Genomic DNA, 275,688 nt, shown 5'->3' on the forward strand with positions numbered 1-275,688 from the left:
CTGAACAGATGTTCCATTTGTTAATTTGATTTTTACTAACAAGATAAATTTTTGAAAGCATTGCTGAATGTACCAGTTTTGTCCCTTGTTAGTATAGTCAGAAGGATGTCTCGGTTCAACAGTGCTCTGGAGGTTGAAACGTGTTCTCCTTTATGATTTGCATCTCTGATTAGTTCTATTTTTCTGCCTAAGGGGCAAAAATGCAAATGTGAATTGAGATTCTGTGTAATTTCTGCTTCTTACATCATCACCATTTTAAAAAGAATTCAGACCAATTATTTTCTTTTGAGAATGTGTGGCCTGAGGTGCACAAGGCAGAATTTACTGTTCTCCAATCTTCCATAATCATATTAACCTACAGTCTCACATGATTAAAAAACAAAACAAAATGTACATCTGTCATAGAAAAACATGTGTAAATTAAACATATACAGAAGTAAATTGTTGAAAGGAGAATAGATGTTCAAAGGCATAGTAGTCTGGGATCTGCTTTAAAATAATTAGGCAAAAGAGAAAGAAGAAAAAATTTATCAAGCGAGCATGGGAAAATCTCAAGAACTGTTGAATCTCAGTTAGGAGTAGATGGAGATTCATTGCAATCCTCTCCCTACTTTTGCGTATGTTGGATATTGTGGATGATAATAAATAATAGAGGGGTAGAAAACCTACAGATAAAACGCCTTCAAATATTTGCATAAATTTAAGGGCACAATTTACACAATTAGGTTCCTTAATCAGAATTACATTGTGTTATATCAAAAAATAATGATATTTTGCAAACAATAGTTTTGATTATTTCTTCAGTCCTCTTTCACTATGTTGCTCACCATGGAGCGTAGAATGACAGATTCCTGCAATGATTATTACCTCTTCCTGATGCTATGTAATAAGCTGCTTTTCTCACTGCCCTGAAATCTGAATATTCTGAAAGTGTTCACCTGTCTTTAGAAGTAACGATGATCTTGTGTCACCTTTAGAATTAGACACAATGTTAAAAATGACAGTTGGAACTGGCATGCAGGAAGGTCCACATTACCATCTTCAAACTTACACATACAACATCTGATTCAATTACTGTTTTGTAAAACCCTATCTATTGTCTGTGGCTTGAATCATGGATTTGAAAATAGGGATTTTTATTTTACTCCCATGACAGTATCAATAAAGGTAGAGTAGATCTTATTGTCTAGAGAGATATTTAACATGCTGTAGGTATAAATGAAAGATAAACCAAGAGACGAAAGTGAACCTTTCAGACATTAATGTGATGTTGGCTGTGTTATTATGAGCCTAATGATATCAAGTGCACACAAGAACACATAGGTGTCCTGCTGGGAAACCAATGATCTAGCTTTCATCTTGACTGCAGGCAAAGAATATCTCATTAAAGCTATAAATTTCAGGAGTCTGTTCCCAAATTTAAAACCCTTAAGGAAAATGGTTTTTCATGGTTCAGCAGTTTTAAAGGGTTGTACTTACTTGGCTTTGTAACAAGGAAATTAATAGTTTTTCTTAAACAAATCAGAATTATGCCGTAGTTGCATGTGTTTTCACGCCGTTACCATTAGCACTTAACTTGCTCTCTAGATAACAAACCAGGGGCTCCACATTGAATTCACCATGGGGAAACATTTATTACCTGCTATGTTTATTCAGGATAGTCTGGGATGGGGAAGAAATTTGCTCAATCATGGCTAGGTAAAAATTGTTTTCTTAAGGTGATGTGAAATGGAGTAGGTTTCTAATCAACCTTCACTATTCAGAGTGAATCTTATTTAGCCTACTATGAGGAGGTGTAAGTCGCTCTAGCCCCACGCAGTGTCTGCAACCAACCGACTGAAATGCGGCCAGGCCTCGGGGACCCAAGGGATTAGGAAATAAATGTCAGCGCAATGAACTGAACTGACTTCTTTATCTCAGTGGACTTCGTAATAAATCTTCTATAGCCATGTAAGAGGTGCACTTGTAAGAAACATTCCCCTGTTTTTGTTTTATATGCAGTTAACTTAAAGAGCAACCATTTGTTGTATCTGGGGGAAACAAGACAAATAACAACAGAGCTAAGAGAGTACAGAAATGTCAAATGCCTCTAATGGTTTAAGCTCAAAGGAAAGTCATTAGTGATTTACAGAAAGAGTATACAAAACAAGAGAAGCAATCAGAATGTAGTTATAATTTTCTTTAAAAAAAAAAAGTTAGAGAAGCAAAACTACCTAGACTCACCTTATTTCATCAGGATGATCAGAAAGTTACAAATAAAAAACTCTTACACCCTGGAAAGAGCCTGTCCTGCGAGGCATGTGTCGAAGTGAAACTCGGAGATGTTCGTGGACACTTGAAACTCAAAACATATAAAGTTGGAGCGACTGGGTGCACATCTTGCTTCCCCCCTCACTCAAGCTTTCTAATCCCAAGTGAAAAGGATAGAGATTAGCCAGAAGATACCATTGTGATTTAAGAATTTTAGGTTGTGTGTACATGTACTTTCAACTGCAAAGGTTATTCAAAACAAATAATTAAACCAGAACATGGAGTCATTAAAAAGCTTTTACTACATTAAGTGTTTTCGAATAAGGCATTATACTGTTTATTGGATGTTGAATTTCTTGAATTTTTTTGGTATGTTTAATTTCTTTTTAAATTTTCATCAGCATCTTTGGTACATAGTGATTATTCCCACCCCTTACACTGTTACAAATATATTGCACAATATATCCAGTTTCCCTGAAAGAAAATCAAGGGGGTTTGTGAACCATATACCCTACAGCTTAGTGTGACAAATGGTTTCTGAAAAGAGTAACCATCATGAAATACAACTTTTACTTAAAAAGAAAAAAAATACCTCCAGTTTTTGGCTAATTATGAATAAAGTTGTTTAAAATATTCATGTAACAAATGTGAACCATGTATGTAACTATATGCAATTCATGTAATTTATATGTAATTCATGAAAACAAATATTTGTGTGGGCATATATTTTTATTTCTCTTCTGTGAAAATCTATAGTGGCGGTACGGGGTTACATGTTAAGGGTATGTTTAACCTCATACAAAACTTCCAAACTCCTTTTCAAGGTGTACTGTTTTACACTCACCCTGATAATCAGGTGGACTTCAGCTGTCAGTCAACTTCTTTCCATGGCTACATCATTACTTTCTCAATAGGCTCATCCTGAAGGGATGGAGCTATGTATGGATTCCATAACATTACCGTTTATTCCTGAAAGGAGATTTGGTTACCATTGCTGAATGCGGACTTGCCAACAGTTGCAGCCTACCCTCAACTTCTCATGCAGTATCTCATTAGTTTTCTACTGCATAACAATGACCACAAAATTAGCAGCTTATGACAACACACATTTATTATTTCACCATTTCTACTGCGCATGAGCCTGAACATGGGTTAGTTGAGTCCTCTGTGTAAGTTCCAGTTGCTTCATGACCTCACCAGCATTTCATCATCAGACTTGAAAAGAGCCCAGGATTATCCAGTAGAAATACAAAGGAAACCACATAGACAACAACATTAAAACAGTGGAAATAGTTGAACTTTATTTAAAAAAATTTTTTTAAAGATTTCGTGTATTTGTCAAAGAGAGAGCAAGTGCTCAAACAGGGGGAGTGGCAGGCAGAGGGAAAAAGAGGCATCCTGCTGAGCAAGGAGCTGTTTGTGGATTCGATCCCAGAACCTATAAGCAGGTGACTGAGTCACCCAGGCATCCCTTAAGCTTATTTTAATAGTAGACTTTAGTTAGCCAAATCTACTTAAATTTATTGTCATTTCAGCATTTAGTCAGAATAAAATTAATGAGATACTTTATCCTTCTTTCATACTAAGTTACCAAAATCTCGCTTGTATTCTTATAGCACAGCTTCATTCAGACTAGTCATATTTCAAGTGCTTAATAGCCACATGTGGTTAGTAGTTGCTGTATTGGGTAACATTAATCATACATATTTTAGTGGGTATACAGTGGTAATTGTGGTTTTAATGTACATTTTCCTGGCAACTAAATGATGTTGAGTATGTTTTCATGTGCTTCTTGGTCATTTGTATATCTTCTTTTGTACAATATCTGTTCCGATATCCAGCAGTACATGGGATATGCAAATTGTGGCATATTCACACAATGAAAAAGTGCTCAGCAATAACAACGGAAAAAAAATAACCACTGATTCGTGCAATAACCTGGATGACTCTCTAATATTATGCTGAGTGAACACCGCCAGACACGGAAGAATACGCCTGCAGTGATACTGTTCACACGGAACTTTAGAAACAATCAAGAAAGCAAGCAGATTGGTGGTTATGATGGGGTGCGTGAGAGATTGCAGAACTGCGTGAGAAAACTTTGTAGAGTGATGGGAATGCTTTGTTTCTTGGAGTGGTGATTACATAGATATGTATATTTGCCAAAATTTTTGAACTGTACATCTAAAATGGGTACTGGATACTGTAGGTAAACTATACTCCAATACAGTTGATTTTTAAGGAGTAAAAGCAATACGTGTTAGTCATACCTGCTATGTACTTTGCAGGTGCAGTGCAAAGTAAAACTGTGGGGTCCCTTATTTAAAAAGTATTAAGAATTTCAAGACAGGGACAGCAGAGGGAGTTTGTCTGTTAATTGAATTCCTGGTACTAGACGGTGCACAGCAAATAGAAGCTTCCAGTAAAGTTCTGTTGAATGAATTTAAGATCTCACGCTCAGCAATTTCTATTTGAGAACAGCCTAACACCTTTTCCTACTTCTGCTGTTTATTTCATAGACCTGAGAAAAGAGTAGAATTCTGAATACAATTTTTTAAAAAAAATGCTGGTCATAAGTATGCTAGAGAAAAATACTGAGCAAAGTTGGTTTATTTTTAAAATTTCTAAAGATGTGAAGAAATATAGTGCAATCACTAACTTGAAGAGAGAACAATTTGGCTGAGTGGGTGAGACCACACAGGCTCATAAAGTACAAAGGAATCTTGTCCTTTCAGTATTCTGTGTTGTTAGTCCCAGGCTGACTTATAGTGGCCGTGTTATACCTAATCTGGGTCAAGAAACAAGCAATGGGTATATATAGAGATAAAACAGGCACATATAATTGTGCAGTGGTTTGTCTTCTTTAGAAATCAGTTTTATTTTTTTTTTTTTTTTTTTTTAAAGATTTTATTTATTTATTTGACAGAGAGAAATCACAAGTAGGCAGAGAGGCAGGCAGAGAGAGAGAGAGAGGAGGAAGCAGGCTCCCTGCTGAGCAGAGAGCCCGATGCGGGACTCGATCCCAGGACCTTGAGATCATGACCTGAGCCGAAGGCAGCGGCCTAACCCACTGAGCCACCCAGGCGCCCCTGCTCTAGTGCTTTTTAACTGCTACAATAGTTAGTAACAGAGGCACTTGGACTTAAATCACATGTTATGGATTGAATGTGTCCGCTCCAACCCCGCATGTTCATATGCTGGAGCTCTAGCCCCTCAGTATGGCTGGATTGGGAGTATGGAAGTAATTAAATGAGGTTAAATGAGATCGTAAATTGGAATCCTGATGATTAGTGGCTTTATAAGAGACCAGAAAGCCTGCCTGTTCTCTTGCCTCATGCATGTACCAAGAAAAGTCCGTGTGAGGATACAGTGAGGCCACCATCTGCAAGCCAGGAAGAGTCCTCATCAGAAACTAAAACCTGGGACTTGCAGACTCCAGAACTATGAAGAGAAAGATTTCTCTTAAGCCACCCAGCTTGGGGTATTTTGTTACGGCAGCCTGAGCTAATACAATATGTAATATTCTATAAAATAATGAAAAATGTAAAATATGCACAATCTGATTCAAATAAAGTGACCAATTTAATCAGTTACATGTGGGCAGCCCTGTAGGGTGATGAAAGGATTTATATGTATGTACACATATATATATGTGTACATACATATATGTATGGGTGGCATGAATTTATGGACCCTAAAAATTTGAGAAATTCATATGGCAAATTATCCCTAAAGGAAATTTTTATAGTGATTCTACTTTATCACTTGCTGTCCTAAACCAAGGGGTATTTAAAAAAATGTTTTAAAAAGGAAAACTAGGGTTCTAGATGATTAAAGCAAACCCCTAAGTACAAATATCTAAAATGCCTGTCCGGTGGCTGTCACTGTGCCTCTCGTACTATTCAACAACTTATTTTAGGAATGAAAGTATTAAGAGATGAGACGGTAGTGCACTAACAATTCAATGAACAGTTCACTGAAAAAAATGGCCCCCCAAAGTGATGTTGTTATACTTGTTTCATTGTAACTCCGTGTAAAAAAGATAAAGCAGGACTCTCCAGTTTTGGAGCAGGTGGAATGGTAGTTAAACCTGTTTCACTTATTTTACTTAAGCTGACGTCTTCAAAATAAATTAAGCATGGCTGAGTAGTTGGGGAAGAGAAGTCACTAAAGGAGAAGGACCAAGTGATGATGAGGGGCTAACAAGCAAGACAGTACATTTTGGGGGAAGACGGTGGATTGAAAGAAGTATGGTGGTAATAGGTATTTCCATAGTAATTAAACACGATATTCTGAGGTGAAACCACTTGGGTTTGAAGTCTTTATGCCAGTTACAGGCTACATAACCTTAATTAGCTTACTTCCCATCTAAACCTCAGAATGATTGTTGGAACATGGGAAAAGTAATAGTCACCATCTTCTATGCCAACAGGGATGATTAGTGGCATAATGTAGAGTAAGCATTTAGCACAGTACCTGCAACATAATAAACATAATAAATGCTACCTGTGGTATGAATCATGTAGAAAAAAATGGGGAAAATGTCATTTTTTATGTTGGCTTATTGCCAACACTCTCTTTAGACTCTAACCTGCCTTTCTCAGGCATTTGCCTTGAACTCTTTGTTCCAAAATTTATCCAAGGTGTCCAATATGTGTGATATAGCTATTTTCCTGATATCCACAGTTTAACCTTATCTGAGGCGATGTATCAATGAATTTTCTATTTTGCCTACTTGTCGTTTTTTCCATTTTGGTTTACTGTATCCTAACTGTCAGCATGTCCCACTGTCACACCTTTATTGAGCTTGTCAGATCCATGTGATAAAACTATGGCTTCAGGGCAAGTACAGATTTCATTCTCACAGGGAAGAAGTTGTATGCTGACATTCTCTTATAAGCCCTCCAAAGTTCTGCTTCTCATTTTAAGAAACTCTGCCTTAAACAATCCAACAAAGACATCTGCCAAAAACATTTGGCTCTGCAGAGAGCAAGTCGTTTTGTTGCTCCTGCTGCAGTTGGCAAATAATAGCTAAAGAATTAGAATCAGCAAAAGTAAAACGTCGTGTTATGAGAACTCTCTCTCGGATAGAGATAGGTGTCAGAGGAATTTTAGAAAATTCCTAAGCCAAAGAAATATAGCTGAAAACTGTTCTTAAAATGTCCAGAAAAGGTGTGTAGGGCACAGTAAATAGCAGGCCCTTAGTTGGTATTTTATGAATTAAAAATCATGGTACTACTATGCTGCAGAGAATGTTAAATTATTTCTTTTTAGCATTTTCCTGCAATCCTAGGGTAGTATGTCATACACATGTTGATGAGATCACAAAATGGTATGTCATCTTGTAGCACCATCTGATTTTAAGTGTTTCGCATGCAAGTGTTCCCTGTTCATTTTTGAACAGTTTTGGTTTTTCTTGCTATTAATAGTTGGAATTCTATTTAAGGCCCCTGAAGAAGACAATAGAGACTATTAAGGGGAAAAATGATTGTCAGAGACTTGTTGCTTAGGTCATCCAGATGTATACTTACAGATTACATGTTACAGATAAGAGAAAATTCTGTTTCTTCTCAGATTTTAGTTCTGAATTAAAAAAAATATATATATATTTTAAAGGTCTTTTATGTAAAAGTTTACATTGCTTTAGAAAACATACAAATTCCAAATACAAGGTCCTATTTCATTTTCAACAACTTTATTGAGAACATTTTGCAAATTAGATTTTACAATTAGCATTTTACAATTAGAAATTTTATCTGCTACTACATAAGTTGCAAACTTTTCAAAACACTACAGAAAATCCTTTATTTCTTTGGATTTTTCTGTTCCATGCTGAGCTCCTGAGATATATTTTTTCTTTCAGCTTCATTTTCATCTTCCTGTGAAATAAATTTTAAAAACCATTAAAACATAAACTTTCGGGCATTTTATCAGCTATACTTAATACATTTTAATTCTGTTCCCTGAAGAATTAACTATTGTGATTCTGGTAATCCAGAAAAAAGGCTAGAAACAAAATGATAAAATTATGTAACATTTAAATATTTACAGTGGGTGTTCTTTTACACTACACACTGACTAAAATTTTCTGTATGTTTTTAAAAGCAACTTAATGACCTAAAAATTACTTTTGAAAACATCTGTCCATAAAAAGTGTCCCTTTTCGGAGGTGAATCGGGTATTTTTACTTCACTGCTTGATAAAAATAAATTTAACTTCTGAGACACTTCATGTGCTCCAGCATGGCATTTTTGTCTCATCTAGCATACTTTCTTGACAGGTCTGCCAATTTTCCAATTACTTGTACCACCATATGTTATCTGAAGATCAGTCAGCTCTAAAATAGGAAACATGGTCATGTCAGGCTATCGAATGCTTACAATCTTCTACAGTTTCGATTCTAAGTGGTGGTCTCATAATTCACAGCAGGTTTCTGTGGAACAAGGTGAATAAATGAAGTGACTTCATAATGTCGGTCTCCACAGGAATGAAGTGCATCTTGTGTTCAATATTAAATGGTGACCTCCAAAGTATAAATAATGAAGAGTCTGGAAAAATATTTCATCTTATACTTTGTAACCCATTTCATCATCTATGTTCCTTCAACAATACCAAGTCTAAAGCAGTCTTGCTTTCCTAATATTTCTAGTATTTGTTAAGATCTTTTGTTTTTATTAAATGAAGTTAAAAGCATTGTCTCTTCTATTGAATTAAAGCATGAGTAGCAATTTTTAAAAAATTTTATTTTTTAATATTTTATTTATTTGACAGAGAGAGATCACAAGTAGAGAGGCAGGCAGAGAGAGAGAGAGGGAAGCAGGCTCTCTGCTCAGCATGATGCGGGACTTGATCCCAGGACCCTGAGATCATGACCTGAGCTGAAGGCAGCAGCTTAACCCACTGAGCCACCCAGGCGCCCCTGAGTCACAATTTCTTAAGTATCTCTAGACAACAGTAATATCAGTATCACCAAATATATCACCTATTTCTGAATCACATAAAACCCAATTCAACTCAATTAGGTAGTTGTTGAGCTCTATTTAGTAAATTAACATTATTAAGTAAATGCAAATCGAGACATAAATGTTTGTTTCCCATGAAAAACCACATCCTTGCCTCTGAACATTAGGGTGGAGAAAGCTTCCTTTATATATTTTGTCTCTCTCAAAACTCACCAGCATCTGTGATTTAGTCTGTCAACACCAGAAAAGTGGAGAAATCACCAATATTTTATCATCCAACATGGACCATTTATAGATATATGGCAAAGAAGAGATGGGGTTTTGAATATCATTTTAGCAATGTGGTTTTAATATATTTTTAAACTATAATAGCCACTGTATGTTGTTTAGCTTTTTTTCCAATTTACCTCTATTGAACAGAGATGCTATGTTCGATTGACTCTTGAACAAGTAGTTTTCACTTTTGACAAGAGTTTCCAAAGATTATATTTTGATTAGATCCTAATAAAAAGCAAATCTTGCTCTATACTTTCCACTGTCTTCTTCGGGTGAGACACTGACAGGAAGTGTTAAATCACCAGGTAAGGGTGGCAAGAAATTTTTTGATAGATAGCACTGAATTTAGCTGTATGTTCCTCAAGGCAGGGCTTTCCTTTTTTTTTTTTAGATTATAATCTTATTGTCAACAATGCACATTTAGTATACAGTTGGGAGTACAATAAATGTTTTCTGAATTATGTGAAACAGTGGAATAAAAAATAAGAGACGTCTGCTAAGCTAATGTAACTTGGAAAAGCATAATATTCTTCCTTATCCAACAGTCACACTTCTAAAAATCTTAAACTTACCAGGGCAATACCAAAAACAAAAATAAGCAAAAACGTTTGAAGCAACATTAGCCAAAACAGCCATTATCAAGCTCATATCCTTTTTTTTTTTTTTTTTTTTTTTTAAAGCTCATATCCTTTAATTTGAAGGACAGGATTGGAACCTTTATTTTTTGGACAGTCTTAAGTTCACACACTGATATGACATACTGGTTTAATGAGCTCGGTTATCTCAACTTCCCTAGTAGCCTTCAGTAGTGCTCTAAGTCAAAATGGTAATGTAAAGGCTTAATAATAACCCCGAGGACTAGGAAGTATCTATAAACTTTCTTTCATATTTGATTAAAATTCTTGTAATGCTAGTCTTCTTGCTGAATTTTTCTTAGTAATAAAGTATATACAGTTGACTCTTGAAAAACACAGGTTTGAACTATGCAGGTCCACTTACACAAAGATTTTTTTTTCAATAAATACAGTATGGTACTATAAATGTATTTTCTCAACATCTCTTCTCTAGCTTATTTTATTGTAAGAATATAGTATATTATACATGTAACAAAATAGATATTAATCAACTCTTTATGTTATCACTAAGGGTTCTGGTCAATGGTAGGTCATGTTAGTTAAATTTTGGGGGAGTCAGAAGTCACATGCAGGTAGGTTGTTACCACCCTGAACCCCACTCTGCATTATTCAAGGGTCAACTGTAGTTTATAAATGTGTATCTAACATTGCCTCCTGTTCGGGACAGGTGAAGAACTGTTCCACATTTTTCTTTATGCTGAGGATGTCTTACAATATCTTGCCTTTCTATGCTTTTAAACCATTTCCATAGGTAACAAGATCCAATCTCTTTCTTCCATTGCACAAGAGTAACTGTGATTTAGATGAAGAAAAGGATTATGAAGGGGAAGAAAAGGCATTTAGCCCTAGCTGCTGGAGTATAACACACTGTAATTGCCATAGTAGAGTATCTTCAGAATAATTAAAATAACAGTAACAACTTTTATCATTATAAATAAAAACATTAGAATTAGCCATAGTAAAGGTCCAGAAAGGATTTTAGAGGTTGCTTTGCTGTTTTTTGGGTTTTGTTGTTGTTTTTGTTGTGTTTTGGAATTGCTCGTGTTTCTAACATTACAGGTCAATTTGCATAAGAACTTTATAAGCAATTAAGATTAATAAAATCATTAAAATAGCTCAGGCAGCAAATGAAATATCATTGACAAATGACTGCATAATGAATGAAACTGCAAAGAAAGGAAGATTTTATCCAAGTATTTCTTCACTAATAGATATTAAGGGCAGGCGAAATTTTCTTTTAAGTGGCAGGTTTTTGTTACTCTTTGCTGAGATAAGACATCTGTTTGTTTCCCAGTGAAAGAAACCCTTGCTACACGGATCATTTTCTTAGTGACAGTCCTGACAATTTTGACATTTGTTTCAAGAAGTGTTCTGAAGCAGCCAGCAAGAAAATATACCCTTTGGGGCCACTGAAAAGTGTAGTCAGGTTTACCTCTTTAACTTTGAAGCTTGTTAAATCATACTCCAGAAAACATGTTTGTAACAATCTTGCAGACCTGCTAGTTACATGTGGAATTTCAAGAATACCCATTCACATAACAACAACTACTCATAATGCCAAATAATTAAGGTGGTTCTTTTCTTTAGCCTTCATGCTCTTTTGACACTGACTACATTGTTGTAGTAAGGAGACTGACCATTTCTAGGCATATATAAACTGTATTTATATATAGACATATATTATTTATATAGAGACATATTATGGTCTAATGCTCCCGGTGGCAACGTAAGGCTGAAAGAGTTATTCTAACAGAGAAATCAGTAAAATGATTGCCATTCTTATTTGAACTAAATCCCTCTTATCACTGAATAAAACTTGCAGGATTTTGTTTAAATGCTATTCAAGCTTCCACCTTCAATTGAAACAGAGGTGCCCCTGACTTTCCTTATTTACAAAATTGCCTTGGTTTTCATAATAGTTCAAAGAATTGATGCCAGTTAATCAAACCTATCCAAGCTGCTTTCCCTTTCTCTTAGGAGATAACTAACTCCAAATAAATGGCAATTATTTTAGCAGCTGGAATTTCTACTGCTTAGATGATATGTGGACTCAAATTAGTCAGAGTACAGATGACTCTGTCTTCAATCCTAGAGAGACCCGAACTGTAAATTGTCTTAAAGTAGTGTTATACAAGGGGACAAAACTTTCCCCATTGATTCTTTACCTTTAGAGATGACTGTATGAGTACCTTTATAGTGCAGAGACCTGTCAGCCAGCACCATACCCCAAGTGATCAAGGTTAACATCACCAGTGAAACATATTAACACTAAACTTTTGCTATGATATACTAAAAAGGACACAACTCTGGTCTATGGTGTCTTTCCTAAAAATGCATAACTTCAGTCTAATCATGAAAAAAATATCAGATAAACACTATAAAATAATCGAACAGTAGTTTTCAAAACTGGCAAGTTCATGAAAGAAAATACAAAGATTTTACAATCGCAGATGGGAGTAGACTAAGGAAACATGATGACTAAAGACAGTGCACCATAAAAAGGATATTAGTGGGAAAACTGGCAAAATTAAATACGGTCTATGCAGTAGTAAATAGTACTGTCTTGATGTTAATTTCCTGGGTATAACAGTTGCTAACACTATAGCAAGCTGGATGCAGGGCAAATGGCACTTATCTGTGTGATTTCTGCAACTTTTCTCTAAGTCTAAAGTTATTTCAAAATAAGATTTAAAAACTGCAACTTAATGAAGGTTTTCTAAATCAAAAACAAATATCATGTCTGTGCAAAGGTTTTATGTGGAAAAAAATTCAAGGCACTTACAGCTGCCTATACTGAAAATACACAGCTCAAGTTTGCTTTTCATTATTCTACTCAAGATTCCTTTTGTAAGTATCTCTAATGTTCAAAATGGTGATGTTCTTAATTTTTATTCCCTTGTTTGTGCTTTCATGTGTTTTCCTTTTCCACTCTGAGCATGGATTACTTTTATAAACAGAGAACATAAGCTTTCTTTTAATAAATCCCTTTATAACCTGGCCATTTGAACTATTTCCAGAAAAAAAGTAAGCATAATGGAGGTCAACGTTTACAAAGAGAATGGTTTCAGTTGTTTTTACTTAACTGAATTTCATAGCAGACAGATATGTGGTAGCACAACAGTAAAATGAAGTGAGAAGGTGCAACTAAGCACCAACTTAACGTATTTCTATTTTCATATGTAATCTTTAGATTTTAAATATTCCTTTGGCCAACCAAAGAATTATTGTAATTAGATTCAAATTAATGGCCAAAATTATCTGTATGCTTGAACAATGGTCCTTTTAAAATGTTTGTGTGTGTGCGTGTGCATGCGCGCACGCGTATGTGTGTGGATAGATACATGTACCTCTGGCAAAAAAATACATACACCTAACCTGTTGTTAGTTATAGAGCAAGTGTCAAAAGCAATAAATACTGTTCCAATCTGTGGTCAAAAACTGCTTTCTTTTATTCACTTAAAGCGTATTCCAGATAGAATTCTCAACAGCACTTACGATTGTGCTTTTAATACAGAAAATATGCCAGTGCTGCATAATGAGGAAAAAATTCATCTTAATAACTGGAAAATACTGATGCTAATGAGAATGTTTTAGGCAAAATGGGTACGCTGCATGCTTCAGACTAAAATTAATTAGAGTTTTTAATGTTTTACAATTCTACCATAATTCTTTAAATGGTGCATTTACTTCATAGCAATAAACACTTGGATCATTAAGTAAAGTGCAAGATGTGTGTGATGTGCTACATTTAACAACCTTTGGCTTTTTTTTCGGTACTTCTGCATTCAGTTTTCCAATGCATTGAATAAGCAACTGAACGCCACAATTAAATTTCCTGACTTTGCATATTTGAGATTCTTATTTCATTTAATACAAAAGCAATTAATCTACCATTTTACAACTGAATTCCAACTTTAGTGGGCCATGATAGATACTGAAATGAACTTACAAGAAATGCTTAATTAAATATACTGTAAAAAGCATACGACAGGTTTTTTCTTATGACAGAAGTTGCATATTTAATTAGAAATTCTAGGCTATGTTATAAAATTGACTTGGGAGATTCTTAGTAAACCTAGCTCAAACACTTAAGTTATTACACAGAATAGAGTTATTTTGTAAATTTCTGCTTTTTCTCTGTACTTAGTGATTCAAACAAGAAATCATAAAGGAAATTTCCCTTTATTTACTATTATAAAATCATATCCTTTATTTTAATAGCAAGTAAGAGAGATAAAAGGGCAGTCATGAATATCTAATTCCATGTAAAAGAATATATGCACAGTTCTATTTCATTTGTTGGGCCCTTATCTCCAATTCATGATTTTGGAGATTTAGAGGGTAGGTTTGCTTTTCTAAGTTTTTAGTTCCTCTTGTCACTTTTTACTTGGTGGTTGCTTTTGGCAGCATGGAAATGGGAAAGTTAAAAAAATAAAACATAGGATTTTCCATTGTAATCTGGGACTCTTTCTGGGAAGAAAGGACCTATGGTCTGGTACTACCATCTAGAGAAGGGTATATTTATTGTAAAGGAAATGAAGATGAGTGAGTGGAAGTTGAGAGTCAGGCAAAATAAGTAGGACAAAGGAAAGGAAATGAAATGAGTGATGAAGGGTAGACTCTTAATTCTGTAAGCTTGTATCCTTGTATCTTCCCATAAACATTAGAAAAAAGTACAACTTCCATAAATTGAATTTTTGGGTATTTCGGGTATGTTTAAGATATGAACCTTCTAAGCTAAGAATACCACTAGTCTCTACATGTGGAACTTACGGTCTTGAAGATTTAAAAAACAAAAACAAAAACAAAAAACTCCTTCTCTAGTAGAAGTCTAATATTTGGAAAATTAATGCTCAATTCTACATTAGAAGCCCCTAACCTTGATAACTCACTGTCATTTATAACATTTTGATTGATTGATTGACTGATAGACTTCTTTATTTTGAAAAAGAAAGAGAAAGAGAGACTGTGCGCACATGTGTGAACAGGGGGAGGGGTAGAAGGAGAAAGAGATTCTGAAGCAGACTCCCTGCTGAGCATGGAGCCTGACATGAGACTTGATCTCAGGACCCTGAGATCATGACCCAGGCAGAAATCAATCAACTGAGTCACCAGGTGTTGCATTTTTGCTTTAAAAGATACTACTTGGTTAGAAGAATTCAGGTTGATAAATTGGTATGTAGTCAGCAGTGATTATAGAAGAAGATAAAAACAAAACAAAAACACCTCAAATTCTATAATAGGCCAACATAAATACATTTTAAGTGAGGACAGCACAAGTCTTCTATATGTATTTTTCCATGTAGTACGTTGTTTGCTTGTGTTTACTATTTTAACTGAAACACAGTTGACATAGTAGTTTCAGGTGTACAACAGTGTTTGATAATTATATACATTACCCAGTACTCACCACAGTTAGTTAGTTACCATCTGTCACCATACAAAGTTATTAAAATATTGACTATATTCCCTATTTTGTAGTTTTCATCCCCATGACTTATTTTATAACTGAAACTTCGTACCTCTTTGTCCCGTTCACCTATTTTGTCATTCCCCTCCCTCTGGCAGTTACCAGTTTGTTCTGTTTAGGAGTCTGTTTCTGATTTTTTGTGTGTATTAATCTGTTATTTTTTAGTTTCCACACAGAAGTAAAATCATATGGCATTTTTATTCCACTTTTATTTTATATCTTTTCAGTGTTCCAAAATTCACTGCACCACACCCAGGGGTCCATGCAATTTGTGCCCTCCATAATACCTACCACCAGGCTCACCCATCCCCCCAACCCCTCCCCTCCAAAACCCTCAGTTTGTTTCTTGGAGTCCGCAGTCTCTTTCATTGTCTGACTTAACTCAGCATAATACCTTCTAGGTCTATCCATGTTATTACAAGAGACAAAACTTCATTTCTTTGTTATGGGTGGGTAATATTCCACTGTGTATATATACCGCAATTTATCTGTCCATTCAGCTATCCAGGGACACTAAGGATGCTTCCATATCTTGGCTATTGTAAATAATGCTGCAATAAACATAGGGGTATATATGTCCTTCTGAATGACTGTTGTTCTTTTCTTTGGGTAAATGCCCGGAAGTAGAATTATTGTGTTGTATAGTTTTTCTATTTTTAACTTTCACAGGAAACCCCATGCTCTTTTCCATAGTGGCTGCCCCAATTTACATTTCCACCTGTAGTGTACAGGATTCCTCCCCGCCCCCCCCCGTCTTGCCAACTCTTGTTATTTCTTGTCTTTTTGATAGTAAATGCTATCTCTTTATGGTTTTGACTGGCATTTCCCTGATGATCAGTGATGTTGAGTATCTCTTGGCCATCTGTATATCTTTGGTAAAATGGCTACTCAGGTCCATTTCTTAATTGGATTTTTTGTTTTTAGTAGTGAATATATATATATATATATATATATATATATAGCCCCTTATCATTTGCAAAGATCTTCTCCCATTCAGTAGGAGGTTGTCTTTGTTGATTATTTCCTTTGCTGTGCTAAATATTTTTATTTTGATGCAGTCCCAGTAGTTTTTCCTTTTGTAGCTATGGCTTATGTCTGAGAAATTACTGCCTGTGCTCTCTTCCAGAATTTTTATGTTTTCAGATTTCACATTTAGATCTTTAATCCATTTTGAGTTTATTCTTTTATATGATATAAGGAAGTGGCCCAGTTTCATTCTTTTTCCATGTAGCTGTTCAGTCTTCTAATACCATTCATTGAAGAGACTGTTTTTCTCATTGCATATACTTGCTTCCTTTGTTGAAGACTGACCATATAATCATGGGTTTATTTCTGGGTTCCCTATTCTATTCCATTGATCTAGGTATCTATTTCTGTGCTAGTAACATACTGTTTTGATTATTATAGCTTTATAGTGTAGTTTGAAATGTGGGATTGTGATACCTCCACCATTGTTCTTTCTTAAGATTGCTTTGGCTATTTTTTTTTTTTTTTAAGATTTTGTTTTTGAGGGAGAGAGAGAGAGAGAGAGAGTGAGCAGGAATGGAGGGGGATGGGCAGAGAGAGAAGCAGGATCCCTGCTCAGTGGGGGGCCCAGTGTGGGATTCGTTCCCAGGACCACGGGATCATGATCTGAGCTGAAGGCAGATGCTTAACTGACTAAGCCACCAGGCATCCCTGCTTTGGCTACTTGAAACCTTTTGTGGTCTCATGCAGATATTTAGGATTATTTGTTCTACTTCTGTGAAAAATACTATTGGTATTTTGAGACAGATTGAATCCATAGATTGCTTTGGGTAGGATGAATATTTTAACATTATTAATTCTTCCAACTGATGACCATGGTATATCTTTCCACTTATTGTGTCATCTTCAGTTTCTTTCATCAATATGTTATAGTTTTCAAAGTGCAGGTCTTTTACCTTTTTGGGGTTTTTTGGGGTTGAATTTATTCCTAGGTATTTTATTGTCTGATTGCAATTATAAATGGGATTTTTTAAAAACTCTGATAATTTGTTACTAGTTTATGAAAATACAACAGATTTTAGTCTATTGGTTTTATATTCTGCAGATTTACTCAATTCATTTATTAGTTATAACACTTTTTTTTGGTGGAGTCTTTAGGGTTTTCTATATATAGTATCAGGTCATCTGCAAATGCCTTTAACTGGATGGCTTTTCTTTCTTTTTCTCATCATATAGCTACAGCTAGGATTTCCAGTACTATGCTGAATAAAAGTGCTAAGAGTAGATATCCTTGTCTTGTTCCTGATGTTAGAGGAAAAGCTTTCAGCTTTTCACCATTGAGTATGATAGTGGCTGTGGATCGGTCATATAGAGCCTTTACTATGTTGAGATATGTTCCCATTATCCCTACTTTGTTGAGGTTTTACCATGAATGGATGTCGAATTTTGTCAAATACATTTTCGTGCATCTATTGAGATAATCATATTATTTTTATCCTTAATTTTGTTAACATGGGATATAATGTTGATTGACTGAACCATCCCTGCATCCCTGAAGTGAATCCCATTTGATAGTGGTAAATGATCATTTTAGTGTATTTTTGTATCTACGTACATGAGGGATATTGGTATGTAATTTTCTTTTTTGTAGTGTCTTTGTCTGGTTTTAATCAATGTAATGCTGGGATCATAGAATGAATCTGGATACATTCCTTCCTCTTCTGAGTTTTTTTGAACAGTTTCAGAATAGGTATTAATTCTTCTTAAATATTGGGTAGAATTCATGTGTAAAGCCATTTGGTCCTGCACTTTTGTTTGTTAGTTTTTGATTACAGATTCAATTCTCTTACTAGTAATCAGTCTGTGCAGATTTTCTCTTTTTTTCTGCTCTACTCTTGAAAGACTATGTTTGCAGGGATTTACCCATTTCTTCTAGTTTGTCCAATTCACTGGCATATAATTTTTAACGGTAGTCTTTTGTAAGCCTTTGTATTTCTATGGAGTTGGTTGCAACTTCTCTTTCATTTCTGATTTGAGTCTTCACTTTTCTTGATGAGTCTGGCTAAAGGTTTATCAATTTTTGTTATCTTTTCAAAGAATTAGCCCTTAGCTTCACTAATTTTTTTTTCAATTGTTTTTAGTCTCTCATTTATTTCTGCTCTAATCTCTAGTTCCTTCCTTCTACTAAGTTTGGGTTTACTTATTCTTTTTCTAGTTCTTTATGGTGTGAAGTTTGGTTTATTTAAGATTCTTCTCATTTTTTGAGGTAGGCCCGTAACACTCAGCTTCCCACTCAGAACTGCTTTCACTGCATCCCAAAGATTTTAACCCACATGTTTCCTTTTTCATTTGTCTCCATGTTATTTTTAATTTCTTCTTTGATTTCTTCATTGATCCATTAACTGTTTAGTGTTATTCTAGAGATCACTTAACCTATCCTCATTTTTAAAAATTCTTTTTTTTCTTTTTGCTGTTCAAGCTTGGTTGCTTTCTGCTACACTGTCTTCCAGATTGCTGATCTATTCTGTATCCTCTAATCAGTTGTTGTTTCCCTCTAGTATATTTTTCATTTCAGTATTGTATTCTTCAGCTCTGTTGTTTAAAAACTATATATACATTTTCTTTCTCTGTGTTGACATTCTCACTGTGTTCATCCACTTTTCTCTCAAGTGTGGTGAGTGTCTTTATGACCATTACTTTAAACTATTTATCAGGCAGTTTACTTATCTCCATTTCTTTTAGCTCTTTTCTGGGTTTTTTGTCTGTTCTTTCATATTTCTCTGTCTCCTCATTTTGTCAGACTCTCTGAGTTTATTTCTGCTTTTTTAGGTAGGTCAGCTACATCTCCTGGTCTTGAACATAGTTGCCTTATATAGAAGGCATCCTCAGATGCCCTGTAGCACAGCTCCTTCTGGTCACTGAAGCCAGGTGCTTCTAAGGGTGTCCCCTATGTGGGCTGCACATGTCCTCCTGTCGTGGTTGGGGTGGGAATGGGTGTGCTGGTACGTGGAACGTGCTTGCAGCCCAGCTGTCAGCAATGACCAGCTACAACTACTATGGGTACACTGGTAAGGAGGGCTTGCCCTGAGTATGGCTGGATGAGAAACCTGACTGAAGCCCTAGGCGTACACTAGTGAGCAGGGCTTGCCCTCAGCCTGCCTTTCTGCAGTGACCAGCTCTATGTGGGTGCACTGGTGGGCTTGGCTTCACCATGCAGCTGGCTGAGAGAACCAGCTAAGCAACTGTAAGTGTGTTGCTCAGTGGGGATATCTTCCCCTGTCCCGAGGACAGAAGTTGCTCTGGACGAGTGCTGACCCAGGACAGGGCTGCCTGCCAGTGTGGCAGGACAGTAGCTGCTCTGGGGGTGGGGGGGAATGCCAGTCCTATTAGGCTGCCTACTGGGTATGGTGAGGTGCAAGACATTGTGGAGGATTACCTGCCTGGGTGGGTAGAAGAGGTCCACGGAAGGAATGTTGGGGTGGGATAAGTGGTGCTAGCAAGGTAGAAGTTGTCAGAACTGGCTCCCATAAGCCTCTGGCCAGCTAGCCTGCTGGGAAGTAAGCAGATCGTGCTCACCAACCATTTTGTTCCTGGAGAAAACTCCTGCAGATCCCTGCCTATTTTGGTACCCATCCTAAAATCAGTCAATAAATCTTCATATATAACCCAGGTGCTTTTCAAACTGCTACTTCTGTGCTGGTTCTTGAACTCAGTGATATGGCATGCTAACCTTTTAAGAACTGAGACTCAAGTTTCTTAATAGTTCTCTGGCTCTGCTAGAGTTAAGTATTGCTGATTTTCGAAGAAGACTTTATGAGAGCTTATCTTCTCAGTGCAGGTCCCCAGGATTGGGGGTGCATGATGAAGGGCTTGATCCCCTCAGTCTTCTGTGCCTATGATATTTCTATCACTTCTGGGTTGCCACACTGGTGGTTTTTAGATTCTGACCATGTCTCTGTCTCTCCAGCACTCCTTAATGTGGCCTTCTCTTTATATCTTTAGCTGTGGAAGACCTATTCTGCCAGTCTTCAGGTCGATTTCAGGGTATGTTGCATTACATGTAGTTATTTCCTTGGTGTATCCATAGGAAGCGGAGGAACCTCCTATTCTGCCATCTTTCTACCCTCCAGATAGTACATTCACAAATTCAATATATATTAAAGTTTACAGTATACCAAGATATATTTAAATAGATTCTTTAGAAAGTATTTTTTATAAACCATCTACTATTCACTAAATGTAACATCTCAAAAATCCCAAATGTGCTAATATTTAAAGACTTTACATAGAAATTTCTACTTTCTCCATAGTTACTCAAAGAGAAGAGACATTATAAATTTATGTTATTTTATTTTTTACCCTAAATCTACATATACAGGTTTAAATTCCCAGGGTTTTAAAAAATTCTACCAAATTAAAATGAGATAAATAGTGTCTCAAGTGTTTGAAATATGCAAAATATGAGATACAGTGATCACCAAAGTCAAGAGAGTTCCAAGTTGGATTAAGAAAAGAAAAATCAGTGATTGGCTATTTAAAATTTTCAGAGATACATACATTGTTTACTGTGACCAGAAATGATTGAGCAAATAACAGAGTATTTTATAAGAACTGGAAAATACTGATATGCAGCATATTTATTTATTCATTAACATAAGCAATAACCATGATATTGGAATTGGCCACTTGAAGAGTACCTTCTTTAACAGGGTTTGACAGCATTTTCTTTATCCTTCACAATACAACAAGGAGTTCAATGCAACACAGATTTAAAAAGATACCTTACATTTGAAAATAAATTTTTGTTTGCTTAGTAAGGACCTAAGGTTATTTTTTTACCAAAACTAACTTCTATAACTGCCATTAGAAACATCTCTGGCCATTTTAATTGAAACCATAATAAAAAGAGAGGGGGAAGGAAAGAGAGAAAATACATTTTATATTTCTTTTGCTGAATTCTGGTATTTTAAAGAAAGGATAGTTCATATGTATCAAATCACTGTCAAAGAAACAAACAGAATTTACATAAATTGTAATGTTACAACCTTAATAATTACTTTTGAGCTATGTAGAAGACATTTAGAAAGTAAAAGGTAGCCAAAACTCCCTTAATGGAAATTCTATTATTTACATAATTTGCTGTTATTTACAACACTTGATTTCACTGAATGGAATTTATCAAAGTGAAAACTACAGTTTGTAAGCTAACAGAGTATTTCACTAATTAAAATTCTTTTAATGTTACTGTTTTTGAGGCTAGACAATGTAAATGTTTTAAACTGACAATTTTTAGAATAAGAAATAATTTCATACCTAAGTAATAAAATATCTAGATAGTAGACCTTTGTTAGGATGATTTAGATATAAGTGTACTTTGGTTTAAATAGTGTAGTTTCTCACCAACTATCTCAATTTAAATTGTTTTCAGTATATAATGCCCTAGTTAAGCAGGAAGTTGTTAAAATACTTATTTCAAAAGCCACATCAAATTCAGATGGACTTGAGGCATTTGTAAACAACTATGATATGTATAAGACATTTCTTAACTCACTTCCAGGTCTCCTCAGGGTAACTGAGTCCCAGAATGTTAAAGATGAAAAATTATCAGATCTTATCTAATCCCCTACTATAAATATAGGAGAATACTGAGCACTAGAAAGACAAATACAGGATACCAATTTCTTCAGTAGGTTTTCTAGTGGTTTTAAACAACTTCCCAAATTGTTTCCCAAACTCAAATGATTTAAAACTACATTGTTAAAGAAAAACAGTAATTTACAGTGGAGAAACATGATAAACACTAACTTAATTTGAGTGAGCAAGGTTAACCTCACTAGTAATACATATTGACATTCTATTTTCTGTCAAAGGATGCACTGAGAAGGAACGTCATCTCTGGTCTGTGGTAGCTTCAATCTAATCATGAGAAAAGACCAGTCAAACCCAAATTGAAGGATATTCTACAAAATAAATAATACTCTTCAAAAGTGTCAAGATTTTGAAAGGTAAGGAAAGAGTAATTTCCACAGAATGAAGGATCCATGACAAAATGAAATAGGGGATTCTGGACCAGGAAAAGGGTCATTAATGGCAAACCTGGTAAAATCCAAATAAATTATAATAGTTTTAAGTAAACTATTATAAAGGTTTGATAATTTTCCTATGCTCATTCAAGATGTTAACATAAGGAGAAGTTGAATACTGCATACTCTCCATACAATTTTTATAATTCAAAATCTAAAGTTATCTCAACACAAAAAGTAAAAACAGATAAGCAAATAAACAAAATCTTTGTTAGGATGATTTAGAAATAAGTGTACTTTGGTTTAAATAGTGTAGAGTTTCTCACCAAAGTAGTATGCAAAGGTAATCAGAATTATATAAAAAGAGGCTTTGGAGATTTCTGTGATAGGAACAGCTCATTATAGACTCTATACTATGAAGTAGTGCTTTTAGTAAAAAAGTGCTAGGAAAATCATACATTGATCCAGAATAGTGTTTTGCACATGAAGTTCACTGTCATGTTTTCCTGTTTAAAAATCCAGTTTAAAAATCATTAGAACAATACTCAACTGTAATATGGTAAAATGTGACTTGTTTTTATTACTTCATTTGATAGGTTTTTGGATAGCAGATATTCTTACTAATATTGAAATGTTCTTTCAATAACCTTTAATCTGGGTCTTCAAAAATTGTCTATTATCTAGAGAAAAAGAGGTACTCTTGCTTAACACAAGAAATTTCTCTAGAGAAACATCGTTTGACCTGAGACTGACTTCATAGAGTACAAATGTCAAAACAAAGTAAAAATATTAGTAAATCAAAACCTAGAGATTGAACAATCGATCTATTTATTCATTTTTGGTAACCCAATGAATTACTTGATTGTATTGACTAAATAATCTTTAAATTTTAGAAGAGTCTGGAATGTATTTTGTCCATTGACTCATATTAAAATTATTTTTTTAAGATGATCTTAACTAGAAGTAAATTCTATTCCTAGAATCCTTCCTTTTATTCTCTCACAAAAATTTAATGAACAATGACTATGTGTTAGACACTAGGCAAGGTGTTGGAAATAACAAAGCTGAATAAAAGGTCTTGCTGTCTAGAGGAGTCCATGTTCCATTTTGGTAGAAAGGAGGCATATAATTACAATATAATGAAAAAAGTACATCAGACATATAAATGTGAAGAGAAGAAAACTGAACCATGATAATACATAAGAGAGTATTTTTAAAAATGAATTATATCCTACAGAGCTGGGCTATGTCATCAAAATAATAAACCTTCCCTCGTGCCCAAAGATTAGTATTGTGAATTGTTAAAACAAATACTTCTAAATGTAACTTACACTGTTTTTGTATTAAGATAAATTCAACTTCAAGGACATCTTTCAGAAATAGACTTATGTTTAGGAAGTGAATTTTAAAAACTTTACTCCCAAGTGAACAGATTAAGTTGCCTTAAATATCTCTACTTCAAGTTGAATACTATTTTCCCCAGAGTGAACCCATTAATCTTCACAGTTTTATTGGAAATTAATACCTCATTAGATGTCCAAGTAACACATCTATGGCACATTAATTTTTCATGGATTAAAACACTGATTTTGCTTCAAGAAAAATTTAAAATGCTATTTTAGAAAATTCCACACAAAAAATCATCTAATGTTGGTATTTCATAATCAGTGTCAAAAATAACAGCCACATTTCCACAACTTGAATTTGCAGATTACTCCATAGCCACTATTTTGCCTTTTTAAGAAAAAGACTAAATGTTTTAAACTGTTACCATAATGAAAACCATGCAATGATACATTCAAAAAAAGCAGGCCTCTTGGCAAGCAACAAATCATTTAGAAACCTTGCCTAAAAATGCACTCACTTATTTAATATTTTTCTATGACCAATTAATTATTCTGTAAGTTTAAAGTATTTCTCAGTATTCCATTATTTATTTAGGCAATAGGATGTTAGAAAAAATAATTCATACAATGACATTTTCAAATATTCTATTTGAAAAAAAGATACCTGGAGAGATATATAAGCCATCTATGTATCCCTCTCTGATTATTAACTATGTATCAAGTATTGTGCTAGATGCTCAAAAAATATGATCTATTAGAAAGACACAGTCCCTGCTTTATGGAGCTTGTAATCTGTGACTAAAACAATTGATCACTGGAGTAACTATATAATTGCAATTACGATATGTTCAATGGAAGAAAAGTATAGTGCCACGAAACTTTTAACAGAAGGATCTGAAAGTTTCTGGGAAGCTCCTCACCCTCCTGAAAATGACAAATATATTGAGATCTGAAGGATAAGAAGGAGCTGAATTAAGGAATCTGAAGGGATAAGCATTCCAGGTAAGGAAAAGAGTAAGAAGGTAAAATCAGCTGAAGTCCAGTAGGAGAGAGGATAAGAGTAGGAAATGACATGGAAAGGTACACAATAGTGGTTCTAGCATTTTCTGGTTTTAGCATTACAGACTTTGCACACTTAGTTACTTTAGATGTACTTTTATTTTTGCCCTGTTTCTTCTATGCAATTGGGTAATAGTGGATGTATAACTTGGGCTTTGTGGTCAGTAACTCGCAAACCCGGTTCAAGTCCTACCTTGGACATGCGCACCATCCAAAGCTATGCAGTTTCTGAGCAACATACAATTCTGCATTATCCTGGAATGACTGCTCTTAGCTCTTAAAATAATTTATCTTTATTTATTATCGAGATCCGTGACTTTCTCAATTCTTTAATAGCTACTAACCCAAAGGCTTACTTTCTAAGAAAATAAAAATAGCCTCTATTTGTAAGAAGAATCATAAGCCTCTAAAGGTAGGTCAATGATGGACTCCTCTGGGCCCTTGGGAATGTTGAGATTTCAAACTCAAGAGTCTGAAAAGAATATCCTAGAATACTATTAAACTGAATATAAAATTCTGATATAACTCAATAGTTAATGAAAAATAAAGTTATAAATTCAAAAATATAAAAATGACAAAATTAAAGCTGATGATCTCATAGCCACATCATGTGGCAGAAATACTGTTCCATCAAAAATGCATTAAACATTTAGGAAGTGCTAATTTTTAAATACAGATGTTCAGCAAATACCCAGGAAATTTAAATTCATAATTCTCCATTGCATTATGAGAGGGTTTTTAAAAATGATTTTATTTTACTTATCTTTAAAATTACTGGTATATATTTATCACAGAAAATACATAAATACAATCTGGCTTTTTTCCAGTTTTCTTTTAAAATAGAAAATAAAGAATAAACTCTCTACTTCACCACAGATTGAAATGTCTTATTGATATATTCAATTTCAAAAGAATAATAAAGCAGTATAATAACTGAACAATAGCAGGTGTTTGAGACTGTAATGCTATTTTACCCCCTCTGAATGTAGGTAGCCTGAATCAGTTAGGACTTTATTTCACTGATACACAGGTGGTAAACCCCATAATTAATTTCCAAGAAGAACAAATCAATATATAAGCAGTTCACATTCAAGAGATAAATTAGCTATCAAGATGTTACAACAGATTTCTATGGTCTTTTCCAGACCACTCTTCTCTACCAAGAGCTGTAAGATTTTAGAGATAGGAGGTACCTTACTTAGGGGTTGGATCATTTGATCTATTCTTTTCATGCTGCTGACATAATAGCCTCTTATAGTACATAATTAACTTCCCCAGGGTCCCACAGCTAATTAATAGTAGAGCTGGGATCAAAATTCAGGTCTCCTAAGTTGCTGTCTGGAACTCTTTCACGAAGAGAATTGACTGCAGTGAAGCGATATGATTTTAAATCAAATGTTGGCAACATTGTGTGTACACATTATCGGTAAACTGAATGGTTTTATACTGAAAAACAGCTGTGTATTGTTCTTACCCAAGACATCTACCTGAGCACAGTGGGCAGTGTCTAGGCTTTGGTGTAACCCTGCTTTGGCACTTACTATTGATGTGCTTTTGGGAAAGGCACATGATGTCTTAGTCTTGGTTTCTTTACCTGTAAAATGGTAAAATAAAAACCTAACCTCAAAACCTAACCAGAATAAAAATGATCATTTGGCTTCCCTTTCTAAGTACAATTTTAGCATTTCAATATAAATGATAATTGTTACATTAAGAATTACTTAAACTTACAATATATTACTGTTTTCTATTTGTTGATTAATCTACAAGTATGTGTCTACTATGTGCCAGGTTCTGTTCTAGGAAATGGAGAAACAGCACAGCTATCCTCTTGGATCTTAAATTCCAACAGAGAAAGACAGATAATAAGCTATTAACAGGTAATATCAAGTTCTGATGTAGCAGAAAAAAGGAAAAAGGAAGGGGATACCAAGTGCAACAACATACTTTCTTAGACAAAGTAGTCAGGAAAGTACCTCTACTAACATGGCGACATTTAAGCTGAGACCTGAATGATATGAAGGAGCCACTCATGTACTCATCTGTGAGAAGAGAGTATCTAGGCATGGAGAATGAGAGCAAGGACCTTCCAGTAAAAATGAGTGCAGCATGCATGTGCACCAGAAGGGTCAGCATATTTGGTATGAGATTACATGTTCCATATTACTATATATGCAATCTTGGGTATTCTATATGTAATGGGAAGCCACTGAAGGGCTTAAAAATTTAAGTAATCTGATTTGATTTTGAATTTTATGCTTGTTTTAGGTGCAACATAAAGTAGAAGATAGGTAAGAATGAAAATAGGAAATAAGGCAAAAGGCTATTACAACCGTCCATATCAGGAATGAGGGTGTCCTGGAGTCCTGTAGAAGTAGAGTGAATAGAAAGTATGCTTCAGAGTATGGTATAGTCTAGAGCGAGGGCAGGCTGATAGGCAAATATGGGAATAAACAAAAGAAGAGTAATTAGACATGATTTCCTGTTTTGGGCACCAAAAATGGTTAAGTTGGTAAAAATTATAGAAGTACTTGTGGTGGAGTGATGAAGGATCAGGAAACAAGAATTATATTTTGGCACTATTAAGCATAAGACAATCTTTAGATATTCAATGGGAATATCTGAAACATGTTTGGATATATGAATTTATATCTCGGTAGAAGAATTAAGGGCAGGCATTTTAAGTTTTGGTCCTCAACATATAGCTAAGACTATTTGTAATTATCTAGGAAACAGTATGTAAATTGAGGAGAAAAAGGCCTTAAGGACTAAGCCATGGTAATACTACTTGGGCAGAGGTGGAGAATTTAGCTAAGAAGACTGAGGAGTTGCCAGTTTGTGTAGGAAGAAAATGGGGGTCACAGAAGCCAAGGTAAGAAAATTTTTTAAGAAAGAGGGAATGGTCAATAGATTGACAAATGATACTGAGAGGTCAGATAAGATTCAAACAAAAGGCAAGACTATTAAATTTGACAAGAAAGAGACTGTAAGTGACCTTAACAAAAACCATTTCAGTGGATTGGTAGGTATCAAAACCTAGCTGAAATAGCTTAAAGAGGGAATGGAAAATGTCATTTTACACGTCATCCTTCTTTTTTAATTTCAAACATAGAAGTAATGACAAGAGTTATAAAAGCAATCTTTAAACCATGGTAGAAAGACTAAAAAAAATCATAATAAAATTACTCCTGATCGCCTGGGCTCCTGACAATACTATTTCTGGGCTTTTTGTTAAGCATTATATTTTATATCTTCTATATTAATCAAACCTTGCCTGTAGCATAAAAATATTCCTCTAAAAACAATATGTGGTATATTCTCCATCCTAGTCTCTAAGACTTTTAGTTTGAATAAAAAACAAAATATAACTGCAGCACTGATTTGCACAAAGTTCTCTGCATTTACTGTAAATAAGAACACCTTTCAGCATCTCCTTTTAAGTCTGGTATGTTCTAGTTATCCTCGAAATGACCATATGAAGCTGAATGTATGTATGAAAGGGAAAAACTTTCAGACAAAGCGGAGACCTATAATTGCTTTTATATTCTTAATGTGCCTACATGTCACATTTATACAGCCAACCATAAACAGTTAAATCAGAGTGATCATCCCAACTTCAATTTAGTGTTCTGAGAATTATCACTACATGACTATAGTCAGGAGGTATATAATATTTATACTGTTTCACTTATTTTTTATAAACATTTCTAATTTTGGAGGAAAAGGAAAATGAAAATATTGAGTACGGACAACTACTCAGAAGTTTTGTTGTAGTAGTTTGGAAATGGGCAATAGTTGGAGAAAGGATGAGGCCAAAGTTAGAGGCTCTGAAAGACTGGGAGATATTAAAACATGTTTGCCAAAGAAAATTTAAATAAATGAAATTCTTCTTGAAAGAACTAAAATATTTCTATCTGATATTCTTTGGGTATTAGTTTCTAAGATGCAGTCTTAGACCATAACAAAATCATTTGCTTTCAAAATTAATAATATTTAAATATTCAATTATAGGAATTTTCATGTTTTGGCTATAATGCACTGGAAACTATGTCATGAAACATACTGTTATTAAGTCTAGATTTTCCAATGAAACATTTTAAGATAATAGAATTAATTTAATATAGTTCATTCGTGATGAAGAGTTTAGGCTCAACAAATTCAAGAGCTTGCCATAATTAAAATTTTTTAATATGAAATATGCTTTCAGATTTTCCTGTTTGTTTTGTAATATAAGAAGTTTAAAATATGATTATGTATAACATACAGAATAGAATGAAAATATAAATAAAAAGATCAAAAGGCTTAGCATTCTATGACATTAATTTACTGTTTTTAATGAAACAATTATGGTACTATTTGTGTATCTAATACATGTTACTTTTCAAATTAGCGTATTTCACAATGGTAAGAACAAAGCATATAATTATTTTATTAGAAAAACTGGTTTTTAGATAGTTTGATTAAGTATATTACTATAAAATATTATTGCAAAATTGATATGAAACTGTGCTAACTGCTTTAGGAAAATAGCAATGTTAAAGCTGGATAAAATAAAATACTTCCATAAATTTTAACAAGTGAATCAGCAACTTTATATTATCATTAAAATAATTTGAAAATGCTAAATTCTTCTCAGCCTGTAATGAAGAAATTGCCTAAGAGACATTTTTGGAGATTTGCTCATTTTCAGTCCATTTAAGTTTATAGCAGTGATAATGACACCATAGTGTTTTTATAAAATAATGTGAATTTCTCACATATGAAAGTTTATGCACACAGAATGTTACTTTCTTCTAGATCCTCGGTGAAATGGCCAATGAAATTTTTAAAATAAGAGAAAGAAAAAAGAACAAGTGAGAACATATGCCTTTAACATTACTGGCATCACAGAACACTCCCACTACATTCTAAAAATAACAAGAATATTTTCTGGGACACAATCAACCAGATTAGTTCCCTTGCTACAGGTTTGAACAGTACCTGGGGCCTTTTCCCATAGCTTCCATCCCATTTGTCTATATTCTCTGACAGACTCTAAGCAGGCCTCATGAGGGTTATATCCGGCCATAGATGCCATGTACTCAGCAATGATTACTGGCCCTTACACTTAAAAATGCTCAGTAAATGTTTGTTAAATGAAAAGCTAAGATGAAAAGCTAAAAAAAGATATACCATTATGCTAGCAGTGGTAATCTCTGAAAGGTAGGTTATGAGTTTTGTTTTCTTTGTCAATTTTTCTGCATTTTCTGAATGATGTTAGTGAATAGACATTACTTGTAATAATAATTAGAGCAAGATAATACATTTTAAAAATGCAGCTATTAAAATAATCTGCCACTAAATTCCTTACAAAACACCTTAGGTAAGCAGCAATATGAAAAAAGGTAATGATAAAAATAATGATGCAGGGGCACCTGGGTGGCTCAGTCTTTTAAGCATCTGCCTTTGCCTCAGATCATGATCCCAGGAGACTGGGATCAAGCCCCGAATCGGGCTCCCTGCTCAGTGGGAAGCCTGCTTCTCCATCTCCCTCTTCTGTTCCCCCTGCTTGTGTTCCTGCCCTCCCTATGTTTCTCTGTCAAATAAATAAATAAAATCTTAAAAAAATGTTACGGACATTGGGGAGGGTATGTACTATGGTGAGGGCCGTGAAGTATGTAAACCTGGCGATTCACAGACCTGTACCCCTGGGGCTAATAATACATTATACGTTAATAAAGAAATAAATTAAACAAAAATCTTAATAAAATAACAATGCATTATTTATATTAAAAGTATGCTAAATGAAGCTTAGGAATTTTATTTACATTACATTACTATAGCATACCATCTTTTTGAGGAAAAAATTTTGTAATAAAGGACCTATTTTAGTATACAGACCATTGTTCAATAAAATTTTATTTTTCATTGTTGGAAAAAGCAATGTCAAAGTCAAAAAATGTAGATCTAGGGGTGTCTGGGTAGCTCAGTGGGTTAACTCTGCTTTTGGCTCAGGTCATGATCCCCCTGGGCCCTCTGCTCAACGGGAAGCCTCCCCCTACCCCCCACCTGCCTCTCTCTGCCTACTTGTGATATCAGGCAAATATATAATAAAAATCTTTTAAAAATAAATAAATAAATAAATAGAAAAGAAATGTAAATCTGGATTCCCAAAGCCTGTCATGTATTTCTGGCATACCTAAAAAACCTTTTATACTAATTTTTGTAAGTAATACAGATCAAGCAGTATATAGATTATTCCCATCCCCAGCAAATACTTAACTGTAAAAACACTGAAGCAGTAAATTACACAGGTACACTTTGTGTGAGCAGAATATACTAGATTTTTCAAACTGATAACTTTTATGACATTAGTCAACTAACCATTAGGTCCTTAATGACATTTTACCACTGTATTTTTACAGAGGATAATGTTTTTGTGAACTTAAAGCATTACATTATTAAGAACTATTTTACATTCCTTTTTTTTTTTTTTTTTTTTTTTTTTTTACTGGATTTTTTTGTTTATTTTGTATAGTAAACATGTGACTACAACAAAAATCTTACTATTTTCCCCCCAATCAAGAAAAAAAGGATCTTCTATAAGGTAGGTTTGTGATAATGATAGGTTAAGCTTGTCATACTATTTTTAATAAAATAGTGCATCCTTACTTTAATATATGGAAGATACATTTTCAAGAAGGAAAATGCTGATGTTATCTTGGTTATAAGCTTGCTGCTAAAATGATTTAGACAGTTTTCTCTTCCATACAGTATCAGTGTAAGGTCTGTCTTTTCAAGCAATGAATTATAGTGGATACTTCAAACCTGTTTTATGTGTATCTCTAAGTTCAGAAAAATGAGAAAACATAAATATTCTATATAAACAGAACACAAGATGTAGATAAAAAATGATCCATTATACACCAGTGAGTAATTCCAATGTGTATCACTGTAAGAATGGAAAAGGGCATCAAATATTTCTATCAGCTTTAAATTTCAGGATACCTAAGGTTACTGAGAAAATTTAAATCTGCAATTACATGTGTTTGGGATATACATTTATGGCTCATGAATTTACATCGATAATAAATTTAACATTGCCTATAGCACATTTTGTTAAATACAGTAAAACTACTAGCTTTGCTTCAAAAGCATCTGTAAACAAACAAAAAAAGTCTAAAAAATCCTAACATGTAAAAATAAAAATAACCAGTGAAGTTTTTTAAGTAAATTCTTCCTTTTACTTTGCCATTTCTGATACCCAGATATTTAAAAGGTAGCCACTGAGGTTTTTGTAAGCAAAAAATTCTCATAGTCTGATAATTTGAGGAGAACATGCTAGTATTTTTTTTTTCTTTCATGAAGCAGTATTTTTAAATTTTGGGAGACTACATGCTAAGGAGAAGGAAGTATCAATTAGGAACAGCAATATCACTAATAAGGTGTTAAGTATAAAAACATACATGCTAGAAACAATTTCAAACTAGGTTAAAAATATAACACAAAAATACCTATCATCAGAGATTCACATAATACACTGATGCAAGGGGCCCCTGGGTGGCTCAGTGGGTTAAAGCCTTTGCCTTCGGCTCAGGTCCTGATCCCAGGACCTGGGATGGAGCCCTGAGTTGGGCTCTCTGCTCAGCAGGGAGCCTGCTTCCCTTCCTCTCTCTCTCTGCCTACTTGTGATCTCTGCCTGTCAGATAAATGGATGGAATCTTTAAAAAAACAAAAACAAAAAACACTGATGCAAAATGAAGCTAATAATTTCAAAGAATAAAATATGTACACAGATTGAACTTCTCTATTGGAACCATGTATCAAATTATGCTCTTGATGAAACTCTATTATACAGGACAATGCAAGAAAAAATTTTAAATAACTTATTTTATATCAAAATGATAAGAAAATATTTTAATTCGATCTATAAATGCCAAACAAGAAGCCCAATTAGATAGTCACAGAACTTTGACAATATTTGGGAAATGTATAGGCACTGTAAGAGATTTAACCACAAATATCCATAAAGGACCATTGAACAGCAGTACTATATAGGGCAAAGACTGATGGACTTGGAGACAGAAAGTCAAAGTCCTTACTGGGCCCTGCTAAACATTATAGGTCTTGGACAATTCACAAATCTTTTGGAACCCTAGATTTCTTAAATACAGAGATAAACTTGAGGAAAATGAGGTATAAGAGCATTTGACCAGGTGACTGTAAAGTCAATTCTAGATTTAAATTCAATGATTCTGACAGGAGAGAAGCAAGATAGCAGAGGAGTAGCAGACTGAAATGACATCAGGCCCCAGGAGTTCAGCTAGATAGTTGTCAAACCATTCCAAACACCTACAAACTCAACAGGAGATTGAAGAGAAGAAGAGAACCAATTCTAGGAACAGGAAATTGACCACTTTCTGCAAGATAGGAGATGCTGAGAAGTAAATTCAAAGCAACGGGGAGAGAGACCACGGCAGGAGGGCCCACTCCCGGCAAGCGGCAGAGCAGTGGAGCACAAAATCACAACTTTTGGAAGTCTGCTCCACTGAGGCATATTCCTCCAGAGGCTAAGTTGGGGTGGAGCCCTCAAAGGAACACTGCATCTCAGGGCCTGTGAGTCACTGAAAGACTGGGGGTGTTTGAGTGTGACAGAGCTCCCAGGTATCGGAGCAGGAGTAGGGAAGCAAACTATAGAGACAGAGCCAAAGAGTGAGCTCTCAGCTCACGGTTACCTTAAACCATGATCCAAGGCACCGTCAGGCCACTGCTCCTTGAGCAGGAACCACACAAGTGGGAGATCGGAGAGACTCCCTCCTTCATCCTCCAGAGAAGCAGTGCAGGAGTGCACAGCAGGATTCTACTGGGTTTGGAGACTCCAAACGGGGCCAAGCACCAGAGACAGAAGTGCTTGGTCACAGGCCGGGTGAGCTTGGAGCACAGCCAGAGACCAGGGAGACCAGAGGGATTGACTGCTTTTCTCTGAGTACGCACTGAGGAGTAGGGACCCAAGTTCTCAGCTCCTCTGGGCCAGAGATTGGGAGACCACCATTTTCATTCCTGTCCTCCAGGGCTCTAGGAAGAGCGTTGAGGGAACAAAAGCTTGCAAGAGCGAACCCGAGCAGATTACTTAGCCTAGCCCCTGGCAAGGGCAGTACAATTCAGACTGGGCAAAGACATCTGATACTCAATGCAACGGGCCCCTCCTCCAGAAAATCAACAATAACATCCAGTCAGGAAAAGCTCACCTAGCAAGGAGGACAGCGGAATTCCAAAGCTTGGGGTAAGTAATGCATAGAATGCATGGCTTTTTGCCCATGATCCTATAGTCTTGCAAAGTTAAATTTTTAAACCTTTTTCTTATTCTATTTTTTTTAAAACTTTTCCTCTTTCCCCTTTTAATGTTTTTTAACTAGTTTCTCTTAACAATACCTATCTAAAATAAAAATCTTTTAAAACCTTCATTGTTACAGTCTTATTTTATCCCTCCATTGTATTTAATCCTATTTTTTGTATACATATACATTATTTTTTTTCTTTAAAATTTTGGGATACAAAAAAATTTGGGGGGGAATACAATTTTTTCTAACAGATCAAAATATACCCTAAATCTAGCACATAGCTTGTTCTAGGCTCCAGTCTGAGCACATTCTCTTTTTTTTCTTTCTTATTCCAACCAACTTAATTCCTTTAGAATTTTTTTTAACCTTCATCTTTACAGTCATATTCCATCCCTTCATTGTGTTTACCCTTATTTTTATATGTATATGTTTTTCTTTCTTTAAAATTTTGGTGGCTCAGTGAGTTAAAGCCTCTGTGTTTGGCTCAGGTCATGATCCCAGGGTCCTGGGATCGAGCCCCGCATCGGGCTCTCTGCTTAGCAGGGAGCCTGCTTCCTCCTCTGTCTCTGCATGACTCTCTGCCTACTTATGAGCTCTGTCTGTTAAATAAATAAATAAATAAAAATCTTAAAAAAAAATTTTTGGTAGGTAGTTACTTCTAATAAACCAAAATACACCCAAAATCAAGTGGTGGGTGGCTCTGTTCACCAGTCATACACACACACACATATACACAAACACACATATGTATGTGTATATATACATATATATGCATATGCTTTTTTTTTTTTTTTTTAAGTTCGTTTTTCCCTGTTTCTTCTCCCACCGGTTTTGGGTCTCTTCTGATTTGGTTAGCAGACATTTTTCTGGGGTCTTTGCCACCCTTTTAGTATTTTATTCTCTCATTCATATATTCTTATCTGGATAAAATGACAAGGCGGAAAAACTCACCACAAAAAAAAGAACAAGAGGCAGTACTGATGGCTAGAGACCTAACCAATACGGACACTGGTAATATGTCAGAACTACAGTTCAGAAAGACGATTCTCAAGGTGTTAGCAGGGCTCGAAAAAGGAATGGAGGATATTAGAGAAATTCTTTCTGGAGAAATAAAATCTCTTTCTGGAGAAAAAAAAAGAACTAAAATCTAACCAAGATGAAATTAAAAAACCTATTAATGAGGTGCAATCAAGAATGGAGGCTCTTACTGCTAGGATAAATGAGGCAGAAGAGAGAATTAGTGATATAAAAGACCAAATGATGGAGAATAAAGAAGCTGAGCAAAAGAGAGACGAACAACTACTGGACCATGAGGGGTGAATTCAAGAGATAAGTGATACCACCATAAGACAAAACAGTATTAGAATAATTGGGATCCCAGAAGAAAAAGAAAAAGAAGAGTGGGGCAGAAGGTATATTGGAGCAAATTACAGCAGAGAATTTCCCTAATTTGCCGAAGGGAAGAATCAAAATCCAGGAAACACAGAGAACCCCCCTCAAAATCAATTAAAAAAGGTCCACATCCCATCATCAAATAGGAAAACATTACAATCCTCAGTGACAAAGAGAAAATCCTGAAAGCAGCATGGGACAAGAGGTCTGTAACACACAACAGTGGAAAATCAGACTGTCAGCAATCTAAAGAGACTTGGCAGGCCAAAAAGAACTGGCATGATATATTCAGAGCACTAAATGAGAAAAATATGCAGCCAAGAATACTATATCCAGCTAGGCTGTCACTGAAAATAGGAAGAGAGATAAAAAGGTTCCAGGACAAACAAAAACTAAAAGAATTTGCAAACACCAAACCAGCCCTACAGGAAATATTGAAAGAGGTCCTCTAGGAAGACAGAGTTGCAGATCAGAAAGGAATGGAGACAATATACAGTAACAGTCACCTTATAGGCAATATAACGGCACTAACTTTTTATCTTTTAATAGTTAACCTGAACAGAAATGGGCTAAATGCCCCAATCAAAAGACACGGGTAGCAGAATGGATAAAAAACAAGACCCATTAATATGCTGTCTACAAGAAACTCATTTTAGACCCCCAAACAGCTCCAGATTTAAAGTGAGAGGGTGGAAAAAAATATACCATGCTAATGGACATCAAAAGAAAGCTGGGGTGGCAATCTTATATCAGAGAAATTAGATTTTAAGCCAAAGACTATAATAAGAGATGAGGAAGGACACTATATCATATTTAAAGGGTTTGTCCAGCAAGAAGATCTAACAGTTTTAAAGATTTTATTTATTTATTTGACAGACAGAGATAATAAGCAGGCAGAGAGGCAGGCAGAGAGAGGAGGAAGCAGGTTCCCCGCCGAGCAGAGAGCCCGATGCGGGGCTCGATCCCAGGACCCTGAGATCATGACCTGAGCCGAAGGCAGAGGCTTAACCCACTGAGCCACCCAGGTGACCCATTTTTGTCCCTAACACAGAACCAGCCAATTATATAAACCAATTAATAACAAAATCAAAGAAACACATCAACAATAATACCATAATAGTAGGGGAATTTAACATATTTTCAGACCACAATGCTCTGAAGCTACAACTCAATCGTAAGTGGAAAGTTGGAAAGAACTCAAATATATGGCGGTTAAAGAGCATCCTACTAAAGAATGAATGGGTCAACCAGGAAATTGAAGAAGAACTGAAAAAATTCATGGAGCAAATGATAATGAAAACACAACGGTTCAAAATCTGTGGGACATAGCAAAGGTGATCCTGAGAGGAAAGTATATAGCCATACAAGCCTTTCTCTAGAAACAAGAAAGGTTTTAAGCACACAACCTAACCCTATACCTAAAGGAGCTGGAGAAAGAACAGCAAAGAAAGCCTAAACCCAGCAGGAAAAGAGAAATAAATCATAAAGATCAGAGTGGAAATCAATGAAATAGAAACCAAAAGAACAGTAGAACAAATCAACGAAACTGGGAGCTGGTTTTTTCAAAAAGAATTAATAAGATTGATAAACCCCTGGCCAGACATATCAAAAAGAAGAGAAAGTACCCAAATAAATAAAATCATGAATGACAGAGGAGAGATCACAACCAACACCAAAGAAATACAAACAATTACAAGAACATATTATAAGCAATGCTACTCCGACAAATTTGACAATCTGGAAGAAATGGATGCATTTCTAGAGACATATAAACTACCAAAACTGAACCAGGAAGAAATAGAAAACCTGAACAGACCCCAAACCAGTAAGGACATTGAAGCAGTCATCAAAAATCTCCCAACAAATAAGAGCCCAGGACCAGACATAATTCTGGAATTCTACCAAACATTTCAAGAAGATTAATACCTATTCTCCTGAAACTGTTCCAAAAAATAGAAATGTAAGGAAAACTGCCAAACTCATTTTATGAGGCCAGCATTACCTTGATCCCAAAACCAGACAAAGACCCCATCAAAAAAGAGAATTACAGACCAACATCCTTGATGCTAAAATTCTCACCAAAATACTAGCCAATAGGATGCAACAGTACATTAAAAGGATTATTCACCATGACCAAGTGGGATTTATACCTGAGCTGCAAGGCTGGTTCAACATCTGCAAAAAATTCAGTGTGATACAATGCATTAATAAAAGAAGGAACAAGAACCACATGATACTCTCAATAGATGCTGAAAAAGTATCTGACAAAGTACAGCGTCTTTTCTTGATCAAAACTCTTCAAAGTGTAGGGAGAGAGGGCATATACCTCAGTATCATCAAAGCCATCTATGAAAAACCCAGAGTGAATATCATTCTCAACGGGGAAAAACTGAGAGCTTTTTTCCCCTAAGGTCAGGAACATGGCAGGGCTGTCCACTATCACCACTGCTATTCAGCATCGTACTAGAAGTCCTAGCCTCAGCATCAGGCAACAAAAAGAAATAAAAGGCATCTGAATCGGCAAAGAAGTCAAACTCTCACTCTTTGCAGATGACATGATACTTTAGGTGGAAAACCCCAAAGACTCCACTCCAGAACTGCTAGAACTCATACAGTAATTCAGTAAAGTGTCAGGATATAAAACGAATGCAGAGAAATCAGTTGTATTTCTATACACCAACAACAACACAGAGAAATTAAGGAGTAAATGCCATTTACAACTGCACCCAATCCTAAGATACTTAGGAATAAACCTAACCAAAGAGGCAAAGAATCTGTACTCGAAATCTATAAAATACTCATGAAAGAAACTGAGTTAGACACAAAGAAATGGAAGAACATTCCATGCTCATGGATTGGAAGAACAACTATTGTGTAAATGTCTATGCTACCTAAAGCAATCTACACATTTAGTGCAATCCCTATCAAAATACCATCATTTTTTTTCAAAGAAATGGAACAAATAATCCTAAAATTTATATGGAACCAGAAAAGACCCTGAGTAGCCAAAGGGATGTTGAAAAAGAAAGCCAAAGTTGGTGGCATCACAATCCAGATTTCAAGCTGTATTACAAAGCTGTAATTATCAAGACAGTATGGTACTGGCACAAAAACAGACACATAGATCAATGTAACAGAATAGAGAGCCCAGAAATAGACCTTCAAGTCCACTGTCAACAAATATTTGACAAAACAGAACAGAATGTCCAATGGAAAAAAGACTGTCTCTTCAACAAATGGTGTTGGGAACACTGGACAGCCATATGCAGAAGACTGAAACTGGACCATTTCCTTATACCACACACAAAAAAAGACTCAAAATGGATAAAAGTCTTCTGTGGGAGACAGAATCCATCAAAATCCTTGAGGAGAACACAGGCAGCAAGCTCTTCCTAGAAACATCACCAAAGGCAAGGAAAGCAAGGGCAAAAATCAACTATTGGGACTTCAACAAAATCAAAAGCTTCTGCACAGCAAAGGAAACAGTCATCAAAACTGAAAGACAACCAACAGAATGGGAGAAGATATTCACAAAGGACCTATCAGATAAAGGGCTAGTATCCAAAATGTATAAAGAAGTTATCAAACTCAACACCCAAAGAACAAATAATCCAATCAAGAAATGGGCGGAGAACATGAACAGACATTTCTGCGAAGAAGACATCCAGATGGCCAACAGACACATGAAAAAGTGCTCCATATCACTCGGCATCCGGGAAATACAAATCAAAACCACAGTGATATACTACCTCACACCAGTCAGAATGGCTAAAATTAACAAGTGAGGAAATGACAGATGCTGGCAAGGATGTGGAGAAAGGGAAACCCTCCTACACTGTTGGTGGGAATGCAAGCTGGTGCGACCACTCTGGAAAACAGCATGGAGGTTCCCCAAAAAGTTGAAAATAGAGCTACCCTATGACCCAGAAATTGCACTACTGGGTATTTACCTTAAAGATACAAGGGTAGTGATCCGGAGGGGCATGTGCACCCAAATGTTTACAGCAGCAATGTCCACAATAGCCAAACTATGGAAAGAACCTAGATGGCCATCAACAGATAAATGGATAAAGAATAATTGGTATAGGTATATATATACAATGGAATACTATGCAGCCATCAAAAGAAATGAAATCTTGCCATTTGCAATGGCATGAATAAAACTAGAGGGTATTATTCTGAGTGAAATAAGTCAAACAGAGAAAGACAATTATCATATGATCTCCCTGATATGTGGAATTTGAGAGACAGGGTGGGGGCTTGGGGGATAAGGAAGGAAAAAATGAAACAAGATGGGATCGGGAGGGAGACAAACCATAAGAGACTCTTAATGTCACAAAACAACCTGAGGGTTGCTAGGGGGTTGGGGGTGGGGAGAGGGTGGTTAGGTTATGGACATTGGGAAGGGTATGTGGTATGGTAAGTGCTGTGAAGTGTGTAAGCCTGATGATTCACAGGCCTGTAGCCCTGGGGCAAATAATACATTATATGTTAATAAAAATAATAAAAAATAAATTCAAAGATTCCAACTATTTATATGAATAAGAAATATATTATGACTAGAACTCGAGGTGAAGCTGGTATTTTCCTCTAACAACCTTGGGGAACCAATTCTCTTCCTGGGCTTTATAATTCTAACCAACTGAATTTTTAAGGCTGACATTTACTTATTGAGGATATTACTTATTCTGAGCATATTTGCAGTATCTATTGACCTGTTATCAGCAATAATTTAATACCATGTGAAAAATAACACTAATAGCTTGAATTAAAATTTGGAATGTCCAGTAAATACAATATTCATATAATCCTTTGTTGAAAAAAACATGAAATAGTACTGTGCCATAATTTCATATTAACCCAGAAAAAAAGAGTATACAACCAGATTTACACACGATACTATTTTCCTCAAGGAATCTTTTTCTTTCCCCCCCTTCAAGGCATGTTTTTGACAGTAACAACTATATAAAAGAACTACTGTAAAGTTTTTTTGGCATTCCTATCTTTCAGTTATGAAAAATCAAACATGGATGTAACAAAATAGCTTGGCTTTGCTCACAGATCAGGATAAACGAAAGATTATTACTGTAGTAGTACAGTATCCTATGGAAATAGGAAATTCATATCCAATGGAAAATTTTATTCAACTCTCATCCATTCTAGAAGCATTTGCTATATCTTTTGTATACCTACCATAACTTTTGGTATATAATAATAATCAGAATCATATATATTACCATTTACGGAGGATTTAATGAGCCAGGATTGTGTGAGGCATTTTATATAAGCTATTCTTTGGTCCTCAGAACATGCCTATAAGTATTATCTTAAGTTTAGTGATGATGACATTGAAACTCAGAGGGTTAAGGAATTTGCCCAGAGTGTTGCAACTAGTAAGTGGAGGAGTAGATATTCAAATCCCGGTCTGACTGACCATACACCCTACATTTCTCAGGCATGTTTCAATTAACTTCAATTTTGTAGAAACAGATATATAAAGAAAGCAGTTACCTCACAGATAATAAATATAACAGAAAACATATTGACTTCCTGACATTTTCAAGTCTGATGATACATCAAAGATGTTTCCCAGATATTAAACATTTCTCAATGTCTGTAAATAGCTGAGAATAATTTCAGATAATGCCAAACTTTGCAATCTAATGCTGTTCTACTGTTATGAAGGCTATCATTTAATCATAAAATATAGAAATTTCAATTGTATGACAGAAAGCTCTTTTAAATCTAACTTTTGAACCTTTTTGCTTGAACTTCTAGTTTCTTTATATATCTTTACATAAGATATTCTTGTAGTTTGTATATCATACGGTGAGAAAATAATTATAAATCCATAGCTCATCACTGCTAAACAATCATAGATCACAACATGAAAGCTTAACAAAACTGTCTAAAAAATCTGGAATGTAAGCAAAATATTACTTCCTCCTAGGTTTTATTTGCTTCTGCATCTGTATTCACATGCCTAGACACATAGCAAAAATATACTGACCAATATAACAATTTGGATGTACTAGAACATCAAGTATATTCTAGTCTAAACAAGATGTTGGCTTAGTGACTTTTCAACAATTTGGTTTTAATAGTAAAATTTAAAAGAAAAGAATAAGGGTACATCACATTTACTGAGGACAGGAAGGGTAAGTTTTGTTTTAGTTTTGAGTTTATATGTGTATATATAGGGTGTGTGCATTAAGGGTCTTGTAAAGGGCTCTGCAGGGGATCAGTGTATAGGGATACATGTATTGTATGAAGGAATGTCTATAGGGAGATATATATATATATATATATACATATATATAGGAATGAAAAAATTGGTGTACAGAGGTACATGTAGAATCATGTATAAAAATGTGTGTAAGGACATATATAGCAGTATGTGTAGAATGGTATGTAGAAAAGGGTAGAGAATTGTGGGTCATCAAAAAACTGACCTCAGGTCACCCCCATCCCCAGACAGGGATCCAGAAGTCAATGCCATTATTATATGAACTTGCTGATCATAATGTTGCATTAGTACATTATTTGTACTAGTACATTACTTGGTATCCTATGGGAAATTTTACTCAACTCTCATTTCTAGAAACATTTACTATACCTTTTATATACCTACTATAACTTTTGGTATCTTTTAAATTTTCTTTTTGTAATTTTATTTCTTTCAGAAACAAAGCTAAGTGCTTGCTATACTCCATACATTTGCCTTTTAACATTTTACACTACCTGTACTTCAGGGTTAATGTAAAATATATACATTCTTTATTTAAATATACTACAACTGCAAAATCCTTTAAATTTGATTTCAAACTAAAGGCTGATGATTTCTATTTGTCTTTTTTTAAAAAAAAAATTGTGTATGTATTTATTTGAAATTGAGAGAGAGAGAGAGCACATGTGCACACAAGTAAGCTGGAGGGAGAAGGAAAGAGAATCTGAAACAGACACTGCACTGAGTCCACCACCAGGCCTGATTTCACGACCTTAAGACCGTGACCTGAGCTGAAACCTAGAGCTGGCCACTCAATCTACTGAGCCACCCAAGCATCTTTTTATTTGTCTTTAATTTCCTCCCAGTATCAAGTTCATGAGAATGTGACAATTAGTTAACCTGATTATGCTCTCTCACCTCAGTCAATATGTAAGGCTACTTAAATAGAGAAGAGAGCTTCTAAAATGAATATTCCTATATGCAAATGGAACTAAGTCATATTATATATCCTCCAAATATTAGAAGAAACAAGTATATATTCAAATAAACACAAAGATTCTAAATGGTTAAATACAGATAAATGCCTTATATTTGATAATAGAAACAACACATTATTTAGACGTTTTCTCTTAATAGGTCACTTGTTAATAAATCTGTAAATGTTTAAATAAATCAATTCTGTGCTAGGGACAAATTGTGCTTCAAATTATTTTGAAGCCAACTCCTTTCTATTGTTAATAAAAGCTGTCCTTTTGTAAAACAAATTCTTTTCTTATGTAAATGTGAATATGAAAACATTTTTTTTTGCAGACAGTCCTACTCCCTGAAACTTCTATAATAAGAGTATCTCCAAGGACTTTGTTTTTATTAGATTTTTAAAACTCATACTGGAAAAAAATAAAATATTTGCTCTAAAAACAATATCCTCCCAAAGCTATAAAAACAAGAAAAATATAACCACCATATATTTGCATTTGGTTACAGTACTTGGGTTCCAAAATCACTTCTTACAATGGATTCAAATTCACTTAAAGGCAGTGCAGATTTTAAAAATAAAGTTTTTTTTTATATTAGAGGCCATAAAAATAATACAAATATGAAAATACTATTCTCAGTCTTAGAGTGCTTGTCTCTCAGAATCTTTTTTCTCAAGATAGTTAACGGAAATACCGATGTGAGGTAAGTTTTAGAAATTAAATGACTGTTACAGTATTGAGTGTAATATATATATGGTTTATATGGTAAAACATTTGTTATTGTCACACTTCATTCTGCCAAATATTTGTTTGCTTGGCTCCATAAAACAATGGTTTCTATATTTCTACAGTATCAAATACCTGGTACTGTTAGTTGTTTTTTTAAAGATTTATTTATTTAAGTCATCTCTCTACCCAATGTGGGGTAGAACTCAACCCTGACATCCTGTACGTTTTACTGACTGAGCCAGGCATGTGCTCCTATTTAGACATCCAAAGCACTAATAAGTCCTTAGTTCCTCAGTTTACATGCCTATCTGCCCAATGAGATAGAGTTACTCAGAGGAAGAATTATAGTCTTGCTCTCATTTTTAACTAAGACAAAATGTCTTATTAATTTTTTAATCTTCATAGCAAAGTAATGGCCATCACAAAGGCATTCATATTTGTAAATGATAGTCATAAATCATACCTTAGAATTATGTAAGAGAATAATATGCATACAAACTAGAAGGGCTATAGTAAATATAAAGATCAGATAATTTGAAAGACTTCTAACAATAACACATAAAAAATGTTATAAAGGAATCCCACTGAAACTTAGATTTTTTAAGACTGATGTTTCACTCTCTAAGTAGATATTTCCAATTCTGTCTCCAACAATCATAAAATGATGTAGTGCTTTGTGGATATCTGTGGATTACTAGAATTTATAGATTATCATCTCAAATGAAATTTCAGATAAAACTGACTATAATGACTGATGTCACAAGGGAATCTACTTTTCCTTAATTTATTATATCCATTGTGTGCATGAAACTGGCTTTGCATAAAAATAATTTGAATAGTTACTATGTAATATTAAGGGAAAGAACAGGATAACAGTTGATAATGCTAGTGTTTCTCAACACTACGGAGTACGTACAACAGTACGGAGGTTCCTCAAAAAACTAAAAATAGACTTTTTTAATTTACCCAAAGAAAACAAAAACACTGATTCAAAAAGATGTATGTACCCCTATGTTTACTGCATTATTGTTTATAGTAGCAAAAATATGAAAGTAACCTAGGTGTCCATGAACAGATGAATGGATAAGGAAGATGTGATACAAATACACAATAGGATATTATTAGAAAAAGTGTGAGATCTTGGGGCGCCTGGGTGGCTCAGTGGGTGAAAGCCTCTGCCTTCAGCTCGGGTCATGATCTCAAGGTCCTGGGATTGAGCCCCGTGTCAGGTTCTCTGCTCAGTAGGGAGCCTGCTTCCATACCCCTCTCTCTGCCTGCCTCTCTGCCTACTTGTGATCTCGGTCTGTCAAATAAATGAATAAATAAATCTTTAAAAATAAATAAATAAATGAATAAATAAATAAATAAATAAATAAAAGATTAAAAAGGAAAGTAGGAGATCTTGTCATTTGTGACAACACAGAGAGACCTAGAGAATATTACGCTAAGTGAAACAAGTCAAACCTAGAAAGACAAATGCCATAAATTTCACTTACATGTGGAATTTCAAAAAATACAAATGAATAAACAAACAGAACCAGACCTATAAATACAGAGAATAAACGATGGTTGCCAGAAGGAAGGGGTGTGGGGACTGTGCAAAATGGATGAAGGGGATTAGGAGATAATAGGCTTTTAGTTATGGGATGAGTAAGTCATAGGGATAAAAGGCACAACATAAGGAATAGTCAATGATACTGTAATAGCATTGTATGCTGCCTGATGCAGCTACACTTGTAATGAGGAAAACATATGCATACTCTTGTCAAATCATGATGCTGTAACCTGAAAATAATGTAACACTATGTCAACTATACTTAAAAAAATTATAAAGCATTACAAGATTTAAAAATTAAAGTATGTCAAGTTACATATAACAAACTAACAATATAAAATCAAGTCTTAAATCTTTCAAACTATTATATTTCCAGCAAAAGTAACCAAAAAATTAAATAGGTCTTAAAATTTTAGTGAACTTTAGGTTTTGCTTGATAAGAGAAAATAATGAAATGCTAAATAATCATTCATATATTGTCAGTATGTTCCCATTTCAGCAACTGATATAATTAATGATGGGTTAAATGATTTTTGTAATATTAATCTATTTTTATTCATTCTCAAAGCCTAAGTTATACACAGAAGTACTGAAGATCAAGCATAAATATCTACAACACAGCCAACAGAAGCCAGCAGGCACGTGTAGCCACCTTGTGTGAAATAACTTCAAGATCAAGCAACTGATGGTATGTCATATGATCATAACCATCTGTTTTTCATTGTTTTGTCAATGATTACTGATCATTATGCATTTTGTATATTTTTCATGAATCTTATTGATTGTACTACTTGTGTGATACCCAAGGAATCCTGAAAGAAATTAAATATTAAGAATAAGATTTTAGGGGCGCCTGTGGGCTCTGGGTTAAAGCCTCTGCCTTCAGCTCAGGTCATGATCTCAGGGTCCTGGGATCGAGCCATGCATCGGGCTCTTTGCTTAGCGGGGAGCCTGCTTCCCCCACTCTCTCTCTGCCTGCCTCTCTGCCTACTTGTGATCTCTATCTGATAAATAAATAAAATGTTAAAAAAAAATAAGATTTTGTCAGAAAAAGTTTAAGAGTGGATGGTCACAATCCTTATTTTGTTCTTATTCCTGTGAGAACCAGTTTTTGCCCCCTTGGAGCAACAGTGCCCCTACTGAGAATGCATGGCATATGTCACATTACATTAAGATCTTTAAAAATACAAGTAGAAAAAATAACAAAATGCTAGCACTGGTTATTCCTTAAATGATTTTTATTTTCGTCTTTATATATTATTCTATAATAAGCATGTACTGCTTTATAATTTTTAAGAGTAATTAAAATAATTATGGCCATGTTAATTATGAGAATTAGATTAACCACAATCATTTTGTCTTAATACCTCACCAGTTATCTAGACAAGCTTCACTGAAGAAACTACAAAATATGAGAGTATAGTTTCATATATCTAAACCTATGTACATAAACATAGGTCATGATCCCAAAGTCCCAGGATTGAGCCCAGCATTGGTCTCCCTGCTCTGCAGGGATTTTGCTTCTCCCTCTCCCTCTGCTCATGCTCTCTCTCTTTCTTGTTCATTCTCTCTTGCAAATAAATAAATCTTAAAAAAAAAGTTTCATCATTTTCTAGGATCCTATAATAGCATATGACCGAAGACATGCTCATCCTCCACTGTCTCTTTTTTTTTTTTAAAGGGAAAAAGTTATATTTAAATATAGAAAGGAAAATGTAATCCATTTTTACTCATGAATGCTGACATGAAATTTCTGAAAATCTGGCTTCATTCATAGCTCAAAATACTTTACGATGGTAGTTATATTATTTATGGGTCAAAAAATGTTCAAATAAAGAGAGAAAGCCCACAAAAACCAAAGCCTATGGATTTTTTTTTTCAGCCCAAATAAAACTGAAGAGTTCTAACTTCTTTCAGCTTGCATCTTGAAAAAGATTAAGTTAAATGCTGACGGAACTATTTAGCAGCAGCGTTGTCACTGTGGCATGCAGTACATTTGTCACTGTGGAAGTCACAGCAGCTGTTAACTACCCAGTTTCTCATGAACCTTACTACATATGTGATTGAAAAAAGAGGGACTTTAAAATACAAGAAATTCAAACAGAGCTGATTTTAAGAAGACAGGACAAAAAGTTTGGTCTGAAATGAGATGATGAAAAATCTTAACAATTATCAACAATGCTACTTATGTGAAGCAAAGCTCACTAATTATTAGTCCTGCCACTCTGCTCCCACCTATTTTTTAATACCAGTTGACTTTAACAAAACAAGTCTGAATGTATCATAAGTTAATTCTTTATCAGTTTTCATGTATCATCCTTTACCTTGGTCGACTGGCTAAAAATTATACAAGCTATAAATTAGCTTTAAAAAAGCTCTGAAGCAGGTTAGAACTGGTTTTCGAATTAAAGAGCCTTCAGTATATTACAAGTTGCTGTCATTTTATTACCTCAATCAATTCTGTGTGGCCTGAGGTGGAAGAAAATGAATGCAGTCTTCATTTGCAATGGGTTTATCTCTTACAGCAGGCTCTGGAAATCACAACCACAGCAATGAATTGAAAGCTAAAGTTATATTTAACATTACCAATGCAGGAAATTGTGCTCCTTAACAAAGTTGAATTTGCAATGGAAAAAAAGACAATTCTTTACCGTGAAAAATATACAAAAAATTAACACTTTCCTAAACTTAAATTTTTATGAAGTATTTAAAGAATTATACTTAAAGCCAACATTCTATTAAAATAATTTCAGATGGTCCTCAAATGAAGAAAAATGTAAAAACAAGGAATGTACTGTTCTCAGTGTTTTGGAAATAGTAGACAGAAAATACATATATTTCATCTTTATCTTAATGAAAACCAATTCTTTTCTTTTTCTTGTGGACATGCATGTAAATGGAAGAGTGAATCAGGTACTGGTAGGCTCATCAACATTGTTATCAGACTCTAAAACACGGATAAAATAGCCCCCAAAAGCCCTCATGAGTAAGTATTATTATTGTCTCCATTTTAAAATGAGGAAATGAGGCAGAGAGATTAAGTCACTTACCCAAATTTATATAGTTACCTATACAATATGATTGTGAGTCTGTTCTTGAAGCAGACTATTTGACTATGGTTACAGTAAAACTGAGAACATCTAAGGGACTAATTTCTTCTTGCACCACAAGAAGTAATGAGGGACACTGATGACAGAATAAAAACAAGTTTATAGGCCTTAGAAGGCTATATCAAGTGAAGAAAGAGTTCTAGTGCCAGTAGACAAAGAAATCAGGATATTTCTGTGCAAGTGCCCATATAATGTAAGAATTATTAGTCTTTCGATGAAGCTTACTTTTATTAAAAAGGACTTGTGTTTCTCTCCCTAATCACTCATTGTATATTGTTATATAGTTTGAGTTGACTTATATTTTTTGCAAAATGCTTTTAAGTACATATATTTTAGCACTAAGCTTATTTTTTTTTAAGATTTTATTTATTTGACAGAGATCACAAGTAGGCAGAAAAGCAGGCAGAAAGAGAGGAGGAAGCAGGCTCCCTGACACGCAGAGAGCCCAATGCAGGGCTCGATACCAGAACCCTGGGATCATGACCTGAGTCGAAGGCAGAGTCTTTAACCCCTGAGCCACCCAGGCACCATAAGCTTATTTTTAATCACTGAGCAGATTTAATGACAATGTATAATAATTTCTTAAGTGCTTAGTGATAGATTAATGAATGACTATAGGAGTACTAACTAGCACTAACCTGGTCATAGGTCTGCCATTAATTAGCTATGTAATCCTAATGTGAATCTGAGGTTACTTCTCTGAGTTTTACCTTCCTTATCTGTAAAACAAAGCACTTTTACTGGAACTTTTTTTTTAAAAAGATTTTATTTATTCATTTGAGAGAGAGACAGAGACCGAGGGAGCATAAGCAGGAGGAGCTGCAGAGGGAGAGAAGTAGGCTCCCCACTGAGCAGGGAGCCTGATGTGGGGCTTGATCCCAGGACCCTAGAATCATGACCTAAGCCAAAGGCAAATGCTTACCAGACTGAGCCACCCAGGCACCCCTAAACTATGGACTTTAAATAGTGCCTCATTAATTTTAACAAATGTACCACACTGGGCGCCTGGGTGGCTCAGTGGGTTCAGCCGCTGCCTTCGGCTCGGGTCATGATCTCAGGGTCCTGGGATCGAGTCCCACATCGGGCTCTCTGCTCGGCAGGGAGCCTGCTTCTCTCTCTCTCTCTCTCTCTCTGCCTGCTTCTCCATCTACTTGTGATTTCTCTCTGTCAAATAAAATAAATAAATAAATAAATAAAATAAAAAAATAACAAATGTACCACACTAATGCAACATATTAATAAAAGGGCAGGAATGAGGGGGCATATGGGAACTCTCTATAGTTGTCACTGAGTTTTTCTGTAAACCTAAAACTGCTCTGAAAAAAAATTTTTTTAAAACAAAAAAATTTAAAAACCTATTAGTAAGTGTTATATGTTTATATGTTACAAGTTTAACAGTTTCCTCCTTAGAAATTATACACAGTTTTCAACTTCCAAGGATTCCCCCACACTACTTCAAATACCAGAAAGGCCTTTGGAATGTGGTAACACATGGTAGCATTATATTTCCCTGGCTTCTTAAAGGTAGGTTTAACTATGTAATTTGTGGAATGTAAACTGAAGTGATGTGTCAATTTCCAAATATGATTTTAAAAGCCATTCTGCAATTTGCTGTATTTTCTGCTACAGTACCAAGGACTATATACATATATTTATATAAATAAAAAACTGTGATCAGCTTGGGTCCTCAAATTAACTGTGATATGCGGAGTTGCTCTGCCAATCTCTAATGGCATGTTACTTGCATGAGAATTCAACCTGTGTTAATCTGCTAAAAATCTGGGATTTGGGGGTGTTTGTTACATAACTTAGCTTATCCTCACTTACATTCTAGTCAAATCCTACCTAGTTTTCATAATTCCATTCAAATATGTATTATTCACCAATTTGTTTTTCATTCTTGGAGTTGAAAGTAAAGTTCCTAATCTCTAAATTTCCAGAGTACCTTCTCTAGACCTTCAAATGGCATTTAACGCTTTAAATCTTGTATTATGACTATATGCATAGACGTCTTATCTATCCTACTAGAACATTAAGTTTTTTAAGGGCCAGATTCATGTCTGATTTTTTTATTCAAAGATTTTATTTAGTTGATAGAGAGAGAGAATGAGAAAGAATGAGCAGGGGGGAGGGAGGAGAAGGGCAGAGGGAGGGAGAGAAGCAGACTCCAAAGGAGTCTGACATGAGGCTCCGTCCCAGTACCCTCAGATCACGATCTGAGCGAAAGGCAGACCAAGCCACTCAGGCAGCCCAATGTCTGATTATCTTAGTGTATCTCAAGCATCTAGTACAGTGTGTCACATATCTTTTGAATATGATACAGATTTTCACTCAATGAAATCAGGTTCCTATTACAGACAAACTGATAGAGCCAACAAGATAAAGAAAACACTGATATAAGTATTTCTTCTCAATTTATGTACAAAAAATATAAAATAGACATTTTCTTTTAGATTAGTTTTACCCTCTTAGACAACGCTGGTGTTCTTCATTCTGGAGGAAACGATTTCTTTTTAATATAAAACTGTATCTCTTTTCCAAAGAAATATACTATAATCAACAGGTACTCATAAATGTTAACAGAAATGCTGAGTGAACTAGAAAGGAATAGAAACTATTCTAAGAAAAGATACTTTAAAATGTGCTGAACAGATATTATATTTCTTACTCTTCTTTCATGCATATTTGGGTCATAGCTGGCAGAAATTTATGTTTCAGACATCATTTGTTGTTTCAACAAATAGCCTTGGGCATCTAAGGCAAAAAGTAGAACTATGCTACTTCTACTGCCATTCAGCAAAATAAAACTAAAAAATAATTTTAATAACAACTAATAGGAAATGAGCTAGCAGTAAAGAACTAGTAGAAGCAATTTTAAATCTATCTTAGAAAAAATTTTATGTAACACAGAGACTCCTTGTCTTCAAGAAAGTATGGAAGAAATACTCTCTGCCATGCACATTTGTAATCTAGCTGGTAAAAAGAACCCAGACATAAAAAGATAAGTAAGAATCCAAAGAAACATCTACTAAATGCTAAATGAACAATCTAGCAAAAAATGAAAAAGAAATTTAGTCTAGTCCTAAAGATTATAAATGGAAACTTAAGCTGAACAATTAATTTAAAAATACCCTCATCTTTATAATAGAGAGAGGAGAGTGAAGCAAGAGGGAAGAGGGAGAAAACGGGAGACAGAGCTATTTGCAGTATTAGTATGGAGGCAGATTTCAGATGGCCTTGGAAGTCACGGATAAAACCCTGATGTCTGTCCTCTAGTATGGACAATGGAGAACTCCTTTCTGGAGTTTTCTAACCTGGAAGGACATGTGAAAAATGGTCTTTCAAAAATAATGATTTGGAAAAGTTTGTAGATTGGCTTAATGAGAATAGAAACCTAGATTATGAAGAGAAATGTGATTTTGGGAATAAGGAAAAAAAGTAAACAACATTGCCACCCCACCCTACCCCAGCTTTGGAGAGAGGAAATAAGGGACTGAGGTAGGGAAAGTAACAAAGGTTTAGTAGGAGAAGTATGAAGGACTGTTTCTAAGGCTGAGAGGAGATACGATGGGGATATGGGCCCTTTTCCTCAATGATCTTAAGAGACAAAGTCATCTTGAAAAAATGAGGGTGTTGGAAATAAAACTGAGACTTGAAATATGTGGCAAAGATTTGATACAGTTGTTATAGGAAATTTGATAAGGAGCTCACAAGTGAACATAAGTCCATAAATTTCTCCAGTTATTTCTGGCCAGAAAACAAAAACAAAACCACAAAAAAACCAGTTAAGATTAAATAGTACAATGGATCCAGAGAAAGCTGGGGAATTATAATAGAGGGCTCTAATGCTTTTTTAGAAGTGTAATATTAAATGCCAAAAAAATACTTTAATAAGGGGAGAGTGATAAAATCAGAAGGAAGATGAGGGCCTAGGGGTCTTGAAGAGTTGAGGAACTAGAAGAATGTATTTGAAGTAGAAAAACTAAGAAAAATCACAATTTGAGTTATGGAGATTGGGTATTTGGTATACATTAAAGGATTCATGGTGTGGGTGAAATTTTCTCTATCATAAATGGTTTGAGATTTCATTTTTGTAAACATATGCACTGATAAAATATTTCAAAAAATATTTACGTCAAAGTCTCACACACATAAAAGAGAAAACTGAAGACAGCAAAGGTGAGACAAGAGAAAAGGATTTCTTTAGAAGAGGAAATTTAAAGGGAGTAGTCCCCCTATTAGAAGGATTTTCTGAAAGGTACTCAGAGAGTTTGCCCCACAGGAGTTTGAGAGTCACAGAGACTGAATGGTGATGCCACTAGCCGCAGTGGTAGAGCAGCAGAGAAAAAAAATCAGGACCACAGATGGAATGCCTGCTTTTCTGAGCTTGCAGGGCAGGGGTGTGTGTGTATGTGCTTATTTAGGAATGATAATGAGATGTGAAAGACAGCAAGATTCTAGTTATCCAGAAAGGGATTTAGCCAAAGAGGACAGAGAGACTAGCGGGAATGAGGTGATGCCAAGCAAAGAGGAAACAAAAAGAACTTAAATTCTAAAAATGTGTCGTAAGTAATGCACAGGAGAAGGCATCCAACTCTCACTCACATCAAAGGAACTGCAGGTAGGCAAGCCTTAACAATATGAGATCACCAAAAACCCACAAAAGAAAGCAAGAAAAAGACTCAAAGTCCAGTATGGCCTCCATCAAACTAAAGCTTTTCCAGTTTGAAGCAGGCCTCAGCTCGGGAGAGAAGAAGTTTTGAACTTCTTGAGAGAATGAAGCCTTGGCATTATACCAGACTGGATTTTTTTATATTAAAAAAATGACTATTAATACCTTAAGGAGACTGGAAAAGCAGTCACTGGAGAAAAGCAGATCCAACACAGCTTATTTAAAGGGACTAGGAAGAAAGAATTAAGTTGCTGTTTGTATCTTGTCTTAAATTTTTTTTAAGATTTGTATTTATTTATTTATCAGAGACGAGAGAGTGAGAGAGAGTGCTCAAGCAGGGAAGCACAGGTAAAGAGAGAAGCAGACTCCTGCTGAGCAAGGAGCCTGACCTGAGCAGAAGGCAGCTGCCTAAACCACTGAGCCACACAGGCCTCCCTGTTCTTATCTTGTCTTAAATTCAAGACGGAAATTTACTTATATTTGAATAAAAATGAAAGATCAGTATTTTAAAAAGAGGAATCTGGATAGTCTTCAAAGTATTTGACACAGAGAACAGATAAGACCACCTCTATTTTCTTATATAGTCTACATAAAATTAATCTGTGGATTTTTTTTTTCAAATTGCTACAGTGAGTAAAAATAATAATATTAATTTAAAAAACAACTAACTATATTTGACACTGTTAGGGAGGTTCCTATCCTAGGGAAGATTTTTACTGATAAAGGACCACAAACAGAGTATTCATTACATCTCAGGGGGAAAATGAGGATGGGTGAACGAGTAAGGAAGAAAAAACTGGTGTATTTTGGAAGAGCTAAATCATAAAGAAAAAGTTTACCTCACTGCAAAAATTAGATTCATGAGTAGTAGACTTGGGAACACTCAAAAGAAGTGGGAAATAAAACAATACTTAATATAGTCATTATGCTGCAAACAGGTTAAAGCTTCCACACTGTCATTAAATGTCACAGGGAAAAGACAGACAAGTGTCTAAATTATACAGTACTTCACCTTCTCGTAAAAGAAGAGAATGTTTTCTGAAAATACCCATTTCCTTCATAATCCTAAGTGACTTGAAGTACAGAAAACCTAGTAAGTGAGAAGTAAACTTAATGACTGGATATTCGAATACATTTTAAACTGAATTATTAAGTAATTATTTTTGTTGTGGTGGTTCATATGTTGAAACTGCTGCATTAAAACGAGGAAAGAATGCTAAAATACCTTATATTCATGACTTGCTTTAAACTACCTTGCTGCACTTTGGAAACTGATTCACAAATATCTGGTAATCTAAATCTAGAAATCTGATCTAGAAACAGAATTTACACTATACAATAATGTAATGTCTTTGAAAGTTGAGAAAATAGTATAATCCCTTAGGAACACAACAATGAACTGATAAAAATGCATTCATGCAGTCTGAACTTTTCAAAGTGATTTTTAAAAACTGTAACCTCTATATGCATACTTTAAAGAGTTTTCAAACCAGCGAACCAGATAATCATTTGTAGCCATTATTGAAGGTACATTTAACAAAAAACCAACTTAAGTCCAATGAAGATATAACACTACAACATAAACCTTTAAGAAACCTTCAGAGAAAACATTAAAGTAAATTGTATCTTAGGTGACCAGAGTTTAAATTTAGCATATGAATATAGTTCAGAGGGAAAAGGGAACAATATATTAAAGCTAAAAAAAAAAAAAAACTTGTAGAAGTCTGAAATCACAAAAGAACATAGATGGCTGAGCTAGGTCACAGGTGGAAATACGGCAGAACACCACAGTTACACATGTGGATCTGTAGCTGCCAAGAATTGGTGGGGGGAGACGTTTTTTAACATAAATTAAAAGTTAGGTAATAAGTTCATACTCTCTGGCTGACAAAAAAAATTAACAAAAGAATTAATCCAAATGAATCTAAATTGCATTATAATTAGTATTTGGTCCATGTATGAGGTATTGGTTTTGAATAAGAAGGAATTTTTTTCTGTAAAAGAAGGCGGATATTAAAAAATATATATTAAACCTTCCAGTTTGTACACAAAGTGGCAGACACTGCACAAATCATAACATTCTTAAACTATCTTTGCAAAGAAACTAAATATGGCTTCTTTTAGTTTCTTTTCACAGTACAGGTTTTGAAACTTCACAGTTAATGACAAACATTAGATGCAATATTTGATTCAGCAAAAATATAGTACTTAGTGCCGAATGAAAAAAAAAATCACTTTTAGATCCCTTTCCCTCACCTCCCTCCAAGTACAATAGATTAGATACTGCTGGGTCTACATAAATCATCTATACTGTGAAGTGGTAACTCCCTTTACAAAAATAATCATTTCATTCAATTTTATGAAGAAAGGAACTTGAGACGTTATGGTCTATCTTCTACACCTTACAGTAGGACATCTTTAATTAATTCATCTGTTTAAGAATTACCTCTAGGCTTTATTGATTTCCCTATTCACTAAAAACACCAAAACAGATCCCACTTAACAATAAAGGTATTCCCTTGTCTTGTTATAGTGCTGTTTATTTATAATACAAAATTATCTGAGTTTCTACATTACCAAAATTTACAGTGACTTCAAGACAAAATCTAATTTGAGAATCTCATGCAAGAAAGAATAGAAAATACCTATTTCAATATGGGAAAGTGGGGCACCTGGGTGGCTCAGTGGGTCAATACGGGAAAGCAAGTTTCTAAAACAGACTCCAGAATCGGGAAGGTCTGGATTTGAATCACTGTTACACACTTATATGTGTAATCCTCCTCTGTACCTCACTTTTTTCCCTACACAAAGGAGATCAAAACAGTAACTACCTTGAAGACTGTGGTGAGGAGTAAATGAGATGGCATGTTTTAAGTGCTTAATTAATGCCAGGCACATAGAGGTACTCAATAAACGTTAGCTGCTATTATTATTTCTAAAATTATATTTTATTTTAAGTATGTTCAGTTTTTTGACCCAGAAATTATACCAAGAGTATATCTGTGCAAAGAAATGTACAGTACTAAAAAATCTGGTCAAAAAAAAATGTGGTTAGAGAAAAAGTATCTAACATCACGGAAAATGGTCCCATACAGTTACAATTTAAAAAATTATGTAACAGAATACATATGATTGAAATTTTTAAAGAGTAGGTTGTAGTAGGATATACTATTGAAACATGAGCAGAAATGTGATGCTTACAGGTACTATAATTGCAGGTAATTTAAAGGATTTTATTTATTTATTTGAGAGAGCACGAGTTGGGGGTGAGGGAGAGGGAGAAGCAGATTCCCTGCTGCGCCAGGAGGCCGATGTGGGCGCTCAATACTAGGACCCTGGGATCATGACCTGAGTTGAAGGCAGCTGTTTAACAGACTGAGCCACTCAGGTGCCCCCTGCAGGTAATTTGATTTTTTTTTTAATGTTTTTAAAATGTTTCCAAATATTCTCTAATGACCATGTATTGTGTTTGTAATAAATTTAAAAAAACACAATGTATGTAATTTCTTTTCTGATTCCAATTCTCTCCAGAAAAGCTGAGTCACAGAAAAGAAAAAAATAAAGATAAAAAGACAAGCATACATTTTTTTAAAAGCAAGATTTTATATAAAGGATGTTAATTATATTAAAAACTGTTATTTTGAATTATTACTCTCTAGCTTTAAAGAAAAAAACTTAAAGAAGAAAACTCAAAGTCTGACTGCAATTACAGTATGTTTAATCACATGTCCAGAACAATATTTCATTTGGAGATCAAGTTGATAAGTATTCTCCTACTTAGATAAATTGCTATTTAAACTTTGTAGTAATTTTGTTTTTCCCCAACTTTATTGAGATATAATTGACATATAACACTGTGTAAGTTTTAAGGTATGTAATGTGTTGATCTGACACACGTATATTGCAAAATGATTACCACCATTGTGTTAATTAACATATCCATCACATCACAATTACATCTCCTTTTTTTGTGATGAGAACACTTAAGATCTACTTTCTTAGCAACTTTCAAGTATATAATACAGTATTGTTAACTATGATTAATATGCTTTTCATTAGACTACCAGAACTAATTCTGCATTTCAAGTGATTACACCATTTTACATCTTCACCCAAAACTCACTTGCTCCTCTTTCCTGTTAGAAGTTGCTACTGTAAAATTTTTTAGTTTTTCCTCAGTCTACTAGATGGTAGAAATGGACAACTAAAATTTGGTGAATCTGTCACTAAATTACATCTTAATTATTGGGCAAAAAAATTTATTTAAAAATAAATATTTAGTTATAAATATTTAATTATTTTTCAAAGGATAAGATTTTAAAAGGCAGAAAGTCTCTCTTTCTAAGAAAATTAACTAAGAAAAAAATAGGTGGGTTAGGGCACCTGGGTGGCTCAGTCAGTTAAGCATCTGTCTCTGCCTCAGGTCATGAGCTGAGGATCCTGGGATCGAGCCCTGGGCTCCCTGCTTCTCCCTCTCCCTCTGCCTGCTGCTCTCCCTGCTTGTGCACACATTCTCTCTTTGTGTAAAAAAAAAAAAAATAATACATCTTTAAAATAGAAAGAGAGAGGGCATCTGGGTGGCTCAGTAGGTTAAGCCTTCCACTCAGGTCATGATCTCAGGGTTATGGGATCAAGCCCCACATTGGGCTCTCAGCTCAGCAGGGAGCCTGCTTCCCTCTCTCTCTGTCTGTCTGCCTCTCTGCCTACTTGTGATCTCTGTCAAATAAATAAATAAAATATTATTTTTTAAGTAAAAAAAATAAAATAAAAATAAAATAGAAAGAGAAAGGAAAGGAGGAAGGAAGGGAGGGAGGGAAATTAGATCATTAAACCTAAATCTCAAGTTTTCTTGTAGCTTTGGGTATGGATGCAGTCACCTGCAAAGTAAGAAAAGAAGCCTATCAAAAAGACCAAAGATATATATGGTCTCCTAAGAAGAGAGAAAACCAGGAGAAAATAAGTTCACTGAAGGGGCAGGAAGGCCGTTTGTAAAAAGGAGGAAGTTACAAGTGATACCAGTATCAGCTGCTGCAAAGAAGAAAAAAGATGAAGCGGAGCAACTGGGTAAGATTCTGCAAATCTTGGGGGAAAACTGAATTTACAGCTCAGAGAAGATCCTGAAGATGTTGCTGAGCAATTCTAGAACTCGAAAAGAAGCAAGGGAATATGGTATATTAGTAATCCAGGAATGCTACTGTACTGAATCTGAATTAGGTATCACCAGTCTACCTTGAATCAGCCCAAGGAGGTTTGAAAGACAGTCTGTGGGTACAGTAAGTGGATATCTGGAGTAGAGACAAAACTATTTGTCTCTCTCCCTCTCCCTCTGTCCCTCCCCCGACTTGTGCATGCACATTCTCTCAAATAAAAATCTTTAAAAAGAAAGATATATCATGGGTGCCTGGGTGGCTCAGTGGGTTAAGTATCTGCCTTCGGCTCAGGTCATGATCTCAGAGTCCTGGGATCAAGTCCTACATCGGGCTCTCTGTTCCTCAGGGAGCCTGCTTCGTCCTCTCTCTCTGCCTGCCTCTCTGCCTACTTGTGATCTCTGTCAAATAAATAAATAAAATATTTTTTAAAAAAAGACATATCATTGTCATATAAGACTGATGAATCACAGACCTGTGCCCCTGAAATAAATAATACATTGTATGTTAAAAAAAAAAGACATACTGAAGGCACATAATCATGTTATGATATTCTAATTAATTTTACGCAGTATGCCCTAAAAGTTAATAACCTTAATATCCAGGCTTCACAAGGAATGTGAAAGACTAGTCCAGAACCTCCCATATTTCCTTCCTTAGGAGTTTTCAAGCATTTATATGATAAAAGGATGTGTTGCTGATATATGCTTGTTCTCTATAATCATTCATTAGGCTTGATGCAATCTTTTATTATCAAAAACTGTATATACGTTGACAAGTAGACTCAAATTATCTTACATCTGTCTTCAATGGTTTGTTAATTTTAAATTTCATTTTATTTACTTCCTATTTTCATTTCAGTTTCAGGTTTATAGTTTTCATGACGTTCCTTGACCAGGAAATAATATCCCTCTCGACAGTCTATGGAAATTTCTTCTTGTATTTCTTTACCTATTAAGAAAATCTATCTTTAGTTAAAAACAAGTTTCCTTTTATCCCCATGCCAGTTTTTTTTTTTTTTTATTCAATGCATGGCAGAACCAGTGGTTTAAATATGACAGTAAACCTTTATTTTCTAAATAATATGCCTTCTTCTTATAAAATAAAGGAAACACATTAGTGTATGATCTGTGTGATTCATAGAGGACCATAATTCTATATTCAACATGAAACAGCCATTACATCAATATTTTTAAAAAATGATGTGCTAATGATCCACAATAGACTTAGAAAAAATACACTATAAAATAAAATAATATGCATTTTCAAAGTTTAGAGAGCCATAGGTACCTTAGTTTAAAAATCAGATGAATTATAAAGACAGCTTTCATGACCTCTTAACTCTAGCAAGAAATTTAAACAAATGGACTTTTTTGTGAATGGAAATGTTAGACATGACCTTACTCTATTTAGTGTGGAACTCTGAAAGAGGCAAGAAATGATTTTTACTTGGTACGTGAAGACAAAAAAATAAAACAGAAAATTGCTGAAGAGCAATTACTTTTTAAAAACATTTCTTACATTAAAAAATCAGAACATTAGGACTAGTTTCGAACTTTTCTCTTTGTAACTAAAATGATTGTTTATTTTTAAGAGTAAGAAGAGATATCATTTACTGAGTATCTCTATTGTTCCAAGTATTGCCATTAAACCTTTCACAAATAAGCAACCTGAAGCTCACTGAAATGAAGCAACCTGCTAAAGGTCACAAGCATCGTCAACAGTTAATATCTGAACCCAGTCTGTTTCTTTTCAAAGCTCATAAAGCTATTTATTCTACACTGTACTGCATACTTAGACTTTCCCTATATTTTAAGTTACTGTTCTATTATTCAACAATGCTTCAGATTTTAAGAAACTCCATAAATTTAATAAATAAATAAATAATAAATAATAAATAAATAAAATCTTAAAAAAAAAAGAACATCAGGATTAGAACACTTAAATATATTTAACTTAAGAGCTAAATTCCATTAACTTTCAGAGTCATTCTTTGAATTTTCTTAGCTTAGATTTGAAGAAGTGTTACCCGTAGATAAACGGTACTTCTGTAACCACAATACATAGGATAGAAAGAAAATTTTTAACGGACAAGTAATTCCACACAATGATGAAAATAGTTAAATGTTTAATAAATTAGAAGGGATAAACTATCTGTAGCAGGAATCCATAAAATCTCACTGTTTTTTGAAGCTAGGAGTTAAACCTTTCCTATTATTTACGTTAGTTCCATAGCTCTGAAAATGGGCTAGCTTATTCCAACTAGGACCATCTCTTTGTAGCAAACAAGGTCTCTCACCCTCATTGTATATATAAATACTGGAATAAAAACTTCACATAATTAATATATTCTACCTTCCTTCTAAATTCTTACATTAATATATCATATAATCCAAATTTAATAATGCTGGGTTAATAGGTGAAAATATTCTTACTAACTTTTTAAAATCTGTAATGAAAATCCTTCAGCCTAACTACCAGATTTTTAGTAGATGGCTTTTTCCTCCTACATAATATATATATATATATATATATATATATATATATATATATATTTAAAAAGTGATTTAAAAACTAAAGGATAGAAAAAAGGAAAAACAGAAGAAGAAAAAAACTAAAGGATAGTATAAAGTTAGTGAGTTATGAAAGGCATTCCCTTGTATGGCACCCTACTGTACTTTGATTAATTATCTCTTAGTTATGAGTTAGTTTCTTATCACATATGGTATTCCACAGCATGCTATGCAAATGCATCAGCCCCACATGCCATCTAAATTAGAATACAGTTTTGTTTTTCCAGTTTGTAGTAAGTATAATATAAAAAGTGATTTAGTTTTTCAATTCTGTAAATTATTAACATAAATTAGACAAAATTATGTTAATATTTTTGTCTAATTTCAGTGATTTCAGTAATTTTTTTTCTGTGAACATGATGTTGAAATATATACAAATGTATGTCATGAACACTGACAAACTCTTCCTGGAGGATAGAAATCATATTTTCAGAAAGATTTGTAAGGAATATCTACCCATGACATATCAAAGCATACAAATATGCTTAACATTAACTACACAGTCCCTATGAAAATTACCTTATGTTACGGAACTACACAGATCAGTAGAGATTCCAATTCTACTATAAAGAATAACCACAAACAATCTTTCTTTAGCTCAAACTATTACTTGATAAAAGTACTACCTGAAATAGGTTTCAGAAAATGTCTAGGACCATCAAGTAAAGAACCTCTGAGCAAGCAATAATGACAACCAGTTCAGTATACAAATGTTCAGTTTCTAAAAATACATTCTACTTAAAAAAACAACACAGTAGCTGACTATTATCAGTGGAACGGTTAATGATTATACTTACTGAATTCAAAAATCATCGTTACCAGTCTCAAATTACAACATCCAAAAACTAAGGGCTTAAATAAGACATTTATACAAAAAATTCTGCCTGTCACAGAAAATGTTGAAGTAACGGCCAATTGCCTGAACTTAATCTAGATATAAGGTAGAAGATCCACTGGAAGACTGTGGGCTTTATCTCACGTACTAGTGAAGAGGAAATCTAAAGTTTAAATATGTAACTATAACTATCATCAAGGATAACTACACCAGTTTTAATTCTCAGATTTTTAGTAAGTCTACAAACTACCACAGATTTATTCTATGGTATTCTACTGTAAGATACTGTATAAACAACTTGTCTCTAGACTTTTACATACCTATCAGTAAGCAGGCAAATCAAAACTCAGTAATGCTAAAGCACTGTTGTAAGCTTTAATGCTTGTCATACAAATGCTAGAAGAATACTAGGTAAATGGTACAATTTTTACAAATATCTCAGTCAACCATGCTAAATCCATAAACTTAAAATTTAAACTAATATTAAATAAAATCCCAGACATCAAATCAATAGTTAAAATACTCTTAAAAAATCCCAGACGTCAAATCGATAGTTAAAATATTCTAAAAAAATCTTTAACAGGTAAGTTATATAGTTCAAATTTAAAAGCACTTTAAATAATAATTTAAATTAAAAAAAAATTTTAATAAGAATTTAAAGTAATCTCTACCCTCAACATGGGGCTCGAACTCACAACCCTGAGAACAAAAGTCCCATGCTCCAACAACTGAGCAAGCCAGGTGTCCCTTAATTTTATATTTTTCATAATTTTCATCATAAAAAAATTCAGACATCCAATTCTACCAGGTTCAATTAAATGTGCTTGTTTAATTTATTGTGGCAAGATACTCTTTGGAGAAATTGTTTTGTTTCATTCTTAAAGGGGCAAAATTCACAATGAATATTTTATTTGAAAATAAGCACTTATATATGTACTTTTTACTCGGGTATATCAGTTATAGAATTCTAGTTGCTAATGCAGAAAACTAGAAAATAAAGATGAAAGAAAGTCATCACTTTCCCTACTCAGGGATTTCTAATACAAATAATTGGTTATCAACTAGCACCACTTGCCTGAGGAGGCATGTATTGTATTTGTTGTTCCAGAAAATCTTACATAGGGATGTAGACGACATTTCTGTGCGTTATCAGTTCAACTTAGCACTGCTCAAAAGTAGTATACTATATAGATCAAATACAAAGAAGCAGAGGTCTCCATGCTAAGACAATTCATCTTCTAGTAGTCATACAATGATCTGCCAGGTATATACTCTATAGCTTTGCACCAAACAGAACTTAAATAAGGATAAAAGCTAAAATCATAACTGGCACAGGTACTGTAAAGTACATAATACACAGTTAAATTCGCAGTGGCATTTGTGAATATATATGACTTGGATGAAGCTCTTTAAAAAATATTTATGCATATTCATTTTACCATGTCAAAATAAATTACCTTCATTTTGGGTGTTTTAGGAGACAGAAGTTGTTGAGATCTCTATCAAGTATACTCTAGAAAAAGACTGAATAGTGAACTGTGCCCTATATTTAAAAAATACTATTTAGTCTACCTTGTAACTTATATGTAAGTATACAACATAATTTTAAACTGGTTAGTTGATGTTTCACTTGGGTTATAGGCATTGTGTATACTTGTTTTAAAGTTCTAAAAATTAATTTTTAGATTAAAAATGTTCTGAATAACTGAAGAATTCATAATATACATAAAACAGATTCTTATTCTTGACTGCTCATTAAAATTATTTAGGAAGCTGTAAAAGATATAAATATCCACCCTCTTTCCCTCTCTTACCTCCTCCCAAACAATTCAGTCTAAAAACCATCAGGCTATAGTAGGCAAAATAGGTGTCGATATAGGGTGGGATTAGAGAGTGACAAGAGATTAGTTTACCATCAGGGGACTGATCATATAAAAATATTTAAGAATAATGTGGGGCACCTTGGTTAAGCATCCGACTCTTGGTTTCAGTTCAGGTCATGAACTCAGGGTCATGAGACTAAGCCCTGCATCAGATCCCTCTGCTCGAGTGCTCTTTCTCTCTCTCTCCCTCATTCACACAAACATACAAATAAATAAATAAAATCTTTTTAAAAAATATATATTTAAGAATAATGGGAGCCAGTTTTCTGTTAGGGAGTTACAAATATAGAAAGGAAGAGAACTGCAATGGTTTCCAATATCTACAAAGGCAGAAATATAGATGCAAATGTGTATGTACACATACATCTAATCCTTGGCTCTGTGGCTCTGTCTACTGAGAAGACCTAGAAGGAATAATGAGCACATCTAGTACCCACAGTTTGATTTCTAAATACCATTCTCCACTGAAAGGAAATGGAGGTCCTTGGAGAAATGGCTTGGTTCCAAGAATAGGGAAAGGGAAAGTATAGTTGAGCCTGGAACATCTTTAGTAAGGAAGTATTTGAAGATTACTGGGGTCATGTCACATGGACATAGAAGCCGGGCTTAAGTGTCAGAAGCCAGCCTGAAATGGCTTCTATTAGCCAAATCTGGGACAATATGAACATCCAAATAAATGGTAAACCTAGTGAATAAAAGAGAAAATGAAAGTTTGATGAGGAATAGGATATTTGCATAGTCTCAAGTTTCTTCCCCACAAATTAATTAGAAAGGTGAAGAGAATGGAGAAGACTTGCAGAAAACTTATCAAGTGATTAAAGTTATACTTTATGAAAGACAACTTTAGTACCAGCATAGAACTATGGTATCCAAACATTATAGCTGATGTACCTCCATACTAAAAATATTTTAAATATGCATCTTTATATATACACACACACACACATATGTATGTATATATATGAAGTTACATATACTACAGTATTTACATTATTTACATTATAAGATGGGTAAGAAATTGAAGTGGGAAGCTATATAGAATTAAGTTGATTTTATTACTTATCTTGTCTATTTCTTAGGGTGCAAACACTTCATTTTGGAGGCCTCTAGTAAAAAGAATGGGTAAAATAGATGAGTATGGCAGATTTACTAAGATAGTTTCTGACTTGTTTTACAGCTGAAATAGAAAAGACAATATTGTTTATCACTTAACATAGAATCACTGTCTATTTTTGCTTTGGAGCAGGTACATTTCTTCTGTTACTTTATCTGCTCTATTTATGTCAAAGAGTAATTGATCATGATTAAGATACTTTGTAAAAAATCTTATATTCACATAAATGTCTTGGCTCAATGAAAACTAATTTTTTGGGGGGTGGGGGCATGGGATGAATGGGAAGAAAGGCCAAAAAATAATATTCCCTATGAAAGAATAACAAAACAATCATAAATAAAGGTAATCATCATGTTGATGTTAAAAAAAAAAAAAGATAGTTTTCAAAATAGGAGAAACTGATAGAATGAGGAAAAAGTGAGACACTGAATCAAGGCAGAAGCAATGGAGGAAAGGAACAAAGAGCACACTGGAGACACAATTAAGGAAGAAAATTTGAAGGACTCAGGAAGTGACTTTCTCTATGAGACAAGGATTAGAAAGGCTTGAAGATAATTCCAGCTATTTGGCTTGGATGGATAGATGGGATAGAGAGAGGAGAAAAAATAAGAGATAGGTGAAGAGGAGGATTAAGAATAAAATGTATTGCTTTTCCAGGCACATAGCACTCATTAATGATGCTATTATCACAACAGAGTAAAGAGCAGAAAGAAAAATACTAATGTATAGTGATAGGTAGCAATGAACTAGCTTCACTGAACATAAACCCAATACACTGACCAGATAGCTGATGCATTAGTCAAATATCTTTGAAGCACAGCTTATAGGAGAAGGTATGTTTTGTGCATGTCTGTTTCCGTGTGTGAATTTGCTTCCATGTAAGCATGTGTATAGGTATGTATCTGTGTCCATGTAGTCCTTTTTCATGAAAACAAAAGTGAACTAACTAGGTTTATAATGGGTTGATAAGGGAGAGAAAGTCTTATCATGCATACTTCATGGGTTTGGATAGAATAAAAACTCATTCTATATAGAAATATTGAATGATAATGTTATACCCCAAACTAATATGTTATATATAATCAACTATTTCTCAACTAGAAAAACATTATCATACTTTTAGGTAAATTGTTATTAAGTCAATATTAAAACTAACTATAAGTAGGTATATTTTATCATGTACTAAAACATTAAATTATGGGTTATGATATGATGAATATTCTTAAGACTTCAGTGGAATTTCCATAAAAGTAATAAGCAGGATTTCTGACAGAAGGTTTTTGCCCTCATCAAACCCATAGCAATAAATCTGTTACTTGAAAGACAAAGACATGAGAATATACACAGCAATATTTTAGAGTTTCCCCTGCTACATAAAATTTGGAAACAATATTAACAGTTAAATTAATATTTAAAGTGCAATGCATTTTCAAGCACATATTCAGCTATATACCCTCACCTTGTAGTTTATCTAAAATTCTAAGCAAAATAAGTAATTTCTTATATGGGAGTTGAATTTTCATAATAAAGTTGAGACTTCTTGGACTTAATCCTGATTATGACAGAGAAAGGAAGTTGGATATGTGATTTTATGGTCATCACAATTTTACACATTCACTTCCTCCAACCTAAATTTACTAGCAACTGATTCACTTCCCTTCTCCAGGCAATAACTATTTCTATCTTACTTTTCATATCGTTAAAATATATGATCATGGCAAACATACACTGTATTATCTAACAAACAATACTCCACCAAATCCAACAGAAGAAAATGAAGGACAAGCAACATATATTAACTTCCACTGTGGGTTTCTTTTAGGTCTTAAGATGATCCTAATTTTGGCTCAGATGTTAATAATATTTTAATATTAATATTGTAACTGATTCCTTAATTTAAAATGGTTTCTGAAGCAATTCACTGAATTATAAAGCATGACATTATATCCATCAATGCTTTCTTCTTAGGACCCAAACTGGCAAACATCTTTCAAAGGAAAATTTAAACAGAAATCTACTACGTGCTGCTCAAGAATGGAAGTCTTCAAAAGTGAACAAAACAAAATGGATGCAACACAAATATTCAAGGAAACAGAGTAAGTTTCCAGCTTAACTACTACACTAAATTTAATTTTTTTATTGGAAAAAAATATAAGCATACAATAGTCATGTTGGTATGATAAAAATACAAATCCACTTCACTGCTGTAAACCTTACAGTAAAATGCTGTGACAGTCCAGAGATTAGATACCATAATTAGATGAAATTTTGACCAAGTTGGGTGTTTATATCTGGTATTCAATCAGAGGCCAGAATACAGAAAATACAATTAAAGTTTTCTAACAATGAGCCTCCATAATGGATTTTCATCAGAGTACAAAGACCTATTGTCTTGTAAAGAGGGAAAAAACAAAAACAAAAATAAAAATACCTTATCCTTCTCAATGGCTACTGGCATTCTAGTGCATTACATAATGTATGATATACTCTTAACATATGTGAAATAGGACCCCTTTACTATATAACTTAAAGCCATTCTTTAAAAATTGAATAAATGGGGCTGATTGGAGAGGCAAGATGGTGGAGGAGTAGCAGACTGAAATGACATCAGGTCCCAGGAGTTCAGCTAGTTAGTTATCAAACCATTCCAAACACCTACAAACTCAGGAGATATCAAAGAGAAGAAGAGCAGCAATTCTAGGAACAGAAAATTGACCACTTTCTGAAAGACAGGATGTGCTGAGAAGTGAATCCGAAGGATGGGAAGAGAGATTGTGGGGGAGGGGCCAGCTCCCGGCAAGCAGAAGAGCAGTGGAGAACAAAATCTGAACTTTTAAAAGTCTGCTCCACTGAGGGACATCGCTCCATAGCCTAAGTGAGGTGGAGCCCTTGCAGGGACACTGTGGTCTCAGGACCCAGGGGTCACTGAAAGATCGGGGGTATCTGATTGTGAGAGCTCCCAGGTATCACAGCAGGGAAGCAGACTACAGAGACAGAGCCGGAGAGTGAGCTTTCAGCTCGGTGTTACCTTAAACCATGATCCAAGGCACAGACGGATCACTGCTCTTTGAGCAAGGATCCCACAAGTGGCAGATCCAGGGAAACTCACCTTCCTCCTCTGCAGGCAGGAATCTACTGGATTTGGAGACTGCCAATGGGGCTGTGTGCCAGAGACAGAAACGCTTGGTCACTGGCCAGGTGAGCCCAGAGCGTGGCCGGAAATCAGAGAGATAGGAGTGATTGACTGCCTTTCTCCGAGGGTGCACTGAGGAGTGAGGCCCCGAGCTTTTGGCTCCTCTGGGCCAGAGACTGGGAGGCCACCATTTTCATTCCAGAGCTCTACAGAAAGTGTTCAGGGAACAAAAACTCCTGAGTGTGAACTCAAGCAGATTTATTAGCCTGGCCCCTGGCAAAGGCAGTACAATTCTGCCCTGGGTAAAGACACTTGAGAATCACTACAACAGGCCTCTGGCAGAAGATCAGCAAGAATATCCAGCCAAGACAAAGCTCACCAATGAAGGAGAACAGTTGAACTCCAGAGCTAGAGGAAAGCAATGCCTGGAATTCATGGCTTTCACTCCATGATCCTTTAATCTTGCGAAATTAAATTAAAATTTAATTTTTTTTCCTTACTCTAATTTTCTTTTCCTCTTCCCTCTCTTAACATTTTTTAACTAGTTCATCTTAACAATACCTTTCTAAAAAAAATCTTTTTAAACCTTCATTATTATAGTCATATTTTATCCTTCATTGTACTTAACCTTATTTTTTGTATACATATAAGATTTTTTGTTTTCCTAAAAAATTTTGGGATACCATTTCTTCTAATAGATCAAAATATACCCTAAATCAAGCACAGGGTTTTAGTCTAGAATCCCAGCCTGAACACATTCTCTCCCTTTTTTTTTCTTCTTCTTTCTAGTTCCAACCAACCTATCAATTCCTTTTTTAGAATGTTTTTTAATTTTCATCTTTATACTCATATTTTATCCCTTCATCATATTTACCCTTATTTTTGTATATAAATAAGTTTTTAGTTCTTTAATCTTTTGGGAGGCAGTTTCTTCTAAGAGACCAAAATACACCCAAAATCAAGTGGGTGTCTATGTTCTATTCACCAGTCTAATATATACAGATATATATTTTTTAAAAATTACATATATATATGTATATATACATATATATATATATATATATATATATATATATATATATATTTACACACACACACACACACACATATATGTATGTATTTTTTAAAAATTTCTCCCCCCAGTTTGGGTTCTCTTCTGATTGGGTCACTATACATTTTTCTGGGGTCTCTGCCACCCTTTTAGTATTTTATTCTCTCGTTCATATATTCTTATCTGGATAAAATGACAAGGTGGAGAAACTCACCACAAAAAAACAACAAAAAAAAAAACTAGAGGCAGTACTGACAGCTAGGGACCTAATCAATATAGACATTGGTAACATGTCAGATCTATAGTTCAGAATGATGATTCTCAAGGGGCTAACTGGGGTCAAAAGAGGCATGGAGGATATTAGAGAAACACTATCTGGAGAAATAAAATCCCTTTATGGGTAAATAAAAGAACTAAAATCTAACCAACCTGAAGTCAAAAAAGGTATTAATGAGGTGCAATCAAGAATGGAAGTTCTTACTGCTAGGATAAATGAGGCAGAAGATAATTAGTGATAGAGAAGACCAAATGATGGGGAATAAAGAAGCTGAGCAAAAGAGACAAACTACTAGGTCACCAGGGCAGAATTCAAGAGATAAGTGATACCATAAGACGAAACAACATTAGAATAATTGAGATTCCAGAAGAAGAAGAAAGAGAGAGAGGGGCAGAAGATACACTGGAGCAAATTACAATAGAGAATTTCCCTAATATGGCGAAGGAAACAAGCACAGAGAATGCCCCTCAAAATCAATAAAAATAGGTCCACACCCTGTCACCTAATAGTAAAACTTACTAGTCTTAGTGACAAAGGGAAAATCCTGAAAGCAGCTTGGGTCAAGAAGTCTATAACATACCATCGTAGAAATATTAGATTGGCAGCAGACTTATCCACAGAAACCTGGCAGGCCAGAAAGAAATTGGCATGATATATTCAGAGGACTACATGAGAAAAGTATGCAGCCAAGAATACTATATCCAGCTAAGTTATCATTGAAAATAGAAGGAAAGATAAAAAGCTTCCAGAACAAACAAAAGTTAAAAGAATTTGTAAACACTAAACCAGCCCTACAAGAAATATTGAAAGGCATCCTCTAAGCAAACAGAGAGCCTAAAAGTAGTAGACCAGAAAGGAACAGAGAAATATACAGTAATAGTCACCTTACAGGCAATACAATGGCACTAAATTCATATCTTTCTATAGTTACCCTGAATGTAAATGGGCTAAATACCCCAATCAAAAGACACAGGGTATCAGAATGGATAAAAAAACAAAAGCCATCAATATACTATCTACAAGAAATTCACTTTAGACCTAAAGACACCTCCAGATTTTAAGGTGGGGGGACAATTTATCATGCTAATGGACATCAAAGAAAGCTGGGGTGGCAATGCTTGTATCAGATAAATTAGATTTTAAGACAAAGACTATAATAAGAGATGAAGAAGGACATTATATCATACTCAAAGGGTCTGTCCAACAAGAAGATCTAACAATGGGGCACCTGGGTGGCTCAGTGGGTTAAGCCTCTGCCTTCGGCTCAGATCATGATCCCAGGGTCCTGGAATCAAGCCTTGCATTGGGCTCTCTGCTAAGCCTGCTTCCCTTCCTCTCTCTGTCTGCCTCTCTGCCTACTAGTGATCTCTGTCTGTGAAATAATTAAATAAAATCTTAAAAAAAAAAAAAAAAAGATCTAACCATTTTAAATATCTATGCCCCTCACATGGGAGCAGGCAACTACATGAACCAATTGATAAAATCAAAGAAACACATCAACAATAATTCAGTAATAGTAGGGGAAAGATCAACAAGGAAATAAAGGATTTAAATGACACAGTGGACCAGATGGACATCACAGATATATTCAGAACATTCCATCCCAAAGCCAACAGAATACACATTCTTCTCTAGTGCACATGAAACATTCTCCAGGATAGATCACATCCTGGGTCACAAATCAGGTCTCAAGGGGCGCCTGAGTGGCTCAGTGGGTTAAAGCCTCTGCCTTCGGCTCAAGTCGTGATCTCAGGGTCCTGGGATTGAGCCCCGCATCGGGCTCCCTGCTCATTGGGGAGCCTGCTTCCTCCTTTCTCTCTGCCTGCCTCTCTGCCTCCTTGTGATCTCTGTCAAATAAATAAATAAAATCTTAAAAAAACAAAACAAAACAAAACAAAAAAATAAATCAGGTCTCAACCAGTACCAAAAGATAGGGATCATTCCCTGCATATTTTCAGGCCACAATGCTCTGAAGCTAGAACTCAATCACAAGAGGAAATTTGGAAAGAACCCAATACATGGAGACTAAACAGCATCCTACAAAAAAACTGAAGGGGTCAACCAGGAAATTAAAGAAAATTTGAAAAAATCATGGAAACAAATGATAATGAAAACACAATTGTTCAAAATCTGTGGGACACAGCAAAGGCAGTCCTGAGAAGAAAGTATATAGCCATACAAGCCTTTCTCAAGAAATAAGAAAGGTTTTAGGCACACAACCTAACCCTAACACCTAAAGGAGCTGGAGAAAGAACAGCAAAGAAAGCCTAAACCCAGCAGGAGAAGAGAAATCATAAAGATCAGAGCGGAAATCAATGAAATAGAAACCAAAAGAACAGTAGAACAAATCAACAAAACTAGAAGCTGGTTCTTTGAAAGAATTAATAAGACTTATAGACCCCTGGCCAGACTTATCAAAAAGAAAAGAGAAAGGACCCAAATAAATAAAATTATGAATGACAGAGGAGAGATCAGAATGAACACCATAGAAATATAAACAATTAAAACATATATTGATCAACTCTACTCCAGCAAATCTGATAATCTGGAAGAAATGAATGTATTCCTAGAGATATATAAACTACCAAAACTGAACCACGAAGAAACAGAAAACCTGAACAGACCCATAACCAGTAAGGAGATTGAAGCAGTCATCAAACATCTCCCAACAAACAAGAGCCCAGAGCAAGATGGTTTCCCAGGTAATTCTGCCAAACATTTAAAGAAGAATTAATACCTGTTCTCCTGAAACTGTTCCAAAAAAATAGAAATGTAAGGAAAACTGCCAAACTCATTTTATGAGTCCAGCATTACCTTGACCAAAAAACCAAAGACCCCATCAAAAAAGAAAATTACAGGCCAATATCCTTGATGGACACAGACACAAAAATTCTCACTAAAATACTAGCCAATAGGATCCAACAGTATATTAAAAGGATTATTCACCACGACCAATGGCTGCAAGGTTGGTTCAACAACCACAAATCAATCATGATCTGAAACATGCATCCGAATGTTTATAGCAGCAATGTCCACAACAGCCAAACTATGGAAAGAACTTGGGTGTCCATCAGCAGATAAATGGATAAAGAAGATGTGGCATATATATATATACAATGGAATACTATGCAGCCATCAAAAGAAATGAAATCTTGCCAGTTGCAATGATATGGATGGAACTAGCGGGTATTATGCTAAGCAAAGTAAGTCAATCAGAGAAAGACATTTATCATATGATCTCCCTGATATGAGGAATTTAATTAAGAGGCAAAGTGAGGGGTTTGAGGGGTAGGGAAGGAAAAAATGAAACACGTTGGGATCAGGAGGGAGACAAACCATAAGAGACTCTTAATCTCACAAAATAAACTGAGGGTTGCTGTGGGGAGGGGGGTATGGAGAGGGTGGTTGGTTATGGACATTGGGGAGGGTATGTGATATGGTGAGTGCTGTGAAGTGTGTAAGCCTGACAATTGACAGAACTGTACCCCAGGGGCAAATAATACATTATATGTTAATAAAATAATTAAATAAAAAAAAGAAAAGAAAATTGAATAAACGATACACATTTATAGTAGTACAGAACCTTTTCATAAGAACGTATGCAAAAAAGTATATTCATAAAGGGCAATAAATCCTTTAAAAGATGCTTTCCTAATTTGCCTGTTGAGGGTAGGAAGAAACTCCACACAAGAAATGTGTTAGAAAAATCGTATTATACCACAAGGAGTCCAATAAGACAACTCTGTAAGATCTATAGTACAACCACTATTTTTAAAATTTTTAAATACAATTTATGTAAAGCATTTTTTTAATCATGCAATAGCTTTTATTATTAAAATCTGGGTCTTAGTAAAATGCCTGGAAAATAATTTTTGATATTGTATATTTAAAATCTTGGGCAAAAATGTTTGGTTAGTAAATAAAATGCAAATTATTTTCTATTTTAATAATCATTATAAAAGTCTGTAAAATTTTTTAATAAAGTTGATTAAAGAATGCTTTAAATGGTTTTTTTTTTTTTAATAACCAAATGTTTTTCTGCAGTTTTTCATAAGTAAATTTTTACAGATGGCCTCTGTGGTAACCTAGGTAATCATTTTAACTTAAAAAATATGTATTTGGAGTTTTTGTTTTTCTTGCAAAAACCTATATTTTATTAAAAGGTAAAACTGCAAACATTTATACACACTCCCATTATGCCTTTGGGGTTACTCATGATTTGGTATGTTCTGAAATTCACTGAAAAGTGAATTTCTATCCTTTGGAGGATCTCAAATTAAAAATGGATCATTCATTAATGAATTACTAGACTCAATCCACAAACCATTCTCCTTGGCCATTATCAAGGTTCTTGAATATTCAAAATTAGACTTAAAATCTAAAGGCAACAATTTGGCCAAAAAAACAAAGACACATACACATATACACACATTTGATTCCACCATCTGAAAGGAATTCAATATCAATTTTAACTAACTCTAGGACTGACAAATGTATTTAAATGGCATTTGAGAAAGACGGTTTCATGTCCCTGGATAGATAGCTGATTTCCATTGTCTACTTAAGGAAGAACAATGTGATTAACCTATAGCTGATCAGAATATCTTAGTTCAAATACATTCAATATTTTTGTCAAATGAGTTAAAGTACCAAGAGTCTAACTATTCACAGACTTTAAAGAAATAATAATCTTAAACTGTATATTACTACAATTTGTGATTAGAGTGTTGATATTCAAAAAATATAACTTCAGTAATTTTTGGAGATAAAATATTAAACAACCTTATTCTTTTCACTTAGCTAAATAAATATAAAAAACAAGTTTTAGGTTATAAAAACTAGCTTTCTCAAAAATAGACATCTCTTTTATTCCCCCCATATTCATGTCTTGCTTTTTTAATTCCACATAAGTGAAATCATATAGTATTTGTCTTTTTCTGACTTATTTCGTATCAATCTCAAATAACAGATTTTATCAAACGTTTACAATACACTTAATGAGTCATCTACAAAATAAAATTGGATTTTATTGGTTATTCTGTTGACTCATATTTATATATATTAATATATATTTGTCAAAACAAATTTCTTATTACTCAAGGCAGAATTTCCTTGCCATTCCCTAGGTGTGGTAAATTAGCACAGGGTGACTTTCTTTGGTGACTAGAACACTACTTAGTATGTTACATTAACTGGGAAGTATACAAAACAGCTAAAATATTTCAGAAGAAACTACTATAATTTAGTAAAGCTGTTTATTCCTTATTTTAAGCACTATAAAATCACCATCAGAAAATATTAGTGAAGTGCATTAGATTAAAATGTTGGTCATTCACAATTATAATTCTCTTTAAAGTTAGGAAGCAGATGGTATGATATGGCTATCAAAATGAAGTAAAACACTTCTTCTTATGGACATTTTTTCTCCTTACCTTAGAAGATGAAGAATCACACTCCTGACATATCCATCCATAGCCTGTTTGTTTAGGAGACTTTTTCAAAGGGGGATCCAAACAGCCAAAATGGTAGCACAGTCTGCATTCATCACACCTGCAGGGTAAACAGATTTATGGTATATCTAAATAGTATTAAAAAAAACTATCTTTTTCAAAGACAAATGGCAAATTACTATACATTTCAACATTGGTTAATTCTATGCTTAGTTCACAAAATTATTAAATGAATGTCTATGAAAAAGACAATCTAAACCTGAAATAAATGTTTTAGGAAAAAGCAAAATACAGGAATAAACTTAACAAAGTAAATATAATTTAGAACACTTTGATAGTAAAAATGTTAAGAACATGTGAATGAATGTACATGTATAGCCAAATGTGTTCAAAACTAACGTAATTTCACTTTGAAATTCAAAAATTAATCATATACCCATTAGCTTAAAAACATTTAATATAAGATACATATAATTCTAGATTATGAATTCAATCTAATACATTGTAATTACAAAATACTTAAGGTGTAATCAATCCTATGCAATTTATACCTTATTATACCTTATCACTCTTCCTCCAAGTTAAGGTAGATTGTAAATGTATGGTCTAATGTTTACAGCATGCTAACACAACCTAGCAAAAAAACCATCCTAGGAATGTGGTATCATTTTTCTCAAATATAAATATTCTCAAAATTTACCTGTCACTTTCTCTCAATGCATTTGGGTTTTCAAAGTACTTCCTAGTACACCTTAAAGCTTATGAACAAATATTTTGATAGTGTCTTTGCCACCTATGATGTACAAAATCTAAGAAAACTATCATACCTATTCTTCGTTTCAGACAATCTCATCCTGCTGACAATGAAGAAAGATCTGCATTATTTCATTGTTTTGTAAAAAAAAAAAAATTGCATCAGTTGGAAAAACAAGACCAAAATTTGACAGCAAATAACAAATATGTATACATGTTATAGAAAGGATTATATCCTTTTTTTTGTGCTCTTTTAACTTAAGATACTTTTCTTCAATCTATCAGATTCTCTTTGTATACGGTTTCTCTTACTGATTTAAACATTGAGAAATCCACAACTATGAAACCAAGAAAAAAATTTTATAATACATGTTATTACTTGAATAAGATATCAAATTACTATCAATAACCTTTATTAGCAAAAAGGGGGAAGGAACTAGTGCTATAAACCACACATAAAGAAAAACAATTGTTTTTCACAATAAAGGGGACTATAAACCTCCATTTATATAAAAATTTCAAACATGCTACCAAATCCAATTGTCCAAAGACCCATTTTAGAAATCAAGAGTTTCAGAAAGTTAGCCAATTAGCCAAGTTATTCAGTTATAAAGAAATTTAAAACACAATACATCACAAGTTTATGCATTTCTTCCTCTAGAACTTTCTCTTTATGAATGAAATAAACTTACGTACTTTTCCAAAAACCTTTTTTTAGACTCAAGACACAGCCTTAGAAAAAACTGTCTGCCATAATTCTAGCTACATGAAAAATAAAATCAAACAGGAATAACAGCATTTTATTTACTATGCCATTATAAATAAACCAAAGGATATTTAAAAGTCAAATTATTCAAATACCTGTTGTTCTAGCATTAAGAAAAATTACAGATAACATATAGCTAACATCAAATGTAACATAAAGAGACTAAATAGCAAGCCCACACAATTTTATGTTCTTTCTTGTCAATTCAACTTATTTACCTTTCAATAGTTAGAACTTCAATTACTTGACATACAGTTACAGGAACCTTCAGAATATGAGTACTTCTGAATTTATGAGGAGGTTGAGACTTCTAGACAGCTGAGTGCATATTCCTTCAAGCATAAAACTAGTATTTCAATCATCTTTGATGGGAAATTTAAAAAGAATCACATTCTTTGCTTCATCAAGAAAATACATTAAATATAATTTACTTTGTCATCTCAGGGTCATGAATACAAGTAACACATGTCGCTATGTCTAGCAGAATGCCGGCCTTTTATGTTTGGAGTACTATCCAACTGCTGTTCTGTTTGAATTCTCATATTCAACTTCTTATAGGTTTTCAGGGTCCTCACTTGCTTGAAAAGTATCAGCTACTGCTTTCTGATATTGTGACCCTATTTGTCTAAGCATTTCCCGAGCAATAATTTGTTGTGTATTTAGAAAACAAATCTTAAAACCTCAGTAAAACTATGCAAACAGACAATTAAAAGACATGAAAATGAGAACTTCTACTGAGTTAAGTATACGGACTCAATTTTGGATAATAATAATCCTTTATGCTTCACTTCAGGTTTTTGCGCAATGTTCCTAAGAGTTCAGATTGCCAATCTGGGCTCTTGATAGGTGAAGAGTTATGGCATTAATGTTTTCCTAGTTCATATCAAATTACAACCTAATTATTGCATATTTACCTTAAAGCTGTGTAAGCTAACTTGAAATTATGATTTATAGTGTATAACTCACATCAAGCACCATAATCAATATAAAGGTAAATTTTAATTTATTTTTCACATTCATCAGTGCAGGTGATTCTTCTTGTTATATCTATGTATTTCCAGCTAATGAACTTAAAAACAAGTATGCTACACTGATAGAGTTCCAGTTTGTACCAGATTCCAATTTATTGTAAGATCAAGTTACCAGCTCAAGAATAAATGCACAGAGAAAAGAAAGGTTTTATATGCTAAATTTGTTACATGATAATGAAGTATATGCCATTTGGAAATAACATAATCCTTACTGAGTACTTAATTAGTAATACCTTTTAGAATGACTTAATCTCCATATGGAACTCTAATGTATTTGTAATGGGTCTCAGAGGAAAGGCAAAATTTGCTTGTCAGAATTAGGTGGATGTTATAAGAGTTCTCTAAAGTTATAGCTCACTCACCAGGAAATAAAAACTGCAATTGCAAGACTAAATAACAAAAAAAGAATAGTTAATATACTTAGGAACTGTCAAAATCCAGGAAAGAAAAACACAAAGAGAAATAAATCAATCTTGAAATCAACATTCTGTTAATAAATATGCAAATTAAAGCTCTTTCTATAAATGGCTAAAATTATTTCCATGTGGAAAAAGTACTATTATTTCTACATTAGAATACTGAGGACATCCATAGTTTTACGTGCTGGTAACAAAAATATCCTCGATGATACAAAGTAAACTCCAACAGGATTTGTAAGAATTAATACATCATAGACAAATGCAAGGATACCATTAAGAACTTAAGAAACCGAGGAACAATGTAGATGGTAAAAATACTGGATTAATTATTTCATTCACACACACTCCACTTTGAAACTTAAGCAACTTCTGTCAGCCAATAAATTCTGGCCATGTTACAAATTTAGATCTCTTTTAAAAATTGAAAAGCAGAAACTCCTAAGGGTCTGCAATCATTCTGCTATCTAAAAGGTGAATCAAAGTTGAAGTAGTTATTGATCAAGTTATTATTTATGGTCTCTACTATTTTTCACATATACCTGGAAACACATAACTACAGCACATAATATATATATCTAATTAATCAAAAATAGTGAATACAATGTTTTAAAATCTTTTCCAAGAGCAGTCATTGACCCACAAATGATATAACACAATATACTTTATTAAAGAACACAAATGTCTTTGTAAAAAATAAAAAAACAGATTATAATACCAATAGCACATATACTAAGTAGAAAGGCAGTATCTTAAAATATTTAAAAGAGAATATTAAATTAACCTATAAATAAATACTATGGATTTTTTAAATAAAGTACAAATTGAATGCTTAAAGAAGTATCCTTTAAACACCTAATAAATATTGTACACGTTAACACTATAGGGCATTCTAAAATCACAGTTTTAATAGATAAAATGAATCCCACTTATTAAGATGAAAGGAAACCTGATTTTTAAATTAGATTATTACTAAATATAACTTCCTAGGTATCAGATTCATAAAGGATACAATGTAAATAATAAAGCAGATATAAACACAATTCTATATGTATTTAAAATACTTACTTAGTATATGGTTAAGTATAGCACCCTAGACAAAGAAGAGGAAGAAAATGACTTATGTTCATGTCTAAGATCCATACAACATGCAGTCCTTGGTTTACCTGATTACCGAGGACATGAATACAAGTAAAAAGAAACAACTGATTTATTTCTGCCTATACCAAGAAAGAGGCTAAAAACCAATATTCCAAAGGATTTCTTTAACCCTCTTAATTTCCAATTGATAATTTCATTAGAATACACTAAATAACTATTTTTAAACTAACTGAAACAATTGAGTGCACCTCCTATGCATGTAACTTATAGCCAACTTACAAGCTAAATTTCAGAGGAAGAAAAATCCATACATGGGACTTGAAAAGGAATGTACATTTTTTTTATCAAGTTGATTCATAATCACAACTATTTTTTATGTCAAGGAACATTTTATTTAGGTCCATGTCTATATACAGTAAAATACTGATTGAAAATATATACTATTACATCTCTTCACTCAAAAGGAAACAGACTAAATATTGAGAGAACTGATGGGTTGGGGTTCCTTACTTTTTCATGATCTCTGTGCAAAACTTCTATATAAGAAAGATCAAAAGAATTAATATTAACATTACTTAAATAAAATTCACTAGCAGCTTAAAACACCTACACAAATCTATTAATGGTAGTGATAGATTCTTTCATTGAATAGTAGCCAATTATTTCAATTACTCATATTAACGGATGGAGAAAATGCTGCACTGTGGCCCATGAGTTAAATAACTTTTAAAATAATACAAGCTTAAACAAAATTTTGTATTCTACCAATCATAATAACATTTCATATCAGTAAAGACATTTTACTCCTTGTATTTTACAATTTCAGTGCAAACTATCTATACGACCATTTTCTAAATGAAATAATTCGAAAACGTACTTTAGATCATATCTCACAAATATAAGACTAATGTGGAGATCTTCAACATTTTTCCTTAGTGCCACTATAGACCTCTATTTTTAGCACAGGCAATAATGAATGAATGAGTGGTAAGAAAGACAAAAATATTCTTTACCCATGAAAGTATATTAACTGAAAAAAGTATCTGGATAATTACTGAAATCCAAATTCATATTTAATGATAACTAACATAATAACATCAATTCAGTTAGCTACATCTGTAACAGCCAGATTACAAGATCCAAAGGGAAACAAAAAAATAAAACATGAAACAAAAAGAATTCATATAAAAATACATAATTAAGGTCAAGTACCGCCTCATAGCATGAGAGAATGATGAGACATTTCCATACCTGAAACACGTCTGCTTTGTTTTTTAATAAACTGATCTCCATCTGCTCATGCCCTTGGAAATTTTTCAGCAGTACAACCTGCTGTGCTCAAGCCCCACATAACTTTGTATCTCCCTGCTCATAATTAACTAATTATGCTCTAATCAATAGTGTAGATCCTGATTTTACAATGTAAATCAGATAAATGAGATGATAGCTGGGGGTCAATCTCATTTTATTTACAAAACCCAGCATGAACATCCAATTTCATTATATCTTATGTACCTGAACAGCAGTGAATCTTATCAGCAGGTCTGCAGAAAGTCTTAAGAGTGAGCACTGGGAGAAAGAGGCCTATGTTCTTACAGAGAAAGTATTTGCAAACCATGTCCATCTCAGAAATACTTTTAATCACAATCCTTAATAGTATGTAATTTTACATAGTGCTGACTCAGACAGGTAGGAAAAAAATCTATCTTCATATACATGCAACCCTAAAGCTGAGTCTCTCAAACAAGTTTCAATTGTCAAAAATAGTTTCAGAAGATAAAAAAAAAAATTTTTAAACATTACATTCCACTCTGCCGTAGAAAGTCCTTCTACAACTCCTTGAATAGATTTTGCTGAAATATTCATAAAATAATTCCATATTGTGAATCAAGTAAAAGAGTGTTAAGTTTTGTAAAATAAGGAACACTGTTTAAAAAAGAGTGGTCTCATTAAGTGATAGGAAGTAGAAACAATGAAATAGGATAATGACAATAACTATTATTTATTGGTCACTAATCTATTTTTAATATCATCAGTGTAAAATCAGACAAACATCAAGCAATACATGAATAATGATGGTATGTAAGTGATACATAAATATCCTTTCTAAACTAAAGATGGATAAAGGTTAAAGCTAACCCTTGCATATTCAAACATAACCCGAATTTCCAACCTTTTTTTAAATAAGCGAAGTAGTGAATTATGTACAAAGGCTATGTTCTTTGACTAATTTCATAAATTAGTTACATAAAATAGTGTTGCCCCTATAATAATTAAAATTAAAAACTTAAAAAGTAAAAAAAAATTGCTTAAATGAATTTGTAAAAAGAAAGACAGTGTATGTTATAGATACAGCTCCTATAAACTTATCTAGAAACAAATATATTTGGAAAACTTAAGGGCTCTTTTAAAGACATTAATGCCATCTTCTATCAATTATGTAACCACAACACAATGATTCTTTTAAAAACTATTATATACAAATGGTTCTCAAAGTGGTGGTCCCTGGCCATCAGTATCACTCAGGAACTTGTTAAAAATGCAAATTTTCAAGCCTCATCCCAGACCTACTGAATCAGAAACTGGAGGGAGACAGGAGGAGTAAGGTAGGGAAGAGGATAATAAAAAGATGGAATGGACAGCAATCTGTGTTTTAACAAATCCTTCCTGTGACTCTGATGCACTATAAAGTTTGAGAATCACCACTATATATACTACTATGTCATTCTTCCTGTACTTCTGAATCACTTAATTTCCTTCCTGATAGAATTAGTGTATTTTTCCTCTCTCTACTTTATGAGAAATAGCCATCAATTACCTAACCTACCAATTTCACACATCTGTGAAATACATATCATTTTGTACCTATTTTTTTAAGGGCACATTAATACCTCCTTTGAATAGGAATTGGACCAATCATGGAAACGAGTTAATTATATACTGTGGAAATATGAGAGCACTCGGGAGATTATGAGGAGAAAATGTTTAATTCTACTCCCTTTAAAAGTTCTCTTACATGTTTGCAGTACCAATGATCTTATGAATTATGAGATTTGTATTTGTGATGTGTGACAAAGATTTTAGGGTTAGCAACAAATATGGAATAGCATATCTACCACTGAAGATTTTAAGATAGAGAATGATGATTATGTAGTATTCTAATTAAAACCAGGTGAAAAGGATTTTGAATAGTGACACCAAAACCACAAGGCTTAATGGTTTCTCAAAAAATCTAAAATAAAATGACCCACTAGTAATTTCTTACCATATATCAAAGGAGGGTGAGGAACATTAGCATATTCTTTTAAGGAAATGGCAATCTGTCATTTTACTTATTATCTATTACAATTAAGCAACAGTAATAATTATCAACTTTCTCTTCAGCTCACATAGAGATAATGAGTCCTTATTCCAGAAAAAAAAATGCCTACTGGTTTTGCTACATGCTATTTATTAATAATTTTCCTCCAATGTTAAAAGATCTTTTGAGAAGTTAATAATCTCAGTTTATACATATTGTATATACATATTTCTTTTATTAAACATCTTATCCAATAAGGTTCCTTACTGTAACTACAGAGTACTGGCATACAGCAATTTCATACTTGCACTTGCTTTTGCTTATCTAAACATCGCCTATTCTATTCCTAAAGTTTAAACTATTTTCAATTGCCACTATACCTGAAAAGAAGTCCAAACCACATTTATAAATCAGGAAATTTCAAGAAACAAGTTAACAATTACATGTATATGTACATTTTAATTTCAGCCAAGAGTCTCTTCTAAATCAGTTCAAGATGGAGTGATGGAATATTCAACATATTTCTGTCGTTGACTTAAAACTGGATCATTAAAACTTGAAGATCAAATTTTAATTCTGTAAACCTCTGGAAAAATATAGATGTTGATGAAGATCTTTCAGTTGGCAGGTTGTATAGTCATTAAGCTTTGAATCTCCCTCCTTATTTCATAACCTCAAATTTAAGGTCACGAAAAATAAAATTATATCGAACACAGAAAGTTCATATTAAATCAATGAAGACTGAATAAAATTGGGTATTACTAAAAAATATCTAGAGATCAACACAGATATATTTTACTAATGAGCTTAAAATTTGAAGTTGTAAAAGTTTCATGCTAATAATATTAGTGCTTTCACACTAGGACTAATGAGCCAAAACTAGAATGGCATATGCTTCACAAGTTTTTCACGTTTGCTGAATATTATAAATAGGAATAACCATTAAATAAGAGTCTATAGTTGTTTCCCAATGTAATATTTCACATATGAATATATGTTTTAAATTGGATGAAATAGAGTAGCAGACTAGTGGAATGCATTGTCTTTCTTGTTTGTTACTGGTATTGTTCAACAACAATGAGTAGCACATTGCATTTAAGTCCCACAGGCTTCCAAAACTCTTCAGTAAGTCCAAACACTGCATATCATCATTTGCCAAAGAAGCAAGAGGGAAAGACATTACTTAATAGGACAATTCTGACAAGACATTATCTACCATTATTCAACAATGCACATATCAAATGTTTCTGATTAGTGCAAGGAAAAAAAAAAAAGAAGAAGAAGAAGAAAAATATAGAAAAAAATCCACACAGGCAAATTAACTGCCTTGTCAGTCCAAGCAACAAACCAATCAATTACATTCTATCCAAACCTGACAAGCAAAGGCAACTTTTTGCAGTGATAAGCTTATGGGAAGGACAAGATAGCTGTTCTCCTTTACTTTATGTACTCTATTGAGAGTGTTATCCACATTTTTAAAATCACACTTATAAAAGAGGTTTCCAGGATTGCCTCCGAGGATGAGCTGTGGCAGAGTTGGGTCTCATGAAGGGTATCTACACAGTAAAGTGATAAGAAAAGAACATTAACATTTAAAGATCATAGCAGCTCTGTACTATGTCTTATGAAACATACTAACAATACCACAGTAGATTCAAATAACATGATTTGGTCCAAAGAGATAGATACCCTAAACCTAAATGCCATGATCTTGTACAGGTTCTTACTGTTTAAAATGGAATCATATTATCCTTTGAAACACTGAGTTGCCTCCTCTTATATTATTAGTATTGTTATTATTAGCTAAAGTTGCAAATTAAATCTATCTTACTAAAACAAAAAAGAAAACATAAAAATGTTGGAGAGTTTATATTTACACAAGCAAATACATATTTGATCAATAAATGTTTCAAGAAATAGCAGTTTGCTCTTTTTTCTTCAACTATGGCAATTTAGCAAATGCTTGTGAAACTGCGGAAGGCATATTGAATGCAACTGTGCTGAAAACAATTACACCTAATTGCCATGTTACAGTAGGGCTGGTTCTGCTCAACTATAGTCTCAGGGAGGACGTTTTCAAATGATATCTGTCCCCTGGGCCTACACTGCCTTCCTTTGTTAAGGAATATAATAGAAATGCTTGGCTACAAGTATAAAATGTATATCCTGAACTAGCTATTTTAGTGGACTGTGCAACAAAAATGGCAGAGAAAATACCTCACTGTGAAGACCAGGAAGATTATGAATGTACTAATTTTAGCCAGATTTTCAACACTCATTCACCTGCATTTATTTCTCAAAACTTTTTCTATTGTTTCTTGATTATTTCACTAGCAACATGTATTCATTTGCTACCTTTGTGCCTTTATTTTCAGAGGAGAAATGTTAGGTGCTTAGTGATTAGAAGAGCTTTTTTTTTTTTTTTTTCTACTGTGGTAAACACAGAAATTTATTTCCTTCAGATATCTGTCTGTACCTATATAGATGAGGTGAAACTGTCAAAGTAGTCACACATCATAGAGAAACTTCATTTTAGTATTTAATTCTGCTAGAAAGATGTGTTTAATGCTTCTAAGTTCCATTGAGAAAAAGAAAGTGAAAAGTGGCACATCACAGACAAATATAGCACTACTGAGAAGAGCTACAACACCAAGCTGAATAATTTCCAAAGAAAGCAAAAACAAAACTGTACAAGAAAAAAAAGAATATAATGTGAAACATAGTTTTCAGAGAAATGTACTTATCACCATATGAGAAATAAACAGAAAGAGCTAAAGTCCTTTGTCAAATAACAAGGACATAGGAAGAGCTGAATTCCCTTGCTGAAAAGTCATAGCGCTAACTTTTCTCAGTGCTTCAGTCTCTCAGAGCTTTAAGCATATTCTGAATGTAATATTCTGAGAAGTGCTTCGTCTGCAACTTAAGAACTACTACATAAACATAATGTAAGTGAAGAAACCACACCACTTACCAAAGAAGTATAATTAAATCTTAATTACATGTACAAATGATGGAGATTAGCAGATAATCCAAAAGATGTATCTGTATTTAACTTTGAAAGGAATTTGAACATAAAAACATTAGATATCATGGAAATCTGTTTTAAACCCCAGTGAAATCTAACTTGAATTTTAACTTTGAAAAACACTAAAAAGCTATTGCTAATATTCTATCCTACAGTTTCACTTAATATTCTAAATTTCCCTTGAAGCCAGAATAAGCAGTGTGACTTGTCTGGGCTACTATCTTCCTAGGACAAAAGCCTGTGGTCTTTTACATCAGAGATCAAGTTGTGGCTTTGTATTTGTTCCATATGTATCTAGTAAGCTTACTTAAAAATTACTGTAGAAAAAAGTAATTATTTTCAAAGGGCTTCCCTGATGCATGTACCAGTAGTCTGTATCTTGTATAGTTAGAATTGCCTGCCAAGAAGCATTTACTTCTTTTGACCCAATAAAGTCAAATATGCTAACACAGTGTAGTCTAGAGAGGCAGTATACCTAATGATTATGTAGAACATAAGCTACATAGTCAAGACTATTTAGACTCAAACCCTAATTCTACCACTTTCCAGCTGTGTGATCTTGGACAAGTAATTCTTCTTGGTTCCCTCTCCCATAAAATAAAGATAAAATCTGTATCTCTTTCCTGGGATTACATAAGATAAAATATGAGAAACACTAGCACACAGAGTGCCCCATAAAAAAACACTCAGTAGGGGCACCTGGGTGCCCTAGGTGGGTTAAGCCTCTGCCTTCAGCTCAGGTCATGATCTCGGGGTCCCGGGATCGAGCCCCACATCGGGCTCTCTCCTCAGCAGGGAGCCTGTTTCTCCCTCTCTCTCTGCCTGCCTCTCTGCCTGATTGTGATTTCTCTCTGTCAAATAAATAAATAAAATCTTTTTAAAAAAAAAAGCACTCAGTACATCTCAGGAACTAAAAGAAGAGCAGCAGATTTATCAAGTAGTGTAAGTATTTATTGGAAGGGAAAAATTTATGTTTTAATACATAATTTATATAGTTTCAATATAGAATTGGAATAATTTCTATTTCATGATGCTTAGTATCTCTGTACCTCAGTTACCTAACTTCCAAAATGGAGATGTGCCTACCTCATAGGACTGTTGTAAATACTGAATGAGATCATACATTTAGAGAGCAAAGAATAGTGTCTGGGACATAGGAAATATCTAACATTAGGATTATTTAAATTCCCAGCCCATAAAGACTTTAAAATAACATTTTTAGGGTTCAATTACAAATGTTAAAAATATAAGATTCTTATACATTATTATCTAGTTACATCTATCAACTAAAAAATTCATAACCAATGTTATTTTCAAATTTATTTCACCTCTAATTTCATTAATATTGTTTATTTCCTAAAACTATGAAAAACCAATACAAATCGAAACATTGTTATACAAGGAACAGATGAAACAGGATGTTTGATTAAAAAAAGAAAGAAAAACCAGAAAAGATAGTTGGTTTCTAATACTAGGAATTGGATTATGCTTATTTTGTATGACTCCAAGGACTGAAATTATTAAGGAGAGACATGTCAATCACTTAAGAGAAACTGCCAACCAACAGACCTGCCTTAAGAGGAAATGGATTTCTTATACACTTCTATCCCCCACAGCAACTCATTCCCTGTCTCTTAGTAGTGATACTGGGCAGATGATTCAATTATCAGGTGAATGGTGGATTACATGCTTTGAGATTCTTTTCAGGACTGTACAGTGTTTATTCTGGAGCTTCTTCAAGTTACAAAAGTTACAAAATTTGAGAAAAAATGAGATTGATGCCTTTATTTCACAAATGAGAAAAATACTTTAGAGATAACTTAATTCAAGGTCATTTATCTAGCCAAAAGCAGAACTGTGGCTTGGGTTCCAGTGTTCCCACACAATTTAAAATTTAATACATAATCCCATCCATATAACTTAAAATATTAACACATTGTCATGGAAAATAAATAAAAGATTTCAAAAATAAATTTTACTGAAAAATAGATGAATGAATGAGAAATATTTCATTGCTATATATGCTTATGCTTACTACTCTAAAATTACTCCAGAAATACCACACTTCACTATGTAATTAATATATACCATGTTCAGGCTTTTGTTTTCTTTAAATGCAAATTACTTGTTTATAATGTATTTAATTTAAAAAGAAAAATAAAATCTAAAAATTCAAACACCGATAACATGAAACATACAAATATTTATGGAATCATGCAAAGTCAGTTACAGGTTAAAAGTTTCAATTAATATAGATCTAAAAGTCAAAGAACGTCATATTAAATACTGACTGTGTAAGGCAAATTAGCCAACCTACACATCTAACAAAATTCACTAAATCAACTTAGTTATAAAAGAAAAAATATAATGAGTAAAACACCTTCTTTTTAATGTAATTTTATCAGAATATCACCTTAATAAGAAAAATTACCTTCATTATCTAAGTATTATGAAAATTAAACATCTCTTTCCAAATTTTTGCTAGTAGAAAAACTTTCTTAAAAAATAACCAAAGTTTTCTTCACCAGACCCAGTTTATTTTCTAATTTCCTCTTTAGGATCTAATCTTTTTATGATGTACAATACAGCATCATTTTATGTTCAAAGACATTAACTTAAATCACTGATCATTGTTTTTTATAAACCCAGGTCTAAAGCAAAAAGGCAACATTCTTGGTGGTAGGAATGGCCAAGTAGCTTCTACAAGTGGTGATATAAAGCATTGAATTTTAAATTTTAGACTGTCATGCCCATAAGATTTAACTCTGTTATCCTAAGTCTGTTCAGTAAATGTTCATAAGAGCCTAGGAAAATTGCATTTGGAGAAGAACATAAAGCACAGCCGGGTCAAGTGGAGAATAAAGAAGCTCAGCGGGGGGCCTGCTTCCTCCTCTCTCTCTGCCTGCCTCTCTGCCTGCTTGTGATCTCTGTCAAATAAATAAATAAAATCTTAAAAAAAAGTTCTACCAAACAGTTTGAACTTAGTACATTAAAAGGGTGAATCTAAGGGCCAGAGTGAGAACTGGCATAGGTACTATCAGGTATCTAGTACCTGTGAAGCTTTGTAAAACCACAGATACCCAAATTCCACTCCACAGATTGAGAATCTACCAATTCAGAATCTCCAAGACTGTGATATTCATTTTTTTTTTTGTTTTGTTTTTGGTTATCCTTTCTAAAGGTGATTTGCATCCTTAGCAAGCTTAAAACCATTATCTTAGGGCTTCAGCTAAAAGGATTTCTGGAATAAAACAGTGGTTCTCAAAGTATGCCCAAACTTTCAAAATCAGCATTAACTGAGAACTTGTTATAAATATAAATTTTGAGGTACCACCCTAGGAAACTCAAAACAAAATTCTGGGGCTTAATAATCCTCTTAGGTGGTTTGAATGTACCCTGAAGATTAAGAACTTCCACTTAAAGTAGAGCAAATAGAGCTGGTATGAAGAAAAAACAAAGTGGCATGGAAAAAAGTTAAATTACTACTTCTGCTGCTACTACTACTACTACTCTTAGTAGTAAGAGACAAATTACAAGTATTTCATAACTTTACTTAAGGTTGACCAAGCTGACATTCAACTACTCAAAGACGAGTTTTATTTACATGGAGATATTTTGGTCATGAAAACAAATCTTAAAAGAACAAGCAAACAAATAAACCATAGAATACCGTACTATCTCATCTTGAGGATTTCCTACTTGGCAGTTAAATTACTTTGGACTTAGTGTGTGACCCAAGGACACCTTAGTGTGTAAACCAAGGATACCTACAGCCAATTCTTTCAGTTCCACCATCCTTCCCCACCTCCCCCCAAATTTTTTCAGTTCCTCCATTTTTATAGAACATGATTTCCTGCTAGCCCTTCAGTATCAATTCAGAGACACAATCATTTACTTAAAAGTAAAGGTAGTAAAGTTAGGATTGGATAATTCAGTTATACAGAACAAATCTTTAACAGTTACCAAATCTATAACAGTTATCAAATATATTTCCAGAGTTTGATTCCTCTCTATTATTTATAATCCCATAACTTTAAATGCATTCTGGAGATTTCTAGTTAACACTCCTAAAAAGGAATCTCACAATTCCCTATAATACCATTCATTATTTTGTTTCCAAAAATTAAACATGGCTGCTCATCTTTCTGTTACTAGTATTATGATTCTTTCCAATTAGTTATCTTGAAGTCAGTCAGCTGGGTTAGTCAGTCATCCTTTTAGGAATATTTCCATGATCTTCTAAGTTCTTATGTCTCTTATATAACCTCCATAATAACAATTTCATGGATGAATAAATGAATGGGTTTTAATATCCTTAATAAATAGGAGGCAGATTAGAAAATAAATCTGAGACTAAACATAGGAATCTTATTTTAAAAATAAAGAACAAAGAGATTTCATAATTTATTTATAAATGAAAGCTTCAAAAGAATAGTCAAAGAAATCTTTGGGCCATGTGCTCAATGCTGTAAATGACACTCAGCTTTCCTTTTAAAAAACCATTTATATTGGGGCACCTGGATGGCTCAGTGGTTTAAATCTCTGCCTTCGGCTTAGGTCGTGGTCTCAGGGTCATGGGATCGAGCCCCACATCCGGCTCTCTGCTCAGCGGGGAGCCTGCTTCCCCCTCTCTCTCTGCCTGCCTCTCTGCCTACTTGTGATGGCTCTCTCTGTCAAGTAAATGGATAAAATCTTAAGGAATAAAAAATTATATTTACAGGCCATGTCACAAGAAGATCCTTGATATAACCAGGCAATTTTTCTTTTTCTTTCTTTTTTTTTTAAAGACTTTATTTATTTATTTGACAGAGAGAGACACAGTGAGAGAGGGAACACAAGCAGGGGAGTGGGAGAGGCAGAGGCAGGCTTCCCGCCAAGCAGGAAGCCCGATGCAGGGCTCTATCCCAGGACCTTGAGATCAGAACCTGAGCCGAAGGTAGACACTTAAGGACTGAACCACCCAGGCACCCCATAACTAGGCAATTTTTCAGTTCCTTAATAAATGACATAAATGAGTACCTGACAAGAGAAATTTAGGACTGGAAGACTTTAGTCACTTAAAAGGAAAGTTACTGACTGATGTAATTTCACTTGGATGTGCCTAAATCCCATTGATTTAGTTTTTCCGAGGCCTACCTTCCTTGTGCAGCTGTGTCTATCGGATTTCATGAGCAATTACAGGGAATGTCTAACAGTTTCTTTCAAAACAGAACTCCTCCTCCACTTGCTACATTTGGAGAGAACATGCTTAAGGAGTTACTTTTATGTAGTTCAATCTATCAATCCTCAAGTGCTCAAATGGTTGCCTATTTATGAACTAAATCACACTAAGGATCCTTGGTTTCATGTATTATCTTTATACTAAAAAAAATCACATATACACACAGAATGCATGAACTAAAATTTTACCCTAAGTCACATCATAAAGTCACATTTTTAGTAGTATATTCACAAGGTAATACTCAACTATTCTAACCTGTTTTTTACCCATAATTTTGTCCTCAAACTTAGGCCTAAGTATTTTAGGAATGCATACACACATACATACATACACACATGCATGCATACATTAAGTGTCCTGATTTTACAAAAGAAAAAAGTTTCTAGAGTTCTGAATTTTACCTTTCTAAAAAAACCATGGTATATTAAGATAAGTTTCCAAGAACACCATGAAGAATCAAACAACTGCTATATTACCTATGAAAGGGAAGCTGAAGAAACTGGATAATTTCACTTCCTTTTTTTTTTTTTTTTCTAAATTTCTTCCTCTCTCTTTCACCAAAGAACTAAAGTAAGGGTACAACAAAACAAAAAAAACACACAACAACAACAAAAACTTTGGTTAAAAAGCAGTGTAACTCTTTTCTAGGAGAGAATTAAATATAACAATAACCAAAGTGGGAAAATTAAAAAGGTATTATTTTGGAGAGAGATAAATTCTGGAACTGATAGGTTAATTTTCAGAAAAGAATACATTCAAGGGAATCAAGGTCACGAGAACATTTTTTTTTTTAAATATGCAGGGTTTTAAAGAGAAAAATCCAAATTTAACAGTAAATAAATCTTGAAAATTCTGCTAAGTCATTTCACTTACTTGTGTTTTAGTTTCTAACTCAAGTTCTAGTAAGCTAAAAAAGTTCATGTAAATCAAAATCGAAGGTGATAAAAATAACAAGATGAAGACAATTTCATGTGAAATGTAATTCTTTAGAGTAGTATAGGTTAAGAAATGAAGTACAAAGGGAGCAATATTATATTATATACATAAATATGCTTACATATTTTATATATATATATATATGTTTATGTGTTTTATATATATGTAATAAGAGTTTCTTCTATTATTTACCAGCACGAAGAGGTTTAATGAGATTTTAGAACAGGGGTGCAGATAACATGACTAGTATCAATGAATCACACATTACCAAAACATTTTTTGCAAGAATTTGAGAGCCAAACATCAGAACAAGAGGGTCTAGGAAATTTACTAAATGAACAATTTTATATATGGGATATACTACTACTTCTAAAATGGGTGCAGAATTTAAAAAGATGTGACTGTGTGATGATTAAAACTCAAGAAATAAATCAAAAATTGGTTACCAGTTACAGTGGAGTGATCAGATTAACTGAATAAAATTTTACAGAAAGTAGCTCTCATCATAGAAGGGAAATGTGGAAACCCAATGAAACACAGTGACATGACACATGCACATGACACTTACTATTTCAAGTATTCAATGAATACTCAATTCTATGTTCAAGTAAACAATGAAGAGACTTATACAGTTAATCCAGAAGGAGCAGTATTCTCCAAAATGATGAACAGTCAAAGCACTAGAACAAAAGTGTTAAAAAGTACATACAATTCATTAAAAAAAGAAACTGTTGACAGGGCATGCAAAGATACAACTGTATACTATAATAGACTCTAAATAAAACGAGTAAAATTATCTTAAGAACTTAATAACACGGGACCTATAGAAACAGCAAGATAATGAACACTGAAGTCAAGAGGTCTGGGTTCTAAGTGTAATCCACACTAAGCAAGTGTCTTTTATAAACCCACATTGAAAAAAAAAATTACTGAAAGATTATAGCACACCAAGTTTTATCCTAGCTCTTGAGATATAAAGATAAAACTCATTAAGTTCACAGTATGATGAAGAGTCAATTAAACAAAAGTATAAGACTCCAAGAGAGATTTAGTACATGGTGACAAGTATTATCACAGAAGGCTGCATAAGCTGCTAATGTAGTAAGAGACAATCTTTACTTGAGAAGTAGGAGAGGGTTAAGTAAAAGATTAACAAAAGATTAAAGCAAGTATTAAAAGGTTAAGTTGGAATTTATCAGGCAGAGAATATGTGGAATAAAATTTGAGACACAAGGAAAGTACAGAGGAATTTTTAAAAAGAACATGTCAGAAAAGCCACATTGACATGACTGGAGTAAAGGGCACTTGTGGATAAGTGACAGGGATCTAGACAGTTTCCTGGAGATCCTCTGAAAGTACTTAAATCAATAACGTAAGTATATGATACAGAAAGAGAGATGTGGATACATTAAATGGAGGAGAAGGAAAGTATAAGGAGGGAGAATTTTAGAAAGTTATCAGCAAAAGTTCACACATGAGAAGATAAAGATCAAAACTAAAGCAATAGAAGTGAAGACCAAAAATGAAGGCATAGATATAGAAGGTACAGACCGCTATGGAGATGTGTATGACTGGCCATACCAGTCAGAAACTAAGTAGACAGAGTCTGGCCAGCATTAAAAATTCTGAGTATTCCAAATTAAAAAGAAAATACCAGATAATCCAGTAATCCCACTACTGGGCATTTACCCAAAGAAAATGAAAACACTAATTCAAAAAGATATATGGACCCCTGTGTCTACTGCAGCAGCCTTTACAACAGCCAAGATATAGAAGCAATCCAAGTGTCCAGTGATGGATGAATGGATGGATACACACACACACACACACTCACACACAATGGAGTATTACTCAGACATAAAAAAGGATGAGATCCCACCATTTTCAATAACATGGATGAACCTAGAGGGTATTCTGCTTAAGTGAAATAAGTCAGAGAAAAGACAATTATGATTTCATTATTTACATGTGGAATCTAAAAAATAAAACAAATAAACAAAAAGCAGAAACTACCTCTTAAATATGGAGAACAAACTGATGGTTGCCAGAAAGTTTGGGTGGTAGGGGTATGGGCAAAATGTGTGAAGAGGGGTGGGAGATATAGGCTTCCAGATATGGAATAAATCAGTCATGGGGATAAAGGTACAGATAAGGAATATAATCAATGACACTAAAATCAAATGACACTGTTATATGGTAACAGATGGTAGCTACATCTGTGGTGAGCATAATATAATGTATAGACTTGTCTAATCACTATGATGTATACCTAATACTAATGTAACATTGTGTGTCAACTATAATTCAACTAAAAAAAATACAAAAAATTTTCAGAGAATTCTGCATTAATGGGAAAATTAAAGATATGTCAAAGGTGAGATTACCAAGAACTCTGTAGAATGAAAAAAATACTGGACTGAGTGTAAAACAAACAAACAAAACACTAACATGAGCAGGGAAAGCAGAGGAGAGAAGTCTATAAAAGGACTATTCAGAGACAGAATACCTAGAATGCCATGTGTTGAAAGCCAAGGAAAGTAATCAATGGAAAAGACTAAGTTGAAGATAGAGGAATAGGAAATAATCTCAGTCAAGGAGAATGGGATCCAGGGCACTGGTAGAAATATTACCTTCAAAAGGAAAAAGGACCACCTTTTCTAGGTGTACTGCTAGCAGAGATACAGATGATAGAAGATGCCTATGTATACCAATACATTTATAGGTAAGTTATAGGATACATATTAGAAAGTTCGTGCATTTCTGTCTGATCGTTTCTGTTTTCTATGAGAAGCAGGAGATGAGGTCATTGTTTAAAAATGAAGAAAGAAAAGAAGAGGTGTTAAGATGAGGTTCATAAGGAGAATGGATATAGGTGCTATCAGCAATGAATGTTCAAGTTGACTAGGGAAACATGGAAGGACTGCCAGACAACAACGGGGGCCCAATTTATAAAGATTAGGTATGTCAAAAAATATAAAACTTACAGATGAATCAATAAATTGTTTATACCTCAGTAAACATCCTTTCAGTCTATTTAGTATTTTATTTCTTAACTGAAATTATGTGTAAAAAAATTTATTTAGTCTGCCTTTAGTGTCTTTTTTGAGGAAGAATTTGATGTTTATTTCATTTGAATATATTTTCCCTAGGAAATGGTAATTTCTGAGCAAAGGTCAGAAATGGTCAACTGATCATAGCCATGTTTTTTTATATTTAGTTAGCCTTTTTGTATGTGTGTCATATAGGGCTCTATTTAAACATTATATTCATGTAATTAACTTACTTAAAACTTTATAAAAAATATTTTACTGTTTTACTCATAATCCTACCATACTAAAAAATGCCATGCTCACTTTTTATTCTCTTCCAATCTCTAGCTACCTATATGTTAACAATTTAGTGGCATATACTTACTCTCAAAAATGGGTTTCTTTACTCCTATGTAATTACATTGTAATCTATAAAAGATACATAATATGTTTGTTATCCTGATTTGCAGTTTATCATCCACCTCCTAAATACCATGTTTAAGCTGTTTTTATTTGGGGATTTGTGTGTTTTGGGGGGCTGAGAATTTTCCTACTATAAAAATGTTTTTATGTAGCTTATTTTCTTTGAATATTTTTTTGTGATAAATTCTGAGGAGGAAGATTATTACGATGAAATGTAAGAATATTTATGTAATTAGCACAGCCAAAGCAGTAAAAGAATTGATTTTTCCCCTTAAAATTAAACAGTGGAATATATGAAATACACTTAATTTACAAAAGATAGTTTTAAATGCCAGAAATTAAAAAATATTGTGTTACTTGCATCAGTTGTTGTGCTTGGCATTCAGCAATTTGTAAACTATACATGTTAGGAAATAGGCTATTATGTGTATACATGTGCATGTATGTGTATGGCCAATAAAAAATTTCCTTCTAAAGTTGATAATAATGACAATCTTGTAATGTTAAATTTAATACTGAAGGAAGTAAGCAGTATTCTACATAAGTTAAAACTTATAAAACTATGTCCTACAAATAATTCTGGGTGATTTATAATCTTTATGATAGTTTAAAAATGTATTTTTAATTTTATTTTATCTTTTCTTTTCTTTTCGCCACCATTCAGCTTCTGGAAATCTTCACGATTTTCCTAAACTATTCATAGTTGATTTTCATCTTACATATTTAAAATGCTTACCTAATACCAGAAAAGAGTAATAGAGTCTTATACATACACAGATAAACTAATGAAGCTACAAAAATAAAGGGTACTAGAAGGTAAAGTAATAGTTGGTAGATGTAATTCATGTCAGCAAGAACCACTGAAAGAAATAACTGCACAGGTAAATAAATACTCCTTAGGAGCCAATCACTACATTGAAGTAAAAGAAAATGGTACTATATCAAAGTACCTATTATCAAGAAAACAAACAAACCTGAAATAAAGGAAAAAAAAGGACAAATAGAAACACAGTGCTTTCTACTGCCATAGACTTACTCCAGGAAGTGAAATTAGAAGTTTTCAAGCTGTTAACAAATTTCTTTAAGATTAAAGAAAATTGGAGACCCAATTACACATTACAAAACAAATCATATAGCTTTATTTCCTCTATTCTGACCAAACTAGATTGATATAGTCAGACCTAACTTACCTGACTCTATTATTGCCCAAGCAGTTAAAATCAGCAAAAACTAATGGTAACATATATTTTCAGATTAGATATTTCAGATTTTAATGAAATAGGTACTATCTTTAGAAACAACAGGAATATTAAGGGTAGTAAAATTCATCTAAGAATTTTGAGAGAATAATATAGAATAAGAATATAGAATAATAATATAGCCATGAAAAAAATTAACTGAATTACTATACAAATTATATTAAAATAGATTATTACAAAATACTACCATCCAGTATAAACAAGGCTTCAGTGTTTTGTATATAAAAATAATTAAGTTCCCACTAGTTATCTGACGACTGTTGCTCTTAAAAATATTAAATAAAAGCTACTTTAATTAAAATCTATAGATTCTTATTCTCTTCAGATGTGTAAAGAGCATGCTATATGATTAGCACTGAGCTTGTGATTGGGACTATTAAAATGAATTTGCTTTAATTTTTTAGAAATAGTACTTACACACTAAGAATCATGAACTGACAAAGACATACAGACTAAATATAAACAAGTGAGAAACCTTCATTCCAGAAAAAAAGGGGAGGTCATATTAGATAAAAGGATACAACATAAAGTAAAAGGAAGATGGCATGAAGGTAACAGGAAAGTTTTATTAAAGAGAGATAGTCTGCAGTAGTTTGAATGAATGAAGTGAAATGAAGATAAAAATTAAACTAAGGTCAGGTTTGGAGAACCTTAAAAGCCACAGTATAAACTTGATTTACCTTGCAAGAAACAGAAAGTTGCTGGACAAATTCAAGTACAGCATGAACAAATTCATTCAGACAATTGGATAAAGACTATAGACATTCAAACTAAGGAAGGTGCTTGTTACTGAAACAGACTAGAAGAGATTTGATGAAGGTATATGATCACTATATATTTACAGTCATTTAAGCCTCATAGCAATTCTATGAGATAGAGATAGAAATGGCTATTATTCACAATTTAAAAATGAGGAAACTAAAGCACAGAGACTATAAAATCAAATCAAAGTCACAACTCGTAAGTGTTTGGCGGGGAGAGAAGGGGAAGATATGAACCCAAATTACTTGGTTCCAAAATTCAAGCATTTTAACCACTATTTTGCTACTGAGAAATAAAACAAAAACAATACCACTGCATAATAAAAACCAAAAGTTTCAAAAAGTAAGGTTGGTCACTAAAATTATATATTGAAATGGACCAAATGCAGCAAGTACTTAAAAATTTAAGAAGCCATTAAATTTAGAATTTTAAGGTCAACATTCTTCACCATAAATGACAATTTTTGCCTTAGGAATCAATCACCTGACATATATATTCAACTTAAGATACCAAACACTATACAAAAGGTTAGAATATGAACAAGTAGCTTCAACATGCTTTAAAATTTAATTTTAATGAATAAAGTCTAATAAATGAAATTTATTAAATTTATCTTTATTTAGAATAGAGTCTGAAAGCTAACAAATTATGTTTTTAAATGAAAAGAAGAATAACATTTTTATAATAGTCTAATGCCAAAATGTAAAGTAAAAAATTATTCTTAAATAGCACGGTATTTCAGCAGATCTTTAAAAATATTAGAAGCAAAACAAGTCATCAAACAGGTCATCTAGAACACAAAGACAAATAATATGTGGTGCCTGCCTAAATAATGTATGATATGTTATGTCTATTTCGTAATGATATATCAGATTAGTTTTTTTCAGACATAAATATTACAACATAAAAAATTAAAATTTTGATTTGGCAAAAAGTACTATTAACAAACAAAACACATACATACAAAAAAAAACAAACAAAACTGAAACAAAGTATTTGCAACTTAAACAAAGACATGTGATAAACTCATTTATAAAAGGGAAAACAGCCATGTTGTCGCAAATGGCAAGATTTCATTTCTTTTGATGGCTGCATAGTATTCCATTGTGTATACATAACACATCTTCTTGATCCATTCATCTGTTGATATATGTTTATAAAATATAAAAAATTAAAAAAAAAAAAGGGGGAAACAGCTAATAGATAAACAGGCACAGGAAACAGAAAGACAACACATGGGTGATAAAATCCAGAAGGTTAATGCTAATCACTACTTGATAAATTCTCAGTCTCACAGGTAGTCACAATATGCAATCAAATACCAATTTCTATCCACTGGATTGTTAAAAATATATGTGATGATATTCTCACACATTCGTGTCTATTGGGTGATGAAATAATTGTATCTATTAAAATGTAAAGTAGACACACATACTTTATGTATATATATATTTAATAAACATATTCTTTGGTCAAGCAAACTCACTTTTAATAGAAATCAAAAAGAAAAAAAATTCCATAAATAGAGAAATATTACAATAAATCATGGTACATCCACATTACATTTTGTAGCTATTTAAAAACTGGTTTAGTTCTATTTTTATTGAAAAAAAGTCTTTTATGTGTTCTCAAGTTAAAAAAAAAAAAGCAGGTGTTAGAGTAAAGCCTATTACAACTGTAAAAGGGAGAGAGGTTGGAGGGAGGAGGTCAGCCAATGGGATGGGCCCTGACATTTTGTTTGTACTTAAAAGAAAGAAGTATGGATGATTATACATGAAACTTAACATGTTCCATCAAAGGACTGGGGTTTACAGTAAGTAAGGAGAAAAATAATATTCCTCTATACATTTGTTATTTACATGGTTACAAACAACATATATTGCTTTAGTACTTAAAAAAAATCAATCCGTAAGTTAATAAATGCGTTCTAATACAGTATGCCATTATTTACTCTTAAAATAAAAAGACATATAGAGATGGCTATAGATGTATATATATATGCATATATGTATGTGTGTGTGTGTGTATATATATATATATATATATATATATATATCAGGAAAAAAACTATATCTTATATATGTATCTTATTTATATACCATATATATAAATGTATTTTTTCTTCATGAACATTTTGCATTTTGTAGTTTTATAATTTTTATTTTAACTGAATTTTTAGCAAACAGTAATAGTTTGAAAATAGCATCATATAAAATGTCCTTGCATATCTTACTTATATAATGTTACAGTCCAAAAGAAAAACTGCACATTGTGCTATATCAGGTCAAATAATTCAACATGGATCTCTGCTTGAATCTACCTACTGCCATAAAAGAACTTCCCATCTTCTGGCTATGGTCACAGAACCTCTCTTATGGAATGCCTTGCTCCTTTCTTCCCTACATGTTTAAACTACCGAACCTTTTACAGCCCCATTGCTTTTACTGGATACCACTCATTTTTTACAATCATCATACTGGGTAATCCTATACTAAGAGTTCCCATTATGTAAAATTCTTGGAAAACAGATTCTTCCTCTTTAACAAATTTCTGTGGCTTTTAGATCCCAACGATGTAGGGGGTGAAGTGGAGAGAGGAAGAGACATAGGGGGAGAAGGAGAAGAGGAGGGAAGGAAAAGAAGAAACTTGTTCAGTAGGACATACCTGAATTATATCACTAACAAAGGCCCTCAGTCACTTTTAGTTGAAAGCATGGGGATATATACACATACTGCATACTGTCTTGACTAGTTCTTTTGAGCTAGGTAACTGCTATTAGCAAAAAATCAAACAAGATAAAGTGAAGATAAACAATTGTTGAACTCAATGTAAACTCTAGTATTTTGAGAAATTTGGAAGAAAAGCAACAGAGTTAATGTTTGTTAGGAAACTAAATCTAATCTACACTTACAGAGTTCAAGGAGAACAATGAATATTGCTCAAAGAGCAATATTCAAAGAGTTATTCATTTGGTTAAAAGGGAACAAGAGACAGCATACTGGCAGAGAAATTTCCCATTAAATTTACATTCCTTTAACTGATAACTGAACCTTTTATAAATAGTTCTATATTCCTGGGGGTAGGGAGAATCAAAGTAATATTTAGACACTACTTGATACATTTTTTAAAAACATGAGCTATTAAGAAACGTTCATGTACCAAATAAATTCTCAAGTCTTTTGTTTTTTAAATAATTGTGTGATTGGGCCCATACCCAAGCACTCCGTATCAACACTAAAACTGAAAGTCCAATGCCCCAGAAGTCTTACAAACTATATTTTGGTAAATTACTTTCTCTTTCTTGGCAATGTTTTCATAGATGCAAATAAGCTTTGTATTTGTTTTATGTAGGACAACTTTATAACTTAAGTCCCACTAGAAATATATCCTCTCAAAGTTAAAAAATGTTTATTTTTCTTCTTATTATTTAATTTTAGAGCAAAAGTGTGAGCTGGGGGAGGGGCAGAAGGAAAGGGAAAGAGAAACTCAAGCAAACTCCACACTAGTGCAGAGCCGAGGTGGGGCTGGACTAGACTGACCCTGAGATCATGACCCCAGCAGAGACCAAGAGTCAGATGCTTATCCAGCTGAACCACCCAGGCTCCTAGGCAGGCACTGATGTTTTAGACCTTTGAATCTATTCATGTTTTATTTCCTTGTATAAGCAGCTCAAGTAATATACATGCAAAATGATAATAAAAAGGATACTTTTCTGGGTTACATGTATAAATGAGACATATGCATTTCCTAAACAAAGATTTCCTGATTTATTAACAGGTCATTTAAAATCAAGGGTTACTAAGATGAAAAAAGAACAGGAAGTGCATAATGGAGAAAGGGATTAACTTTAAGGAATAAACAAGCTGTCCCTTGCAGATACGACAAACTAAATAATTTGTGTATCACAGTTTATATATAACGTAAAGGGGGAAAAGCCATGCTCCTAAAATATTTTTTTTATTTATTTTGAAAAGAGACTTCTATAATAGAATTCAGTGCTTGGTCACCCTTCCCCTACATTTCTATCCCAACTTCAGTTTCTTTTTTAATGAAAAAAAGGAGTCAGCAAAACAAAATGCCACCATTAAATCATTTTGCAACGTTTTGTGTCAAAAATGTAATGGGAAATGCACACATCAAGGGAAAGGTTACTATTCTTCCAGAACATCTTTTCACTTGGTTCATGGCTCATCCTTCTACATAACTGTGCAGGCACTACTGATGGTTTTCTTTCTCAGTTTAATGTGGCATTTGAAGGATTATGGCATTTTCAGGAAAGCACACTGCAGTGATTTTAGTGGTTATCTGGCTGAAAGTGATACGGAGATTTAGAATAACTGTGCTGTTTATGTGCAATGGTGAAATTCAGCTACCAAGTCATCTCACAATGTCAACTTAATTCTTGATTGTGTATTTTCTTAATTATACATAAGGCAGTCTAGAGAGAGAGACCAGAATTAGAGGAAACTCCTAGATGGGAGGTTGCTGTATATATAAAGGTATACTAAAAGGTATACTATATACAGCTTTAAATACTATATACAGCTTTAACTCCTAAGTGCACTGTAGTAGGAAGAGCTAATTCAGAAATTGATCATCTTAAATCATTGCAGTTGAGGAGAGCATAATTGCCCCTTGAATCTGTTTCACAAAAAGGATTAAAAAGAATTAAGAATTTTAAAAAATATTAATTAAAATAAAAAGAAACTATATATCATACATGTGAAATAATCAAGAGATATAAAGAGTAAATAAGAAATCTGTTATAAGTACTTACTTAGGTAACACATCATTTTTATGTACAATATACTTCAGCCTACTTAAAAGTTCAACCTATCTTTTGTTTTAGAGAATTAAGGAGAGAACAAAAATGTTTCAGATTTCATGTTTCCTACTAAAAACTATTCCTCACAAACCTACATCTCAATTAGTAAAAAATGTGCAGTGGCTACCTTATAATTAACTCACATTTTGGTAGGCTATGATCTATAAGATGTAATAACCCAATTTAAAATTAGAAAAATATTATGGGCTAATAATACATTAAAAATAATACTGCAGGTGAAAGTTTTATGCTGCAAATTTTTCAGAATTCTATGCACCTAAATAATTTCTGAACTTCTTCTTCATTGCTATACTATTATAAAATCATAGAATGAAAATTGAAGGGGATTTTCAAATCGATCTAATATGCTGCTCATTTAATGAATGAGATAACTAGTTCCCAAAGAAGTTATCTTCATTCCTCATGGTAACGCAGCTTCTTGCTGGCAAAGTCTTACCTAAAATTTCAACTTCTCAATTTTAGCTCTGTGCCTTCCCTACCATTTTTCTTGGCTGGTTATTAAGTTTTCAAGTAAGACTCACTTTTTGAGTCTATAAAATATTAAATGCACTACCATTGGGGAAAAAAAAAAGATTTCTTCCTTTTGTAAACAGAAAAATTATCATCCTCATTTTCCTTATTAACAGTCTTTCCATATATGTCAACAATATTAATTGGAATATTAAAGTTATACTAATGAAGCATACTGTATCTAGAGAATGTGTGAATAAGACGAAATGAGGAAAAATGAGGTTTGACAGCTTCTTTTCTCTACCCTTAATCATAAAACAAGCATAAAATCATGTCTGTTCAGATACCAGACTGTTAACTAAAATACACATGCATGGCATACACACACACACTCACACACACTTTAATACCTGAGCAAGATTTTCCTAGGGTTATGTAATTCTGAGGTTATGTATTTCTGAGATTTTAAATCTGACTTTCATATATGCTGGTATAAGAATTAAATTCTCAATTAATGAACAAATTAGTATTTGTTTTATAAAGATTCTAAAATCACAATGTCTTATTTGCTAAGTTTACTAAATTTCAAAGGACTGCAATCTCTATTATCTTGTATTGTTCTATTCATTTACATGATCCCTCCTCTCCAAACAACCCACCCAACCTCAGATTATAATCAAGAGGCTGACTTATATATATATCTGTTCTACAAATATAATTCACAAAATACAAATATACTGTGCTTATTATTTTTCTTTTTTTCTTATGCATAACTCATGATTAATACAGATATACCTCCCTAAAATTTTACATCATTGTGCTGACATATCCAGAAATTGCTTTAATCTACAATTAGTATAGTGATATATGTTATTCTTATGACAAGACAGAGGGACTTCAAAAGCATTCAGGAAATAGCATAGTAGAAGAATAAAGATGATAGCACCGAAGTCTCAGACAATATCATGAAAACTATAAAATAAACACATCGGATCATCTTGAAAGGGCTGTTACCATTTAACCTGCAACAAACACATTTATCAAAGGCACATTTTATCCAATCAGGGAGCAAAAATGTAAATTATACTGAGACTATATAAGATTCACAGCACAGACTCTAGAGCCAGACTGCCTGAATCTGAATATCAACTCTACTACTTCCAAAGCTATGCAACTTTTGGGAACTTACTCAGGTTCTCTATGGCTTAGTTTCCTCATCAATTCAATGGAGATAATACTTCTTAGCTTACAGGATAAGAATTAAGTGATTAAAAATATATGGTACACATTATTTGATCTATTACAATTGTTGTTTGCAAGTATAGAGCATTTACAATTCCCTAACAACTGAGCCAACCCTTATATTGGATTTCATCTCACTTAATCCTCCAACAACCTAGGGGGTAGATACTAGTGATTACTGCTATTTTACAGATAAGGAAACTAAGCCACAGAAACAATACTGGGCAGAGTTAATAATAAGAGAAATATGTGTCAAATCCAGCTGAGTGGATACAAATCCTCAAACTAATCATCTGTTACATAGTACTATCCCCCAAAATGTAGAAAAATACTGAAATTTAATAAAATTTAGGCTCTTCACATAAATCTAGCAGGCTACTTTTTAAAATATCCAATGTTAATAAAATACCAAGGTTAAAGAAGGACTAAAATGGAATGATTTTTTTTTCATATCTCAAGACTCATTTTAGTATATATTTGATTAGAAGTTCCTTTGTTAAAAAAAAATTCAATCACACTTGTTAAAGATGATAAAGTATACTTCATTTAGGACCGTCACAATAGATATTAGGACCATAGCAACTGGATTTTATAGTGGAAGAGAAAGATGCAGCACAACTCTGAATAAGCATGGGCAAGTGGGAATTTATGGCCAAGGAAAAGGGTGGAAATCAGTGGATGAAAAATTATTAAGAGGATACATCAAAAATAAGGGGAGATTCTAGCTAAAACCAACCAAACAGGATTGTTGCAGAAGCTCGCCCTGGTGATCAGACATCCCCTTCAGAGAGGTGGAGGATGAAGCACCTGACCAGATATCTAGGATGGTAAGATATCAAGGGTGGGGGGATTCTGATTGAACTGACTCAGCAGGATAAACGATTTAACCTTACACCTAAAGGAGCTAGTTTAAAAAAAAAGAACAAAGCCCAAAACCAGTAGAAGGAAGAGAATTAGAAAGATCAAAGCAGAAACAAATGAAATAGAGGTCCTCCCCCCACAAAAAGTATAATAGATCAATGAAACCAGAAGCTGGTTCTTTGAAAAGATATCAAAATTATAAATCTTTAGCCAGACTCATTAAAAAAGGGAAGACTCATTAAAAAGAGGGAAGACTCAAATCTCAAATAAATAAAGTCAGAAATGAAGGAAAAGTAACAACCAACACCACAGAAATACAGGGGGATTATAAGGGAATATTATAAAATATATGCCTACAGATTCAATAACCTAAAAGAAATGGATAAATTCCAAAACTGAATAAGGAAGAAATAGAAAATTTGAATAGACTGATTACTAGCAATGTAACTGAAATAGGTAATTAAAAAAAAACAAGAACAAAAACAAAAAAACTCCCATCAGCCAAAATTCCAGGACCAGACAGCTTCAAAGGTGAATTCTAGCAAACATTTAAGGAAGAGGTAATACCTATTCTTCTCAAACTATTCCAAAAATATAGAAGAGGAAAGAAAGCTTCCAAATTTATTCTATGAGGTCAGCAATACCCTGATAACAAACCAGATAAAGACAACAACAACAAAAAGAAAACCACTGGCCAATTATCTCTGATAAACATAGATATAAAAATCCTCAACAAAATATTACCAAACTTTACATTAAAAAAATCAATTACCAGGAAAAAGTGGGATTTATCTCAGGGATAAAAGGGTGGTTCAATATTCACAAATCAGTGTGATACATCACATTAACAAGAGAAATGATAAAAAACACATGATCATCTCAACAGATGAGAAAAGACATTTCACAAAGTACAACATCCATTCTTGATAAAAGCTCTCAACAAAGTAGGTTTAGAGGGAACACACCTCAGCATAATAAAGGCCATAATATGAAAAGGCCAAAGCTAACATCATATTCAATGATGAAAAAGTGAGCACTTTTTCTCTAAGTGCAGGAACACTGAATGTCCACTCTTGCCATCTCTTCAGCTTAGTACTGGAAGTCCTAGCCACAGCCATCAAGTAAGTAAAAGAAATAAAAGGCATCAAACTGGTAAAGAAAAAGTAAAACTGTCACTATTTGCAGATGATCTTATACTATACATATAGAAAACCCTAAAGACTCATAAATGATTTCAGGAAAGTCACAGGATACACAATTAAATATCAGTTGCATTTCTTAACAATAATTAATACTAATTATCAGTTGCATTTATTTAGACTAATAATCAAATAAAAGAGAAATTAAGAAAACAATCGCATTTAAAAAATGACAAAAAATAAAATACGGATGAATAAAGCAAGGAGGTATATTCTGAAAACTATAAAACACTGATGAAAGAAATTGAAGACAACACAAACAAATGAAAAGATATCCCATGCCCATGAATTAGAAGAAGCAATACAGTTTAAAATGTCCATAAGCAATCTACAGATTTAATGCAATCACTATCAAAACACCAACATTTTTTAGAGAACGAGAACAAACAATCCTAAAATTTGTACAGAACCACAAAAGACCCCAAAGAGCCAAAGCAATCCTGAGAAAGAAAAACAAAGCTTGAGTATCACAATTCCAGAGTATAAGTTATATTACAAAGGTATATTAATCAAAACATATGGTACTGGCACAAAAGCAGACATATAGATCAATGGAACAAAATAGAGCCTAGATATAAACCAAAGCATAAATGGTCAATTAAACTACAACAAGAGTTAAGGGTATACAACGGAGAAAAGATAGCTTTTTCGACAAATGGTGCTGAGAAAATGGGACAACTACATGCAAAAAGAAAACCCAAAACTGAAAAAACAAAAAAAATGTACCATTTCCTTACACTATGCACAAAAATAAACTCAAAGTGGATTAAACACCTAAATATGACACCTGAAACCATAAAACTCCTAGAAGAAGACATAGGCAGTAATTTCTTTTACATCAGCCTTAGCAACACTTTTCTAAATATGTCTCTTCAGGCAAGAGAAACAAAAGCAAAATTAAACTACTGACACTATAATCAAATAAAAAGCTTTTGTATAGAGAGGGAAACCATTAACAAAACCATAAGGCAAACTATGGGATAAGAGAAGATATCTGCAACTAATATATCTGAGAAGGGGTCAATATCTAAAATATATAAAGAACTTATACAACTTAACACCAAAGAACTAAATAATCCCACTAAAAAATAGGAAGAGGACCATTTTTCCAAAGAAGATATTCTAATGGCCAAAAGACACATGAAAAGATGCTCAACATCACACATCAAGGAAATGTAGATCAAAACAATGAAATATCATCTCACACCAGTCAAAACAGCTAAAATAAAAAGGACAAGAAATAGTAAGTGCTGGCAAGCACTTGTGGAAGAAAAGGAACCCTCATGCACTCTTGGTGGGCAAGCAAATTGGTGCAGACGCTGTTGAAAACAGTATGGAAGTTCCACAAAATGTTAAAAACTGTACGATCCAGTAATTCCACTATTGGTACTCACCCAAAGAAAACAAAAGCACCAACTAGAAAAGCTATGTACACCCCTATATTTAGCCCTATAATAGGCAAGATATGGAAGCAAGCCAAGTATATAAATGTCTATCCACAGATGAAGGGATAAAGATGTAGTGTGTGTGGGTGTATCTGAATATGAATTAATGAATATGAATATTACTCAGTAATGAAAAGGAATGAGATCTTGCCATTTTCAACAACATGGATGGAACTACCATGGATATGGTGCTAAGTGAAATAAGTCAGAGAAAGACAAAAACCATATGATTTCGCTCAAACTTGGAATTTAAAAGATAAAACAAATGATAAGACAAAGAAAAAAAAAGAGAAAACAAAAAAGCAAACTCTTAAATACAGAGAACAAAATGGTGGTTGCCACAGGGGAAGTAGATGGGGAGATAAATGAAATAGATAAAAAGGATTAACAGTACACTTACCATGATGAGCACTGAGTAATTTATAAAATTGTTAAATCATTAGACTGCACACCTGAAGCTAATAACATACATCTTTAATTCAGAGAATAAATAAATTTTTTAAAAAGTGGGGTGTGTAGGTGGCTCTCAGTCACTTGGGTGTCTGACTCTTGGTTTTGGCTCAGGTCATGATTTAGGAATCATGAGACTGACCCCCACCTCAGTTTCCATGCTCAGTGGGGAGTCTACCTGGGGTTCTCTCCCTCTCCTATGTGCTTCCCCTTGCTCACACTCTCCCTCTCAAATAAATAAGTAAATCTTTAAAAAAAAAAAAAAGAAGTATTTGCTATTTAACAATGGAAGCAGGTAGTGAATAAACTTATTTTCCTCTCCTCTTTAGCTGAAGGAGAGAGACACAGCAACACAACAGCTTCCACTCTAAGAGATTTTTTTTTTCTTGAGACTTAATCAAGAGATATAATCACATCCTACATAGTTATAGGGTAGACTCGAAAGAGACCCTACTGACAATATGTATTTCCAGGAGAGCTTGTGAGGGAATGTAAACAAACAGCGTGGGCTTGGCAATTTGGGAGTATCGCATAATCTGTGAATATCAGAGCTACTATGTTAGACTTCAGAGATGATACAGCCTAAGTTCTTCTAAAATAAGAAAACAGAGATCCATAGAGATGAACTAACTTGCCTAAAATGACAGAATTGGCAAGTGACAAGTATGAAGTAGCTGAGATCTCTCAGTGAAGTATCTCAATCAAAAAACTATTATACAGGGCACCTGGGTGGCTCAGTGGGTTAAGCCTCTGCCCTTGGCTCAGGTCATGATCCCAGGGTTCTAGGATCAAGCCCTACATGGGGCTCTCTGCTCAGCGGGGAGCCTGCTTCCTCCACTCTCTCTCTGCCTGCATCTCTACCTGCTTGTGATCTGTCTGTCAAATAAACAAAATCTTAAAAAAAAAAAAGAAAAGGTTTAAAAAGAAAAACTATTATACAACTACTTTTTCCTTACAATATGTATATACTATTTTTAAGTTTGTTTTTAATAATTAAAAATGCTTATAAATTTTAAAAATAAAACAAAAACTATTTAAAGAACTGTCTCTTCCCTCAAAGAAATTACAAAATATTTCAATTGTATAAAGCTACAAAGGTGTACAGATCTAGCAATGTATCAGCAAATAATTTAGTAAGTATTTATTCTGAATTAATTACCTGTGGCATACTATATTAGATTATAAAAACCTTCACAAAACAATGGAAGGCCAAGACCTTACCCTTAACTAATAGAAAAAGTAAAAATAATTCATAGAGAATTTTTAAACAAGAGGATGACAGCATGATGTAGGACTGTATATGAGTCCCAAGGGCAACTGAAGCAAGAAAAAGATCACTGTGGAATCATCTAAGTCAGGAAAGGTACATGGAAGAAGTAAACACTGACCTTGTCTTAAAAAGAAGAGAATGTGATCCAAAATATTACAAGTAGTAAAGTAAGCAAATATTTGAATAAGCAGTGCATATTCAAAAGAAAGTACAACTAAAGAAAAGAAGCAACTGACAACTGAGATGAAATTTAAAAATTCCCTGGAAAACCCATCTTATCAAAACAGACACAAAACAAAATTAAAAATATTTCAATAGCTCTCTATTTATTTTAAAAAATGAATTATCAAAAACTGCCCAAGAACTAAAACTATAATGCAAATGGTTTCATAAAAAATTTAGTGGAAAAGTATCAATTATAAAGATAAATGAGAGAGGAACACTTTCATGTGCTTGTAGAGGGTCAGTATACTCTAAAAACAAAACCTGATAAAGACTTTATAAGAAATTAACAAAAACAACACTTTCATGAATAGAGACACAAAGCCTTTATCAAAATATTAAAAAATGAAATCCAAAAACATATAAACACACACACATATATATATATATGTTTATATATATGACCTCTAGGTCATGAGGTATTGCTATAATATATATATTATATAAATTATATATTTATATATTATATAATTTATATATTATATATATAATATATATTAATTATATTAATTATAATTAATTATAAATATATTATTATATATTTATATATTGTATAAATTATATATTATATAAATATATAAATATTTATATATTATATAGATTATATATATATAATCTATATAATATATATATAGCAATACCTCATGACCTAGAGGGGCTTATCCCAGGATTGCAAGGTTGGTATAATTTTTTAAGCCTCCTTATGTGGAAGAAGGAGCTAGACTGAAACACTGAAGAAGGAGCTCGTGCATCTCTGCCAAAATCTCCTTATTGAGGGGTCTTACAGACACTCTACTGACTCAGTCCTTTCTACTTCCTAGCCCTTGCACCCATCCTTCCCCTAGTGCCCAGAAACCAGCAAAACCTTTTGTTCAGGACTCCCTTGGCAGTGACAATAATGCCCCACTCCCCTCCACGTCTGCATTGATTGATTGATTTGAACTTCACCCAATGCTATTCAGCGGAGAAAACATGGAATATCTGGGGAGCCAGCAATCTTTCCCGTTTGGCCTCTTGTTTATACACTACAATAAATAAATAAATTTAACTATCCTAACTGACCACCTCAACACCTGGCAGCTCTCCATTTTTGCATTAACAGCTTCAAAAAATTGAATTTAAAAATTATACAGTAACATCAAAAAAACACTAAATACATGGAAATACATTTAATAAAAGATATACAAGACTTTTATACTGAAAACTACAAAATACAGATGAGAAAAAATAAAAGATATCTGAAAATCTGAATAATGTAGAGCTATGTCAAGTTCAAGGATCAGAGCACAATCCTGCTGAACACCCAAAAAACAAATAATCCAATTAAAAATGAGCAGAAGACATGAACAGACATTTCTCTAAGAAGACATACAGATGGCCAAGACACAAAAAGATGTTCAACATCCCTTATGATAAGAGAAATGCAAATCAAAACTGTAATATCACCTCACATATGTCAGAAGGGTTTAAAAAAAAAAATACAAGAAACAAGCATTGGCAAGAGTGTAGAGAGAAAGGAACCTTCATGAACTGCTGGTGGGAACGTAAGCTATTGCAGCTTACTGTAGAAGAGTATGGAGGGTCATCAAAAATTTAAAAATAGAACTACCCTATGACCCAGTAATTGTACTAGAGTATTTATCCAAAAAATACAAAAACACCACTTCAAAGGGATACATGCATCTTGATGTTTATTGCAGTATTATTTATAATAGCTAAATTATGGAAGCAGTAATTTACATTACATATATATATCTCATATATGAGATACATAGGGATCCAATATCACCATATCATCACCAACACTTGCTATTTTGTTTTTAAATAGCCATTCTAATGGTTTGAAGTGGGATCTTGTGGTTTTCATTCTAATTTCTCTATTGAGTGATGTTAGGATCTTCTCGTGTCTTTGTTGGCTGATGTGTATCTTTGTTGGAGAAATGTCTATTCCAGTCTTTTGCTAGTTTTAATCATGTTTTTTGTTTTGTCTTGTCTTAATGAGATGCAGTTCTTGATGTGTTCTTGATTATCAATCCCTTATCAGATATTTGATTTATAAATATTTTCTCCCATTTTGGGGGGCTGCTTTTCACTCTGTTGATATTGTCCTTTTGATACACAAAAGTTTAATTTAGAATAAAATCCAACTTATCTATTTTTGTGGTTGTTGTTGCTGCCTGTGCCTCTTATGGTATTATATCCAGGTTTCTTTTTTTGTTTTTTCAATGAAAATGGACAAGCATTTCTGACACGTATATGAAAATGCAAAGGAACTAGAAACACAAAATAACTTACTATATAGTAACTTGATTACTATAGTAATCAAGACAATTGGTACTGGCTAGGAATAAATACTTAGCTTAATGAAATAGAATACAGTTTCAAAAGGACCCACTTTTTTTTTTTTTTAAGATTTTATTTATTTGAGAGAGAAAGTGAATGAGCAATGGGGAGGAGCAGAGGGAGAAAGAGAAAAAGAGAAGCAAAACCCCTGCTGAGCAGGAAGTCTGATGTGGGGCTTGATCCCAGGACCCAGGGATCATGACCTGAATTGGAGGCAGACTCTTAAGGACTGAGCCACCTATGCGCTCCAAAAGGACCCACATTTAAAAAGCCAAGTGATTTTTAACAGTGACACCAAAGCAACTTCATGTAGAAAGGCAAGCATTCTCAACAGATGGTGCTGGAAAACTGGAAACCCACATGAAACAATAAACCTTCCTTAATTCTGCCTGAGATCATAAAAAGTAATTTCAAACGGATCACATATCTCAATATTGAAGCTAAAGTTACAAAGCTTCTAGAAGAAAATTTATGTGATAATCTTTGTAACCTGGACATAGGCAAAGGATTCTTAGATAGGAAACAAAAGCAATACTCATAAAAGAAAAAGGTACTTAATTGGACTTCAACTAAATTAGTAACTTCTGCTTTTTAAATGATACCATTAAGGAAATGAAGAGGCAAGCCATAAATAAGGAGAACATGTGAAAAACATTTATTTATGAAAGGACTTACATCCAAAATATATTTAAAAACTCCTACAACTCAATACTAAACATGTAACCCAATCTTAAAAAAAAAAAAAATGGGCAAAAGAATTAGTTCTCAAAGAAAGACACGCAAATAGCCAGAGAGTACATGAAAATGTGCTCAACATCCCTATATCTATATCTACATATGTATCTTTATCTATATATCTATAACTATATCTAATTTACATTACTCTGATCAGAGTAAACTAAAACCACAGTGGGATTCCCTCACATACTTATTAAAGCAGCAGACGTCAAATAAAAACTAAACATATTCTTTATATGAAATTCTACAAGAGGGAAAACTAACGCAAGGTAGAAAAGAATAGCAAAATGGGTGCCTTTGAAAAGAATGACTAATTGGGAAAGGGCAAAGCTTCTTGGAATTAACGAAAATTTTCCAGATATTATTAGAAATGGGAGTTATATGAGTACATATTTTTCAGGAAAGTCATCAATTTATTCACTTAATACTTTTGCATTTCACTGTATATAACTTACTACCACCCTCCCAACACACACTAGTGAACAGAGCAGATTTACTTTTTGTAGTTGTTTGGGTTGGCAATTCTGAAACTACTTCCTGTATATTCTAAACTCAAGCAGGGAACTATTGAACATGATACTTTTAAATAAAGTTTAATAAATGGAAACAATATGAAACTGTTTAAGTTTGTTTCATTATTTCATTATTACTTTAGAATTTATAATTTAGGGACACTGAATTTTTGTTTGTCTATGTAGTTGACACAGTCTAGATTTTAAAACACTGAAACAAAACATGTATGATTTAGTTTCTATTTAGGGATAGCCATTTTTTTACTTTTGATTTTCTGTTATCTACATCTGAATAACTAAGATTGAAATACAGTTGTATTTCATCAAAATATCTACTTTTAAAAATATATCAGCAAGGATAGTATCTTTTAAAGCTTTTTTCCCTACTTATCTTTAGTAATAAGGGAAATAAAAATATCTTTGTAAACCAATAATCAGACTGATTTCTTAATGCAGCTTCCTATAAAGTGTGAAAGCCACTAACCACCATGATTGATGGGGGTTGGGGGGAGTAGTTCTAGTAACTTGGAGGGAGAAGCTTTACAAGGTTAAGCTTAACAGAGACTATGGCCTTCAAGATGGTTATACTTTCAAGAGAGAAAAGTCAAGTTAAACATATACCAAAAAGAATAGCAGCCAAACTTGAAGAAGAAAAAGGTACATCACAAAGCTGTCAGGGTGACACGAGAGGATACATTTTTGCCACACATATCTGAAAGAAATAATTAAAATTCAAGCTTTAGAAGTAGTCCTTCAGAATAAAGTAATTTTATAGTACGAACTAACCACTGACTCAGGAATACAAGACAAAACAAAGTAAAACAAAAATGTAAAACCTATCCTTGAAACTGCTGGTAGAGGCAAGGAATAAAAACAAGCTTGTCCAGAAATGTCTTTGTACAGAGAAATGTCTGTTTTTCGGACATTTGAAAGTTATTAGAAAACATAAATCATTTTAAAACTTGTAGTTATTTCTAGGTTTTAATTTACAATTATCCAAATAATCCAAACACCACCACTTACAATCATGATATTCCTACATAAGTATGCAAATTTTATCATTAAGAATGATTATTATGTTATAAACTGCACAAGAAACAGTAAACTAACAAGTGAGTAATCAAAACAAAAAACTCATTCTATTTGTTTTAAGAAATCTACCAACTGCAATTTTGGCTGTTTTTAAAAAATAATATTAGGTTTCATTTTTTAAAGATTTATTTATTTATTTTAGAGAGAGTGCATTGCGGGGGCTGGGGGCAAGGAACAGAGGGAGAGGGAGAAAAAACTCAACATGCATGACACAGGGCTCAATCTCATGAACCGTGAGATCAGGACCTAAACCGAAACCAAAAGTCAGATAACCAACCATTGGGGCACCCCTCATTTTTTAAAGTAATTTAAAACAATCCATTTTTAGTGATCTGATGTACTATGAGCATAGTTAACAAGTTATAACTAATCTTAGCTTTACTCTCTAGTCTAATAAAACCTTTGCAAGAAAACAACCATTCAACTATGACACAGGTAATCTAGTAAGACTCCAATACATGTTAGAACAAAATGGGTAATTTAAGAAAAAAAAAAAAAAAACCTGAGCAATCAGAAACTAATCCTTGAAATAAAAATCTGATAAATATGAATTTTTGCAGATGCTCCTAACAGGTTATAATACAATCAAATCTAGTTAGGAGGGAAGCACTCAGGAGCCAAATATTTAAAATGTGAAATAAGTAAAAGTAATAACGATATTGTTGAGAGACCAAACATTCTAATCTTAGGGTTCAATATCTATATAATTTGCCATATTCTCAAATAAGGAGGAGAATATAGTAAGCATTTAGTAGTGTGGACTCAGCTATAAAAGTAAAACAGCTTCATAGATCATTTCCTACACTCAAAGCTTTTGAGTAATGGCCACAATACAAAATAAAATTAAAGATACTATTCAAGGAAACAAATAGATTCCAGGGTTTTTAGTTTTAGGAAACCTTTTTTCTCTCTCCTATCTCCCATTAAATATTAAGATGTACACAGTTAAGCTAAAATTTAAGGTCTAAAAGTTGGTCTTATTCGAAATCTGATAGCTTGATAAAGATTTAGAAGAAAGGCGTACCAACATTTAAAAATCTATCTTTTGCAAATCAAATATGATTCCCTAAGGAGAGGGATCACTTCAGTTCTGTTTGTTACACTGATGTATCAACTAACTAATCTCAGATCTGTAGTGCCTATTTCCTTATCTAATACACAGAAAAAATTCATCCCCTTGTTTTTGGTGACACAAAAGCAATTTTCCTTTATTAAGCCTTCTAAACATCTTCATCAAATACTTATATTTAATGACCAATTTGTTCTAGGAATAAATTATAACAGTAAAAGTTTTCTTTATTAATTCAGCAAAGAATGATCAGTCATTATTTATATGAGGTAGTCATTCATTTACCAAGCACTTACTGAGTATTAATTATTCCAGGAACTGTGGAAACAAAAACCAATAAATAATATATCACTACATGGCCATAACTATCTCAAAAAAAAGAACATCCATCACAGAGAGATAAATACCTAAAAAGACTTCACAATTCCAAAACAGAGTTTCATTCTGGCTTTTAGCATTAAGAAATACACATTTTTAATCGGAAATTTCCCACACAATTTTGATTTAAATTTTAAAAGCAGATGGCAAAATGGAAGCACTGTTTTTAAAAAATGTGTTAAGATACTGTAAACCATCTTCTTCTTTAGGAACTTGATCATTGTCAGATTTCCCATGTCTAGTAAAAATAGTGGGGTCTAATCATTTTAAGGAGCATGTTTCAACAAACTCAACAAAAACAAGGCATGCACATTCTCTGAAAGGCAAAAATAAGCATGTATTATTACTAAAACATATTTACCAATTGGAGCCCTTATTTCAGAACCCTCATATATGTGTCCTTTGTATTACTAAACAATACCACTACCCCTACCCTACTATTTTATATGGAAAAATACTTATTGCTCATTTAAGTCCCTAATGGAACAGAGTATAATTTTGATCATGTACAATAAAGGGAAAAACTGAGACACAGAAATGCTAAATTACTTGCAAAAGACCTGAGAAAAACTTAGAGGCAAACCAAAAATAATAGTTGGAACCTAGTATCACAGTTAACGGATTAAGTGAACTCAATTTCCCAATGATTTAAAAAATTACACATGTAAAATAACATATACACATATACAAATAAAGGAAGAAGCCAGGAAAATAATTAAGAAGGAATTTTTTATATGGCCTGAATTACATAGAGAAGTGTGGTTTCAAAATCAAAGCTGCTAAACCTGAGTCACATATATATCAGTTCAAAGGAACTTAAGAAAATAAATACAGTATATTCAGTAAAACAGTAATTAAATTACCACCCAGGAAGTTTAATTTTATAATAGAGCCTAACAGATATACATAATAAGTATAACGTGTCTCTGACTAAGCACTGAAATATATCTTTAGGAAAAATAAAGTCTAATTTAAAATGTCTTGAAATGAAAAGTTAAAAAATAGCATGTGTACGTAATACTTAAGATGCAATCATAAAAGTGCAGAATTTTGTGGGGTGGGGCGATTTGGAAACAATAATGGTGCCAATTATAAAATAAAAGAGATGTTAGGGGAAATGGCTGATATTAACTTATAAGATTACTTTTTAAACACATAAAATTCTACATTAAAAAAAATTCTTCTTTAATCTAAGAGCAATCGTGCTTATATTGAATATGTAGTTTGTTTTTAACAGAAGAGTCACATTATAACCATAAAACATTTTATGGCACTGCTTTATATCCAGCTTATTTTATCCTCAAAAACATTAACATATAATATTTATAAAAATATTTAATTCCCTCTTCATTACCTCTTTAAAACCTTTGCAGAAAATCTGTGATGTTATCTTCTTAACAAGGCAAAACCAAGGAAAACTTTATATATTCATCATTTCTAGAGTAACAAAAATATCTTTACCTTCCAGATGACTATCCATAAAATCCCAGACACTGGCATGTTATAATAATGCAATTAGGAATGGAAATTTTATGACAGAAATTAATTAAATGATAGGAAAGGCCAATATTATTTTTAAAATCTCACCAAGAATCGAAGAAAGACTGTATCTACTTTTTTTAAATGACAACTAAAATATGATGTGTTGGAGATGCTCTTGTTATAAAGTGGTTTTTAAAATTAAAATTGAACTTATGTCTGAGGTTCTTTCAAATATATGACCAAGCAAATAAAATAAATAGAAACCTGGTAAAAATGTATAGGTCCGTGGCAAAAATGTCACGAATCAGCTTCCTATCTTGAAAAAATAAATAAGAGGATTGATATTTACAGTTTCAAATAACTAAAGAGAGAATAACCACCTAAGTTTTTAACTAGTTTCAAACTGATCATGTCCCACAATGCAACCCTCAACCCCAAGGGGATTTCCTTTAGATTGAATTTTTTTCATTATATAAGACTGCTTTAATGAGTTTTTTTCTTTTATTGAGTTTTATTGTTTTACGCATTCTATCATGTTATGCTTATGGTTGGGATTTCTTTTTTTACATAAAGAAAATTATAGTATGGTCAGAATTATTCACATGTATCTTTGGATACAGGAACTACTCTATCCTAAATTTAAATGAGTTTCATTTCCAGTATAGCCCTCATGACATTCTATATGTACTACTTCAGAGAATACTGACCCAACATGATAGACCTTCTTAACTTTAAGGAAGCACTTTTAATTTCTTTACTGGAATATTTATTTTCTCCTCATTTTCTTTAATGATAGTATTAAAAAAAAACTCTAAAATTTAAATTTAAAACTGCATGCCTTTATTTAAGGAATTAAAACAAATAGAAATTAGATTTTTAGTGATAAATAAATGACATCATTTTGGAAGCAAATATTTAACATCATGTAACAGTACTAATATATGTTTTAAAAATTCACTTTTGAAACATTTAATTTCCGTGCCCTCAGTTAATTTCAGAGGGCTTCATCAAAAGACAATTTTTTAAAGAAATCAGAAATTGTTTCCTTAAGACACAAAAAGACTCTTTGTGTCACTGTCCTTTGAAAGAATGATACTACTTTTAAATTAGATCTCTTTTTGCTCACCCACTTTACCCACTCCTTCATCTCACCCAAGGCTTTGAGTAATTTCTTCATCTCAGCAAAAGAGGCAAAGGCTAAAATTAGCAGTCTCTGGACCCTCAGGAACAGCCACTGTGCAACATCAGCTGAGATTCCTGATTAGCATTATGTCTGATTTAAAAAAAAAAAAAAAAAGGTACCAAAGCAAAACAAAGAAACAAAGAAGAAAACAAAACAAAAAAGCAAAATCTATCTAGGCCATCTTTTCACCTTTCTTTATTTCATGAGAGAAGCATTTAACACATTCGTTTTGGTAAGTGGTAAGGAAGTGCTAATGAAGCTCTTGTCATTGAAAAAGAATCTGTCTTATCATTATCACTAATAAACTTCAACTTTTATAATATGTAACTTAGTAATTTCATTGTTTTATGAAATAATCTTCATACAAGGTGTTTAAATCAAATTATTTTTTGCCCTCTATACAGAGCATTACCAATTGCTCTTATCAAGAGAAAATTGTTTCTTGTGCTCAAATTCCAGATTATCATTCTTAATTACACCTAAAGCCAGAAAATAGCCATGCACATGAAATATGTTTCTGAACTACTATTTCCACTAAATAAGATTTTAAGAAAGGTCCTATATTGTGATTTTTTTCCCCCATTATATCTGTGATGAGAAAATATGAAGATGGAATTTTAATCCCCTAAAGACAAAGTCTCAGCATCCAATTTACCTGACAAGATTTTCATTGTCTCCAGTTCCCTTGCAAGTTGCACATTCAGTTCGTAAATCTTCAGCCTTAGGCTTCTTTTGTAACACAGACTGCCTCTGCCTTCTCTCTCTAGGAATTCTTTCCTGCCATACAAGGGAAAACAAAACAAAACATAAAAATCAGGATATGGGGAAAAAAGAAATAATTTAAGCAAGAAAGTTTCTCAAAGTTTAGATTGTGTAAAAAATGCTTAACTTATTCCAACCTCATGTTTTTCTTCTTCAGGAATGAAGCTTCGCTTTCGTCCTCTGGTTCTCTAAGAAAAAAAAAAAAAAATTCCACAAAAATATCTAATGTTTAATTTAATAATAAAAATAAATATTCTCTGTTAAATGTTACTGCTTAAGTTAAGCACTTGGAAAATTAGTATTTCTAATTAATACTGTACTGCTCTAGTGCACTGTTACAATTTATGTCACAAGAGATAAAAACATGACAAATTATATGCACTTTATAAGCACTTTACTTTTAAATTACACAACTATCTGATAAGAAAAATAAATTCTTCAAAATCAACTGGAATGACTTCTCAATACCTCACACGTCATACAACTATGATTCATCCAGAGCATTTAAACCTTCAGAACTTACATGACTTTTATAGCCGAAATGTTAAACCTAGGCTCATACTACTTCTAATACTCCTGTGTGTGTGCAGAGTACATACATGTTTATATAACATAACCAATTAATTTTTAACTGCCATCAAAAAGTGGGAGTAAAAGATCTCAGATGTCCCCAAATCCTAGATGAAATAAAACTAACTAAAACTCAGGTTCCATGCCAAGAATGGAGCTTACTTAAAAATTTTTTTTTAATTTTAAAAAAGAAAAAGAAAAAAAACTACTAAAACATGGTATAAATGACTTATTTTATTTAATTTTTTAAAGATTTTTATTTATTTATTTGACAGACATTATCACAAGTAGGCAGAGAGGCAGGCAGAGAGAGAGGAGGAAGCAGGCTCCACCCTGAGCAGAGAGCCAGACTCGAATCTGATCCCAGGACCCTGGGATCATGACCTGGGCCGAAGGCAGAGACTTTAACCCACTGAGCCACCCAGGCGCCCCTAGAAGGAGTATTTTAACAGCCTTTTCAGGTACCTGAGCCACCCAGGCGCCCCTAAATACTTATTTTAAACTTAATTAGTTGAAATTTTATATCCTATATTTCAGAACACACTTACCATTAGAATGATGACATCTAAATGTTAAAAGTAATTACAATAATAGTATTGTATCCAATATGTTCAAAATCTCTACCCACATTGCACAGCCTCTTGTAGATTTATAAGCCCCATGTGCAGAGCATAGTTCTTTAGAGACTGAAAGATAAAGAAGGCACCATTCCCACAAATTCTTTTGTCTGACTGCTAATATCAAGGAACATTCCCAAATTAGAATAGGTACCAAATAATCCTAAACAGAACTGATATCCAGAATAAGAACCCAACTAATGTTTTCTTAAATTACAGTCATCTCAGTTCTTCAAAATACTGACTCCTTTGTTATTTAATATCATGGCTATTTGCATACTATTTAGCCTGGCCAAAGATAACCAACAGTTAACTACATGAGTCATTCAAAAGAAGTAATTTTATAAACAACATATTCATTTACATTTGTATTGCTACTCAGTATATTTTAATTATATTATGGAAAAGTTAGAAAAAGTAAGACTATACCATGAAAAGGCTTTAAATGCAGGCCCTATATTTGTCTATTCTTACTTCTAAAAAACAGCACTGAGCCTTGCTCCTCAGAATACCAACATAGCTCCTAAGCACTGGCATGCCCTGGGAGCTTGTCAGAAATGTCGAAGCTCATGCTTTCACCATACTGAATCAGAATCTGCCTTTTAACAAGATCTGCAAGTGATTAAACATACATGAAAGTCTAAGAACATCAGTGTAGAACAGCCCTTAATATTGACAACACTTACCCAAGTTCTGCCTAAAACCTTGAAGCTAGCTCTTTACATATTCATCCTCCCCTTCAGTAACATTCCTGTCCTTTATAGTCTTTTATACTTCAACTTCTGTCCTCCAAAACAATTCACTGTAAAACTGGTAAGAACCATGTCATACTCATCTTTCTAGACCCAATTAATCTTAAAACAATATGTATTAGATAAAAGCTCAATAAATTTGTTTTAATAAAATAAGTGGTTAGATCAAAACTCATAAATAATTATACTAGATAATGTAAATGATAAAACAGCTGACAAAATGGATAAATTATTATTCCCTTCTTCAGTAATCTATTTTTAAATTTGCATAGTTTATGCACACGGGCATTTCAATGAGCTGATCCAAATAAACACTACCAAGGGGAAAATATTGGGGGCACCCAGCTGGCTCAGTTGGAAGAGGCTGTGACTCTTGTTGATTTCACAGTCATTAGTTCGAGCCCCACGCTGGATGCAGAGGTTACTTAAATAAACAAAACTTTATGGAAAAAAAAAAAAGGGAAAATATTGAAAATATTGAAATGACTCCTTTCAGTTCTACAAACATCTAAGAATGCTCATGAAGCCTCACACATTTCCCTATTTCTCTTCATTCACCCCATCTTTAGGTATTGAAATAGCAAATCAGTTTACTACTTTAGTAATAAACTACTTGTAGTTGGGTTGTTGTTTTTTTTTCATAGTAGTCAACTATTGCTAGTTTTTTAAAATTATAGAATCATTGAATTAATTTTTGAATGACATATATATTTATTTTTTAACTACTTTATCTAGTAGCAAACTATTACTAATTTTTGAATCACCTAATCATTGAATTGATTTTTGAAATACATGTGAATCCTCTAAGTTCATGTTTTCAATTCTTTTGCAATGAAATAATTTACTGTTTATTTTGGGGGAGGGAAGGGAGAGAGAGAAAGACAGGAGAAAGGAGGGGCAGAGAGAGAGAGAAAATCTTTTTTTTTTTTTAATATTATATTTATTTATTTGACAGAGAGAGAAAGATCACAAGTAGGCAGAAAGAAGGCAGAGAGAAAAGGGGAAGCAGGCTCCCTGCCCAGCAGAGAGCCTGATGCGGGGCTTGAAACCCAGCGCCCTAAGATCATGACCTGAGCCCAAGGCAGAGGCTTAACCCACTGAGCCACCCAGGTGCCCAGAGAGAAAATCTTAATCTTAAGAAAGCTCTATGCCCAGCAAGTAGCTTGACATGGGGCTCAATCTCACAACCCTGAGATCATGACCTGAGCTGAAATCACAACCCTGAGCTTAACTGACTGAGCCACTCAGGTGCCCCCAATAATTTACCATTTCTTTAAATTTTTTTTAAGGATTTTATTTATTTATCTAACAGAGAGAGAGATCACAAGTAGGCGAGGGGGTGGGATCAGGCTCCCCACTGAGCATTTCTTATTAATACTTTAAACCTTTAAACCTTTAAACCTCTGGTGTGATGATGGTATGGCTAGTATCCAGACTGTTATTAGTATCATAGAGCATAATGCCAATAAGTGATACTATCACACAATGAGGTAGTCATATTTCTCTATAAATTGCTTCTATCTGTCTTATTAAAGTGCTATTTTTTAAAAGATTTTATTTATTTATTTGTCAAAGAGAGAGAGAGAGGCAGACAGAGCAGCAGGAAGAGGCAGAGGGAGAAGCAGGCTCCCTGCCGAGCAAGGATCCTGATGTGGGACTGGATCCCAGGATGCTGGGATCATACCTGAGCCGAAGGCAGCTGCTTAACCAACTGAGCCACCCAAGTGTCCCTAAAGTGCTATTTTTTAAAGTGAATATATTTATAACATATAAAATAGTAACTTTAAATTAAGTACACTTATTATCAAATGTAATCACTGATGTATTCCTGTGGTAATTTTAAAGAACTAAACAACTTCCAGCCAGAAAAACAGAGGTGTTACAAGCAATATGAAATTATAGCATCTCAGAGCTCTGAAAAAGCAGCCCAAGGAAGTGACCTGATTATCACACAGCTGGTAACTGCCAGAAGTAAACTGCAAACCCAGGTATCTCGACTCTGATTTCAGTGACTTTTCTTGCCTGCCAAATCCAAGGTTAATAGGATAATCCAAGCAGAAATTAGCAAAATTATTATGAGAAGGCAAATCTCTTATTCTGATTTGAATACTTAAATGAACTGTAACACTGTGATGTCTAAAGGAAGAATTCATCTATTTTGAAACATGCAGAGACTTCACCCATGAAGAGGAGTCCTCAATACCTTAAATTGACACTATATTCCAACCAATTTGGTACTCTATATAGTACAATGATTAACATGATCCATTACCAAAGTAAATTACAGAAAGCTTCTTCTTTAGCACGTATCACACCAGTAATATTAAAGGAAAGGAAAGGAAGAAAGAGAAAGAAGGGAGGGAGGGAGCAAAGGAGGGAGGGAGGGAGAAGGAGGGAAGGAAGAAGAGAAGAGAAGAAAAGAGAAGAGAAGAGAAAAGAAAAGAAAAAGAAAAGAGAAAACGGGTTTTAATCCAAACACAACTTCCCATAAATACCAAGTCCTCCAACCAGGAAAATACTGACAGTTCTGGGCTCGCTCTTTCTTTCTTTCTTTCTTTCTTTCTTTTTCCCTACCTTTAATAAAATGGCAGCAGCTTTAAGTATAAGAATTCATGACCACCGGGGCACCTGGGTGGCTCAGTGGGTCAAGCCTCTGCCTTCGGCTCAGGTCATGATCTCAGGGTTCTGGGACCGAGCCCCTCATTGGGCTCTCTGCTCAGCAGGGAGCCTGCTTCCTCCTCTATCTCTGCCTGCCTCTCTGCCTACTTGTGATCTCTATCTGTCAAATAAATGAATAAATAAAATCTTAAATAAATAAATAAATAAATAGAATTCGTGACTGCCTACAATCACAAGAGACAAGATATCTTAAACACGGTGTCCCTGAAAGAATCAGAAAATGTTAAGAGGAATTAAAGGAAAGAGAAATGATGCAAAAAGGAATAACAAAAACATGTTTGGCTATTTCAACAAATTTCAAGTATCCAAAAGCCTGCCTCATCTTAGATATATAGAATTATTCATAAGTGGGTGGTCATTTCATGATATACATTGAGGCTGACACTATTTTAGAAGCAAAAAAATAAAGAAAGAAAAAGCAAGCAAGCAAGCAAGCAAGGAGCCGGGTAAAAATAGCATGTGGAAAAAGGAAGAATTGTATTTATCAAGTATATGCTTTAGAACTTAACACAGATGTATTACCTCAAAGTTCCAAATGACTGAGGGTTCAATTGCAAGTTGTGCTTTCTTTTGTAATTATCAAGGTACTAAGAGTAAATAAAAGTTTGAAACTCACTCCAAAACTTCTATTTTTTTTCTGTGTTGTTATTTTGTAAGAATTTTATTTGCCTAAGGAATAAGGACATTCTGAGTTGCATAGATCACCTGGCTCTTTATCTGCCTATGGTAGATTTTCTTGAAAACAGAAGGTCATAAAATATCCATAAAGAGAGTAGCATGGTATTACAGACAATATATATAACTTAAAAAGGAATAAATATTTTTAGCTACTAAGCATCATTTCAATAGTTTATTCAACTGAAACAAATAATTAAATGTTTCAATAACTTCACTCATTTGGACTAGAAAACCTGTAAAAAATTTTAATTAATTCTTTAGTGCTGGGGTTATTTTAATGTTAGATGCATGATGATTTTCCCAAGGTTAGAATGATTCATTTGACAAATGAACTAAATTTAAAACTAAAAAACAGTGTCTCAACATCTTTGATATCACTAAGATGGGTTTCCCATATTCACTGTGTATTGTTTTCTTTAAATTTAAAATGGATCTTTTTTATGACAGTTAATAAATAAACTATATGTGGTTAGCAGAAACATAGAATGCCTCCCTGTATAATTTCTATACAAAAAAAGACAAAATGCTCATGAACAGAATTCCAAATTCAATGTTAATTAGGACAATTAGGTCAAACCTTGAAAACCTGTGAAGCTAAAATTCAGATTTATGCCGAGGAATAAATGCCAACAGCTGTGCGGCAGTTACACAGAAATCCTACAGTATAACTTATTTTTAATTTTTCAATGTTACATAACATAAAATTCCTAAAAAAAAATAACAAGTATATGTTTCCCAATTATAAAAAAAATTGAACACCCTCATATATTAAAGCTCATAAAATATTTAAAATAAAATATTATACATATAAACAAGGTGTGAATAAAGCACCATCTGTTTCTATTGGCTACTGGCATATAACAGATGGAATGGTGATCACCAAAAGAGAGTGTTTTCCTTTCTTGTCAACTGGCTGTAGAGTTTATTTTTTATCTAATTTAATTTATAGCAACAGGGTTAGGAAAATACGCTGAAGAATAAAATCATGACCAACTTTTCTTAACACTCTAAATTAAAATAACCACAAGTCTAAAAGTAAAAAACAAATTACACATTTTACATATTAATAAACATTCCTATAAAACCCTTCTCACAAATAATGGTATATTTGGAATAAATAAAATCCTGAAGCTCTGCCTATTCCACACTCCAGGAAGTAAATAAAGTGATAGATTCCCAAGAGGCAAAGGCACAGCAGGAGCCTTTAGGCTCTGAATAGGATTATCTAAACTAAGGATACCCATAGTAAATCTCTTCTAAGTGAGCCAAAGTGAGCTAAATATAGTCAAGTTCACCACAAAAATTTTTGCCAGGGTTTCTTTCAAGGATCTATAACAAACAGAGGTTACATAATCTGTTTAGTACCTCAGAGGTCACCTTGAGTCTAATAACAGACTCTATAACTCTGATATTTAAAGCCTCCATGTATAACTTTCTTCCTAGAACTGCAATAATTTAATTTAAAAAGTAAAAAGATAACAAGTAAGTTAAGAAACAATGCACAGTAGAGAGACTAAGAGAACCATAATCATTGCCTGCTGAACCCAGCCTGGGCCTGGACACTCTGTGAATATATTATCTCGCAATGTTGGGTTATTCCAGCCAAAGACATTTCAAGTGCCTGTAACTGATTTGTATATATTTATAAAATCTATTCAGAAATTGGTCCGATGATGTACGTGCTTTGTACTGGGTGCAGCTGAAAGCCTTCAGACCCATGGGGACTTGGTGGGATGAGCCTGCGCAGCTGGGGGACGGTGGGGGCGGGGGTGGAGCTGCTCACTGTGACCAGGCCATCTTCCCTGCGGTCACAGGCATTTCATTGCTGGCAGGGTTGAGGTCATTTCCATAGGGCTTTAGTCATTTCAGTAGAGCTGAGTCCAAACACTTCTATGTTCTCACTAAACTAGAACCAAAAATTATACATACACACAGACATACACACACAAAACATACTCAGGTTTCCCAAAGTCTCAGAGGACTTGGGTTCTGACTTTGTTAAACAGGCCTCTATTTTGCATGTGTAAAATTAGTTTACAAACAAATGTAATGGAAGTAAACTCTTAGGATATTTGATTATCTCTCAAATTAAGAATGCCACTTGGAACAGGCTATTGACTTAATACTGTTAAGTTAGGTGGAAAACAGTTTAACCACGTGTTTAAGCCTTTTTTCCAAGTGATAATCTATAACAACAGGTGCATCCTGAAAAGACAATATGGTTTTAGTCAAAGTTGCTAAAAGGTATTTTGACTTTTTATTGCATTTATTTTCCAAAAAAGGAGATCTGTAACACAAAATAAAATGTATGAGATAGGAAAAAAGATGTACAACTTCAAAGAGAGTAGATGATGCATGTGTATAAAAGACTACGAGAAGATAGGTTCCAATAAGTCCTTTGGCACTTGTATAAAAGATGAAAAGTCACTAGATAACAAAGTGTAAAGAAAACGAAAAGAAAATCTGAAAGCTTTCAAGTTACATTAAAGTCATTAGAAAATATGCCAAAAAGTACAAACATCAATTTTAAAGTAACTTCAAAAGGGACACAGGTAAGCTAATTTATATTTTCTTCAAAAGTAATTACTTGCATAAAAGCAAGTGAAAAGTTTCCAAAGAAAAAATAATGCAGAGAAAATGCCTAAATAACAAGATATTTACACAAAAGTATCCTGGGCTGCCTTTAAGTAATTCTATAGTTTTGCCAATGAAATATGATGAATATATAAAGTGAAAAGGACCAATTCCCTTCCTAACAATAAGGAGCTAGAAAAAAGACTCTTCCAAAGTATACTAGCTTCAGATGTATAGCCACAATGAAAGATGGAAAGAACTGTGAAATACTAAGTACCTGCTGTGAACCAAACCTGGTGAAAGGTAACAGACATATACTAGTAAACAGGACAGTTCCTATCCACCTGGGTGTTCATGTCCATGAGTCCCAGTGATATCAAACAAATAATTATATTAATAAATATTTATAAATATGTTAAGTGCAAACCAAGGTAAAGCATAAAAATAATATCATGTAATACTCAGATCTTTCAAAATCTCAACTACGGTCAAAAGTGTTCTTAAATTTCAGCATAAGTCATTTTTAATTCCATTAATAAGGCTATAAAACTCAACATTCACCTTAAAGATGGGTATAGAGAAAATGCTTGAAGGCAACAAAAATTCTCAAAAAACACATTTAACTGGCTACTCTCAGGTAGGAATGGGGAAAAAAAAGGAATTCAGAATGGCAAGAGGATGAGAGAATCAAGGATGATAGCAAAAGCATTACTAAAATGACTAAATACAGGATACAAGTAAGATACTGGAATTTTAAATGAAGGCAAGAGGTATGCGAGTAACTATGCTGCTCGATAATAGTGACAAAAAGATGGCTATTAGACTAGGAATATAAAGAAGGATCCATGATATACTGAGGTCAAAGGAATTGTGGTTAAATCATGATTATTTCACATACATCTTAAAATTAAGTATTGGTTCATATAGTCCCTTCTCTTTACCCAATTTGGAAAACTCTTCATAAAATATCCCTGATGACTTCAACTATTCCACAGAATGAGGCAGCATGTTTCATAGTAAGACAATTCTAATTGTTGGTCCAGTTTTACTGTCTGAACTCTACCTAGCATTCATGTAACAGAAGTTTAAGTGTTTAAAAATAAATAGCCAGGTCTCTATTATGTTCATTTATTAAAAAAATAACATACAAAAAATTTAATTCCAATTGTGATAAGGACAGTGAAAGAAAATAGTGCTATGGCAATGTTTTGTTTTGTTTTTTTTTTTTTTAAGATTTTCTTTGAGAGGGAGGGAAGGAGAGAGAGGAAGAGAGAGATAGAGCACATACATGAGGAAGGGGAGGGAGAAGGAGATTCCCCACTGAGCAAGAAGCCCTATGTGGGCTCCCTTCCAGGGCCCTGGGATCATGACTTGAGCCAAAGGCAGGTGCTTAATGACTGAACCACCCAGGCACCCCAGCAATAATCTTTCAATTATTTCTTCGAGTACCTTTCTGGAATTTCATCATATTATCACATTAGGTTTTTCTTGCTTAGCTCATACAAACTAAAATTAAGGATGTGGGCAATAATAATAGAGGACTACTTAAAGCTTTACCAACAGATGTGTAATCTCAGTCATTTTTCATTTGTTTAACAGTCCAACTAGAAACATCATTTTAGCACTGTTACATGGTACACATAAAAGAGTGGGAAAAGGAGCTGCATCATTTTTTTTTCTTTTTAAAATATATAATCAGTGTCATTAGTCAGTGAAGAAATACAAATCAATCAAAATGAGATACTACATTACACCCACTAGGATTACTGTATCAGAAGGACAGGTAATAAGAAATAAATAAATAAATGTTGATGAGTATTTGGAAAAACTTGGGTCCTCACACACTGCTGGTGAGAACAGAAAATTATATGGCCAGTTTAAAAAACAGTCTAGCAGTTTCTCAAATGCTAAAATTAGAGTTATCACAAGACCCAGCAATTCCACTCCTAGGTATACAACCAAGATAAGTGAAAAACTCACATTCACACAAAAGCTTGTACATGAATATTCATGGCAGCATGATTTGTAACAGCCATAAGGTGAAAAATAAAAACAAAAACAAGCCCATAAATGTCTCATGTGACAGATGAATGGATGAATTTTAAAATCAGGTACAGCCATAAAATGGAGTATTATACAAATAACAGAAGAAATTAAGTACTGATAAATGCCATAATATGAATAAATCCTGAAAATATTATGCTAGGTAAAAAAATTCCAGTCAGAAAACATCATGTATTATTCCATTTAAAAAAATATTTTATTTATTTATTTGAGAGAGAAAGAGTGTGCACACACAGAGGGAGAGGGAGAAGTAGACTTCCCGCTGAGTGGAGAGCCAGATGTGGGGCTGGATCCCAGAACCCTGAGATCATGACCTGACCTGAAGGAAGATGCTTAACCAACTGAACTACCCAGGCACCACCATATTATTCCATTATGGTATGTCCAAAACAGGCAAATATACAGTGATAGAAAGTAAATTAGTAGTTGTCATGGCCTGAGGCTGGGAGCGGGGAGAATGTAGTCACTGCTGATGGGTATAGGGATTTTGTTGGGAATTTGGGGCAGGGCACTGCAATAAAAATGTTCTAAAAGTAGCTGTGGTAATGGCTATACAACTCTATGAATTTACTAAAAACCACTATATTATACAACTTTAAATGAGTGAATTACATGGTATGTGAATTATATCTCAATAAAACTATTATTAAAAAATCATCGGCCTGGGGCGCCTGGGTGGCTCAGAGGGTTAAACCTCTGCCTTCGGCTCAGGTCATGGTCTCAGGGTCCTGGGATCGAGTCCCACATCGGGCTCTCTGCTCGGCGGGGAGCTTGCTTCCTCCTCTCTCTTTCTCTGCCTGCCTCTCTGCCTGCTTGTGATCTCTGTCTGTCAAATAAATAAATAAAATCTTAAAAAAAAAAAATCATCGGCCATTAAGCTGATCAAGGTAATTTTAACTGTAGCAAACTTTAAAGAAAAATGAACCAATTTTCCATTACCACATAAATGATAAGTTTCTATATTTAACTTACACTTAAATAAAACTAAAATGCCTTTCAAAATTATTTCAACATCCATCAGTGTTTAAAAAAAACTATTAATCAATATAAAACTCACCCACTGAGTTTTTTACATAATTTAATGATATAAAACATTTGCGTATGAATAAAATACTGTACCACTGGAACTTTCCAAAAATATGAAGGAATGTGCCATTCATTTCCAACATGCGTGGCTTCAAGTAAAAAAATATAGTATTATAAATCATTGTCCCATTTTTATTTTAAATGTGAAAAGAAATGTACAAATTACTCTATATTAGTTTCTATCACTGCTGTTAAATTATCATAAACTCAGTGGCTTACAAGAAAACAAATCACTATCTTACAGTTCTGACATGGGTGTCACTGGGTTAAAATTAAGGTGCTGGCAGGGCTGCATTTCTTTCAGGGTGCTCTAAAGGGAGAATCAGTTTACTTGCCTTTTCTATCTTCTAGAGGGTGCCAACACTGCTAGTCCCCTTCTTTCCATCTTCCAAGGAAGCCAATGCTGCATCTTTCTAACATTGTCTGTAGTCACATGTCCCTTTTATTTACAACCAGGAAAGGTTCTCTTCTTTTAAGTACTTATGTGATTAGACTGGGCCCACATGGATAACTCTGGTTAACATTCCACCTCAAGGTCTGTAACTTTAGTCATACCTACAAAATTCCTTTTGCTATGTAAGAGAACATATTTACAGGTTCTGAGGGTTAGTACATGGACATCTTTGTGGAGGGCCATTATTCCACTTAACACACTGTGAAAATCACCACATAGTAGGAAATAAAATGCTATTTTGGGTTAAAATTCACTAACATAAAGGTATAAGGGATCCCACTCCTTCCTTATACTGTCAAGAGATTACTCCTCTCCCACCAGACACAGGAGGCCTATCCTCTGGAGAAAAATAACCTAACGCTGACAATGGATAATCAGGCACAGAGAAGGGAGCAGTGATGTAGCAAAGAGAAACCAGAAAGTTTACATGGAATTCTGCTTTCTGAACTATGAGATCTTTAGCCCCTTTCTCCTCACCTTTCCACGAGTCTGGCAGTCAAATTATACCTACCACTTAACAGATGAGAGAATACTTCTAATGAACTGATGTGGGGAAAAACCTGTAGATACTGACATTTAAGATGTTCTCAAAGAGAAAATCCCCAATCATAAAACTATCTCTATGGAAAAAAACAGCCCCACATAAACTTAATTACTATTAAATATATATGTGAGTGGACATCTAAGGATCCCTAGTCATCTAAAAGCGTCAACATGAAAGGGACAAACATGAACAGAATTAGGAAACCCAAGGAAACAAAGACAATGAAGGATTAAAAAGAATAACTGAGAAGTGATTATTACTGAAGAGGTAAAAGAAGTTTCTTGCCATCATGAAAAAAAAAAATCTGTTACTAAAAGAAAAAAAGAACAATGAAAATACACATGCATCCCCAAATCAGAAATTCAGTAAGAGTTGGAATATAAAGTTGAGAAAAACCTCACAGAAATAAAAATAAAAAAGAGAAAGAGGGGGGGAAGGAAGGAAGGAAGAAAAATAATGAAAATATTAGAAGGGCGCCTAGGTGGCTCAATAGGTTAAGTGTCTGCCTTCAGCTCAGGTCATGATTCTGGGGTCTTGGGATCAAGTTCCATATTGGGCTCCTTACTGAGCAGAGTGCTTGTTTCTCCTTCTGCCTGCTCTGCCCGCTGCTCCCTCTGCTTGTGCTCTATCTAACATAAATAAATAAAATCTTAAAAAAAAGGAAAAAAATATTAGAGAACTAATCTAGCAGCACCAAAATACAATTAGCAGAAGTTCCAGAAAAAGAGAACAGAAAAGAGAATAAAAATTATCAAAGAAATAACAAGTATTAATTTCTCAGAACTACAATACATAAGTTTCTAGATAGAAAGGACTAACTAAGCTCCCAGAAATGAATAAAAATGTACCATAGCAAGCAAGGTACTGAATCATACCACTGAATACACTCAGAAAAGAGAAAATACTAGGAATTTCAAGACAGAGGACAGGGGCACCTGGGTGACTCAGTGGGTTAAGCCTCTGCCTTTGGCTCAGGTCATGATCCAAGGGTCCTGGGATCGAGGCCCATTGATTCTCTGCAGCGGGAGGCCTCCGCCCACCCCCCACAGCCTCTTTTAAAAAAATTAATTTTTAGACATGTAAGATCTGAAAAATTTACCTCTCACTAACCTTTACTAAATAAATCATTGAAGGAGTTTTCCCATCAAGGTAAGAGACTAAATGAAAAAAAATTAAATGCAAGCAAAAAAAAAAATTCCACCTGTGAAACTTTAAAAGGAAATCCCATGATGATGATGAAGAAAAGTCCAAGGATGACAAAGAAAAACCAGTTCAAGATTAGAGCTGGAGGAGAAAGGGCTCCAGAAGAAATACTTAAGAAATTATTTGACATGGCTGACCATATCAAAAATTGTGTATATTTTAAATTTTTTTTAAGAGTTTGTTTATTTATTTGAGAGGCAGAGATCACAAGTAGGCAGAAAGGCAGGCAGAGAGAGAGAGGAGGAAGCAGGCTCCCCACTGAGTAGAGAGCCCACTGTGGGGCTCAATGCAGGGCTCAATCCCAGGACCCTGAGACCATGACCTGAGCCGAAGGCAGAGGCTTTAACCCACTGAGCCACCCAGGTGCCTCCCAAATTGTGTATATTTTAGAAAGAAGGAAGGAAGGAAGGAAGGAAGGAAGGAAAAGGAAGAAAGAAAGAAAAGAAAAAAGCTAAAAAAGAAAAGAAAAGAAGGAAAGAGAGGTTGATTTACAAAGAAGTTGAATGTTCTATGAAGAGTTGCTTTTAGATTCAAGGAGACTAAAAAAGTTGAAAAACAACATTAAGCAAAGGAAGTCATTTTTAAAACTCTATCCATGCCTTCCTTTAAAAATAAACTGAATCGGGGGATGCCTGGGTGGCTCAGTTGGTTAAGCAGCTGCCTTCGGCTCAGGTCATGATCCCAGTGTCCTGGGATCGATTCCCACATCAGGCTCCTTTGCTTAGCAAGGAACCTGCTTCTCCCACTGCCTCTGCCTACCACTCTGCCTGCCACTCTGTCTGCCTGTGCTCACTCTCTGATAAATAAATAAATAAAATCTTTTTAAAAAATAAATAAATAAAATAAACTGAATCAGGATGCCTGGGGTGGCTCAGTGGGTTAAGCCTCTGCCTTCAGTGCAGGTCATGGTCTCAGGGTCCTGGGATTGTGCCCCGCATTGAGCCCTGCATCAGGCTCTCTGCTCAGCAGGGAGCCTGCTTTCCCCTCTCTGCCTGCCTCTCTGCCTACTTGTGATCTCTCTCTCTATGTCAAATAATAAATAAAATTTAAATAAATAAAAATAAACTGAATCAATGAGAATCCTTTAAATTTAATTAGTGGGATATAGTCTCAGTGTATGGTTTCTTTCGGCATCTGCCTCACCCCTGCCTACTCAGCCTTACAACAATAATACAGTAAAAAGTGTTCTTAAACTGAGAAAGCATGTTTCTATTATTGCTAATCAATATTTTGTCTCTGGAAAGTCATTATCATAAAAAAGTCAGTATGAAATTGGCTAAGTAAAACAATCAAATGTCACTTTGAAAAGTAAGTAAAAGGACAATTTCAAAAAAATAAAATCGTGGAAACAAGACAATATACAATATACACATCTGGTAGTTGAAAAATGCTGAAAAAATGTCTCCTGGAAGCATTCATAAAATTTTTTTAAAAGAACCCTAATTATAATAAAGATAATGGCCAGAAAGGGAAAACATAAGATTACCAACAAATATGGTCTTTAAAAATAGAGTAATTTTTATTACTGGTCATGAAGCCTAATTACAAAGTATTACTATTGCTAGATTCTTTTAATAACAATGTGTGTACTTTAACCTCTAATCAATAGTGGATTTTAGTTTTTAAGATTTTATTTATTTATTTGAGAGAGAGAGCACAAGAGAGAGAATCTGAGCGAGGCAGGGGTCAGTTCCTACCACCTACTCAGTGCTTCAAGATAGATATATAATTTATGGTTTTTCTAATGTTTGGCAGAACCTCTCTGACATATGGTAAAAGTTTTCTTGACATCCACACCCTCATCTATGCCAACAGTAGTATAAGTCCTTAATTCCCCACAGAGTGAATCCCATTTTCCTGACCACACCTTTAGCCACTAAGTTGCTGAAAGCACAGGAGCCTGTGATTCTGGCCCAAGGACAAGTGCTGGGAACAATCACTGTAATCCTGCATGGAAAAGCAGCATAATGATGCACTTAAAAGTTTGGCCTTAGAAGCTACCTTAGTTTGATTCCTGGCTATGTATAACATTTAGAAGCTGTATATCCTTGGGCATGTTATTGAAACACTTTGCCTCAGTTTCTCAACTATAAAATGGCAATGACATTTGTAACTACTTCATAGCATAGCAATGACAATTAATATAAAATACAAAGTAAGTAACAGATAATGGTTAAATAAAAATATGCTTTTCAATCCTTTTCTTTCCTTAGACTCAGTCCTTCTATTTGTGTCCAATAATAAAATAGAGAATATGGTTCCTGGGAGACTGAAATACTGAGGATGGGATATTTGTGAGCCAATTTAAGATGATGTTACAAAGTTACATTCCTGGAGCAGGAAATAATATGTGAAGAATTTTCTAAAACCAGATCATTCCTCTTTTACTTATTAATAATATTTCATTATTTCCATGTTTCTTGAACTATGCCCATATTACTTTTCCATATGATTCACGGATCACTTTTTTTTCTTATTTTTTGTTTGACAGATACACCAAGAGAAATTTCAAAGTACAAAATATATACCCTTATGATAAACATAGATTCATGGGCTGGGGAAGGGTAATGTTGGGAGGAAAGCCAAAGGAGACTATACTTTTGAATTTCTTATAACAAAAAAATATTCACTTTCATAGTTAATATTTTCAAAGTGTTACTTTCATAGTTAAAATTTAATTTAAAAATAATTCTTTCAGAATCAATTTTTAAAAATAATAACCTAACAGTTAAATATGAGACAAATATGAGATGACATGAAAAAAATGAAAATATGGATCAGAGAGAATCTCCATCTTTGCACAAGAAAAATATTTTCTAGAAATATAGTATTTTCATTCTTACAACTCAAAAATAGCTCTTTTAACCCATTATTTTTAAATACCTTTAACTCTTTAAAGCTATCATTTATTTCAAGTAACTTTTCTGGCTAATCTTTTATCATCTTTGGGTAGAAAAAAATTAGGAAGAAAAAGTAATACTGGGACTACTTACTTTGAAAAGCATCTATCTTATCGGATCTACTGTCTCAAAATGTGCTATCATCATTCAGAGTTCTATAAATCCTTCTTAAGGAAATCAGAGTAGAATAAAATGAAAAATGAATTTCCTCAGCATCTAAATAATAAAAATATAGTAAGGTTTGCCAAAGTGTTCTATTCCCCATTGCACTCTCCAGCTACGATAAATGGAAACTGCCTATCAGCAGAAAAAAGTGGATGCCATTCTTCTAATAGCAGCCTTATTTGGCACAAATCAGGCACTCAAGCACAAAAATTGAGTCCACGGGCCCATCTCTTAACACTGATCAAATCAAATGAACAAATCAAAAAGATATTTGTTGCTTAATAAGAAAAGCTGAGATACAATAAGCCAAGTGTTTCACGTAGATTTGGAGTAACTAGTTAGGAAACAAAAACCACTATATACTTCTCCATCTTCACTGCCAATTCCAAAGCATGCACTCTTTTTTTCTACAGCAAGTTTCACAGTATTCACAATTTAGAGGGAAAAAAGAAAACCAACATAGAATAGCAAAATAAATATATGCTGGTGGCTAATATATACACACATGCTGTCAGTAGGCTTACAGATTTGCTGCTTCTATTTTTTTAATATCAATTTCCTCAAGGTAGAATAACCTTCAAACATTTTATTAATTAACTTCTACACTACTGCACTGTGACTTTTGAAAGCAGTGACACCAATGCCCTTGTACAAGCTTGGGGGGGGAACATTTCACACTTAACAGAAAGTGCAAAGAAAAAGAGTGTTGGATCTTGTATTGAATGTGAACAAATTCAGGTACACAAGTTAGTAAGTGGATATGTAACTGTCTTACGATAGATAACACTATGCTAAAGAAAGACACATGAACATTCTGGTATCACATTCCCAGCTATGCTACCTAAAAACCAAATGTTTTATAACTTCATTTGAACCTCACTTAAATTTCTTCTACAGACCTTAAAAAAAGAAACAAAACCACAGGGTATTAATTCAGGCTGAGGTTAAGTCCTATTCTGCCTACTATTTGTAAGATCATGGTAGGTTACTCAAGCTTTCTGTGTCTCAGTTTCATTTTGAGTGAAATAGGTGTTATAATAGTCATATACTAACTAATTTTTTTAAAAGGGGGAGTGAGTCAGAGGATCAGTACAGTGTCTGGCATGTGATGAGTCCTCAATAAACGTTGGGTATTATTATTATTATTATTAAACAATTTTAGGTAAAGGTAGGCTAATCCCTCATGTCCTCTTCTGACCTACTAGCCTTTGAAGAAAGTAATGAAGTGAAATAGCCAATGATCGAATAGTAGGAAGAAGGAGAAAATAATACAATGGCTGGATTTATTAGTAGCATGGATAAACAGAAGTTAAATTAATAGTAGTAACATACCAGGATTTACAAAAATACTCCAACTTGTAAATCCCTTCCATCCCTCTTTTGCTTCTTTACTACCACCATGATGTTACTTTTAATCATAAAGATATAAAGTATAAAAGAAAAAGTATAAAAGAAAGTAATAGCGGGGGAAGAAAGTATGTTCAATAAAAATGTGACTTCAATCTGGCAGCCATGAAAATTTTATATTTTTGATGGTTCTCAGAGATAACTCTATAGAGACAGTCCTTCAAAAGAAAATTAAAGTGCTATATATATACTTAATCATACTATAAAGTCTGAATTTAAAAATAAAATTATTTAATAGAATACCAATTTACATATCCCACAAAAAAGATTCTTGAAATAAGAGAAAAATCATTTTTACTAGCATGAAATAGCCCAAACTTTTCTAAAAACTGTGCTAGTACTATAACCCAAAGGAACTTAAACTTAACAGAAATGGAAAGAAAGTTGTAGAACAAATGATCATTTTTAACAGTTTTATTTAGTGATATATTATTTTGAATGAGAAATTAAAGCTTAGGATATATGTCATGAATTCCCTACAACACAAAGCTAAATTTTATTTAAAATTTTGATAGAGTAATAGGACTATTGTGAAATGAAGTACACTTTGATCAGTAATGGCAGGAAAAATAAAAATTAATAAAAGAATTATTATAAGAAATTTAAGGACAGAATATCAAAAAATGTAATATATGTACTAAAATAAAAAGTATAAGAAGATACTAGGAACAATTAAAAAATTAAACAAAAGGAGAGATAAATCACTTATTTATTATGAAAGATACTTGGTTTTATAAATACTGAGATATTTATGAATCAATTCAATGGATTAAAGTATCAAATAATAAAAGGAAGAAGTAACTCCATTCATACAAAATTCAAAACTTGCAAAGCTACGTATTACTTATGAATACACACATTTGGAGATTCATTATTAAAAAAAGAAAAGAATGAGAAATATAAAGTTGAGAACAGAGGTAACCCCTGTGCTAGATAGATGAGAATGTAATTACCAAGGATTCACAGGGGACATCAAAGCCTTTCGTAATGTCTGATTTTTGAAGCAGGCTGGTGAATACAGTGGGCATTCATTATTATTATGCTTTAAGTTGAATTCATAAACCATAAATTCTCACGTATGTATGGTGTATTTCATGATTAAAACAATAAATTCTTAAGAATAACCAACAGCAATATGATGGTTTCTTTCTTTGACTCCTGAGTATATGTTCACCCTTTGTCTTTCTCACCTCTTAAACTCTGACCTCAGATTTCTGTGATGATTATGACAAACAGGTAAAAAATTACCGTGTTTCTTATTGGAATCTTCTTGGGTTCTGGAGGCATATCCTGTGGAACAAATTTCACTGGTTCCTTAATCTGCCTCCTTGACCGTTTGGTCCCATCTGGTAAGGTTTCCATGGCCATGTCTGCTTCCATGTCACTGCTCCCTGCCTGGTCACATTCTGAACACTGCCTACATAAAGAAAAAAATGTAAGTTCATATATTTGTTTTTATTTTCTAGTATTAGCTATGGTTTCTATTAATAAAAATTCAGGTACATGTGAAGAATATATAAAAATACACACTCCTGTAAGAATGACAATAGTAAATATATAAAGCAATTCCTGTATCCCTGTAAGTATCATAAACACATACAATAATGCTACATGTTTAAGTGAACCAACGTAAGAGATTCAGCACTGATGGTGAAGTCCAAAGTAACAGAAATCTGTCTCTCTACCTAGAAAACAACTGCATGGGCAAATTGTTTGATGTAATTATTTTCAAACTCTGGACTCTAGTAAAGGCTTGCAACTTCCAAGGAAAAACTTACACAGGTAAACTGCCATTAATTTCAGTCAATTTCAGCTCTAGGCAAAGTCACAGCTACCCATTCTCCAACCAAGCCACACAGCAGGCAGAACACTGCACATGTTCCTGCAGTAGCTTACAAACAGCTATTAGGAGCCAGAATGGCCAAAATAAACCATGTCCTCCAAATATTGACATCTGTGCTCTGATCACAGAAGTACAAAGAGCTGGGTAAGGTCCCCTTGGACTGAAATGTCTTCTAGAACTTAAAATTATTCCCCACCTTCATTTTTCTCCTTGCACCCTTTTGGGAGCCAGACACTAAAGACATGGGCACTCAAAAATAAGTGCATATAGGGGCGCCTGGGTGGCTCAGTGGGTTAAAGCCTCTGCCTTCAGCTCGGGTCATGATTCCAAGGTCCTGGGATCGAGCGCCGTGTCAGGCTCTCTGCTCCGCAGGGAGCCTGCTTCCTCCCCCTCTCTCTCTCCGCCTGCCTCTCTACCTACTTGTGATTTCTCTCTCTGTCAAATAAATAAAATCTTAAAAAAAAAAAAAAGTGCATATACAGGAAAAATTAGCAAATGTCCAGACTTGCCCAGGGAAAGGCTCAGAAAAGACATAAAAACTGTAAGTTTACACCTTAGACTGATCCTCAGCATAGACAGCACACTATGATAAGAAACAAAAACAAACAGAAACATTAAGAGAACAAAGCAAATGTTGGGAATGGTTGAAAATCTCATTTCCAAAGTTATCACATTATTAAATACAAATGTCCAGTTTCTGAGAAAAACCTCACAAGTTAATCAAAGAAAAAGGAAAGTATGGCCCATTAAAATGGGGGAAAAATTAACAGAAACTGTCCCAGAAAAAGACCTTAAGGCAGATCTGCAAGACAAAGAATTATTTTTTAAATGTTCAATGAACTAACAGAAATTGTGACAAAGACAGGAAAATAATTTCTGAACAAAGCGGAAATATCAATAGAGAGATAGCCTAAATATAAACCTAAAGGAAATTCTGGAGATGAAAAGTACAATAATGGAATAGAAAATTTACTAGAGGGATTAAAAGGACAGATCTGTGCAGCAAACCTGAACGAAAGAACAATGGAAACTACAAAGTCTGAGGAACAAACAGAAAAAAAAAGCTTGGAAAATAGTGAATAGATCCTAAGCGGCAAGTGAGGGCATTGACAAATACACCAACATTTGCACCATGGAAGACCCAGAAGAAGAAAAAGGGGTAAGAGATAAAATGTTTAAAGGAATAATGACTGAAAACTTCCTAATTTGATAAAGGAGATAATATGAAATCCAAGAAACTCAACAAGTACCAAACAAAATAGACTTAAAAAGTCCCACACCAAGATGCATTATAATCAAACTTTCCAAATAAAAAGACACAAAGAGAGACTTGAAAATAGAGAGAAATTCAGAATCAGCACATACAAGGGATTTTCAATAAGATTACAGGCAGAGCTCTCATCAGAAATTCTGGAAGCCAGAAGGCAGTGTTATCAATATATTAAAAGCGTTAAAATGACCAGAAAAACAAATAGCAACCAAAAAAACCTATCAACTAAGAATACTATGTTCATCAAAAATGTCCTTCAAAAGTGTGGGAGAACTTAAGACAATGCTAGACAAACAATAGCAGGGGGTGTTTGATACCACCAGACTTGTCCTACAAGAAATGCTCAGTGGAGGGGAGGGGGGAAGGACACAAGACAGTAACTCAGAGTCCCTTATGGAGAAATAAAAATCTCAATAAAGGTTAATACACGATCAATTCTAAAAGCTAATATTATTATCACAATGGGTTGTAACTCTACTCTTGTTTTTTTTACATGAGGTAAGAGACTAATACATTAAAAAAAATTAATACCATAACAGCTTATACTATTATAATCGTTTCTTAAGTCCACATGCATGTAGAAAAAGGATTTAAATAAGATATAGAAGGGTACCTCGGTGGCTGTGTCAGTTAAGGGACTGACTCTTCATTTCAGCTCAGGGCTCTGCACTGTCCATTGAGTCTGCTTAAGATTCTCTCTCCGTCACCACCCCCCAAACCTCCCTCCCCATAGGCACTCTCTCAAAAATATAAATAAATTAAAAAATAAGATATACAAATGGCTAATAAGCACAAGAAAAGATGCTAAACATTACTAAGCATTAAGGAAATGAAAATCAAAACCACAATGAGATAGCACTTCACATCCAACAGGATGGCTATTTTCAAAACAAAAAACAGAAAATAGTAACTGTTTGCAAGGATGTAGAAAAACTGGAATCCTGCACAGCTGCTTTAAAAAGCAGTATGGTGGGCGCCTGGGTGGCTCAGTGGGTTAAGCCTCTGCCTTCGGCTCAGGTCATGATCCCAGGATCCTGGGATGGAGTCCCACATCGGGCTCTCTGCTCGGCAGGGAGCCTGCTTCTTCCTCTTTCTCTTTCAGCCTGCCTCTCTGCCTACTTGTGATCTCTGTCTGTCAAATAAATAAATAAAATCTTAAAAAAAAAAAAAAGGCAGTATGGTGGTTCCTTAAAAAATTAAAAATACAATTACCATATAATCCATTCTTAAAGAGGTATCTCTACACCTATATTCATAGCAGCACTGTTCACAACAGCTAACTGTGGGAGCAACCCCAGTAACTACTGACCTATAAATGGATAAGTAAAATGTGGTACAAATGTGGACTATTATTCAGCTTTAAAAAAGAATATTCCCAATATGCTATGACATGGATGAACCTGAAGACATTAGTCTAAGCAAAATAGACCAATCACTTAAAAGACCAATACTATATGATTCCACTTACATGAGGTACTTAAGAGTAGTTAAAATCATAGGGAGAGAAAGTGGAGTAGTGATTTCCAGGAGCTGGAGGGAAGGGAGGAATGGGGAGTTATTATTCAATATGTATAGAGTTTCAATTTTTACAAGCTGAAAAATGTCATAGAGATAGATTATTATAGTATTTAATATGACAATATAATAATTACTAATGTACTTAATACCACTGGACTATACCACTTAAAAATGATTAAGATGGTAAATTTTATATTATGTGTATTTTGCCACAGTAAAATGTTTGAACAAACAAGAGTAACATTAAAAGATAATTAAACACTGAAATTTCAGTCTAATCAGTACAGCCCAGTAGAACTCTGTTAGAATTATCTATAACTGCACTATTTAGTACAATAGCCACTAGCCATATATAGCTATTGAACACTTGTAATGTGTGACTAAGAAACTGATTTTTAAATTTTAATTTTAATCAATTTAAATCCAAGGAGTCACATGTGGCTAGTGGCTAACACTTGGACAACAAAAGTCTACAAAATGATTACTGATAATCTTAATATTGCCAATTATAAAGGCCCACTTAAAAATTCATTAGAAACTGTTAGAAGTAAGTTTTTTCATGTATTTTCTTTAAATTTAAAGAAGTCTAACTTACAGTGTTATCTCTATAAAAATAGTTATAATACAGAAAATAATGTTTCATATTTAGTTTACTTATCAGTACCTTAGTTTCTTAAGTAATCTTAGTTTACATCAGTACCCTTGAATGAATCTTAGAATTCCCTCACCGAGTATTTTCAAAGATTTCTTACTATTTGAGGTCATACTGCATCAAAATTCACATATCTTGCTCACTAATACAGTAAACATTATCAAACTAATATCTATTTCTTAAGAGTAATAACTTTAAATTCAAATTCCAGTAACAGAGTTAAATGCAATATGACATTTGTGTTAATAAGACATATACATTAATTGTTAAAATGCAAACTAATATTCAACACTGTTGCTGTTTTTTTTAAAGATTTTATTTATTTGTTTGACAGAGATCACAAGTAGGAAGAGAGGCAGGCAGGGGGGTGGGAAGCAGGCTCACTGTAGAGCAGAGAGCCCGATGCAGGCTCAATCCCAGGACCCTTGGATCATGACCTGAACTGAAGGCAGAGGCTTTAACCCACTGAGCCACCCACATGCCCCTAATATTTAAGGCTTTTATCTTAATATCTAAAAATTCTCATTCATTTAACCAAAATTATTGAGGAAAAATTTTAACACTAAAAAAATGACCAATAAGAAAAAAAAAAAGTAGGTAATTTATCATGTGTTACTCAAAAAGTTTTATATAACTATTGGTAGAACATCCAACCACTTCATTCCTTGGATTCACAGAATGCCACGGATATTAACATACAGAGCTCCTGGGTAGCTCAGTTGGTTTTGGCTCAGGTTGTGATCTCATGGGTAATGAGATCAAGCCCATGTTGGGCCCTGCTCTCAGTGGGGAGTCTGCTAAAAGATTTTCTACCTCTGCCCCTTCCCACTCATACCCTCTCTTCTCGCTCTCTCAAATAAATATATCTTTTTAAAAAAATTAAAATACAAATAAAGTGTAAGTTATCTATTTGCTCCTGTTTGTCCCATATGAAAAGATTAAAGATTAGTATGAGCAATAAACACCTAACAATATTCGTAATTTAAATAATGAATATATTTTCAAACAATCTATTGGCAATCCTAAACTGTGAAAACCCCACAAATGTTAGATACTATTAGTAAATAATAACAAATACAACAAACATCAAAACAGAAATGGCCATAGAAAGAGATTTAATTATGTCACAGAAAAGGACTATTTCCTTAAGTGATCATTTCTACCAGCTGAAGTGAAATGTAATCAAAGTTTCTTAGTTCCAATTCATTTGTAACATACATGAATTGCTGGGATATAGAAACAAGTACCTTTTTAGGATGAATCAGTATATTGTTTTCTTTTAATTGAATTTTTTTTCTTTAGTTTCTCATTTTGTAACAATAATCCTTGTCAGGACATTCTCTAACTTCTTATGCTCATTATTATCCTCACCAAAAGTAAGACACTCAGGTCACAAGGAAACTTGCTTTAGAGCCCTCTGACAGAACTGTTACTCCCTAAACTCCACGACAAAACACTGAACAACACAGAAAGTCAAAATAAAATTTAACAACCAATACAGAAATTTATCTGTTTGTTTCAAAACAACTGCCAAGTGATAGTTACAGTACAAATTCTACACAGATGGAGACACTACTTGAAACTTTTTCAACAATCTTATTAAATAATATCGTCTCTATCTTTTATGTATCATTTAAGATATGAAAAAGCATCTCTACTACATTAATCAGTACACAAGATCCTAAGAATAATAATCTAGGATATAGCTATGGCCTGTCCAATTCAATGGGATTAATGGGATAATATTTGGGGGTAAAAGTCATAATTATCCTTGATAATGTCAAAACACATACCTGGCTTCTTCTAATAGCCCACTAAGCTGCTATTTTATACATTTAATCCTGTGTATTTTTACTTAATATATTCTACTAAGGGAAGAGAATCCTATGTTTTATAATTCCCATGCAAAATATTAAAAATACTCTTAAGTAATCAAAATATTCAAATAATTAAAAAGGAATTTTTAAAGTACAAGTAATAAAAATTCATGTCATGATTTATGCAAAAGGGCAACCTTCTGACTGAAATGAAATATCAAGAGATTTTTCTCATTTGCTATACAATCTCCAACTCCTGAACCATATATTACAACTTGTTTTTTTGTTCAGAAGGGGGTTTAGAATTTTTCAATTACTAAAGAAAAATGATTTCATTGTATAATAATCCTAAGACAAGTACATGAATTCAGTTTATAAAAAATTTACTGTGTATGTTAGAGAAAAAACAGATTTTATGAATTCTTAACTGTAATAAATTGTGACACTTTCTCAAATATTATATATAATTCATGTTTTGCTTTTTTTTCCTTTACAAATTACTTCTTTCAGTCTTCAAAGATTGCATAGCATAGTCTGTTTTTTCCCTTATCTCTAAGATTTTTCCATGTTTTCCCCATTTTTAAAGGAAAATCTTCACGGGTGCCTACATAAAACTTCATTAGTGCAATATAAATCAAAACCACAATGAGATATCACTTCAAATCTGTTAGAATGGCTGTCATCAAAAAGATAAGAAATAACAAGTGCTGGAGAAGATACGGAAAAAAGGGAATGCTCATATACTGTTGGCAGGAATGTAAACTGGTATAGCCACTATGAAAACAAGCATGGAGGTTCTTCATAAAATTAAAAATAAGGCACTCCTGGGTGGCTCAGCTGGCTGGGCATCTGACTCTTGATTTTGGCTTGGGTCATGATCTCTGGGTCATGGGATTAGCTCTGAGTCAGGCTCCACACTCAGCAAAGAGTCTGCTTGGGATTCTCTCTATTCCTCTGCCCCTCGCCCCACCAGTCTGCTCTCTTGCTCTAAAATAAATCAATCTTTGAAAACAAAATAACTAAAAATGCAACTACTGTATGATCCAGCAATTCCACTTCTGCATGTATATCCAAAGGAAACAAAATCTCTATCTTGAAAAGATACCTACACTCTTATGTTCATGCACCATTATTTATAAGAGGAAAAACATGGAAATACCCTGTGTCCACTGATGAATGAATGGGTAAAGAAAATGTGGTAGAAATATATAATAGGATATTATTCAGCCATGAAAAAGAAGGAAACCCTAGCTATTTGCAACAGCATAGATGGACCTTGAGGGAATTATGCTAAGTAAGTCAAAAGCAAATATTGTATGATCTCGATTATATGTGGACTATTTTTTTAAGATTTTATTTATTTATTAAATAGAGAGAGATCACAAGTAGGCAAAGCAGCAGGCAGAGAGAGAGGGGGAAACAGGCTCCCCACTAAGCAGAGAGCCTGATGTGGGACTCAATCCCAGGACCCTAAGTTCATGACCTGAGCTGAAGGTAGAGGTTTAATCCACTGAGCCACCCAGGCGCCCCTTATGTGGACTATTTTTTTTTTTTAACCCACAAATTCATAAATAAAGAGTACCGACTGGTGGTTGCCAGAGGCTGGGGTCAGGGAGGTGGAGTTGGGGAGGAGATGCAAAGGGGTAAGGGTGGTCAAAAGGTAAAAACTTCCAGTTAAAACAAAAATATATACAAATAAAATAAATAAATAAATAATTCTTAAAAGGGGGCTGGTGCCTGGGTGCCTCAGTCTGTTAAGCATCTGACTTTCAATTTTAGTTTGGGTTACAATCTCAGGGTCATGAGATGGAGCCTCAAGATGGAGCCTGCTTAAGATTCTCTCTCTCTCCCCCGTGCCTCTCACCATACTCTCTCTCTAAATAAATAAATCAATAAATAAGTCCTGGGGATGTAATATACAACATGGTGACTATAGTTATTAATACTATATTGTATATTTGGAGAAATATTGTTTTTTTTTTTGGAGAAATATTGGTTTTTTTAAGATTTTATTTCTTTAACTGAGAGAGCGCACACAAGCACATGCACATGAGTTGTGTTAGGAGAGGTAAGGGAGAGGCACAAGAAAGCAGACTCTACACCAAGTGTGGAGTCCTACACGAGGCTCCATCCTAGAACCCGGAGATCATGATCTGAACTGAAATCAAGAGTTGGCCAGCCACTTAACTGTTTAACCAACTGAGCCACCCGGGTGCCCCTAAGAGAATACATCTTAAGAGTCCTTATCATTAGGGGGAAAAAAAACAACAAACATTTAACTGTGTATTACAATGGATGTTAACTAAGCTTACTGTGGTAATCATTTCACAATATATACATCAAATCATTATGCTGTACACCTAAAATTAAAGCAAGGTTATATGTCAATTATCTCTTGATAAAAAGAAAGAGTTAATGGAAGAAGGGAAGGATAAATTATTAAGAAAAATGGGGGAGAAACCTATAAATTATTAACTGAAGGGTCTGTGCTATAGATTTTCTTTTCTCTTAAAAGAATAAACAAAGGTATACCCAAAGAATAAAAGGATATAATAAATATTACTCAATTATCTGTCAAATAATACTCTCCAGAATATTCAGGGTTTGGTTTTTTGGTTTGTTTTTTTTTTTTTCCAGAATATTCTTTAATTAGAAAAGGCAAGAAAACTTCTGATCAGACGGTGATAGAAACATAAGATTACTCTAAAAGAAGTATCTATGGGGCACTCAGTGGGTTAAGCCTCTGCCTTTGGCTCAGGTCATGATCTCAGGATCCTGCATTTGAGCCCTGCATTGGGCTCTCTGCTCAGCAGGGAGGCCAGTTTCCCTCCCCTCCCCCACCTGCTTTTGCCTACTTATGATCTCTGTCTGTCAAATAAATAAAATCTTTAAAAAAAAAAGAAATATTTATTATTTGAGCTACTCTAATAAATCAAACCCTTACTACTTCATTTATAGAGCTATCAGGCTTATCTGGGAAGAATATAAGGCAGTGTGCAACAATATATATTTAAAAAGGAACAAACCAAAATAATATAAACTAAGAGTAAGACAAAATAAATTTCAAACAATGGGAGTAAGTAAAAACAAAATGGAGCCTAGATCATACCTTCATTAGCCTCTTTATCCCTTGCCAAATTCCTCACCCAACTAGCATTCTCATCTGATTTGCCCACTCCTAACCCAACATAAAAAGTCCCTGGGTTTTTCCCTCTCCTGATCCTAGACAGCTAAGCATTATTGGAGAAAGATCAATTAATCACACTTATTAAACCAATTCACAAACATTCTTTAGTATATAACCTCAGCAAGTCATCTGTGATTTTTTTTCCAACAAAACTATCGGAAACTATCTCCTATCTTCTTAAGCCACCATCATCATCCCAATTAATTGCTTTCCCTTTCCACAGACTGCTTCTATTTCACTGAAAAGTCAGAGCCTGTCTAATGTGAGCTTATTCAACTTTCCTACTTTTCATCAATAATTACCTCTGTATCTTTATTCTTTCCTGTCACATGTCTTAAATTAGTCCAAGATAAGCAGTGAACTGAACTATTGTGGTATGGACCAAACAGAAAGCATCCAGATCTCAAACAAGTAACTCCCAAAAGTAGTACAGGAGGTGCTTAGAACAGTCTGCCAAGCAGAATACGCTATTTGAGAAGGGAAGATTGCATAGTAATTTTGGCTAGCAGTGAACATAAGGGGTATATAGTAGAAAGGGTGTTACCAAATACACATAGCATAAAGACAAAAAAAGGAGTAATTGGTGACGTTCAAAAATGTGTACCAGTAGGATCTGTATAAATCTAAGCCAATAATGAGCCCAGTCATGAGATAAGGGTATAGGAACCCTTTCCGTAAGACAAAAGGACCTTTCTAGGACCTTTTTTCCTAAGAAAAAGACTAAGAACTAAATGAACCTAGGCAGAGGTTAGGCAGTAGTGTGCTAGTAAATTTCTAATGCCTAATTCTCTATGGGAAAAAGTCTTTATTTATAGCATTTGCTAATTTCTGTATCATGCATACTACTAAGCATGGTCAATTTCAAAATACCAATATGGCATCAGAGAATGCAGAATGGGTAAAAAATGTATAGTAGCATACCATTAGACAGTTTTTCTACCATACATATATAATAGACTTAGGCAAAGAGTAAAGGTAATAAAAAAATACTTGGGAAGTGAAATTGCTTTAATACTTATTATCTTTAATATAACTTCAAAATTAAACTGAAAATGTTAAAAAGCAAAAAGTACCTCTCACAACTGAGATACACTAAAGAAAAATATAATTCCATGAAACTTACTCTAAAACTAAAACACTCAATTAAGTGTTAAGCAAAACTAAGTTGACTTCAGAGGACAAAAGAAATTTGATTATTAAAAACTAGAAGAGGGGGCACCTGGGTGGCTCAGTGGGTTAAGCCGCTGCCTTCGGCTCAGGTCATGATCTCAGGGTCCTGGGATCGAGTCCCATATTGGGCTCTCTGCTCAGCAGGGAGACTGCTTCCCTCTCTCTCTCTCTGCCTGCCTCTCTACCTACTTGTGATCTCACTCTGTCAAATAATAAGTAAAATCTTTAAAATAAAACAACAACAACAAAAAAACTAGAAGATATAGAAGACTTCACTTTGCCATGGTATTAGCTTCTTCTATTTTAAAACACTGTAACCAATGCATAGGACCCTAAGTAGCTTTAGGTCTTTGGGGGAGACCTTTCCCTAAAACATTCCAGGCAAGGCAGTTTATGTGAAGTTCTTCCAGAAACTTACTGGAAACCAGAGCTCTGCAGGCAGAGCAGTATTAGAAAAGTTCATAACTGCACATCTCCAGGTCAAAGATCATGACTAGCACACTAGCCCTGGAGACTATCAAACAGGCTTTCAATTTATAAACATCCACTTATAGGGCATCTGGTTGGCACAGTTTTTTGGGAGTCTGACTCTTGGTTTTGGCTCAGGTTGTGATCTCAGGGTCATGGGATCAAGCCCCGCATCAGGCTCCATGCTCAGTGGAGTCTGCTTAAAGACTTTCTCTCCCTCTCCTTCTACCCTTTTCCCCTGCCATGTGCACAAGCGTGCTTGCTCGCTCGCTCTCTCTCTCAAATAGATAAATAAATCTTTTTTAAAAAGGCAAAAAAACACCACCCACTTAGGACAGTTATTAACACTGCTGGCATTCTAATAAGCCACAGCATTTTTTAATAAATTCTGGTTTCAAAAGCACAGATATAACATATATATATTTATGCCCTCCATTATACTTGAAAAGGGAGGACTAGTAGGACTCTCTCAAGACAAACTGATAAAGAACACTATGAGGGATGCCTGAGTGGCTCAGTCAGTTAAGCATCTGCCTTCAGCTCAGATCATGATCCCAGGGTCCTGGGACCAAGTCCTGCATCCAGCTCCTTGCTTAGTGGGGAGCATGCTTTTCTTTTTGCTTGCCACTCCCCCTGCTTGTGCACTCTCTCTCTGACAAATAAATAAATAAAATCTTAAAAAAAAAAAAAAGAACACTATGAAAAAGCATTCCTGTGAAAATGGTGAAAGAATGTAAGCTTCCCAGTAAAATAAACAGAGATGCTTTACAACATAAAACAATAAGGTTAAAAAACATGCTTACTGTGTTTGACAAACACACAACTTTTCATATAGATTAGCATTTAAGAACCTGGGGTCTACTCTTTTCTAAAAGTAAAAAGATCGGCACTTGGGTGGCTCAGTTGGTTAAGCATCTGCCTTCAGCTCAGGTCCTGATCCCAGGGTCCAGGGATTGGCAGGAAGCCTGCTTCTTCCTCCCCTCCCTGGTCATCCTCTCTCTTACTATCTTTGTCACTATCTCTGTCTCTCTCTCCAATAAATAGAAAATAAAAATAAAAGTAAATGTAGAAAGGCAATTTGCCTAAGAAGAATACTGAGATTTATTCCAAAACTTTCCGTGTTCTACATTCTTCCTATACAGAATCATCATATTAAAACTGATTTGTCTCTCCCTTGGACTAAAATTAAGGAAAGGATAAAATTCATCATACATAAGCTTTTATCAAATATCTGCAGTAATGTAATATACCTAAGTTAATGAAAAAAATTAAAAACATATGTCAAATGTTTCTAGATTGGTTGAACATAAATATAACTAGCACAAATGAAAAATACTAAAAGTAAAGCCTTGAGTGAAACTATTTAAAAATATTAAACCACAATAAAAGGATGAGTAAGGAGGCAAATTCCTGATAAATTCATTCAATTTCAAAATAAAAATAAAGCATTTCAGAAATTCGTATAATAAAGTAAAATACAACTAATACAGGAGAAAGAATTCATGCTTTAACCATTGCTAAGATACCATGATAGCTTCAATTAACTCAATATTCATTTGTCAAACAAACAGATACAGATTTATTTATATATTATAATAAATATTTATGACCAAAGTGTTCTTACCACAAAAAAAGACAATGGAAACTAAGTGAAGTGATGGATATGTCAGTTAGTTTCATTATGGTGATTACTTCACAATGCATACGTATATCAAATCATTAAGTTGTATATCTTAAATATATATAGTTTTTAATTGTCAATTATACTTAAAGTTGGAAACACATTTATAAAAAAATCAGTTAAAAAATTTGCTGAAAACTTTATTGTGAAGTAATACGATGTAACATCATCTTACACTGTTGAAACACAGAGCAAACCATTTCTAATATTAAAATCTCTTTCATTTTACTTACCAGTAACTGTTCTTGGTCTTTCTTGGCATCCTCGTAAGAGGAGGGTCCAGACATCCAAGGTGGTAATGAAGTTTACAGGTATCACACAATAAAAGAAGATGCTGATCGTGGTTCTTCTTACAAATTCCACAACTTTGAATAAAGGCAGCAAATAAAGGATTAGAATAGTAGTAATCTTAGTGAACAGCTATTCATAGCATATTTTTTTAATTTCAAAATTTCACCTTGATTAACTTAAAATTTCTTCTGTTAAAATCAAATGTCTTCTCATAACATACTTTTTTATAATGTCACTACTTATTACTTCAAAATATGTTTGAGACTATAGAAAAATAGCTGGATCTAATATAAATATTCCTCTAGAGTCAAACCTTTCAGAGAAAGGCATATATAAGATAGTATTCTCAACATCATCACCATCTCAATTTTAATTATCACTTAAACTCATTTAATATTAGCTTAGTTTTTCTCTAGAAAGGTAGCTATTAAACAAAAAACTTCCCAATTTTTTACTTCTCTAAAACTACCAAAGAAGTTAACTTACAAACAAACTTCAGTTTATTTCCTATCATTAATTACAAACTTTTCAAAGAGTCTTAAACATAAAAATAAGCTAAATTTATAAGTAAGACTTTTTCCAAAATCTGACTCTGAGTCTTAAAAATATACCAATTGATATTTATTGCAAAGAATGGGGCGTTTTACTATTGGTGTTAACTGTTACTTCGATTTTTGTTTTCAAGGAATTCAACTTCTCTTGTGCAAAACAGCAACATAACCACTCCTAGAGCACAAGCCCTTGACCTGAAAATCTAGGTCTTTTTTATACTGGGAACATAAAGAGTGAAGTTGAAAAGTTGAGAATCTATAAGAGCCATCCATCAACATACAGAAACAATGATATTTGAATTTTTAAATTATCCTAGAAAAAAAAATCATATAAATGTAACAACAACAACTAATATTTTATCTCAATGTTGCTCAGAGTCAAAAAGGAAAATCATGTAAAATACATTCTGGAACAAAAATGAATGCAGTGATAAGTCAGAAGCACTGTGTTATGTTTGATGGTTCCAAATGAACCAACTTTTTTTTAGAAAAGCTGGGCTGAGAATGTGCTAGTCTGCATACTGTACACTAAAACACTAGTCGGCTTTTCCCACATTTCAAGGAAGTCAACTGCTATTACCTACGGAGGAAGCCTCCAACCAAGAATGAAAAATAATTATGGAGATTGATGTTATTACTCCTGCTATTCTCAGAAGGGAAGAAGTTGTGGGGAGAATATTTATGTACTTATATAAGTATATATAGGAGTATATATAGGTATATATGTGAATATATACATTTGTATGTATATATACATACATGCACACATAAATACACTAGCATCTTCTAACTTTCCCCAGTTAATATGCTCAGTTACATTAAAAAAGTAAGATCCCAACCTATTCATATACGGAAGGAAGTCCAGGCTATGTAAAATTACTATAAATGGTGAACACTATAAACTACTGAGACAAGTAAAAAAAAAAAACACACTTATGTAAATAAAATTATTACAACTGAGCACAGAAAAAAATATAGACAGATTCAAATCCAGAAGTTTTCTTCATCATCCACCACTGTACAAAGGCAGGAATTGAGACTGTATATGATAACTATCACCACTTAAAAACACATGCAAAGCTCTAGAACTCATTTAAGTAAAATAAAATATAAATGTATATTTATATATCCTTTTAATTATTTAAGAAAATTATTATCTACATTATTTAAAGTCACTTTCCAATTCTCCAAAGAGGACTGACTATTCACTTCCACGGAACTTTTGGAGATACATCTCCACCTATTTAAAGGATATAAGTTACTTATCATTAAAAGAGAGCAAAAATCTCTTCTGTCATTCAACCTAAAAAGCATCTTTGATGAAAATATTCACAAAATGGACTTCAAATGCATTTAACATAAATTCTAGTATGGACATAATTCATTCAGAAATATCTGAAGCACCTTGTTATTAAAAGCACGAGTTTAAAAAAAAACACAATATTAACTTGTCATGTTATTACTTGCCTATAAAGTACTGCAGGAAGGATAGATGTCTTTTGTGCGCCTCCTTCTTTTTTACTTGGCTTTCTCTCCTTGGGTGCTCGCAAAATTGCCGGTATGTTCAACTTCTATTGATTTGAACAAATGCAGTTTATTTTGTTTTAAACAAAAAATATAAAGCAACATTCTCCTCTATTTGCCACTCAAGTCAACTAAATATGCTAGAATTGTGAGGGAGAAATGTTTTACCAGCTATTACACCAGCAAAAAAAAATTAAAATGAGTTTCTTTGGTTACTTCCATTAGAAACCTATAATTAGGGGCACCTGCATGGCTCAGTCATTAAGCATCTGCCTTTGGCTCAGGTCATGGTCCCAGGGTCCTGGGATCCAGCCCCACATCGGGCTCCCTCCTCTGCAGGAAGCCTACTTCTCCCTCTCTCACTGTGTCTCTCACTGTCAAATAAATAAATAAAATCTTTAAAAAAAAAGAAAAAGAAACCTATAATTACATACTTTGAATTTTCGCTGAAACACTAAAATACTATGAGAATTAAACTTCTACTTCAGCTTTGAAAAGTGAAAGACAAGGACAATCATTTAAGAGCTTAAAAAAAAAAAACCTCACACAATATACTTGACAAGAAGAATATTGAAGCCGTTTATTTTCCTCAGCATCTCAGCTACATTGGTGCTCCATAGGTTAATTAGAAAAATTATCTTATTGGACCAAACTCTCCACAAAGTGAATGAGATTCTTTTTGGTCTTCTACTAATCTGTAGTATGCTGGCTTCTGAGACAGCAACCATCTATCAAAGTCATTTCTCAGTGGCCCGGTTGGGCCGGCATTTGTTCAACCAACTGTAAAAAAGTGTCATGCAAATGGTACAAATGAATTCTACTTCTGTGTATTTTACATTTACACAAGGAAATGTGTGAACTTCTGTTAAGAGTCATTTAATAAATGAAAATATCCTTTTATGGTAGATAATTTTTTACACTAAGTAAGAGATTCTTAAGAGACAGTCTTGCAAATCAAACCAAAAGATAATGCTAGCTTGGTAAATAAACTAATAATAGTCTTGTACTCAACATTAACTTCTCTAAATATCAAACACCAGAATCTCTCAAAAATCCATCAACAACCTATCAATAGAAATTTCAATTCACCAAAGGTGACTACTCATTCTCACCTCTTAAATTATGTTATTCATTTTAATATAAGCCACATACATCCTGTTCACAAAAGAAGCATCTTTATAGCTATCATAGCACAATACATATCAGTATTTATTATCTTCTAAAATATTAAGTCTACATGAACTGTATGATAAATTTGACCCTTCTTAAACCTCTGAAACAAGTACAATGAAAAATATCTCTTCGTTGATAAGCCTCCTTCACAAATAAGATTACTTTCATTGAAAAAGGACCACAATGAATCTAAAACATCTCTTTTAAAATAGAATTGAAATTACTTGAATGAATTTTTAATTTATGTGTTATACACACAGTACTAAAAAAAAAAACATTCAAAGAAACTACTATTTGGCAATGATTCTTCTTTTCAACACCAAGAATTTTAACAGGCTAAAAATGCTCAAGGATAAAATAATTTTTGTCATTATCCCAGTGATACTTACTGCAGGTAAAAACCCATCTCTTAGGCAGCTCAAAACTACATCAATATAAAAACGAATTTCTCTAGTTTGCCTTTTAAATTTTACACTTAAAAAGAAGGAACTAAATATAACAGAAGAACAGGATAGAAAAAAAAATGTGGCAAGGAGTCTAACTGTTAAATCAGAGATAAGAATTTGATAGGAGTAACTTATGCTTTTAATCTTAGCTTCATCTCAAACGACAGGTCAATTAGTAAGAGCCAATGAAAAAATTTCGTAAACAAGATAGCTGTTAAAACAACCAAATTAGGGTACAGGTTCTCAGTAGGAAGCTTTCAATGCTCTAGATGTATTTCAGGCATTATCTTACCACAGAGGATTAGTTGCCCCCAATCAAACAGAATTTTTTAGTTAGGAAAGTTGTATCAGAAATCTGATCTTTGAAAATAACAGAGTAAGAATGGGAGACAGCAATTGGAAAGAAACTAACCTGCCCTGTGATTCTGCCTAGTAAGGCCCATATTCCTTGCCCTTCGCTTCGAAGTTTTCCATTCAGATTCTGCAGTTCTTCTAAAGATTCACATAGCTACAATGTAAATAATCCAAATCAGTAAACGAATACAATATAATACAATACAATACAAAACATGGGGAAATTTAAATAATTTATCAACAAATGTCCAAGAGTATCTGTATTGCTAGTCTGTATTTTTAAACATATTTAAGTCACAATACCCTGAAGAGCAGGCTATCCAATTATTGAATAAGCAGTACCAATAAGATGTAAGCATTTTGTTTCATGTTAGCATTTTTTTTTATAATTTTTTATTTTTTATAAACATATTTTTATCCCCAGGGGTACAGGTCTGTGAATCACCAGGTTTACACACATCACAGCACTCACCAAAGCACAAACCCTCCCCAATGTCCATAATCCCACCCCCTTCTCCCAAACCCCCTCCCCCCAGCAACCCTCAGTTTGTTTTGTGAGATTAAGAGTCACTTATCAAGAAGATGTGGTATATATACACAATGGAATACTATGCAGCCATCATGTTAGCATTTTTACCGATAATAATACCTATATTTATCAAACCATTATAGTTTACTAAATAATTTCAAACACATTCTTCTAATTAATCCTTGAGTCTATGAAGATGCATTTTCACCATTTTCTCAATGAGAAAACTAAGGATCATAGGGTTTCTGTGACTTGACCAAGATAAAGAACTAGCAAGAATCCCCAGGTCTTCTGAATATAATCCCAGTACTCTTTTCTTTCACTACAGTGTGGCTGATATTGGAAACGCATCTCTTACTAATTTTTTATTGCTTAAAATGTTATCTAACAATAAGTCAACATCAGCTTTATATGCTTATGTTACTTATTACCTAATATTTTAGCTACAACTTTCTTTTATAGGATATTTCTTTTGATCTCCCTCATCATTACAATGAAGATGTAGAATGGAAATTTAAATTGGGAGGTATTTTTCTTTTTTCTTTTTTTTTTTTTTTTAGATTTTATTTATTTATTTGACAGGCAGAGATCACAAGTAGGCAGAGAGGCAGGCTGAAAGAGAGAGAGGAAGAAGCAGGCTCCCTGCCAAGCAGAGAGCCCGATGTGGGACTCAATCCCAGGATCCTGGGATCATGACCTGACCCAAAGGTAGAGGCTTAACCCACTGAGCCACCCAGGCGCCCTGGGAGGTATTTTTCTTAAATCAAAAGTAACATTACAAAACAATTCAAGATAAAACTAGTGATTTAAAGGGAGTTTCTAAAAACTCTACAAACTTAGAAAAAGAAGTTCTATAGTACACTAGTTAGGAACAAGGGACGGAGACTGTTTGGCCTCAAATCCCAACTCTATGACTTGATTAGCTACATGAGTCTAGGCAAATAACTTCACCTCCCTAGGATTCAGTTTTCTTCTCTAAAAATGGGAGCCATAATTACAGCTCACATAAAACTGAGGTGAAAATTATATCAGTTAATGTATGTAACGTGCCCGAATTGTACATAGCACATAGGAAGTACTTAGTGTTATGGATGATAATGAAGCCAGTAAGAGTAGGAAGTGTGGAGAAGGGCCTAAACACTTCATAATAATTTCAAAATAAGACATAAATAGAAATTCTCTAAAATCACAAATGACATCATCAACAGGTCTATGATATTATGTTGTTTTGTAGCCAACTTACCTTATTATATTCCACATGAAGTTTTTCCTGTTCATTCTCTAATTTATCCTTTATATTCTTTTGTTCAGCCATATTTTCCTGAATTTGAATCATGCGCATATTTCTCTCTATTTAAATTAAATATCCAATTTTACTTTAGTAGAAAATAAAAACTGATATACAAAACACACACAACGGAAGAAGCTAGCCATAAAGATGATCACATGGATAATTTTACATTGTTTACAATACTTTAACCCTATTCACAAACACAGGGACTCAGCATTTTACAACAACCTACAACTTATTAGGAAAATAAATATGCTTTTTATTTAATATATGTAGCATGGCTAATGAATTTCTAAAAATTGACAGTATAACAAATATTTCTAATAGCAAATTGTTCTCATTGACAATGTGCATATATCAGTGTCTATACTGACCAAAGTAATAATTCACAAAATCAGCAGTGAGAGCAGGTTGCTTATGCTTTCTCCTTCCGTCCACACTAGAACTAGTATCTGAATTGTCCACTGGAAAGATATCAGTACTGATCCCCATTAGCTCTGCTTTCCGCATCAGCTTACGAATGGCTGAAGCACTGCTAGTGAGTGGTCTGGGCAATTTTTCCCTTGGAACCCAGGCCTGAGGTCTGGTAGATCGAGCTAGTTCTGCTTTGGCACGATACTGCTGAAGCCGGGCATTGATTCTTGCCTATAAAAGAAATGCATACAAATTTTAAAAGATACTAAAATGTAACATATTCCCTCTGATTTCTACTTGCATGCTTAGAGAAAGTACAGAATTTCTCATATCAAGGCAAGTTATACCTATCCACAGTTATTAAGATACACTGTATTATTCTTGGGTTACAATAAAGTAGTTCTACTCCTAGTAATTATTCTAGGACCTAATCTATGATCAGATTTGTCAGAACTAATTTGATTAAACAGAAATTTCTCTTTTCAGTAACTGCAAGTCTCTATAAATTCATCTTAATTTACCTAGAAATACATTTTAAAAGATAGGCAAACCGATCAGATCCTTTACATAAATAACAATGGATCAGACTGAAAAAAGATATGGTCAACATACTGCACTGATAGAATAATTTCCTCTAAGTCACATTTTTCAAAGTATTTGGAAATGCGCTTCATAAAAGGCTGCTCTGTTGACTAGATGAGGAGTACTCATCAGCTACAAACTACACTCACCATATACCTTAATTACAATCCACTTCCTAGGTAACTAACCACATTTCATAAATATATTTCACATGTCGCCGGCACACACATATGAGAGCTTGAAATCCATAACCTTGAAAGAAAAAACGTGATTTTGGCATGAATCCCATACCTGTGCTTCTGGTGACAGTTGCTTCTCCCTCTCTTGCAAAGACATTTTACAATAGGATTGTAGAGCCAAATAGTTTTTTCTCTTCCATTTTCTGTCTAACCTATCTGCATGCTGCTTACAATAAGCAAAAAATGGATCTGCTATATCCTATACAAAAAAAAACAGAAGGGCGGAGGGAACATTTTTACTACAAAGGATCATAAACAACCTAACATAAGAGTGAATATATCTTTTTTGAAGAACTTCCTACAGTGTTGATATTTCTAAGACAAATTATAAAAGTAATTTTTGCCCATAATGATAAAAATTGCTACTTTTGAAACTTAATCTTATATATAACTTCAAATTAACAACCACTTTTTTCTTTTAAGGGCCTTGTAGATTTAAAAAATACTGTAATCAAATCTTATGTATTATATTTAGTTAAACTTGTATACCTAAAAAATAAACACTGTTTAAAACAAGTAGGATTTTAATAATCTTAGGCATTATTAAATATTAAATTTATGCATACACAGATTAATATTACAAGACAATATAACCAAAAAATACAGGGCTAGCCAACACACATAAGTGGAGCATTTTTAACTGGCTAGCAATGAATGCATGGACATATTCTACCCAGGACAAAAATGATTAAGAAAGCCAGGCCCTGTCAAATGAACACATTAGGTATCGCCTTTAACTCTTCATATAACTCTAAAACCTCAAATGGAAAACAGAGCTCTCTCACAACCATCCTTCATGATACTAACCTAACGCATTACTCTTTACAAAGAGTAGGGAAGGAAGGAAGGAAGCAGGGGGAGGAGAGGGAAGGAAAGGAATTTACTCCGTAAAAAACAAAAATAATTTGTAAATAACCAAAACATGTAAACTGCATTGTAACTGCCAACAAAATAACAGCGAGTTCATTCTTTAGATCTGGACTAAGGAGGAGAAATAAAGATATGTTCTCCATATAGTTTTTATAGAAGCTATGTTAAAAGGGTGTCTTACTAAGGTGGGGTTTTACAATCCAAAGAGAAATCATGACACTAAAAAAGAAGCAAAGGAATAAGAACAGAATGGGACATAACAACAACAACAAATTTAAGATATCCTTAAAAATTAAAAAAGCACATGATACAATTCTGTAGTGAGATATCCACAGATGCCACAATATAGCACTGGGTAACATCACAGAATTTGGAAATACAAAAGCCTGGACACAGGCTTGGGTCAGCTCTGTAATATACAGGTTTTACAACTTTAAAAAAGTTTCTACACATCTCTGGGTCTCCTAACTCATTTGTAAAATGGATTTAATTATAACTACTTCATATAGTAATAAAGTAAAGTAACAAAAATGTAGGTAGGAGATTGTATTAACATACACACACATACACAGCTGCTGTCTCATGATGTTCTAAACCTTGGTGACAGATGATGATAAATGGAAACAAAGATTGTATCAAACCTCAGACAAAATGGCCAGATCTAGAGTATTTTATTGTTTTAAAGTAGGTAAGATTGAAACTGAGTCATCAGAAGTAGGATTCATGCTTGCATAGATGAATTAACATTTGGACCAAGACACTGAATTAAAAAAAAGACCAGTCATCTCTAGTCTAAGAGACCTGAAAAAGAACAAGTAACCCATATAACTTTTTAAAATTAATTAATTTGGGATTACAGGACAATAAACCTAATTCCAAGGCTAGAATGACCATGGGATTAATGCTGCTCAGAGAATGAAAAGATATACCAAGCAAATATTAACTGTGACAGAAACCACTGTCTTCCAATATCTATTCTCCCCATCTTCCCCTTGGTAGAACCCTCTGAGTTTTTACCGGGTAAATGGTTACCCTGCTAGAAACGCTCTGCATTTAGATATGGCCATGTAGTAAGTTCTAGAAAATGAGATGGGTGAAAATTCCAGACTATGCCCTTGAAAGGAAACTGTCTACTCTTAAACTTCTCTTTCCTTCTTCTAATGGGTGAAGCCCAGTCAAAGTAGAGATAAATCCTCTCGGACGTGTAAGAAAGTACAACTGACTAAGGAAAGATAAAACAACAACAAAAGCACCTAATCCCTAGAATCAAACTCCCCTGAATATCAAACCAGTCTAGAATCTCATATTAGAGCTAGTTCAACTTCTTCCTTCTTTAAACCACTAGTTATTTGATTTTGTTAAACCAGTTAGTGTCCTAATTAATGTATTGTTTGACTTGGAATATCCTTTAAAACTGCTTAGAGAAATGAAACTTTTAAGAAAGGTTCCCAATGGAAAATTGAAAACATTTATCTGAATGTCTACTATATGCCAGGCACAGGTGACTTTTATATACTGCCTCACTTATTCTATATCACTAAACTTCAGATGAGTTATTATTTTAATATCAATTTTATGGACAGAAAACTGAAAATGAGAGAGGTTAAGGTGCTGACCCAAGATCTATGACTCATAAGTAAGATTTCTCTTTTCCAGCCACTACCTGACTGATCAGATTCACTTAAGGAGGTCTCTAAAGAGAGAGGAGTAAAGCCCAACTCTGGGAGATTTGGATTCAGTAAGTCTAAGGCAAAGATTTTAAATGAGAATGCTTTGAGAAACAATACCAATAAATATAAATGAGTAAAGGAGGCTTCAAAGAAGCTAAAAAATTATAAGACAAAAGTAAATGATGTTGGTAGAAGGGGGAAAATAAATGAAGATAGAAGAACTTCAGGGCCTGTGACAAACTAGAATGTTCCACCTACAAAGGCATTCAAAAGCATACAAAACATACTGCTACCATTAAAAAAAAAAAATCCAAAGTCCTTCCCATGTTCTTCCAAGTCCTACCTGGTATTCTATGCAACTTCCTCCCCTCTTACCAATCCTAGTCCCTAACTCTGTACGAGCCATACTAGTCTCCTTGTTGGTCCCCAAACCAAGCATGTTCCTATCTCAGGCTTTGTGTATTCTGTTTCCTCAGGCTGTCATGCACTCCTCTCAAATAAATATATGTCCACTACCACCTTCCTTACATATTATCATAAAATGTCATGTTAAGGGGTGCCTGGGTGGCTCAGTGGTTTGAGCCTCCGGTTTCGGCTCAGGTCATGATCTCAGGGTCCTGGGATCAAGCCCCAAACTGGGCCCTCTGTTCAGCAGGGAGCCTGCTTCCCCCTCTCTCTCTGCCTACTTGTGATTTCTCTCTCTGTCAAATAAATAAATAAAATCTTTAAAAAAATAAGTAAAATAAAATAAAGTAAAATAAAATGTCATCTAGCATTACCCTACCTCCTTTATTCTCTGAATGTTTCACCTTACTTGGAAGGTGAAAGTTTCACAGTACTTATCACAATGTTGCATTTTGTTTTCTTTCTTCTTTTTTTTTTTTTGCTTACTTTTTTACTTTCTGTCCTCTCCCCACCTGCCACTCAAATGTAAGCTTCCTTAAAGAATATACGTTTTGTCTGTTTTCCTCACTGCCATCTCCATAGGGTCTGTAACAATGCCTAATACCAATAGATAAGTATATCTGTTGAACAAATACATTGAATAAATGAGAAAAACCACACTAATGCTTATAGATAAGGTGAAATATATATAAGGTAAGAATAATTAAATAAATAATAGTAAGTCCAGCTGAAGTTTCCGATTCTTCCATGGAAATTTCTATCCCTATTTATATCACTTCCTGTCCATACTAGACACTTGTGACATCTTTTAATGTCATACTATTTATCCCCACACAGGTGAATACTGTGCCTTAAAGCTATTTTTATGCTCCTCGACAGACTTCTCCACCCCAGTATCTACCTTAGTGCCTTGCACATATGCATAGTCCCTAAATCATGACTGAATGACTTCACTGAGTGCTACGAAGTCACTTTTGAATATAAATTTCACTGCTAAATAAAATATAGATCACCTCTTAACATAACTGGGTTTAGAAACATGAATTCAATAAGGACTATATATTCATATTCTATAAATGCTTGCTGAGTTCTATTTCTGTCATCTGTTTTAACATAAGATAAAGGAAAAATCTACCGGAGTGAAAATATGAGAAAATTTTTCATTTCCAATTAGAAGAGAACTCTTGTTCTCTTCTTTTGAATTCTAAAATGAAGTGCTTAGGATCATTCCAACAATACTGAATGCTTTGTATCATTCCAACAATATTGACACCAACAAGCTTAACAAGAACAAAAAAGGAAACCATGAAGATGCTGATGGGATAGAAGGATAAAATAGAAGGGTTGTTAAAAACCCCAGAACTACGTATGTTTATACCTCCTGTCATATGAGATAGTTAATACATTACTGTTGGGTCATTGTAAATGTTCTATTACTTGCTGCTGAAAAACTAAGTAAGATGCAACATCAAGAAGATAAACAGCCAACACATATCTTAAAGACCCCATGCATATTGGCATTAGACTCCAAATGAGGCTCTGAAATTTTTAGAAAATTAAAGGAGTTAATAAACTCAGTTACATAATTCATTGTATCTATAAGATAAAAACCAAACCAGTTAATAAGCTAGCACAAAGCTAGAGGCATCATGCACCCTGATTTTAAGCTGTATTACAAAGCTACAATAATTAAAACCAGTAATAGACTGACATAAAAACAGACCTATAGATCAATGAAACAAAATAAAGAGCCCAGAAATAAAGTCATGCATGTATGGTCAATTAATTTACAACAAAGGAGTCAAAAATATACAATGGGAAAGGATACAGCCACATACAAAGGAATAAAACCTGACCACTATCTTACACGATGGATTAAAGATGTGCACATTAGACCTGAAACCATAAAACTAGAAAAAAAAAAAAGGCAGAAAACTACTTGATAAAGGTTTTGGCAATGACTTTTTAAAATCTGACATGAAGAGCAAATGCAACGAATGCAAATAAATAGTAGGACTACATTATATTAAAAAGGACTGCACAACAAAGGAAACCATAAACAAAATGAAAAGGAAATCTACTAAATGGGAGAAGATATTTGCAAGTAATGTATCTGGGTAAGGGGCTAATATCCAAAATACATAAAGGGTCATATAATCAACAGCAAAACAAAACAAAACAAAATCCAAACAATCTGATTAAAAAATGGGTAGAATATATGAATATATGAATATTTTTTCCAAAGAAGACATACAGGTGGCCAACCAGTATATGGAAGACACACAGCATCATCAATTATCAGGAAAATGCAAATCAAAATTACATGACATATCATCATATCATCAAACAGACTTTTCATCTGTTTGAATGGCTACTATCAAAAAGATAAAAAATAACAAGTGCTGTTGAGGATGTGGAAAAAAGGGAATCTTAGTGCACTGTTGGGAATGTAAATTGGTGCAGCCACTATAGCAAACAGTATGGAGGTTCCTCAAAAATTTAAACGTAGAACTACCATGTAGCCAGCAATTCTACGTCCAGGTATTTATGCAAAGCAAATAAAACACTAACTCAAAAAGATATATGCACCCTCATGTTCACTGCAGCATTATTTACAACAGACAAGATATGGAACCTAAGTGTCCATCAATGGATGAACACATAAAGAAATTGTGATATAGATTATACAATGGACTATTATTCGGCCATAAAAAATGAAATGTGCCATTTATGACAACACGGATAGACTCAAAGGCATCATGGTAAGTCAAATAAGTCCAAACGGAGAAAGACAAATATTATATGATCCCTCTTATATGCAGAATCTTAAAACACACACAAACAAAAAAAATACATACACAGAAAACAAGCTCATAGAAAGAACAGACCAGCAGTTGCCAGAGGAAGAGATGGAAGGAGAGAAATGGGTGAAGGTGGTCAAAAGATGAAAACATGGGGCGCCTGGGTGGCTCAGTGGGTTAAGCCGCTGCCTTCGGCTCAGGTCATGATCTCAGGGTCCTGGGATCGAGTCCCACATCAGGCTCTCTGCTCAGCAGGGAGCCTGCTTCCTCCTCTCTCTCTCTCTCTGCCTGCCTCTCTGCCTACTTGTGATCTCTCTCTGTCAAATAAATAAATAAAATCTTTAAAAAAAAAAAAAGATACTTAGTTCCCTCTTAAAAAAAAAAAAAGAAAACAAACAAAATCACAACAAAACCAAATACATTCATAAGCAAACTCACAGCAACACCTAGTATTAAGAACTAAGAGAAAGAATATTATGTACTGAAAAACTGGCTTATCAGTATTCTCAGGTCAATTCAAAAGAAAAAAATCAGTAAGGCAAAATGCAACAATAAAAAATGTAACAACATCAGAATGTAAACTCATATTAGCAAAAAGAATAATCATAAGAATCAAAATAATTCTGTCCAAGTATGTGTCTAATAATAGAGCTTATATAGACTATTTTAAAAAATTGATATACTCTGCATATACCCCAAATACATCATACTTGTTACAGTTAAACTTTAAATAAAGGTTAATAAATAAGGTTACCTTAGAAAAGTACCAAAGTGAAAGTCACCTATTTGCTAACACATGTTTTAATAGTTCCCTGAGCTGGGATGGCAGGAAACATCATCTCATGTAAACCAAAGAGATAAAGAGACACATGTATGAATAAACAGTTATTCCAAACCCCAAAAAAGTTTAACAAAGATATACCCTCAGGCAATGCCTTTATATAAATAGAAAATTAAATAAATGGGAAAGGATATATGCAAAATACTACAACACAAAATGATGATTTGAAAACTAACTATACCCTAGAATTATTTTTTTTAAATAAAATCTTACACCAAAAGCCAATAATGCTAAAGAGCTAATCAAAGAAAACCTGACTGATAAAAGGGACCACTCCCTCACAACTTGTATTCTAATGACTAAGATGCAGTGAAAAGCAAGAGAAAACAAACAAACAAAAAAACCCTCTCCTCATAAATCAATGTTTATACCTCCTGTCATGAGAGGTGAGAGATAATAATAAAGGTGAGAGACAATAAACAAGATAAATAAGAATCAATATACTGGACAGTGGTTAGGTACTAAAAAGATGCAAAAAAATAGCAGGAAAGGGTATTAGAAAGTATCATGGAGGGAGAGTGTTACAATGTTAGACACGGTCACCAGGAAAGTCCACAATGAGAAGCAGACATGGAATGAAGATCTAAAACAAAAAGTGAGAGCGTGGGTTGAAGCCTCTGCCTTCAGCTTAGGTCATAATCCCAGGGTCCTGGGATCAAACCCCGCATCAGGCTCTCTGCTCATCGGGGAGCCTGCTTCCCCCTCTCTCTCTGCCTGCCTCTCTGCCTACTTGTGATCTCTCTCTCTGTCAAATAAATAAATAAAATATTAAAAAAAAAAAAAAATTGAGAGCGTAGCCTGGGCAGCTCAGTCATTAAGCATCTGCCTTCAGCTCAGGTCATGATCCCAGAGTCTGGGATCAGGGAGCCTGCTTCTCCCTCTCCCATTTCCCCTGCTTGTGTTTCCTCTCTCGCTGTGACCCTCTCTGCCAAATAAATAAATAAAATCATTAATTAATTAATTAATTTGTAAAGAGTGAGGGAATAAGCCATGAGGACATATGTGAGGGAAGGGCAGCCCATGCAAGGAAACAAGTACAGAGGCCCAGAGCAGGAGCTTACCCAACACACTCATTACAGGAGCAGGGAAAAGGCCAGGGAGATTGAATGAGGGGAAGTGATGAGGTCTGAAAGGTACTATGAACCCAGATCACACAGAACTTTATAATCACTGTAAACAAACAAACAAACAAATGAACAGACAAAAAACTGGCCTCTAGTGTGAATCAGATGGGAAGCCACTGAAGGGTTTGGATCAGGTAAGTGAGCAGATCTGACTTAGATCTTAAAGGAACAGCATTAGTTGTTACTGAAAAGGTCCTCTATTCGCTAGAAAAGGATTGGTGGACCATGACTTAAGAGCCAAATCTGGGCCTAGCTTGTTTTGAAAACAGTTGATTTCAACACAACCATAGTTACTCATTTACATATTCTCTAAGACAGTTTTCACAATCAATGGCAAAAAGTTAAATAGTTGTGACACAAATGATAGGGCCAAAAAGCCTAAAATATTTACTATCTGGCTCTTCAGAGAAAAAAATTGCCATCCTCTGTCCTAAAAAGAAAAGTAGGGAAAGAGTTAGGATGTTATTAACTCAGGTAACAAAGGACTATTGGGACTAGGATAGCAGCAAAGTATTTGTTAAGAAGACATATTCTAGACATACTCTAAAGATACAGTTGAATACAGTTGATACAGATACACCAAAGGTATATATTTTAAATATATATATTTATATTTATTTTAAATGAAAGACTTCTTAAAATAAAAATGTAAGTTACCAAATGCCTAATAGCCAAACAAAGGTATTACTGAAAATCTCATATAAAATGTCAAGTTTTAAGCAATGTAACTTCTTGATGAATTCATGTAAAATTACTGGATCCACCAAGAGCCCATTCCTACCAAATGGGGTTTTCCCAGCAATATTATGGCATCAGTTCAATAACTAAAGATCTAACTTAAGCCCTTGACATTTAATCCATGAATGATTCCAGTCCATTAAGTCAAAGGTTATGCAAAAAAAGGAATCAATAAAATCTGTAATCTTATATTGTTTCAAAGAGAATTTTCTACATGGTAACAGAGTGTGACAAATCATACTTTATCACAGAAGAAACTACCATATGTTTTACATGAAATATAAGTAACTTTAAGGTTAACTAAATGGTGTGAAATGTAATCACATAAACTTCAGTCAGCATAACTGAATATGTGCTATTGCTGTTTTAGTAATAAATATGTTGTATCATAACATGGTTTGAATATTCTAAATAACCTGGAATTGTCACAAAGTGGATCAGAAAGAATAGAAAGTTCAAACGGATCCTCACCAATGAGAGAAAGTACTATGTCAGAAGGCTATAAAAAATCATTAAAATATGGTAAGGTATGTGAAGTCACTGGATGAAACCGAGGTACTAATTCTTTTTTTTTTTTTTAAAGATTATTTATTTATTTATTTGACAGAGAGAGATCACAGTAGGAGAGAGGAAGGGAAGAGATCACAGAGAGAGAGGAAGGGAAGCAGGCCCCCTGCTGAGCAGAGAGCCCGATGCGGGACTCGATCCCAGGACCCTGAGATCATGACCTGAGCCGAAGGCAGCGGCTTAACCCACTGAGCCACCCAGGCGCCCCACTGAGGTACTAATTCTTTTTCTATCTATATAAAACAGCCATTAAGAAGAAATCCTGCTTAACAAACAAGTCTTTAATAAAGGGGAAGGAAGATTTCTAGAATGTCATAGAAAATTAAAACAGAAGATATGCTCACAAACAATAGATCTGTTTTAATTTAAAATGTTTCTTAATTAAATATACTATTATATTACATGAATCTTAGTCTATAGAACCACAACCATAAGAAGTAGCCAAGAACTTCTTTTAACAGAATGATTACTGCCAGGAGCAAACCTCACTGATACAGATTCATAGAAAGTCTTGGGTTTTAAAACATTGTTCTGAAATCTTTATAATTTTCCAATTCTATTTTATAACAAGATACCAGAAATATATGCAAATGTTTTAAATCATTTCCCCCCCCAAAAAATATACATAACAAGGCAGCAGTACATGGCTCCTTCATGCATTTTCTTTTTATTTTTTTAAAGATTTTATTTATTTTAGAGCGCATATATGGGCACATGTGTAAGCATGCAAGGGAAAGGGCAGAGGGAGAGAAAACTTTAGCAGACTCTGCATTGAGTAAAGCCATGGCCTCTTGATCGCATGATCCTGAGATCACAACATGAGCTGAAACCAAGAGTCAGACCCTTAAATGACTGCGCCACCAAGGCACCTCAACTTCACACATTTTCCTTAGCTACTGTCTACCCACCCCCCAAAAAATGGTGAATAATGCTATACAAAGGAACCCAAACTACCATAGTATGAAAGGTAAAGTTCTCAATAAGTTCTAAAAGAAACAGCTACAAAGGAGTTTCCAGACTGCAAAGCTCAGAGTTTGCCACAGTACAGTAATAACCTAACAGATTCTGTGATCTTAAGTATTCACCTGGGATTACCTGGTCTTCTAAATCTTACTTGTATTGCCCCTCTGCACTTCTGTTTACCATCCTGAGTTGTAGTCATAACTAATCCACACAACCCTATTATATATTTCATTATACCTCTGTGTCTGCCTAAGAGCTGTGAAAATGTTCAATGTTTACCCAGTACCCTTCATCAGTCAATCAAAGTACAATTCATAAGAATCAGAGGCTGGTATAAAACTATGTACCAACATATAACCGCTATAGAATTTATTTATTCAAAAAATATATTACTGTAAATCTACATAACAAATTTTCATCAGATTATCTTTTTCACTTGATTCCTGTCTACAGATAAAAATAAGTAAGATAAAGACCCTATATAATAAGCATGTATGACACAAAATTTAGCCAGTAAAAGTAACTCAACGAGAGACTTGGATATACCACAGATCTACCATGAATACACAGCAAGAATTATCAAGCAAACACTCAAATACCTGCCTACATAAGAAAGTTAAAGAAGCAACAAAACTTAGTCTCAGGACTCCTTAAGTCTTAAAAATTATCAGAGCCCAAAAGAGTGTATGTGAGTTATAGACAGTCTCCATATCAGAAGTTAAAATAATAAATAAAATTTGAATATATTTATTCATTTTAAATAATCCTATCATATGTTAAGATAAATAACATTTTTATTAAAAAAATACTATAATTTACATACACAAATTCAGTGAGAGGACTGGCACTGTTTTACACTTGGGCAAATCTCTTTAACATATAAATAGCCCACATAAAAGAAGATGGCTGGATTCTCAAAACTATTTCCACATTATGTTATACTGTTACGTGTTATATAATCTCTGGAAATATCCACTACTGCTCATAAGAGAATTAAGAGTAAAAAAAATGTATATGCCATTCTCATAATTGTTACAAAGATAGTTTTAACTTCATAGACCCTTTGAAAGATATTAAGGAGTCCCCAAAACATACTCTGAAAACAACTGACTACTTAATCTAAAACTAATAAACCTGGAAGGAAAATTATAAAATCAAAAACAATTGTAAAGAAAGAAATACAGATACTGATGATGGGGTAATGATTTTATTTACAGAAAGAGTAAGGTTATCCAAGATGCTGACATTTTAATGCTTTTAAACAACCTGATTATGTTTCATTTTATCTATCAGATATATCTGTCACTATAAGAATTTTAGTTAACATATTTTCCAAATGCTTAACTAGCTTTCACACTGAAAAAAAAAACCTCATGTACTGTTTATTTTTGGAATTTTAGATCAGTGATCTGGGCAAAGACTTTTAAAATAAGCTTGTTAATTTATTTTATGATGCATACCTGTTGTGGGACATTTATAATCATGAGACATCTTATGAACATATTCAACAACAATGAGTTTAAATAAACCCACCTCTTCTGCTGCTGCCTCTGAAAGCAGACCTTCCTTCTGGGCACAGGTCACATGGAAATAGGCTCTGCACATCCCTGCATCGCAGCTAATACAAACTCCAGTTCTAGCAAAACGAGGGTCTTCACAGAAGCTACACTCCTACAACGGAATAATAGGAAAACTCTCAGAATAAAAATATCTCTAGAACAAGACTGCATTCTCATACAAAGCATCCGTAAGATACAAATAGTGAATCAATAGCATATTAATAGAAACAGTAATTAAAGACAAGAAAAGAGTTTATATGGAAAAATTCTCTCTATAGGTTCAATAAACCAAATTCCACTGATATAAAAATGATGACAGTAATAATAATAAGTTGAAGGTTTATTTTGTGCTAGGCACTATTCTAAGCACTTTATATATATTAATGTACGTAACTATACTGTGGAACCTTACACTCTAATATGTGGAATAGGTATTATCTCCATTTTACATATGAGAATACGAAGCTGAAAACAGGTTAAGAAATCTCAAAATAACACAAAAAATAACTGCCAAGTCAATATTCAAACCAAAGTAATCTCACTTTAAAGGCCATGCTCTTAACTATTAACTTATATGGATTTGAACAATATAATATTGCTTGGAAAATGAAAGAAAATAAGTAAAAAGCCAGAGAAAAATTCACCAAAAAATCTAGACAACATAGTCCAAGAAATTATGTATTTTTAAAATACATTTAAGAGAATTAAATACTATTAAATTAAAGAGAAATACTTTAAAAAGAATTAAAAGTAATCTTAAGTAAACAATTTAATTTGTTGTGATAGATATTACAGCCAATTACATCCTTCCTGAATACAAAGGAAAAAACTATAAAACTAAAAGTTAGTTTAAACCTGAGATTGCTCCCAATTCCCCCAAATTGACTTTATCCTTTACACTATCTAAAGCACAAGGAAAAAAAAAAATATGGTCTAAAATATAAATTACTCTAGTGATCATAATCTTCATAAAAGAAAAACCTGCTAAATTCTGAAAGACTGCCAAATGACAATTAAAGAACTATTTCTAGTAAATACATTCTAAGTAAATTAAATAAAAGGGAAACATTAAAAAATTTAGAAGTTTCAAAAGATACTAAAAATGTCATTTTAACAGTGTACATATTGACTACCTTCTAGGAAGACAGCACCAAATTGATACATCAGCAATGAATGAAAATAGCAAGAACAGGACTCTGGGCACAGATGTGAAAACACACCCAAATCCTGACACTCTACTGCTTGGTTATATGTCTTTTTTCAATAATAGTAGAAGGTTTATGGTATAAAATCCTAGCAAATAGCAATCTAAACATGAAACCAAAAAAGGAGAGAAAGAATGAGACAAGAGAGAGGAAGGAAGAAAAATGAAGAAATTATTTCAAGAATATCAATAGCACAAACAGAACCAAACTGTTCAGGATAGTTCCCAAACTAATTCAATGTAATATGATGACGTTGAGCAAGGGATTTCAGAGTGAATACAAGGGAAAATTTCCTGACCATAAAGTCTTAAGAAGACTGTACAACAATCTAGTAAAGAAAAGGGAATTTTCTTAATTGCTTGAATCATTTAAAATGCTAGGGAACTAAACAACTGAGAACTCAAGAAAGCAACCAACCAGGATTAGGAAATGGATAGACAGATCTAGAAGAGCTCATTTTACAAATGAGCTAGAGAATACATTATTTTTTACTCCACTTCCTGGTCATCAAAACAAAAGGTGATAATGAAAAATCAAGTCACAAATGCATATTTAATGATTCTCTTTTTTGGTTCAGAGGTCACTGCAGGCTTCAGATAATATTAAGGGGGTATAGCTCAGTGGTAGAGCATTTGACTGCAGATAATATTAAGTAATATCTGGTCCCTGTGTTTTTCAGTGCTTATAGATTTGTATTTATGATACTAATGTCTGTCTACTGAAAATTACTTAAGTTAGTCCCTTCTAGGCTCTGTGTGAATTATGAAACTTATCAAAAAGCAGTACCTTTCACTTCCAATAATGGTGCACTAGGTAATTCGTACTAAACCTGCTAGAAACTAGAAAATATGGACAATCTTTTTTAAAACTATAACTTAAAGGCATCAGAGAAATAATAAGATAGTATAAAATTACCTGAGGACCAGGAAAGTAAGTTCAGTGCTTGGGCCTGTTTTTCTCCCTGGGGACTTTAGCTTAAATTTTGGAGAGGGATACTGTAGATAGTTCAATAGAAATTACCCAAACTAAAGCACAAGAGCTTTGGAGTGAGGTCGGAGGGTGAGGGATGCAGGTGGTGGTTAGAACCAAAGGAGGATATTCTGGATATAACAGCAGAAACTGTCAAATTCTTGAATTTTCAGTATCAGAATTTTCCAACAACCTGTAAGCTTCCTGTCCCACTTTAATGTGTTACTAATGCTTTTCAAGAGTCTTCCTCCCCAATATCCCAAAAGACAGCAATGGAAGAGAATGTTATCAGTGCCTAATTTACTCTAATATTACAGGCATGTCTGTGGTAATTTTATACCTAAATTTAAATTAGTAAGTGTATTTTTATCACTTAAAATCCTAAAGCTCAAGCAATAAAAACCAATTAATAAACTTGAGGCTGACAGGTTGCTGAGCAGGTTATGTAGTCTTTAAAAAAACAAAAACAAAAACACAACACTCCTTCAATTCTAAGTAAAACATCAGGTGCCTTTTGTACTCTTTTCATAATTTTGGTAAATTCCACTTCAAAAGTAAAGTCAGAAATAGGTTTGTATTTGTTCTGACTGGTCTGAAAATTTGTATGTGCTAAGGAGTGTGCTAAATGCCACAGAAACGGAAGTAGAATCAATTATCATTTTACCCTACAAGTTACTTTAAATTAAGAATACATGAAAGAATTTATAAATTATGGGCTTTCTGGGAAAATTACTATCAATAATAGATGGTTAAGTGCTAACTGCTCTACAAATAAGAATAAGCATTTCTATACTCAACAATGATACTGACATTAGTAAAAAACCATATGAACTAGTAAGTAAAATTTTTCTCTTTTAAACAATCAAGAAAACTTTGTCTCACCTTGGCACCATATTTGGAATAGTTCATTTCTGTTAGTGTTACTGGTCGTAATTTGTCAATATCTCCAAAGGCTACTCCAGGAACATATAGGGCACATACAATGTGAACCCATCTATGAGGAGAGAAAATATGATTTTGCTATCAAACCCTTTCATAAAATGCCCAAGAGGAAAATAAACATAAAATATGTGCCATCTCAAATAACTACTGAAAGAATTCTATGGTCAGATCTCAGAATCTCACATAACTGAAGAATATGGAATAAGCACAACTGCAATAATAAGCAGTTTTCTAGCACTTAGCCAAAGTGAAGAGTGAACAACTATAAATGCCTGTCACTTCAATTCACTGCTCTTTGCACTCACCTGTTATTCTCAAATATTTGCACAAAACCACTACTCAAATGAAACAAAACATCATTTTCTTATGCATGGAAAGATATTCACATTCATTATTTTAAGGACTGAGAAGTAATGATCTAATTTAAGAACTGTGCAGTAATTCTGCAGTACTTAGATAAAATTGTTCTTCCTTGTTACTTTTTTCTAAAAGCTGTTGGAATAGTCCTTCAGAACACTTTAAAACAATTTTTGGTCTTCATCCTGACTTTCTCTCCAGGTTAAAACTGATTCCTGAAGACTGTCCAGAACAAGTTGTAATAATAAAAGGAAGTCCTATTTCACTCATCTGTTCACCATACAAACTATGTACTAAAACTTACATGCACCATGTATTTTTTTTTAAGTCTGAATGATGCACAACACTAAACAAAGAATGCTCAAAACTAAAAGGGGAGTTGATTCTAATTCCTTTTTTTTTTTTTTGAAAGTTGCGCTGAAACTTTTGAAATGCATTCAGAACCCTTTCCGTTCATATACAACCACACAATATACGGATCACCAGATTTTGAAATTTAAACAGATTTACATTACTTCTCTAAGAAGGTAAAAATGAGAAAGCAAACCTCTCTTAAACTTGTGACTATATTAACAACAAATTCTGCTTTATCACAGCTTGAGAGGCTATGACAGCTACATGGTTATGTTTTGTGACACACTGTAAATTTTAAAAGATTAAGACTAAGAATCATTTTATAGAGGCACTGAGAAAAACAGTTACAAATCTTTAGAAATTATCTTTTTTATTGAGAAGAAAATCCAAGATTTTAAGATTTTCTTGATAAAATGTTTTAATCCAACTTCCCAAATGCATCCCGTGGAGTTCAATATAAAGATACACATCTTCAACAAGCAGCTGCTTTCTCAATTTAATTTGCGCAGGTTTTTCATGCTCCACTGGTGTATTAAATGCCACTGTACTCTGTAGGAGTTTATCTTTGATAAACCCAACAGCTGGCTGCTTGCTTCATACTGACCTTCTGAAAATGTTTTAGTACAAGTCATGCAAGTACTACAGATTTAAACTGCCATTTCAGTGTGACTGGCACACAAGTGTATCATTTCCCCAACCACTGATGTGAGGATGTCAACTTGAGTCTTTATTAAAATGCATATCAAGCAGCTGAGACAATTCTGTTCCTTTTTAATACCTGTTGTGAATAATTTTTTGTTCATTTGTTTAATTGTACATACTTTAGAACTCTGTAATTAAGACAAATGAAGAAATCAAAAAGGAATAATCTTTGCTACTTTTAACATTCATTCTGGAGCTATAAGGACAGATGTTGACTGGGGAAAGGAAAAAGAAAACAAGCACCACATAAAACCACCGAAAAATTAAGAGTCAAAATTGCCATTCTAGCATGGAAACTAGTAATATATCCTTTAAAACACATTATTTTAAAAAAGCAAACTAACTAGATTTATCTAGGATTCACTTAGAATGGGAACTACTTTACAATCAATCAAATTCGATTTTGAAATGCGTTGTATTTGTAATGCCTTTACAACATGTAAAATAAATCCACTTCCACTATGTTATTTTCATTTTTCTTTTATTCATTCAGTAATCAATTACTAAGTGACTCTGAGGAATGGAGCACCACAAAGGCCATTGGAAAGTTATTACTTAACATGAAATATTTGCAGCACAGTGTTAGGCATGAAATCTTAAGGATTAGAGCCTATCTAATACTTCCCATAATCAGGTAGATAGAAGCCACTTGAGACAGGCTAAAATACTTTTCCTAAGGAATGGAATAAAAATTGAAAGACAAAAAAAAAAAAAAAATTGAATGATGGGGCACCTGGGTGGCTCAGTCGTTAAGCATCTGCCTTCAGCTCAGGTCATGATCCCAGGGTCCTGGGATTGAGCCCGGCATCAGGCTCCCTGCTTAGTGGGAAACCTGCTTCTCCCTCTCCAACTCCCCCTGCTTCTCCTCTCTCACTGTGCCTCTGCCAAATAAATAAATGAAATTTAAAAAAAAAAAAATTTAATGACAAAAAGTACTGATGGTTTCCACACACATTAAAGCACATCATTTTCAATGTAGAACTTATGGCCCATCAGAATCAGAGTGGGAAAAGTCTAATTAGCCTATGTGATACACAGTTTCAATACCTTTTTCATTCTTTTCCATACTGAAGCTAGAATACTAAATGACTTGTCAAATTTTCTTGTTTTTTTTTTCCTTGCCTTGAATCAAAGTATTATCAAGCTTTAACCATACCCTTCAAACTATATCAAGACATATAATTTCCACCATAGCCTATAGATGAGTATGTGTCTCAATGCAAATAAAATGTTCAAATACTATAAAAAGAACTTCTGCCAGGCTGTACCATCAAGGGAAGTATCTACAGGTAAGATCCACAAGAGTCAGTACAAATATTTCTCAGTGAATCTAATTAAAGGGGCCTCTCTTTTCTCCATTCAGAAACAATTTTACAAGTTATTTTGTGGATTATAATAGCATGAAAAGACAGATACTTTACAGTTTTTCAACAGAACTTTCAAATTATGAACAAGAAAAGAGGTAAAACAAATTATTTTCCCTAAAAGGAAGCTCTGTGTTTTCCAAAGTTGTCTTACTTATTCACCACAATTTATCACCAAAAATTTCAACTGTCAGGACGAAGTAGTTACCAGAAGGAATTTATGCAGCTGGTACTCTATGATCCCCTTAAGGAAATGGAATACTAGTAATAAGAAAAGCAATAGAAGCAGCATTAGAAATAAGGAGACATTTATTAACTACTTATTATGCTCCAGAAACTGTATTGTTCTATAGGAATCAACTCTTTCCTCTCAAAAGTACTAAGAAAATGGAGGTTTTGAAAGGTTAAATCACATGCCTATAATCCCAGTTATTTAAAAAAAAAAAAAAAAAAAAAAAACAGAACTCAAATATATGCACTCCAACTTAAAAACCTATACTTTTCGTGCTGTACTAAACTCCCTAATTCTGGGCCCAAACCAGTCCAAATGTGAAATAATGCTCAGGTCTATAATGGAGACTAAAGATTCAAGTCAATACATCAAGTCATTTGTTATGCCTCATATTTTATTTCATCTTTTTGGATGTGCAATGAGGAAGAAGAACTAAGATTTTCAGCCATTTATCCTACACATCAACACACAGGATTCTCCCAAGATTCCATGGTAGATTCTATGCTATCCCAACAACTTGTATGGCAACATTTCTCAGGGGCCTTTCACCAACTTAAAATAGGGAAATATAAGAAAAATATTTTTGACTTTACTAATGTAGCATGTATCAAATTTTAAAGACTATCTTTATTTTGGGATAAAATATATCCTATCCTTTTCAATATTAAAATATGGAAAATAATGCTGAAAATTTATATATTTTATCATTCATGTATATTAAATATTTTTTAAAATACTGAAATAGTTCATCACAAAATTAAAAAATCACAAAATAAAAAACAACAACACAAAATAAAAAACTTATTTTAGTACTTCTCTTATATGGGAGGGGATGGGGTACAGGATGGGGAGGTCAGGTAGGTAATGATCCATAAAATATAAGAGGGCAGGAACTACTCTTAAACTCCCCAGACGGAAGTCTCTTGGTCAAAAGCATGAAAAATGTCAACATAATTGTGATGACAATTGCTCAAATGTAGTAATAAAGATGAGTATGAGTGTAGCAAAAAAAAAAAAAAAAGAAAGAAACATAGGTCTTTGTGTCAGTTATTAATTTATTGCCTCTCAGCTCCAGATCCACCTTAAATACCTCCTATGCAATAATGGACAAAATCCCTTCAGCATTTCTCCTTTATAGTGAGCATGATATTAAGTTGTCTTAGTAGAAGTGGTAGAAAGCACAGGAGGAAAGAAAGCACTTCTCAGTAGGGATGATGAAGAGCATCTGCTGGGGGTCTGCCCCAGCCACATATGGCAACTATTGACTCTGTGACCTCACAAACCTAGCCTAAAGATCACTTTCCGGGGCACCTGGGTGGCTCAGTGGGTTAAAGCCTCTGCCTTCGACTGAGGTCCTAATCCCAGGGACCTGGGATCGAGCCCCACATCGGGCTCTCTGCTCCAGAGGAAGCCTGCTTCCTCCTCTCTCTCTGCCTGCCTCTCTCTGCCTAGTTGTGATCTCTGTCTGTCAAATAAAAAAATAAAATCTTTAAAAAAAAAAAAAAAGATCACTTTTCTACGGCCCTCTTAACAAAGACCCACATACTGCAGACACCACACTGGTGCCCCAGTTTCCTCTCCAACTTGTGCCTAGACACCCACTTGCCAAGAACTAAAGACCCAGTTCTAACCCAGGCAAACACCCAGGTAAGCATCTCTGCCATCTAAAAGGTTGCAACTACATCTTCTCCATTACCGTCTGAACTCCAGCCTTGGCCAGGAAACTCGGGGGGCTGGTGTCTTCCAAGTTTGTCATTCCCTGGATACTCTCCCTCAGCTTTAGGGTATCCTTTAGAGTTCTTTTATATTGCAGTAACTTTTTTTTTCCCTTTTCTTTATTTATTTAAATTCAATTAGCCAACAGGTAGTACATCATTACTTTTTTTAAGATTATTTTTTAATTAACATGTAATAATATTACTTGTTTCAGGGGTACAGGCTGTGGTATCACAGTTACTCTTATCATAGCATAATAATTCTGTAAATTTCCCCTTTAAAACCACTGCAAGGGTTCTGTCTTCTGGTATACTTTTGAAATCAGACAGATCTGGGCTCAAATCTAACTGTTTACCTGCTTATGGCCTTGATCAAATTAAAATTACTTAATGATCTGAGCCTCAGGTACTATATCTATAAAATGGAAAACTTTAACACCTGTCTCATTAGAGTCGTTAGTGGGATTTAATGGGACTATGGTTATAAAGGCAAATGCAGGTAACCAATAGTCTTTCCTCCCTCTTCCCCTGGCCTGTAGCCTACTGTTCATTTACCCTATGCCAAAAAAAAAAAAAAAAAAAACAAAGAAACAATCAAGCAAAAGTTTGTAACTGAAAAATATTAGAATAGTCAGAAGCAGACACATTATAAAGCAGACATATTAACCCATCAGAATTATGACATCAACCTTCCAGCATCTGTCTCCTTGAAAATTCCATCCTGATTAGGACACAGTTCACAGCTAGGGGAAACACCACATTTACAGGCATCACAAAACCAAGGTTCCGTGGAGTTTTCAGAAGCTGAACTCATAATAGAGTCACTCTCTCCATCAACTCCATAGCAACCTAAAAAAAAAAAAAGATATGATTAAATAGGTTACTGTTTAACTCATTTATAAAATTACAAAAGAAAAAGGGAATTAGAGAACAAATCTGAAAAATTAATGGTTTATAAGAATGATATTAAAGTCAAAACAGTGGAATAATTTTATAAAAATATTTTTTCACCTACCATAGTATGCACAATGAAACAAAAATGACCTTTTAAAATAATTTTAATCTACTGGAACAGCATTACAGGAATAGAAAAATGTACAGTTCTTTAAAAGATTACATAAAAATAGGGCGCCTGGGTGGCTCAGTTCATTGAGGGACTGCCTTTGGCTCAGGTCATGATCCCGAAGTCCTAGGATTGAGTTCCACATCAGGCTCCCAGCTCCATGGGGAGTCTGCTTCTCCCCTTTCATGCTCTCTCTCAAATGAATAAGGTATTAAATAAATAAATAAATAAAAGATTACATAAAAATAGAAATTTTCATTAAGGAGAAATGAGATTGCAGCCAGGAACTACTGATTAGTATTTATGGAGCTCCTTTTGTAATGGACACTTAAATTTATTTAAGACCATGCTCACACAAAACAAATATACAATCAAAAAATCTTTAACTTTGAAGATGACAGGTAAAACACAAACTCCTATAACCATAAACACAAGTTAAGTATTAGTAAAAGAAAAATACATAAAGAAACCCACACAGACATAAATAAAGGTTATAGAACAATTTGAAGTGTTCAGACTAGAGTTAGACAAACTGAGTTCCATTTACAATGGAGCCAACTTCAAGTTCTAGAAGATATTTGATCTTTTTAAACATTTATAAGTCTACTGTAAAAATTTATCCATAACTGAAATTAATGAAAACAGGAGATTATTCTCTTTCTGTTTAACTCAATATTCTGAGAGAAGTTAAATTATTTAATTAGAAAATGTGATAAAAATTTTTAAAGATCCTCATTGCAAACAAAGAAGATTAGTTAGTATAGGTCTTTACATTTTAGAATAGGTCATGTTACACTTAACTACCTTTCAATTATTAAGAGCAAAATGTTTCCTTATCAATACAAATATACATATCTACAATTACAAATTATATTTAAAGTTACTATTTGCACTTCCAGATTTAAAGTTTTTATAAAATCAAAAATATTTTCCTTGATTTTGAGCTTAAAAAGAGTGTATTAGATACCAAACATATAGGCCAATAGGAAATTCAAGCAAAACATCACTGTGAACATTTTGGTAAGATCAGGTTCTCATTAAAATTCCTGAAACTCAATTTTTTCAATGAACTCAGTGTTGATGAGGCTCTTAGTGTGCGACAAACCAAACTCACTAGAAAGTGATGTCATATCCATTACCATGAGTAATTTCTTTTTTCAGTATAAAAATACCAAGAAGAATGTATTGGCACTGACATAGTACTGATAAGTATGGAACCCAATAAAGGGCAACTGAAAAGTCCAGAAATCATTTTACCCACACTATAAAAAACCATGACAAACCCTTGATGACTTATACTATGGACTATAAAAATCACGAGTCCTAAATAGTTTTCTTTTCCCTACATGATGCTTGACACAAAACTTCACATTACCTAATTTCTCTTTTTCTAGAAAGAAGGACACTATCCTCATGATAAAAATATCCTGAAGAGAAAAAAAAATTAATGCATAAATAGAAGTAAATACAATTCTAGGCCTTCATCACCTTTAGGCGTGGGCACTTCTCTGATCTCCTAAGACACATTTATTACTTCTCCAAAATAGGTTGCTTCTACAGATAGCCAAATAAACCAACCACCCAAGGATCTTCTGACCAGGTTTATTCTAAGAGTCTAAGTGTCAAATTCTAAGGGGCATCCAAAGTGACCTCTATAAACTGAAGACATTAAAAACAAACAAAAGGGGTGCCTGGGTGGCTCAGTGAGCTCAGGTCATGGTCCCAGGGTTCTGAGATCGAGCCCTGCATCGGGCTCTCTGCTCAGCAGGGAGACTGCTTCCTCCTCTCTTTCTGCCTGCCTCTCTGCCTACTTGTGATCTCTGTCAAATAAATAAATAAAATCTTAAAAAAAAATAAAAATAAAAAATAAATAAAAAATAAAAACAAACAAACCAAAAAACACTGTAAGAAATATATGTAAGCAACAATCATCTCTCAAAAGGCTTTACCACACAGGTAGGTTTATGTGCATCCAGTGTAAGATATGATTATTTGAACTGTTACACACTAAACAATTGAAGCCTAAACTGGACAGTGTCTTCTCACAAACACCAAAGATACTCAAATTAAAATAAATGAATAAATATATAAATACTGAGTTAAATCACCCAGAAAGAAAAGAACCATACACAACGAGTAAGTAATTTTAAAGTACCAACATTAATTTACTAAATGTCACTAACAGGTTAATAGTTGTGTGTAACTATTTAAGTCACACAATGCTATCACTGCCTATAGGTTATAATTAAAATAGCCTGGTAGCAGAAAACTAAAAAGTTGGTATGCAACTATCACTTACATAAGCTGCCTCAAACAGATGCCATAATTGTCATCTTCATGCTATTCAAAGGCTTTCTAACAGTGAGCCTTAACGTAATCTGACAATCATACAAAAACTTGCCAAAGATTTCAAAGTAGCTATACTATAGTACACAAGATGAGCAAAGAAACCAAAACTTATTAAATTCTTTAATATCATTAAATTGTAGTTGATAGTCATTATCTTCACTTCTGTTTAGGTATATATTTTTTAGATGACAAATCCCAAAATGAAAAGGAAATACAATTTTCTCCTTGGGAGCAGTTATTATTATCACCAATAAAAGAGAATTTTTCAGTAAACACAATAGTAAGCAAAATACCATATTCAAAGAAAAATCACAAAACAAAACAATAAAAATTAATCTGCTATCTCAAAGGTTTATACAATACTACAAGGAAAAAAATCTATTTTCTTTACAAAATAATGTTCCTTTGAAGTAAATTCTTTCATCTGTATTCACACAAAGTAGGCAATTGCCAAAATAATAAAGACCCTGTGGGGTTATTTTATTCACTTCATTTGCCAAAATCAAGGTAAATCACAGCAGTTTTTTACAATAAAGCAAAATTTCTGTTCTACTTTTTAAAGAATATTCTACACACTGGCAAAAATCTGCATAGAGATTAAACCTAAAAACAACCTGAAGAATGATTTTTTTTAGCAGTTCTTCTAGGAAATCCCTACTTTGTAACCTAGAAGATAAGTTCAAAGAGCAGCCAGCAGGTGCCTAAGTATTTCTTCTTCAGCTTCAATGCCCCTGAAAGATGATTCACAGTGTGTTATGACCTCTATAGAGTTCTTCACTTGCCGTTTTTCCAATACTTCTCCACCATACCTATTTAGTCTTCTGACCTCTAGACCAAAGTTCTAACATGGTATAACCACTCTGATACCTTTTAATTAATGACTAAATACATTTTAAGATCTTTTTCTTTCCTCCATGCAAAACAGAATTTAAAGTACTATAAAACAATGTTTAGGGGGAAAAAAGTACTATAAAACAATGTTTAGGGGCACCTGGGTGGCTCAGTGGGTTAAGCCTCTGCCTTCGGCTCAGGTCATGATCCCAGGGTCTTGGGATGGAGCCCCACATCAGACTCCCTGCTGGGCAGGGACCCTGCTTCTCCCTCTCCTTCCCCCCACTTGTTTTCTCTCTCTCTGTCAAACAAATAAGTAAAATCTTTGAAAAAAAAAAAAAAAAGAAAGAAAGAAACCAGCAAGACTAGCTTCCTATTATGCTTTAGAAAATTTCCCTTTCTCTGGATTAATTTTATATAAAAATTCATTTTGGAACTTAAAAACTTCCAAAAAAGAGCTAAAGATCCACTGCTGTAATTTTATTTAAAAGGAACATTCTATAAACAATGAAAAATAACACAAAGTTACATGAAAGGGTGGAAAAAATATTTGCAAGAATGGAAAATTTCCATTACACATATAGCAGTGAAAGGATTAAAGAATTCCAGTAAATCAATGAGAAAAAGACAAGCAAACTTATTAAGAAATGACAAAGGAAATGCAAGGCAAGTAACAACATAAAATGCAAGTGGCCACAAGATACCAAACTTCACTCATAATAACATGAACGCATATTTTAATCAAGTGATAATTTCCAAAAGAGTGAAAGAAAATTTACTAATATGCAGTTATCAAGTATTTTGTATGGTAAGAATATCAACAAGTACAGTCTTTTTGAAGATCTCAGAATTCTGGCAATTCTGTCTCTTTAAAACTTAAAATGTACTTATCGTTAGATTCAGCAATTTCACTTCTAGGAATCTATCCCACAGAAATTATTACATGATTATATATGACACATACCTGTTAGTACTATATACAAGTGAAAAACTTGAAGAAAAATAAAGACATCACGGTTGAACCATTCTATAGCTAACTACATAACATTAAAAAGAATAATATATACCATTTGTACTCACATGAAAAGAATCTCAATATTAACAGATTAACATATGAGTGAAATGAAGCAAGTACAGGCTGGAAAGTCCCATGGTATTTATCGCATTTATTTAGGGACAGAGACAGAGAGCAAGAGCATATGCATATGTGATATGTGTTCATGTATGTACAAGGAAGCCTGCACAAAAGATCCCCTGGCAAAGGGGCTCTCACTGGTCAAATTTGGACAATTTAGGTATTAGAGTAATCAGATAATAAGTGATAATATCTGAGAGCACAATAACAACTGAAAAGAAACAAAAGAGAAAAGTTCTCTATAAAATAAATGCTGCCTATTAATGTAGAGGAATGACAGAATTAAAAATCCCCATCTTGCAACTACATATATAACGGATTCTGACAGAAACCCTAATACCACTATGCAAAAGGCTATTAGGAAACAGGATATTAACAATGTCTCAAAGTTACTACCTCAGAGATTACTTGTTACTTACCAAAAGAAAAATAAATGGCTTTAAAATGGAGAGTTCTAGGTTGTCGGAGGCAGGCCCCTGGCCAGGGCAGCCTCCGCCATTAAAAGATGGCGCCTGGCTAGTTGCCAGGTTAGGATTGCCTCGAGAGACTAAGCGGAACGCCCAAAGAGGAAGTAAACAGCATTGGTTGTTAGCGAAGTTGTTCGTTTAGGTGCACAGCCTAATTCGCTCCCTCCTGTACCCTGCTCGCTGATTGGTCATGTAAGCGTATATATGTGGGTAGACTTGCGGAAATAAAGAGAGAGAAGATACACCTGAACTGGGGCTTCTTGTCCTCCTTGCGGGTCGAGGGCAATGCTAGGTGACACTATCTTAACTACCACGAAAAATTAAATAAACTGGCATCTTACTTTTATTGATGTAGTATAATGAGAGGTAAACATTGACATAGTACTTTTGCCAAAAAATATTTAAACTGAGTCTAGTTATGAGGAAAAAAAAAACAGACAAATCTAGATTGAGGGAAATTCTACAAGTTATTCTAAAACCTGGCTTACATTCTTCTACACATGGTCATGAATGACACAAAAAAGGCAGAAAATTTGTTTTAGGTTCAAGGAGACTAAGACACAAAAAGCAACGCATAATATGTGAGTGGATCCTGGACTGGGATCAGGGCAATACCACTGTGATAACAGAGGTATAGAGGTCATAAGAACAATTTGCACAAGGGCACCTGTGTGGCTCAGTCAGTTAAGTGAACAAGTCTTGATTTTGACTGAGGTCATGATTGCAGGGTTGTGAGAAAAAGCCCCACCCCGCTCAGCAGCTGCTTGAGAGTCTCTCTCCTCTCCCTCTCCTTCTACCCCTTCCCCCCTGCCCCCGCCCCCCCCCCCCCCCCATAAAATCTTTAAAAAAAAAAAATGAAGTTTTCATATTACCAGACATTAATTTTTTTTTAATGTGTTTGTGTATCTGTATGCACACGAGAAAGCAAGACAAGTCTGGAAGAATATACACAAAGTTTAAAGTATGTGTATCTCTAGGTGATACGATCATGGAAGATGTTTTCCCTAGCTCATTTATACTGATATGTTCTACTATGAAAATGTATTCAAGAAATATGATAAAGTTAAATGAAAAGCACCTGTATGGAGGTTAAGAGAGTTGCAGAGAGGGACAGATGTGAATATAGACCAAACATGAACAGTAATTTCCTAAGCTACAAAGTAAAAAAAAAAAAAAAGAAAGAAAGAAAGAAAGAAGGAAAGAAGCAGAATTCAGATGAAGGCCAGTAATTCATTGTTCTACTTTATGTACTTTCATATTTGCAACTTCTGTCTTTATATGCTACTTATATTTAATAGGAAATATTTTAATAAAAATGATTTTTCAAATACCCTAATAAGACAAGGCAATGGTAAACACTAATTTAACACCTATACATTTAAGTTATATTTGTGGAACATAAGGAATATGAGAAGAGGGAACAGTGTAAGTGAAAGCCCTCTAATACTGGAAAAGCAAGTCATTCAAATTGGCAGACTATAAAATCTAAAAGAATCCTGCTGTGAGTGTGAACTTTATTCTAAAAGGACAAAATGATTTTAAATAGGGGAATAATATGAACAGATGTGCATTTCAGAAAAATCAGCCCTGAAGACAGTAGGAGAACGGGAGCAAGAAGAGGTGCATCTGTTTAGAAGTTTACACCCTAGCTCCCATCTGCCTCAAGTCTCAACCTTCTATCAGCTTGAACCATTATTTTTTGTGTTCAGTTTCATTTTATCTCTTCTTGCCATGTTCCCAACCACTTCTCTAAGAAATAAAAAAGTCTAAACATTTAAAAATTTTATTGTGAGTCTTACCTGCCTTATACCAGAAGGTATACTTTATTCTTCATTGCCCTGGCTCCTTGCCATGACCTGTATCTGTAGCTCCCTTAAGCTCTAGGATGACAGCCACCTACCCATTCCTTTTCCCTCTCAAATTTTACTTCCTTCTAAACACAATGTCTCCCAAAGGATGATCTCTAACCCCATCCCCCGCAAAAAATCCCAATGTATCCTTTTAAACTGTAGATACTAGATCCCCACCCCAGACCTACTGAATCAGAATCTCTAGGAGTAGTACCCAAGAATCTGTTTTAAACAAGCACCTCAGGGGGTTCTTGTGTGGCGAGTCAGTTAAGCAACTGACTCTTGATTTCAGCTCAGGTCATGATCTGAGGGTCTTAAGATCAAGCCCAGCACTAGGCTCCTCACTCACCAAGGAGTCTGCCTGAGATTCTCTCTCTCCCCTCCCTCTGTCCCCCACCTCACACATGCACACATATGTGTGCTCTCTCTCTCAAATAAATAAATCTTAAAAAAAAAAAAAAAATCAAGTACCCGGGTAATGCTTTTCCACTATAAAATCTGAGACCACTGGAAGAAACATCAGACAATTAAAGAAATTATCTCTATTCTAAAAACCATTAATATTTATTTTGTATACCACCCAAATATCAGCCACAAACATGGCAGAAATAGAAACATTCAGGAGATTTAGACTCTGAATACATAAAAAACACAGGAATTTGCTAACAAGATATTCACAGATTCCAATCTTGCATAGGTACAGTGGCTTCAATCATTCAAGACTATACCTCTAAACAACTTATTATCCCTAATTCACATAGTTGGCAAAAAATGAGCTAAAGAAAACATCTCCCATGATCATACCACCTAGAGATAAACATACTTTAAACTTTGGTGTGTATTCTTTCAGACTTGTATTGCTTTCTCATGTACATACAAACATACAACAAAACTATTTGCTACTGATTATTTACCACAGAATAAAAAATCCATAAATTCATCAAGGTTTTACTTCACATTCTCTTTAAAAAAATAAATAAGATTATACCCATACAAAATATCTCTAAATTGTCTTATACCCAGGGATGCCTAGGTGGCTCAGCAGGTTAAAACCTCTGCTTTAGGCTCAGGTCATGATCCCAAGGTCCTGGAATCGAGCCCCACAGCAGGCTCTCTCCTCGGCAGGGAGCCTGCTTCCTCCTCCCTCTCTGCCTGCTTCTCTGCCTACTTATGATCTCTGTCTGTCAAATAAATAAATAATCTTTTAAAAAATTGTCTTACACCCATTTTCTTTTTTTTTTCAAAAGATTTTATTTATTTATTTGACAGAGAGAAACACAGCGAGAGAGGGAATACAGAAGGGAGAGTGGGAGAGGGAGAAGCAGGCTCCTGAGGAGCAGGGAGCTTGATGTGGGGCTCGATCCTATAATCCTGGGATCATGACCTGAGTTGAAGGCAGACACTTAACAACTGACCTACCCAGGAGCCCATGTCTTACACCCATTTCTTAAAAAAAAAAAAAGTTTATGATTCTGTGCTGAAAAAAATTTTTTTTTAATTTTACTTATTTATTTGACAGAGAGAGAGAGATCACAAGTAGGTAGAGAGGCAGGCAGAGAGAGAGGGGGAAGCAGGCTCCCTGCTGAGCAGAGAGCCCAATGCAGGGCTTAATCCCAGGACCCTGAGATCATGACCTGAGCCGAAGACAGAGGCTTTAGCCCACTGAGCCACCCAGGTGCCCCTGAAAATACTTTTTACAAGAGTTATATTTTGTTTCCACAAATACAAAGTAATCTCTGCTTCAATAAGCTCATTTAATTTTTTTGTTTCAATTCAATTAGTCATCATTAGTTTCAGATGAAAAGTTAAATAATTCATCAGTTGCATATAACACCCAATGCTCATCACATCACATGCCATCACCCAGGGCACCTGGGTGGTTCAGTGGGTTAATTAAGCAGGCAGAGAGGCAAGCAGAGAGGCTTCCCTGTCTCTACCTGCCTGCCACTCTTCCTACTTGTGATCTCTGTCAAATAAATAAATAAATCTTAAAATAAATAAATAAATAAATGCCAATCGCCCAATTACCCCATCTCCCTATCTATCTCCCTTCCAGCAACCCTGTTTGTTTCCTAGAGTTAAGAGTCTCTCATGGTTTGTCTCCCTCTCTGATTACTTTCAATTTAGTTTTCCCTCCCTTCCCCTATGATCCTCTTCACTGCTTATTTTGCACACAAGTGAAACCATATAACTGTCTTTCTCTGACTAGCTTAAAGGTTTATTTCACTCAGCATAATATCCTCCAGTTGCTCAATAACCTTATTTTAATGAACAGTAAAATAACACCAAAAAGTAAAGACATAAAAGGAGCCTTGAAAAAGTGATTTCTAAATGCAAAGAAAAGGTTGCATAACAGACCACAAATGAATTTAATAGTATAAAATGTAGTACAAATCATAAACACCTTAAAATTTCTCAGAACTAAAAACCAGTAAGCTAAATACAATGTATTCAGAAATATATATTTTAGTGCAAGGATTAGCAACCTACTGTTTGCATATCAAAATGTTAGCTAGGATGCAACAGAAAGTTACTCAAATGAAAGGGCTGAACACTACCAGCAGAAAAGGAGGAGGAGAAGGGACAAAGGCAGGGAAGGAGTGTGTTTATTTTGCAGAATGGACAGTTCCAGCCAAGGAGACACCCAACTAGGTGTTTCCCTGATAGGAGTGTCTTGTCAGGTGTGTCTCACCTGACAGCTTCCTAGGAGAGCCAGTTTGAGCTAGGTTGGAGCTGAGGACCTGCACAAAAGCCCCCTGAATTATAAAGTTATCCTTAGCTCATTAGAATACTAAAATCTTCTCCAACGGGTAGAGAGGCTTCTGCCATTTTTTGAACATATGATGTATCCATGAGCATCTTGACATATTAAGCATAAATAACTGAACCAGAAGTACCTATATGAGTTCCCTGACCCCACCCCCAATACACTGAATAAAAGTTTCCTGTACTAACCCCATGGGAGATAGTACTATAAGAGCTATCTCCCTTTCCCTTACTTGTAACAAGAAAAAAATTCTGTTTTCAAACCCTCCTTGGGTTGTGCTCAGTTTGATATATCAATGAATGCCTTGAAATCAGTTACAAAAATGGAACATGCAACTGACTCACAAACCACCTAGATTTACCAATAAGGTATGATGCATTCAATACACCCACAGCACAGAATCTATAACTCACTTATAAAACATTATTCTTTGTTTTTATTTTACATGATTTCTTCCCCTATTATATAAAAACAGCAGACACTGTATCTGGTATATCCTTCACTTTCCTAGCACCAAATCTTACATTTAAATGTTTACAGAATCAAGGTAACAAAAGAAATTCATTTAAATAGCAGTTAATGTTTACATCAACACCATAGAGAACTTGTGCATCTCTCTTCAATCCTCTCTAGGTGGTAAAAAGAGCAACACTAGAGAGACAGAAATGCTGATGGGATCTATGACTCAAAGAAAGTAATAGGCAAGTCCCATGTGTGGGGGTGGGGCATTTAACACAAAAAAAAGAACTTTCAATTATTTAGGTGGTTTATGCACATAATAGTAATTGCTCTGGTCAACAGAAAGCAACTCTAAGAGGGACTCATGCATTAGAGCCCTTTGTCTCTTAGTCCTCAATTTAGAGAACTGTGGGATTCCCCAGTGATTCCATTAACACTTTCTCCAGCTTCATTAGACTCTGACTTTTAAGTTTCTACCTTTGTATCTCTGGGAACCTGATAAAGAATATCAATTGTGTTACTTGGACATACTGCTTATGGTAAAAAAAAGACCCCACTAGCAGACTGCATCTGAACTGAGAGTAACAACAAATGGGGATAGGTGGGGGAGAATGACACAGCCCAAAGATGGCTCCCAAATGACTGTGAGCTGCTTGCTGTAGGGACTACTACAAAGATTCACAAAAAGGAAGGCATGCTTTAATGAGGCTGCTTTGGTGGCAAACTGTGATTTTGTTCTTCTATCCTTCTGAATGAACTGGTGCTAAATGTGCCCAATGATAATCCTGAAAATCTTTTAAGTTCAGCTACCCTGGTAAGCATTGCAGGGCTACCTCTTTGTATTATCAATGGAGCTAATGTTTTAATATGTGTATGAAACATCTTGGATCTTCTCAAAACATAGATTCAGATTCAGAAGGACATGGTCTGTGATTCAGTATTTCTGACAAGCTCCCAGGTTATATAGATGCTACTACTTAATGCTGTGGATCCATGGACCCTACTCTGAGTAGTAACACTTAAAAAAAAAAAAAAATTACTGAAATAGGTAAGAGTGACATTTTAATTTAAATACTATGAGCTCTGGGGGCACCTGGGTAGTGCAGTCAGCTGAGCCTCCAACTCTTGGTTTTGGCTTGGGTCTTGTGATCTGAGTCCTGAGATGGAGCATCTGGTGCCTTACATCAGGCTCCGCACTCAGTCCAGAGTTAGCTTGGGACCCTCTCTCCCTCTCCCACACCCCCTTCTGCTCATGTGCATGCATGCTCACTCTCCCAAAACAGATGGATAAATCCTTTAAAAATAAGTAAATACTATGAGTTGTGGAACATTTTTTAAAACTTATTTATCTACTTACCACTTAAGATGCAACAAGAGCTCAGTTATATAGGGATAAAGACGTTAAAAATTATAATAATTAAGCAGTCATGAAAGCTCTGATTGGGACAGTGAAGAACTGACACTTCTAAAAAGCTGCTGACCCCATTTTAGAGGGAAAAAAAAAAGAAAACTAAAAATTAAAGAGGACTAAGAAAATGGTACACCTCGAAAAAGACAGAAGAACAAAAAATCTAAATTATTTGGACCAAGTCACATGTCACTGCTTATTTTTTCAAACCAAGCTTTAATTAACATGGGCTTGCAACTATGTGATAACCCACAAAGGGACCAAAAAATATATATACTGATCAGTCTGCACATTGCTATGCTAAGAATTACCATCATTACTCTTCCCCAGAGGAGAAAATTAACCATCTAACCAATGAATATTAAGCAGGGTTTTTTTGTTTTGTTTTTACTTTTGTTTTTCTATTAGTAGACTCAACTGATCTAAAGCTAATGGAAGATGAAAAATTCTTCATAGATCTATTAATCAATATAATTTCTTGCTGCTACTACCCAAGTATTGTCCAAAAAAACTTAAATAGAGAGTCAGGAGTATTTCCATACCAAAACTACCCCTTCTCAAACATATTACTCAGTGATATCTGGTAAAGGAATCTTTTTAGAATAGCCAGATAAAAATAACCTACAGGAAATTAAGTTAAAAAGGAAAAATGTATTTATGTAATGCATTTATGAAAAATACATTAATGTTTATTAACACTTCAGGTGCCTGGGGTGGCTCAGTCTGTTAAGTGTCTGCCTTCAGCTTAGGTCATGATCTCTGGGTCCTGGGATGGAGCCAGAGTCAGGCTCCCTGCTCAGCAGGGAGTCTGCTTCTCCCTCTCCCTTTGCCCCTCCTCCCCACTAGTACACAGAAGCACACAGTGGCTTGAGGTCTCAAATAAGTAAAATCTTAAAAAAAAAAAAATAACACTTCTCCCCAAAACACAACAGATATTAAAACTCACCAAAACTAGGAATTTTTCAAGCTACTAGTTCTAACTCTACTAAGAAACCAAGAAAAAAGAGAATTATATAATCACAATTACACAACAGAAACTCCAAGATTAACAAAAGAAATGGGATATTATGCTAGAGGGGAAAAGCTGTAACATAATTTTTTTAAAAACTCTCAAGATTTATGTTTTACTTTTGATTTATACTTCTGCACTTTAAATTTATCTGAAGTTCACAGAATTCACAATACTACCAATAAAGCAATTATACCACAACATAAAGATTTATCTAAAGATGTAGAAAACTGTTCTATTTCACCACCTAGTTTTCCTTATTTATTCATTCCACATATTAGCTGCCTCTCAAAAACCTTACAAAGCTTCACACTCAAGAACATTAATTTTCCTTTCCTGTCTTCCCTTTTTCCTTCTCCCATAACAGAAATTCTAATGAGTCAGTCTTCGAAGAAAAACGAGCAATCATTAGCAAATGCTCAAAAACATTCGGAACTTAAACTGCCATCAGAGCCAGTTAAATGAATTATACAAGAAAATATGATACACGACTTTACAGACACAACTTGGTTCTGACTTAAGTGGAATTACCACTCAGCTTGATCATCTTATTTGTCTACCTTGACTCAGAAAGACTTTCTGGCTGTTTCTAAAAAATCAGAGCTACCTTAGAAATAAGGTAGATTTGCCATTACTGAGGATATTCACCTGAAGCATAGGTCCCATGTGAACAATGAATCTTCTGGGAGAGAACTCGTACTAAGAATCCAAGGTGCACAAGCCTGAATCAAAGACAACAGAACCCAAGAAGAAGGTTCACTCTGAATTGTACATGGCACTTGTTCCTGGTGGACTCAGGGCTGAGTTTTAAAGGCAGGCATTTAGAAAAGTAATTCCTTTACTACTAAAGCTGTGAGACCACAACGCCTCAGCAGCCTGAGCACCAACACCAAGAGACGACATCCTCAAAATAGATAGGGAATTCTACATTCAAGTACCTTCAGAGAAAATGTAACTGACAAAAATGAGTAAGTGGTTTGGGAAAGGACAGTGGTAAAAAAGAAACTGTAGGCTTTACCAGCAGGGGGAAGCCCTATTCAACTCTAGCAGAAGCCCTCAGGAAAAACTACTGTTGCCAGCACTTCAAGAGAAGTTTCAAATCCAAAATGTATAAAATAAAATCTCCCCGTTTTTAAATATTAGGAACCAATTCAGTTCCTTAAAACCACTGTGTTGGCCTTCAAAAACACATGCATGGTCAAAGCGATGACCTATGAAGTAGAGATAATGCTTTCAGCATGACAAGTCAACATTAATAGTTCTGCTCATGCCTGCAACACACACCAGCAATGACATTTATGGATATAAGCAGTGGTAACATATTTGTGACCAACAGTGGTGATGAATACAACACACACATCAGCAGCACAGCAGCTGCTTTTCATGTTTACCTCTTCTGCACCTGCTCTGAGGAATCTGAACCATGCCTAGAAAAAACAAAACAAAACAAAACAAAAATAAAACCACCCCAAACATATACACAACCATTTTGACTTGTCTGTTTAATTCATTATCACTAATCACAAGTGGTCCTTTATAGCTGTCAGTAAAACATATGTATGTTTTACACACACACACACACATGCATACAGTGTTATGCCAATTATTTCCCTAATCCACTTCATTCTCCCAAATAACTATTTTATACCAACCTCTGTTCCCAAACCTCCCAACATCTATCTCCCCCATCTCCACTCTGCTAATGACTTTCCTTCCCATTTCACCAGGAAAACAAGAAGCATTCAAAAATAAGTTGCATATGCTCTGACCACTATATCTAACAACCTACCTACATCTGTATCCATATATCCTTTCCCCTCTGCTTACTACGGCTACTCATATTTACTCAATCTCTTCACTTTATGCTGGATCCCATCCCCTCTAGTCTTGTATTCAAAGCCCTAGCTCCAGCAACTGCTTCCTTTTCTCTCCTTACATCAATTGTCCACTCTCTTTCCACTGATCACCCCCCATGTTATTAAGCATGTTATTAACATGCTATGTAATCTCTATATCTGTGATAGGCAGCCTCTAAGATGGTCCCCAATGATCAGTGCTCCTTGTATTAATCATCTTAGAATGTGCCCTCCTACATTTAAGTAGGATTGTTCTGTGTGAAGAATGTGCAGAAATTATAGTATATATTTCCAAATTAAATTGTAAAACACACTAGCTCTCTCATATGACTGCTTCTAACCCTTTCTCTCTCTCTGATCACTCATTCTGAAGCCAACTGTCCTGTCAAGAGAACACCGAGGCCCACATGGTGAGGAACTCAGATCTCCAGCCAAGAGCCACCAAGTAACAGAAGCCTATCTATAACTACATAAACAAGTTGGGAAGCAGATCCTCTAGCTCCAGTGAAGTCTTGCAATGACTCTAGTTCAGGCTAATAGCTTTGACTGGAGCTTCATGAGAGACCCTAAGACAGAATCACCCAACTAACAGTTCCAGCAGATGCCTGACCATTAGAAACTGTGTTAAGTAAAAATGTTTGTTGTTTTAAACTGATACATTGTGGGATAGTTTGTTATACAGTAAAAGATAACTAAAAGCATCTAAAATAAGAAGAAAAAAACCCTTCCTCAACTCCACATCCCTGTAGCTAAGGCCCCATCTTGCTGCCTCCGTTTATATAAAAATTCATTGTAGGGATTGCATTTAGTCACTATCTTCACTTTCCTTCTTCTATTCCTACCTGAACTCTCTTGAAATAAGAAATGACATTCATGTTACTAAGTTCAATGGTAAACTCTCCATTGTAATGGTGTTTTGTTCTGCTTGAGAATATTCATTTCGCTACAGAAAAACAAAATGAGACAGGTGAAACTTACATGTACAGATAAAAAGCAGGTATGTATTAAAAATGGACAGAAAAAAAGACAAAGACCAAGAAACATTTAACATTCTTGAAGCACCTAGTTACTACATATACAGAAGACACAGAAGAATCAGAATATACTAAATGTACATGAGACATGAAGAACACAATATTCATGAGGTCTCAGTATGGCCACCCATCAGTTATACCTATTCTGGCTCCATGTGTCCACAACCCAAGAAACATAAAACCCACAACTATTCTGTAGGTTAACTGGAGAACTAAAGCATACTTGTCTCTGGATCTGTCCAAGAGTGTGTGTGCTTGGCCCAGGGTGGTGCCCATGTGGGCTCTGGTCCTCAGAACCATATTCCCAGCTGTGAAGGCTGAAAAGGCAGAGAGAGGTAGGACATACAATACAAACTCTGTGTACCCCAGGATTCAGGTGATCCTTCCACCAACTTGTACTCTATCATAAGCATGTTAACTAATTTCGTATTTTTCCCCTTGCTTTTTTCCATGTATTTTACATTTATTTAATAAACCATGTAATTAAAGCATCTTGTCCATGAACCTCTTTCCCTATAACTTTTGGGATGGCTTGCCTGGTAGTGTACTTGGGAGTCTACCGCTGCATTAGGATAAGTGGCCACATGACATAGGTCTTTATCTGACTCAAGAAACAAAATTTGACAATTACTCACTTTCTCTGTTTGAAACATTTTCCTTACTTAGCCTCTGGGTCATTACTCCTGGTTCTCCTCCTGTCCCACTGGCAATGTGATTCCCATCTCCTCTGAAGTGCTAGAACCACTTTACTACTCCCTAGATAGTATATCCAATTTCACAGCTTTATATAACATCTACAGGCTGATGAGTCCCAAATTTTTATCTCTAGTCCCAACATTTTACCTAAACTCCAGACAATTTAAAAAAACCAAAAGTTTACTATCTCAAAACGTTTTCCTCTCTTGCGTCATTGCAATGGTCTCTCTGAAATGATTTCCCTGATTCCCAACTTGGACCCACTTCAGTCTACTTCCAACCCAGAAATCAGAGTGATCCTTCCCAAACATAAATCCAATCATATTAATCTGCTGCCCCAAACTCATAGGTCTTACCACATCCGTCAGAATCAAATCTAAAATCTATGACCTGCAAGGCCTACCTGGCTTGCTCTCATCTTTACCCCCACCACTCACCAGCTTGCTCACTTAATTCCTGCCATGACATAAACACTCAAACTGTTCCCACTTCAAGATCTTTACACTTCCTACTCCTTCTTCTTAGGGTGCTCTTTCCCCAAAGAGTTGCATGACTTGCTTCCTAACATCCTTCAGGTCACTGCTCAATATCACTTTATTAGAGGGGATTTTCCTCTTCACCTCGCATAAATACAAACTTCTACCTGTCCACTCCTCCCTGCAAATCCATAGCATTTCCAATACTCTTTGTCCTGCTTTATTTTTCTTCATAGTTCAGACTATCACCTGATATGTATGTATGTATATATATGTAAACATACATATATAAAATTATTCATAATTTATTTTATATAAATTATTTATTGTCTTATTTTTTTCATTGCCTGTCTTACTAGATATGAACCTCCATGAGGTCACCAATTACTATATTGTTTATTTTACTTTATTTTACTTTACTTGTCTAAAATCTACAGAATGCCTAGCATATAGAAGGTACTCAACAAATATTACTGAAAAGACTAAGTGAATGAGTAACAACAATAGGAGACATTTCCATTGTGAGCCTTAGCAGCAAGGAATGGCAGCTTTATATGAAGGCAAGAAGGTACTGGCTAAAGAATCATAGGCCCTGCAAGTCCCATAAGCCCAGCAGACTCCAAGAATTATTGAGAGAAGGGCTGTAATACCAAAAGAGCAGGTAAGGACAAGGCCATAGAAAAATTCTTCTGTGGTAATCACGGCCCTGCAGGAAAAAATTAACTGACAAGAAGAAATAATTTTACCACAAAGAAACCTGGAAGATACCCTCTCAACCAAGTGATAAAAGTAACATCACCAACGATGGGAAAAGTAAGTACTATATGCTTCTTAATATGACAAACTGAAAACACAACATAACTTCTACGGCATTGCTGCCAAAAGCACGTCACCTGAGGGGCAGGCGCCTGGGTGGCTCAGTGGGTTAAAGCCTCTGCCTTCGGCTCAGGTCATGATCCCGGGGTCCTGGGATTGAGCCCTGTGGCGGGTTCTCTGTTCAGCAGGGAGCCTGCTTCCCTTCCTCTCTCTCTCTGCCTGCCCCTCTGCCTACTTGTGATCTCTGTTGTCAAATAAATAACTAAACTCTTAAAAAAAAAAAAGCGCATATCACCTGAATCTAACAATGAGGAAAAAACAAAAGATAAAATTAGTATTAAGGACATTCTGCAAATGAACTGGCCTGTATTCTTCAAAAACGTCAATGGCATGAAACACAAGGTCTCAAGAAACGTTCCAGATTAAAGGTAACCAAATAAGACATAATGACTGAATGTAATGCTGGATTTTATTTTGCTAGAACAGACATTACAGGGATGATTAGTAAAACTGAACACAGTAAGTTAGATAGAACTCAATCAATGCTAAGTTCCTGACTTTGATAATTATATGATTATGTAAGAAAAAGCCCTTGTTAATACACACTGAGGTATTTAGTAGTAGAGGGGGATGCTATGTCTACAGTTTATTCTCATAGAGTTGAAAACAAAATTGTTCTATCAGAGAATATAAAACAGCAAAATGTTACCATACGGGAAATCTGAGTGAAGAGTATACAGAAATTCTTTGTAATACTCTTAAACGTTTTCTGTAAGTCAGAAATTATGTCAAAATGAAAAAAAAATTAAGTGAAAAAACAAGCAAAAAAAATAACAAAAAAGATTCAAAAATAGCTGGAAAAATATTTTCCATATATTATAGTAGCTTCTATTTCAGATTTTAAAAGATAATCTCTCCACACAAGTTTAAAATTAAAAATTATAACCATGAAACAAAAACTATATATTAGATTCAGAATATAATTTTTTAAAGAACATATTCTACCATACTAACATACTACATTTTTTCCTATATCTAAATTTCATTTAAAAACTAGAAACAAATGCCAGGAAGAAAACTATCATAACACCTTCAAAGAAATACTGTGATTTCCATGTAATAGTATTTCTATTTCAGTTATTTAAAAAACACATGTTAAATTAACATAATCCAAAAAATAATACCCATGATACTTTGAGGATTCAATATGTCCTACTTCAACTGAAAAGCCACGAAGTACTACACAAAAACCTTAGAACAGTACAAATGCAAAAGAGCTGATTTTACTTATTTTAATGCAGTTTCAATTAGCTGTTTCAAAAAGGAGACAAAACAAAGCAAAATTACCTTCATGGACTGTAATGCCACAATTGTCACACTGAATTATTTCATCAGCATCCTCGCTATTATCTCCAAGACAAACACAGCAAATCAGAATGTGGTCCATTTTTTGAGAACTCCAGTTTTGACTCTTCTCAAGAATCAGCGAGTCCTAATATTAAAACATATCAGAAATCACATGATTAAATTAAAAAGACAATTTTAATAACTATAATTCTCAAAGTTATTTTATGCATTTCTAAAATTATGCTGCATTCTCCATTGTTTTAGTAATTTAGTTTGAAATTTAATAATTCCAAAACATTTGAAAAGTCTGTCTATTTATCAAATGGCCCTCTAAGCACCCTTTAATTTTTTATTTTCCCTGCAAGTCCCACATTCCCCTCTTTAAAAAATGAAAGAGCAAGCTTGCAACTAACTACTCTTCATCTGCTTTACCATTCTGGATTAAAGTAAAACAAAGTTCCTACACTTTGGAAGCTTATAATCCTGCCTTAAGGGAGACAAGACACACACATATCAAACAGGAAAAAATCAATCCAAGATAACATATAAGCAAATATGTATGGGATGGTATATTTACATACTGGCATAATTACAGACTCTATACTCTTTAACTGCTGAGGAATTCAGAAGTTTTAGAGTCATCAAACTACTGGATGATCGATTCAAGAGAGCCTAGATAGGCATATCTGTATATACAGGCACAGAAAGCCATCTAAAAAAGGATCCAGGTTGTCTAGTTGATAAAGCGTGATGTACTCTATTAAGTTTGTGTCAAGAAATAACTAGTATAGGGACGCCTGGGTGGCTCAGTTGGTTAAGCAGCTGCCTTCAGCTCAGGTCATGATCCCAGCGTCCTGGGATCGAGTCCCACATCAGGCTCCTTGATTGGCAGGGATCCTGCTTCTCCCTCTGCCTCTGCCTGCCACTCTGTCTGCCTGTGCTCGCTCTAGCTCCAAATCTTAAAAAAAAAAAAAAAAGAAAAGAAAAATGAAATATCTAGTATAGGGTGCCTGGGTGACTCAGTAGGTTGAGCGTCTGCCTTCAGCTCAGGCCATGATTCCAGGGAGAGCCTCTTTCTCCCTGTGCCTCGCCCTCTCATGAATAAATAAAATCTTAAAAAAAAATTAGTATAAACTGATAATAAGATACTGACTAATAATATAAAAGGAGAAACGAAGATATAATATATAAAGATAAAATTTCAAGAAGGGAAAGAGGTTTGCTTTGTTTAATTTAAACTGCATTACAGATTTAAACTTTATATGGTTAACAATGATACTTATCAGCTTGGACACTATACAAGATAGCACTTGAGTCTGTATTTTCATTTAAGAACCTAACCACTTTTTCTTATATTTTTGTATTCTTTTAAACAGACTAGTATCTCTAGGTAACATTTAGAGTCATCATTTCATAGCAATCTATAAATGACATTTGAATGACCCCTGAACATCCCATCAATAACATTTTTTTCAATTCTGTGTTATACACCTAAACTTGCAGCTGATCTATAAAACAAACAGAAAAAATGCAAATCAGAAAAAAAAGCAAAGTCAAATAGGAGACAGCATCCATGCTCTAGAGAATCCTAATACTTTAAAATTGTATATTTCGGGTTTGTTTTGTTTTGTTTTTGTTTTTTTGCTCCTCTTTGTTATGAAACCATAGTGGTTTGGGGCTTTGGACATGAGTACCAAAAAAGGTAAAAACTTCCTAAGAAGAAAACTCATGTTTTATAGTACTTTGGTACATTGAACAAAACAAAAATCTACCCAAATGTTCACCCTACTGGCTATGCTTCAAATTTAAGAGCATTTGACTTAAAGTCTAATGTTCTGCATTTCATTCTCAGTTCTCATTTAATAACTCCTGAACCTCGAAGCTACAGTTTTCTCATCTGTAAAATGGGATGGCAAAAGTAATACCTACCTGCTGAGATTGTTGTGAAGATTAAGATAATTGTATGGTAAAAATGTTCCTGAGATATACTAGGTACTCAATAATTATGTTCATTTCCATTCCCCTTTCCTAATTCTTGTAGGTGGTTCAAGAAGAATATGAACTGACCATTTATTATACTGAGGAATCTTCCTTGGAATCCCTCCAAAAGTTGTAACCCTCAGTGAGTACTGCTATTTTAAATATCTTCCCATGGCAAGTCCAAAAAGACTTTTTTCCCAAAATACCATATCTAGGTTAAAAATCACAAACTAGAAAATAATCTAGCCAACAACCTGAGATTGATGATTGACAGGCTACTCGTGTAAAATGGGTTCTATCAATGCTTTTCTGGTGGAATTACAACTAATGAGCATTTGAAAAAAGGTTTATCCATGTGGGGAACAAGTAAATTTCTATGGATCAGAAAAACAAGCATTAATAGGTAGCTGTAATTCCATTATTTTCCTGTTCTTCCATTTTCTTCAGAAAAAAATGTCTAGATTGTATATTTATACCAATTTCATTCTACACATACTATCATTTAGAGGCCGAGAAAACAAAATCAATTGGTATTTCTGGGAGACACATCATTTGAGATTCTTACCAGAAATGTAATGCAGAGAGAGAGAAATCAGGGGGAACTAGAGCCCTACCAAATGACTGACAGATAATGCTTCTAGTGGGAAAATCTTGGTAACACATTTTATTTTTACCAAAGTTTTTACCAAAAAAAAAATATATATTATTTGAAAATTTGGTTTTCACATAAAAATAGATATTGGGAAAGTAGGTTTTGGATGGCACAAGAGTATCACTTATGAAAGGACTTTGATATTATATCATAATTTAATGGAATCCATGGCAATTAGAGGAATAAATGGGGCACTATAGTTGTAAGTCAATGACGACTTTCAATGAACTTACTCATTTTTTTTCCCTTGGGATTTAAAATTTACACCTAAAATGATAATATTGTCTAATGCGCTCCATGGGTTTAGTGCACATTTATTTACGTATTCTACAAGGATGATTATAAATACTATATAAAACAGGATAAATTCTAAGTTTTATGTATGTTTAATTAAAGGGAACTCCTGAACACTTCGTGCAAAATTAGAATTAAAAGAATCCTTATTGGGGTGCCTGGGTGGCTCAGTGGGTTGAGCCGCTGCCTTCGGCTCAGGTCATGATCTCAGGGTCCTGGGATCGAGCCCTGCATCGGGCTCTCTGCTCAGCAGGGAGCCTGCTTCCTCCTCTCTCTCTGCCTGCTTGTCATCTCTCTCTGTCAAATAAATAAATAAAATCTTTTAAAAAAAATAAAAAAAATTAAAAGAATCCTTATTGCTCTGAATATGAGAAAAAATTAGTACACCAAAGAGTTTGAGCAACAGGTCTTCCTCTAAGTTTTTTGTTTTTGTTTTTTCCTGTTTTTTTTTTTTTTTAAAGATTTTTACTTATTTATTTGACAGAGATTACAAGTAGGCAGAGAGAGAGGGAGGGGGAAGCAGGCTCCCCGCTGAGCAGAGAGCCCGACGTGGGGCTCGATCCCAGGACCCCGGGATCATGACCCGAGCCGAAGGCAGAGGCATCGGAAGTAATCTTTGCACAGTATTTTGAACTCTTTTTATATATTAAAGCAATTGTTTTAAGGGCACCTGGGTGGCTTAAGCTGGTTAAGCATCTGCCTTCGGCTCAGGTCAATGATGCCAGGATCCTGGGATCAAGTCTCACAATGGGGATCCTACTTGGCAGGAAGTCTGCTTCTCCCTCTACCCCTCCCTGCTGCTTGTGCGCTCGCTCTCTCTCTCTCCCCCAATAAATAAATAAAATCTTTAAAAAAAAAAAAAAAAACAGTGCAGTTCTGGGGTGCCTAGATGGCTCAGTTGGTTAAGTATCTGCCTTCAGCTCAGGTCAATGATGCCAGGGTCCTGGGATCAAGTCCCACATCGGGGTCCCTGCTTGGCAAGAAATCTGCTCCTCCCTCTATTCCTCTCCGCTGCCTGTGCACTCTCTCTCTCTCTCTCTCTCTCCAATAAATAAATAAAATCTTAAAAAAAAAAATGCAGTTCTGGGGTACCTGGGAAGCTTAGTCAGTTAAGCATCTGCCCTTGTCTCAGGTCATGATCCCAGAGTCTTGGGATCTAGCCCTGAATCAGGCTTCCTGCTCAGCAGGGAGTTTGCTTCTCTTTCTCTCTCTCTCTTTCCCTCTGCCCCTCCCCACTGCTCATTCTGTCTCTCTCTAGTAAATAAACAAAATCTTAAAAAAAAAAAAAAGGTTGTTTTATTTTGAAATGTGTAAAAAGCAAGTGATATTTAATAAGTCAGAAATCACAAACAGAAGTAGCCATTTATAAACTTTGGCAAAAATTTAAATTACCAAAAATTGGATGACAATTGCCATTTCTTCACATCCATTTAACATCTTATAATCCATTTAACACAAAGGAGTCTTTTATGAAAAGAAACCAAAAAACTTCCACCTGAAAATTTCTATTGATATACTCTTCTGTCAAATATTAATCCTCAATCAAAACTCTAGTTTCAAGGTCCTGAAAATGCAAACCATTCTCTGAAAATGCTACACCACCCATCCCCAAAAGATTTACTTCAGAAAACCAAAAAACAATATAACATCAATTAATCTCAAAAGCATCAAGATAAAAGTTTGAAAATGGCATATAACCATACTTCAAGGTGATTGTTCAGACCTCACTAAATTCAAAAAATGTCATAATTCTATAGGCCAAGGGAAGTCCCCATATGTAGAAAATGTAGGTTTATCAAATGTTCAATTATAGAACAGAAGTTCTCAAGGTGTGGTCTGTGGGACTCTGCTTCATAGGGGAACTGAATTTTTGTGACAACAAATACACTAACAGAAATGACAAGTTAAGGCTATTTTCATAATAATAGTAAGGTTGTTTTTGCCTTTTTCACTCTCTCTCATAGGTGTATGATGTAGTCTTCCAGAACTAGACAACAGGGAATAGGGTCATCAATCTGACCACTGTGTGCTTCTGTATGTTTTAATCTTTAAAATTCCTGAGTTTTAATTTGAAAGTAACAAAAGCTATACCTACATATATACAATTAGGGTTCTCAGTAATTTTTTTTTTTGAGTGTAAAGTATCCCGAGACAAAAAAGTTTAAAAAATACTGCTCTACAGTATTTTCAAGGCCTATAGCATAGGCATGTTAAGTCCATTAAGAATCAATAAAAGGCCCCCAACTCAAAAAAAAAAAAAATCAAATTCCCTAAAAAACTCTAAAATTATTGAAGTTTCTGTCCAACATCATTTCCCTACAAGAGCACCTGACGTAACAGCCAAGAAAATCTGCTGTTTATAAACTAAATACAACTCAATTACGTATTTCTAAAACCACACTTTCAGCTAGTTCTACTACAAAGCAGTATTTGAAAACATAAAGTAGAGAAAAATAAAATTTCAAATATAATCAAATATATTTGTATTAACTAACAGATAATTGACACTTTGATGCCAAAATATCATTACCTAAAATAACCAGAAAGATTAAGATACAAACAATGGCCATAAGGAACAAGAATTACCTTTAGTTGTCTTTACAAAATCAAGAGCATATAAAGAGGAAATTTAGAAATATAAGAAAAAATAATAATCTTGATTAATTTTTATTAAAATTTGTTAGCTGATTTGAGTGATAAATAGAAGAACCATCAAAACTTACTAGTGTTGGGACCCTGGGTGGCTCAGTTGGTTAAGCAGCTGCCTTCGGCTCAGGTCATGATCCCAGTGTCCTGGGATCGAGTCCCACATTGGGCTCCTTGCTCGGCAGGGAGCCTGCTTCTCCCTCTGCCTTTGCCTGCCATTCTGTCTGCCTGTGCTCGCTCTCTCCCCCTCTCTCTCTCTGATAAATAAATAAAATCTTTAAAAAAAAAAAAAATTACTAGTGTTGGGGCGCCTGGGTGGCTCAGTGGGTTAAAGCCTCTGCCTTCGGCTCAGGTCATGATCCCAAGGTCCTGGGATCAAGCCCCACTTCGGGCTCTCTGCTCAGCAGGGAGCCTGCTTCCCCTTCTCTCTGTCTGCCTCTCTGCCTCTGTCTGTCAAATAAATTAAAAAAAAAAATTACTAGTGTTGGGGAAAAACAGTTACCAAGATTTCAAATAGACTATTATTGAGTTAAATTAACTTCTATCAGTTCTTCTGTATTTTGGCATAGGGTAAAACAAAAGGAAAATTAACAGAAATTAACACAACAGAAATTAGTTTAGCTACTATAAGAATAAAGTTCTTGACAACTTCATCAAGGCACATTTCCAATAAATGCTCTGCAATCACATTCCTTTAGGACTTAATCTAAATATATGAAGTCCCATTATTTACTAAAGTCTCTCCTGGTAGGAAAAAAAAAAAAAAAACCTAGACAGCACATGTGGCCTTCTAATGCATCATAAAGGACAGTCTATAACCTCCTAAGCAACACTACATATTACAGATTATTAATAAATGGATAAGGTATACATTTTACCTGTCAAATTTCTAAACATCTGCAGGTATTCCCCACACCATCACATAAAATCTAACTCTATCTTTATCATTAGCCAGCCTACTTTTGTGAATGTCAGGCTAATAAAAATAAAAGTAATGCTACTGAAGGTAAACTTATTCAGTAGATATAGACTATTAAATACTATAAAATGAACTGGATACAAGCCTACATCAAACACGAACAACTGAATTTTCCATATTTCTAGTTCCCTCAATTGGCACTGGGAATATGGAAATGTTTGTGCTACAGCATTATAAATACTATATTATATTTCAAATGACAACTTCCCATTACTTAAAGATAAGAATTAGGATAGATAGCACTGGAAGCAGACAACATTCTTCATATTAAAGCGGATAACCCAGAAGTTAACCAATGTTTATAATTAAAATATAACATGTTTCATCACTACTGACATATACGCCCCTCATAGCCTGTTACTTACTATTTTGGCAAGAAAAAAATCACCCAGTTTTTAAATAAAACTTACTTAAAATAGGTAATCATTGCTAGGTAAAACTTGTAAAGTAGAAAAAATGTAAAAGAATAAAGAATAGAAGGAAAATCTTTCTACTAGTTTAACCTTTTTCAATGATATGAGAAAACAAAAAATAAGTGCTTGCTAAAGAACTGAATTTTTGTGACAACAAATACACTAACAGAAATGACAAACTTAATTATTATAGTTCTACATGTTGATGTAACAGGTACATCTACATGTAAGATGACAACTCAATCTTGCTTTTGAAGAAAAACATACACATAAACACACAGACAAAGAGACACAAATGTGTTTGACTGAAGAATCTTGAATGTTGCATCTTGGGCCCAAAGGATAAACCTAACTTTCGGTAGTAGAACTTCAAGTGGAAGAACTGAATCATTACTGTAGTTTTAAGACAGAAATGTTTGTTTTATGATACGAGTGTTTGGTTTTTTTCTTTTTCATTTCTTTGTAGAGAGAACTTATTCACTAAATATATGCAAACATATAGTTCTTATTTACTCCCATACATCTAAAGCAAAGACTTGGTAACTATTCAGATGATGAGTGCTATGACTGGTAAAGGAATTAACCTTAAAATGAATCACTAAAAGTCTGAGGCAATCATTAAGCTGTTTGTTGTCCTGTTCTAAAATATTCTAGGAGTCTAAATTTTCATGTGGATAGGACATAGCTAAGTTGAAATAAAGGTGACCTTTGTTTTCATACTCCAGTCAGCACCATTCAGCAGTCCTATGAAGAATGGAGTGAGAGGACAGGAAAGGGAAAGGAAAACTACCATATCCCTAGTTTATGGATATAAAAATATTTCTCTAATTATAAAGACTGTGAGCTCCTTGAGGCCGGTGATTGTGAGCTCCTTGAGGACGGTGACAAACAGTAGATACTCAATAAAGGCTGGTTGACCAAATGAATAAATGTTACAGTTAGGGTGCTCATTCACTCCCACAGCTGTCTATCAATAGGATTTCAAGGAAGCTACTTAATGTAACGAGTAGAATGGTTTAGAGAAGAATTCCCTTTTCCCCAGACAGACAGAGATCATAAAAATTGGGTTGATCTACCTCATTACTCTTGCTTTGAGATAGTGTCAGGCTATCATTGGTCAGTTCCTCATCATCAGCACTGTTTCTGCTAAGAACTTTACTCTTCTTCTTCTTGCAACCCCCTTCACTGGCAGGGCTGCTATGATCTTCATCATTGCCTTCATCATTCTCATCCTCGTCACTCACACTTCCCTCATCTTCATCATCTTCATTGTCTCCATCACTTCCTTCTTTCTGAGATGCAGATCTCCCCTTTCTCTTTACTACAGTAGGTCGCCAATCATTGTCATCTTCGCTGTCATAGTCATCCATATCATTCAGCTCTTCCATGGAAACAAAATCCAAAAGTGGTCGATTTCGACGAAGGTTCCACTTTTTTGGCTCACTGACTTGCTCCTCTGTAGTGGTTGCTGCAGTGGGGACTGAAGGAGATGTGTTAACAGCAGGACTTGTGGCTGGTGCGGTGGCAGCAGCAGAAGCAGCCACATTATCAGATACTGTTGCTTTTTCTTTATCCTCTCTCTCCTTCTCTTTCTCCTTTTCTTTCTCCTTCTCTTTTTCCTTCTCTTTCTCCTTTTTCTTTCTAGGTCTTTCTCCATTTTCTTCTTCCTCCTTCTTTTCCATTTTAATTAACTGTTTTTCTGATGACAGTATTTCTTCCTCTGCAGAATTTTTAAGTTGTTCCTCTTTTACTTTAATATCTTCATTCAGTTCTTCTTCTAAAATATTTTCTTCAGAATCACTACAGGAACCTTCTCCACTGTCCTTTGAAGGATCTTCACTTCCATTACCACTCCCTTCAGAATCTGTTGAAAATATGAGAAAAAAAAACCACACATATGTATATACATACACACACACACACACAACGCTGACACAAATGAAACCACCAAAATTTGTGAGTAACTTGCAAAACAATATAAACAAATTTAAGTCAAAGAATGATAGACATTCCCAACCTGATTAAATAATAAATCAATGAAGTTGGTATAATGGTTCTAATTCAATATAGCACTAATGAAGATGAATATATGTAACTCTAAATTAAAATGTTTTTTAAAAAGGAACACTATTTTGTGTTATATAGCTCATGCTATACGTGGTACCCTAGAAGCATTTTTTTTTCCTACAGGTAAAGGTGCTTCTTTTTAAACTGGGCACTTGATTTTAACTTAATGATATAATACAGACCAAATTCTTCTTCTCTTCCATCTTCATCTCATAAACTGTAAGAACTTACAAGCGTTGAGTCACATTGAGAACAAGAAAAACCTGGCCCAAAAAACTTGGGTCTCATTTATTTTATTCCTTACCCAGCAAAAATGAACACAGCTATTTATGACAGGCAACACCCCTAACATACTAATCAATTTTAGGAGTATCAAGTACACAGGTGAAAGGAGACAATAGCATGGCATAGTAAATGGAAGTTCCAACAGCAGTTATCAATTTTCCTGCTGATTAGTATACTATTCATACCAATAAGAGCCACTTAAACTTTAAAAAAGCCCCCTAGAATGAAAGAAATGAGTAATTTTTTAAAAAAACAAATCCATCTTGAAAGAAGCAACCATGGTAGTCATTAAAAAGATTGGCTTAGACTATTAAAGAGTTCATTCAGGACTACAAGCTTTCTAGCAAGTTTCTTCCATCCCTGCCTAGGGCAGCCCAGGCCATCTTGGCCTAACACTACTCAATAAATAACCTCCTGATCCTCTTTATACCTAATTGAATAAATAAAAATCTAAAATTTGAAATAACGAGAAGAAAAAAAAAGGAAGGGAAGCTGAAAGAAGTAAGAAACAAGTGGTCATTTTCAGGTCATGGCCAACAACTATAGTAAAATCTTTAAGGTGATACATTCTTTGAGCCTATAACTAAGAAAAGGATAATAATAAAATGGTGAAAAAAAGTCTATGCTTCCACACCATTTTAAGTTCTGTTAACTCAACCAGGCTTAGCTATTATAATTAAATGGACATTAAAAGTAAAGAAAGTAAAAAAAAAAAAAAAGTGAAGAAAATTATAATTAGGTATCTAAAATATCCTAGAAATCCTTTACAAAAGGCTTAAAAAAAAAATCCTGCAAGTTAAATCAATTAAAAATATAGTAATGTACAATAGATACTGACTGGCCCTACAAAATATTTGTCAATCTCAAGATTAACACACAGGGACCCACAGCTTATTATAACTGTTGTGAAAAAACACTCATCCTAAACAATCTTACATAGGACACAGGAGCAATATCATTTAGGTCAACAATCCCTTATTTGGAACTTATGGAGTCAGATAGCTTTCAGAATTTTGATTTTTTTTTTTTTTCCCAGATTTTGGAAGGGTAGCATGGTGTATACACAACGTCTTACACTAAAATCTCCAATGAGTCTATGGCACTATCCTATAATCAAATACATTTCCGCAGTGAAAAGTATAAATATTTACAAATGTGATAAGGAAACATTACAAATAAACTATCATTTCTAGTTAGGTTTTACCAAAAACAAGTTTGTATCAAATTTAGGAAACACCTTTAGATTTGAGCTTCCTGATTTTCAAAGAGTGTAAATCCAGTATCACCCACAACTAGGTAACTTCTTTTCAGTCCAACAGTTATATAAATCATTAAGAAAATTATGATTTTTTTAATACCACTCATAATTAAACCCAACCTACCAAAAAAAAAAACCACCTACTTCTGGAAAAAATAAAAATAATAATGATTTCTAGATTTTTTTTAGATAAGAATCTAATAAATAATAAGCAGAGTTGACCAAATACTTCTAAGGCAAAAAGAGTCTCTGTGCATAGTGACTAAAAACTGGAACATCTTGCAAATGATGCCATAATTAAGAGAGATGGCCATAATTAAGAGAGATACTCCTTAAAGTACCTAAAAAAGGGCGCCTGGGTGGCTCAGTTGGTTAAGTATCTGCCTTCAGTCCAGGTCATGATCCCTGGGTCCTGGGATAGAGCCCCACATCAGGCTCTCCCCTCAGCAGGGAGTCTGTTTCTCCTTCTGCCTCTCACTCTGTTCATGCTCTCTCCTTCTCTCTCTCTCAAATAAATAAATAAAATCTTTTAAAAAATTAAAATAAATAATAAATTAAAATAAATAAAATCTTAAAAAAATTAAAAGTACCTAAAAATTACTAATAAAAACTTAGTAGATATAAAAGTTAGGTTAACTGGGGCACAAATGTAGGTACCTAATCAAAACTGAGACAAATCCAACTTTGTTATTACTTGGTAAAGTTTGCAAAATGTTAAGAATTTTTATGATTTTTGTCTTGGTGGTTGTTGCCAATGCCAATCATTTCTAAATGCATGGGGGTGGGGGCGACTGGGTGGCTCAGTCAGTTAAGCAACTGACTGGTGGTTTAGGCTCAGGTCCTGATATCATGGGTCATGGGGTTAAGACCCATGTGGGGCTCTGCACTCAGTGGGGAACCTGCTCAAGATTCTCTCTCACTCTCCCCCGCCCCTGACTCACACGCAAGTGTTCTCACACTCCCTCAAAGAAAATAAACAAATCTTTAAAAAAAAAAAAAAAAAAAAAAGTATGGCAAAATTGGTACTCCTTGATTGTTTTTGTTTTGTAATCACCTCAATAGAAATAAATTTGAAAAGAAAAAAGATTTAAATGTTTTACATCTATTAACATATTATTAGATAAATCTGAAATCTTCCCACAAATCCAAATCCTAATAGCTTACCAAACCCTTCATTCTCCAAATATAATATATTATCCATACTCCAACTGCAGGCATCAGAAATATATCAAATTTTATGGCTTTGATTTCTGAAAAATAACTTCTTCATCTGATTAGTCATCACTTCTTTTTGATACATATGCACTTGAGGGATGGAGATAAACAATATTTAGTTACAAGCATAGCTTGACAAAAACGACGATGAAAAAATCAGTCTTTGGCTGTCTATAATTCTATTCTTATAGGCTGCAAATAAAAATGTCTTATTATTACAAATTCAAACAATGACTGTGTCAAGTTCCAAATCCATCACTCTTATATCTTTTTTTTTTTTTTTCAAGTTAATAGACTAGAGAAATAAGTCAGATACTTCAAATAAGTCAGTTGCTTCTTAGCATTAGAAGAGAAGTAATTCTGGGATGACTGGGTGGCTCAGCTGGTTAAGCAACTACCTTTGGCTCACCTCATGATCTCGGCGTCCTGAGATTGAGTCCAGCAGCAGGCTCCCTGCTCACCAAGGAGTCTGCTTCTCCCTCTCCCTTCTTCCCCTTCCCCCTGCTTGTGTTTGCAAGCTCTCGATCTCTCTCTAATAAATAAAATCTTAAAAAAAAAAAAAAAAAAGTAAGGCCACCTGGGTGGCTCTGTCATTGGTCATCTGCCTTTGGCTCAGTTCATGATCCCAGCATCCTGGAATGAAGCCCCACATCAGGCTCCCTACTTGGTGGGAAGCCTGCTTCTCCATCCCCCTTTTCCCCTGCTTGTATTTGCTCTCTCGCTGTCTTTCTCTCTGTCAAATAAATAAATAAAATCTTAAAAAAAAAAAAAAAGTAATTCTAACTCTACAATAAAAATCGTTCCTTAAAAAAAAAAAAATCTTTAAGGGACACCTGGGTGGCTCAGTTGGTTAAGCAGCTGCCTTCGGCTCAGGTCATGATCCCAGCGTCCTGGGATCGAGTCCCACATCGGGCTCCTTGCTCCGCAGGGAGCCTGCTTCTCCCTCTGCCTCTGCCTTCCACTCTGTCTGCCTGTGCTCGCTCTCTCTCTCTCTGACAAATAAATAAATAAAATCTTTAAAAAATAAAAATCTTTAAAATTGAAATAGTTAAATAAAAGGTACCTTTCTCAAATATACAATATATAAAAATCTCTCTAAGTAATAGCTATTTCAACTAATAGAAGTTAAAAAATTTTTTACAGATACACAATTAAAAGAACAATCTTCAAGAATTCCTTTACAATATTCAATGCTTAAGTTCTCCCCATGATAAATATTAAACAACAAAATTATATTTAATTCAGTTTTATTTTAGCTTTGCAACATAAAGAATGACCTTTGTTCATTAACCTTAATTAACTATTTTGTTCCCTAATCTACTGTAATAGTAATTAGTGTTTATAAATATACAGAATATGTAATAGACAGATTACCAGTCTACTGGTCATTCAGTTATCACCTTGGGGCTATTTTTTACTAATCCTGTATTTTCTCTTTTTAAAAAAGCCAATCAGGGGTGCGTGGATGGCTCAGCAGGTTAAAGCCTCTGCCTTCGGCCCAGGTCATGATCCCAGGGTCCTGGGATTGAGCCCCGCATCGGGCCCTCTGCTCAGTGCAGAGCCTGCTTCTCTCTCTCTCTCTCTGCCTGCCTCGCTGCCTACTTGAGTTCTCTGTCAAATAAATAAATAAAATCTTTAAAAAAAAAAATAAAAATAAAAAAGCCAATCAATCAACACAACTCATCCTCTACTCATTATCTCTAGTTCCAGCTGTGTCATTTATCATTTTCTGAATAAATCTGGACCAGTGGCTCTCAAGTAAGAACAATTTGGAATACTGTCTCAAAGAGAACATTGGCAATGTTTAGACAATGAATGATTGCCATGAAGGTGGGGGTGGGGGCAGGAAGGGACGATGCTACTGGCAGTTAGTAAGTAGAAAACAGATGCTGCTAAACATTCTACAGTAAACAGGAAAAGCCTCTTACAAAGAATTATACAACAACAAATGCCAACACTGCCGAGATTGGGAAACCCTGGTCTAGCAATTAAAGGCCTTAATTTGACCTTATTATACTTGCCCAGGTGCATCTCTTATTCTTTTACTCAATCCTGATTCCCAAATATAAATGATATTTTCCAGCCTCCACACTTCTAACACTTAATAGTTTCCCTCATCTATACTGCCTCTCTCTCAGTTCCTAGTTCAACTCTTATCTCCTCAGTGAATTGTTCTAGATAAATCTAGTCTACAGTAGTCCTATCTCCTTGACTTGAACGACAAAAAGGAATCAATCATGCTTTGTGTTATCTGTTATTTTACTTACTTAGTTATTCTAATATTATCACATTTCTTTGTGAATTCACCATAATATTCAGCAAAATGCTCCTAAACAAAACTACACATCATCAATGATCATTATCTTGATCCACTTAGCCAAAATTAGATTAAGTACAAAATGCCACCAAAGCAAAGTCTCAGCCAGACTCTTCCAGCTAATTTTCTGGCAATTTGGCCTAATTAAATTAACTACGGATCAAGATCTAAAGTTAATCACCTTACTCCAGCAAGCAGGTTAGAGGGGACACAACACTGCTATTTTGTCTTAGTTAACAAAAGTTATATATGCACTCATCTTCAAAGACATTCCACTTATATATCTACCTTTTATATCTGTGTGTGTGTGTGTGTATTCCACTTATATATATCAGATAACTAGGTAATTTATCTTAACCCCAATTACAGGACCAAGTCTCAAATATAACCACTTTAACTAGCCTGAATGATGAAACTGCCAATAATCTGAAATTTGTAATTTCATATGGTCCAACATTTCCATATATTGTTCTTCTGGTGACTATCACCATAATTCTAATGTGATTATACTCTGTCCTCAATCAGAACTGAGAAATTGAGGGGCACCTGGGTGGCTTAGTTGGTTAAGTCTCTGTCCTCAGCTCAGGTCATGATCCCATGATCTGGGATTAAGCCCCACCAGCTCCATGCTCAGCAAGGAGCTTGCTTCTCTTTCTCCCTCTGCCCCTCTCCCTGCTTGTTCTCACTCTCTCAAATGAATAAATAAAAATCTTAAAAAAAAAAAAAAAGAAAAAAAAAAGAGGGGCACCTGGGTGGGTCAGTGGGTTAAGCCTCTGCCTTTAGCTCAGATCATGATCCTGGGGTCCTGGGATCAAGCCCCACATCAAGCTCTTTGCTCAGCGGGGAGCCTGCTTCTCCACCTCCCTCTGCCTGCCTCTCTGCCTACTTGTGATCTCTGTCCGTCAAATAAATAATTAAAAAGAAGAAAAATCTAACTAATTTCACATTAAAGATGAAATGAGAGATGATCTATTTTCAGTCTGTACTCTTCTAAAGTCAGAGGCTTATACTTATTAACCATCAATAATCAATCACTTGACAATCTTATCGGCAGGTCATTTTTTGAGCAATATTTACGTTTTCCTATTTTATTATCCGAGAAACACATGAATAATATTATGTTTATCTGCAAGGTGCTGAATATAATATTTCAGAATTGTCTATATTCTTAATGCCGAACAGAAATAGGAAATTTTATAGTCAGAATTTCTGATTTCAAAAAGGAAAAGAAATTGATGCACAGAATCCTGTTAACAAAAATTAAGGCCAATCAATCTAATCATTTTAACGTTAAGCTCTAAGGGAGTCAGTAGTTCATTCAACAAGTCATTTCTACACATTGTTTTGGAAAGAAGCTTTGGACAGATAGATGATTGGCTACTAATTCTCCACCTCCAGTTTAATCTATTCCTATGTAAGGGCTGGGATTCCACAATTCTTACATGACTGAAAACCAGTGATAAGTCTAATATTTTATTTCCTGTAAGAGTCCAACTACCTCAGGCTAAAGAACGGATTCAAACAAGAAACATTGGTAATCTATAGTAAGCCACCATGTTAGTTATGGGGGACACCGATGCACCTTAACCTAGAATGGAAAATAGGATTCAATTTCTACTATTAACTATTTTAAACAAAATAATTTACTACTATAATCTCCTTTGCAGTAACATAATGAGAACTACACAGTAACCAAGGAAGTAAATTACAAATAGAGCAGACTAGATATGATAACAAGAGGGAATAGAAAGTACTTTTTTAGCACTATAAAAAGATATTTTAAAAAACTGTCAGACTAACAAAACTCATCCTCCCACTTTTCACACATAATTGATAATTCCCATCAACTCTGATTAAGATTTAACAAGGTCAGGAATCTTCACTTAGCTTGAAACCAAAAGTTATCTTGAAAAACAGTTTGTATCATTAGATTGTTTTAACCTTTGTAAGGAAACAGGATACCTGTGCATAACTATAATTCAATAAACAAAAAGAAAAAAATCTACAAAGTCAGGATTTATTGTCACAGAAACAATTATGGAATACCTAAAGATTAAGCTTTGGAGTTTTTTCATAATGGTATTCAAGTAAGTCATAACCTCTGAAACCCAATAACTATTGTCACAGTTAACAAGCTCTACCGAAACTACATTCTAACCAAAAATATCATCTACCAAGATTCTCAACAAGAGAACTTAAAGAATTTTGGCTCCTCTCCCTTCCCTTTCTTTCCTTCTTTGGAAGTACCAAACATCAGTGAATTGACTAAGCTGGAGAGAAATTGGCTAAGAAGCAAAGGTTAAAAACCAATTAATCAAGATAAACTTAACTTTTGATTGTTGGGAGTGACCTCAATTAGCCACAATATCCAAGTAGTTTCAGTTTAAGATTACATCTAATTATTTTTAGGATCTAAGGAGCAAAAAGACTTAAATTTTGGCATCAAAGGCATGGATTACATCCATTATGGCCTAAGTGACCTCAAGCAAGTTCTTTAAACTCAAGTCCCCTGTTATCTGTAAAATAATATCTCCTTTACTACGCTATTATAAAAGTTAAATGAGATTACAATAATAAAAAGTTCTCAGTAAATCAACATGCAAATTCTACTTGTTGGTGCTATTTAGAGTAATAATGGAAACATAACACAACCTAATTTCATCTTACCATCCCCAGCAGAAGAAAGGAAGGAAGGAAGAAATAAAGAAAGAAAGAGCGAGCAACGGAAAGGAGAGAGAGATGACTAAGCACAGAAAACTCTCTGGGAGAATACTTTAAAATTATTAAAGGGATGAAACTGAAAAGTCTTTAATTTCTTACTTTACTTAAACTTCCATCAGAAGGGGCAAAATTATAAGTAATTTTTATTGTGCATGTATGTATTAGTATTTCTCACATAAAATATTTAAACAATTTATATGCATTTCTCAGATTCTCACGATTAAAACTCTACACATATATCTATACATGTGAAGTACAATAAACAGAAGATACCATGGAAAACCGTATTTTTCTGTTTTCCAATCTCGTACAATGTGAACATAGGGCCTTTTTTAAAAAGTTTGTTTTTAAAATCACAAAACATAATGAGTAAGCACATATCTTTGTACTTAGGAGATTTTTGAAGAGCCCAATCCACAAGGTCCAACACCTACCACAAAGCACAACTTTTTACTCTGGTCAACTTTATTCTGATAAGGGAGCGAATAGACAAAAAGCAAAACTCCCCTCATAGGGTGCCAAGTGATCTGAATAGAGAAGAACCCTGCTTATGGGCTGTTCATGGCTCACATTACTCTCAGGATATTATCTGACTTTCGGATACTTCTATATTTTTTTCCTCTATCCATAAAATAAGCATAAATTATTTTTGCGTAAAGAACAGAGAAAATTCCGCTATCTATAAGTTCTTTTCTATCTGTTAGTATCTGAGCATCAATATAAACAGAAGCAATGATAGGGATCTAGTGAAAGGATCTTAGGGAAATGTGAGAAAATAAATGAAGTTTATGTGCTTTAACTTTAAATTGGCATTTTAATCAAAACCGATTTTTTAAGAGGGTCTGAAAATAAGCCCAACTTTCAGAAAGCTGGGAAAAGGGAAGAAAATGAAACATTTACCTGAGGCATCTCCAACTTTAAAATCACTGTCATCTGAACTATCATAATCGAGAGCTTCTAGCAGAGAAGCTGCCAAAGGCTTCACCTGCCTCCTCTTGGAGCTGCGATCCACTGTTAAGAGAAAAACATTACACCGTCATTAATAATCACGCCAAGCACAGAAGACAGCGGTGATGCTAAGGGAAGATACAGATGACCTCGAGCAGGGAATCTTTGTCTACTTCAGTTCTCAGCACAAAAAGTGTCGGAAGCTTGCTTGGGGTGGGCACACGGTCTGGGGAGGGCGGGCCAGCAGCACAGGCTCCAGGCTGGGGAGAAGCCAAGGGGAACCCCGGCCAGCCAAAATCAAAGCTGACCCCCGTAACAACATCCTCTTATTTTTCAGCGACTCGCTCAAAATCCCTCACTTAGACACGGAGACAGTCAGCAGAAAGAAAACGCGAAGCCCAGGTAGTGAAAAAAGCCTTGTTCATTCCCGCAGATGTGGAAGGGAAGCGCCCACGAAAGGTCCAGCTTCCAGCGGAAACCTGCCGCCCCCACCCTGCGCCCACCGGCCCTGACTTCTAGAAGGGCTGAAATGCACCTTTCTCCCGGCAGAGGCCTCTGACACACTTACTAAGGAATCCGTGAGGTGGTCGTTTGGAGGAGACCTAGGGAGAGGCTGCGAGAGCCTAGGCAGCGCTGAGGTCTGGACTGATACCGCGGGAACAAATCCGAAAGATGCTACTTAAAATCGGCGGCAGCGCCGCCGACCGGACCCGGGCGCCTCAAGAGCAGCCCCTCCCGCCCCCCACCCCGCCCCCTAGTCCTCGCCGAACCGGCCCCGGCTGCTCGCGCCCCTTCCCACGGCGCTCCCCTGCCGGAGGCTCCCTTAGGCCCCGGCAGCTCTGGGGGAGTTAATTTCCTCCGTTAAAACTGTTAGAAAAAAATAAAAGAAAGAAAAACTTTATTAGCCTGCACCAGAAGAAACAAAAGACCCAGAAATGAATTTGCACAGTCCGAGGTCGATTGCCTGAGACAATAGAGAAAGCAACGACCCGGATACAGCTCGGAAGAGAAGGAAGTGAAAACCCAAGGCAAAGCGCGGCCCTAAGAGCAGCAAGAGGCTTGAGCGCGTGCGCCGGACTTGCAGCGGCTCTCCGTCTCTCCTGTTGGAGGAGCCGAACAGATCCGAGTGAGAACCGATTGGGAGCCGAGCGGAGCCGAGTAGTGACGAGCAGGAGCAGAGGGCCCTCCCGGACCCGGAGCGGCTCTTCCCACAAATCACTGAGGCTCCACCCCCGCCCCCCCCGCCCAAATCTGTGGGACGCCAACGTTTGTTACTGGTGTCGGTTTCCTAAGGAGTTGCTCAGAGTACATTTTACAGAAAGAGCCGTTTCTAGCTTAAGTTACTAGCACAAACATTAGTAATACCAACAGCAACATTCTACCTGCTGCCTCTATAAATTGCAACCCTTTAAATATTTTGGAACATCGAATATTTTATTTCCTGAAAGAGGGAAAGGTGAGAATCGCATTAGACTTCGCTAATTTGAAAATAAAACTGCGACGGGGGAAACTGCGAGGGGGGAAAACCATTAATTTAGTTATATTAATTAACTGTTATTACAACGAGTGTATTGCGGACAGTCATTTTCACATTAAAAAAAGTATTTAATTTTACTGAAAATACATCTAGGGGGGAAAAATCCATTTCACAAGTATATCGTGTGTTACGTCAGGATGTGTGTGCACGTAGATGTGAAATAATGCCTTACATTCACTTAGGGAATTTTTTTTTCATGATGGAATTTTATTTTCCCTTCAAAAGTTGGCAGATTAAGTGATCTATTGTCAATGACCTTTATAAATGAAAAATATTAGAACAACTTTGGAATCTTTTAATCCAGAAAAATGGCAAACAGACCTTATGACAACTGAGGCATTCAAAAGGGAATTTATTTTTTAAGGTGAATTTTTAAATCCGTAAAAATTCGGGTCAATATATACAACTGGATATGGCAGCCCTTCAACAGTTTCAAATGCCACATTTATTTATATACAGGATAAATACTTTTTAAACAATATTAAAATGTTAGAATCTGACTAGCATTAGTACTTGACAAAAGTTTACATATAGATAGAGAAAGGATTTGGATGAAGTTTACTCAGTTCACTAGTTTATTCCACATAAAAGCATGGAGTGGTAGTGTTTGTAACGTGGGAAAATAAATTTGTGGGAATCAAATCATATAATGCAATAGTGGAGCTTACTCTTTAAAGAAACATGTTGAATTATTTTGTGAACTGGAATTGAATTTTATAATATTAAATTTGACAAAAAATAGCAAATATTTACACAAAGTAGTATAATTTATGGAATAATTATACAGAGGGTGGAAGGACTGTAAGATAGTTGTCTTTTCCATTCCAGAACTTAAGGTACAGGTAAGGATAAAAATGGGTCAGACAATTGCTGTATATTGTGAGACAGGCTACCAGAGTTAAGAACACACATGCTAAGAAGAGAGAAGGCATTCAGGGAAGGCTTCCTGGAGAAAGTGATAGAACCAGACATAGTCTGAACTTACCTGAAAAAAGGAGAAAGGAGAAAAAGAGACAGAAGTGTTCCAGACCAAGAAAGGGTCGTGTACAAATGCTCAGGGCTAGGGTTACCTAGTTAGATTCCCCAAAAGCTGGACTACTTCTAATGTCCCAGGACATTCGACCATAACAGTAGTTGTATAAATTATATCGCAACCTCATCTTTCTGTTTCCCTTATCCCTGCCAAAAATGCAAACTCTTCCAATCTCTAAGAATCTCTAGTCCCTCATCCACTGCTGTGTGCCCCTCAAACCTTTCCACAGTGCTATAGAAACTTACATTCCTGAAATTTAAAACTTACTTAGTAAACCCTCTTCCTTTCTGTGTCCTTGTCTAAAATGGAAAGTTACCCTGCAGCCCTCTCAATTGGAGGTCACTCAGCCTCCCACACCTCATTTTCTCAAGATCCAGAGGTGGCATCTAATCCTTAATACTCCCCACTGGCCTTCAGACTTGTTATTCCTCCAGTTAAAAGCCTAGAAAATTAATTATTTGGCCAGCTCCACTTTGGGAACTTAATTTCCATTCTTTTTCAAACATTAACCATACTAAGGATTGTTTTACATCTGAGGTTAGAGAACCAAACATTCCACTCTCCTCCTAGATTCATTGGGAGGAATTATGCTGAATTATCTAAAAGGAAAAAGACACTCCAAAAGCTAGCATTTAAGTTTCTATAAGAAAAATTCCTAGGAATAGATTATCTTTTTTTTCCCCAGAGATTTTATTAAAGGTCTTTACAGAGCAAAATCCAGACTCCAGATCCAGCTGCCAAGGATACCCTGTTATCCTGTGGGTACTGGGAGCAGCGCAGCATAGCAGGACGCTCTAGATTCCCATCCTTCTGTTCCAAGATGGGGGTGGTAGGCAATATCTCATCTTTGGGTTCCACAACTCTCACATGATCAAGCATGGGCTTCTTAGAGCCAATCTTACTACTTGGGTCCCTGGGAAGCATGATCTTCACTTTGATGCCTAGCACATCCCATCTGAGGAGCACATGGTACACAACAGTGTCAACACAGTAGTTAGGGTTCCCACTGTGAATCATCAGGCTATCTAAAAACATCATAAATTTAGCCCTCTGTCCTTGCACTTTCTCAGACACCAAGATCTCACAGCTTTTGGCCCCACACTTCATGATGAACTGCCGTACATCATAACAGGCCCTCTGCACAGCAGGTCCTCTTAGGAGTTTGTATCAGAGAGACTCTGCCCTAGCAATAGCACACAAACCTCTTGTGGTCACCTTTTCAATTTAAAGTTCTACCCTGTACCCCGCAAATCAAGCCTCTTCTGAACCCAGTGGTCAATTCCCAGATCTGCTAGCCCTTCTCACCGAGAACATTCTGTGTCCTGATGGCCAAGACATCGATTTCTCTCCTAGTTGGTGTAATTCAGACCTCAACCCCAGAGTAGCCATCTTCAGCCATTACTCACTTCGTAAGTGAGAAATTCATTCAGTTCAGCTTTAAAGATGCCATTGGAAACAAACTTCTCTTCTTGGAAATTTGCACCACCATCTTGCTGTCACGGGCCACTGCTAGAAATAAACTTTCTGAATAAAAAAATGTAAACAGGGGCGCCTGGGCTCAGTGGGTTAAAGCCTCTGCCTTTGGCTCAGGTCATGGTCTCAGGGTCCTGGGATCGAGCCCAACATCGGGCTCTCTGCTCAGTGGGGATCCTGCTTCCTCCTCTCTCTCTGTCTGCCTCCTGCCTACTTGTGATCTCTGTCTGTCAAATAAATGAATAAAATCTTAAAAAAAATGTAAACATATTTATATTCAACAAACATTGTCTAATTGCTCTCTGAAAATAGGCTGTACTAATATATATTATCACCAAGAGTACAGGAGGATTCTTTCCAAACCCCTGGTCATTGAGTATTCATAGTCATTTTTTTAACTTTTAATTTTTAAGTAGTTTTGGATTTATGAAAAAATGAACAATAATACTGAGCTTGTATATACTCCTCACTGTGCTTCCACTAATGTCAACATCTTGCATAACCACGTTACATTTACAATTCTAAGAAATGATCATTAGTACAGTATTATTAAACCACAAACTTTATTTGGATATTGCTAGTTTTCTCACTAATGTCCTCTTTTGCTCCAAGATCCAACCCAGAGGACCATGTTGCATTTAAATTAGCAATCTTTTTAACCTTTGCAATACATGTGTTAAAAGAAAAAAAAAAAGACAATAAGGAAAAAAAGAAGGAAGGAAAGAAACAGAGAAAAAGAAAAGAAATTCAAATTGGGAATTGCTTTTTGATTTGTATTTAATGTGGAAGAAACTGCTAGATGTTTCCCAATACCTATTATCCTTGCCTAGAAAAATAAAAGTCCCAAATTTTAACTAGACATAAGTTTTTCCTTTTTCCTTTTCTTTCTTTCTTTTTTTTTTTTTTTTTTGAAAAGATTTTACTTATTTATTTACCTGAGAGAGAGAGAGACCAGTGGGGAGGAGCCCAGAGCCCAGCACAGGGCTCAAGCTCAGGACCCTGAGATCATGACCTGACCCCAAATTAAGAGTCTGATGCTTAACTGACTGAGCGCTCAGGTGCCCCATTAGACGTGTTTTTCAAGAATAGAGACTACATTTCCTAATCTTCTCAAAGTTATATGTGGTTACATAATTAAGTTCTGGCCAATGGGTTGCTAGCTGAAAAGGTATGTACAACAGGAAATTACATGAAATGAATTATTTCTTTTTTTTTTTCTTTTCTGGAAGTCCACCCCCCACCCCCAATCATTGTGACTAGAATTTCCAGTACACTGCTGAATAAAAGTAGTGAGGGCATACTTCCTTGTCTTGTTCTTGATCTTAGAAAGAAAGCTTTCAACCTTTCACTGTTTTAGTCTGATGTTAGCTGTGGGTTTTCATAGATGCTTTCATTTCATAAAAGAATAACTTCTTTTCTGTTTCTAGTTTGCTGATTTTTTTCATTTTGAAAGAATTTTGAGTTTTATCAAATGCTTTTTCTGTATCTATTGGAACAATCATGTGGATTTTATACTTTTGTAAGTTTGTCAGTATAGTGTAGTACATTGATTTTCATATGTTGAGCCAACCTTGCATTACTGGTACAAATTCCATTTAGTCACGGTGTATATGTTGGATTCAGTTTTGCTAGTATTTTATTGAGTATTTTTGCTTCTATGTTCATAAGGACTATTGCTTTGCTTTTATTTTAGTCATATAAAGAATCTTTATTGTTTATGAACTGCCATTTTAGCATCTCCTATAATATTTTTCTATATGTCTTGAAGGCACACATTGTAAATTACTATTGGCATTCTTAACTCAGAAAAATTTGAATCTCTTAGTGATATGCCACCTTCTCGTTAAAATACTTGTGTTATAGAATCCATCATGCTTTTCTTTTTGTTCTACATTCAATTCAAGGTATTCATGCATTAGTACACATATTGGGAAAATAACTATTTCCTAATTGTTGCAACCACAGACTACCTCAATGTGGTATTTTGCCAAAGAATACTCTTAATGTTCACAAATCAAACTGAACATGATTGTACAAGCATCATCAACAAGTATTAAAAGCAGGATTATATGTAGAAATGTTCCTTCAAACTACTCCTACAAAAGTTGGTGAAGTAAGGAGCATAGTGTTGAATGGACACTTGCTATATGAAAACAATAACAACAACAGAAAAACAAAAGACAGTGAACAGAGAGTCTGCAAACCTGAATTTGAATCCAAGCTTTGCCACTGAATTTGAATCCAAGCTTTGCCACTGAATTTTTGCTTGATCTTTAAAAAGGCAACTTGAACTCTTTAAGCCTCTGATTCCTCATTTAGAATCTGGACATGATAATAATAACTTCTCTCATTAATTGAAAATTTTGAGAAGCAGATGACAAAGGACTCTCTCCAAAATTACTCCAGAAAATGGGAAGGGAAAAAAAAACAAGAACTAGGAGGACATGTAATGCACATAATAATGTAAAAAGAAGAGAAAAAAGTTATAATGAAATATAAATAATTATTGATAATGAAATTTTGAAATTTAATACAGTTATTAAGCAAGAATAGGTAACCAAAAGAACCATAATTTTTAAAGATTATAACCAAATCCAAGAGATTTGGAGGTAAAGAGATGGGAACCCTGGGAAAAGTAAATAAGAGAAATGAAAACAAAAATTGAATTGTCATATATGGTTCAAGGGAGAAGCTGAAGATCCTGATTAATTTTTCTAATCCAGGAAAACACAAATCAGTTTGTTATAAATCTAAGGATAATGTATCTGGTTCACAAAGGGTAGTTGAACACGTGAATTATCTTTCTACCCTTCCCAAATTTCACTGAAGTTACAGAATAAATATAAAAATAGAAATAAGGCCATAAAGCCGTAGTACTGTAATAAACACAGGAGGAGTGTCATGGGCAAACTTTTGAAGACTATTAAGGAATTTTGATAGTTACAGAAGTAGGCTCAGATTGCCAACAACACCCACCAAACTAAGAAGCTAATAATTTCATCCAGGTGAGAAAAAGGAGTTAGTGAAGTGAGATTTTCCTATAAAGTATCCACATAACCCTCCGATGAGAGATAATAAGGCCTGTAAAAAGGGCTAAGACTTGGACAACAATCTGGGTGTTTCATTAAAAGGAAAAGGTCACATAACAATCCCATTTTCAGCTTCTTCTCTGGAATAAAAGTTCAAATTCAGTTCTAATAAGTGGGAAGTCTGACTCCAGAAATTTTCAGAACAGGCACTAGCTTTATAAGAGAAAGAATGATAGTGAGCCCAGTGACTCTCAACTGCCACAGGAAATAGAAAAATCTAGCATTACAAATACTCATAAACCATAAAGGACAGGCTACTCATTCCCATGCACCCTCCCATACCACCGACCTTCTTCCCACCCACTATAACCACTGGAGCAGGGACGTCTGTAAACAGCTTGCATTCATTACCTACCCAGTGAAGAGGGCTTCTTATTTAGGCAAGGTATATAAATTCTAGCTACGAATACCATGCATTCTATGTATACAGATATATAGGTAAGTAAGCAAGCTTCAATTATTAAAGTAAAACTAACAACATGAGAGGAACTAAAGTTTTAAAAACCTTTAAAACAATTATATAATTCAGATATATCAGGCTTCTATGTCCACCATGAGATTTAGAAGGTGAAAGGAAGGCAGAGGCCATCTACTTTTAGCAGCAGCAGCAACAAAACAAGTTTCATTATCTATGAAGATAGAATCCACATTCTGACATCTGCTCAGCCAGCTTCACAGGTATAAGGTTATGGTGAAGGAACAGTTCTGGAAAAGGTTAGCAACGATAGCTGCACTCATTTTCTGACTTCTAGATCACAGCTACAAGTGTATGATCTTCACACTAAAGTCTGATTGGATCCCTAACTTTCCCTCCAGCCTTTCAAATGACTTTATATGCACTATATTTCTTTTCTGCCTAATATACCTAGAGTGGTTTCTGTTTCCTCTACTGAAACCTTGTCTGATGCTGTGTTTAGTACAGAAAGATATTCAGAAAATATACAAGTAAAACCTCAAAATGGGAATTTAAAATTTATTATTTAACTTGGTGTAGGTCAAAACACAGTGGTGATTTTATTACCAGTGGAAAATAAGATTTGGGCAATCCAAGGCATGCACGATGAAAGAGTTGTTTACATTATTACATATGATAACCTGGAATAAGGTACCTGTTTAAGGTCAGCTTTTTATAATAAGTATTTGTTATGACAGGATGCTAAATTGAAAAAAAAATATTGAAGTAGGTTGGTACTCACACAAGCCAGCAGCTAGAGGTCATTTATGATACTTTAAGGATATCCCCTGCAGAGAGCCCATAGCTCATATTATCTTGCCATAATTAATATTTTCAGAGATATTCGAGAGAAAGCAATACGAATGAAGAAAAGAGTGTGCTCAAATTTCTGAACTTCAAGAGAATTCTAAATTTTCCTTTAGAGAAAAGACAGAATACCTACAAAGAAATAGGAATTAGGTTCAAATCAGAATTCTTAACTACAACTTTGGACGTCGGGGAACTTAAAATCCTTTCAATGTTTTGTAACAAAGTGTTCACTGATAGTCATCCTTTTCAAATTATGTAAAATATACTGACTACAGAATCTTCTTGAAGGATTTAGGCAGCAAAGATCTACTCTAGTATTACATGAATAAAAACTTTCTACATATTTAACAAATGAATAATATTGAAAAGATTTTAAGTTAGTTTTTCATAGCTAGTATGTCTGTACAGTAAAAAAAAATAAATGCACAGAAGACTATCATGAAAATAAATTATCTTATCTTTGTACCTTAAGCAGTCAATCATCTCTCTAGATATATCTAAACAAGACTACTTTTTTAAAAAAGTGCTTGAGTTGTGTAGTTGTGTAGTTGTAGTTGTGTAGGCCCACTCCCTTAAGCATCTGTTGGTTTTGGCTCAGGTCATGATCTGCCATCAGAGATTGACCCCAGCAGGGAGTCTGTTTCCCCTTTCCCTTTTGCCCTTCTCCCTGGTCTGCACTCTCTCTCTCTCTCTCTAAAATAAATAAATAAACCTTTTAAAAAAATAAAAAATAAAAAAGGTGCTTAGCGTCAGTGCTGAGTTTTTATAACAGCTTTATTGAGATATAATTCACATACCATAAAACTTACCCCTTCGCGGTATAAAATTCAGCAGTTTTTAGCATATTTAAAAGTTGTACAACAATTACCACTATCTAATTCTAGAACATTTACTTACTCCAGAAAGAAACATCATACCCCTTAGCAGTTACTTCACATTTCCCCTATTCCTAGTCCCTGGTAATCAATAATTTACTTTCTGTCTCTGTGGATTTGCCTATTCTAGATATTTCATATAAATGGAATAAAAAAATGTGCGGTTTCATGTGTCTATATTCTTTTTTTTTTTAAGATTTTATTTATTTATTTGACAGAGACACAGTGAGAGAAGGAACACAAGCAGGAGAGTGGGAGAGGGAGAAGCATGCTTCCTGCCTAGCAGGAAGCCTGACATGGGGCTTGATTCCAAGGTCCTATGATCCTAGGATCCTAGCATCATGACCTGAGCCAAGAGCAGATGCTTAATGACAGAGCTACCCAGGCACCCCATGTCTGGAGCTTTAATCAAGCACAGGGTTTTCATGAATCATTCACATAGTAACATAGTAACATAGCTCTTTTAAAAACTAACATGAAACTGTGAAATGTTATCAGTATTTGTTCTGTCTGAGCAAAAAATAAAAGAGAGAGGTAAGTACTTCAGTATTTGCTATAACAGGGGCGCCTGGGTGGCTCAGTGGGTTAAGACTCTGCCTTGGGCTCAGGTCATGATCTCAGGATTGAGCCCCGCACAGGGCTCTCTGCTCACCAGGGAGCCTGCTTCCCCCTCTCTCTCTGCCTGCAGCTCTGCCTACTTGTGATCTCTTTCTATCAAACAAATAAATAAAATCTTTTAAAAATTTTTGCTATAATAGCTGTGTATTAGACAGATCTCTTAGACAAGCTAAGGTTTTTAATTATTTTTCAGTGCATATGAATGGCAGTCTTAGGAGCTGTGTTTCACAAGGGGCAAGTCCCAAGAAAGCAAAGCAGATGGGCAAAGACAGCATCCGTGAAGCAACATCATAAAATGAACAATATTGGATGTTAGAGAGACAAATAAGGTTAGTTAGAGACAGGTTTCATGTCATCAACACAAAAGCTTCAGAGAAGCTTTCAAACAAACAAAAATGCATAAATGATACCTTCTGTTATTTTTTAATCCAACAGATCTTTAAGTGACAATTATAAGTAAACTCCCTAACATTGCTCTAAATCTATACAACTCAGCTTGAAGAAATTATTGGGAAACATAACAGAGAAAAGTGAAAAATAAATAAGTGTACAAATCAAAGGATTATCAAGAAGCAAACATCTTTCTAAACATCATACCAAGGGGCACCTGGGTGGCTCAGCTGGTTAAGGATTTCCCTTCTACTCAGGTCTCAGGGTGTTGGGATTGAGCCCCCTGTCAGGCTCTCTGCTCATCAGGGAGCCTGCTTCTCCCTCTCACTCACTCTCTGTTTTTCTCTCTCTCAAATAAATAAATAAATCTTAAAAAAAAAACAAACAAACCCAACCCTACCATGCCAAGACCAAAGAAGCTTCTCTTGAGCCTCCTCAATTAATATTCCTTACTGCTTATAAAGTTAGTCATTATCCCTAGTCTAATACTATTTTAAAATTTTATATAAATGGACTCACACAATGTTATTTTGTTTGTTTGTTTCTTTGACTAATTATTTTTTTGTGAGAATCATTTATGTTATTGAGTGTACTTGTAGTTCATTTGCAATGTGGAATCACATACTTGAATGTATTACATTTATTTGCTCATTTGCCTATGATTAACATTTTTGCTCCTTCTAGCTCAAGGCTATTATAAATGATTCTATATGCATTCTAGTTTGTGTCTCTTGGTGCACATAAGCACACATTACTGTTGGGTTTATATCTCAGAATGAAATTACTGGATCCTATAGTATTCAAATATTCAATTTTGGTGCAAAAAATCAAGCAGACTTTCAAACTGTACTACCAATTTATACTCTCATTAGCAATATATTTAGATGCGTTTTTTTCTCTTCTATAGGATACTTAACGAGAGCCTTGAGTCTTTAATTTGATATCCTACATCAGATTTGAAACAATCTTTGTTATTATATCTCCAATTTTTTTTTTGTCTTAAAAATCTTAATCTTCTTCAGGACTTCAGTTTCATGTATTTTGGATGCTCTCTATTACTTGTGTCTCTTGCACTATCTCCATTTTGCTTAATAGTTACTTTAGTCTTTTCCACTTGCATTTTACTATAAGTAGCAAGGAGAAAGAAGGCTGTACATTTAACACTTTACTTGGAACTCTCCTCAGCTAAATATCCAAATTCATCAGTAATAATTCTACTTTCTACCCCCAGAAGGACACAAATTAGCCAAGTTGTCTGGCACTTATAACAAAGATCATCTTTCTTCCAATGGCCAATTATATTGGCCTCATTTCTTTCTGTCACCAGAAGCACCTTTAATTTTTATAATTCTACCACTATTCTGTTAATGACAATATGTGTATTCTCTAAGATGATAGAAGCTTTCTCTACTGTATTCTTCATTTCCAATGGAACCATCATCAGAATTACCTTTGATGTCTCTATTTTTACCAATTGTCTCTTCAAGACAATCTAAGATTTTTCTATCATGCACTTCAAAATTCTTCCAACCTCCCCCATTACTCAATTCCAAAGGCACGTCCTCTTTTTTAGGTATTTGTTACAGGAGTAACTGACTTCTGGTACCAAAATCTGCTTTAGTTTTAAAGTTTACCATAAAAATTATTACAACTGGGTGGCTTAAAACAGTAGGGATTTATTTTCTCATGGTTCTGGGGATCAGAAATCTGAAATCAAGGTGTTGACAGGGTGACACTTCTCCAAAAAGCTAGGGGAGAATCTTTCCCTGTCTCTTCCAGTTCCTAGTGGATCCTGGTGTTCCTGGGCTTGTGGTAGCATAACTTCAATCTCTGTCTTTGTCTTTATGTGGACTTCTCCATGCGTCTATGTCTTCCCTTCTTTTCTTGTAAGAAAATCAGCCATTGGATTTAGTGCCTATTCTAATTAAGTATAAGCTTAACTAATACTAATCAAGTGTGACCCTAACTAATTACATCTGCAATGACCCTAATTCCAAATAACTTCACATTCTGAGGTTCCAGGTGTTCACAAATAATGTCAGTGGACATTATTCAACACCCCCACACTCTTCAAGTTCTTTGAACAGAAAAAGTCTGCATTGCCTGAATAACATACGTAGTCTGACAACCCTGGAAGTGAAAGTCTATGAACAGTTTCTAAATCAAGTAATTTTAACTCATATTTCACTAGGGCTCCACATTTTGAGGGATCTGGTACTTCTTTGATAAAACTGTTGTTATTAGACTGGTTGAGATTAAAGGAAACATGGGTGGACTATTCTTGTCAAGTTTTATTATGAGGTTAATGCTTATTTTATAACGTGAATTTGAAAGATTCATTTTTCAGAGATATGGGACAAATTTAATAGCATAAGAATTATCTATACCTTGAAGGTTTGGTAGCTATTACAGACTGAATGATTGTGTGCCCCCCCTTATATTTTTAAAGCCCTACCCATCAATTTGACAGTATTTGGAGATAGGGTCCATGAAAGGTAATTAGTTATAGATGAGATCATGAAGGTGGAACACCCATGAACGGATTAGTATCTTTACAAGAAAAAGAGCCACTGCTCACTCTTTCTGCCAAGTGAGGATGGCTTCCATCTGCAAGCCAGGAAGAGGGTTCTCACTAGGGATAAGATCTGCTGGCACCTTAATTTTGGACAAGTAAATGCTTTCACATCTATAGCTGTTATTAAAGACCAACAAAAGTAGTTTGCTTTTCACACTTTGACTATCTTACTTCATGGATACATCAGCTTTGCAGGCCTATTACAGAGGCGTGATCATCTCTTTATTCCACAGAAATTCATGTTGGTCAGTTACAGTGATGGTATCATGGTAATTGGACCTAGTAAGAAAGAAGTAACAACTACTTAGAACATTGGTAAGATAATTATAGGCTAGATGGAGAGAAGTAAATCTGACCAAAAATCAGGTTTCTGCCACCTCCGTGAAATTTCTAGGGTTCCAGTGGTCTGGGACATGTCAACATAGCTCTTCCAAAGGACAGATTATTGCATTTGGCTCTTCTTATCACACAGATGCTTTATTATTAGGTAGGCCTCTTTGAATTTTGGAGGCAACAATTACCTCATCTGCGTGTGCTACCCTGATCCATTTAGTGAGCAACCTGAAAAGCTGTTAGTTTTGGGCAGGGTCCTGCAACAGGTTTTGGGCTCCCACACAAATTATACTTCACCTGAGATGTATACCCTAGAAGATTTGTTGGTGTTGGAAGCAAATTACCATACTACCTCAGTTATCTGTCATGAACTGGGTCTTATCTGACCAACAAAGCTGTAAGATTGAGTATGTACTGCAGCATTTCATTACCAAACTGAAACAATCACCAGATAGATTTGCGCAGGTCCTGAAAGCACAAGTTGCATGCCATGTTCTGTACTCCCCTCTCAACCAGCACCTATGGTATGGATCATTGCCTATGACCCATTAACTAAGACAGACATATTTGAGCCTGTTTTACAGATTGTTCTGTATAAAATGCTATCAGTATTCCAAAGTGGGCAGCTATAGCACTATAATTCCAGTCTGAATTGACTCTGAAGTACAGTAGTGAGAGACAATATGGAAGTGGTTCTTCTAACTTTCCCTAAAGATCCACTAGTAAAATTATGACTTACCATCCCTGCAACTGTGGCTTTGCTGGTCTAGAAGTCATAATTTCAAGGAAAGAGAACTCTTATTACTCTATTAGCTTGGGTGGTTCTTTTGATTAGCAAGAGAAACTGGGATACTACAGCTCAATAAAGGCAAGGAGAAATATGTCTGGAATGTGTGAGATTTTCTTAGGGCATCTCTTAGTTTTCTTTTTCTTGTCAAATTCCTTCTTTAGTTTCTATATTCCTGAACTAGGCTTATAGCTAATTCTGTGAGAAAGGGCTCTAGAAATAGGGTATCTCTGTCTTCATGGGTTCCAGCTATCCTCACAGGTTCTAATGTAGTTTTGCTTCTGACTTCTTGTTCCTCTTCCCTTATTGACTGCCTCCCCTGGTGACTTCAGACTGCAGTAAGATAACTGCTCCCACAATTGCATAATGTCAATTCCTTGTAATAAATTCCTTATTAAGTATGCATATTTCCTAGAATTTGTTTCTTTGGTTAAACCCTGACTGGTATAAAATATTTATCTGCCTCCATTTCTGACTTGATCTATCTTTGCTGTTCTGATTCCTCCCTCCTAGCCTGGTCCCAATTTTATTCATGTTCTCTTGGGTTTTAGCATTAACCCTCTTCTCTCATTACACTTTCCTTCACACATGTTCCTCATGAACAAGCTCATCAGTTCCCAATAACTGTAACCTATATCCTCTTTCCTTTTAAACTGTACCTCTAGACCAAACTTCTCTGTTGAGCTGAAGAGTGATGTTTCTGCCAGCCTTCAGAACATCTCTAATTGGATATATCAGAGGTATACCAGACTTAACATTTCCAAAGATAAATTTACATTCTTGATCTTGGCTAGGGCACTATGTATCCAGTAGTCTAAGTCATATATCAGTGTCTATTGTAGCACTTATCAGAAAGCTTTGTAATAATGATACTCCTAGCCCCACTCGACTTGAAGATGCTGAAGAAAGACAGCAATGTGTTATTCTTCTTATCCTAAGCACTCAGCATGGGGAGTAATATATAGTGGGCACTTACTATATGTTGAATGAATGAATGAACATATGAATTCATAGAGAAGATAGAAATTTAAGAGAGTTAATAAATAATAACAGAAGAATAGAATATAACTGTTCTAAAAAATTCTAATTTGATGATCTAGGTGTATGGTATGATTTTCCAAAAATTGTAAATATGCAGTTTTCCTAAAATATTGTTTAACCAGAAGATTTCAGTGAAAATGAGTGTCACTATTTCAAATTGTTAGTTTTGGGGTGCCTGGGTGGCTCAGTTGGTTAAATGTCAGACTCTTGATTTCGGCTCCAGTCATGATCCCAGGGCTGTGGGATCCAGCCAGGATCAGGCTCCACACTCAGCTGGGAGTCTGCTTGAGATCCTCTCCTTCTCCCTCTACCTCCTCACCTGCTTGTACTCTCTCTCTCTTTCAAATAAATAAATAAATAAATGAATTCACAAATTGTTAGAGTTTCTTTGCTTTTTACTATTCATTTTGTACATAAAGCTCTTCAGGTATTTGATTAAAATTAATGATGGTATGTGAAGCTTTGAGATTTATAACAGGGGGAGTAAACTTTCACAGACTAAAATATGTTCTTATTTTTCTAATAGAAATTTTATAATTAAATAGTTTATGCTAAATAACCATAATACTAGTGGAAGAACATATTTATTTTTAGATTAAGGATAGATAGCTACAGAATCTTCATTAACAAGTGGAGGTATAATTTGTATTTGCATTATCAGAAAAACAACAACAGTTGTCAATTTATCTGCTAGCAAAATAATTAAATGCCTAAATGCAAACTATAAGATTCTGCCTTCAATTTGTGTTATTATCATATTCCACGGCTCACTTATCAAATTATTCCTCTCTAAAGAACCCATTTCTAAAAAATAAAAAAGAAAACATTTCTTTACTGTCACACATTAATAACAACATATAATCAATATGCCTCCCAGAATTTTCTAGGTTTAAAGTTTTAGAGAAACTCTGCAAAAAAAATCATTTTTGAGGGGTGCTATTAATATACTGCTTAGACTTTTCTTAGAGCTATTCACAGTACAACTTACATTTAATTTAGACAACTATTATTTATATATTTTTATATTTAAATATTATTCACAAAACCAAATCAAACAATGGAACAAGAAATCTAGAGGGTACAAGTCTCAGAGTGAAGTTATAAAAAACAGCTCCAATTTATTTATGAAGATTTTATTGTTGCAGAATTTTTTCTCCACCTTTTGCCTGTCGTTCTTGGTTTCACCTCTTCAAAGAACTAAGTGGTAGGCTAGAGTGGTGGGCAGCAAAGTAAGCTTTATTGAGCAACAGCAAAGTGATAGTACAAAGCTCCCAAGGAGGGAGGGAACCCGAAGGGGTTGCCATTGGAGTCTCTTTTCTTTAAGATTTCATTTAGGGTCCCTGGGGGGCTCAGCCATTAAGTGTCTGCCATTGGCTCAGGTCATGATCCTAGGGTCCTAGAATGGAGCCCTGCATAAGGGTCCCTGCCCTGTGGGAAGCCTGCTTATTCCTCTCCCACTCTCTCTTCTTGTGTTCCCTCTTTCACTGTGTCTCTCTCTGTCAAATAAATAAAAAATTTTAAAAAATTATCATTTATTTATTTGAGAGACAGCACACTAGCATGAGAGAGAGAGAGATCAAGCAGAGGGGAGGGGTAGAGGGAGAAGCAGACCCCTCGCTGAGCCAGAAACCTGGCACAGGACTCAATTCCAGGACACTGGGGTCATCACCTGGGCCTAAGGCAAACGCTTAACCTAGTAAGCCCCTGAGATGCCTGCCACCAGAGTTTTTAAGTTTAGGGGTTTTTATGGGCTTGTTAGTGAGCTATTTAAATCTGATTAACCTCCCTTCACTTGTCATCCAATCAGATTTTTGTCACCTATCTATCATATAGGAAAAGGTGGAGGACTCCTTCCAGGTTTTGATCAGAGAGCTATACCCTTATCTCTTTGTCCAGACTTTGAAATTGTTCAGTTGAGAGTTTACTGAGACACTTTGATTTATTGAGATGTTTCAATAAAGATGTGATGGCTACAGTCCTGATTGTGTGTCATTATCTTGAGATTTTTTAAAAAAAGATTTTATCTTTTTGATTAAACATCAATTTCAGTTTTATCTTATACAGCTGAAGATAAGTATCAGCCATATCTTCCAACTCTGCAAGTCTCTAAATATCCAGCTGCTCCATTCTCTGTCATTGAAGCTTGCAAACCGTTCAATTATTTTCAGAGTCCATCTCTCTATTGTATTACCTTGTCAACTGTTGCCAATAGTAGTGGACACATGCAGCTAACATACCGGTTGCCTGCCATTTCACTGAAACCTATGAATTTATGCAGGACATTATCAACCTTCCAATTAACTGAGAACAATTTCATCAAATGTTCCAGCATTGTATGACATAATTGCTATCCTTCCAGCTTCTGGTAACAGTTACCCTGTGACCTGTTGCTGGGACCTGAATCCAATGGCAAATATTTTAATTTTATTATGGTAATATACCACACTTTCAGTGCCAAATTCTTTATTAGAGTAGGCTAAGTTAGGCGACAGTAACGAACTCTTAAATCTGGTGATTACAGCAATAAAGGCTTATTTCTCATTCTCATTACATGTTCCTTGTAGGTCAGCAATGTCTCTGCTCCAAGTAGTTTTCCATCTGACATCCAAATCTCTATCTAGAACACTGGTGACCTTGTGGCAAAAAGAAAGAACATGGCATATATTGGCTCTTAAAGCTTCTGCTTGTGCATTTCACATCTCATTTGCTAATAAAGCAGTCATCTTATTAAGCCTGACATGGAGGCAAGTGAGTGATATACCCTTCAAGGGACAGGCAACAGGTACTTGTATACAATATAACCTACCACATATACCAAAACTACTTCTAAAGCTAAAATATATTTTTTATAATTATGCATCCTCTGCTATGGCTTCTTTTCCTTGAAGGTCTCTTCCATACTTCCAATTCCTGCTTAAAATATAAAAGTCATAGACTCTTTCCCCTAACTTTAATATATATAATTAAAACTTTTTAATTTGACATTCTGGTTAATATTTAACGACATTTGTATTTTGGAACCCTACTTTGTTAACATTTCCAAAGGCATCATTTGATTATGTATATATTATTATTACTGCTAGAAATTAGGCCAATGACCCAAAAGTTAGCCTTTGGATTTTACTTTCTTATCAACAGTGGTATTCCTGTATACCTATTTACTTATTTTATTATCACCTATTATCATTAAAAATAAAATATTACAAGAAGAAATCTTCCTCCTTCTAATTTTTTTGCTAAAAGTCCGCCTGCATTTACTGCTGTCAGCTTTCTGTGTTCACTTTTAAGGAGTTTCCATTATTTTTATGCTGATTTTTGAAAATATAGCCACATTCCTCACCATCGTCTATAAAGTCAATGTCAGATTCCTTTACAATCTCCCTGATCTCTTTTTCTTCTCTTTTAATATGGCTCAGCCACACTGGCCTTGGGTTTTATTTTGTTTTTCAATCTCAAAACCATTTCTCTTGAGAACTGAACATTCTTCACCCATATTTTTTACCAGGTTACCTCCTTATTTAAGTGTGGTAACCTTAATTTATTTAGATATTATGGCTAAATTTATTTACTTACCTCCTCAGAGGAAACTTCCTTGTCTACTCTCACTTAAGTAACCTTCTTTCTTCTACTCCCTCATGTCCTTTTCTCTTATTATCATATTTTATTGGTTTATCATAATCTAAAACTATCTTAATTATTTATAGTTTGTCTTCCCAACTTCCATGTAATCTCAATTAGAATATTCCCATTCACTGCTTTCTCCGAAGTTAGAACAGGCCCTGGTGCTGAGCAGGTACATAATGCAAGATTTACTGAATGAATTAAAAAGACACCATCTTCCTAAGCATCATGATACATCATCTTAATCACCATTTATTTATTTATTTATTGCTGACCTTATCTCCTCTCCCAAAAATCGCATTAGAATTCCTCACCTCCCTGTCCTTTGTCTCTCTTGTTACCTTCTACCTTCTCTCCCAAAGCAATCTCCATCAGTCATATGTCTTTATTTCCCATGAGTCCTAAATATATTTTCCCAGTTTAGAGCTCTCTTTTTCCCTACAGAGATCTACGTGTATCTTACATAAATATATATCCATTATTCTCTATAGTTTCTTATTTCAGTAAGTGGCATCAACATCCAGCCAGTCGAAGCTGAATCTCGGTAATTATCCTGGGCTTCTCCTTCTCCTCACCTCCTCACATTTGACCAATGTCTGGAACCCTTTCTATGTCATCACATTGCTCACACTGGTCCAATCTACTATAATCTCTCCTAAGGACTACTACAGTGGCCCCTGATCAGTCCCCTCCCCTTTCATGCTTATCTCCTCGAATCCATTATTCATGGGCAAAGCAATCCTTTACAACTACAGTAACTTTTATTTTTTAATTTTATTTCATTTTTTGCATAACTTCCTAATGCTCTCAGCATAAAACTCTTGGTGTTTAAGCGGTCACTGGCCCAACAGATCTGATCCCCACTCTGCTCTCCCTCTTGAAGTTCAAAACACACCAGGCCTCCTTCAGCTCTTGAGAAGGTTATCTCATTTCAGCCTGTCACACTACCACTCTTGTACACCCGCCTCATTCGTTTTCATTTGGTTAATGTTTACGTCTCCTTTAGATCTAACGTTGCTTTCCGGAGGAGCCTTTTCCTAGTCTTCCCAATCACTGGTTTGATGATTCCATTAATGCTTTAAACTACGTAAGAGACTGGAGAGGGTTCAGACTGTCCTGAGACCCCTGAAGTCTGCCTGTCCCAAGTGACAACTTTCAGATAAAAAAGATAAGAAGAACAACAACAGATAAATGAAAATTGTGTTAGAGTACTGGAAGGTATGTGTAGGAACAGGAGCACTCAAAACACATTTTAAGAACGCAATTTCAGGGGCATCTGGGTGGCTCAGTGGGTCAAGCGGCTGCCTTCGGCTCAGGTCATGATCTCAGGGTCCTGGGATCGAGCCCTGCATCGGGCTCTCTGCTCAGCAGGGAGCCTGCTTCCCCCTCTCTCTCTGCCTGCCTGTGATCTCTCCCTGTCAGATAAATAAATAAAATCTTAAAAAAAAAAAAAACGCAATTTCGAATCCCGGGACAGAGTATAATGGTAAGGCACTGAACATAAATCCAGAGCCAGGACCTGAGGGAATTTAGAGATTACATTTGAGAGGGCTACTACCATCTTCAAGTCATTTACTAGTTTTTAACTTCTGCCCGTAAGCGACAGTCTAAGACAGGAAGCAGCTGCAATCTTCTTAAACCACAGTCGCTGACCTTAGCAGCAAGAGGCTCGACCTACTCTCCCGGCGCCGGACGCCGAGCAGCTGCAGGCGCCGCGTAGCTCCCTCAGCGCCTGTCAGGTCCGACATGCGCGCGCCCAGCACGCGCGCCCTCTGCGCCTCAGCGCGCGCGGACCGGCTCGCAGGCACCTCCCAAGAAGACCCCACCCACCCCATTTCTCAGTGTGTGTCTTCCCGAGAAAGCGCCTGTCTAGTCAATCAAAGAATTCCAGTTTCACTGCAAAAATTTACCAGTCAGAAGTATATATATGACAGGAGTGAGAATGTTTCGCTTGGGACTGGAACGCTAAGGGTCTGTCCAGGTTAGAGCGGACGCATAAGTCACAGGACCAAGGCAGGCACTGTTACGGACAGCCGCATTCGGGCCCTCCTGCCGCAGACTGCCCTCCGAGCCAGGGGTCCTTCAGGTAGGAGGTTCTGGGTGACTTTGGACGTCCGTTCATCCTCCGTGTCGGTTTTACTTAGTCCCGGGCCTGCCGCGTTTGGTTTTTCCCTTTCCTGGTCAGGAGGCCTCTGCCGCAACCATGTTACGCCAGATCATCGGTCAGGCCAAGAAGCATCCGAGCGTAAGTTCGTGACCCTTTTAGCAATGTCTTCCTAGTCCATTCTGTATCCGGCTGCGGCTTCCTCAGCTCCCTGGAGGTTCCTCCTTCATAGTCGTTAACTGTTGCTCGGGGTTGGACCTTGCTTCACTTAAGCTGTCCTCCTAGTTGCCTCGGACCCTTGAGCTTTGATCACGGCTTGCACTGAGGGGTTTAGGCTGGCAGGCGGAAGGTGAGAGATACCTTCGAGGAAAATAAACTGGTGAAGGTTGGAGCAGTCTGGTGGTTGCACACTCTTGTAGGTTGGTCGGACCTAGGGTTAGTTGTGCGCCGTGTGGGTTGGAGACCAGCAGGTCAGGTTTCGTGTTTGTTAATGTCATCTCAGAGATCTAATGCTCACTGCATTGCACCACCAGGCCTTGTGGCAGTTAGAAAGGTTTATCATCTTGGAATCTTCAGTTTGTGTTTGTCTTGAGATTTTGGGAGACTTCGGTAGCGCAGAGGTGACTCGCAGTTAAGTTCTTTTGCTTGTCGGTTTTCTCCCTAGCACATCAACGTGTTGTCCTAAAACTCCATTACGGAGTCTTTAACTTAAACCCATTACGTAACTACGCATTAAGCATTGGTAGCAACGTGTTTTCAGAGATTGATACATGTAACGTATGTTTGTAATGGGCGTGCTTTTGTTTGCTCTTTCAGACTCTTAATTTCACCGAATTTATGTTTTTCATGACACATATAAGACAGGGCAAGAAGTTGTTTTACAAGCCTTGAGAAAAAGGAAGCTGGGAAATTTTAATGAGAATCTGCATTTATTCAGATTTTTAAAACAAGACCGAAAAATAGCAGTTTGAGACTTCAGAATTAGCGTGTAGGAACTACTGTAGCCTTTCTTTTTTTCAGAACCTAGGTATTTGAAGGTGGCTGCTAATTCTTGTCTATTTTCTGTTTGATTCCAGTTGATCCCCCTCTTCGTATTTATTGGGGCAGGAGGTACAGGAGCAGCACTGTATGTCTTGCGCCTGGCATTGTTCAATCCAGATGTCAGGTAAGTACTTAAGAGTCTTTATAACTTTGATGGTCTAAAGCTGGTTTGGGAGCCACAGTCTTAAGGAAGGCAGCATCAAAAAGAAAGAGCCTAAGTTTTGTAGTCATATATAGGAAGTTCAGATCCTGGTTCTGCTGTTGTCATTTACTTTTCTTGGTTCATAAAATTGTCTAGATTTCTGAGTCTTATTTTCCTCTTTGGTAGAGTAGAACTGCTAATATCTATTTAGAATCTTGTGAGAATTGAGATAACTTTTTATAAAATACTTAATCAGAGTTGCTGATACATGTAAATGGCTTTTGCCTGCTTTTCTTCAATAAGGAATGCCCTTTTTTTTTTAAAGGTTTTATTTACTTATTTGTCTGAGAGACAAGGGCGTGTGTGAGTGCACAAGCATGGGGAGTGGCAGGCAGAGGAAGAATCAGGCTCCCTGCTGAGCAAGGCACCCTATGTGGGGACTCAGTCCCAGAACACTGGGCTCCTGACCTGAGCTGAAGGCACTTAACTGACTGAGTCACCCAGGTGTCACATGAATGCTTCTTTTTGAAGTTAGAGAACAACAGGCAACAAAAAACAATTTATTGTTATTCTGTACACTTTTCTGTACATCACTTCTTCAGCAAAAGCCAAGTTCAAAGTCCATGTGACAGGGATAAGGACAATACACTGTCCCAGAGGCCCTATGTTCGTTCGTTCATTCTTTCATTTAAATTCAGTTAGTCAACACACACTACATCATTAGTTTTTGGTGTAGTGTTCAGTGACTCGTTAGTTACTTATAACACCGTGCTCATAACATCCTGTGCCCTTCCTTAATGTCCATCTTCCTGTTACCCCATCCCCCCACCCACCACCCTTTCCACAACCCTCAGTTTGTTTCTTGGAGTCTGGAGTCTCTCTGTAGTTTGTCTCCCTCTCTGATTTCTTCCCATTCAGTTTTCCCTCCCTTCCCCTATGGTCCTCTGCTATTTCATACATTCCACATATGAATGAAACTGTGTGATGATTGTCTTTCTCTGATTGACTTATTTCACTTAGCATAATTCCCTCCAGTTCCATCCATGTTGATGCAAATGGTAGATATTCATCCTTTGCATTGGATGAGTAATATTCCATTGTATTTATGAACCACATCTTTATTGATTCATCTGTTGGAGAACATCTCAGCTCCTCTCACAGTTTGGCTATTGTGGACATTGCTGCTATGAACATTGGAGTGCAGGTGCCCTTTTCTTTAACTGCATCTGTATCTTTGGGGTAAATAACCCAGTAATGCTCTACCCTTTTTTATAATGAATTACATGGAATTACTAATTATAGAGCCTCTGCTTCAACTCTAATGAAAACACCACCATACTTAATCTCATAGACAATGAGATCTATTTAAATACTATCTTCTTAGGAAGTAGAAAACTATTTTAAATAGTTTTATTACTTTAACAGTTACAATGTTTGTTCCTTTTAGTTGGGATAGGAAGAATAACCCAGAACCCTGGAACAAACTGGGTCCCAATGATCAGTATAAGGTAAGCTACAAAATTGTTTTAGAATTGCTAAAAGCGTTGTTTTTGTTTGTTTGTTTGTTTTTTAAGCATATTTTAATACTCATGTAGTAGGGTTTCTTTTGAAATTAGATATGCATGTAAAATTCCATTATAATGAACTTTGGAGGAGCAGCTACATTGTTCTGTGAAATTAAAATGGCATATTTCCCTAGCGAATATTTTTTTCTAAGAATTTTATTCGCAGACTTTAGATCTGGATGTGAAGGTAAGATAACGTTTTCATGATTTGACTAAGTAAAAAAAAAAGGAGAGGTGGTTTAATGGTATCATATACCATTTTCTTAGATCTTAAATAGTCTGGTGCAGTGGTTTTCAAACTTCAGTGTACATAGGCCTCACCTAGACAGGTGGTTAAAACACATTGTTTAGGTCCATTCCCAGAGATTCTAATTTAGTTGGTCTGTTGTGGAGACTAAGAATTTACATTTCTAACAAGGTTTTGGGTGATGCGGATGCTGCTGGTCCATGGACCACACTTTGAATAGTACGGTATCAGTGGATTGGTTGGCTCTTCTTGGTGTGGTTGAAATATTTCAGATGAGGGTAATTAGGGAGGTAATTAGGAAGAAATGAAATTCACTTAAATTTTACATTGAACCTTCTAATTAATTTTTTTTTAATTTAAATTTTAATTTTAACATTTATCTGTAAAGTGGTATATGGAACTACTCTTTAACAGAATGAGTTTATGGACTGAGACCACTTATTTTATTGAGGTACCGTTGGCATATAAAATTATGTTAAGTGGGAAGTATACAAAGTGTTGGTTTGATAAATTATGTATTGCAGTATGATTACTATAGTAATACTATAGCATTACCTAACACTTTTATGTGTCACGTATTTAGTATTCTTTTGTGTGTGTTGAGAACAGGTTAAGACCTAGAGTCCTAGCAGCTTTGAAGTTTATAACACAGTATTGTTGACTATAATTTCTGTGTTGTGTATTAGATCTCCAGGATTTATTTATTTACTAGTTGCAAGTTTGTACTCTTAGACAACTTCCTAAGTCCCCCACCCACCCCTGGTAACCACCATTCTGCTACTTTTACTTACAAGTTCAGCTTTTTTAGATTTCACATATAAGGGATATCATGCAGTATTTGTCTTCTCCATGTGATATATCTTACTTAGCATAATGTGTTTTTTTAAGATTTTTATTTATTTATCAGAGAGAGAGAGCACAAGTAGACAGCTTTAAAGCCCATCCATGTTATAAACCTGAGAGCAGTTGTTAATTCCCCAAACATAACCCTCCTTATGTGTAAAAATTTTGCATACAAAGAAACTCTAGAAATGTTAAAACCAGAGCAGCTTTATTAGGGTGTAATTTACATTATGTACAGTTTACCTGTTTAAAGTGTATAACTCACCATGTGCACTTTCCAGTCTACAAAGCTACTTCAACAAAAGAGAAATAGCTTAAGCACTCTCAAGAAGGTGTGCTCTAACCAATGTGTGTCCAGGACTCTTTAGCACATCTGCATTTCATGGAAGTGGCTTCTGTTATTATTAAGAGTAACTTTTAAGATAATTATTGCCTTTTGCTGATGACAGGCTTTCCACTCAGTTGTCTGATCATAATGGGGCTCTCAGATCTCTAAATGGATCTCCCTGCAAGAAACAAATAGGAATGTGCTGGCAAATATGAAATGAACTACTTAACCTGTATATTACATTTTAACTTGAAAAAATGGTAAATGGGCATCCTGATTTAGTTTTCCTCTTTTTTATAAGATTGTTTAAGTAAGTACGTTTTAGAGAAAAGGATTTCACACCCAGTAAACTTTAAAAAAGAAAAGGGAAAATAAAACAAACAAACCAGCCTTTGATCCTTCCACCAAATTGTGTATTGGAGTCTCTGGATAGGTGTAGTTCAAAAAGCTTCCTAGATGATTCTGATAATGAAGACAATTACCATTGCCCTGGCACTATGATAACACATGCCAGTATAAGGACATGTGATTTGGAAATGGAATGTTCCTGCAACAAAAATCTAATTTGTGTGGTATGAATGGGATGAGTAGCTATGACATGGATTTAGAGATTGGAAAGATGAATCATCTTATATATGATATAAAATATTTGATTAAATATCACCTGCTGCAACTTAGAAGGTGGACCATGTGCCTGAAGAGCTTTTTATAGGAAAAGATTTTGGAATACAGTATGTTAGTGGACTATTATAGGCTGTATTTGCCAAGAGATGAATTTGCAGAAGAATTGGGTAACCATATCTGGAAACTTGGTATACCTTGAGAATGAAGCCTGCTACTACTTCTAAACCTGGATAGTGATGTGGACTAGATTATTTTTATCGTTCACTACCCTCACCTAAGATAATTGGCATTTAGGTTTTTGGCCACATCACTTACTCTGCAAAATCCTAAGTGAGGGGAAATGATATCTGCCACTTCTGAACCAGTGTATGCTTCCCCCATTGTTCTATTTCATCTGTCCTGAGAGCAAAATGGTCCGTTCAGGGTTACTCATTCAACCCAGAATTTCACTGAAGAGGACATGGAGCAGTCAGCTTACAAATGGCATGTAATGTGAGTGAAAAACAAACCTTTGTTGATGTAAACCACTAAGTTTTTGGGATTATTTGTTGTCACTTTGCAAGTCTAGCCAAAGTTAAGAGCAATGAGAGGACTAAAATTAAGCATTATAGGCCCAGCAGTACTCAACTGAATAAAAGCCTCGAAAAAAATAGATGTGGCTTCCCAACTGTTGTTCCAGAGACCTTCCAGGTAGCCACCGTTAAACTGAGAAAAAGAATGGGAACATGGAAGCTGAAAAATAAAACAGATTGAAAATTACTTCATTACTTCAACAGAGAATTTTGATGCTGGTACTTGGAACCGAATAGAAGCAAATACATCAGAAGCCTGCTTAGTTTTGAGAAAATTGGCAAAAATACTATGATCTTTTCACTCTGCATGAGTGTAAGGTCTTGATCCTGCTTCTTGTTCAGTATTTGGGGAATCTTACAACTTGATCTTCAGTTGCCTCTTTTATAAAGTAAGAATGAGTAAGATAAACTTAAAGCATTGTGCCCACAATGTCTGGCATCCATTAGAAGAATCCAGTCAGTGTTTATTTTCTTAATATGTAGCCTGTAGTTCTTTTACAAATGCACCTAATTTTGTTAACATGTTAAGGTAACACAATTTAGGTTTTTTTGAAAAAATCTCCTTATCTAGATTCGGTTGCTTCATAAGAACAATGTCAGACAAAGATACTTCTCTGTGCAATTTTGTGTATACCTCAAGGCAAAGCTTTACAACCTGGGAATTTTTCTTTCTTTAAACTTAACTAAAATAAGAATTTTTCAGTTAGAGATAAAGAAGTTAGGGTATGTTTGGAAAAATAGAGAAAAGGATTTGAAGAAATAATAGATACAGATTTATGAGCCTCTTAAAAACCCTGAAGAAAATGATGATTCTGCAGTTTTAGTTCTTTTGGAGTTAAAATAATATAGTCTTAAGTAACTGTATCACAACCTCTTCAGTGTTCCTTGGCTTAAGAATGTATAAACCCAAGATTATTGCCTTGGACTTAATATATAAATCCTAATTTACATATATATTTTTCCTAAAAAAGTCCTAGATTTCTAAAATTAATTTTAGTTGGAAATTTTTAGAAATTACAGGTTTCCAAGCATGAATTATGATTTAAATACAAAATTACTTAGAAGCAAAATTACGGTATTATTTAAAAACTTCCGTACCGGAGGTGGTCAGATGTCAGTTTGATATTGATGCAGTCTGGTTTAGGAAATTGAGGGAACATACTAACACTGTTCTTCTGAGGTAGATTGAATATTTTTACCTTACCAAAATCATTATTAAAGGACTAGAATTTTAGTGTCTTTGGATGATTTTTATATTGTTAAATATAAGTGATAAAAATCTATGTCTAATTGTTACTATAGAAAGCTGAATAAAAATAATTTTTAAACTTCTGTATCATCTCTGTGTATTTGATAGATTATCTAAAATATCTTTTTTCTTTTCCAAGTTCTACTCCGTGAATGTAGATTACAGCAAACTGAAGAAAGAAGGTCCAGACTTTTAAATGAAATGTTTCACTATAAAGCTGCTTAAAATGAAGGTCTTCCAGAAGCCATCCGCACAATTTACCACTTATCCAGGAAATATTTCCCTTCTGAATGCACGAAATCATGTTGGTGTATTGTGTTGGGGTTTACACTGAATAATAAATACCTGAAACTTGATGTGTGTCACTATTTAATGTTGAAAATCTGCTCTGAACTTCCTAAGTAGGGTATAGGAATAAACTTAGAATTTAAGGAATTTCTTGAATTTCCATCTATTTGTATAATTTGAAAGTAAGACTTTAAGCTGCTCAAAACACTTCATTTTTTTTATATAGGACATTGGTAACTTCACTAGAGTGTATTTAACAGCTGAAGCTGAAGCTAAATTATGCAAAGATTGGGATGAGTATTCAGGTGTCTTTGGCATTGGCAAAGTGGAAACCTTTGAGTTTCTGCTACTGACTGATGTCCAAGTGTTCTGTTATTAATGATTTTTACTATGGCATACTCTGCTGAAGATTTTCAAGGTTATCAGGGATTGTAGTTGGATCTCGGTGCAGTTGAGATCATTGAGCTAGTAACCATTATGCTTTTACTGTGCTGATTTAATCACTTAACAGACTGTTTTGTCAGTTCCTTAATGAGGTCACCAAGCAAAGCTGCATTTAAATAATGATGTCTTGGGTTAACATTATACATACATATACACATACTACATATGGATATATCTATGGTCACTCAGTGTCTCCATGTAGATGTCCAATGGGCATCTTAAATTTAAAATGTCCAGTTGTGAATTTGTGAACCTCTCAGACTCCACGTCTACAATATTCAGTCCCACTGTCTTCAGTCATACCAGTTCATAGGAACACCATCATTAACAGTTAAGGTCAAAATCCTTGGAGTCTTCATTTACTTTTTTTTCAAATACCCTAATATATCAATAAGTCATGTTTGCTCTGCCTTCAAAATATACCCAGAATCTCACTGATTTCAACATACAATTTCCTCCCCTATCACTGTGGTCCTAAGTCATTGTCAGCTAACCTCAGTTATAAAAATAACCTCTTATTGTCTGTGATTCTCAACACAGCAACGTAAGTGATTTTTTTTTTTTAAAGATTTTTTATTTATTTACTTGACAGAGATCACAAGAGATCACAAGTAGGCAGAGAGGCAGAGAGAGAGGAGGAAGCAGGCTCCCTGCTGAGCAGAGAGCCTGATGTGGGGCTCGATCCCAGGACCCTGGGATCATGACCTGAGCTGAAAGCAGAGGCTTTAACCCACTGAGCCACCCAGGCACCCCATGTAAGTGATTTTTAACATATGTCAGAATATGACATTCTTTTGCTAAAAGCCCACCACCTTCCCATTTTATCAAAAGCTAGATATTTCAACTTTCTGATACCACTTTCTATTGTTTTCTACTTTGCTCACACCTCCAAGTGGGTTTCCTTGGTTTTCCACCTCAATGCTTGTTCCTACTTCAGGGATTTGATCTCTGGTTTAGAATTCTCTTCCCCAAAGACTGGCATGGCTTGCTTTCTCACTTTTCTAGTCTTTGTCCGGTGTTACATTTTCAATGAGACCTTCCCTGTCCAAAATTTTGCAGCCTGCTTCACCATCATCACTTCCACATATTTATTACTGTCCTGGTATGTAATTACCTTACTTTCTTTGAAATACCTCCCTTCACTAAAATTGAAGCTCCATGAGGACAAATACATTTGTTCGTTTGTTGTAGCCATAACATGCGCAGTAGTACCCAACAGATAGTTGGTGTTCAATAAATACTTGTTAAATGGATATTTAAATAAAGGGCCAGTTCATAAAGCATCTAGAACAGAGTAGTCTTAAATGGGTACAGGTGACTCTTAATGGAGGCAGGCAGACAGAATTGCAGATGGTGAAACACCTTTTACAAAAGCACTCTGAGCTATACTCCCTCGTCACTGCACCCCGTTGATTTTTCCCCCCAGTTGATAATAGGTTTTTAAAAATTTCAACTAGAACATTATGTTTGTACTAAAGTAGTATCTACTGTTCTCGAGTTTGAAGGTTATTTTCTTTCACAAACTAGAATCAAGATGAATATAAATGAAGAAAAGTATAGGCACAAAACCAGATCCTCTTTTTATTAAAAAAATCCTTGAGTTCCCAGGACCATAGTCCTTGCCAAAACTACATTTTCTTGTTTCCCTTTTGTTTCTAGTTGTAAAAGCAGTGCATGCTGAGTGCAGTTAAAATAATTCACAGAAAATACATATCTAAGACTTGTTTTTTGTGGTGTAGAGAATATGTTAGGTGTTATTTTGTAACTACTTTTTAAAAAATGCTCAAATACAGCATTCAGAAATGTCATTTTAACAACAGTTAAGCAAACAGACCATGTATTTTAATGAATATTTAAATGCAATAATGAAATAATATATTATACATATTAATTATATGTAAATTTACTACACTTTAACATTTCCCATTGTACCAGTTTGTCCCTTTCCTCTGAGATGGTTGGTAGAATTCATTTTTGGAGGAAATCTCCACTTGGTTGTGTAGAAGGCAATGAAACTGAGAAAGGGTTATAAGAGGGCATCTTGTAACAGGATACATTTAATATAGATAACATTCAGGTAGGCACCACACTAAGCTTCTTACATTTGTTCATTTATTACTAATTACAATATTGTATGGCAGCCTTTACTCATCCCCCACCCTTTTTTTTGGACAAAGAGATCAAGGCATAAAAATATGCCTAAGGTCAAATATGATTAGGAAGTGGTGGAGCCAGAATTTAAATCCCAGGAATTTAACCTAAGAGTTCATTCTCTGAACCCTCTAGAGTTGTCTCATAGGGTTGTCTGTAGAATTAAATAAGATAATATATGTAAGAAGCTTAGTATATTTCCTGGCAGGATAAGCATTATTTAAGTTATAAGCTATTGTAATTATAAACCCCGGAATTTATTTCTTCCTCTCCTTCCATGAGAAACTTTAATGAGAAACTTCTAAAAGCCATATTATATAAAACTTAAAATCACTATTTAGTAAAAGCTTATCCAACTACCAACAATCTGATGAAGAGATCCTCTATTATAAATATAATTGATTTCAACATGTGGGCAAAGTGGACCACCTTTTTTACCACAGTTGATAGATTTAAGAAGTCATCTGATTTATGTTTCTCAACTAGGTTTGCTAAAGCATTGCCTACCCACATAGCATACCATAATAATGTTCTATCTTCTCTAGTTTGCATTATGACTCAGTGAATTAAAATCTTGATATGCAGGTCATTTCTTCTAGGTTGAAAATGATTCTGAATTAATCAATGCCTGATACTGAAAGAATTCTTTGATGTTATATGAATGACAAATAGCATCTAAAAAAATCCTTAGGTCTCTTCCCTGTTACTGTTGTTGTTGTTGTTTCTAATCTTAAAAGGCAACAGCTTATGTACTTTATAATAACATTTTCCTGTGTGTTCCTTACCAGCTAATGCTACACAAGATTTTTAGACTCCATATTAATTCATCCTACATGAAGATACTTTGCAAACTTCATTTGTTATCTAGTGTACTTAAACAAGATACAAAGCGACTTGTTAGAATTCTATAAATTGCTTAAATCCTATAATTCTTATAAGGGTTTTGTCTGATATTCCCTCATGATTACTTGTAGCAGTCGTGTGGTGGTAAATCAATATTTAACAATCAGCTTTCTGGGAGGAAGAATCTTGATTTGTAGCATTTGCCAATTTCTGTTATTAGCAGATTAATGCCCCCTTCCTCACCCCCCGCAAAGTAGTTCACTTCCTAACGCCTAGAACCTGAGAATGTGTTAAGTTAATGGCAAAGGAGAAGTAAGGTTACTGATGAAATTAATGTTCCTAATCAACTGACCTTAAAATAGGGACATTATCTTGGGTTTTACAAGGTTCTGTGTAATCAGAAGAGTCCTTCAAAGTGGAAGAGAGGCGGAAGAAAAGTCACAAGGAGGTGTGACTGCAAAATAATGATCAAAGAAATGAAATATTGCTGGCTTTAAAGATGGAGAAAGGGGTCATAAGCCAAGAAATGTGGGAGGCCTCTAGAATCAGGAAAATCTTTGGATTTTATTCCCTAGAATTCCAGAAAGAAATTCAGCCCAATCACACCTGTAATCGAATTCTTTTTTTTTTTTTTTTTTTTTTAAGATTTATTTATTTTAGAGAGAGAGTGAATAAGCAAGTAGGGGGAAGGGGAGAAAAAGAGAATCCTCAGCAGACTTCCTGCTTAGTGCAGGGCCCAAAGTAGGGCTCAGTCCCAGGACATGAGATCATGACCTGAGCCAAAACCAAGAGTCATACTTAAATGACTGAGCCACCCAGGCACCCCGTTGACCTGTGACAGACTTCTAACCTACATAAATAAAATATTAAACTTACATTGTTTTAAATCACTGAATTCTTAGTAATTTTGTAACAGCAATAGAAAACTAATACACCTGCCATGGCAGGGTTCAAAGGCAAGGTGGTGGTGTGATTGATCACAGGTTGGGGAAAGTTGAGAATATTCATCTCTTAGGAACTGGTGTGAACTGGTTCCAGCACACCACTGAGTGGACTCAAAAGTTTTGTTCATTTTATCCTTTTATTTTGTAATAGAGTAAAAAACTAGATAAAAAGTGAGTAATAGAAAGTCTTATACTATCTTTAAACTATTTCCTAGTGCTTACTTTTTTTTCTTGCTTTTTAGGACCAAAGACAGCTGAAAGGTAGGAAGTGAGCAATTAGAGAGGGGAAAGAATATGAGACAGGGTCACCACATTGAACAACTCCTGAGAGGGCTTTTTCATATGGACTGTGGTACAAATGACATGCCATGGAGTTGAGCAAAAGTAAGCCTCCAAAATGGCTTTAGATTTTTATACAAATACAAAAACTGCTTTTCTTTGATCACGTGTTTCTTTTAAATTTAAGTTCTTTTAAATTAGTGAATAGAAACTAAAGTTTTTTTTAATTAAAAATTCAGACTCATTCAAACAAAATATTTTATTATGTTTTTTAAGATTTTATTTATTTGAGGAAGAAAGCAGGAGAAGTGGAGGGTCAGGAGGAGAAGCAGACTCCCTGCTGAGCAGGGAGCCTAATGTGGGACTGGATCCTGGGATTTCAGGATCATGACCCAAGCTGAAGGCAGTCGCTTAACCAACCGAGCCATCCAGGGGCCCCTCAAATAAATAAAATCTTTTTAAAAAATTCAGAATCATGTAGGAAAAAGAGCATGAGGTTTGGAATATATGTAACTTGATTTGAGTTTTGTCTACCTCAAAGAACCAAAAAGAAATACAAGAGGTCAAAACATTGTAACAGAAATGAAGAATGCCTTCAATGGGCTCTGTATAGACTGGATGTGGCTGAGAAAAAGTCTCTGTGCAAGAGAATATATCAGAATCCTTGAAAGCTGAAAAACAATGAGCAGAGGCTGGGGGTAAAAAAAGGAGCAGACTACCCAAGGACTGTGGGACAACTATAAAAGGTGTAACATACATGTAATAGAAATGTAAGAAGGAGAGAGAAGAAAGAAAGGGACAGAAGGAATATTTGAAATAATGACTGAGAATTTGCTAAAATCAATATCAAATCAGATCACAGATCTGATCCAGGAAGCTCAAGAACACCTGGCAGATAAATTCAAAACAAAACAAAATGAAAAACTACACATGCGTATTATTTTCAAATTATAGGAAATCAACTTTAAATTTAAAAAATCCTGGAAGAAGCCAGAGAAACAAATATGTTAAGAAAGGAGAGAGAGAGAGAAAAAAAAACAACAAAAAGCAGAAAAAGAGTAGAAGACAAATATAGGAACAAAGAACAAGGGCAACAAATAGAAAACAATGACACATATATAATATTTATTCCATCTACATCAATAATCACCTTAAATGATAATTAAATATACCAATTAAAGGAGATGTTAGAGTAGATCAAAAAACAAGACCCAGCAATACGTTATTTATAGGAAACTCACTTAATCTATAGGACTATATCTATAAAAGAAGTTGAGTCAACTATGACCAACTGTCAAAAACAGAAAGCACCAGACCCAGATGTTCAATGGCAGATTTCACCAAAAATTTAGGGAAGATACACCAATTCTCTGTACTCTCTTTGGAAGTCCTAGCTAAAGACAAGAATATTGTCTTATGACAGTTAAAGGGAAGACAAAGTATACCAATTGGGAAGGAAAAAATAAATTGTTCTTGCTCATAGATGATATGATCACCTATGTAGAAAATAAAAAAGAATTCGCCAAAAAGTTTGGAACTAATAAGTGACTACAGCAAGGTTGCAGGATACAGGGTTAATATACAAAAGTCAATCATTTGGACCACCTGGTTGGCTCAGTTGGAAGAGCATGCAACTCTGAATTTTGGGGTTCTAAGTGTCAGCCCCATGTTGGGGCTAAAGAAATAAACTGGAGAAAAAAGTATTAAAAAATGTTAATCATTTTCCTGTATGCCAGCAATAAAAAATGGAATTTGAAATTAAAAACAATACCATTTATATCAGCATCCAAAATAAGAGAAATACTTAGATATAAGTGTGTGTGTGTGTGAGAGAGAGAGAGAGAGAGAGAAAGATCTATATGAGAAAAACTATAAACTCTGATGAAAGAAAAAAAAACCTAAATAAATGGAGAGATAGTCCATGTTCAAAGGTAGGAAAACTTAGTATTTTCAAAATGTCAGTTGTTCCCAGCTTGATTTATAGATTCAATGAAATTCCAATAAAAAATCTTGGTAGGTTTTTTTGTTGATATCAACAAAATGATTCTGAATTTTATATGGAGAGGCAAAAGATTCAGAAAAACCAAAATGATACTGAAGGAGAAAAAGTTGGAAGACTGACAGTACCCAATTTCAAGACCTACTATAACGCTATAGTAATCAAGGTGTGTTGTTACTGGCAAAACAATACACAAATAGATGAATGGAACAGGATAGAAATCACCCCCCACCAAATGGTTCAGGCAGTTTGGAAAACAGTTTGGTGGCTTTCTAACAAAACTAAACATGCTCCTGATATTTACTTAAAGGAGTTGAAAACTTGTGCCCACACAAAAACTGAACACGATCTTTATAGCAACTTTATATGTATTTGCCAAAACTTAGAAGCAGCCAAGTTGTCCTTTAGTAGGTGAGTGGATAAATAAACTGTTACATTTAGGCAGTTGAATATTATTCAGCACTAAAAATAAAGGAACTATCAAGCCATGAAAAGAATGGGGGAGGGCCTTAAATACATATTACTAAGTGAAAGAAGTCAATATGAAAAGGCTATATATATGGTATGATTCTGACTATGTGGCCTTCTAGAAAAATCAAAACTATGGACATAGTAAAACGTTCAGTGGCTGCCAGGGGTTGGGGTGATGGCAGTGGTGAGGAAGTGATGAATAAGTGGAACACAGGATTTTTAAGGCACTGAAAATACTCTGCATAGTACTATAATGATGGATATATGTCATTATACATTTGTCCAGTCCCATAGAAAGAACAACACCAGGAGTGAACCATAATGTAAACTGTGGACTTTGGATGATTGGGATGAGTCAGTGTAGGTTTATCAGTTGTAACAATGTAACACTGTGGTCAGGGATGTTGATAGTGGAGGAGTTTATGCTTGTGTAGGGACAGGGTGCATTTAGGAAATCTCTGAATCTTCCCTTTAATTTTGCTATGAACCTAAAACTGCTCTATGAGAGAGAGAGAGAGAGAGAGAGAAGAAAGGAAGGTTAAAAAAAATCCAGAATGTGATTTTCAGCCTAGATTCTTCACCCCCCCTTGGACCTCTCATAATATATGGCCATAGATTTAATATTTATAATGGCTACCAAAACTCTATGTGTAAATCTATTTCCCCATTTCACATTTCTTGAGTGAAACACTGAGGTTTTCTGTGTATCCATAAGAAGAGCATCTATGTTTATTTTGTGCATCATTGTATCCTCAAGGCCTGTGTGTATCTATACTTAATAGGCCCACAAATATTCATTGATTGAGTATATAGAACATAATGTGATTGCCAAAGCTTTTGATTTATAGACATTTTCTCTGTGAGTGTATAACTTAATTTGTGGATGGTAGTTGAATTTTGAATGAATGTTTGGAAGCAAAAACTCAAGTGCTTATAGGTTATTAAAATGAAAATAAAATGCATTAAAATTTTTTCATATGAGCCTGAAGGCAACACATATAAAACAGCAATGAAATAATGATTGAAAAACGCTAATTACTGACAATTGTTTACTTGTAGACACCTTATATGACATTTCTAGATGGAAGCTATTAAGTTGAATTACTCTAGAAAAATAATGTATATAGGCATTTGTAGTTTATCATTATAATATGATGATATGCCCCCCTTTTTTACTAGAATCCCACAGTGCCTAACAGTCATGAATAAATTTATAGACTTGTTTTTCATATTGAAGGAAAATGACTATGAGCATTAAATGTCCTCTTCTTTTAGTTTCCTTACGCCAGGCATATAAAACAAAAGACCTATTGGATAATGAGAGTAAATTACTCCATGGAGGAGCAGAACTAGATGACTATTATCAATTTTTAGGTCAATAAACAAACAAAAATATCATATTACTGACCAATATTGGGACAAAAATAATTTTAGTTTTAGTTTTGAACTTCACTTACCAAATAAGTATAATTTTTGAATTCCAGAAAATGTTGGCAGGAGAAGAAATGAGTATGGTATTTGCAGGCATGTAAACATGTAGACCGGATTACTGATCATAAACAATTGCAAGAATTACAGCACTATTTATTTATTAGAGTGCAGTGAGATTTAGTTCACTGAAAAGAAAACAGAAAGACATTTTAGCTAATTTGTAATGCTTCTTAAGAGCACAAACCTAGTAAAATATTGTGCTAGGAAAGAAATGCTTAGAAAGCAAAGTACATGGAGAAATATTGAATAACCAGACTTGCTAAGGATTAAAAAAAATAAGGCTTCAGGAATTAGGGGGATTAATTTTGCTTTTCCTTCTGTTAATGGATAGTGAGGAGAACAGAGGCTCATGTTTGCATATGCAAGACTATTTGCTTGGGCTACCTCATTTTTTATCCTCCCATCAGTCCTATTGGCCTGCTTTATTTCACTTACTTTCATATAGGAAAAACGAAGTTCCAAGAGGCTAGTTGAATAAGTGATTTTAAAGTTATACTACTAGTTTATAGGAACAGATGTTTGAATCCAAATCTACATACTGCAAGGTCTATTTTCTTTCTACTATACCATACCTCTTCTCTGATAAGAATCTATTTCCAGCTATGCCTGTCAGGGTAGTACATGAAAAGCGTCAGTAATTTTTTTTTTAAAGGATTTTATTTATTTATTTGTCAGAGAGAGAGGAGCTAGCGCAAGCACAGGCAGACAGAGTAGCAGGCAGAGGCAGAGGAAGAAGCAGTCTCCCTGCCAAGCAAGGAGCCCGATGTGGGACTCAATCCCAGGACCCTGGGATCATGACCTGAGCTGAAGGCAGCTGCTTAACCAACTGAGCCACCCAGGCGTCCCAAGTGTCAGTAATTTTGAGTCCCAAAGCCATTTGCAAAATGAACTGGCTTTACAAAACTGCAAACCTGGTGGGAGTGGCTCAATATTGCCTTTACTGTAACTTGCTCTTTTCATTACCTTTGGACTATTTTTATTCCTATTTTAACAGATGAAGAAATGAGTATTGCATTAAGTAAATTACCTGTGGTTACATAGACGCAAATTGCTGAAATGGGATTTGAAACCAGGCAGGGTAACTCCAGAGTGCATATGCTTAACCACTGTGCAAAAATGTCAGGCCTCATGGAGGAGGAAATATAATCCTTCCTTATTGCTACAGGTTTCATTATCTTCTGGTGATTTATACTCTTTGTGGAGAAGTAGCTAGGGATAAATGTATGAGTAGCAGAGGAGGACAGAGGGGAGGGAACTCAAATTATTTATTATATAATTATCTTTAATTATTGATTATTTTATGGTTTATATCTGCTCTTGGTATATGTTGTGGGAAACAGGAACACAAAAGGTATATTTGGACAGTGATAAATAGGGATATAAGGTATAAGGTTTATAGCATAAGGTATATAAGCTGATAGTAAGAGATAAGACTGAAATTGTTGAGGACAGATCAAGAAAGGAAGGCAACACAAGATTGAATTTTACATGGTACTTGGAGAGGTACTTTTTTTTCAAGGATTATTTATTTATTTGAGAGAGAGAGAAGGAGCTTACACATGTGTGGGTAGGGCCAAAGGAAAGAGAGAGAGAAAGAGAATCTCCAAGCAGACTCCCTACTGAATGGGGAGCCATTCAGGACCCTGAGATCGTGACCTGAGCTGAAATCAAGAGTTGGATGCTCAACTGACTGAGCCACCCAGGAACTCCAGAGAGGAGCATTTATGATAGACACAATCATTATGATAGATAGAAGTTACCTTTAAGAGATTAATCTGGTATAGGTGGTATATGGTGTGCGTTGGAAAGAAAAGACATTGAAATTAGGAAGTCCAACTGGAAGGCTATTTGAAAAATAATATAGACTACATGTATCTCTGAGGGGAATATTGTTAAAACACATACATCTCCTGTATTAGTTAGACTGCCATAAGAAAATACCATATATTGGGTGGCTTAAACAACAGAAATTTATTTTCTCACAGTTCTGAAGGCTGGAAATCCAAGATTAAGGTGCCTACATGGTTCAGTTACCTAACTTACCTAAGCTTATAGCCTTCTCTCTCTCTCTCTCTCTCTGTTATCACATGACAGAGAGCGTGAGAAAGAACACTCAGATTGCCTGTTTTTATGAGGGCATTAGTGTCCTCATGAAGGTACCACCCTTATGACCTCATCCAAAACTATTTACCTCCCAAAGGCCCCATCTTAAATGCCATTACATCGGTGCTTAGGGTTTTAACATTTGAGGGAACATAAATATTCAGTCCATAACATTCTAGACCTTCATGGCTTAACACAATAGAATTTAGTGAGGCCCAACACAGGCATTCATCGACAGAAGATTTTCATATGTTTCATATTCCAGGATATTTCTGTGTGTGATTCTGTCCTTTTTTATAGCACCTTGGAGAAATCTGCATTTATCTGGCGTATGGGTAAAGAGAATGAGGATCATACATGGGGAATTTTATAGGACGTGCCTGGAAGAGGCTTATATTACTTATGTCACAATCCTTATACAGTAACTCTTTCATATATTAATAGCTAATTCCAAGGGAAACAGACTGGATAATGTACATTAGCTGTGTCAGTCAAGATGGGTTAAGTTTTGCTATTGTAAAAAGCAATACCAAAAACTTAATTAACTTCACTAACAAAAGTTTATTTTTCACTCATAGATCATTTCCAAAACAGGTCAGTGAGGAAGCTCTGCTTTTCAAAGTCACTCTGCACCCTAAACTAATGAGGACATTATTTCTTAGGCTACTCTTCTGATCACTAAAAATTTGACTCATCCCCCTTCTCTCAAGCATAAGTGGTCACCTCCTAATTTGTATCTAGATACAGAATTAACCTCAAACTTGAGATTGATTTCTGGGTGATACATAACAGTTTATACATCAGAGAATACTCTGTGGTAATTTCTAAATTCAGTCTGGATATACCTCATCTTTTTTAAAAATAATTTTTAAATTTTTTTAATAAACATATAATGTATTATTAGCCCCAGGGGTACAAGTCTGTGAATCGCCAGGTTTACACACTTCACAGCACTCACCATTGCACATACCCTCCCCAATGTTCACCCTCCCCATCACCCTCTCCATATCCCCCTCCCCCAAGCCCCTCATTTCGTTTTGTGACATTAAGAGTCTCTTATGGTTTGTCTCCCTCCTGATTCCACCTTGTTCCATTTATTCTTTTCCTACCCCTCAAACCCCACATGTTGCATCTCCACTTCCTCATATCAGGGAGATCATATGATAGTTGTCTTTCTCCAATTGATTTATTTTGCTAAGAATAATACCCTCTGGTTCTATCCACGTCATCGCAAATGGCAAGATTTCATTTCTTTTGATGGCTGCATAGTATTCCATTGTATATATATACCACATCTTCTTTGGATACAGCTCATCTTGATTCAGAGAAATTTGAAGGGGGCACCTGAATGGCTCAGTTGAAAGAGGATGTGACTTTTGATCTTGAGACCTTGAGTTTGAGCTCCGTATTGTGTAGAGATTACTAAAATAAATAAATTACTAAAATAAATAAATAAATAAAACTTACAAAAAACTTATAAAAAGTTTTTATAAAACTTATAAAAAATAGATTTGAGAACTACAAGACAAACTATATATAACCCACATACTCAATATATAGTGGTGGACGAGGCACAAATTAATCAAAATAAAATTCCCATTCAGAGGAAGAGTGGGAACACACAGTAGTCTCTGGTCCATTAACATACTGAAATCTCTCTATGTTATGAGTGTCCCCAAACCTAAGGATAAAGAATGTTCCCCGATTGGGTCAGTTCTCCTTTCCGGGAGGTGCTACACTGCCCATTATTCTCTATGACTCCCAAGCCTTACTTTTTGAAGATTCTTCACATCCATTATTCCTCTTAGTCTCACCTAAAGTGAACATTGTAGAATATGTCTTCCTTGGAGACTGAGTAGTTTTTGTTCAATCTGCTTCTTGTCCAAGGAAGGCTGGAGACTAAGGGTCATGTTAAGTCTTAAATGGTCATAGACATTTCTAGCTTAGACTTGTGTTTTTTTGTTTGTTTGTTTGTTTTTTTAAAGAAAAAGGTTCTTGTAAACTTAATCCAATTCATTACTTTTATGTACCAATGGCACAACCATAGTTCTTTTCTAGACATATGTAGGTTTACTATGTCTATTTACTATGTCTTTTTTTTTTTCATCCCCATCTGCTCTCTGTCTTTCTGTTTCTCTCACTTTCATCATTTTCTCTTGGTATCTCAGCTCGCCTGGAGTGCCTTGGATTTATCAGACTCCAGTGGCAGAACACACAGTTGATTTATTTTCCCTGGGTCATTTTGACCGATTGAAAACATATGATGGCTATCAGCTCAATTTATTCACAAACCTTAAGTCTGATCTCTACTAGAAGGCTGAGTTTTACTTGGTCTTTCTTGCTCAAAGATCTCTGTTTTATCTTTAACTCTTTGGTCTTGAGGAGTTACCTCTTCCAATGCCATAAATCACCAAATTCAGACTTATTACCTGCTTGTTACCAGCCAGTTCTTTTTAGGACCTTCTCATTTTCTTGTAATGCTTCATGTAATGTAGGCAACACCAATTAAAACATGTTACTAAACTTCTCTTTCTAACCTTTCCCTTGCGGCCTCAAGTCCATTAGTTATATAATCTTCCAACTAAGTTATTGCAGGCAGATTATCAAATTCTTTGCCATGGCAGTAGTATTGGAAAATCATATTTTCACCCCCTGAAAAGAGTTTCCTCACAGTTTCCTGTTGTCTGAATACAATGCCACATTTGGTTTTGTTGACTGGTAAGTACTAATTTAGCATTTTTTTCAGAATAGGCCAGATATAGAATAAAAATCTCCTAAATCTCAGTGGCTTATTAAACCAAATTTATTTTCCCTTCAGTCTACATTCCTGGTGTGGCTTTGACAAGAGGTTCTGTTCATAACAGACACTACGGAATCAAGGCTAGTAGAGGTTTCATCTAAAAATCACTTTCTTCCAAAAATCGTAGGATGACCAAGCCATTCTGGTTTGTCTAGATCTTTCCCAGATTTAGCTCTGAAAACCCAGCTTCTTAAGAACTCCCATTAATCCCTGTTAAGCCAGATCAATTTGCCTGAGACTGTTCTGATCTTAAATCTGGAAATCCTATGCCCCAGGAATGCCCTCAGTTCTGGGAAAATTGGGGTGGTTGGTGACCCCATGCAATCATTGCAGCACTGGGAAGGAAATGTTGCTGTTAAGGCATCAGCTCAATAACCACACCTGTCATCTTTCCTTCCTCTCATTGGCCAATGCAAGCCAGATGTCATTGTCTAAAATCAAATGGGCAGAGAATAACAATGTAACATGTGCATGTAAGGCAGAAATACTTAGTGAACAGCACATAGAACTACCACACCAGCTCTGTCAGTAAGAAGACAAAATGTTTTGATAAGCAGCTGGTTAGTCCACAGCATAAAAAAGAAATTGTGGTAGCTTATGTCACTAAAACTTAGGAAAAGTTGCACAAATAAAAGCAATATAGAAGTGATAAAAATGGATGTTTAGAGAGTGATCCAGAAAATAAATCAGATCTAGAAGATAATAAGATCTGCTTTTGAACTAGAAATTTGATCTTGGTTTTAGCTATTATATGTACATGTGCATATGATGGTGGATATAATACATGTAGAATTTTAAGATTAGTTACACTCTGAGGGTGAAATTTTGGAGAAATTACAGGCAAAGAATACAAATCAGCCCCCTGTACAGATTACTCTTTCTGAGTTCAACAAATGTGAAAATGAACTTTAAGTATTTCCAAGTCTATTAATTAGAGCTTGGGTTCAGAATAGTAGACAATCATTTATTCATGTATTAGTTTATTCAACAAATATTTATTGAGGGATGAACAGTGATAGGGACTAAGAATGTAGACATATAACTTCCTTCTGACTGGGGGAGATAGGTAAACAGGTATGTATGTTATAGATTGTGATAATTATTGTGGGAAATAAACAGGATGATAAGATGGAGAACTAAAAGGGCCAAGAAGAGGTAAGAAGCATTTTGAATCAGGATATAAAGAAAGTTCTCTGTGAGGAAGGATATCATATAACTGAAACCTGAAGGGTAGGCAAGAGTTGGCCAACGGAAGAGCTGCTGGAATAGCTCTATAGCCACAAGTGTTAATAAGTGCAAAGGCATGAACCTTGAAAGAAGCGCCACATTAAGCCTATATGGCTAGAGTGTGGTCGTTGGAAAACTGGTACCAAAAAACGTGGGAGAGGAGGTAGGAGCCAGGCTAGAGTAAGAAGACTAGACTTTATTCTGACAACAGAAAGATTTTTATTCAGTAAGTGATGTGATCTGGTGTTTTTTTGTTTTTTTGTTTTGTTTTACAAAGAACAGTCTGATTTCTGTTTGAATAATGACTGGAAGAGGCAAGAGTAAAGCCAAGGAGCTTATTGGGAGCCACTTTTAATAATCTTGATGAGATAAAATTATCTTTGGATTCAGGTGGTGGCAGTGGGGATTGAGAGAAGAGGATGGATTTTAGATATAATGTGGAATGAGCAGCAAAAGGACTTGATGGATGTAAGGAGGGAAAGAAAGAGAAGGATTAAGACTGACTCCTTAGTTTTCAGCTAGAGCAACTGAACAAGAAGATGTACCCTTTACCAACCTATGAATTAATTAGAAAGAAACAAGATCTGTGGGAAAAAAAAATTTCTGATTGGATTGAGAATTTGATATATTTGTTGGATATCCAAGTGGGTTAGTAAGCATTTGGGTATGTGGGTCTGGAGACCTGGAGAGAAGGCGTTTATGAAATGTCAGCATATTAATGGTAAATAAAGGTAGGGTAGTGGTTAAGAATGTGTAGGGAGAGCATGCAGATGCAGAAGAGAAAAGATCCTGGACAGATCTGGAAGGACTCCAACACTTAGAGATTTTATAGAGAAAGAGGAACAGGAAAGGAGACCAAGAAGATGAGCTCAGATAGTGTAGTGTAATAGGCAGCAAATGAAGAGACTGTTTCAAGAAGGCAGTATGGTGGTGAATTGTGTTATTGCTGCTGAAAAGTTCAATAAGAAAAGGACAGAAAATAGCCACTACATTTGGTAACATGCAGATTGCCACATGAGCAATCTCTATGGAATAGATTGAAAAATGAGTGGAAAATGAGGAAATGGAGACAGTCAGTATAGATAAAGATCTCAAGACATAAATTAATCATATTAAATATAAACAGCTGTATCATAATTAAGTGTCAACTTAATATACTAAATGGAAAATTTACCAGTTCGTAATTATATTACTTATCTCTAGATGGAAATTAACAGAAGGTGATAGTGAGCATAGAACCTACAAAGAGGAGAGCACAGTCCAGAAATTGAGTAGTTAATCCAATAGGCTCAAAGGGAGAGTGACTGTGACCTGGAGGGAAGAACTGTCTCATGATCACAGAGCTGACTCAATGAAGAGTAATGAGAATTATTCAGACTTCATTATTGTGTAACCAAAAATCTTCTCAAGACTATGTTTCTTCACTTTTTCTTACCTTCTCACTAATAATTCATTGTCTCCAAATAACCAGAAGGGAAAGAGAAACAGAGAGGAGTTTTGATGGAAGGCTACAGATGGCAGGATTTATTTTGAAGATAAGAGGTTTTTGTTTCCTTCCTAAGAGTCAAGTAGAGAATACAGTATGTAATCAGACACAGCAAAAATATGTAGTAAGTAACCAAGTGTGGAACTTCTCTACAATAGTGTTATTAGACAGTTCAGACTGCCATAAGAGAGTATCGCAGACTGGGTGATTGAAACAGAGAAATTTATTTTCTCACAGTTCTGGAGGCTAGAAATCCAAGATGAAGGTGCTGGTAAATTCAGTTTCTGGTGAGAATTCTTTTCCTGATTTGCAGATGGCGAGTGTCTCCCTTTGTCATTACATGACCTTTTTCTGTGCATGTATTTTTAGAGAGATCTGTGATGTGTCCTCCTCTTCTTACAAGGGCACAAGTCCTGTCAGATCAGGACCCCACCCTTATGATCTTACTGAACCTTAATTACCTCCTGAAAGGCCCAATCTCCAACTGTAGTCACTGCAGGGGTTCAAGATTCAAAATGCGAATTTGGTGAGGGGGGGCATGATTCAGTCCCTAACAGATGGTTTTACTCTTCTTTTCTTCTTCTTCTTCTTTTTTAATTTTTTAAAGGTTTTATTTATTTATTTGTCATAGAGCACAAGCAGGCAGAGTGACAGGCAGAGGCAGAGAGAGAAACAGGCTCCCCGCTGGACAAGGAGCCAGATGCAGGACTCGATCCCTGGACCCTGGGATCATGATATCAGGATGTTTTCCCTCTTAGAATAGCCATATGCAATTAAAGATAAAAAAAAATTTTTTTAAGATTTTATTTATTTATTTGACAAAGAGAGAGAGAGTGATCACAAGTAAGCAGAGAGGCAGGCAAGAGAGAGGACGGGTGGAGCAGGCTCCCTGCCGAGCAGAGAGCCTGATGCGGGACTTGATCCCAGGACCCTGAGATCATGACCCGAGCTGAAGGCAGAGGCTTAACCCACTGAGCCACCCAGGATTTTTTAAAGGATTTTATTTATTTATTTGACAGACAGAAATCACAAGTAGGCAAAGAGGCAGGCAGAGAGAGAGGGGGAGGCAGGCTCCCCACCAAGCAGAGCTCCTGATGTGGGGCTCGATCCCAGGAGGCTGGGATCATGACCTGAGCCAAAGGCAGAGGCTTTAACCCACTGAGGCACCCAGGCACCCCTACGGAGCAAAATTTTTATGTGATTATCTATTTAAATTCTTAATAGTTATTATTGATGCAAAACATTACTCACATAAGTATATTAAAAAATTAAAACAAATTCTTTAGACTAATTTTACAAGAGTTGCAATCAGTTTTTTAAATGTTTACATGTTAAATGTGGTGCTTTTTTGAAATAGTGAAACAAGATTTCAGATCCAACTAAACTTTTTCAGACTAAGCATTTAAATGTATATGCATTGTTAGAAGAATCTTCCTGTAGATAGCTTGGTGGCTGCTGAAAGGGCAGATAAACTATAAGTATTATTTATGATAAATGGATTTTGGCATGTAGTCCCCAACTGTGACTGCCAGATGCCCTGTCGGACCTCACCTCGGTGTTCTTGAGAATGGGATATATTACTTGGATGCCTGGAACACAAACTCCTTCAACAGCTTCCTGGTTCATTTGTGGAAAATGGGCAGTGATTGACTGCTGAACCAGATTTTGAGGATGCCTAGGTGATAGAACACATCCTTTTTCATATCATCATTGTATGATAGAACAGGACACACCAAAGGATACTCATCATTTTTTGAACGCTGCACTTGGGCTGCCCCCTGAGGAGCCCCAGAGGAAGTTGGTTTGTGTAAGAGGTTAGTAGGTGGGACTGTGGTAGATCCAGGCACCACTGTGCCTCTCTAAAGGTTAAAGAGAGCATTATTTCAGGGAATTCTGCTTAAGTTTTGGAAAGAAGCAAGTATAATCAGCAGAAGGGTGATAGTCTTAAGGAACTAGGATAAATTTTAATAAGGAAAAAGAATAGGTTCATTTATTCAGAGCTTAAATTCTAAGAATTCTGTTTTTATTTTTTTCTGAAAATTCTTCATTTCCCTCCCCTCCTTTTTGTCTGACATACAAAAACCCAAATTCCATATTTGTTTAGACCAATGGATCATCCATCTGTATCTGTTTTTGTATGCTGACACCAAGAAATATTTTATGAGGGACCATAATTCTCTTCAAGCAAGTAATAAAACCAAACTTGCTAACTTTTCTTTATACTCTAAGTAAGTTGTCTTGGGGTGCCTGGATGGCTCAGTCAGTTGAATGACCAACTCTTGATTTTGGCTCAGGTCGTGATCTCAGGGTCATGTTTGAGCCCAATGATGAGTTCCACATTCAGCATGTAGTCTTGAGATTCTCTCTCTCCCTTTCCCTTTGCCCTTCTCTCAGCCACCCAGGCACCCTGACCACTGTAATATTTTTTTAAAAAATTTATTTCCAGAGGGACCTGGGTGGCTCAGTGGGTTAATCCTCTGTCTTCGGCTCAGGTCATGATCTCAGGGTCCTGGGATCAAGCCCCACATCAGGGTCTCTGCTCAGCAGGGAACCTGTTTCCACTCCCCTACCCCCCATAGCCTGGCTCTCTGCCTACTTGTGATCTCTCTCTCTCTCTCTCTGGGTCAAATAAATAAATAAAATCTTAAAAAAAATTTATCTCCAGTATAGTTAACATGCAGTGTTATATTAGTTTCAGGTGTATAATACAGTGATTTATCAGTTTCATACATTACTCAGTTCTATCCTGATAAGTGTACTCTTAATCCCCTTCACCTATTTCACCCATCCTCCCACTTCCCCTCCAGGAACCTGTTTTGTTTTCTTTAGTTAAGAGACTGTTTTTTTTTTTTAATTAATTATTTTTATTTACATATAATATATTATTTGCCTCAGGGGTACAGGTCTGTGAATCATCAGGTTTACACACTTCACAGCACTCACCACAGCACATACCCTCCCAAATGTCCATAACCCAGCCACCCTCTTCACACCCCACCCCCAGCAACCCTCAGTTTCTTTCGTGAGATTAAGAGTCTCTCATGCTTTGTCTCCCTCCCGATACCATCTTGTTTCATTTTATCCTTCCATACCCCCTATACCCCCCATGTTGCCTCTCAAATTCCTCATATCAGGGAGGTCATATGAAAATTGACTTTCTCTGATTAACTTATTACACTCAGCCCAATACCTTCTAGTTCCATCCACATCATTGCAAATGGCACGATTTCATTTTTTGATGGCTGCATAGTATTCCATTGTATGTATATACCACATCTTCTTTATCCATTCATCTATTGATGGACATCTAGGTTCTTTCCATCATTTGGCTAATGTGGACATTGCTGCTATAGACATTCGGGTGCATGTGTCCCTTTGGATCACTACATTTGTATCTTTAGGGTAAATACCCAGTAGTGTGATTGCTAGGTCATAGGATAGCTCAATTTTCAACTTTCTGAGGAACCTCCATGCTGTTTTCCAGGGTGGCTGCATCAGCTTTTATTCCCACCAACAGTAGGAGGGTTCCCCTTTCTCTGCACTCTCTCCAACATCTCTCATTTCCTGACTTGCTAATTTTAGCCATTCTGACTGGTGTGAGGTGGTATCTCATTGTGGTTTTGATTTGTATTTCCCCCGATGTCAAGTGATGTTCATAACTTTTTCATGTGTCTATTGGCCATATGGATGTCTTCTTTGCAGAAATGTCTGTTCATGTCTTCTGCCCATTTCTTGATTGGGTTATTTGTTCTTTGGGTGCTGAGTTTGATAAGTTCTTTCTAGATTTTGGATACTAGCCCTCTATCTACTATGTCATTTGTGAATATCTTCTCCCATTCTGTCAGTCATCTTTTGGTTTTGTTGACTGTTTCCTTTGCTGTGCAAAAGCTTTTGATCTTGATGAAGCCTCAATAGTTCATTTTTGCCCTTGCTTCCTTGCCTTTGGTGATATTTATAGGAAGAAGTTGCTGTGGCTGAGGTGAGGTCGAAGAAGTTGCTGCCTGTGTTCTACTCAAGGATTTTGATGGATTCCTGTCTCACATTAGGTCTTTCATCTATTTTGAGCCTATTTTTGTGTGTGATGTAAGGAAATGGTCCAGTTTCATTCTACTGCTTGTGGCTATCCAATTTTCCCAACACCATGTGTTGAAGAGACTGTCTTTTTTCCACTGGACATTCTTTACTGCTTTGTTGAAGATTAGTTGACCATAGAGTTGAGGGTCCATTTCTGGGCTCTCTATTCTGTTCTATTGATCTATGTGTCCATTTTTGTGCCAGTACCATTCTGTCTTTATGATGACAGCTTTGTAATAGAGCTTGAAGTCTGGAATTGTGATGCCACTTACTTTGGCTTTCTTTTTCAACCTTTCTCTGACTATTCGGGGTCTTTTCTGGTTCCAAATAAATTTTAGGATTATTTGTTCCAATTCTTTGAAAAAAACCTGATGGTATTTTGATAGGGATTACATTAAATATGTAGATTGCTTTAGGTAGCATAGACATTTTCACAATATTTGTTCTTCTAATTCATGAGCATGGAATGTCTTTCCATTTCTTTGTGTCTTCCTCCATTTCTTTCATGAGTACTTTATTATTTTCTGATTACAGATTCTTTGCCTCTTTGGTTAGGTTTATTCCTAGGTATCTTATGGATTTGGGTGCAGCTGTAAAATGGGATTGACTTTTTAATTTCTTTTTTTTCTGTCATTGTTGGTATATAGAAATGCAATAGACTTCTGTGCATTGATTTTATATCTTGACATTTTACTGAATTCCTGTATAAGTTCTAGCAATTTTGGAGTGGAGTCTTTTCGGTTTTCCCAATGTGGGTTTTCCAAATAAAGTATCATATCATCTGCGAAGAGTGAGAGTTTGGCTTTTTGCTGATTAAGTTTCTTTTTTGTTGTCTGATTGCTGGTCTAGGACTTCTAGTAATATGTTGAGTAGCAGTGGTGATAGTGGACAGCCCTGCCATGTTCCTGACTTTAGGAGAAAAGCTCTCAGTTTTTCTCCATTGAGAATGATATTCACTGTGGGTTTTTCATAGATGACTTAGATGATATTGAGGTATGTACCCTCTATCCGTACACTGTGAAGCATTTTGATCAAGAAATGATGCTGTATTTTGTCAAATGCTTTCTCAGCATCTATTGAGAGTATCATGTGATTCTTGTTCTTTCTTTTTTTAATGTGTTGTATCACTTTGAATGATTTTTAGGTGGTGAACCAACCTTGCAGCCCAGGAATAAATCCCATTTCGTTGTGGTGAATAATCCTTTTAATGTCCTGGTGGATCCTATTGGCTAGTATTTTGGTGAGAATTATTGCATCCATGTTCACCAAGGATATTAGTCTGTAATTCTCCTTTTTGATGGGAACCTTGTCTGGTTTTGGGATCAAGGTAATGCTGGCTTTATAAAATGGGTTTGGAAGATTCCTTTCCATTTCTATTTTTTGGAACAGTTTCAGGAGAACAGGTATTAATGCTTCTTTAAATGTTTGGTAGAATTCCCCTGGGAAGCTGTCTGGCCCTGGGCTCTTGTTTTTTGGGAGATTTTTGATGACTGCTTCAATCTACTTACTGGTTAGGGGTCTGTTCAGGTTTGGTAGTTTATATGTCTCTAGGAATGCATCCTTTCTTCTAGATTGTCAAATTTGCTGGTGTATAGTTGTTCATAATGTGTTCTTATTGTTGTTTGTATTTCTTTGGTGTTGGTTGTGATTCCTCCTCTTTCATTCATGTTTTATCAATTTGGGTCCTTTCTCTTTTCTTTTTGATAAGTCTGGCCAGGGGTTTATCAATCTTATTAATTCAGAACCAGCTCTACTTTCAAGGATCTGTTGTACTGTTCTTTTGGTTTCTCTTTTATTGATTTCTCTTTATTATTTCTCTTCTCCTACAGGGTTTAAGCTTTCTTTGCTGTTATTTCTCCAGCTCCTTTAGGTGTAGGGTTAGGTTGTGTACTTGAAACCTTTCTTGTTTCTTGAGAAAGTTTTGTATTGCTACATACTTTCCTCTCAGGACCACCTTTGTTCTGTCCCAAAGATGTTGAACAGTTGTGTTTTCATTTTCATTTGTTTCCATGAATTTTTTCAATTCTTCTTTAATTTCCTGGTTGACCCATTCATTCTTTAGTAGGATGCTCTTTAACCTCCATGTATTTGAGTTCTTTCCAACTTTCCTCTTGTGATTGAGTTCTAGTTTCAAAGCATTGTGTTCTGAAAATATGCAGGGAATGATCCCAATCTTTTGGTACTGATTGAAACATGATTTGTGCTCCAGGTTGTGATCTATTCTGAAGAATGTCCCATGTGCACTGGAGGAGAATGTGTATTCTGTTGTTTTGTGATGGAATGTTCTAAATATATCTGTGATGTGCATCTGGTCCAGTGTATCATTTAAAGCCTTTATTACTTGTTGATATTTTCCTTAGATGATCTGTCCATTTCAATGAGCGGGGTGGTAATATCCCCTACTATTATTGTACTGTTGTTGATGTGTTTATTTGATTTTGTTATTAATTAGTATATATAATTGGCTGCTCCCATGTTAGGGGCATAGATATTTAAAATTGTTAGATCTTCTCCTCCTCCTCCTCCTCCTCCTCCTCCTCCTTCTTCTTCTTCTTCTTCTTCTTCTTCTTCTTCTTTTTTTAATTAAGCAGGCTCCCCACTGAGCAGTGAGCCTGATGCAGGGTCTGATACCAGGACCCTGAGATCATGATCTGAGCCAAAGGCAGGGGTTTAACCCACTAAACCACTCATAAAATTGTTAGAACTTCTTGTCAGACAGACCCTTTAAGTATGCTATATTGTCCTTCATCTCTTGTTATAGTCGTTGGCTTAAAATCTAATTTATCTGATATAAGGATTGCCACCCCAGCTTTCTTTTGATGTTCATTAGTATGGTAAATGGTTTTCAAAAAAACCACATGCTGCTCAAAGTTTCCTCTCTCAGTTCTCCCTGCACAGAATGCCTACACAACTCATGGAGACCTAGCCTTTACACCTCTTGGGGAATTCACATCTTCTTTAATAGTGGGTTTAGAAATTACCAGTGAAAAATATTGTCAAACCTATATTTAGTCAACTGATAAAATGTGTGGTGAGTACAGTAAAAGAGACTAAAATATATACTTTTGTTTCCTTTTACCAAAAATGCCTTCTTAAATTGAATATTAGGAAAATTGAAGGGTCCTGATTGTGTTCAATGTCTCCTACTTTAGGGCATTAGCACTCACCTGCTATGACATGATGGATTTTTTTTTTTTGTTCACGGGAGTGAATGGCAAGAAATTTGCTGCCCACAATGAGAAAGCACCAGAATTTTAGTAGGATATTATTAGAAGAATAAAATAAGAACAGATGTGATTATTCTTATTATAGCAAACTCTCTCTCTCTCTCTCTCTCTTTTTGAATTGGTCAAAGCATATTTGCAACAAGTATACTGGAAAATGCACACAACCTGCAACTTTTCTCATCTATTCCATACCTATAACTGTAAACAAGTACAAATGTTCTAGAATGATATTGAGAATACATATGGCAAAACCTCACACTTATTTGCGAAGGTTGACATTGTGATTCCTGCTCTGTATCCCACTCAGTATTGTTCATGTACATCAGTTGACCTATTTCACCAGTTTGGTTACATAGAAAGTCATGTTTAGTTGAACAATTCACATAATTAACATACATTTCTTAAGATTCCACATCTGGTGACTCACTTTTGAAGTTGTCTTCACATAAATTGTTGAAAAATTTAGTGGGCTTAATTTGTCAAAAAAGGATCATTTTCTCTACAGATTCTTGAGGCAGAGAAGCAAGGAGAGAATGTGACTAACTACATAATTTTATCTTGTCGCTGTAACATTTTTCCCTATCCATACTAATTCTACCCATGTTCTTGGCTATGATGATACCACTGTCATTTTGGAGATCTTGCTCTCTTAGTTTTGTAGTCTGGCATGAGTGACTCACAGTTTGCACACATGAATGCAGATTTATGATTTTAAAATATCATACATCGTTATGGGTTAATATAAAAAACAACTACCAACCAACATTTCAGACCATTTCTTTTATTTTTTTCTCTATTACTGGGATCTTACTGAAACTCTCCCCCTCCTCCACCTCCTGCTCCTCCTCCTTCTTTTCCTTTTTTTTCTTATTAAAGAGAGAGGGGGGAAGGGCAGAGGGATAGGGAGAGAGAGAATCTTAAGCAGGCTCCATGCCCAGTGTGGAGTCTGATGCAGGGCTCGATCTCACAACACTGAGATCATGACCTTAACTGAAATCAAGAGTCTGATGCTTAACTAACTGAGCCACACAGGCATTCCTCTTCTTCTTCTTTTAAATATTTAGCTGTTACACTTAATATTATTTTATTATTATGTTATTACACTTATATTATTTTCCCGTAGTTGTGGAATTTTTTTTAACACAATTTTTAATAGTCACAAAATATACCACTGTAAGAGTTACCAAAGTTGATTTAAATAATCCCTGGTTGTTGGATGTCTAGGTTGTTTTGTCACTTCTTCCTCTTGAAGTATTCCTATGGCAGGATTTCAGTTGAGCAGATGGGGGGATTAAAGATTTGGACACTTGATGAGCATGAGTTGGGCAGCTAAACTGAGGTATAAAATAATCTATTGCATGAATAGTCACTACCATTAACTCCATTATAGCCTGGACTTTTAAATTAAATTTAATTCAATTTTATTTTATTATTTTATGTTTTGTTTTATTTTGTTTTATCGTCCTAACTTAAAACAAGGTTCTGACTCAGGCTCAAGGATGGGGATATTATAGAACAGTGGCACCAATTACATGTTATGGGTTTTTTTTTTTTTTTTTAGGTCATATTTACATGATGCTTAACTAATCCATCAAGTAATTGTATTAAGTAAAAATATGGCTTTATTATTTCATGTCCTGCCATGCTGCTAATGGCTACTAGAGGGCAGCAGAAGCCAGGAACTGACAGAAAAAGAACCAGCTTGAAAGGCTGGGGAACCATCTGTATAGTTGGTTGAGACAGAAGATTGGGTTCAAAGAATCTGCAGTAAAGGTTTCTTTAGTAACTTGAGAGGCTAACAAAATAAAGGAATGGCAAGAGTGCTAAAACGGTTAGGTGCTTATAAGGCACTAACCTTAAACCTTTAGAGGATTGAAACTATCAAATGAAGACTAGGGAGAATCACCAAATTTAAGCCAAAAGCCATGGTTATCAGGTTATCCATTTGAAGGAGAGGCTAGGGTTAAATCTGTGTCAAGTTTGAAATGCATATATCAGGGAAACTAGATGTCTTTACGAGAACTGGGGTTATCAGAAGGCCATAACAACAAGACATCATCTGAGCAAAGCTTCCATTTGAAGAGGCCACATATCAAGGCCACAAGTGAGTAAATGTTAAGGCATGATAACCTGGGAGGTTTGGAAACTGTGGGAAAGAGGGAACATTTTAGTAAAACAGTTTCTAACTTCTGGTAGTAGAAGAAACACTGGGCAGGAGTACTGAGGGCTGGATTTAAGGTCTACCACCAACCATTTATATGACCATGAGCAAGTCATTTATTTTTCTTGGAATTCTGGTTTCTCATGGAAAAATTTGGAAGTTGTACTGGATGAATTCCAAGATACTTAAAATATTTGGAATCCTAGGACTGGCTTAACTGTTGATTAATCAAAATCATCACCCAGTTACACTGTGTAGATAGAGTGAGAAAACTGTCTAACCCATCAATCCTTTTTTGGTTTCTGCAAATTGTTCTCATATAGCTAGCCAAGGAGTGCTGTAATCCCATTATTTCTTATTTGTACTTTTATGAAGAACAGAAGCCAGACTATTTGATGTTTCATACTGCCTATCCATGTAAAAGGAAAAAGAAAGAGCAAGGGTTCTTAAGAGTTGTTGACCTTGTTTTAAATAGACTGGTGTGTGTCTTTGTGAAAATTTTAAAGGATTTGTGAAAGAATGCACAGAAATTCATCATTGTTATTTGACTCTTTAGTTGTTGACGCTGAGTCCTAGAGTTAGGAAAGACCTTAAATAAACTTCAGGATATTTTAGATTTTTCCAATTGGGGTTCATATTTTTGAATTCTAAAGTACTAGATAATGATAAATACATTGTCAAAATGTTAATCATTCCTTTTCTCCTAATTATCACTGTACAATTATAAGCAATTTTTTTTTGCTTTCAATTTCTTTTAAATTTGTAACCCTCATTTTAAAATGGGAGTTAATGCTTTTTGAATTTTATATCTTTATGGACAAATTCCATAAGTAACAAATCTAAGGAGGCTGTAGATAGTTATTAGATTACAAGCACTTTTTTTTTTTTTTGTGAAAACCTACTCTCTTAAGAATAGAAATAGGGGAATGTCAAATGTAGATACTTTAAAATTTCAACAACTTCAAAGCTGATTGGAAACAGAATCTGATCTGCTTTTTCATCTAATTTTATAGGAAAAAACTCAAAAATATTATTAAAAATGATGCATAGTTGACTTGATTTTTGAAGTGGGAAGATATCATAGACATTGTCTGGTATGAAGGATCCTTGACCTTTTCATTGCCAAGGGCTCTTTTAATCATTTTTTTCTCTAGTGATTCAACATTTTGAATATTTTGTCTATTTTTTTCCTCACCAAGAGCACTCCTAAAATGATAATTAGGTTTTTCATTTTAAACAAATCTGAAACACATGCAGCTACTATTCTCTTTAGCATGAGTTTAGCAATGACGCCCTTCTGAGATGATGAATTGCAACCAAATAAAAAATAATCCCAGTATTTAGTGCACATTCACTGTGAGCAAATACATCAATTCTTTTCTTCAAGTATAATTAACATGCTATGTAGTATTAGTCAAGGGTACATTATAGTAATTCAACAATTCTATACATTGCTTAGCGTTCACCACATTAAGTGGAGTCACCATCTGTCACCAAACAATGTCATTACCATCTTACTGACTATATTCCCTCTGCTGTATTTTCATCTCTGTGGCTTATTTATTTTATAACTAGAAATTTGTACCTCTTAATCCCCTTTATCTATTTCACCCATATCTCCACACACCTCCCATCTGGCAACCACCAATTTGTTCTTTATAGCACATACATTAATTCTATTATAGTTTTGAAATATTAAAAATAGCTCTAGGTCTCCTATGGACCCTGGGGAATTACTTCTTTTCTCTACCTGTCTCAACTTGCAGTTAAGTAGCTCAATTGTTTAAAGTACCACTAATACAAGTCCAATCTCTATCTACAGTAATAGATATTCCTTCTTCTTTAGGATTAATCATTACAGCTTATGGGAATGAATTAAGTTAAGTTCATACCTTTCAAAAAATAGTGAAGCTAGAAATTTGGGTTGGTTAGTTTTTGTGTTTTTTTGTTTTATTTTTTAGATGACATTATTTTTTTTTGTATTTTTGTATTTTATTCTCTTTGTATAGTTTTTTAGAGGTGAGGAAGAAGACTATTTTGAATAGCCCTGAAATACCGAAGTATAGGTTACCTACTTTTTTATTTTTTATAAACATATATTTTTATCCCCAGGGGTACAGGTCTGTGAATCACCAGGTTTACACACTTCACAGCACTCACCAAAGCACATACCCTCCCCAATGTTAATCAAATTTAAGTTTAAATTATCTCAAGCAGATACAAAGAACTAAATTCTGAGTATTTCCTAGAAAAAAGTTCCAAAGTAGTGTCTTTACTGTTGTTTTCTTTTTGGAATCTTTTAAGTATAAGAATTAAGATATTATTTTGTTTTAGCAGCATGTCGATGTGACTGCCATTTCATTACTTAAACTTTATTAGACATAGTTGCAAAATAGAAAATCTTTAATTTCTGACTCCACTGAAGCTAAATAGTAATATTGTATGTGTGTGTGTGTGTGTCTGTGTGTGCGTGTGTGTTTGCCAATTACTTGAGGTATCTCCACAACCCTGCCCTTAAACATGTTATACATGTATAGTTTTTTAGAGGTGAGGAAGAAGACTATTTTGAATAGCCCTGAAATACCGAAGTATAGGTTACCTACTTGTCATTTTGGAACTAGCTCTGGCTCCTCCTCTTTCCCTGCGTACACATAGCTAAAACTCTCTCTTGCCATTCCTTACTGTAATATCTGAAAGTTCTGTATCAAACCCCCCCTTTTTTGTAATCAAAATATCCAATAACTCATCTTGGACGGTTAACACAATGATTTATTACCAGCATAACCAATGAACTGTTTCATTAACAAGGCTAACTAACAGAAAGTAAGGATGAGAAATAGGAAAAATCAAATTTAGAAGAGTAGTGAGATAAAGGACAATGGAACCTAGAATGTTCAAGTGATGGACAGTGACAGCTGCAGTTACCCTGGAGGCACCAGGAGCCTGGAGTTGGAATCAAAGAATCGACTGATTCTGTCTTACTCATAATTTTGTTTGGATTAATTCTATATATAGTATTTGTGTTCTAAGGAAAACCAACCCTTTAAGGACATATTTGAAAATGAAATATTTTTGTGCCTACTTCTAGCACTGATCTAGCATTGAAACCCTCACTGCTAGTCCTTGCTTTTAATATTGCTGTCATCACTAGAGTAAAATGAAAATTTAATTTTATGTTTTTTTTAAGTATTAACAATTAAAAAAATACTTTAGTCTTCTACCTGAAAAAAAGTTCTTGTATTTGTACCTTTTGCACACAGAGAATGTTGTGAGGAAGGCATCTTTAAAAACAGAACCAAATCATTTGACTAAAAACAGTTAGAACTCTTCAATGGAAACTATTAAAAAATTACTTAGAGAAGTCCTTGGAAGCAGAATATTGCAGGCTTTTATAAAATCCTGTAGCTCATACTTATATAATTTGTTGTTGGGAACATCTGACCTAGAGACAAGTTTTCTGCTCCTTCTTCAGATGCTCAATTCACAAGGCAGGAACTCCTGACTATTTGAAAGTGAGCCTAAATTAAAAATGTTTTAATTTTTCTGTTTAATAATGATAGATACCACTTTCTTGTCAAAATCTTGTCCTGAACCAGATATTTACCTTATCAGCTGCAATCTTTACAGCCATCCTGGAAGGTTGTAATACTGAGAGGTGGAATAGCACAGAGATTAGGAGTATTGGTTCTGAGTCCATAGAATAGTGCCTAGTACCTGTCTGGAATCAGATTCCACCCATGCTCCTTCGTGGCTTAGTGCTCTTGGTGTCTTTATCTTTCAGATTCAGTTAAATAGTACCTATCCTACAGCATTGCTATAAGTGAGAAAGAGACCTGGCTCTATCAGTTAGGCCTTGGATATGGCTAGAAGCGGGCTTGATAACTGGCAGCTAGTTTGTGGTTTTTCCCCTGCTGAACATAAAATTTTCATAGAACTTTAATGGCAGATAAGGCCATTCTGTGGTCATGATGAATCAAGACAAGACTATAATCATGTCTGAACACAGACAAAAGCAAGAAAATTGACCACAAAAATGATCAAACATCCCCTTGTTCTGGCTAACATGAATGACTGTAACTTCTTTACCAATTACAATTCTAGCCTTACTGTATTCTTCCTGCCTTCTACATAAGAATTATTAAGATACCAAACATAGAATTACCTATACTTTCTGACAGTATCAAATACAGAATTTCTAATTCCTCTAACTCTCCCTAAATCACATAATACAAGCCTGAAACTTAGTCCTTTCTAACACCCACTTGCTGAGATGCCCCACAGTTGTCCACAATGTGTGGTCTCTCTCATTTTAACAAGTCAAAAAAGCCAACCTTGTTGGACCAAAGGTATGCTCCTTGTGGTCCTTGGCTAGAGGACATTGACTTGAGGAGTGGATAAATTAATCCATATAAATCTTAGAACAGGCACTTAGAATAGTGCCTCGTGCTGGGTAAGTGCTCAACGAATATTTTCTATGCAGTGTTTTTGTAGATGGTGTTATGGAAACTCAGAGAGGGCCCGCGGCTGTGGGCTGGTAATGCTTAGACTCCAGTTCAGTTTTACTGGGTTCTGGAGTCCATGTTTTCCCTACACTTCCCTGCAATCACTTTGATTCATCACCATAGCTTTTCCATCCCTCTTGTCAGGAGGTGCATTTATTGGCCCCTGGGATTCTAATTTTGTCTTGATCTATGTTTGAGCAAAAATTCTTTTCCTTTAAATGGCATTAAAAATCAACTATTAATCCTTTTCATTTATGTAGAGGCTTGTTAGGTAAAAGACCTTCAGATTTTCTTTCTTTTGCTACAACTTTAGTCTTTTGATCATGGAAAAATTCTCTTTTATCCTTTGAAGTCTCATTGACTGAAAAGGCTATAGTAAAGAATGTTAACTTATATCTTTTGCAAGAGAAGGTAGCTGAAAGACAAGAATGACAATAGTCCCAAGCTAGCCCCAGGGTAGAGAATTCTGAAGATGGGATCTCAAGTGTAGACCTTAGTAAAACCATACAGCCAACTGCTACAGGGATAAGGGAATATTAAGGGGACCTCAAAGAAAAATATTGACAGCAAGAGGGATTGATAATAAAATTAGACCACAGATATAAGTGCCTTTTTCATTTACTTGCTTTTTAGTTTATCTCATGGGGATTTGTGTGTGCTCAGGTGGGTGGGGTGAGGTATGTATTTGTATTAGGCAAGAACTTCAAATTAACTTTTTTCCAAACTGTCTTTCTGAGAGTTGGTGTTCTTAGGAGATATTAATATATGTTCTGTGAAAGACTAATTGTTCCAACTGTGTCTACTTCTTGTAGATTCACAAATGGATATTAACAGCAATTAAAAGCTCTTAAAAATGCAGAATACCTGTTTAACCTTGTAAGTCAAGCTTTTCCCAAATTTGTTTGAATTCAGTTTTTTTTCCTTAGAACATATTAACATCATCATCATCATCATCATTTTAGTTAACAGTTACAGAGTGTTTACCATCACCAGATACTGTTCTAAGTACTTTTCATATATTAATTAATTGCCTCAACAATTTTATTATTGTTAGGGAGACTGAGGCATAGAGTAGTTAAGTAACCTATTCAAGGTGACACAGATAGTAAATTAGTACAGAATATTCTTTTAACTGCTAATATATTAGGAGAAAAAGTGGGAGTGCTCTTTTGACTGAAGGAGGTAAGAAAGAGGAAAGAGCTACATTTATTTAAGTATTCAGGCAACCTTTATTGAGAAGCTAGTATGAACAGATGCTATTCGAAGTACTGGAGAGAACAGCATTAAGACAGAGAAGATTCCAATTCTTATGGAGCTTACATTACAGGTGGAGTAAATAGAAAATAACAAATAAGCACATAAGTAAACAAACAAAAAGCCAGGTAGTGAGAAATGCTGTGATAAAAACAGAGTGGTTTGACAGAGTGTGGGTTAAGAGTATCTTCATTCTTCTTGAAAATTAATTGCAATGTCTTACCAAATAACTTAATGTGACTCTACAGCCAAATAATTAGCTTAATCATAACTTTTAGTATTAGGCTTATTGATTAATTGATAAGGTGTATTTTTCCCTATTGGAAAGGTCACCAATTTGGCTTCTATATTCTTAGGGCCTCATTTCCCAAAATGGGACCATTGTAGTACTAGCTCCTGGGAATTTTACTAGCTGTATATGTGTGAAAATGTTTTTTGCGGTCAGAGAAGTTAAACAAATTTCTTTACTCCATCAATTACCCAGAGCTTCCAATATACCAATATATATCATAGAGGATTATAGGGTGGAGTATTCTTTCTTTCTTTCTTTTTTTTTTTTTTTAAGATTTTATTTATTTATTTGACAGACAGAGATCACAAGTAGGCAGAGAGGCAGGCAGAGAGAAAGAGGGGAAAGCAGGCTCGCTGCCAAGCAGAGAGCCCTATGCGGGGCTTGATCCCAGGACCCCGAGATCATGACCTGAGCTGAAGACAGAGGCTTTAACCCACTGAGCCACCCAGGCTCCCCTAGGGTGGAGTATTCTTATCTGACCGTGGAAACTTCTCTTGTAGGAACTTTTCATGGGAGTAACATTTTGTGGCACCCGCTTTGGAATGCATTGCCATATCTCTTTTTTTACTGCATGGTACATTAAAGCTGTTTTGATCTTTTGCGTTGATTTAGAATAATTCTTTTCTTTTTTTTTTTTTTAAAGATTTTATTTTATTTATTTGACAGACAGAGATTGCAAGTAGGCAGAGAGAGAGGAAGGGAAGCAGGCTCCCTGCTGAGCAGAGAGCCCCTTGCGGCGCTTGATCCCAGGACATGGGGATCATGACCTGAGCTGAAGGCAGAGGCTTCAACCCACTGAGCCACCCAGGGCCCCCTAGAATAATTCTTCATTAAATTCTCCTTTGTTAAAATTCTGAAAAGCCAGGTTTCACATCTAAGAGAAATAATATTTCATTGAAAATTATTGTTCTTTAATATTCTGAATCTGTTAATTCTGTTTGCTTGCATTTGGGTTAGTAGGTAGAAGATTGGACAGGAAACTAGATAATCCGATCCTTTCCCCTTGGGTCCTTGCTTAATTATCATGAGTCACACTCTCTTAATAAACCTGTGCAGCTCTTGGAATCTCATGGGCACTATGTGTTATGTGCTCTTTCTCTATCCCTAAGGGGAAGAAACTCTCCACCTTTCTGTCTCTGTCATCTCACATGAACAGAACAAGGAGAGAAATAAAGTTTTGCCTGAATGTACAGTGAAAAGTAGGTTTCTCTCTCACCCACATTCCCTGTTTCCGTGGCAGATACTGCTACTAGTTCCTTGTATATTCTTTAGAGGTATTATATATATATAAGCATGTACGACATATATCACGTATGAGCCTCCCTTTTTGAACACAAACGTAACAAATGTAATAGCACACTGTTCTATGCTCCCACTTTATTCAATTTACAATTCATTTTGGGAACTTTTCCATATCCGTTCTTAGAGATCCGTATCATTAACAAAAAGAAAAAAGAAACAAATACTACTGCAAGCATTCCACTGTATGGATTGTTAAATTTATCTAACTATTCCAGTGTATGGATTTCTATAATTTATTCCACTACTCTCCATTTCATAGACATTTGGATTATTTTAAAATCATTGTCTAAATCAGAATAGTCCTTTAATGTTAGTTTTGTATCTAGGTAAATTTTGCCTTGATATTATTATTTTAATAACTTTATCTTTTCTAAATTGACTTTTTATAATTTAAAAAGATTTTTCACTTGTGATTTGGTTTGGTATAAAAAAGTTTGCAGGTTTCCAGAACACTGAAATTTTTAAACTTGTGCTAAAAATGGTAGGGTTGGGATGCCTGGGTGGCTTAGTTGGTTAAGCAGCTGCCATCTGCTCAAGTTAAGATCCCAGGGTTCTGGGATCGAGCCCCGCATTGGACTCCTTCCTCAGCAGGGAGCCTGCTTCTCCCTCTGCCTGCCGTTCCCTCTGCCTATGTGCTTGCTTTCTGTCTCTGACAAATAAAATCATTCAAAAAATAAATTTAAAAATATAAACAAATAAAAATAGTAGACTTATAAAAATCTAAATTACTTCCTTTATTAAAATTCTTTCTTTTAATCCTTGCTGATATTGTAAGTTTTCATATTTATTATATCTTAATGCTAACTACATATTTTAATCCCAAATGATATTTTAAAAGCTTTTAAATTCTTTACTTGTGAATTTTAGACCCAGGACCCTTCTGCATGGATTATTGCTCTGAGGTACAGTACCACTGCATATTTGGTTGACTTCTTTCTATATAAACAAGTCACGTATAATATAAATGAGCTTAGATTGGATCAGTTACAATGAGGGTTGAAGAGTGATGGTTGATGCAAACAAGAGGGTGATTAGTATTGTTCTTGTTGCATGATGAATTACACCATATCATGCATTAAAACAATGGATTGTCCTTCAGGATATCAAAGACTTTTTAGCAACAACATGATGGGAAATAGTCCTTTATCATTTTGCAGAAAGTGAGAGTTACAATAACAATTTTGAGAATTCTTTTCAAGTTTCAAAGAACATCGTCATGCCAGCACTGATGAGAATGTATGCACCTTGTCCTTGGTAATGGGCACAGTGTGTTTTATTGTTCTTTTACTCTGCAGTACTGACTCGAAAGCTGTTTTGATCTCTGGGTACTTTAGCTTAAAGTGGACCGGGAACTCTTCTACCCTTGGGGGTGTTAGTGGGATTCTAATGATTCTGTTTGATCTACCATGTTAAACACAAATGAAATAAATCAGAAGAAATACACATAGTGAGTATATCAAAGAGTTATTTCTACTTCTGGGCATAAGGCAGTTGCTAAGCAACCTGTGTCAGACTTCATGGTCATCTGTTAGGAAGGACACAAAGTCAATGTTCACTCAAGACACACAAGATCATAAATGAAAAAAAAAAAA

General features: G+C 34.7%; 2 protein-coding genes and 1 pseudogene across 6 annotated transcripts; 1 reads left to right on the plus strand and 2 right to left on the minus strand.

The window, feature by feature from the left end:
- Window positions 1-7,930: 7,930 nt before the first annotated feature.
- Window positions 7,931-214,485, minus strand: PHF14 (PHD finger protein 14). 5 transcript variants are annotated; one of them, XM_059396776.1, is made up of 19 exons: window positions 213,976-214,484; window positions 213,360-213,470; window positions 203,673-204,460; window positions 195,633-195,777; window positions 176,759-176,918; window positions 171,286-171,397; window positions 168,204-168,341; window positions 156,744-156,890; window positions 155,831-156,101; window positions 155,409-155,515; window positions 153,695-153,790; window positions 151,607-151,710; window positions 149,531-149,662; window positions 136,940-137,108; window positions 118,136-118,186; window positions 117,892-118,013; window positions 75,259-75,285; window positions 74,414-74,531; window positions 7,931-8,129 (listed from the first exon to the last, which is right to left on the minus strand). In XM_059396776.1, coding segments are annotated over exons 1-19 (2,874 nt in total). In that variant the 5' UTR covers window positions 213,977-214,484; the 3' UTR covers window positions 7,931-8,054. The 5 variants fall into 5 exon arrangements, with proteins under 5 accessions (XP_059252759.1, XP_059252760.1, XP_059252761.1 ...); XM_059396778.1 differs by lacking the exon at window positions 7,931-8,129 and adding an exon at window positions 47,635-47,717 and having other exon boundaries at window positions 213,976-214,485; XM_059396777.1 differs by lacking the exon at window positions 75,259-75,285 and having other exon boundaries at window positions 213,976-214,482.
- Window positions 214,486-216,670: 2,185 nt separating this feature from the next.
- LOC132016308 (small ribosomal subunit protein uS3-like) lies at window positions 216,671-217,466 on the minus strand (annotated as a pseudogene).
- Window positions 217,467-234,104: 16,638 nt separating this feature from the next.
- NDUFA4 (NDUFA4 mitochondrial complex associated) lies at window positions 234,105-241,114 on the plus strand. Its single transcript, XM_059395723.1, has 4 exons — window positions 234,105-234,288; window positions 235,224-235,312; window positions 236,778-236,838; window positions 240,898-241,114. Exons 1-4 carry the CDS (start codon window positions 234,247-234,249, stop codon window positions 240,952-240,954), a joined length of 249 nt encoding a protein of 82 aa, XP_059251706.1. The 5' UTR covers window positions 234,105-234,246; the 3' UTR covers window positions 240,955-241,114.
- Window positions 241,115-275,688: the final 34,574 nt, after the last annotated feature.

The sequence above is a fragment of the Mustela nigripes genome, chromosome 4, assembly GCF_022355385.1.
Source record: "Mustela nigripes isolate SB6536 chromosome 4, MUSNIG.SB6536, whole genome shotgun sequence".
In the NCBI taxonomy this organism is placed as follows: domain Eukaryota; kingdom Metazoa; phylum Chordata; class Mammalia; order Carnivora; family Mustelidae; genus Mustela; species Mustela nigripes.

What these genes read in the sequence shown, in the direction of transcription:
- PHF14 (XM_059396776.1), bottom strand. An exon ending in AACTGTCACCAGAAGCACAG is followed by an intron (nt 156,102 to 156,743) that starts GTATGGGATTCA and finishes TTTCTTTTATAG; the next exon opens with GCAAGAATCAATGCCCGGCT. An exon ending in GACAATGAAAATCTTGTCAG is followed by an intron (nt 75,286 to 117,891) that starts GTAAATTGGATG and finishes CATTGTCAGCAG; the next exon opens with GATGAGATTGTCTGAAACGA.
- NDUFA4 (XM_059395723.1), top strand. Translation starts at nt 234,247, where the DNA reads ATGTTACGCCAGATCATCGGTCAGGCCAAGAAGCATCCGAGC. An exon ending in TTGTTCAATCCAGATGTCAG is followed by an intron (nt 235,313 to 236,777) that starts GTAAGTACTTAA and finishes TGTTCCTTTTAG; the next exon opens with TTGGGATAGGAAGAATAACC. An exon ending in GTCCCAATGATCAGTATAAG is followed by an intron (nt 236,839 to 240,897) that starts GTAAGCTACAAA and finishes TTCTTTTCCAAG; the next exon opens with TTCTACTCCGTGAATGTAGA.